Raw genomic sequence first — 288,358 nt, forward strand, 5'->3', positions numbered from 1 at the left:
TTTATATTATGAGCAATATGTTGCCACCAACCACTCTAATTTGTCACGTGATGAGCCAGTAAATTACGCCATTGCTTGGATTAGTTTTTGCCTGCATTACAATTAGTGATAGACTTAGCTGTCAATATTTACAGTTATATCGAATTCCAGTTGCCCAAAGCTTCTTAAAAAACGCTTAGAAACTGAAATCTCTGGCCATACAATAGATTATATTTCTTTTTTGCTTCAAGTTGCTTGGATTAGTTTTGCCTGCATTACAATTAGTGATAGACTTAGCTGTCAATATTTACAGTTATATCGAATTCCAGTTGCCCAAAACTTCTTAAAAAACGCTTAGAAACTGAAATCTCTGGCCATACAATAGATTATATTTCTATTTTGCTTCAATTCGTTACTCTGTCATACTTTAAGGTTAACGACGATGTAACATGGCCACTCTCTTACTCTAACCAAGTTATTTCAAGTTTGTAAATTAATTTTACACATTGGATGGATAAAACCTATGGGTCTTTTTCCAAAACTCACTGGATGTGAACAGAAAGCCAAAGGAATGGCCAGCATGGGGGTCGAACCCGCAACCTTGGCGTTATTAGCACCATGCTCTAACCGATTGAGCTAACCGGCCACTTTTGCCCCATATCTACTCTCTTTTAATGAACTTGCTCTAATTTTGAGCCAGCTACTGACCTCTCAAAGCTTGATCTGTCCACAGTGAAAGGTAAAATACGTTGAAAGTTGACTAATTCTTAGAGAGCCCATCAAAAGCATAGGAACCAATCTTAAATGAGAATTGAAAGCTTTTTTTATATTATGAGCAATATGTTGCCACCAACCACTCTAACTTGTCATGTGATGAGCCAGTAAATTATGCCATTGCTTGGATTAGTTTTTGCCTGCATTACAATTAGTGATAGACTTAGTTGTCAATATTTACAGTTATATCGAATTCCAGTTGCCCAAAACTTCTTCAAAAACGCTTAATAACTGAAATCTCTGGCCATACAATAGATTATATTTCTATTTTGCTTCAAGTTGCTTGGATTAGTTTTGCCTGCATTACAATTAGTGATAGACTTAGCTTTCAATATTTACAGTTATATCGAATTCCAGTTGCCCAAAACTTCTTAAAAAACGCTTAGAAACTGAAATCTCTGGCAATACAATAGATTATATTTCTATTTTGCTTCAATTCATTACTCTGTCATTCTTTAAGGTTAACGACGATGTAACATGGCCACTCTCTTACTCTAACCAAGTTAATTCAAGTTTGTAAATTAATTTTACACATTGGATGGATAAAACCTACGGATCTTTTTCCAAAAGTCACTGGATGTGAACAGAAAGCCAAAGGAATGGCCAGCACGGGGGTTGAACCCGCAACCTTGGCGTTACTAGCACCACGCTCTAACCGATTGAGCTAACCAGCCACTTTTGCCCCATATCTACTCTCTTTTAATGAACTTGCTCTAATTTTGAGCCAGCTACTGACCTCTCAAAGCTTGATCTGTCCACAGTGAAAGGTAGAATACGTTGAAAGTTGACTAATTCTTAGAGAGCCCATCAAAAGCATAGGAACCAATCTTAAATGAGAATTGACAAGCTTTTTTTATATTATGAGCAATATGTTGCCACCAACCACTCTAACTTGTCACGTGATGAGCCAGTAAATTACGCCATTGGTTGGATTAGTTTTTGCCTGCATTACAATTAGTGATAGACTTAGCTGTCAATATTTACAGTTATATCGAATTCCAGTTGCCCAAAACTTCTTAAAAAACGCTTAGAAACTGAAATCTCTGGCCATACAATAGATTATATTTCTATTTTGCTTCAAGTTGCTTGGATTAGTTTTGCCTGCATTACAATTAGTGATAGACTTAGCTGTCAATATTTACAGTTATATCGAATTCCAGTTGCCCAAAACTTCTTAAAAAACGCTTAGAAACTGAAATCTCTGGCCATACAATAGATTATATTTCTATTTTGCTTCAATTCGTTACTCTGTCATACTTTAAGGTTAACGACGATGTAACATGGCCACTCTCTTACTCTAACCAAGTTATTTCAAGTTTGTAAATTAATTTTACACATTGGATGGATAAAACCTATGGGTCTTTTTCCAAAACTCACTGGATGTGAACAGAAAGCCAAAGGAATGGCCAGCATGGGGGTCGAACCCGCAACCTTGGCGTTATTAGCACCATGCTCTAACCGATTGAGCTAACCGGCCACTTTTGCCCCATATCTACTCTCTTTTAATGAACTTGCTCTAATTTTGAGCCAGCTACTGACCTCTCAAAGCTTGATCTGTCCACAGTGAAAGGTAAAATACGTTGAAAGTTGACTAATTCTTAGAGAGCCCATCAAAAGCATAGGAACCAATCTTAAATGAGAATTGAAAGCTTTTTTTATATTATGAGCAATATGTTGCCACCAACCACTCTAACTTGTCATGTGATGAGCCAGTAAATTATGCCATTGCTTGGATTAGTTTTTGCCTGCATTACAATTAGTGATAGACTTAGTTGTCAATATTTACAGTTATATCGAATTCCAGTTGCCCAAAACTTCTTCAAAAACGCTTAATAACTGAAATCTCTGGCCATACAATAGATTATATTTCTATTTTGCTTCAAGTTGCTTGGATTAGTTTTGCCTGCATTACAATTAGTGATAGACTTAGCTTTCAATATTTACAGTTATATCGAATTCCAGTTGCCCAAAACTTCTTAAAAAACGCTTAGAAACTGAAATCTCTGGCAATACAATAGATTATATTTCTATTTTGCTTCAATTCATTACTCTGTCATTCTTTAAGGTTAACGACGATGTAACATGGCCACTCTCTTACTCTAACCAAGTTAATTCAAGTTTGTAAATTAATTTTACACATTGGATGGATAAAACCTACGGATCTTTTTCCAAAAGTCACTGGATGTGAACAGAAAGCCAAAGGAATGGCCAGCACGGGGGTTGAACCCGCAACCTTGGCGTTACTAGCACCACGCTCTAACCGATTGAGCTAACCAGCCACTTTTACCCCATATCTACTCTCTTTTAATGAACTTGCTCTAATTTTGAGCCAGCTACTGACCTCTCAAAGCTTGATCTGTCCACAGTGAAAGGTAGAATACGTTGAAAGTTGACTAATTCTTAGAGAGCCCATCAAAAGCATAGGAACCAATCTTAAATGAGAATTGACAAGCTTTTTTTATATTATGAGCAATATGTTGCCACCAACCACTCTAACTTGTCACGTGATGAGCCAGTAAATTACGCCATTGGTTGGATTAGTTTTTGCCTGCATTACAATTAGTGATAGACTTAGCTGTCAATATTTACAGTTATATCGAATTCCAGTTGCCCAAAACTTCTTAAAAAACGCTTAGAAACTGAAATCTCTGGCCATACAATAGATTATATTTCTATTTTGCTTCAAGTTGCTTGGATTAGTTTTGCCTGCATTACAATTAGTGATAGACTTAGCTGTTAATATTTACAGTTATATCGTATTCCAGTTGCAGAAAACGTCTTAAAAAATGCTTAGAAACTGAAATCTCTGGCCATACAATAGATTATATTTCTATTTTGCTTCAATTCGTTACTCTGTCATACTTTAAGGGTAACGACGATGTAACATGGCCACTCTCTTACTCTAACCAAGTTATTTCAAGTTTGTAAATTAATTTTACACATTGGATGGATAAAACCTACGGATCTTTTTCCAAAAGTCACTGGATGTGTACAGAAAGCCACAGTGAAAGCGGCCACTTTTGCCCCATATCTACTCTCTTTTAATGAACTTGCTCTAATTTTGCGCCTGCTACTGACCTCTCAAAGCTTGATCTGTCCACAGTGAAAGGTAAAATATGTTGGAAGTTGACTAATTCTTAGAGAGCCCATCAAAAGCATAGGAACCAATCTTAAATGAGAATTGACAAGCTTTTTTTATATTATGAGCAATATGTTGCCACCAACCACTCTAACTTGTCACGTGATGAGCCAGTAAATTACGCCATTGCTTGGATTAGTTTTTGCCTGCATTACAATTAGTGATAGACTTAGCTGTCAATATTTACAGTTATATCGAATTCCAGTTGCCCAAAACTTCTTAAAAAACGCTTAGAAACTGAAATCTCTGGCCGTACAATAGATTATATTTCTATTTTGCTTCAATTCGTTACTCTGTCATACTTTAAGGTTAACGACGATGTAACATGGCCACTCTCTTACTCTAACCAAGTTATTTCAAGTTTGTAAATTAATTTTACACATTGGATGGATAAAACCTATGGATCTTTTTCCAAAAGTCACTGGATGTGAACAGAAAGCCAAAGGAATGGCCAGCACGGGGGTCGAACCTGCAATCTTGGCGTTATTAGCACCACGCTCTAACCGATTGAGCTAACCGGCCACTTTTGCCCCATATTTACTCTCTTTTAATGAACCTGCTCTAATTTTGAGCCAGCTACTGACCTCTCAAAGCTTGATCTGTCCACAGTGAAAGGTAAAATACGTTGAAAGTTGACTAATTCTTAGAGAGCCCATCAAAAGCATAAGAACCAATCTTAAATAAGAATTGACAAGCTTTTTTTATATTATGAGCAATATGTTGCCACCAACCACTCTAATTTGTCACGTGATGAGCCAGTAAATTACGCCATTGCTTGGATTAGTTTTTGCCTGCATTACAATTAGTGATAGACTTAGCTGTCAATATTTACAGTTATATCGAATTCCAGTTGCCCAAAGCTTCTTAAAAAACGCTTAGAAACTGAAATCTCTGGCCATACAATAGATTATATTTCTATTTTGCTTCAAGTTGCTTGGATTAGTTTTGCCTGCATTACAATTAGTGATAGACTTAGCTGTCAATATTTACAGTTATATCGAATTCCAGTTGCCCAAAACTTCTTAAAAAACGCTTAGAAACTGAAATCTCTGGCCATACAATAGATTATATTTCTATTTTGCTTCAATTCGTTACTCTGTCATACTTTAAGGTTAACGACGATGTAACATGGCCACTCTCTTACTCTAACCAAGTTATTTCAAGTTTGTAAATTAATTTTACACATTGGATGGATAAAACCTATTAGTCTTTTTCCAAAACTCACTGGATGTGAACAGAAAGCCAAAGGAATGGCCAGCATGGGGGTCGAACCCGCAACCTTGGCGTTATTAGCACCATGCTCTAACCGATTGAGCTAACCGGCCACTTTTGCCCCATATCTACTCTCTTTTAATGAACTTGCTCTAATTTTGAGCCAGCTACTGACCTCTCAAAGCTTGATCTGTCCACAGTGAAAGGTAAAATACGTTGAAAGTTGACTAATTCTTAGAGAGCCCATCAAAAGCATAGGAACCAATCTTAAATGAGAATTGAAAGCTTTTTTTATATTATGAGCAATATGTTGCCACCAACCACTCTAACTTGTCATGTGATGAGCCAGTAAATTATGCCATTGCTTGGATTAGTTTTTGCCTGCATTACAATTAGTGATAGACTTAGTTGTCAATATTTACAGTTATATCGAATTCCAGTTGCCCAAAACTTCTTCAAAAACGCTTAATAACTGAAATCTCTGGCCATACAATAGATTATATTTCTATTTTGCTTCAAGTTGCTTGGATTAGTTTTGCCTGCATTACAATTAGTGATAGACTTAGCTTTCAATATTTACAGTTATATCGAATTCCAGTTGCCCAAAACTTCTTAAAAAACGCTTAGAAACTGAAATCTCTGGCAATACAATAGATTATATTTCTATTTTGCTTCAATTCATTACTCTGTCATTCTTTAAGGTTAACGACGATGTAACATGGCCACTCTCTTACTCTAACCAAGTTAATTCAAGTTTGTAAATTAATTTTACACATTGGATGGATAAAACCTACGAATCTTTTTCCAATAGTCACTGGATGTGAACAGAAAGCCAAAGGAATGGCCAGCACTGGGGTCGAACCCGCAACCTTGGCGTTATTAGCACCACGCTCTAACCGATTGAGCTAACCGACCACTTTTGCCCCATATCTACTCTCTTTTAATGAACTTGCTCTAATTTTGAGCCAGCTACTGACCCCTCAAAGCTTGATCTGTCCACAGTGAGAGGTAAAATACGTTGAAAGTTGACTAATTCTTAGAGAGCCCATCAAAAGCATAGGAACCAACCTTAAATGAGAATTGACAAGCTTTTTTTATATTATGAGCAATATGTTGCCACCAACCACTCTAACTTGTCACGTGATGAGCCAGTAAATTACGCCATTGGTTGGATTAGTTTTTGCCTGCATTACAATTAGTGATAGACTTAGCTGTCAATATTTACAGTTATATCGAATTCCAGTTGCCCAAAACTTCTTAAAAAACGCTTAGAAACTGAAATCTCTGGCCATACAATAGATTATATTTCTATTTTGCTTCAAGTTGCTTGGATTAGTTTTGCCTGCATTACAATTAGTGATAGACTTAGCTGTTAATATTTACAGTTATATCGTATTCCAGTTGCAGAAAACTTCTTAAAAAATGCTTAGAAACTGAAATCTCTGGCCATACAATAGATTATATTTCTATTTTGCTTCAATTCGTTACTCTGTCATACTTTAAGGGTAACGACGATGTAACATGGCCACTCTCTTACTCTAACCAAGTTATTTCAAGTTTGTAAATTAATTTTACACATTGGATGGATAAAACCTACGGATCTTTTTCCAAAAGTCACTGGATGTGTACAGAAAGCCACAGTGAAAGCGGCCACTTTTGCCCCATATCTACTCTCTTTTAATGAACTTGCTCTAATTTTGCGCCTGCTACTGACCTCTCAAAGCTTGATCTGTCCACAGTGAAAGGTAAAATATGTTGGAAGTTGACTAATTCTTAGAGAGCCCATCAAAAGCATAGGAACCAATCTTAAATGAGAATTGACAAGCTTTTTTTATATTATGAGCAATATGTTGCCACCAACCACTCTAACTTGTCACGTGATGAGCCAGTAAATTACGCCATTGCTTGGATTAGTTTTTGCCTGCATTACAATTAGTGATAGACTTAGCTGTCAATATTTACAGTTATATCGAATTCCAGTTGCCCAAAACTTCTTAAAAAACGCTTAGAAACTGAAATCTCTGGCCGTACAATAGATTATATTTCTATTTTGCTTCAATTCGTTACTCTGTCATACTTTAAGGTTAACGACGATGTAACATGGCCACTCTCTTACTCTAACCAAGTTATTTCAAGTTTGTAAATTAATTTTACACATTGGATGGATAAAACCTATGGATCTTTTTCCAAAAGTCACTGGATGTGAACAGAAAGCCAAAGGAATGGCCAGCACGGGGGTCGAACCTGCAATCTTGGCGTTATTAGCACCACGCTCTAACCGATTGAGCTAACCGGCCACTTTTGCCCCATATTTACTCTCTTTTAATGAACCTGCTCTAATTTTGAGCCAGCTACTGACCTCTCAAAGCTTGATCTGTCCACAGTGAAAGGTAAAATACGTTGAAAGTTGACTAATTCTTAGAGAGCCCATCAAAAGCATAAGAACCAATCTTAAATAAGAATTGACAAGCTTTTTTTATATTATGAGCAATATGTTGCCACCAACCACTCTAACTTGTCACGTGATGAGCCAGTAAATAACGCCATTGCTTGGATTAGTTTTTGCCTGCATTACAATTAGTGATAGACTTAGCTGTCAATATTTACAGTTATATCGAATTCCAGTTGCCCAAAACTTCTTAAAAAACGCTTAGACACTGAAATCTCTGGCCATACAATAGATTATATTTCTATTTTGCTTCAAGTCTCTTGGATTAGTTTTGCCTGCATTACAATTAGTGATAGACTTAGCTGTCAATATTTACAGTTATATCGAATTCCAGTTGCCCAAAACTTCTTAAAAAACGCTTAGAAACTGAAATCTCTGGCCATACAATAGATTATATTTCTATTTTGCTTCAATTCGTTACTCTGTCATACTTTAAGGTTAACGACGATGTAACATGGCCACTCTCTTACTCTAACCAAGCTATTTCAAGTTTGTAAATTAATTTTACACATTGGATGGATAAAACCTACGGATCTTTTTCCAAAACTCACTGGATGTAAACAGAAAGCCAAATAAATGGCCAGCACGGGGGTCGAACCCGCAACCTTGGCGTTATTAGCACCGCGCTCTAACCGATTAAGCTAACCGGCCACTTTTGCCCCTTTTCTACTCTCTTTTAATGAACTTGCTCTAATTTTGAGCCAGCTACTGACCTCTTAAAGCTTGATCTGTCCACAGTGAAAGGTAAAATACGTTAAAAGTTGACTAATTCTTAGAGAGCTCATTAAAAGCATAGGAACCAATCTTAAATGAGAATTGACAAGCTTTTTTTATATTATGAGCAATATGTTGCCACCAACCACTCTAACTTGTCACGTGATGAGCCAGTAAATTATGCCATTGCTTGGATTAGTTTTTGCCTGCATTACAATTAGTGATAGACTTAGCTGTCAATATTTACAGTTATATCGAATTCCAGTTGCCCAAAACTTTTTAAAAAACGCTTAGAAACTGAAATCTCTGGCCATACAATAGATTATATTTCTATTTTGCTTCAAGTTGCTTGGATTAGTTTTGCATGCATTACAATTAGTGATAGACTTAGCTGTTAATATTTACAGTTATATCGTATTCCAGTTGCCCAAAACTTTTTAAAAAACGCTTAGAAACTGAAATCTCTGGCCATACAATAGATTATATTTCTATTTTGCTTCAATTCTTTACTCTGTCATACTTTAAGGTTAACGACGATGTAACATGGCCACTCTCTTACTCTAACCAAGTTATTTCAAGTTTGTAAATTAATTTTACACATTGGATGGATAAAACCTACGGATCTTTTTCCAAAAGTCACTGGATGTGAACAGAAAGCCACAGTGAAAGCGGCCACTTTTGTTCCATATCTACTCTCTTTTAATGAACTTGCTCTAATTTTGAGCAAGCTACTGACCTCTCAAAGCTTGATCTGTCCACAGTGAAAGGTAAAATACGTTGAAAGTTGACTAATTCTTAGAGAGCACATCAAAAGCATAGGAACCAATCTTAAATGAGAATTGACAAGCTTTTTTTATATTATGAGCAATATGTTGCCACCAACCACTCTAACTTGTCACGTGATGAGCCAGTAAATTACGCCATTGCTTGGATTAGTTTTTGCCTGCATTACAATTAGTGAGAGACTTAGCTGTCAATATTTACAGTTATATCGAATTCCAGTTGCCCAAAACTTCTTAAAAAACGCTTAGAAACTGAAATCTCTGGCCATACAATAGATTATATTTCTATTTTGCTTCAATTCGTTACTCTGTCATACTTTAAGGTTAACGACGATGTAACATGGCCACTTTCTTACTCTAACCAAGTTATTTCAAGTTTGTAAATTAATTTTACACATTGGATGGATAAAACCTACGGATCATTTTCCAAAAGTCACTGGATGTGAACAGAAAGCCAAAGGAATGGCAAGCATGGGGGTCGAACCCGCAACCTTGGCGTTATTAGCACCACGCTCTAACCGATTGAGCTAACCGGCCACTTTTGCCCCATATCTACTCTCTTTTAATGAACTTGCTCTAATTTTGAGCCAGCTACTGACATCTCAAAGCTTGATCTGTCCACAGTGAAATGTAAAATACGTTGAAAGTTGACTAATTCTTAGAGAGCCCATCAAAAGCATAGGAACCAATCTTAAATGAGAATTGACAAGCTTTTTTTATATTATGAGCAATATGTTGCCACCAACCACTCTAACTTGTCACGTGATGAGCCAGTAAATTACGCCATTGCTTGGATTAGTTTTTGCCTGCATTACAATTAGTGATAGACTTAGCTGTCAATATTTACAGTTATATCGAATTCCAGTTGCCCAAAACTTCTTAAAAAACGCTTAGACACTGAAAATTCTGGCCATACAATAGATTATATTTCTATTTTGCTTCAAGTCGCTTGGATTAGTTTTGCCTGCATTACAATTAGTGATAGACTTAGCTGTCAATATTTACAGTTATATCGAATTCCAGCTGCCCAAAACTTCTTAAAAAACGCTTAGAAACTGAAATCTCTGGCCATACAATATATTATATTTCTATTTTGCTTCAATTCGTTACTCTGTCATACTTTAAGGTTAACGACGATGTAACATGGCCACTCTCTTACTCTAACCAAGCTATTTCAAGTTTGTAAATTAATTTTACACATTGGATGGATAAAACCTACGGATCTTTTTCCAAAAGTCACTGGATGTAAACAGAAAGCCAAATGAATGGCCAGCACGGGGGTCGAACCCGCAACCTTGGCGTTATTAGCACCACGCTCTAACCGATTGAGCTAACCGGCCACTTTTACCCAATATCAACTCTCGTTTAATGAACTTGCTCTAATTTTGAGCCAGCTACTGACCTCTCAAAGCTTGATCTGTCCACAGTGAAAGGTAAAATACGTTGAAAGTTGACTAATTCTTAGAGAGCCCATCAAAAGCATAGGAACCAATCTTAAATGAGAATTGACAAGCTTTTTTTATATTATGAGCAATATGTTGCCACCAACCACTCTAACTTGTCACGTGGTGAGCCAGTAAATTACGCCATTGCTTGGATTAGTTTTTGCCTGCATTACAATTAGTGATAGACTTAGCTGTCAATATTTACAGTTATATCGAATTCCCGTTGCCCAAAACTTCTTAAAAAACGCTTAGAAACTGAAATCTCTGGCCATACAATAGATTATATTTCTATTTTGCTTCAATTCGTTACTCTGTCATACTTTAAGGTTAACGACGATGTAACATGGCCACTCTCTTGCTCTAACCAAGTTATTTCAAGTTTGTAAATTAATTTTACACATTGGATGGATAAAACCTACGAATCTTTTTCCAATAGTCACTGGATGTGAACAGAAAGCCAAAGGAATGGCCAGCACTGGGGTCGAACCCGCAACCTTGGCGTTATTAGCACCACGCTCTAACCGATTGAGCTAACCGACCACTTTTGCCCCATATCTACTCTCTTTTAATGAACTTGCTCTAATTTTGAGCCAGCTACTGACCCCTCAAAGCTTGATCTGTCCACAGTGAGAGGTAAAATACGTTGAAAGTTGACTAATTCTTAGAGAGCCCATCAAAAGCATAGGAACCAATCTTAAATGAGAATTGACAAGCTTTTTTTATATTATGAGCAATATGTTGCCACCAACCACTCTAACTTGTCACGTGATGAGCCAGTAAATTACGCCATTGCTTGGATTAGTTTTTGCCTGCATTACAATTAGTGATAGACTTAGCTGTCAATATTTACAGTTATATCGAATTCCAGTTGCCCAAAACTTCTTAAAAAACGCTTAGAAACTGAAATCTCTGGCCATACAATAGATTATATTTCTATTTTGCTTCAAGTCGCTTGGATTAGTTTTGCCTGCATTACAATTAGTGATAGACTTAGCTGTCAATAGTTACATTTATATCGAATTCCAGTTGCCCAAAACTTTTTAAAAAATGCGTAGAAACTGAAATCTCTGGCCATACAATAGATTATATTTCTATTTTGCTTCAATTCGTTACTCTGTCATACTTTAAGGTTAACGATGATGTAACATGGCCACTCTCTTACTCTAACCAAGTTATTTCAAGTTTGTAAATTAATTTCACACATTGGATGGATAAAACCAACGGATCTTTTTCCAAAAGTCACTGGATGTGAACAGAAAGCCAAGGGAATGGCCAGCACGGGGGTCGAACCCACAACCTTGGCGTTATTAGCACTACGCTCTAACCTATTGAGCTAACCAGCCAATTTTGCCCCATATCTACTCTCTTTTAATGAACTTGCTCTAATTTTGAGCCAGCTACTGACCTCTCAAAGCTTGATCTGTCCACAGTGAAAGGTAAAATACGTTGAAAGTTGACTAATTCTTAGAGTGCCCATTAAAATCATAGGAACCAATCTTAAATGAGAATTGACAAGCTTTTTTTATATTATGAGCAATATGTTGCCACCAACCACTCTAACTTGTCACGTGATGAGCCAGTAAATTACGCCATTGCTTGGATTAGTTTTTGCCTGCATTACAATTAGTGATAGACTTAGCTGTCAATATTTACAGTTATATCTCTGGCCATACAATAAATTATATTTCTATTTTGCTTCAATTCGTTACTCTGTCATACTTCAAGGTTAACGACGATGTAACATGGCCACTCTCTTACTCTAACCAAGTTATTTCAAGTTTGTAAATTAATTTTACACATTGGATGGATAAAACCTACGTATCTTTTTCCAAAAGTCACTGGATGTGAACAGAAAGCCAAAGGAATGGCCAGCACGGGGGTCGAACCCGCAACCTTGGCGTTATTAGCACCACGCTCTAACCGATTGAGCTAACCAGCCACTTTTGCCCAATAGCTACTCTCTTTTAATGAACTTGCTCTAATTTTGAGCCAGCTACTGACCTCTCAAAGCTTGATCTGTCCACAGTGGAAGGTAAAATACGTTGAAAGTTGACTAATTCTTAGAGAGCCCATCAAAAGCATAGGAACCAATCTTAAATGAGAATTGACAAGCTTTTTTTATATTATGAGCAATATGTTGCCACCAACCACTCTAACTTGTCACGTGATGAGCCAGTAAATTACGCCATTGCTCTGATTAGTTTTTGCCTGCATTACAATTAGTGATAGACTTAGCTGTCAATATTTACAGTTATATCGAATTCCAGTTGCCCAAAACTTCTTAAAAAACGCTTAGAAACTGAAATCTCTGGGGGCGTGGCTTGAGCTTGATGGCAGGCGGACGCTTTCTCTAAGAGCTCCGCAGGCTGAGGCGGCAGATTACAAATTACAACTCATCAGGCACCTCCAAACATGCCTGTAAAGAAAGGCACAGACACACCAAGCAGACCACCAGCGCTGAGGAGTGGCAGCACAGCGGTGGATCACTTTTTCAGAAGTGGGAAGCTGTCCCCGGGTCCCAGGCCTGCTCCTGTCATGGCACCCGCGACCACGAGGCAGACGCTGGCAGCAGGAGGAATTAGCAGAGGACACGGTGTGGAAGCGGCGGGGGAGACTCACATCACAGAGGTACAGAGCGGTGTCAGTGCAGCTCTGACAGGATCAAGGTCTCCACGTGTTTTCCAGACACCAGCGGTGCAGGGGAATACAGGAGGAGAGCCCGCTGTGAGACATATACAGGAGGAGGGAGGAGGGGGAATTCCAACCTCACAGCAAAGATCAGGAGGTCAGGCTGATGCAGAGAACAGGAGCGTGGGTGCTGAGGGAATTAACCCTGTAAGCACAGACAGCATGAACTCTCAAGGGATATCAGGTTCCCAGGAAAACTCATCCCCAAAACAATCAGGGGAAGCAAACTGGAGGCCAAATCACACATATAGTTAACCCTGGCTGTCTCTCTGCAGAAACAGATCGCATATTGCAATTACTGTCAGCTCTCCCTACCAAATATGATCTAGACATACTAGTGACCAAAATGGAGGCGGCACATGAAAGGGCCCTGTCTATTGTGAAAGGGGACATTGACGCTCTGGATACACGCACAACAGCAGTGGAAAAAGACGTATTTACATTATTTGAAAGAGTTAACACACTGGAGCAAGATCTCTCCAATTCCAGAACACACCTGCAAAATGTCGCCATTCTATTAGATGACCAAGAGAATAGAGGAAGGCGGAATAATATCCGATTGAAAGGAATTCCAGAAGTGATAACAGCCAATGCCCTGCTCAAGTCTGTAACTCTAATATTCAACAAGGTGATGGGGGCTGCTGAGGATACCACCTATGTGATTGATAGGGTCCACAGAGTGTTCCGCCAAGGCCCGGGGGATACTGCCCAACCAAGAGATGTTCTGTGCAGACTACATTACTACACCGATAAAGAAGCCATACTGAGAAATGCATGGACCTATGGAACTGTCTCATATGAAGGGTCTGAAGTCAAGCTCTTTCCTGACATATCATCCAGAACCCTGTACATGAGACGCCAACTTATGCCAATTTTGCAAAAGATCAAAGATAAAGGAGCATCCTACAGATGGGGACATCCATTTCACCTAATAGTTCGCCACAAAGGGGACCAATTCCTGCTGAAGCGTCCAGAGGAAGTGGAAAGTCTCTTCCAATTTCTTGATACGCCTGCGGTGGAAATTCCTAACTGGCTACTGATGGACAGACCTGCCGGGTTACCCCAAAGAAAAAGAGGAAGTAGACGTCTGCCTGCGAGATATCAGAAAAGTTCCAGGGACTTCGTGCCGATCGGTTATTGTTCCCAGGAGGAGCCAGATTGATGACTCGGGTTTGATTATGGTTTTTTGTCTCATGGTGGGAGGAGTGGGAGATAGGCCATATTTTTAGGCCTGGTGTGGTCATCATAATATTGTATTAAGGTCTTGCGAAATGTCCTGAAGTATTCATGCTTTTTGCTCTCTTTTTTTTTTTTTTCTCTTCCCCCCCCCCCTTCTCTCTCCCCCCCTCCTCTCCATGTGGGATATAAGGACCCTTGAATTGTTAAGTTTTGAGGATAGTCTGGAAATTTTGGTAGTCATCTAAGTTCTGTGCCTCTCACCGCCCTGTCCCAGTATGGGGGGGTGAGATGTGGGTTTGTAGTTTAAAATAGCAATGTCATTTTTGCCTAGAGCCTGTTCAGCTTCTGCCCTTGGTCTTCCACGCACCCCAAGGGTGGTTCTCCCGTTAGGAGGGCACCAGGTCTCCGAAAGTTTCAGTGAGACTGTATAGTTTTAGAGTGTATAATTGTACTGGTCGTTCTTTTAGGCCAGCTGGTACGGTCTATAATTATATTTTGTCTAACTCTTAACGTACTCTTTCTCTAACTCATTATCCTTTTCTCCTTCTTGGTTTCTTTCTTTCTTCTGCGTTTTTTTCTCTCTGTAGGGTCTGAACCCTTCTCTCTCCTTCCTGACTTTTCTGACCCCCTCTTCCCTTCCATCCCCTATCCCACTCTCTCATATCCCGTCCTCTCCTGTAGGGGGTACACCACAGTTCTTGACATAACTATGCACAGATCAGGGGTCTCGGAAGTGAAATATGGGACACTAAATGTAAAAGGACTACATAGCCCGGGTAAGAGGTCTATCCTGGCAAACTCGTTAAAAAAAAAATGGGGTCCAAGTTGCCTTTCTGCAGGAAACGCATTTATGCAAACATAAACCATTCAAACTAACATCACGCTGGTTCCCTGAGGCATACCATAGCTTCTCACCAGACCCGAAGTCCCGAGGAACTAGCATCCTCATCGCTCGCGCAATTCCCTGGGAGTTCATGGACTCTCGCAGTGATGACATGGGCAGACTATTAATGGTGAAGGGCAGGATCGCCAGGCATATTTACACTCTGGTATCCATATACCTTCCCAATATAGGGCAGATTGACACCCTGGCGGGATTTCTGGAGTCAATGGAGGACTTCGTGGAGGGGACACTCATACTAGGGGGGGATCTCAATATTGCTCTAAACCCAGCGCAGGACACTTCGACAGGCACTTCGGCACATCCTACATCAGCTCTCCGCAGGCTGCGGTGCATGTTACATGAACAGCAGCTTGTGGATACATGGAGACTTCTGCACACGTCCGATAAAGACTACTCTTTCTATTCAAATGCACATGGAGTGTACTCCAGACTGGATTACTTTTTTGTGAAACACAAAGACCTTGAAAGGATCTCTAAAGCCCAGATAGACAACATAACCTTCTCTGACCACGCACTCTGCACAGTGTCGGTCTTGTTGCAGTCCCCGATTCCACAGCAGTGGCAGTGGAAGCTGAACACTTCCTTGCTGGAGGACCCGAGAAGCCTGCAGATGGTACAGAATTCTTTGACAGAATACTTTACAATGAATGCGGGTGGGGACACTTCACCAACAACGGTTTGGGAGGCTCACAAGTGCGTCATTAGGAGGGTGCTCATACAGCAAGGGGCAAGGAGAAAGAGGGAAAGGGAATTGGAGGTTAACAGGTTGCTCACACAGCTGAGAGATCTGGAGACACAACATAAGCAGATGCCCTCAGCAGAGTTGGGGGGATCCTTATTTAAAGTTCGGGATGAATTGCGGAAATTACTTAACAACAAGGCAAAGGGGGTCCTTAATAGATGCCGTAGACACTTCTATGAATACGGGAACAAGTGCAGCAGGACTTTAGCGAGAGCACTCAGACAACAACAGGCGACAACCTTTATATCAAAAATATCCCCATCACATCCCCAGGGTTCAATATTACACTCTTCGGTAGAAATAGCGGAGGCGTTCCAAAAATTCTATGAGTCCTTATATAATCTAGAGACAAATGACCCTGCGAAGTCAAAATCATCTTTTGAAAGAAAAATTTCAGAGTACCTCAGAGAAGCAAAAATGCCGAGGTTGGAAGATTCTGACATAGCTATGTTGGAAACTCCAATCTCAAAGCAAGAACTGGTGGACGCAATTACATCATCAAAACCGGGAAAAGCCCCAGGGCCGGATGGCCTTCCCCTGATTTACTATAAAAAATTTACAGAGATGATATCTCCACACCTCCTGTCAGCATTTAATTCCAGGGCCTCGGAGGGCTCAACCCCTAATGCAGATTCGTTGAGAGCACATATTACGGTATTACCAAAAATAGGGAAAGATCCAACACAATGCGCCAGTTATCGCCCGATATCCCTGCTGAATGTGGACACAAAATTATTTGCCAAGATCTTAGCGAACAGGTTGGCTCCTTTTCTTTCTTCAATAATTCATCCAGATCAGGCGGGCTTCATGGCGGGCCGTGAGGCACGGGATAATACTGTTAAGGCCATTAATCTGATACATAAAGCTAAAATGGGGGGTCTACCGTCTATGCTTCTGTCAACAGATGCCGAAAAGGCTTTCGACAGAGTAGACTGGACCTTTATGGAAGCCACGCTCGGTTGTCTTGGGTTGGGACGCGGCATGATGAATTGGATCATGTCTTTATACTCGGTACCCTCGGCAAGAGTCCGGGTAAATGGGATTCTGTCCGACCCATTTAAAATATCTAACGGCACCCGGCAAGGATGCCCATTGTCTCCGCTAATCTTCATCCTGACGCTAGAACCCTTCCTCAGACATGTACGAGCCAATTCTGATATTACAGGGATTGGGGTTGGCCAGGCAACACATAAAGTAGCTGCATATGCGGATGATCTTCTGTTTTTCGTTTCGGCACCAAGGATTTTGCTCCCAAACTTAATGAGGGAGTTTCTGAAATTCTCCAGCCTATCAAACTTTAAGATAAATTTCACAAAATCTGAGGCGCTCAACATAAATCTTACTTTTAAAGAAGTGGAAGAGTTGAAAACATCGTTTAGTTTTCGATGGGCAGCCCAATCCCTAAATTACCTGGGGGTACGTCTGACCAGTGACTTGGGTCTACTTTACTCACAGAACTTCCCATCTCTGTTATCTAGTATCAGGAAAGACTGTGACAGATGGGGGAAATTATTATTCTCCTGGTTTGGCAGATGCCAGATATATAAAATAAATGTCCTACCCAGAATTCTTTACCTGTTACAGGCGCTCCCAATCAAAATACCGTCTGGATTCTTCAAATCTCTGGAATCCATTCAGTCTTCGTTCATTTGGGGAGGTAAATCGGCACGCATAAAAAGAGCTATCTTACACAGGACCAAGGGGGGTGGGGGGATTGGGTTGCCAGATATAAGAAGATATCACTTAGCTGGGCATCTTACTAGAATGATTGACTGGTGCAGGAACGGGTCTCAGAAGGCGTGGATACAGATAGAGCAGTCCTTTTCACCAATACCCCTCAACAAATTACCGTGGGTACTCTCTGAGGTCCCTGCAAGATTGAAATCACATCCAACTATCGGACCAACCGTGACATACTGCAATACTGGGAAGGTGCAATCGGAGTTGATACCCAGACACTCGAGCCTGACACCGATCTTGAGCCATCCTGCTTTTGAACCAGGTAGAACAGACCCGGTATTTCAGGCATGGGTTCGGGGCGGGGTGGACCGGGTGGAAGACTTTGGGATTCGGGACAACTGGCCGCAGGTGGAGGGTTTGGGGGTTAGACAGGATCCCATCCCACTGGGTCTATGGAGATGCTTACAATTGACGCATTTTTTCAGTAGTCTCCCAGCTAGGACCCACTTTCAACGTCCTAAGACACAGTTTGAAAAATTGTGTATGGGTTCAGGCACAATACGACATTCGCTTTCAGTGGTTTATTCACTTTTGTCTTCGTCCCCTGACCAGCAACTTCCCCCGTTTGCTTCACAATGGGAATGTGATTTGGGTATCCAGCTGACACCAATACAGTGGGAACGGATCTTCAGATTGGCACACACATCTTCCATCAGCTCCAGGTTCCAGGAGGCTAGCTATAAACTGTTATCCAGATGGTACAGAGTACCCTCCAGGTTACATGTCATGTTTCCAACAGTAGACCCCACATGTTGGAGATGTGGCACAGCAGAGGGTAACATTTTACATGTGTTTTGGGGGTGTGAGGCGATCCGGCCCTTCTGGAAGGGAGTGTCCGACACCATTCGCCAGGTTACTGGCAATGACGAGGAGCTGGGACCTGCTGCTGCCCTATTGCATCACTGTGGGGTCCCTGAAAAAACCTACAAGAATTCTTTGAGGAAATTCCTTATTATGGCTGCAAGAGTATGCATACCTGAAAGATGGAGGAGCACGACCCCTCCCACGTTGGTCCAATGGATCAATAAGGTCAATGACCTCATGTACATGGAGGATTTAACCTCCTCGCTGCATGATATATATGAGAAATTCTGGTCCACTTGGCGAGAATGGTTGGACTTCCAACATTCAGAGGAATATAGCGTCCTGGTGGGGGGCGATGTGGCTGCCGATGGAACCGCAGTCCGCAACACTTAGCTGAACTCCCCTCCCTACCCCCCCCCCCCCGCTTCCCTCCCTCTCTTCCCCTCCCCCTCCCATCTTTCTTCCTACTTTTCTATTCTTCTCACACTGATTTCCTAATAACTTTTCTTTCTTCTCTAGCCTTTCTATCTTTCTTGTTTCACATGTATTTGTGAGTCACCTTCGTTATCTGTTTTAATGTGAATCTGTATTAAAGCAAAAATGTGGTGGAACCTAGACTTATCAGGAACCCGGGAGGAGATATATGAAGGAACGTGATTCAGCAAGATACAAATATATATTTCCCGTTTGGCATCTTGTTAATGATATATGTATTGTAGTGCAAATTGGCCTGATTGGTCATAAGAACTGTATTATGTTATGTTGAAGGTTTTCACTTAAAAATAAATAATTTTAAAAAAAGAAACTGAAATCTCTGGCCATACAATAGATTATATTTCTATTTTGCTTCAATTCGTTACTCTGTCATACTTTAAGGTTAACGACGATGTAACATGGCCACTCTCTTGCTCTAACCAAGTTATTTCAAGTTTGTAAATTACTTTTACACATTGGATGGATAAAACCTACGAATCTTTTTCCAAAAGTCACTGGATGTGAACCGAAAGCCAAAGGAACGACCAGCACGGGGGTCGAACCTGCAACCTTGGCGTTATTAGCACCACGCTCTAACCGATTGAGCTAACCGACCACTTTTGCCCCATATCTACTCTCTTTTAATGAACTTGCTCTAATTTTAAGCCAGCTACTGACCTCTCAAAGCTTGATCTGTCCACAGTGAAAGGTAAAATACGTTGAAAGTTGACTAATTCTTAGAGAGCCCATCAAAAGCATAGGAACCAATCTTAAATGAGAATTGACAAGCTTTTTTTATATTATGAGCAATATGTTGCCACCAACCACTCTAACTTGTCACGTGATGAGCCAGTAAATTACGCCATTGCTTGGATTAGTTTTTGCCTGCATTACAATTAGTGATAGACTTAGCTGTCAATATTTACAGTTATATCGAATTCCAGTTGCCCAAAACTTCTTAAAAAACGCTTAGAAACTGAAATCTCTGGCCATACAATAGATTATATTTCTATTTTGCTTCAATTCGTTACTCTGTCATACTTTAAGGTTAACGACGATGTAACATGGCCACTCTCTTACTCTAACCAAGTTATTTCAAGTTTGTAAATTAATTTTACACATTGGATGGATAAAACCTACGGATCTTTTTCCAAAAGTTACTGTATGGGAACAGAAAGCCAAAGGAATGGCCAGCACGGGGGTCGAACCCGCAACCTTGGCGTTATTAGCACCACGCTCTAACCGATTGAACTAACTGGCCACTGTTGCCCCTTATCTACTCTCTTTTAATGAACTTGCTCTAATTTTGAGCCAGCTACTGACCTCTCAAAGCTTGATCTGTCCCCAGTGAAAGGTAAAATATGTTGAAAGTTGACTAATTCTTAGAGAGCCCATCAAAAGCATAGGAACCAATCTTAAATGAGAATTGACAAGCTTTTTTTATATTATGAGCAATATGTTGCAACCAACCACTCTAACTTGTCACGTGATGAGCCAGTAAATTACGCCATTGCTTGGATTAGTTTTTGCCTGCATTACAATTAGTGATAGACTTAGCTGTCAATATTTACAGTTATATCGAATTCCAGTTGCCCAAAACTTCTTAAAAAATGCTTTGAAACTGAAATCTCTGGCCATAAAATAGATTATTTTTCTATTTTGCTTCAAGTCGCTTGGATTAGTTTTTGCCTGCATTACAATTAGTGATAGACTTAGCTGTCAATATTTATAGTTATATCGAATTCCAGTTGCCCAAAACTTCTTAAAAAACGCTTAGAAACTGAAATTTCTGGCCATACAATAGATTATATTTCTATTTTGCTTCAATTCGTTACTCTGTCATACTTTAAGGTTAACGACGATGTAACATGGCCACTCTCTTGCTCTAACCAAGTTATTTCAAGTTTGTAAATTACTTTTACACATTGGATGGATAAAACCTACGAATCTTTTTCCAAAAGTCACTGGATGGGAACCGAAAGCCAAAGGAATGGCCAGCACGGGGGTCGAACCCACAACCTTGGCATTATTAGCACCACGCTCTAACTGATTGAGCTAACCGACCACTTTTGCCCCATATCTACTCTCTTTTAATGAACTTGCTCTAATTTTGAGCCAGCTACTGACCTCTCAAAGCTTGATCTGTCCACAGTGAAAGGTAAAATACGTTGAAAGTTGACTAATTCTTAGAGAGCCCATCAAAAGCATAGGAACCAATCTTAAATGAGAATTGACAAGCTTTTTTTATATTATGAGCAATATGTTGCCACCAACCACTCTAACTTGTCACGTGATGAGCCAGTAAATTACGCCATTGCTTGGATTAGTTTTTGCCTGCATTACAATTAGTGATAGACTTAGCTGTCAATATTTACAGTTATATTGAATTCCAGTTGCCCAAAACTTCTTAAAAAACACTTAGAAACTGAAATCTCTGGCCATACAATAGATTATATTTCTATTTTGCTTCAATTCGTTACTCTGTCATACTTTAAGGTTAACGACGATGTAACATGGCCACTCTCTTACTCTAACCAAGTTATTTCAAGTTTGTAAATTAATTTTACACATTGGATGGATAAAACCTACGGATCTTTTTCCAAAAGTTACTGGATGTGAACAGAAAGCCAAAGGAATGGCCAGCACGGGGGTCGAACCCGCAACCTTGGCGTTATTAGCACCACGCTCTAACCGATTGAACTAACCGGCCACTTTTGCCCCTTATCTACTCTCTTTTAATGAACTTGCTCTAATTTTGAGCCAGCTACTGACCTCTCAAAGCTTGATCTGTCCACAGTGAAAGGTAAAATACGTTGAAAGTTGACTAATTCATAGAGAGCCCATCAAAAGCATAGGAACCAATCTTAAATGAGAATTGACAAGCTTTTTTTATATTATGAGCAATATGTTTCAACCAACCACTCTAACTTGTCACGTGATGAGCCAGTAAATTACGCCATTGCTTGGATTAGTTTTTGCCTGCATTTCAATTAGTGATAGACTTAGCTGTCAATATTTACAGTTATATCGAATTCCAGTTGCCCAAAACGTCTTAAAAAATGCTTAGAAACTGAAATCTCTGGCCATAAAATAGATTATTTTTCTATTTTGCTTCAAGTCGCTTGGATTAGTTTTGCCTGCATTACAATTAGTGATAGACTTAGCTGTCAATATTTACAGTTATATCGATATCCAGTTGCCCAAAACTTCTTAAAAAACGCTTAGAAACTGAAATCTCTGGCCATACAATAGATTATATTTCTATTTTGCTTCAATTCGTTACTCTGTCATACTTTAAGGTTAACGACGATGTAACATGGCCACTCTCTTGCTCTAAACAAGTTATTTCAAGTTTGTAAATTAATTTTACACATTGGATGGATAAAACCTACGAATCTTTTTCCAAAAGTCACTGGATGTGAACAGAAAAGCCAAAGGAATGGCCAGCACGGGGGTCGAACCCGCAACCTTGGCGTTATTAGCACCACGCTCTAACCGATTGAGCTAACTGACCACTTTTGCCACATATCTACTCTCTTTTAATGAACTTGCTCTAATTTTGAGCCAGCTACTGACCTCTCAAAGCTTGATCTGTCCACAGTGAAAGGTAAAATACGTTGAAAGTTGACTAATTCTTAGAGAGCCCATCAAAATCATAGGAACCAATCTTAAATGAGAATTAACAAGCTTTTTTATATTATGAGCAATATGTTGCCACCAACCACTCTAACTTGTCACGTGATGAGCCAGTAAATTACGCCATTGCTTGGATTAGTTTTTGCCTGCATTACAATTAGTGATAGACTTAGCTGTCAATATTTACAGTTATATCGAATTCCAGTTGCCCAAAACTTCTTAAAAAATGCTTAGAAACTGAAATCTCTGGCCATACAATAGATTATATTTCTATTTTGCTTCAAGTCGCTTGGATTAGTTTTGCCTGCATTACAATTAGTGATAGACTTAGCTGTCAATAGTTACATTTATATCGAATTCCAGTTGCCCAAAACTTCTTAAAAAATGCTTAGAAACTGAAATCTCTGGCCATACAATAGATTATATTTCTATTTTACTTCAATTCGTTACTCTGTCATACTTTAAGGTTAACGACGATGCAACATGGCCACTCTCTTACTCTAACCAAGTTATTTCAAGTTTGTAAATTAATTTTACACATTGGATGGATAAAACCTACGGATCTTTTTCCAAAAGTCACTGGATGTGAACAGAAAGCCAAAGGAATGGCCAGCACGGGGGTTGAATCCACAACCTTGGCGTTATTAGCACCACGCTCTAACCGATTGAGCTAACCGGCCACTTTTGCCCCATTTCTACTTTCTTTTAATGAACTTGCTCTAATTTTGAGCCAGCTACTGACCTCTCAAAGCTTAATCTGTCCACAGTGAAAGGTAAAATATGTTGAAAGTTGACTAATTCTTAGAGAGCCCATTAAAATCATAGGAACCAATCTTAAATGAGAATTGACAAGCTTTTTTTATATTATGAGCAATATGTTGCCACCAACCACTCTAACTTGTCACGTGATGAGCCAGTAAATTACGCCATTGCTTGGATTAGTTTTTGCCTGCATTACAATTAGTGATAGACTTAGCTGTCAATATTTACAGTTATATCCAATTCCAGTTGCCCAAAACTTCTTAAAAAACGCTTAGACACTGAAAATTCTGGCCATACAATAGATTATATTTCTATTTTGCTTCAAGTCGCTTGGATTAGTTTTGCCTGCATTACAATTAGTGATAGACTTAGCTGTCAATATTTACAGTTATATCGAATTCCAGTTGCCCAAAACTTCTTAAAAAACGCTTAGAAACTGAAATCTCTGGCCATACAATAGATTATATTTCTATTTTGCTTCAATTCGTTACTCTGTCATACTTTAAGGTTAACGACGATGTAACATGGCCACTCTCTTACTCTAACCAAGCTATTTCAAGTTTGTAAATTAATTTTACACATTGGATGGATAAAACCTACGGATCTTTTTCTAAAAGTCACTGGAAGTAAACAGAAAGCCAAATGAAAGGCCAGCACAGGGGTCGAACCCGCAACCTTGGCGTTATTAGCACCACATTCTAACCGATTGAGCTAACCGGCCACGTTTACCCAATATCAACTCTCGTTTAATGAACTTGCTCTAATTTTGAGCCAGCTACTGACCTCTCAAAGCTTGATCTGTCCACAGTGAAAGGTAAAATACGTTGAAAGTTGACTAATTCTTAGAGAGCCCATCAAAAGCATAGGAACCAATCTTAAATGAGAATTGACAAGCTTTTTTTATATTATGAGCAATATGTTGCCACCAACCACTCTAACTTGTCACGTGATGTGCCAGTAAATTACGCCATTGCTTGGATTAGTTTTTGCCTGCATTACAATTAGTGATAGACTTAGCTGTCAATATTTACAGTTACATCAAATTCCAGTTGCCCAAAACTTCTTAGAAAACGCTTAGAAACTGAAATCTCTGGCCATACAATAGATTATATTTCTATTTTGCTTCAATTCGTTACTCTGTCATACTTTAAGGTTAACGACGATGTAACATGGCCACTCTCTTACTCTAACCAAGTTATTTCAAGTTTGTAAATTATTTTACACATTGGATGGATAAAACCTACGGATCTTTTTCCAAAAGTCACTGGATGTGAACAGAAAGCCAAAGGAATGGCCAGCACGGAGGTAGAACTCACAACCTTGGCGTTATTAGCACCACGCTCTAACCAATTGAGCTAACCGGCCACTTTTGCCCAATATCTTCTCTCTTTTAATGAACTTGCTCTAATTTTGAGCCAGCTACTGACCTCTCAAAGCTTGATCTGTCCACAGTGAAAGGTAAAATACGTTGAAAGTTGACTAATTCTTAGAGAGCCCATTAACATCATAGGAACCAATCTTAAATGAGAATTGACAAGCTTTTTTTATATTATGAGCAATATGTTGCCACCAACCACTCTAACTTGTCACGTGATAAGCCAGTAAATTACGCCATTGCTTGGATTAGTTTTTGCCTGCATTACAATTAGTGATAGACTTAGCTGTCAATATTTACAGTTATATCTCTGGCCATAGAATAAATTATATTTCTATTTTGCTTCAATTCGTTACTCTGTCATACTTTAAGGTTAAAGACGATGTAACATGGCCACTCTCTTACTCTAACCAAGTTATTTCAAGTTTGTAAATTAATTTTACACATTGGATGGATAAAACCTATGGATCTTTTTCCAAACGTCACTGGATGTGAACAGAAAGCCAAAGGAATGGCCAGCACGGGGGTCGAACCCGCAACCTTGGCGTTATTAGCACCACGCTCTAACCGATTGAGCTAACCGGCCACTTTTGCCCAATATCTACTCTCTTTTAATGAACTTGCTCTAATTTTGAGCCAGCTACTGACCTCTCAAAGCTTGATCTGTCCACAGTGAAAGGTAAAATACGTTGAAAGTTGACTAATTCTTAGAGAGCCCATCAAAAGCATAGGAACCAATCTTAAATGAGAATTGACAAGCTTTTTTTATATTATGAGCAATATGTTGCCACCAACCACTCTAACTTGTCACGTGGTAAGCCAGTAAATTACGCCATTGCTTGGATTAGTTTTTGCCTGCATTACAATTAGTGATAGACTTAGCTGTCAATATTTACAGTTATATCGAATTCCAGTTGCCCAAAACTTCTTAAAAAACGCTTAGAAACTGAAATCTCTGGCCATACAATAGATTATATTTCTATTTTGCTTCAATTCGTTACTCTGTCATACTTTAAGGTTAACGACGATGTAACATGGCCACTCTCTTGCTCTAACCAAGTTATTTCAAGTTTGTAAATTAATTTTACACATTGGATGGATAAAACCTACGAATCTTTTTCCAATAGTCACTGGATGTGAACAGAAAGCCAAAGGAATGGCCAGCACAGGGGTCGATCCCGCAACCTTGGCGTTATTAGCACCACGCTCTAACTGATTGAGCTAACCGACCACTTTTGCCCCATATCTACTCTATTTTAATGAACTTGCTCTAATTTTGAGCCAGCTACTGACCTCTCAAAGCTTGATCTGTCCACAGTGAAAGGTAAAATACATTGAAAGTTGACTAATTCTTAGAGAGCCCATCAAAAGCATAGAAACCAATCTTAAATGAGAATTGACAAGCTTTTTTTATATTATGAGCAATATGTTGCCACCAACCACTCTAACTTGTCACGTGATGAGCCAGTAAATTACGCCATTGCTTGGATTAGTTTTTGCCTGCATTACAATTAGTGATAGACTTAGCTGTCAATATTTACAGTTATATCTCTGGCCATACAACAAATTATATTTCTATTTTGCTTTAATTCGTTACTCTGTCATACTTCAAGGTTAACGACGATGTAACATGGCCACTCTCTTACTCTAACCAAGTTATTTCAAGTTTATAAATTAATTTTACACATTGGATGGATTAAACCTACGGATCTTTTTCCAAAAGTCACTGGATGTGAACAGAAAGCCAAAGGAATGGCCAGCACGGGAGTCAAACCCGCAACCTTGGCGTTATTAGCACCACGCTCTAACCGATTGAGCTAACCGGCCACTTTTGCCCAATATCTACTCTCTCGTAATGAACTTGCTCTAATTTTGAGCCAGCTACTGACCTCTCAAAGCTTGATCTGTCCACAGTGAAAGGTAAAATACGTTGAAAGTTGACTAATTCTTAGAGAGCTCATCAAAAGCATAGGAACCAATCTTAAATGAGAATTGACAAGCTTTTTTTATATTATGAGCAATATGTTGCCACCAACCACTCTAACTTGTCAGGTGATGAGCCATTAAATTACACCATTGCTTGGATTAGTTTTTGCCTGCATTACAATTAGTGATAGACTTAGCTGTCAATATTTACAGTTATATCGAATTCCAGTTGCCCAAAACTTCTTAAAAAACGCTTAGAAACTGAAATCTCTGGCCATACATTAGATTATATTTCTATTTTGCTTCAATTTGTTACTCTGTCATACTTTAAGGTTAACGACGATGTAACATGGCCACTCTCTTACTCTAACCAAGTTATTTCAAGTTTGTAAATTAATTTTACACATTGGATGGATAAAACCTACGGGTTTTTTTCCAAAAGTTACTGGATGTGAACAGAAAGCCAAAGGAATGGCCAGCACGGGGGTCGAACACGCAACCTTGGCGTTATTAGCACCACGCTCTAACCGATTGAGCTAACCGGCCACTTTTGCCCCATATCTACTCTCTTTTAATGAACTTGCTCTAATTTTGAGCCAGCTACTGACCTATCAAAGCTTGATCTGTCCACAGTGAAAGGTAAAATACGTTGAAAGTTGACTAATTCTTAGAGAGCCCATCAAAAGCATAGGAACCAATCTTAAATGAGAATTGACAAGCTTTTTTTATATTATGAGCAATATGTTGCCACCAACCACTCTAACTTGTCACGTGATGAGCCAGTAAATTACGCCATTGCTTGGATTAGTTTTTGCCTGCATTACAATTAGTGATAGACTTAGCTGTCAATATTTACAGTTATATCGAATTTCAGTTGCCCAAAACTTCTTAAAAAACGCTTAGAAACTGAAATCTCTGGCCATACAATAGATTATATTTCTATTTTGCTTCAAGTCGTTACTCTGTCATACTTTAAGGTTAACGACGATGTAACATGGCCACTCTCTTACTCTAACCAAGTTATTTCAAGTTTGTAAATTAATTTTACACATTGGATGGATAAAACCTACGGATCTTTTTCCAAAAGTCACTGGATGTGAACAGAAAGCCAAAGGATTGGCCAGCACAGGGGTCGAACCTGCAACCTTGGCGTTATTAGCACCACGCTCTAAACGATTGAGCTAACCGGCCACTTTAGCCCCATATCTACTCTCTTTTAATGAACTAGCTCTAATTTTGAGCCAGCTACTGACCTCTCAAAGCTTGATCTGTCCACAGTGAAAGGTAAAATACGTTGAAAATTGACTAATTCTTAGAGAGCCCATCAAAAGCATAGGAACCAATCTTAAATGAGAATTGACAAGCTTTTTTTTATATTATGAGCAATATGTTGCCACCAACACTCTAACTTGTCACGTGATGAGCCAGTAAATTACGCCATTGCTTGGATTAGTTTTTGCCTGCATTACAATTAGTGATAGACTTAGCTGTAAATATTTACAGTTATATCGAATTCCAGTTGCCCAAAACTTCTTAAAAAACGCTTAGAAACTGAAATCTCTGGCCATACAATAGATTATATTTCTATTTTGCTTCAAGTCGCTTGGATTAGTTTTGCCTGCATTACAATTAGTGATAGACTTAGCTGTCAATATTTACAGTTATATCGAATTCCAGTTGCCCAAAACTTCTTAAAAAACGCTTAGAAACTGAAATCTCTGGCCATACAATAGATTATATTTCTATTTTGCTTCAATTCGTTACTCTGTCATACTTTAAGGTTAACGACGATGTAACATGGCCACTCTCTTACTCTAACCAAGTTATTTCAAGTTTGTAAATTAATTTTACACATTGGATGGATAAAACCTACGGATCTTTTTCCAAAAGTCACTGGATGTGAACAGAAAGCCAATGGAATGGCTAGCACGGGGGTCGAACCCGCAACCTTGGCGTTATTAGCACCACGCTCTAACTGATTGAGCTAACCTGCCACTTTTGCCCCATATCTACTCTCTTTTAATGAACTTGCTCTAATTTTGAGCCAGCTACTGACCTCTCAAAGCTTGATCTGTCCACAGTGAAAGGTAAAATACGTTGAAAGTTGACTAATTCTTAGAGAGCCCATCAAAAGCATAGGAACCAATCTTAAATGAGAATTGACAAGCTTTTTTTTATATTATGAGCAATATGTTGCCACCAACCACTCTAACTTGTCACGTGATGAGCCAGTAAATTACGCCATTGCTTGGATTAGTTTTTGCCTGCATTACAATTAGTGACAGACTTAGCTGTAAATATTTACAGTTATATCGAATTCCAGTTGCCCAAAACTTCTTAAAAAACGCTTAGAAACTGAAATCTCTGGCCATACAATAGATTATATTTCTATTTTGCTTCAATTTGTTACTCTGTCATACTTTAAGGTTAACGACGATGTAACATGGCCACTCTCTTACTCTAACCAAGTTATTTCAAGTTTGTAAATTAATTTTACACATTGGATGGATAAAACCTACGGATCTTTTTCAAAAGTCACTGGATGTGAACAGAAAGCCAAAAGAATGGCCAGCGCGGGGGTTGAACCCGCAACCTCGGCGTTATTAGCACCACGCTCTAACCGATTGAGCTAACCGGCCACTTTAGCCCCATATCTACTCTCTTTTAATGAACTTGCTCTAATTTTGAGCCAGCTACTGACCTCTCAAAGCTTGATCTGTCCACAGTGAAAGGTAAAATACGTTGAAAGTTGACTAATTCTTAGAGAGCCCATCAAAAGCATAGGAACCAATCTTAAATGAGAATTGACAAGATTTTTTTATATTATGAGCAATATGTTGCCACCAACCACTCTAACTTGTCACGTGATGAGCCAGTAAATTACGCCATTGCTTGGATTAGTTTTTGCCTGCATTACAATTAGTGATAGACTTAGCTGTCAATATTTACAGTTATATTGAATTCCAGTGGCCCAAAACTTCTTAAAAAACGCTTAGAAACTGAAATCTCTGGCCATACAATAGATTATATTTCTATTTTGCTTCAATTCGTTACTCTGTCATACTTTAAGGTTTACGACAATGTAACATGGCGACTCTCTTACTCTAACCAAGTTATTTCAAGTTTGTAAATTAATTTTACACATTGGATGCATAAAACCTACGGATCTTTTTCCAAAAGTCACTGGATGTGAACAGAAAGCCAAAAGAATGGCCAGCACGAGGGTCGAACCTGCAACCTTGGCGTTACAAGCACCACGCTCTAACCGATTGAGCTAACCGGCCACTTCTGCCCCATATCTACTCTCTTTTAATGAACTAGCTCTAATTTTGAGCCAGCTACTGACCTCTCAAAGCTTGATCTGTCCACAGTGAAAGGTAAAATACGTTGAAAATTGACTAATTCTTAGAGAGCCCATCAAAAGCATAGGAACCAATCTTAAATGAGAATTGACAAGCTTTTTTTTAAATTATGAGCAATATGTTGCCACCAACACTCTAACTTGTCACGTGATGAGCCAGTAAATTACGCCATTGCTTGGATTAGTTTTTGCCTGCATTACAATTAGTGATAGACTTACCTGTCAATATTTACAGTTACATCGAATTCCAGTTGCCCAAAACTTCTTAGAAAACGCTTAGAAACTGAAATCTCTGGCCATACAATAGATTATATTTCTATTTTGCTTCAATTCATTACTCTGTCACACTTTAAGGTTAACGACGATGTAACATGGCCACTCTCTTACTCTAACCAAGTTATTTCAAGTTTGTAAATTAATTTTACACATTGGATGGATAAAACCTACGGATCTTTTTCCAAAAGTTACTGGATGTGAACAGAAAGCCAAAGGAATGGCCAGCACGGGGGTTGAACCCGCAACCTTGGCGTTATTAGCACCACGCTCTAAACGATTGAGCTAACCGGCCACTTTTGCCCCATATCTACTCTCTTTTAATGAACTTGCTCTAATTTTGAGCCAGCTACTGACCTCTCAAAGCTTGATCTGTCCACAGTGAAAGGTAAAATACGTTGAAAGTTGACTAATTCTTAGAGAGCCCATCAAAAGCATAGGAACCAATCTTAAATGAGAATTGACAAGCTTTTTTTATATTATGAGCAGTATGTTGCCACCAACCACTCTAACTTGTCACGTGATGGGCCAGTAAATTACGCCATTGCTTGGATTAGTTTTTGCCTGCATTACAATTAGTGATAGACTTAGCTGTCAATATTTACAGTTTTATGGAATTCCAGTTGCCCAAAACTTCTTAAAAAACGCTTAGAAACTGAAATCTCTGGCCATACAATAGATTATATTTCTATTTTGCTTCAAGTCGTTACTCTGTCATACTTTAAGGTAAACGATGATGTAACATGGCAACTCTCTTACTCTAACCAAGTTATTTCAAGTTTGTAAATTAATTTTACACATCGGATGGATAAAACCTACGGATCTTTTTCCAAAAGTCACTGGATGTGAACAGAAAGCCAAGGGATTGGACAGCACAGGGGTCGAACCTGCAACCTTGGCGTTATTAGCACCACGCTTTAACCGATTGAGCTAACCGGCCACTTTTGCCCCATATCTACTCTTTTTTAATGAACTAGCTCTAATTTTGAAACAGCTACTGACCTCTCAAAGCTTGATCTGTCCACAGTGAAAGGTAAAATACGTTGAAAATTGACTAATTCTTAGAGAGCCCATCAAAAGCATAGGAACCAATCTTAAATGAGAATTGACAAGCTTTTTTTTATATTATGAGCAATATGTTGCCACCAACGCTCTAACTTGTCACGTGATGAGCCAGTAAATTACGCCATTGCTTGGATTAGTTTTTGCCTGCATTACAATTAGTGATAGACTTAGCTGTCAATATTTACAGTTATATCGAATTCCAGTTGCCCAAAACTTCTTAAAAAACGCTTAGAAACTGAAATCTCTGGCCATACAATAGATTATATTTCTATTTTGCTTCAAGTCGCTTGGATTAGTTTTGCCTGCATTACAATTAGTGATAGACTTAGCTGTCAATATATACAGTTATATCGAATTCCAGTTGCCCAAAACTTCTTAAAAAACGCTCAGAAACTGAAATCTCTGGCCATACAATAGATTATATTACTATTTTGCTTCAATTCGTTACTCTGACATACTTTAAGGTTAACGACGATGTAACATGGCCACTCTCTTACTCTAACCAAGTTATTTGAAGTTTGTAAATTAATTTTACACATTGGATGGATAAAACCTACGGATCTTTTTCCAAAAGTCACTGGATGTGAACAGAAAGCCAATGGAATGGCTAGCACGGGGGTCGACCCCGCAACCTTGGCGTCATTAGCACCACGCTCTAACCGATTGAGCTAACCTGCCACTTTTGCCCCATATCTACTCTCTTTTAATGAACTTGCTCTAATTTTGAGCCAGCTACTGACCTCTGAAAGCTTGATCTGTTCACAGTGAAAGGTAAAATGCGGTCAAAGTTGACTAATTCTTAGAGAGCCTATCAAAAGCATAGGAACCAATCTTAAATGAGAATTGACAAGCTTTTTTTTATATTATGAGCAATATGTTGCCACCAACCACTCTAATTTGTCACGTGATGAGCCAGTAAATTACGCCATTGCTTGGATTAGTTTTTGCCTGCATTACAATTAGTGATAGACTTAGCTGTCAATATTTACAGTTATATCGAATTCCAGTTGCCCAAAACTTCTTAAAAAACGCTTAGAAACTGAAATCTCTGGCCATACAATAGATTATATTTCTATTTTGCTTCAATTCGTTACTCTGTCATACTTTAAAGTTTACGACAATGTAACATGGCCACTCTCTTTTTTTCTAACCAAGTTATTTCAAGTTTGTAAATTAATTTTACACATTGGATGCATAAAACCTACGGATCTTTTTCCAAAAGTCGCTGGATGTGAACAGAAAGCCAAAAGAATGGCCAGCACGAGGGTCGAACCCGCAACCTTGGCATTATTAGCACCATGCTCTAACCGATTGAGCTAACCGGCCACTTTTGCCCCATTTCTACTCTCTTTTAATGAACTTGCTCTAATTTTGAGCCAGCTACTGACCTCTCAAAGCTTGATCTGTCCACAGTGAAAGGTAAAATACGTTGAAAGTTGACTAATTCTCAGAGAGCCCATCAAAAGCATAGGAACCAATCTTAAATGAGAATTGACAAGATTTTTTTATATTATGAGCAATATGTTGCCACCAACCACTCTAACTTGTCACGTGATGAGCCAGTAAATTACGCCATTGCTTGGATTAGTTTTTGCCTGCATTACAATTAGTGATAGACTTAGCTGTCAATATTTACAGTTATATCGAATTCCAGTTGCCCAAAACTTCTTAAAAAATGCTTAGAAACTGAAATCTCTGGCCATACAATAGATTATATTTCTATTTTGCTTCAATTCGTTACTCTGTCATACTTTAAGGTTTACGACAATGTAACATGGCCACTCTCTTACTCTAACCAAGTTATTTCAAGTTTGTAAATTAATTTTACACATTGGATGCATAAAACCTACGGATCTTTTTCCAAAAGTCACTGGATGTGAACAGAAAGCCAAAAGAATGGCCAGCACGAGGGTCGAACCTGCAACCTTGGCGTTATTAGCACCACGCTCTAACCGATTGAGCTAACCGTCCACTTTTGCCCCATATCTACTCTCTTTTAATGAACTAGCTCTAATTTTGAGCCAGTTACTGACCTCTCAAAGCTTGATCTGTCCACAGTGAAAGGTAAAATACGTTGAAAATTGACTAATTCTTAGAGAGCCCATCAAAAGCATAGGAACCAATCTTAAATGAGAATTGACAAGCTTTTTTTATATTATGAGCAGTATGTTGCCACCAACCACTCTAACTTGTCACGTGATGGGCCAGTAAATTACGCCATTGCTTGGATTAGTTTTTGCCTGCATTACAATTAGTGATAGACTTAGCTGTCAATATTTACAGTTTTATGGAATTCCAGTTGCCCAAAACTTCTTAAAAAACGCTTAGAAACTGAAATCTCTGGCCATACAATAGATTATATTTCTATCTTGCTTCAAGTCGTTACTCTGTCATACTTTAAGGTTAACGATGATGTAACATGGCCACTCTCTTACTCTAACCAAGTTATTTCAAGTTTGTAAATTATTTTACACATTGGATGGATAAAACCTACGGATCTTTTTCCAAAAGTAACCGGATGTGAACAGAAAGCCAAGGGATTGGCCAGCACAGGGGTCGAACCTGCAACCTTGGCGTTATTAGCACCACGCTCTAACCGATTGAGCAAACCGGCCACTTTTGCCCCATATCTACTCTCTTTTAATGAACTAGCTCTAATTTTGAGCCAGCTACTGACCTCTCAAAGCTTGATCTGTCCACAGTGAAAGATAAAATACGTTGAAAGTTGACTAATTCTTAGAGAGCCCATCAAAAGCATAGGAACCAATCTTAAATGAGAATTGACAAGCTTTTTTTTATATTATGAGCAATATGTTGCCACCAACGCTCTAACTTGTCAAGTGATGAGCCAGTAAATTACGCCATTGCTTGGATTAGTTTTTGCCTGCATTACAATTAGTGATAGACTTAGCTGTCAATATTTACAGTTATATCGAATTCCAGTTGCCCAAAACTTCTTAAAAAACGCTTAGAAACTGAAATCTCTGGCCATACAATAGATTATATTTCTATTTTGCTTCAAGTCGCTTGGATTAGTTTTGCCTGCATTACAATTAGGGATAGACTTAGCTGTCAATATTTACAGTTATATCGAATTCCAGTTGCCCAAAACTTCTTAAAAAACGCTTAGAAACTGAAATCTCTGGCCATACAATAGATTATATTTCTATTTTGCTTCAATTCGTTACTCTGTCATACTTTAAGGTTAACGACGATGTAACATGGCCACTCTCTTACTCTAACCAAGTTATTTCAAGTTTGTAAATTAATTTTACACATTGTATGGATAAAACCTACGGATCTTTTTCCAAAAGTCACTGGATGTGAACAGAAAGCCAATGGAATGGCTAGCACGGGGGTCGACCCCGCAACCTTGGCGTTATTAGCACCACGCTCTAACCGATTGAGCTAACCAGCCACTTTTGCCCCATATCTACTCTCTTTTAATGATCTTGCTCTAATTTTGAGCCAGCTACTGACCTCTCAAAGCTTGATCTGTCCACAGTGAAAGGTAAAATACGTTGAAAGTTGACTAATTCTTAGAGAGCCCATCAAAAGCATAGGAACCAATCTTAAATGAGAACTGACAAGCTTTTTTTATATTATGAGCAATATGTTGCCACCAACCACTCTAACTTGTCACATGATGAGCCAGTAAATTACGCCATTGCTTGGATTAGTTTTTGCCTGCATTACAATTAGTGATAGACTTAGCTGTCAATATTTACAGTTATATCGAATTCCAGTTGCCCAAAACTTCTTAAAAAACGCTTAGAAACTGAAATCTCTGGCCATACAATAGATTATATTTCTACTTTGCTTCAATTCGTTACTCTGTCATACTTTAAGGTTAACGACGATGTAACATGGCCCCTTTCTTACTCTAACCAAGTTATTTCAAGTTTGTAAATTAATTTTACACATTGGATGGATAAAACCTACGGATCTTTTTCCAAAAGTTACTGGATGTGAACAGAAAGCCAAAGGAATGGCCAGCACGGGGGTCGAACCCGCAACCTTGATGTTATTAGCACCACGCTCTAACCGATTGAGCTAACCGGCCACTTTTGCCCCATATCTACTCTCTTTTAATGAACTTGCTCTAATTTTGAGCCAGCTACTGACCTCTCAAAGCTTGATCTGTCCACAGTGAAAGGTAAAATACGTTGAAAGTTGACTAATTCTTAGAGAGCCCATCAAAAGCATAGGAACCAATCTTAAATGAGAATTAACAAGCTTTTTTTTATATTATGAGCAATATGTTGCCACCAACGCTCTAACTTGTCAAGTGATGAGCCAGTAAATTACGCCATTGCTTGGATTAGTTTTTGCCTGCATTACAATTAGTGATAGACTTAGCTGTCAATATTTACAGTTATATCGAATTCCAGTTGCCCAAAACTTCTTAAAAAACGCTTAGAAACTGAAATCTCTGGCCATACAATAGATTATATTTCTATTTTGCTTCAAGTCGCTTGGATTAGTTTTGCCTGCATTACAATTAGTGATAGACTTAGCTGTCAATATTTACAGTTATATCGAATTCCAGTTGCCCAAAACTTCTTAAAAAACGCTTAGAAACTGAAATCTCTGGCCATACAATAGATTATATTTCTATTTTGCTTCAATTCGTTACTCTGTCATACTTTAAGGTTAACGACGATGTAACATGGCCACTCTCTTACTCTAACCAAGTTATTTCAAGTTTGTAAATTAATTTTACACATTGGATGGATAAAACCTACGGATCTTTTTCCAAAAATCACTGGATGTGAACAGAAAGCCAATGGAATGGCTAGCACGGGGGTCGACCCCGCAACCTTGGCGTTATTAGCACCACGCTCTAACCGATTGAGCTAACCGGCCACTTTTGCCCCGTATCTACTCTCTTTTAATGATCTTGCTCTAATTTTGAGCCAGCTACTGACCTCTCAAAGCTTGATCTGTCCACAGTGAAAGGTAAAATACGTTGAAAGTTGACTAATTCTTAGAGAGCCCATCAAAAGCATAGGAACCAATCTTAAATGAGAATTGACAAGCTTTTTTTATATTATGAGCAATATGTTGCCACCAACCACTCTAACTTGTCACATGATGAGCCAGTAAATTACGCCATTGCTTGGATTAGTTTTTGCCTGCATTACAATTAGTGATAGACTTAGCTGTCAATATTTACAATTATATCGAATTCCAGTTGCCCAAAACTTCTTAAAAAACGCTTAGAAACTGAAATCTCTGGCCATACAATAGATTGTATTTCTACTTTGCTTCAATTCGTTACTCTGTCATACTTTAAGGTTAACGACGATGTAACATGGCCACTCTCTTACTCTAACCAAGTTATTTCAAGTTTGTAAATTAATTTTACACATTGGATGGATGAAACCTACGGATCTTTTTCCAAAAGTCACTGGATGTAAACAGAAAGCCAAAGGAATGGCCAGCACAGGGGTCGAACCCGCAACATTGGAGTTATTAGCACCACGCTCTAACCGATTGAGCTAACCAGCCACTTTTGCCCCATATCTACTCTCTTTTAATGATCTTGCTCTAATTTTGAGCCAGCTACTGACCTCTCAAAGCTTGATCTGTCCACAGTGAAAGGTAAAATACGTTGAAAGTTGACTAATTCTTAGAGAGCCCATCAAAAGCATAGGAACCAATCTTAAATGAGAATTGACAAGCTTTTTTTATATTATGAGCAATATGTTGCCACCAACCACTCTAACTTGTCACATGATGAGCCAGTAAATTACGCCATTGCTTGGATTAGTTTTTGCCTGCATTACAATTAGTGATAGACTTAGCTGTCAATATTTACAGTTACATCGAATTCCAGTTGCCCAAAACTTCTTAGAAAACGCTTAGAAACTGAAATCTCTGGCCATACAATAGATTATATTTCTATTTTGCTTCAATTCATTACTCTGTCACACTTTAAGGTTATCGACGATGTAACATGGCCACTCTCTTACTCTAACCAAGTTATTTCAAGTTTGTAAATTAATTTTACACATTGGATGGATAAAACCTACGGATCTTTTTCCAAAAGTTACTGGATGTGAACACAAAGCCAAAGGAATGGCCAGCACGGGGGTTGAACCCGCAACCTTGGCGTTATTAGCACCATGCTCTAACTGATTGAGCTAACCGGCCACTTTTGCCCCATATCTACTCTCTTTTAATGAACTTGCTCTAAATTTGAGCCAGCTACTGACCTCTCAAAGCTTGATCTGTCCACAGTGAAAGGTAAAATACGTTGAAAGTTGACTAATTCTTAGAGAGCCCATCAAAAGCATAGGAACCAATCTTAAATGAGAATTGACAAGCTTTTTTTATATTATGAGCAGTATGTTGCCACCAACCACTCTAACTTGTCACGTGATGGGCCAGTAAATTACGCCATTGCTTGGATTAGTTTTTGCCTGCATTACAATTAGTGATAGACTTAGCTGTCAATATTTACAGTTTTATGGAATTCCAGTTGCCCAAAACTTCTTAAAAAACGCTTAGAAACTGAAATCTCTGGCCATACAATAGATTATATTTCTATTTTGCTTCAAGTCGTTACTCTGTCATACTTTAAGGTTAACGATGATGTAACATGGCCACTCTCTTACTCTAACCAAGTTATTTCAAGTTTGTAAATTATTTTACACATTGGATGGATAAAACCTACGGATCTTTTTCCAAAAGTCACTGGATGTGAACAGAAAGCAAAGGGATTGGCCAGCACAGGGGTCGAACCTGCAACCTTGGCGTTATTAGCACCACGCTCTAACTGATTGAGCTAACCGGCCACTTTTGCCCCATATCTACTCTCTTTTAATGAACTAGCTCTAATTTTGAGCCAGCTACTGACCTCTCAAAGCTTGATCTGTCCACAGTGAAAGGTAAAATACGTTGAAAATTGACTAATTCTTAGAGAGCCCATCAAAAGCATAGGAACCAATCTTAAATGAGAATTGACAAGCTGTTTTTTATATTATGAGCAATATGTTGCCACCAACGCTCTAACTTGTTGTATAGTTGTAGAGTTGTATAAATTTGTTGGCACAGGTCTGTTCTGACCATGGTCTGTGTGATTTCATAAGTGGGATTTTCTAAGTGGGCAATCAGAAATATTCCAGAAATGTCCCAGAAGTGACCAGAAGGTGAGCATTACCTCCTTAACTGTTTCTCACTTGCATTTTGTCCCCTACACTTTTTCATATTCCCATAAGTAAACCTTTAACTCACCATGTTCACCTATGCCCTCACAGTTTTTGTTCCACTCCTCCTCACTCTCCTTCGCTATCCCCCAACGCCAGCACTCGCCAAACAAATATTCATCTCCCCTTCCCTTTTACCTCCCCACCTGTCATCTGCTGACCTGCTCCTAAATCTCAGGTCTCTCTTAATAACACGCAGATCATGCCGTCCACTCTCCTTCTCCCACCTGCTCTCTCTTTCTCTACTTCTCCTCACTGCTGGTGACATATCTCCCAATCCTGGACCTCCCCAGATGGGACACTCCTCTCTACCACCCCCCTATCGCTCCACCCTTACTAGTAACTACCGCAACCTCTCCAATATAAAACCCATCCCCCTCTCACCCACTCCACCGCCCACTCTCTCTGGAGCGCTGTGGAATGCCCGTTCGGTCTGTAACAAACTGCACATCATTCACGACCTCTTTACCTCTAGCAATCTATCCTTTCTGGGCATCACTGAAACATGGCTGACACCATCCAACACTGCCTCCCCTGCTGCGCTGTGCTACGGTGGCCTTCACTTCTCCCATACTCCTCGCCCTGGCAATAGACAAGGTGGAGGAGTGGGCCTCCTTCTTTCTAACAACTGCAGCTTTAATCCAATCCCACCCTTACCCTCCCTTGTCCTGCCTTCCTTTGAAGTGCACTCTGTCCGCATCTATTCTCCTTCCAACCTCCAAGTGGCCATCATATACAGACCCCCAGGCCCTACCACTTCCTTTATCGACCAGTTCTCTGCCTGGCTTCTACACTTTCTCTCTGCTGACATTCCCACTATCATCATGGGTGACTTCAACATCCCCACTGACACCCGCCAGTCAGCAGCCTCCAAACTACTCTCCCTTGCTTCATCTTTTGGTCTATCTCAGTGGTCCACCTCTGCCACCCATAAAGATGGACACACATTAGACCTTATCTTCACCCGTCTCTGCTCTCTATCTAACCTCACTACCTCCCCTCTCCCCTTATCTGACCACCATCTATTGACCTTCTCTGCCCTGTCCTCCTCACCTGCCCCTCCTGTCCAGCACGTATCACACCCTCGCAGAAACCTCGCACACGTCAACATACACACCCTTTCTGACTCTATCCTACCACTGTCCTCCATATCTTCAGTGCATGACACAAACAGTGCCACCACTTTCTACAACGCCACTCTCACATCAGCTATTGATTCAGTTGCTCCTCTTGTGCATGGCAGAGTGAGACAAATCAATAGACAACCCTGGCATAACAGCCTCACTAAAAAACTGCGGCAAGTGTCTAGGGCTGCAGAGCGGCGCTGGAAGAAAACGCACTCCCAGGAAGACTTCACCACATTCAAAAATGCAATTCACACATTTCGCTTGGCCCTTACCTCGGCTAAACAGGAATACTTCAGAAACCTCATATCCTCTTTAACACACAACCCCAAACAGTTATTCAATACTTTTACCTCCCTCCTTCGCCCACCACTGCCCCCTCCAACCTCCCTCATTTCCGCAGAAGAATTTGCCACATATTTCAAAGAAAAGATCGACCAAACCAGACAAGTCTTTTCTGCTCAACCACCACAACCCCTTCATATAACAGACCACTGCTCCTCCCCCATAAACTTCCTCTCCACTATCACCGAAGAAGAGCTTGCACATCTTCTCTCAAAAGCGCACCTCACCACCTGCGCACGTGATCCCATCCCAACCCACCTCCTCCCCAACCTCACCACTATCCTAATTCCAGCCTTAACCCATCTCTTCAACCTATCTTTAACAACTGGTACCTTCCCTTCTGCCTTTAAACATGCAACAGTCACACCTATCCTAAAGAAACCTTCCCTCGACCCAACCTCTGCTGCCAGCTATCGCCCCATATCGCTACTCCCATTCGCCTCAAAACTCCTGGAACAGCACGTCCATGCTGAACTTTCCTCCCACCTCTCCTCTAACTCTCACTTTGACACCCTACAGTCCGGCTTCCGTCCACATCATTCCACTGAAACTGCCCTGACTAAAATCACAAATGACTTACTTACTGCCAAAGCTAACAACCACTTCTCTGTACTCCTACTTCTAGACCTATCCTCAGCTTTTGACACTGTTGACCACTCCCTCCTACTACAGATCCTCTCTTCCCTTGGTGTCAGAGACCTCGCCCTCTCTTGGATCTCTTCATACCTCTCCAACCGCACTTTTAGTGTCTCCCACTCCCACACAACCTCTTCATCCCGTCCTCTCTCTGTTGGTGTCCCTCAAGGCTCTGTCCTGGGACCATTACTTTTTTCTATCTATACATTTGGCCTGGGACAACTCATAAAGTCCCATGGCTTCCAGTACCACCTATATGCCGATGACACTCAGATCTACCTCTCTGGTCCAGATGTCACTTCTCTGCTGTCCAGAATCCCAGAGTGCCTATCGGCTATATCTTCCTTCTTCTCCTTTCGCTTCCTAAAGCTCAATGTGGCCAAAACTGAGCTGATCATCTTTCCTCCATCTCACCTACACTCTCTACCTGATCTATCTATTACAATAAATAACATCACGCTCTCCCCAGCACCCAAAGTTCGGTGCCTCGGAGTGATCTTTGACTCTGCCTTGTCCTTCATACCACACATTCAATCCCTCACCACCTCCTGTCGTCTTCAACTCAAAAATATTTCCAGAATCCGTCCCTTCATCAATTCTCAATCTACAAAAATGCTAGTGCATGCTCTCATAATCTCCCGCCTCGACTACTGCAACATCCTCCTATGTGGTCTCCCTGCTAACACGCTCGCCCCTCTCCAGTCCATCCTTAATGCTGCTGCCCGACTGATCCACCTCTCGCCTCACTACCACCCCGCTTCTCCTCTCTGCATGTCCCTTCACTGGCTCCCAATCTTCCATCGTATCCAATTCAAACTACTAATACTGACTTACAAAGCCATCCACAAATTGTCTCCTCCATATATCTCTGAACTAATCTCTCGCTACACTCCAAAACGTAATCTCTGGTCCTCCCAAGATCTCCTTCTATCCTCCTCTCTCATTCGCTCCTCATGCAACCGTCTCCAAGACTTCTCCCGAACATCCCCAGTCTTCTGGAACTCGCTGCCTCAACACGTCAGACTATCTGCTACACTTGCAAACTTCAAACGGAACCTAAAGACTCATCTGTTCAGAAATGCCTATAACCTTGAATGACCTCACTGCCCCACCACCGTGTGGAGCTGCCGCCCCACCACCGTGCGGAGCTGCCGCCCCACCACCGTGCGGAGCTGCCGCCCCACCACCGTGCGGAGCTGCCGCCCCACCACCGTGCGGAGCTGCCGCCCCACCACCGTGCGGAGCTGCCGCCCCACCTACACCCCACCTACTGTCTCCTCCCCATAATCCTATAGAATGTAAGCCCGCAAGGGCAGGGCCCTCTTCCCTCTGTACTAGTCTGTCTACTGTAACTTGTATATGTATTTTGTATGTAACCCCCTTCTCATGTACAGCACCATGGAATCAATGGTGCTCTATAAATAAATAATAATAATAATAATAATAATAACTTGTCAAGTGATGAGCCAGTAAATTACGCCATTGCTTGGATTAGTTTTTGCCTGCATTACAATTAGTGATAGACTTAGCTGTCAATATTTACAGTTATATCGAATTCCAGTTGCCCAAAACTTCTTAAAAAACGCTTAGAAACTGAAATCTCTGGCCATACAATAGATTATATTTCTATTTTGCTTCAAGTCGCTTGGATTAGTTTTGCCTGCATTACAATTAGTGATAGACTTAGCTGTCAATATTTACAGTTATATCGAATTCCAGTTGCCCAAAACTTCTTAAAAAACGCTTAGAAACTGAAATCTCTGGCCATACAATAGATTATATTTCTATTTTGCTTCAATTCGTTACTCTGTCATACTTTAAGGTTAAAGACGATGTAACATGGCCACTCTCTTACTCTAACCAAGTTATTTCAAGTTTGTAAATTAATTTTACACATTGGATGGATAAAACCTACGGATCTTTTTCCAAAAGTCACTGGATGTGAACAGAAAGCCAATGGAATGGCTAGCACGGGGGTCGACCCCGCAACCTTGGCGTTATTAGCACCACGCTCTAACCGATTGAGCTAACCGGCCACTTTTGCCCCATATCTACTCTCTTTTAATGATCTTGCTCTAATTTTGAGCCAGCTACTGACCTCTCAAAGCTTGATCTGTCCACAGTGAAAGGTAAAATACGTTGAAAGTTGACTAATTCTTAGAGAGCCCATCAAAAGCATAGGAACCAATCTTAAATGAGAATTGACAAGCTTTTTTTATATTATGAGCAATATGTTGCCACCAACCACTCTAACTTGTCACATGATGAGCCAGTAAATTATGCCATTGCTTGGATTAGTTTTTGCCTGCATTACAATTAGTGATAGACTTAGCTGTCAATATTTACAGTTATATCGAATTCCAGTTGCCCAAAACTTCTTAAAAAACGCTTAGAAACTGAAATCTCTGGCCATACAATAGATTATATTTCTACTTTGCTTCAATTCGTTACTCTGTCATACTTTAAGGTTAACGACGATGTAACATGGCCACTCTCTTACTCTAACCAAGTTATTTCAAGTTTGTAAATTAATTTTACACATTGGATGGATGAAACCTACGGATCTTTTTCCAAAAGTCACTGGATGTAAACAGAAAGCCAAAGAAATGGCCAGCACAGGGGTCGAACCCGCAACCTTGGAGTTATTAGCACCACGCTCTAACCGATTGAGCTAACCGGCCACTTTTGCCCCATATCTACTCTCTTTTAATGATCTTGCTCTAATTTTGAGCCAGCTACTGACCTCTCAAAGCTTGATCTGTCCACAGTGAAAGGTAAAATACGTTGAAAGTTGACTAATTCTTAGAGAGCCCATCAAAAGCATAGGAAACAATCTTAAATGAGAATTGACAAGCTTTTTTTATATAATGAGCAATATGTTGCCACCAACCACTCTAACTTGTCACGTGATGAGCCAGTAAATTACGCCATTGCTTGGATTAGTTTTTGCCTGCATTACAATTAGTGATAGACTTAGCTGTCAATATTTACAGTTATATCGAATTTCAGTTGCCCAAAACTTCTTAAAAAACGCTTAGAAACTGAAATCTCTGGCCATACAATAGATTAAATTTCTATTTTGCTTCAATTCGTTACTCTGTCATACTTTAAGGTTAACGACGATGTAACATGGCCACTCTCTTACTCTAACCAAGTTATTTCAAGTTTGTAAATTAATTTTACACATTGGATGGATAAAACCTACAGATCTTTTTCCAAAAGTCACTGAATGTGAACAGAAAGCCAAAGGAATGGCCAGCACGGGGGTTGAACCCGCAACCTTGGCGGTATTAGCACCAGGCTCTAACTGATTGAGCTAACCGGCCACTTTTGCCCCATATCTACTCTCTTTTAATGATCTTGCTCTAATTTTTAGCCAGCTACTGACCTCTCAAAGCTTGATCTGTCCACAGTGAAAGGTAAAATACGTTGAAAGTTGACTAATTCTTAGAGAGCCCATCAAAAGCATAGGAACCAATCTTAAATGAGAATTGACAAGTTTTTTTATATTATGAGCAATATGTTGCCACCAACCACTCTAGCTTGTCAAGTGATGAGCCAGTAAATTACGCCATTGCTTGGATTAGTTTTTGCCTGCATTACAATTAGTGATAGACTTAGCTGTCAATATTTACAGTTATATCGAATTCCAGTTGCCCAAAACTTCTTAAAAAACACTTAGAAACTGAAATCTCTGGCCATAAAATAGATTAATTTTCTATTTTGCTTCAAGTCGCTTGGATTAGTTTTGCCTGCATTACAATTAGTGATAGACTTAGCTGTCAATATTTACAGTTATATCGAATTCCAGTTGCCCAAAACTTCTTAAAAAACGCTTAGAAACTGAAATCTCTGGCCATACAATAGATTATGTTTCTATTTTGCCTCAATTCGTTACTCTGTCATACTTTAACGTTAACGACGATGTAACATGGCCACTCTCTTACTCTAACCAAGTTATTTCAAGTTTGTAAATTAGTTTTACACATTGGATGGATAAAACCTACGGATCTTTTTCCAAAAGTCACTGGATGTGAACAGAAAGCCAAAGGAATGGCCAGCACGGGGGTCGAACCTGCAACCTTGGCGTTATTAGCACCACGCTCTAACCGATTGAGCTAACCGGCCACTTTTACCCCATCTCTACTCTCTTTTAATGAACTTGCTCTAATTTTGAGCCAGCTACTGACCTCTCAAAGCTTGATCTGTCCACAGTGAAAGGTAAAATACGTTGAAAGTTGACAAATTCTTAGAGAGCCCATCAAAAGCATAGGAATTAATCTTAAATGAGAATTGACAAGCTTTTTTTATATTATGAGCAATATGTTGCCACCAACCACTCTAACTTGTCACGTGATGAGCCAGTAAATTACGCCATTGCTTGGATTAGTTTTTGCCTGCATTACAATTAGTGATAGACTTAGCTGTCAATATTTACAGTTATATCGAATTTCAGTTGCCCAAAACTTCTTAAAAAACGCTTAGAAACTGAAATCTCTGGCCATACAATAGATTATATTTCTATTTTGCTTCAATTCGTTACTCTGTCATACTTTAAGGTTAACGACGATGTAACATGGCCACTCTCTTACTCTAACCAAGTTATTTCAAGTTTGTAAATTAATTTTACACATTGGATGGATAAAACCTACGGATCTTTTTCCAAAAGTCACTGGATGTGAACAGAAAGCCAAAGGAATGGCCAGCACGGGGGTCGAACCCGCAACCTTGGCGTTATTAGCACCACGCTCTAACCGATTGAGCTAACCGGCCACTTTTGCACCATATCTACTCTTTTTTCATGAACTTGCTCTAATTTTGAGCCAGCTACTGACCTTTCAAAGCTTGATCTGTCCACAGTGAAAGGTAAAATACGCTGAAAGTTGACTAATTCTTAGAGAGCCCATCAAAAGCATAGGAACCAATCTTAAATGAGAATTGACAAGCTTTTTTTATATTATGAGCAATATGTTGCCACCAACCACTCTAACTTGTCACATGATGAGCCAGTAAATTACGCCATTGCTTGGATTAGTTTTTGCCTGCATTACAATTAGTGATAGACTTAGCTGTCAATATTTACAGTTATATCGAATTCCAGTTGCCCAAAACTTCTTAAAAACCGCTTAGAAACTGAAATCTCTGGCCATACAATAGATTATATTTCTATTTTGCTTCAAGTTGCTTGGATTAGTTTTGCCTGCATTACAATTAGTGATAGACTTAGCTGTCAATATTTACAGTTATATCGAATTCCAGTTGCCCAAAACTTCTTAAAAAACACTTAGAAACTGAAATCTCTGGCCATAAAATAGATTATTTTTCTATTTTGCTTCAAGTCGCTTGGATTAGTTTTGCCTGCATTACAATTAGTGATAGACTTAGCTGTCAATATTTACAGTTATATCGAATTCCAGTTGCCCAAAACTTCTTAAAAAACGCCTAGAAACTGAAATCTCTGGCCATACAATAGATTATATTTCTTTTTTGCTTGAATTCGTTACTCTGTCATACTTTAAGGTTAACGACGATGTAACATGGCCACTCTCTTACTCTAACCAAGTTATTTCAAGTTTGTAAATTAATTTTACACATTGGATGGATAAAACCTACGGATCTTTTTCCAAAAGTCACTGGATGTGAATAGAAAGCCAAAGGAATGGCCAGCACAGGGGTCGAACCCGCAACCTTGGCGTTATTAGCACCACGCTCTAACCGATTGAGCTAAACGGCCACTTTTGCCCCATATCTACTCTCTTTTAATGATCTTGCTCTAATTTTGAGCCAGCTACTGACCTCTCAAAGCTTGATCTGTCCACAGTGAAAGGTAAAATACGTTGAAAGTTGACTAATTCTTAGAGAGCCCATCAAAAGCATAGGAACCAATCTTAAATGAGAATTGACAAGCTTTTTTTATATTATGAGCAATATGTTGCCACCAACCACTCTAACTTATCACGTGATGAGCCAGTAAATTACGCCATTGCTTGGATTAGTTTTTGCCTGCATTACAATTAGTGATAGACTTAGCTGTCAATATTTACAGTTATATCGAATTCCAGTTGCCCAAAACTTCTTAAAAAACGCTTAGAAACTGAAATCTCTGGCCATACAATAGATTATATTTCTATTTTGCTTCAATTAGTTACTCTGTCATACTTTCAGGTTAACGACGATGTAACATGGCCACTCTCTTACTCTAACCAAGTTATTTCAAGTTTGTAAATTCATTTTACACATCGGATGGATAAAACCTACGGATCTTTTTCCAAAAGTCACTGGATGTGAACAGAAAGCCAAAGGAATGGCCAGAATGGGGGACAAACCCGCAACCTTGGCGTTATTAGCAACACGCTCTAACCGATTGAGCTAACCGGCCTCATTTGCCCCATATCTACTCTCTTTTAATGATCTTGCTCTAATTTTGAGCCAGCTACTGACCTCTCAAAGCTTGATCTGTCCACAGTGAAAGGTAAAATACGTTGAAAGTTGACTAATTCTTAGAGAGCCCATCAAAAGCATAGGAACATATCTTAAATGAGAATTGACAAGCTTTTTTTATATTATGAGCAGTATGTTGCCACCAACCACTCTAACTTGTCACGTGATGGGCCAGTAAATGACGCCATTGCTTGGATTAGTTTTTGCCTGCATTACAATTAGTGATAGACTTAGCTGTCAATATTTACAGTTTTATGGAATTCCAGTTGCCCAAAACTTCTTAAAAAACGCTTAGAAACTGAAATCTCTGGCCATACAATAGATTATATTTCTATTTTGCTTCAAGTCGTTACTCTGTCATACTTTAAGGTTAACGATGATGTAACATGGCCACTCTCATACTCTAACCAAGTTATTTCAAGTTTGTAAATTATTTTACACATTGGATGGATAAAACCTACGGATCTTTTTCCAAAAGTCACTGGATGTGAACAGAAAGCAAAGGGATTGGCCAGCACAGGGGTCGAACCTGCAACCTTGGCGTTATTAGCACCATGCTCTGACTGATTGAGCTAACCGGCCACTTTTGCCCCATATTTACTCTCTTTTAATGAACTAGCTCTAATTTTGAGCCAGCTACTGACCTCTCAAAGCTTGATCTGTCCACAGTGAAAGGTAAAATACGTTGAAAATTGACTAATTCTTAGAGAGCCCATCAAAAGCATAGGAACCAATCTTAAATGAGAATTGACAAGCTTTTTTTTATATTATGAGCAATATGTTGCCACCAACGCTCTAACTTGTCAAGTGATGAGCCAGTAAATTACGCCATTGCTTGGATTAGTTTTTGCCTGCATTACAATTAGTGATAGACTTAGCTGTCAATATTTACAGTTATATCGAATTCCAGTTGCCCAAAACTTCTTAAAAAACGCTTAGAAACTGAAATCTCTGGCCATACAATAGATTATATTTCTATTTTGCTTCAAGTCGCTTGGATTAGTTTTGCCTGCATTACAATTAGTGATAGACTTAGCTGTCAATATATACAGTTATATCGAATTCCAGTTGCCCAAAACTTCTTAAAAAACGCTTAGAAACTGAAATCTCTGGCCATACAATAGATTATATTTCTATTTTGCTTCAATTCGTTACTCTGTCATACTTTAAGGTTAACGACGATGTAACATGGCCACTCTCTTACTCTAACCAAGTTATTTCAAGTTTGTAAATTAATTTTACACATTGGATGGATAAAACCTACGGATCTTTTTCCAAAAGTCACTGGATGTGAACAGAAAGCCAATGGAATGGCTAGCACGGGGGTCGACCCCGCAACCTTGGCGTTATTAGCACCACGCTCTAACCGATTGAGCTAACCGGCCACTTTTGCCCCATATCTACTCTCTTTTAATGATCTTGCTCTAATTTTGAGCCAGCTACTGACCTCTCAAAGCTTGATCTGTCCACAGTGAAAGGTAAAATACGTTGAAAGTTGACTAATTCTTAGAGAGCCCATCAAAAGCATAGGAACCAATCTTAAATGAGAATTGACAAGCTTTTTTTATATTATGAGCAATATGTTGCCACCAACCACTCTAACTTGTCACATGATGAGCCAGTAAATTACGCCATTGCTTGGATTAGTTTTTGCCTGCATTACAATTAGTGATAGACTTAGCTGTCAATATTTACAGTTATATCGAATTCCAGTTGCCCAAAACTTCTTAAAAAACGCTTAGAAACTGAAATCTCTGGCCATACAATAGATTATATTTCTACTTTGCTTCAATTCGTTACTCTGTCATACTTTAAGGTTAACGACGATGTAACATGGCCACTCTCTTACTCTAACCAAGTTATTTCAAGTTTGTAAATTAATTTTACACATTGGATGGATAAAACCTACGGATCTTTTTCCAAAAGTCACTGGATGTGAACAGAAAGCCAATGGAATGGCTAGCACGGGGGTCGACCCCGCAACCTTGGCGTTATTAGCACCACGCTCTAACCGATTGAGCTAACCGGCCACTTTTGCCCCATATCTACTCTCTTTTAATGATCTTGCTCTAATTTTGAGCCAGCTACTGACCTCTCAAAGCTTGATCTGTCCACAGTGAAAGGTAAAATACGTTGAAAGTTGACTAATTCTTAGAGAGCCCATCAAAAGCATAGGAACCAATCTTAAATGAGAATTGACAAGCTTTTTTTATATTATGAGCAATATGTTGCCACCAACCACTCTAACTTGTCACATGATGAGCCAGTAAATTACGCCATTGCTTGGATTAGTTTTTGCCTGCATTACAATTAGTGATAGACTTAGCTGTCAATATTTACAGTTATATCGAATTCCAGTTGCCCAAAACTTCTTAAAAAACGCTTAGAAACTGAAATCTCTGGCCATACAATAGATTATATTTCTACTTTGCTTCAATTCGTTACTCTGTCATACTTTAAGGTTAACGACGATGTAACATGGCCACTCTCTTACTCTAACCAAGTTATTTCAAGTTTGTAAATTAATTTTACACATTGGATGGATGAAACCTACGGATCTTTTTCCAAAAGTCACTGGATGTAAACAGAAAGCCAAAGGAATGGCCAGCACAGGGGTCGAACCCGCAACCTTGGAGTTATTAGCACCACGCTCTAACCGATTGAGCTAACCGGCCACTTTTGCCCCATATCTACTCTCTTTTAATGATCTTGCTCTAATTTTGAGCCAGCTACTGACCTCTCAAAGCTTGATCTGTCCACAGTGAAAGGTAAAATACGTTGAAAGTTGACTAATTCTTAGAGAGCCCATCAAAAGCATAGGAACCAATCTTAAATGAGAATTGACAAGCTTTTTTTATATAATGAGCAATATGTTGCCACCAACCACTCTAACTTGTCACGTGATGAGCCAGTAAATTACGCCATTGCTTGGATTAGTTTTTGCCTGCATTACAATTAGTGATAGACTTAGCTGTCAATATTTACAGTTATATCGAATTTCAGTTGCCCAAAACTTCTTAAAAAACGCTTAGAAACTGAAATCTCTGGCCATACAATAGATTAAATTTCTATTTTGCTTCAATTCGTTACTCTGTCATACTTTAAGGTTAACGACGATGTAACATGGCCACTCTCTTACTCTAACCAAGTTATTTCAAGTTTGTAAATTAATTTTACACATTGGATGGATAAAACCTACAGATCTTTTTCCAAAAGTCACTGGATGTGAACAGAAAGCCAAAGGAATGGCCAGCACGAGGGTTGAACCCGCAACCTTGGCGTTATTAGCACCAGGCTCTAACCGATTGGGCTAACCGGCCACTTTTGCCCCATATCTACTCTCTTTTAATGATCTTGCTCTAATTTTTAGCCAGCTTCTGACCTCTCAAAGCTTGATCTGTCCACAGTGAAAGGTAAAATACGTTGAAAGTTGACTAATTCTTAGAGAGCCCATCAAAAGCATAGGAACCAATCTTAAATGAGAATTGACAAGTTTTTTTATATTATGAGCAATATGTTGCCACCAACCACTCTAGCTTGTCAAGTGATAAGCCAGTAAATTACGCCATTGCTTGGATTAGTTTTTGCCTGCATTACAATTAGTGATAGACTTAGCTGTCAATATTTACAGTTATATCGAATTCCAGTTGCCCAAAACTTCTTAAAAAACACTTAGAAACTGAAATCTCTGGCCATAAAATAGATTAATTTTCTATTTTGCTTCAAGTCGCTTGGATTAGTTTTGCCTGCATTACAATTAGTGATAGACTTAGCTGTCAATATTTACAGTTATATCGAATTCCAGTTGCCCAAAACTTCTTAAAAAACGCTTAGAAACTGAAATCTCTGGCCATACAATAGATTATGTTTCTATTTTGCCTCAATTCGTTACTCTGTCATACTTTAACGTTAACGACGATGTAACATGGCCACTCTCTTACTCTAACCAAGTTATTTCAAGTTTGTAAATTAGTTTTACACATTGGATGGATAAAACCTACGGATCTTTTTCCAAAAGTCACTGGATGTGAACAGAAAGCCAAAGGAATGGCCAGCACGGGGGTCGAACCCGCAACCTTGGCGTTATTAGCACCACGCTCTAACTGATTGAGCTAACCGGCCACTTTTACCCAATCTCTACTCTCTTTTAATGAACTTGCTCTAATTTTGAGCCAGCTACTGACCTCTCAAAGCTTGATCTGTCCACAGTGAAAGGTAAAATACGTTGAAAGTTGACTAATTCTTAGAGAGCCCATCAAAAGCATAGGAATTAATCTTAAATGAGAATTGACAAGCTTTTTTTATATTATGAGCAATATGTTGCCACCAACCACTCTAACTTGTCACGTGATAAACCAGTAAATTACGCCATTGCTTGGATTAGTTTTTGCCTGCATTACAATTAGTGATAGACTTAGCTGTCAATATTTACAGTTATATCGAATTTCAGTTGCCCAAAACTTCTTAAAAAACGCTTAGAAACTGAAATCTCTGGCCATACAATAGATTATATTTCTATTTTGCTTCAATTCGTTACTCTGTCATACTTTAAGGTTAACGACGATGTAACATGGCCACTCTCTTACTCTAACCAAGTTATTTCAAGTTTGTAAATTCATTTTACACATTGGATGGATAAAACCTACGGATCTTTTTCCAAAAGTCACTGGATGTGAACAGAAAGCCAAAGGAATGGCCAGCACGGGAGTCGAACCCGCAACCTTGGCGTTATTAGCACCACAGTCTAACCGATTGAGATAACCGGCCACTTTTGCCCCATATCTACTCTCTTTTAATGAACTTGCTCTAATTTTGAGCCAGCTACTGACCTCTCAAAGCTTGATCTGTCCACAGTGAAAGGTAAAATACGTTGAAAGTTGACTAATTCTTAGAGAGCCCATCAAAAGCATAGGAACCAATCTTAAATGAGAATTGACAAGCTTTTTTTATATAATGAGCAATATGTTGCCACCAACCACTCTAGCTTGTCACGTGATGAGCCAGTAAATTACGCCATTGCTTGGATTAGTTTTTGCCTGCATTACAATTAGTGATAGACTTAGCTGTCAATATTTACAGTTATATCGAATTTCAGTTGCCCAAAACTTCTTAAAAAACGCTTAGAAACTGAAATCTCTGGCCATACAATAGATTATATTTTTATTTTGCTTCAATTCGTTACTCTGTCATACTTTAAGGTTAACGACGATGTAACATGGCCACTCTCTTACTCTAACCAAGTTATTTCAAGTTTGTAAATTAATTTTACACATTGGATGGATAAAACCTACAGATCTTTTTCCAAAAGTCACTGGATGTGAACAGAAAGCCAAAGGAATGGCCAGCACGAGGGTTGAACCCGCAACCTTGGCGTTATTAGCACCAGGCTCTAACCGATTGGGCTAACCGGCCACTTTTGCCCCATATCTACTCTCTTTTAATGATCTTGCTCTAATTTTTAGCCAGCTTCTGACCTCTCAAAGCTTGATCTGTCCACAGTGAAAGGTAAAATACGTTGAAAGTTGACTAATTCTTAGAGAGCCCATCAAAAGCATAGGAACCAATCTTAAATGAGAATTGACAAGTTTTTTTATATTATGAGCAATATGTTGCCACCAACCACTCCAGCTTGTCAAGTGATAAGCCAGTAAATTACGCCATTGCTTGGATTAGTTTTTGCCTGCATTACAATTAGTGATAGACTTAGCTGTCAATATTTACAGTTATATCGAATTCCAGTTGCCCAAAACTTCTTAAAAAACACTTAGAAACTGAAATCTCTGGCCATAAAATAGATTAATTTTCTATTTTGCTTCAAGTCGCTTGGATTAGTTTTGCCTGCATTACAATTAGTGATAGACTTAGCTGTCAATATTTACAGTTATATCGAATTCCAGTTGCCCAAAACTTCTTAAAAAACGCTTAGAAACTGAAATCTCTGGCCATACAATAGATTATGTTTCTATTTTGCCTCAATTCGTTACTCTGTCATACTTTAACGTTAACGACGATGTAACATGGCCACTCTCTTACTCTAACCAAGTTATTTCAAGTTTGTAAATTAGTTTTACACATTGGATGGATAAAACCTACGGATCTTTTTCCAAAAGTCACTGGATGTGAACAGAAAGCCAAAGGAATGGCCAGCACGGGGGTCGAACCCGCAACCTTGGCGTTATTAGCACCACGCTCTAACTGATTGAGCTAACCGGCCACTTTTACCCAATCTCTACTCTCTTTTAATGAACTTGCTCTAATTTTGAGCCAGCTACTGACCTCTCAAAGCTTGATCTGTCCACAGTGAAAGGTAAAATACGTTGAAAGTTGACTAATTCTTAGAGAGCCCATCAAAAGCATAGGAATTAATCTTAAATGAGAATTGACAAGCTTTTTTTATATTATGAGCAATATGTTGCCACCAACCACTCTAACTTGTCACGTGATAAACCAGTAAATTACGCCATTGCTTGGATTAGTTTTTGCCTGCATTACAATTAGTGATAGACTTAGCTGTCAATATTTACAGTTATATCGAATTTCAGTTGCCCAAAACTTCTTAAAAAACGCTTAGAAACTGAAATATCTGGCCATACAATAGATTATATTTCTATTTTGCTTCAATTCGTTACTCTGTCATACTTTAAGGTTAACGACGATGTAACATGGCCACTCTCTTACTCTAACCAAGTTAATTCAAGTTTGTAAATTCATTTTACACATTGGATGGATAAAACCTACGGATCTTTTTCCAAAAGTCACTGGATGTGAACAGAAAGCCAAAGGAATGGCCAGCACGGGAGTCGAACCCGCAACCTTGGCGTTATTAGCACCACAGTCTAACCGATTGAGCTAACCGGCCACTTTTGCCCCATATCTACTCTCTTTTAATGAACTTGCTCTAATTTTGAGCCAGCTACTGACCTCTCAAAGCTTGATCTGTCCACAGTGAAAGGTAAAATACGTTGAAAGTTGACTAATTCTTAGAGAGCCCATCAAAAGCATAGGAACCAATCTTAAATGAGAATTGACAAGTTTTTTTTATATTATGAGCAATATGTTGCAACCAACCACTCTAACTTGTCACGTGATGAGCCAGTAAATTACGCCATTGCTTGGATTAGTTTTTGCCTGCATTACAATTAGTGATAGACTTAGCTGTCAATATTTACAGTTATATCGAATTCCAGTTGCCCAAAACGTCTTAAAAAACGCTTAGAAACTGAAATCTCTGGCCATACAATAGATTATATTTTTATTTTGCTTCAATTCGTTACTCTGTCATACTTTAAGGTTAACGACGATGTAACATGGCCACTCTCTTACTCTAACCAAGTTATTTCAAGTTTGTAAATTAATTTTACACATTGGATGGATAAAACCTACGGATCTTTTTCCAAAAGTCACTGGATGTGAACAGAAAGCCAAAGGAATGGCCAGCACGGGGGTTGAACCCGCAACCTTGGCGTTATTAGCACCAGGCTCTAACCGATTGAGCTAACCGGATACTTTTGCCCCATATCTACTCTCTTTTAATGATCTTGCTCTAATTTTGAGCCAGCTACTGACCTCTCAAAGCTTGATCTGTCCACAGTGAAAGGTAAAATACGTTGAAAGTTGACTAATTCTTAGAGAGCCCATCAAAAGCATAGGAACCAATCTTAAATGAGAATTGACAAGTTTTTTTATATTATGAGCAATATGTTGCCACCAACCACTCTAGCTTGTCAAGTGATGAGCCAGTAAATTACGCCATTGCTTGGATTAGTTTTTGCCTGCATTACAATTAGTGATAGACTTAGCTGTCAATATTTACAGTTATATCGAATTCCAGTTGCCCAAAACTTCTTAAAAAACACTTAGAAACTGAAATCTCTGGCCATAAAATAGATTATTTTTCTATTTTGCTTCAAGTCGTTTGGATTAGTTTTGCCTGCATTACAATTAGTGATAGACTTAGTTGTCAATATTTACAGTTATATCGAATTCCAGTTGCCCAAAACTTCTTAAAAAACGCTTAGAAACTGAAATCTCTGGCTATACAATAGATTATATTTCTATTTTGCCTCAATTCGTTACTCTGTCATACTTTAACGTTAACAACGATGTAACATGGCCACTCTCTTACTCTAACCAAGTTATTTCAAGTTTGTAAATTAGTTTTACCCATTGGATGGATAAAACCTACGGATCTTTTTCCAAAAGTCACTGGATGTGAACAGAGAGCCAAAGGAATGGCCAGCACGGGGGTCGAACCTGCAACCTTGGCGTTATTAGCACCACGCTCTAACCGATTGAGCTAACCGGCCACTTTTGCCCCATATCTACTCTTTTTTCATGAACTTGCTCTAATTTTGAGCCAGCTACTGACCTTTCAAAGGTTGATCTGTCCACAGTGAAAGGTAAAATACGCTGAAAGTTGACTAATTCTTAGAGAGCCCATCAAAAGCATAGGAACCAATCTTAAATGAGAATTGACAAGCTTTTTTTATATTATGAGCAATATGTTGCCACCAACCACTCTAACTTGTCACATGATGAGCCAGTAAATTACGCCATTGCTTGGATTAGTTTTTGCCTGCATTACAATTAGTGATAGACTTAGCTGTCAATATTTACAGTTATATCGAATTCCAGTTGCCCAAAACTTCTTAAAAACCGCTTAGAAACTGAAATCTCTGGCCATACAATAGATTATATTTCTATTTTGCTTCAAGTTGCTTGGATTAGTTTTGCCTGCATTACAATTAGTGATAGACTTAGCTGTCAATATTTACAGTTATATCGAATTCCAGTTGCCCAAAACTTCTTAAAAAACACTTAGAAACTGAAATCTCTGGCCATAAAATAGATTATTTTTCTATTTTGCTTCAAGTCGCTTGGATTAGTTTTGCCTGCATTACAATTAGTGATAGACTTAGCTGTCAATATTTACAGTTATATCGAATTCCAGTTGCCCAAAACTTCTTAAAAAACGCCTAGAAACTGAAATCTCTGGCCATACAATAGATTATATTTCTATTTTGCTTGAATTCGTTACTCTGTCATACTTTAAGGTTAACGACGATGTAACATGGCCACTCTCTTACTCTAACCAAGTTATTTCAAGTTTGTAAATTAATTTTACACATTGGATGGATAAAACCTACGGATCTTTTTCCAAAAGTCACTGGATGTGAATAGAAAGCCAAAGGAATGGCCAGCACAGGGGTCCAACCCGCAACCTTGGCGTTATTAGCACCACGCTCTAACCGATTGAGCTAACCGGCCACTTTTGCCCCATATCTACTCTCTTTTAATGATCTTGCTCTAATTTTGAGCCAGCTACTGACCTCTCAAAGCTTGATCTGTCCACAGTGAAAGGTAAAATACGTTGAAAGTTGACTAATTCTTAGAGAGCCCATCAAAAGCATAGGAACCAATCTTAAATGAGAATTGACAAGCTTTTTTTATATTATGAGCAATATGTTGCCACCAACCACTCTAACTTGTCACGTGATGAGCCAGTAAATTACGCCATTGCTTGGATTAGTTTTTGCCTGCATTACAATTAGTGATAGACTTAGCTGTCAATATTTACAGTTATATTGAATTCCAGTTGCCCAAAACTTCTTAAAAAACGCTTAGAAACTGAAATCTCTGGCCATACAATAGATTATATTTCTATTTTGCTTCAATTAGTTACTCTGTCATACTTTCAGGTTAACGACGATGTAACATGGCCACTCTCTTACTCTAACCAAGTTATTTCAAGTTTGTAAATTCATTTTACACATCGGATGGATAAAACCTACGGATCTTTTTCCAAAAGTCACTGGATGTGAACAGAAAGCCAAAGGAATGGCCAGAATGGAGGACAAACCCGCAACCTTAGCGTTATTAGCAACACGCTCTAACCGATTGAGCTAACCGGCCTCATTTGCCCCATATCTACTCTCTTTTAATGATCTTGCTCTAATTTTGAGCCAGCTACTGACCTCTCAAAGCTTGATCTGTCCACAGTGAAAGGTAAAATACGTTGAAAGTTGACTAATTCTTAGAGAGCCCATCAAAAGCATAGGAACCTATCTTAAATGAGAATTGACAAGCTTTTTTTTATATTATGAGCAATATGTTGCCACCAACCACTCTAACTTGTCACGTAATGAGCCAGTAAATTACGCCATTGCTTGGATTAGTTTTTGCCTGCATTACAATTAGTGATAGACTTAGCTGTCAATATTTACAGTTATATCGAATTCCAGTTGCAAAAAAACTTCTTAAAAAACGCTTAGAAACTGAAATCTCTGGCCATACAATAGATTATATTTCTATTTTGCTTCAATTCGTTACTCTGTCATACTTTAACCCCATAGCGACGGCCTAACGTCTCAAGACGTCGGAAAAACAGGGTACTTATTCTGTTCCGACGTCTTGAGACGTCAGGCCGGAAAAACCCTGTAGCGCCCCCCAGTGACGAACAATCTCGGGGGTTTCAGCTACCGGGGGTAGCTGAGACCCCCCAGATTATGAATCGGGATGTTTTTTATGCACCCCGTTAATGCGATCGCCGGTATACACCGTATACCGGCGACAACATAAAAAAAAAAAAAAATGGCTGGTAAAATCTATTTATTTCTCATCTGACGTGATCAAACATGTCAGATGAGAAATAAATGTGAGCCCTTAGTGCCCCCAAAGCCCCCGGTACCGGAGAAATCCATCCAACCCCCCCCCTCCGGAAAATCCAAGATGGCGCCGACGCGCGCTGAAAACTCCCGCCGCCGCCGCCTCTGCATTCATTTCCCTCCGATCTGAAATGATCAAACATTTTAGATCGGAGGGAAATGTCCCCCTCCTGACCTCTCCTCCGGTACACCGGAGCTCTTTGGTCCCTGGAGCCCCCTCCAGTTCTTCAGAGCCCCCCTCCGGAGCGTGCAAGATGGCGCCGACGCGCGCTGAAAACTGCCGCCGCCGGCTCTGCATTCATTTCCCTCCGATCTGAAATGATCAAACATTTCAGATCGGAGGGAAATGTCCTCCCCCTGACCCCTCTTCCGGTCCACCGGAGCCCTCTGGTCACCGGAGCCCCCTCCGGGTCTCCAGAGCCACCCCCCCTCCCCCGCATTCATTCTGCTCTTTCTGCCGCATGTGACACGTCACATGCGGCAGAAAGGTGTCCCCAGGTCCCCCCAGGTCCCACTAGGTCACCCCCCATCACCCCCAGCCCCCAGCCCCCGGTCATACGTTACCTGTCTGGTGATCCGTCCCGCGATCACGCCGCCTCCTTCTTGAATGCTGACGGCGCATGCGCAGACAGCGGCTGTCAGCTGGATTCCTCCCCCGGTCCACAGTGGAGCAGCCTGTGCATCAGCGACGTCAGTCTTGCAGGGACGCTGACGTCGCTGATGCACAGGCTGCTCCACTGTGGACCGGTGGAGAGTGAGTGCAGTAATCAGCAGTCTCTCCATGTGAGGAGTGTGGTCCTCACATGGAGAGACTGCTGTTCCAGAAAATGGGGGGTACGTTCTGTGAGCGTGCCCCTCATATTCTGGAATGAGGTTACTGCAGGTCACTCTGCCCTAAGTTGGACCGGGGCAGTGTGAGTGCAGTATTCTCAGATTACTGCACCCACACTGCTCATGGAGAGCTTGCTCTTCCAGAAAATGGGGGATACGTTCCCTGAACGTGCCCCCCATATTCTAGAAGATCCAGAGTCGGCGTGGGACCTCACGGATTACAGCGGATTACAGCGACCGTAATTTCTTTATTTTCAATAAATTGGGGAAAGAGGAATGTTTCGGGGAGTTTTTTTTTCAAATACATTTTTTTTTTGTCTTTTTTTTTTGTCTATTACTTGACTGGGTTAGTGATGTCGGGTATCTGTTTAGATGCCGTGACATCACTAACCCCAGGGCTTGATGCCAGGTGACATTACAGCTGGTATCAACCCCATATATTACCCCGTCTGCCACCGCACCAGGGCGCGGGATGAGCTGGGGCGAAGCGCCAGGATTGGCGCATCTAATGGATGCGCCACTTCTGGGGCGGCTGCGGCCTGCTATTTTTAGGCTGGGAGGAGTCCAATAACCATGGCTCTTCCCACCCTGAGAATACCAGACCCCAGCTGTCCGCTTCACCTTGGCTGGTGATCTAATTTGGGGGGGACCCCACGTTTTTTTTTTTTTAAAAAAACGCCTGGGGAGCCCTCCAAATTGATCACCAGCCAAGGTGAAGCTGTCAGCTGTGGTTTGCAGGCTACAGCTGTCTGCTTTACCCTAGCTGGCTATCAAAAATGGGGGGGACCCCACGTCGTTTATTTTAATTATTATTTTTTTGGGGGGCTAAATACAAGGCTAGGCACCCTTTAGTGCCACATGAAAGGCACTAAAGGGCGCCAGCTTAGAATATGCAGGGGGTGGGACGTTATATATGTTTGACATGTATCCATTCATCCATTGTAGCATTTTAGGCTGTGCGCCCACAATCGGGATTTTCAGCGTTTTGGGCGCAGGGTGTTTTCCCTGTGTCCATAGCGCTGCATTGTGCAGTAGAAGCACAGTGGAAGGATTTTTAGAAATCCCATGCCCAATGTGCTTGCCCAATGTGCTTCTTTTCTCCGCCACATAAACTGACCTGTGGCGCAGCTTCCCGAGCCTCAGCATGTCAATTTATGCTGCGGAGATGAGTGTTCTCTGCAGGTAGCAAAGAGCTCCACAGCGGCCTGAACCCAAATCGTGGGCATGGGCAGCTGCGTTCTCCCGTGGACAACACTCACATCTCTGCAGGAGGCTGACACTGTGTACTAGACGCCGTGTCGCTGGCTCATGGCCACATAGCCTAAAAGTGAGACATTGGTTGCTACAGCAACATTTTTGTGAAGTACCTGTGGATTCAAAATGCTTATTATACTCCTGAATAAAATCCAGTTTCCAAAATGGGGTCACTTGTGGGGGTTTCTAATGTATAGGTACCCAAGGGGCCCTGCAAATGTGACATGGTGCCCGCAATTTATTTCAACTTTTCCAGAATTCAAATGGTGCTGCTTCCATTCCAAGCCCTCCCATTTATCCAAACAGAGGTTTTTGGCCACATGTGGGGTATCCCTGTGCTCATAAGACATTGGATAACAACCTGTTGGGTCCACGGTTTGTTGTTGTCTCTTGAAAAAGTGAGAAATTTGATGCTGAAGCAACATTTTTGTGAAAAAAATGAAAATTTTCAATATGGCAACCTAAGCTTATCAAATTCTGTGAAGTATTCGTGGATTCATACTGCTCACTATACACCTAGATAAAAGCCTTGAGGTGTCTTGTTTCCAGAATGGAGTCACTTGTGGGGGACCTCCACTGTTTAGGCACCTCAGGGGCTCTCCAAATGCAACCTGGCGTCCGCTATTGACTCCAGCCAATTTTGCAGTCAAATGGCACTCCTTCCCTTCCGAGCCTTGCCATGCGCCCAAACAGTTGATTTCCACCACATATAAGGTATCGCCAAACTCAGGAGAAATTGCACAATAAATGTTATGCTGAATTTTTTCCTTTTACTCTTGTAAAAAAAAAAGCTACCTGGTTGAAATAACAATTTTGTGGTAAAATTTTTTTTTTTTTTTTTTTTTCATGGCTCAACGTTATAAAATTCTGTGAAGCACCTGGGGGTTCAGGGTACTCACCAAACATCTAGATAAATTCCTTGAGGGGCCTAGTTTCCAAAATGGGGTCACTTGTGTGGGGTTTCTGCTGTTTAGGTACCTTAGGGGTCCTCCAAATGTGACATGGTGCCCGCAATCTTTTTCAGCCAAATTTCCTTTCCAAAATTCAAATATTGCTCCTTTCGTTCCAAGCCCTCCCATTTGTCCAAACAAAGGTTTCAGACCACATGTGAGGTATCACCGCGCTCATAAAAAAGTGGTTAACAAACCTTGAGGTCAAATTTTTGGAATTACCTCTTGAAAAAGTGAGAAAATTGATGCTAAAGCAACATTTTTGAGAAAATTATTAAAATTTTCAATATGACAACGTAACGTTAACAAAATCTGTGAAGTATCTGTGGATCTAAAATGCTCACTATACCCCTAGATAGAAGCCTTGAGGGGTCTAGTTTCCAAAATGGTGTCACTTGTGAGGGGTTTCTTCTGTTTAGGTACCTTAGCGGACCTGTAAATGCAACATGGTGCTCGCAATCTATTTCAGCCAAATTTGCTTTCCAAAATTCAAATATTGCTCCTTCTGTTCCGAGCCCTCCCATTTGTCCAAACAGAGGTTTCTGACCACATGTGGGGTATCGGTGCACTCATAAGAAAGTGAAGAACAAGTATTGGGGTCCATTTTGTTGTGTTAGGTCTTCTAAAAGTGAATAAATTTGGGTTAGAGCAACATTTTTAGGTAAAATTTAATTTTTGCTTTTTTTCATTCCACATTGCTTTTGTTCATGTGAAGCACCTGAAGGGTTAATAAACTTCTTGAATGTGGTTTTGAGTACTTTGGGGGGTGCAGTTTTTATAATGGTGTCACTTTTGGGTATTTTCTGTCATCTAGGCCTATTGAAGTCACTTCAAATGTGATGTGGTCCCTAAAAAAATGGTTTTGTAAATTTTGATGTAAAAATGAGAAATCGCTGATAAACTTTGAACCCCTCTAACTTCCTAACAAAAAAAAATTTTGTTTCCAAAATTGTGCTGATGTAAAGTAGACATGTGGGAAATGTTATTTATTAACTATTTTGTGTCACAGAAATCTCTGGTTTAACGGTATAAAAATTCAAAAGTTGAAAATTGCTAAATTTTCAAAATTTTTGCCAATATTCAATTTTTTTCTTCAATAAACGCAAAAAATATTGTCCTAAATTTGGTACTAACATGACGTTTAATATGTGACGAAAAAACAATCTCAGAATCACCGGGATCCGTTGAAGCGTTCCAGAGTTATAACCTCATGAAGTGACACTGGTCAGAATTGCAAAATTTGGTCTGGTCATTAAGGTGAAAATTAGCTCCGTCACTAAGGGGTTAAGGTTAACGACGATGTAACATGGCCACTCTCTTACTCAACCAAGTTATTTCAAGTTTGTAAATTAATTTTACACATTGGATGGATAAAACCTACAGATCTTTTTCCAAAAGGCACTGGATGTGAACAGAAAGCCAAAGGAATGGCCAGCACGGGGGTCGAACCCGCAACTTTGGCGTTATTAGCAACACGCTCTAACCGATTGAGCTAACCGGCCACTTTTGCCCCGTATCTACTCTCTTTTAATGATCTTGCTCTAATTTTGAGCCAGCTACTGACATCTCAAAGCTTGATCTGTCCACAGTGAAAGGTAAAATACGTTGAAAGTTGACTAATTCTTAGAGAGCCCATCAAAAGCATAGGAACCAATCTTAAATGAGAATTGACAAGCTTTTTTTATATTATGAGCAATATGTTGCCACCAACTAATAATAATAATAATAATAATCTTTATTTCTATAGCGCCAACATATTCCGTAGCGCTTTACAATTCAGGAGGATTTTTATTATTATTAACATGGCCACTCTCTTACTCTAACCAAGTTATTTCAAGTTTGTAAATTAATTTTACACATTGGATGGATAAAACCTACGGATCTTTTTCCAAAAGTCACTGGATGGGAACAGAAAGCCAAAGGAATGGCCAGCACGGGGGTCGAACCCGCAACCTTGGCGTTATTAGCACCATGCTCTAACCAATTGAGCTAACCGGCCACTTTTTCCCCATATCTACTCTCTTTTTATGAACTTGCTCTAATTTTGAGCCAGCTACTGACCTCTCAAAGCTTGATCTGTCCACAGTGAAAGGTAAAATACGTTGAAAGTTGACTAATTCTTAGAGAGCCCATCAAAAGCATAGGAACCTATCTTAAATGAGAATTGACAAGCTTTTTTTTATATTATGAGCAATATGTTGCCACCAACCACTCTAACTTGTCACGTGATGAGCCAGTAAATTACGCCATTGCTTGGATTAGTTTTTGCCTGCATTACAATTAGTGATAGACTTAGCTGTCAATATTTACAGTTATATCGAATTCCAGTTGCCAAAAACTTCTTAAAAAACGCTTAGAAACTGAAATCTCTGGCCATACAATAGATTATATTTCTATTTTGCTTCAATTCGTTACTCTGTCATACTTTAAGGTTAACGACGATGTAACATGGCCACTCTCTTACTCTAACCAAGTTATTTCAAGTTTGTAAATTAATTTTACACATTGGATGGATAAAACCTACGGATCTTTTTCCAAAAGTCACTGGATGTGAATAGAAAGCCAAAGGAATGGCCAGCACAGGGGTCGAACCCGCAACCTTGGCGTTATTAGCACCACGCTCTACCCGATTGAGCTAACCGGCCACTTTTGCCCCATATCTACTCTCTTTTAATGATCTTGCTCTAATTTTGAGCCAGCTACTGACCTCTCAAAGCTTGATCTGTCCACAGTGAAAGGTAAAATACGTTGAAAGTTGACTAATTCTTAGAGAGCCCATCAAAAGCATAGGAACCAATCTTAAATGAGAATTGACAAGCTTTTTTTATATTATGAGCAATATGTTGCCACCAAACACTCTAACTTGTCACGTGATGAGCCAGTAAATTACGCCATTGCTTGGATTAGTTTTTGCCTGCATTACAATTAGTGATAGACTTAGCTGTCAATATTTACAGTTATATCGAATTCCAGTTGCCCAAAACTTCTTAAAAAACGCTTAGAAACTGAAATCTCTGGCCATACAATAGATTATATTTCTATTTTGCTTCAATTAGTTACTCTGTCATACTTTCAGGTTAACGACGATGTAACATGGCCACTCTCTTACTCTAACCAGGTTATTTCAAGTTTGTAAATTAATTTTACACATTGGATGGATAAAACCTACGGATCTTTTTCCAAAAGGCACTGGATGTGAACAGAAAGCCAAAGGAATGGCCAGCACGGGGGTCGAACCCGCAACCTTGGCGTTATTAGCAACACGCTCTAACCGATTGAGCTAACTGGCCACTTTTGCCCCATATCTACTCTCTTTTAATGATCTTGCTCTAATTTTGAGCCAGCTACTGACCTCTCAAAGCTTGATCTGTCCACAGTGAAAGGTAAAATACGTTGAAAGTTGACTAATTCTTAGAGAGCCCATCAAAAGCATAGGAACCTATCTTAAATGAGAATTGACAAGCTTTTTTTATATTATGAGCAATATGTTGCCACCAACCACTCTAACTTGTCACGTGATGAGCCAGTAAATTACGCCATTGCTTGGATTAGTTTTTGCCTGCATTACAATTAGTGATAGACTTAGCTGTCAATATTTACAGTTATATCGAATTCCAATTGCCCAAAACTTCTTAAAAAACTCTTAGAAACTGAAATCTCTGGCCATACAATAGATTATATTTCTATTTTGCTTCAATTCGATACTCTGTCATACTTTAAGGTTAACGACGATGTAACATGGCCACTCTCTTACTCTAACCAAGTTATTTCAAGTTTGTAAATTAATTTTACACATTGGATGGCTAAAACCTACGGATCTTTTTCCAAAAGGCACTGGATGTGAACAGAAAGCCAAAGGAATGGCCAGCACAGGGGTCGAACCCGCAACCTTGGCGTTATTAGCAACACGCTCTAACCGATTAAGCTTACCGGCCACTTTCTCCCCATATCTACTCTCTTTTAATGATCTTGCTCCAATTTTGAGCCAGCTACTGACCTCTCAAAGCTTGATCTGTCCACAGTGAAAGGTAAAATACGTTGAAAGTTGACTAATTCTTAGAGAGCCCATCAAAAGCATAGGAACCAATCTTAAATGAGAATTGACAAGCTTTTTTTATATTATGAGCAATATGTTGCCACCAACCACTCTAACTTGTCACGTGATGAGCCAGTAAATTACGCCATTGCTTGGATTAGTTTTTGCCTGCATTACAATTAGTGATAGACTTAGCTGTCAATATTTACAGTTATATCGAATTCCAGTTGCCCAAAACTTCTTAAAAAACGCTTAGAAACTGAAATCTCTGGCCATACAATAGATTATATTTCTATTTTGCTTCAATTAGTTACTCTGTCATACTTTCAGGTTAACGACGATGTAACATGGCCACTCTCTTACTCTAACCAAGTTATTTCAAGTTTGTAAATTCATTTTACACATTGGATGGATAAAACCTACGGATCTTTTTCCAAAAGTCACTGGATGTGAACAGAAAGCCAAAAGAATGGCCAGCACGGGGGTCGAACCCGCAACCTTGGCGTTATTAGCACCACGCTCTAACCGATTGAGCTAACCGGCCACTTTAGCCCCATATCTACTCTCTTTTAATGAACTTGCTCTAATTTTGAGCCAGCTACTGACCTCTCAAAGCTTGATCTGTCCACAGTGAAAGGTAAAATACGTTGAAAGTTGACTAATTCTTAGAGAGCCCATCAAAAGCATAGGAACCAATCTTAAATGAGAATTGACAAGCTTTTTTTATATTATGAGCAATATGTTGCCACCAACCACTCTAACTTGTCACGTGATGAGCCAGTAAATTACGCCATTGCTTGGATTAGTTTTTGCCTGCATTACAATTAGTGACAGACTTAGCTGTAAATATTTACAGTTATATCGAATTCCAGTTGCCCAAAACTTCTTAAAAAACGCTTAGAAACTGAAATCTCTGGCCATACAATAGATTATATTTCTATTTTGCTTCAATTTGTTACTCTGTCATACTTTAAGGTTAACGACGATGTAACATGGCCACTCTCTTACTCTAACCAAGTTATTTCAAGTTTGTAAATTAATTTTACACATTGGATGGATAAAACCTACGGATCTTTTTCCAAAAGTCACTGGATGTGAACAGAAAGCCAAAAGAATGGCCAGCACGGGGGTCGAACTCGCAACCTTGGCGTTATTAGCACCACGCTCTAACCGATTGAGCTAACCGGCCACTTTAGCCCCATATCTACTCTCTTTTAATGAACTTGCTCTAATTTTGAGCCAGCTACTGACCTCTCAAAGCTTGATCTGTCCACAGTGAAAGGTAAAATACGTTGAAAGTTGACTAATTCTTAGAGAGCCCATCAAAAGCATAGGAACCAATCTTAAATGAGAATTGACAAGCTTTTTTTTATATTATGAGCAATATGTTGCCACCAACCACTCTAACTTGTCACGTGATGAGCCAGTAAATTACGCCATTGCTTGGATTAGTTTTTGCCTGCATTACAATTAGTGATAGACTTAGCTGTCAATATTTACAGTTATATCGAATTCCAGTTGCCCAAAACTTCTTAAAAAACGATTAGAAACTGAAATCTCTGGCCATACAATAGATTATATTTCTATTTTGCTTCAATTCGTTACTCTGTCATACTTTAAGGTTAACGACGATGCAACATGGGCACTCTCTTACTCTAACCAAGTTATTTCAAGTTTGTAAATTAATTTTACACATTGGATGGATAAAACCTACGGATCTTTTTCCAAAAGTCACTGGATGTGAACAGAAAGCCAAAGGAACGGCCAGCACAGGGGTTGAACCCGTAACCTTGGCGTTATTAGCACCACGCTCTAACCGATTGAGCAAACCGGCCACTTTTGTCCCATATCTACTCTCTTTTAATGATCTTGCTTTAATTTTGAGCCAGCTACTGACCTCTCAAAGCTTGATCTGTCCACAGTGAAAGGTAAAATACGTTGAAAGTTGACTAATTCTTAGAGAGCCCATCAAAAGCATAGGAACCAATCTTAAATGAGAATTGACAAGCTTTTTTTATATTATGAGCAATATGTTGCCACCAACCACTCTAACTTGTCACGTGATGAGCCAGTAAATTACGCCATTGCTTGGATTAGTTTTTGCCTGCATTACAATTAGTGATAGACTTAGCTGTCAATATTTACAGTTATATCAAATTCCAGTTGCCCAAAACTTCTTAAAAAACGCTTAGAAACTGAAATCTCTGGCCATACAATAGATTATATTTCTATTTTGCTTCAATTCGTTACTCTGTCATACTTTAAGGTTAACGACGATGTAACATGGCCACTCTCTTACTCTAACCAAGTTATTTCAAGTTTGTAAATTAATTTTACACATTGGATGGATAAAACCTACGGATCTTTTTCCAAAAGTCACTGGATGTGAACAGAAAGCGAAGGGAATGGCCAGCACGGGGGTCGAACCCGCAAACTTGGCGTTATTAGCACCACGCTCTAACCGATTGAGCTAACCGGCAACTTTTGCCCCATCTCTACTCTCTTTTAATGAACTTGCTCTAATTTTGAGCCAGCTACTGACCTCTCAAAGCTTGATCTGTCCACAGTGAAAGGTAAAATACGTTGAAAGTTGACTAATTCTTAGAGAGCCCATCAAAAGCATAGGAACCAATCTTAAATGAGAATTGACAAGCTTTTTTTATATTATGAGCAATATGTTGCCACCAACCACTCTAACTTGTCACGTGATGAGCCAGTAAATTACGCCATTGCTTGGATTAGTTTTTGCCTGCATTACAATTAGTGATAGACTTAGCTGTCAATATTTACAGTTATATCGAATTTCAGTTGCCCAAAACTTCTTAAAAAACGCTTAGAAACTGAAATCTCTGGCCATACAATAGATTATATTTCTATTTTGCTTCAATTCGCTACTCTGTCATACTTTAAGGTTAACGACGAAGTAACATGGCCACTCTCTTACTCTAACCAAGTTATTTCAAGTTTGTAAATTAATTTTACACATTGGATGGATAAAACCTACGGATCTTTTTCCAAAAGTCACTGGATGGGAACAGAAAGCCAAAGGAATGGCCAGCACGGGGGTCGAACCCGCAACCTTGGCGTTATTAGCACCACGGTCTAACCGATTGAGCTAACCGGCCACTTTTGCCCCATATCTACTCTCTTTTAATGAACTTGCTCTAATTTTGAGCCAGCTACTCAAAGCTCAAAGCTTGATCTGTCCACAGTGAAAGGTAAAATACGTTGAAAGTTGACTAATTCTTAGAGAGCCCATCAAAAGCATAGGAACCAACCTTAAATGAGAATTGACAAGCTTTTTTTATATTATGAGCAATATGTTGCCACCAACCACTCTAACTTGTCACGTGATGAGCCAGTAAATTACGCCATTGCTTGGATTAGTTTTTGCCTGCATTACAATTAGTGATAGACTTAGCTGTCAATATTTACAGTTATATCAAATTCCAGTTGCCCAAAACTTCTTAAAAAACGCTTAGAAACTGAAATCTCTGGCCATACAATAGATTATATTTCTCTTTTGCTTCAATTCGCTACTCTGTCATACTTTAAGGTTAACGACGATGTAACATGGCCACTCTCTTACTCTAACCAAGTTATTTCAAGTTTGTAAATTAATTTTACACATTGGATGGATAAAACCTACGGATATTTTTCCAAAAGTCACTGGATGTGAACAGAAAGCCAAAGGAATGGCCAGCACAGGGGTTGAACCCGTAACCTTGGCGTTATTAGCACCACGCTCTAACCGATTGAGCTAACCGGCCACTTTTGTCCCATAGCTACTCTCTTTTAATGATCTTGCTTTAATTTTGAGCCAGCTACTGACCTCTCAAAGCTTGATCTGTCCACAGTGAAAGGTAAAATACGTTGAAAGTTGACTAATTCTTAGAGAGCCCATTAAAAGCATAGGAACCAATCTTAAATGAGAATTGACAAGCTTTTTTTATATTATGAGCAATATGTTGCCACCAACCACTCTAACTTGTCACGTGATGAGCCAGTAAATTACGCCATTGCTTGGATTAGTTTTTGCCTGCATTACAATTAGTGATAGACTTAGCTGTCAATATTTACAGTTATATCAAATTCCAGTTGCCCACAACTTCTTAAAAAACGCTTAGAAACTGAAATCTCTGGCCATACAATAGATTATATTTCTATTTTGCTTCAATTCGTTACTCTGTCATACTTTAAGGTTAACGACGATGTAACATGGCCACTCTCTTACTCTAACCAAGTTATTTCAAGTTTGTAAATTAATTTTACACATTGGATGGATAAAACCTACGGATCTTTTTCCAAAAGTCACTGGATGTGAATAGAAAGCCAAAGGAATGGCCAGCACAGGGGTCGAACCCGCAACCTTGGCGTTATTAGCACCACGCTCTACCCGATTGAGCTAACCGGCCACTTTTGCCCCATATCTACTCTCTTTTAATGATCTTGCTCTAATTTTGAGCCAGCTACTGACCTCTCAAAGCTTGATCTGTCCACAGTGAAAGGTAAAATACGTTGAAAGTTGACTAATTCTTAGAGAGCCCATCAAAAGCATAGGAATCAATCTTAAATGAGAATTGACAAGCTTTTTTTATATTATGAGCAATATGTTGCCACCAACCACTCTAACTTGTCACGTGATGAGCCAGTAAATTACGCCATTGCTTGGATTAGTTTTTGCCTGCATTACAATTAGTGATAGACTTAGCTGTCAATATTTACAGTTATATCGAATTCCAGTTGCCCAAAACTTCTTAAAAAACGCTTAGAAACTGAAATCTCTGGCCATACAATAGATTATATTTCTATTTTGCTTCAATTAGTTACTCTGTCATACTTTCAGGTTAACGACGATGTAACATGGCCACTCTCTTACTCTAACCAGGTTATTTCAAGTTTGTAAATTAATTTTACACATTGGATGGATAAAACCTACGGATCTTTTTCCAAAAGTCACTGGATGTGAACAGAAAGCCAAAGGAATGGCCAGCACGGGGGTCGAACCCGCAACCTTGGCGTTATTAGCACCACGCTCTAGCCGATTGAGCTAACCAGCCACTTTTGCCCCATATCTACTCTCTTTTAATGATCTTGCTCTAATTTTGAGCCAGCTACTGACCTCGCAAAGCTTGATCTGTCCACAGTGAAAGGTAAAATACGTTGAAAGTTGACTAATTCTTAGAGAGCCCATCAAAAGCATAGGAACCAATCTTAAATGAGAATTGACAAGCTTTTTTTATATTTTGAGCAATATGTTGCCACCAAGCACTCTAACTTGTCACGTGATGAGCCAGTAAATTACGCCATTGCTTGGATTAGTTTTTGCCTGCATTACAATTAGTGATAGACTTAGCTGTCAATATTTACAGTTATATCGAATTCCAGTTGCCCAAAACTTCTTAAAAAACGCTTAGAAACTGAAATCTCTGGCCATACAATAGATTAAATTTCTATTTTGCTTCAAGTTGCTTGGATTAGTTTTGCCTGCATTACAATTAGTGATAGACTTAGCTGTCAATATTTACAGTTTTATCGAATTCCAGTTGCCCAAAACTTCTTAAAAAACGCTTAGAAACTGAAATCTCTGGCCATAAAATAGATTATATTTCTATTTTGCTTCAAGTCGCTTGGATTAGTTTTGCCTGCATTACAATTAGTGATAGACTTAGTTGTCAATATTTACAGTTATATCGATTTCCAGTTGCCCAAAACTTCTTAAAAAACGCTTTGAAACTGAAATCTCTGGCCATACAATAGATTATATTTCTATTTTGCTTCAATTCGTTACTCTGTCATACTTTAAGGTTAACGACGATGTAACATGGCCACTCTCTTACTCTAACCAAGTTATTTCAAGTTTGTTAATTAATTTTACACATTGGATGGATTAAACCTACGGATCTTTTTCCAAAAGTCACTGGATGTGAACAGAAAGCCAAAGGAATGGCCAGCACGGGGGTCGAATCAGCAACCTTGGCGTTATTAGCACCACGCTCTATCCGATTGAGCTAACCGGCCACTTTTGCCCCATATCTACTCTTTTTTAATGATCTTGCTCTAATTTTGAGCCAGCTACTGACCTCTCAAAGCTTGATCTGTCCACAGTGAAAGGTAAAATACGTTGAAAGTTGACTAATTCTTAGAGAGCCCATCAAAAGCATAGGAACCAATCTTAAATGAGAATTGACAAGCTTTTTTTATATTATGAGCAATATGTTGCCACCAACCACTCTAGTTTGTCACGTGATGAGCCAGTAAATTACGCCATTGCTTGGATTAGTTTTTGCCTGCATTACAATTAGTGATAGACTTAGCTGTCAATATTTACAGTTATATCGAATTCCAGTTGCCCAAAACTTCTTAAAAAACGCTTAGAAACTGAAATCTCTGGCCATACAATAGATTATATTTCTATTTTACTTCAATTCGTTACTCTGTCATACTTTAAGGTTAACGACGATGTAACATGGCCACTCTCTTACTCTAACCAAGTTATTTCAAGTTTGTAAATTAATTTTACACATTGGATGGATAAAACCTACGGATCTTTTTCCAAAAGTCACTGGATGTGAACAGAAAGCCAAAGGAATGATTAGCACGGGGGTCGAACACGCAACCTTGGCGTTATTAGCACCACGCTCTAACCAATTGAGCTAACCGGCCACTTTTGCCCCATATCTACTCTCTTTTAATGAACTTGCTGTAATTTTGAGCCAGCTCCTGACCTCTCAAAGCTTGATCTGTCCACAGTGAAAGGTAAAATACGTTGAAAGTTGACTAATTCTTAGAGAGCCCATCAAAAGCATAGGAACCAATCCTAAATGAGAATTGACAAGCTTTTTTTATATTATGAGCAATATGTTGCCACCAACCACTCTAACTTGTCACGTGATGAGCCAGTAAATTACGCCATTGCTTGGATTAGTTTTTGCCTCCATTACAATTAGTTATAGACTTATCTGTCAATATTTACAGTTATATCGAATTCCAGTTGCCCAAAACTTCTTAAAAAACGCTTAGAAACTGAAATCTCTGGCCATAAAATAGATTATATTTCTATTTTGCTTCAAGTCGCTTGGATTAGTTTTGCCTGCATTACGATTAGTGATAGACTTAGCTGTCAATATTTACAGTTATATCGAATTCCAGTTGCCCAAAACTTCTTAAAAAACGCTTAGAAACTGAAATCTCTGGCCATACAATAGATTATATTTCTATTTTGCTTCAATTCGTTACTCTGTCATACTTTAAGGTTAACGACGATGTAACATGGCCACTCTCTTACTCTAACCAAGTTATTTCAAGTTTGTAAATTAATTTTACACATTGGATGGATAAAACCTACGGATCTTTTTCCAAAAGTCACTGGATGTGAACAGAAAGCCAAAGGAATGGCCAGCACGGGGGTCGAACCCGCAACCTTGGCGTTATTAGCACCACGCTCTAACCGATTGAGCTAACCGGCCACTTTTGCCCCATATCTACTCTTTTTTAATGATCTTGCTCTAATTTTGAGCCAGCTACTGACCTCTCAAAGCTTGATCTGTCCACAGTGAAAGGTAAAATACGTTGAAAGTTGACTAATTCTTAGAGAGCCCATCAAAAGCATAGGAACCAATCTTAAACGAGAATTGACAAGCTTTTTTTATATTATGAGCAATATGTTGCCACCAACCACTCTAACTTGTCACGTGATGAGCCAGTAAATTACGCCATTGCTTGGATTAGTTTTTGCCTGCATTACAATTAGTGATAGACTTAGCTGTCAATATTTACAGTTATATCGAATTCCAGTTGCCCAAAACTTCTTAAAAAACGCTTAGAAACTGAAATCTCTGGCCATACAATAGATTATATTTCTATTTTACTTCAATTCGTTACTCTGTCATACTTTAAGGTTAACGACGATGTAACATGGCCACTCTCTTACTCTAACCAAGTTATTTCAAGTTTGTAAATTAATTTTACACATTGGATGGATAAAACCTACGGATCTTTTTCCAAAAGTCACTGGATGTGAACAGAAAGCCAAAGGAATGATTAGCACGGGGGTCGAACATGCAACCTTGGCGTTATTAGCACCACGCTCTAACCAATTGAGCTAACCGGCCACTTTTGCCCCATATCTACTCTCTTTTAATGAACTTGCTGTAATTTTGAGCCAGCTCCTGACCTCTCAAAGCTTGATCTGTCCACAGTGAAAGGTAAAATACGTTGAGGGTATGTGCGCACGTTGCTTTTTACCTGCTTTTTACCTGCTTTTTTGCTGCTTTTTCTTCTGCGCTGTTTAATGCCAAAATGGATGTGTTCTTCTATTCAAGCAAAGTCTATGGGAATTTGGGTTTCTTGTTCACACTATGTTGTTCAAAATGCTGCCTTTTTGTGGCAGAACTTTGGTCAGAAACTCAGCTTTGCAGTGCAAAACCCAAATGGCAAAAACAATTGACATGTTGCTTCTTTGAAAAGCTGAGTTTTTGACCAAAGTTCTGCCACAAAAAGGCAGCATTTTGAACAACATAGTGTGAACAAGAAACCCAAATTCCCATAGACTTTGCTTGAATAGAAGAACACATCCATTTTGGCATTAAACAGCGCAGAAGAAAAAGCAGCAAAAAAGCAGGTAAAAAGCAGGTAAAAAGCAACGTGCGCACATACCCTGAAAGTTGACTAATTCTTAGAGAGCCCATCAAAAGCATAGGAACCAATCCTAAATGAGAATTGACAAGCTTTTTTTATATTATGAGCAATATGTTGCCACCAACCACTCTAACTTGTCACGTGATGAGCCAGTAAATTACGCCATTGCTTGGATTAGTTTTTGCCTGCATTACAATTAGTTATAGACTTATCTGTCAATATTTACAGTTATATCGAATTCCAGTTGCCCAAAACTTTTTAAAAAACGCTTAGAAACTGAAATCTCTGGCCATACAATAGATTATATTTCTATTTTACTGCAAGTCGCTTGGATTAGTTTTGCCTGCATTACAATTAGTGATAGACTTAGCTGTCAATATTTACAGTTATATCGAATTCCAGTTGCCCAAAACTTCTTAAAAAACGCTTAGAAACTGAAATCTCTGGCCATACAATAGATTATATTTCAATTTTGCTTCAATTCGTTACTCTGTCATACTTTAAGGTTAACGACGATGCAACATGGCCACTCTCTTACTCTAACCAAGGTATTTCAAGTTTGTAAATTAATTTTACACATTGGATGGATAAAACCTACGGATCGTTTTCCAAAACTCACTGGATGTGAACAGAATGCCAAAGAAATGGCCAGCACTGGGGTCGAACCCGCAACCTTGGCGTTATTAGCACCACGCTCTAACCGATTGAGCTAACCGGCCACTTTTACCCCATATCTACTCTCTTTTAATGAACTTGCTCTAATTTTGAGCCAGCTACTGACCTCTCAAAGCTTTATCTGTCCACAGTGAAAGGTAAAATACGTTGAAAGTTGACTAATTCTTTGAGAGCCCATCAAAAGCATAGGAACCAATCTTAAATGAGAATTGACAAGCTTTTTTTATATTGCAATATGTTGCCACCAACCACTCTAACTTGTCACGTGATGAGCCAGTAAATTACGCCATTGCTTGGATTAGTTTTTGCCTGCATTTCAATTAGTGATAGACTTAGCTGTCAATATTTACAGTAATATCGAATTCCAGTTGCCCAAAACTTCTTAGAAAACGCTTAGAAACTGAAATCTCTGGCCATACAATAGATTATATTTCTATTTTGCTTCAAGTTGCTTGGATTAGTTTTGCCTGCATTACAATTAGTGATAGACTTAGCTGTCAATATTTACAGTTATATCGAATTCCAGTTGCCCAAAACTTCTTAAAAAACGCTTAGAAACTGAAATCTCTGGCAATAAAATAGATTATATTTCTATTTTGCTTCAAGTCGCTTGGATTAGTTTTGCCTGCATTACAATTAGTGATAGACTTAGCTGTCAATATTTACAGTTATATCGAATTCCAGTTGCCCAAAACTTCTTAAAAAACGCTTAGAAACTGAAATCTCTGGCCATACAATAGATTATATTTCTATTTTGCTTCAATTCGTTACTCTGTCATACTTTAATTTTAACGACGATGTAACATGGCCACTCTCTTACTCTAACCAAGTTATTTCAAGTTTGTAAATTAATTTTACACATTGGATGGATAAAACCTACGGATCTTTTTCCAAAAGTCACTGGATGTGAACAGAAAGCCAAAGGAATGGCCAGCACGGGGGGTCGAACCCGCAACCTTGGCGTTATTAGCACCACACTCTAACTGATTGAGCTAACCGGCCACTTTTGCCCTATATCTACTCTCTTTTAATGAACTTGCTCTAATTATGAGCCAGCTACTGACCTCTCAAAGCTTGATCTTTCCACAGTGAAAGGTAAAATACGTTGAAAGTTGACTAATTCTTAGAGAGCCCATCAAAAGCATAGGAACCAATCTTAAATGAGAATTGACAAGCTTTTTTTATATTATGAGCAATATGTTGCCACCAACCACTCTAACTTGTCACGTGATGAGCCAGTAAATTAGGCCATTGCTTGGATTAGTTTTTGCCTGCATTACAATTAGTGATAGACTTAGCTGTCAATATTTACAGTTATATCGAATTCCAGTTGCCCAAAACTTCTTAAAAAACGCTTAGAAACTGAAATCTCTGGCCATACAATAGATTATATTTCTATTTTGCTTCAATTCGTTACTCTGTCATACTTTAAGGTTAACGACGATGTAACATGGCCACTCTCTTACTCTAACCAAGTTATTTCAAGTTTGTAAATTAATTTTACGCATTGGATGGATAAAACCTACGGATCTTTTTCCAAAAGTCACTGGATGTGAACAGAAAGCCAAAGGAATGGCCAGCACGGGGGTCGAACCCGCAACCTTGGCGTTATTAGCACCACACTCTAACTGATTGAGCTAACCGGCCACTTTTGCCCTATATCTACTCTCTTTTAATGAACTTGCTCTAATTATGAGCCAGCTACTGACCTCTCAAAGCTTGATCTTTCCACAGTGAAAGGTAAAATACGTTGAAAGTTGACTAATTCTTAGAGAGCCCATCAAAAGCATAGGAACCAATATTAAGGGTATGTGCGCACGTTGCTTTTTACCTGCTTTTTACCTGCTTTTTTGCTGCTTTTTCTTCTGCACTGTTTAATGCCAAAATGGATGTGTTCTTCTATTCAAGCAAAGTCTATGGGAATTTGGGTTTCTTGTTCACACTATGTTGTTCAAAATGCTGCCTTTTTGAGGCAGAACTTTGGTCAAAACTCATCTTTTCAAAGAAGCAACATGTCAATTGTTTTTGCCATTTGGGTTTTGCACAGCAAAGCTGAGTTTTTGACCAAAGTTCTGCCACAAAAAGTCAGCATTTTGAACAACATAGTGTGAACAAGAAACCCAAATTCCCATAGACTTTGCTTGAATAGAAGAACACATCCATTTTGGCATTAAACAGCGCAGAAGAAAAAGCAGCAAAAAAGCAGGTAAAAAGCAACGTGCGCACATACCCTTAATGAGAATTGACAAGCTTTTATTATATTATGAGTAGAGATGAGCGAACCGGTCGCGGTTCGGCTCGAGGTTGGCTCGCCGAACGGGGGTCCCGTTCGAGTTCGGTTCGTCGAACGTTCGACGAACCGAACTAGAACCAATAGGCTATAATGGTAGGCAATCACAAACACATAAAAATGCATTATAAATGTACACAAACAGTTAATAAACATTGCCATAACACTTAACGGTCCCCGCGATCCCTTCTGCACTCTGTCTCCTGCCGCTATTCCATCCGATGATCACTGAATCCTCCCGTGACCGGCACTGCCAGCAGAGATGCAGGACCTGTCGTGACGTCAAAATAGCCATGTGACCAGTCATGTGGCTATTATCTCATTGGCTACAGACTGGTCACATGACTATGACGCGTCATGTAGGACCTGCGAGTGCATCTCTCCGGTACACGGTGCACATATGTGTATCGCCGTGTACCGGCGAGATGCTCTAGCACACGGTCGACTCCCCGTTCCGTTAGGGACCGGCTGACACAGCCGGTCATTAACGGAGATCACCGTTGCCATAGCAACGCAGTTAGCGGTGACGTCACCGCTAACCGCAGCTCCGAGAGCACCGTTGCTATGGTAACGCGTCTGTCAGCGTTACCGCTGTTACCGCTGACAGCCAGCACTGATCACTCACGGAGTGAAGGCTGCACACTGCTTCCCAATTGTAGTGAGGATTGTACTGAGGATGAGGTTCCCCAGCCCCAAGTGATGGGCTGGTGAACCTCATACTCACTACAATCGTCACTACTACTACACTAGTGAGGATTGTAGTGAGGATGAGGTTCCCCAGCTCATCAAGTGATGGGCTGGTGAACCTCATCCTCACTACAATCCTCACTACTACTACACTAGAAAGAAAGAAGACAGAAGAGCAGTATCGTGGAGGGCTGACAGAGGGTAATAAAGATGGAGTCTCTAATGTGTCTGTGTATTTATTTCTATTAAAGTATTTTTTCTCTGTGTGGTGTCTTTTTTTTAACCCTTTATTGGAGATTCTTAATGGCCGGGTCAAACGTGCCTGACATTAAGAATCTCTGGCTTAATACTGGCTAGTAAAACAAAGCCTGTATTAACTCATGATTACCCAACAAGCCACCCGGCTCCAGGGCTGTTGGAAGAGTTGGATACAGCGCCAGATGATGGCGCTTCTATGAGAGCGCCATTTTCTGGGACGGCTGCGGACTGAAATTCGCAGCAGAGGCGCCCAGAAACCTTGGGCTAACCTGTGCTGCGGATTCCAATCCCCAGCTGCCTAGTTGTACCCGGCTGGACACAAAAATGGGGCGAAGCCCACGTCATTTGTTTTTTAATTATTTCATGAAATAAGTGAAATAATTAAAAAAAAATGGGCTTTCCTATATTTTTGGTTCCCAGCCGGGTACAAATAGGCAACTGGGGGTTGGAGGCAGCCCGTGGCTGCCTGCTGTACCTGGCTAGCATACAAAAATATGGCGAAGCCCACGTCATTTTTTTGGTGGGCAAAAAAATTCTGCATACAGTCCTGGATGGAGTATGCTGAGCCTTGTAGTTCTGCAGCTGCTGACTGCTCTTCTCCATACAGACAGACAGCAGCTGCAGAACTACAAGGCTCAGCATACTCCATCCAGGACTGTATGCAGAAGTTTTTTGCCCCCTGAAAAAATTATGTGGGCTTCGCCATATTTTTGTATGCTAGCCAGGTACAGCAGGCAGGTACGGCTGCCCCCAATCCCCAGTTGCCTATTTGTACCCGGCAGGGAACCAAAAATAAAGGGAAGCCCTTTTTTTATTATTTCATGAATTTCATGAAATAATTAGAAAACAAATGACGTAGGCTTCGCCCCATTTTTGTGTCCAGCCAGGTACAACTAGGCAGCTGGGGATTGGAATCCGCAGCACAGGTTGGCCTGAGCTTTCAGGGCCACACTGCTGCGAATTGCAGTCTGCAGCCGCCTCAGAAAATGGCACTTTCATAGAAGCGCCATCTTCTGGCGCTGTATCCAACTCTTCCAGCACCTGCCTGCTGTACCTGGCTAGCAAACAAAAATATGGCGAAGCTCACGTCCTTTTTTTGTAGTTTTTTGGCAAAAAAAATAAAAAATGTTTCCCTGGATTTTCCATTGCCAGTGAAGGTAACACCAAGCAGTGGGGGTTAGCAGCCAGTAGCTGCTTGGATTACCCTTAGCTAGCAATACAAAAAATGCAGCGGGAGCCCATATATATTTTTTGTAATTATTTATTTAAATAACTAAAAATAAAATGGGCTTCCTTGTATTTTGATTGCTGGACATCACAGTGCTGTAAAAATAAATCTTTAAAAAAATGACGTAGCGCTCCGCGGTATTTTTGATTCTCAGCAGATAAAGCAGACAGCTATGGGTTGCCACCCCCATCTGCCTGCCGTTACCTTGGTTGGCAATCAAAATACAGGGAAGCCCATTAATTTTTTCTATTTAAAAAATAGTTAAAAAAAAAAATGACGTTGGGTCCGCCCATTTTTGATAGCCAGCTAGGGTAAAGCAGACGGCTGTAGCCTGAAAACCACAGCTGGCAGCTTTACCGTGGTTGGGGATCCAATGTGGAGGTCCCCTCAGGCTCTTTTTTATAATTATTTTATAAATATTAATAATTACACAATAAAAGTAGGGTCCCCCCCAAATTGGATCACCAGCCAAGGTAAAGCGGACAGCTGTGGTCTGGTATTCTCAGGGTGGGAAGGTCCATAGTTATTGGGCCTTCACAGCCTAAAAATAGCAGGCCGCAGGCACCCCAGACGTGGCGCATCCACTAGATGCGCCAATCCTGGCGCTTCACCCCAGCTCATCCCGTGCCCTGGTGCAGTGGCAAACGGGGTAATAAATCGGGTTGATACTAGCTGTAAAGTCACCTGAGATAAAGCCCAGTAGTTTGTAATGTCATGGCGTCTATTAGATACCCAACATCATAAACTGTCAGTACTAACAAAAAAAAAAAATCGACAAAAGAAATTTATTTGAAAAAACAGTCCCCAAAACATTTCCTCTTTCACCAATTTATTGTAAGAAAAAAAATAAAGGGGTCCCACGATGACTCTGGACCGTCTAGAATATGGGGGGGAGACGCTCAGGGAACGTATCCCCCATTTTCTAGGAGTGCGGACCCTTCATGTGAGGAGTGTGGGTGCAACGAATCCGCACTCACTCTCCCCGGGTCCACAGCAGCAGAGTCCATGTCGTAATGGTTGCTACCAAAGCTGCAATGCCCTGCTCATGAGGTAAGGGCATGCCTAATCAGGAGAACTACTGTAGAGGAAGCTCTGCTCACTGGTATATAGGTGCTCAGAGGTAATAATAGATAAAATTAGTGAGTAATCTCGGCACTCTAAATCTCCCAGACTAAGTCCATACAATAGGTTATATTTCTATTTTGCTTCAAGTTGCTTGGATTAGTTTTGCCTGCATTACAATTAGTGATAGACTTAGCTGTCAATATTTACAGTTATATCGAATTCCAGTTGCCCAAAACTTCTTAAAAAACACTTAGAAACTGAAATCTCTGGCCATACAATAGATTATATTTCTATTTTGCTTCAATTCGTTACTCTGTCATACTTTAAGGTTAACGACGATGTAACATGGCCACTCTCTTACTCTAACCAAGTTATTTCAGGTTTGTAAATTAATTTTACACATTGGATAGATAAAACCTACGGATCTTTTTCCAAAAGTCACTGGATATGAACAGAAAGCCAAAGGAATGGCCAGCACGGGGGTCGAACCCGCAACCTTGGCGTTATTAGCACCACGCTCTAACCGATTGAGCTAACCGGCCACTGTTGCACCATATCTACTCTCTTTTAATGAACTTGCTCTAATTTTGAGCCAGCTACTGACCTCTCAAAGCTTGATCTGTCCACAGTGAAAGGTAAAATACGTTGAAAGTTGACTAATTCTTAGAGAGCCCATCAAAAGCATAGGAACCAATCTTAAATGAGAATTGACAAGCTTTTTTTATATTATGAGCAATATGTTGCCACCAACCACTCTAACTTGTCACGTGATGAGCCAGTAAATTACGCCATTGCTTGGATTAGTTTTTGCCTGCATTACAATTAGTGATAGACTTAGCTGTCAATATTTACAGTTATATTGAATTCCAGTTGCCCAAAACTTCTTAAAAAACGCTTAGAAACTGAAATCTCTGGCCATACAATAGGTTATATTTCTATTTTGCTTCAAGTTGCTTGGATTAGCTTTGCCTGCATTACAATTAGTGATAGACTTAGCTGTCAATATTTACAGTTATATCGAATTCCAGTTGCCCAAAACTTCTTAAAAAACGCTTAGAAACTGAAATATCTGGCCATACAATAGGTTATATTTCTATTTTGCTTCAAGTTGCTTGGATTAGTTTTGCCTGCATTACAATTAGTGATAGACTTAGCTGTCAATATTTACAGTTATATTGAATTCCAGTTGCCCAAAACTTCTTAAAAAACACTTAGAAACTGAAATCTCTGGCCATACAATAGATTATATTTCTATTTTGCTTCAATTCGTTACTCTGTCAAACTTTAAGGTTAACGACGATGTAACATGGCCACTCTCTTACTCTAACCAAGTTATTTTAAGTTTGTAAATTAATTTTACACATTGGATGGATAAAACCTACAGATCTTTTTCCAAAAGTCACTGGATGTGAACAGAAGCCAAAGGAATGGCCAGCACTGGAGTCGAACCCGCAACCTTGGCTTTATTAGCACCACGCTCTAACCGATTGAGCTAACCGGACACTTATGCCCCATATCTACTCTCTTTTAATGAACTTGCTCTAATTTTGAGCCAGCTACTGACCTCTCAAAGCTTGATCTGTCCACAGTGAAAGGTAAAATACGTTGAAAGTTGACTAATTCTTAGAGAGCCCATCAAAAGCATAGGAACCAATCTTAAATAAGAATTGACAAGCTTTTTTTATATTATGAGCAATATGTTGCCACCAACCACTCTAACTTGTCACGTGATGAGCCAGTAAATTACGCCATTGCTTGGATTAGTTTTTGCCTGCATTACAATTAGTGATAGACTTAGCTGTCAATATTTACAGTTATATCGAATTCCAGTTGCCCAAAACTTCTTAAAAAACGCTTAGAAACTGAAATCTCTGGCCATACAATAGATTATATTTCTATTTTGCTTCAAGTTGCTTGGATTAGTTTTGCCTGCATTACAATTAGTGATAGACTTAGCTGTCAATATTTACAGTTATATCGAATTCCAGTTGCCCAAAACTTCTTAAAAAACGCTTAGAAACTGAAATCTCTGGCCATACAATAGATTATATTTCTATTTTGCTTCAATTCGTTACTCTGTCATACTTTAAGGTTAACGACGATGTAACATGGCCACTCTCTTACTCTAACCAAGTTATTTCAAGTTTGTAAATCAATTTTACACATTGGATGGATAAAACCTACGGATCTTTTTCCAAAAGTCACTGGATGTGAACAGAAAGCCAAAGGAATGGCTAGCACAGGGGTCGAACCCGCAACCTTGGCGTTATTAGCACCACGCTCTAACCCATTAAGCTAACCGGCCACTTTTGCCCCATATCTACTCTCTTTTAATGAACTTGCTCTAATTTTGAGCCAGCTACTGACCTCTCAAAGCTTGATCTGTCCACAGTGAAAGGTAAAATACGTTGAAAGTTGACTAATTCTTAGAGAGCCCATCAAAAGCATAGGAACAAATCTTAAATAAGAATTGACAAGCTTTTTTTATATTATGAGCAATATGTTGCCACCAACCACTCTAACTTGTCACGTGATGAGCCAGTAAATTACGCCATTGCTTGGATTAGTTTTTGCCTGCATTACAATTAGTGATAGACTTAGCTGTCAATATTTACAGTTATATTGAATTCCAGTTGCCCAAAACTTCTTAAAAAACGCTTAGAAACTGAAATCTCTGGCCATACAATAGGTTATATTTCTATTTTGCTTCAAGTTGCTTGGATTAGCTTTGCCTGCATTACAATTAGTGATAGACTTAGCTGTCAATATTTACAGTTATATCGAATTCCAGTTGCCCAAAACTTCTTAAAAAACGCTTAGAAACTGAAATATCTGGCCATACAATAGGTTATATTTCTATTTTGCTTCAAGTTGCTTGGATTAGTTTTGCCTGCATTACAATTAGTGATAGACTTAGCTGTCAATATTTACAGTTATATTGAATTCCAGTTGCCCAAAACTTCTTAAAAAACACTTAGAAACTGAAATCTCTGGCCATACAATAGATTATATTTCTATTTTGCTTCAATTCGTTACTCTGTCAAACTTTAAGGTTAACGACGATGTAACATGGCCACTCTCTTACTCTAACCAAGTTATTTTAAGTTTGTAAATTAATTTTACACATTGGATGGATAAAACCTACAGATCTTTTTCCAAAAGTCACTGGATGTGAACAGAAGCCAAAGGAATGGCCAGCACTGGAGTCGAACCCGCAACCTTGGCTTTATTAGCACCACGCTCTAACCGATTGAGCTAACCGGACACTTATGCCCCATATCTACTCTCTTTTAATGAACTTGCTCTAATTTTGAGCCAGCTACTGACCTCTCAAAGCTTGATCTGTCCACAGTGAAAGGTAAAATACGTTGAAAGTTGACTAATTCTTAGAGAGCCCATCAAAAGCATAGGAACCAATCTTAAATAAGAATTGACAAGCTTTTTTTATATTATGAGCAATATGTTGCCACCAACCACTCTAACTTGTCACATGATGAGCCAGTAAATTACGCCATTGCTTGGATTAGTTTTTGCCTGCATTACAATTAGTGATAGACTTAGCTGTCAATATTTACAGTTATATCGAATTCCAGTTGCCCAAAACTTCTTAAAAAACGCTTAGAAACTGAAATCTCTGGCCATACAATAGATTATATTTCTATTTTGCTTCAAGTTGCTTGGATTAGTTTTGCCTGCATTACAATTAGTGATAGACTTAGCTGTCAATATTTACAGTTATATCGAATTCCAGTTGCCCAAAACTTCTTAAAACACGCTTAGAAACTGAAATCTCTGGCCATACAATAGATTATATTTCTATTTTGCTTCAATTCGTTACTCTGTCATACTTTAAGGTTAACGACGATGTAACATGGCCACTCTCTTACTCTAACCAAGTTATTTCAAGTTTGTAAATCAATTTTACACATTGGATGGATAAAACCTACGGATCTTTTTCCAAAAGTCACTGGATGTGAACAGAAAGCCAAAGGAATGGCTAGCACGGGGGTCGAACCCGCAACCTTGGCGTTATTAGCACCACGCTCTAACCCATTAAGCTAACCGGCCACTTTTGCCCCATATCTACTCTCTTTTAATGAACTTGCTCTAATTTTGAGCCAGCTACTGACCTCTCAAAGCTTGATCTGTCCACAGTGAAAGGTAAAATACGTTGAAAGTTGACTAATTCTTAGAGAGCCCATCAAAAGCATAGGAACAAATCTTAAATAAGAATTGACAAGCTTTTTTTATATTATGAGCAATATGTTGCCACCAACCACTCTAACTTGTCACGTGATGAGCCAGTAAATTACGCCATTGCTTGGATTAGTTTTTGCCTGCATTACAATTAGTGATAGACTTAGCTGTCAATATTTACAGTTATATCGAATTCCAGTTGCCCAAAACTTCTTAAAAAACGCTTAGAAACTGAAATCTCTGGCCATACAATAGATTATATTTCTATTTTGCTTCAAGTTGCTTGGATTAGTTTTTCCTGCATTACAATTAGTGATAGACTTAGCTGTCAATATTAACAGTTATATCGAATTCCAGTTGCCCAAAACTTCTTAAAAAACGCTTAGAAACTGAAATCTCTGGCCATACAATAGATTATATTTCTATTTTGCTTCAATTCGTTACTCTGTCATACTTTAAGGTTAACGACGATGTAACATGGCCACTCTCTTACGCTAACCAAGTTATTTCAAGTTTGTAAATTAATTTTACACATTGTATGGATAAAACCTACGGATCTTTTTCCAAAAGTCACTGGATGTGAACAGAAAGCCAAAGGAATGGCTAGCACGGGGGTCGAACCCGCAACCTTGGCGTTATTAGCACCACGCTCTAACCGATTAAGCTAACCGGCGACTTTTGCCCCATATCTACTCTCTTTTAATGAACTTGCTCTAATTTTGAGCCAGCTACTGACCTCTCAAAGCTTGACCTGTCCACAGTGAAAGGTAAAATACGTTGAAAGTTGACTAATTCTTAGAGAGCCCATCAAAAGCATAGGAACCAATCTTAAATGAGAATAGACAAGCTTTTTTTATATTATGAGCAATATGTTGCCACCAACCACTCTAACTTGACACGTTATGAGCCAGTAAATTACGCCATTGCTTGGATTAGTTTTTGCCTGCATTACAATTAGTGATAGACTTAGCTGTCAATATTTACAGTTATATCGAATTCCAGTTGCCCAAAACTTCTTAAAAAACGCTTAGAAACTGAAATCTCTGGCCATACAATAGATTATATTTCTATTTTGCTTCAATTCGTTACTCTGTCATACTTTAAGGTTAACGACGATGTAACATGGCCACTCTCTTACTCTAACCAAGTTATTTCAGGTTTGTAAATTAATTTTACACATTGGATGGATAAAACCTACGGATCTTTTTCCAAAAGTCACTGGATGTGAACAGAAAGCCAAAGGAATGGCCAGCACGGGGGTCGAACACGCAACCTTGGCGTTATTAGCACCACGCTCTAACTGATTGAGCTAACCGGCTACTTTTGCCCCATATCTACTCTCTTTTAATGAACTTGCTCTAATTTTGAGCCAGCTACTGACCTCTCAAAGCTTGATCTGTCCACAGTGAAAGGTAAAATACGTTGAAAGTTGACTAATTCTTAGGGAGCCCATCAAAAGCATAGGAACCAATCTTAAATGAGAATTGACAAGCTTTTTTTATATTATGAGCAATATGTTGCCACCAACCACTCTGACTTGTCACGTGATGAGCCAGTAAATGACGCCATTGCTTGGATTAGTTTTTGCCTGCATTACAATTAGTGATAGACTTAGCTGTCAATATTTACAGTTATATCGAATTCCAGTTGCCCAAAACTTCTTAAAAAACGCTTAGAAACTGAAATCTCTGGCCATACAATAGATTATATTTCAATTTTGCTTCAATTCGTTACTCTGTCATACTTTAAGGTTAACGACGATGTAACATGGCCACTCTCTTACTCTAACCAAGTTATTTCAAGTTTGTAAATTAATTTTACACATTGGATGGATAAAACCTACGGATCTTTTTCCAAAAGTCACTGGATGTATACAGAAAGCCAAAGGAATGGCCAGCACGGGGGTCGAACCCGCAACCTTGGCGTTATTAGCACCACGCTCTAACCGATTGAGCTAACCGGCCACTTTTGCCCCATATCTACTCTCTTTTAATGAACTTGCTCTAATTTTGAGCCAGCTACTGACCTCTCAAAGCTTGATCTGTCCACAGTGAAAGGTAAAATACGTTGAAAGTTGACTTATTCTTAGAGAGCCCATCAAAAGCATAGGAACCAATCTTAAATGAGAATTGACAAGCTTTTTTGATATTATGAGCAATATGTTGCCACCAACCACACTAACTTGTCACGTGATGAGCCAGTAAATTACGCCATTGCTTGGATTAGTTTTTGCCTGCATTACAATTAGTGATAGACTTAGCTGTCAATATTTACAGTTATATCGAATTCCAGTTGCCCAAAACTTCTTAAAAAACGCTTAGAAACTGAAATCTCTGGCCATACAATAGGTTACATTTCTATTTTGCTTCAAGTTGCTTGGATTAGTTTTGCCTGCATTACAATTAGTGATAGACTTAGCTGTCAATATTTACAGTTATATCGAATTCCAGTTGCCCAAAACTTCTTAAAAAACACTTAGAAACTGAAATCTCTGGCCATACAATAGATTATATTTCTATTTTGCTTCAATTCGTTACTCTGTCATACTTTAAGGTTAACAACGATGTAACATGGCCACTCTCTTACTCTAACCAAGTTATTTCAGGTTTGTAAATTAATTTAACACATTGGATAGATAAAACCTACGGATCTTTTTCCAAAAGTCACTGGATGTGGACAGAAAGCCAAAGGAATGGCCAGCATGGGGGTCGAACCCGCAACCTTGGCGTTATTAGCACCACACTCTAACTGATGGAGCTAACCGGCCACTTTTACCCCATATCTACTCTCTTTTAATGAACTTGCTCTAATTTTGAGCCAGCTACTGACCTCTCAAAGCATCATCTGTCCACAGTGAAAGGTAAAATACGTTGAAAGTTGACTAATTCTTAGAGAGCCCATCAAAAGCATAGGAACCAATCTTAAATGAGAATTGACAAGCTTTTTTTATATTATGAGCAATATGTTGCCACCAACCACTCTAACTTGTCACGTGATGATCCAGTAAATTACGCCATTGCTTGGATTAGTTTTTGACTGCATTACAATTAGTGATAGACTTAACTGTCAATACTTACAGTTATATCGAATTCCAGTTGCCCAAAACTTCTTAAAAAACGCTTAGAAACTGAATGCTCTGGCCATACAATAGATTATATTTCTATTTTGCTTCAATTCGTTACTCTGTCATACTTTAAGGTTAACGACGATGTAACATAGCCACTCTCTTACTCTAACCAAGTTATTTCAAGTTTGTAATATAATTTTACACATTGGATGCATAAAACCTACGGATCTTTTTACAAAAGTCACTGGATGTGAACAGAAAGCTAAAGGAATGGCCAGCACGGGGGTCGAACCCGCAACCTTGGCATTATTAGCACCACGCTCTAACCGATTGAGCTAACCGGCCACTTTTGCCCCATATCTACTCTCTTTTAATGAACTTGCTCTAATTTTGAGCCAGCTACTGACCTCTCAAAGCTTGATCTGTCCACCGTGAAAGGTAAAATACGTTGAAAGTTGACTAATTCTTAGAGAGCCCATCAAAAGCATAGGAACCAATCTTAAATGAGAATTGACAAGCTTTTTTTATATTATGAGCAATATGTTGCCACCAACCACACTAACTTGTCACGTGATGAGCCAGTAAATTACGCCATTGCTTGGATTAGTTTTTGCCTGCATTACAATTAGTGATAGACTTAGCTGTCAATATTTACAGTTATATCGAATTCCAGTTGCCCAAAACTTCTTAAAAAACGCTTAGAAACTGAAATCTCTGGCCATACAATAGGTTATATTTCTATTTTGCTTCAAGTTGCTTGGATTAGTTTTGCCTGCATTACAATTAGTGATAGACTTAGCTGTCAATATTTACAGTTATATCGAATTCCAGTTGCCCAAAACTTCTTAAAAAACACTTAGAAACTGAAATCTCTGGCCATACAATAGATTATATTTCTATTTTGCTTCAATTCGTTACTCTGTCATACTTTAAGGTTAACAACGATGTAACATGGCCACTCTCTTACTCTAACCAAGTTATTTCAGGTTTGTAAATTAATTTTACACATTGGATAGATAAAACCTACGGATCTTTTTCCAAAAGTCACTGGATGTGAACAGAAAGCCAAAGGAATGGCCAGCATGGGGGTCGAACCCGCAACCTTGGCGTTATTAGCACCTCGCTCTAACTGATGGAGCTAACCGGCCACTTTTACCCCATATCTACTCTCTTTTAATGAACTTGCTCTAATTTTGAGCCAGCTACTGACCTCTCAAAGCTTTATCTGTCAACAGTGAAAGGTAAAATACGTTGAAAGTTGACTAATTCTTAGAGAGCCCATCAAAAGCATAGGAACCAATCTTAAATGAGAATTGACAAGCTTTTATTATATTATGAGCAATATGTTGCCACCAACCACTCTAACTTGTCACGTGATGAGCCAGTAAATTACGCCATTGCTTGGATTAGTTTTTGCCTGCATTACAATTAGTGATAGACTTAGCTGTCAATATTTACAGTTATATTGAATTCCAGTTGCCCAAAACTTCTTAAAAAACGCTTAGAAACTGAAATCTCTGGCCATACAATAGGTTATATTTCTATTTTGCTTCAAGTTGCTTGGATTAGCTTTGCCTGCATTACAATTAGTGATAGACTTAGCTGTCAATATTTACAGTTATATCGAATTCCAGTTGCCCAAAACTTCTTAAAAAACGCTTAGAAACTGAAATATCTGGCCATACAATAGGTTATATTTCTATTTTGCTTCAAGTTGCTTGGATTAGTTTTGCCTGCATTACAATTAGTGATAGACTTAGCTGTCAATATTTACAGTTATATTGAATTCCAGTTGCCCAAAACTTCTTAAAAAACACTTAGAAACTGAAATCTCTGGCCATACAATAGATTATATTTCTATTTTGCTTCAATTCGTTACTCTGTCAAACTTTAAGGTTAACGACGATGTAACATGGCCACTCTCTTACTCTAACCAAGTTATTTTAAGTTTGTAAATTAATTTTACACATTGGATGGATAAAACCTACAGATCTTTTTCCAAAAGTCACTGGATGTGAACAGAAGCCAAAGGAATGGCCAGCACTGGAGTCGAACCCGCAACCTTGGCTTTATTAGCACCACGCTCTAACCGATTGAGCTAACCGGACACTTATGCCCCATATCTAATCTCTTTTAATAAACTTGCTCTAATTTTGAGCCAGCTACTGACCTCTCAAAGCTTGATCTGTCCACAGTGAAAGGTAAAATACGTTGAAAGTTGACTAATTCTTAGAGAGCCCATCAAAAGCATAGGAACCAATCTTAAATAAGAATTGACAAGCTTTTTTTATATTATGAGCAATATGTTGCCACCAACCACTCTAACTTGTCACGTGATGAGCCAGTAAATTACGCCATTGCTTGGATTAGTTTTTGCCTGCATTACAATTAGTGATAGACTTAGCTGTCAATATTTACAGTTATATCGAATTCCAGTTGCCCAAAACTTCTTAAAAAACGCTTAGAAACTGAAATCTCTGGCCATACAATAGATTATATTTCTATTTTGCTTCAAGTTGCTTGGATTAGTTTTGCCTGCATTACAATTAGTGATAGACTTAGCTGTCAATATTTACAGTTATATCGAATTCCAGTTGCCCAAAACTTCTTAAAAAACGCTTAGAAACTGAAATCTCTGGCCATACAATAGATTATATTTCTATTTTGCTTCAATTCGTTACTCTGTCATACTTTAAGGTTAACGACGATGTAACATGGCCACTCTCTTACTCTAACCAAGTTATTTCAAGTTTGTAAATCAATTTTACACATTGGATGGATAAAACCTACGGATCTTTTTCCAAAAGTCACTGGATGTGAACAGAAAGCCAAAGGAATGGCTAGCACGGGGGTCGAACCCGCAACCTTGGCGTTATTAGCACCACGCTCTAACCCATTAAGCTAACCGGCCACTTTTGCCCCATATCTACTCTCTTTTAATGAACTTGCTCTAATTTTGAGCCAGCTACTGACCTCTCAAAGCTTGATCTGTCCACAGTGAAAGGTAAAATACGTTGAAAGTTGACTAATTCTTAGAGAGCCCATCAAAAGCATAGGAACAAATCTTAAATAAGAATTGACAAGCTTTTTTTATATTATGAGCAATATGTTGCCACCAACCACTCTAACTTGTCACGTGATGAGCCAGTAAATTACGCCATTGCTTGGATTAGTTTTTGCCTGCATTACAATTAGTGATAGACTTAGCTGTCAATATTTACAGTTATATCGAATTCCAGTTGCCCAAAACTTCTTAAAAAACGCTTAGAAACTGAAATCTCTGGCCATACAATAGATTATATTTCTATTTTGCTTCAAGTTGCTTGGATTAGTTTTGCCTGCATTACAATTAGTGATAGACTTAGCTGTCAATATTTACAGTTATATCGAATTCCAGTTGCCCAAAACTTCTTAAAAAACACTTAGAAACTGAAATCTCTGGCCATACAATAGATTATATTTCTATTTTGCTTCAATTCGTTACTCTGTCATACTTTAAGGTTAACGACGATGTAACATGGCCACTCTCTTACTCTAACCAAGTTATTTCAGGTTTGTAAATTAATTTTACACATTGGATGGATAAAACCTACGGATCTTTTTCCAAAAGTCACTGGATGTGAACAGAAAGCCAAAGGAATGGCCAGCACGGGGGTCGAACACGCAACCTTGGCGTTATTAGCACCACGCTCTAACTGATTGAGCTAACCGGCTACTTTTGCCCCATATCTACTCTCTTTTAATGAACTTGCTCTAATTTTGAGCCAGCTACTGACCTCTCAAAGCTTGATCTGTCCACAGTGAAAGGTAAAATACGTTGAAAGTTGACTAATTCTTAGAGAGCCCATCAAAAGCATAGGAACCAATCTTAAATGAGAATTGACAAGCTTTTTTTATATTATGAGCAATATGTTGCCACCAACCACTCTGACTTGTCACGTGATGAGCCAGTAAATGACGCCATTGCTTGGATTAGTTTTTGCCTGCATTACAATTAGTGATAGACTTAGCTGTCAATATTTACAGTTATATCGAATTCCAGTTGCCCAAAACTTCTTAAAAAACGCTTAGAAACTGAAATCTCTGGCCATACAATAGATTATATTTCAATTTTGCTTCAATTCTTTACTCTGTCATACTTTAAGGTTAACGACGATGTAACATGGCCACTCTCTTACTCTAACCAAGTTATTTCAAGTTTGTAAATTAATTTTACACATTGGATGGATAAAACCTACGGATCTTTTTCCAAAAGTCACTGGATGTATACAGAAAGCCAAAGGAATGGCCAGCACGGGGGTCGAACCCGCAACCTTGGCGTTATTGGCACCACGCTCTAACCGATTGAGCTAACCGGCCACTTTTGCCCCATATCTACTCTCTTTTAATGAACTTGCTCTAATTTTGAGCCAGCTACTGACCTCTCAAAGCTTGATCTGTCCACAGTGAAAGGTAAAATACGTTGAAAGTTGACTTATTCTTAGAGAGCCCATCAAAAGCATAGGAACCAATCTTAAATGAGAATTGACAAGCTTTTTTGATATTATGAGCAATATGTTGCCACCAACCACACTAACTTGTCACGTGATGAGCCAGTAAATTACGCCATTGCTTGGATTAGTTTTTGCCTGCATTACAATTAGTGATAGACTTAGCTGTCAATATTTACAGTTATATCGAATTCCAGTTGCCCAAAACTTCTTAAAAAACGCTTAGAAACTGAAATCTCTGGCCATACAATAGGTTATATTTCTATTTTGCTTCAAGTTGCTTGGATTAGTTTTGCCTGCATTACAATTAGTGATAGACTTAGCTGTCAATATTTACAGTTATATCGAATTCCAGTTGCCCAAAACTTCTTAAAAAACACTTAGAAACTGAAATCTCTGGCCATACAATAGATTATATTTCTATTTTGCTTCAATTCGTTACTCTGTCATACTTTAAGGTTAACAACGATGTAACATGGCCACTCTCTTACTCTAACCAAGTTATTTCAGGTTTGTAAATTAATTTTACACATTGGATAGATAAAACCTACGGATCTTTTTCCAAAAGTCACTGGATGTGGACAGAAAGCCAAAGGAATGGCCAGCATGGGGGTCGAACCCGCAACCTTGGCGTTATTAGCACCACACTCTAACTGATGGAGCTAACCGGCCACTTTTACCCCATATCTACTCTCTTTTAATGAACTTGCTCTAATTTTGAGCCAGCTACTGACCTCTCAAAGCATCATCTGTCCACAGTGAAAGGTAAAATACGTTGAAAGTTGACTAATTCTTAGAGAGCCCATCAAAAGCATAGGAACCAATCTTAAATGAGAATTGACAAGCTTTTTTTATATTATGAGCAATATGTTGCCACCAACCACTCTAACTTGTCACGTGATGATCCAGTAAATTACGCCATTGCTTGGATTAGTTTTTGACTGCATTACAATTAGTGATAGACTTAACTGTCAATACTTACAGTTATATCGAATTCCAGTTGCCCAAAACTTCTTAAAAAACGCTTAGAAACTGAATGCTCTGGCCATACAATAGATTATATTTCTATTTTGCTTCAATTCGTTACTCTGTCATACTTTAAGGTTAACGACGATGTAACATAGCCACTCTCTTACTCTAACCAAGTTATTTCAAGTTTGTAATATAATTTTACACATTGGATGCATAAAACCTACGGATCTTTTTACAAAAGTCACTGGATGTGAACAGAAAGCTAAAGGAATGGCCAGCACGGGGGTCGAACCCGCAACCTTGGCATTATTAGCACCACGCTCTAACCGATTGAGCTAACCGGCCACTTTTGCCCCATATCTACTCTCTTTTAATGAACTTGCTCTAATTTTGAGCCAGCTACTGACCTCTCAAAGCTTGATCTGTCCACCGTGAAAGGTAAAATACGTTGAAAGTTGACTAATTCTTAGAGAGCCCATCAAAAGCATAGGAACCAATCTTAAATGAGAATTGACAAGCTTTTTTTATATTATGAGCAATATGTTGCCACCAACCACACTAACTTGTCACGTGATGAGCCAGTAAATTACGCCATTGCTTGGATTAGTTTTTGCCTGCATTACAATTAGTGATAGACTTAGCTGTCAATATTTACAGTTATATCGAATTCCAGTTGCCCAAAACTTCTTAAAAAACGCTTAGAAACTGAAATCTCTGGCCATACAATAGGTTATATTTCTATTTTGCTTCAAGTTGCTTGGATTAGTTTTGCCTGCATTACAATTAGTGATAGACTTAGCTGTCAATATTTACAGTTATATCGAATTCCAGTTGCCCAAAACTTCTTAAAAAACACTTAGAAACTGAAATCTCTGGCCATACAATAGATTATATTTCTATTTTGCTTCAATTCGTTACTCTGTCATACTTTAAGGTTAACAACGATGTAACATGGCCACTCTCTTACTCTAACCAAGTTATTTCAGGTTTGTAAATTAATTTTACACATTGGATAGATAAAACCTACGGATCTTTTTCCAAAAGTCACTGGATGTGAACAGAAAGCCAAAGGAATGGCCAGCATGGGGGTCGAACCCGCAACCTTGGCGTTATTAGCACCACGCTCTAACTGATGGAGCTAACCGGCCACTTTTACCCCATATCTACTCTCTTTTAATGAACTTGCTCTAATTTTGAGCCAGCTACTGACCTCTCAAAGCTTTATCTGTCAACAGTGAAAGGTAAAATACGTTGAAAGTTGACTAATTCTTAGAGAGCCCATCAAAAGCATAGGAACCAATCTTAAATGAGAATTGACAAGCTTTTATTATATTATGAGCAATATGTTGCCACCAACCACTCTAACTTGTCACGTGATGAGCCAGTAAATTACGCCATTGCTTGGATTAGTTTTTGACTGCATTACAATTAGTGATAGACTTAACTGTCAATACTTACAGTTATATCGAATTCCAGTTGCCCAAAACTTCTTAAAAAACGCTTAGAAACTGAATGCTCTGGCCATACAATAGATTATATTTCTATTTTGCTTCAATTCGTTACTCTGTCATACTTTAGTTTCATAGTTTCATAGTTTTTAAGGTTGAAGGGAGACTCTAAGTCCATCTAGTTCAACCCGTAGCCTAACATGTTGATCCAGAGGAAGGCAAAAAAACCCCAATGTGTCAAATAAGCTCCAATGGGGAAAAAAAATTCCTTCCTGACTCCACATACGGCAATCAGACTAGTTCCCTGGATCAACACCCTGTCATAAAATCCAATATACATAACTGGTAATATTATATTTTTCAATTAATGCGATCAGGCTCTGCTTAAATTTTACTTGTGAATCCCTCAATACAACATCATACGGCAGAGAGCTCCATAGTCTCACTGCTCGTACAGTAAAGAGTCCTCATCTGTGATTATGATTAAACATTCTTTCCTCAAGACGTAGCGGATGCCCCCGTGTTCCAGTCGCAGGCCTAGGTGTAAAGAGATCTTTGGAAAGGTCTCTGTACTGTCCCCTCATATATTTATACATTGTGATTAGATCCCCCTAAGCCTTTGTTTTTCCTAACTAACTAACCCCAAGTTTAATAACCTGTCTTGGTATTGCAGCCCACCCATTCCTCTAATAATCTTGGTCGCTCTTCTATCTACCTGTAAGATTATGCTATTTATAACCTTCTATACTTTTGCTAACAAGAAATGCATCCATTCCTCTCTTAAATTCATTCAGTGAGTTGGCCATCACCACTTCCTCAGGAAGAGAGTTCCAGAGCCTCACTGCTCTTACCGTGAAGAACCCTCTTCTATGCTGATGTAGGAATTTTCTTTCCTCCAATCGAAAAGAATGCCCCCTTGTTCTTGTCATAGTCCTTGGTACAAACAGATCATGGGAGAGATCTCTATATGGCCCTCTGATATATTTGTACATATTTATTAGGTCTCCCCTAAGTCTTCTCTTTTCTAGAGTAAATAGACCTAATTTTGATAACCTTTCCGTGTATTGTAATGCACCCATTCCATTTATTATTTTAGTAGCCCGCCTCTGAACCCTTTCAAGTTCAGTAATGTCTTTCTTCAGCACCGGCGCCCAAAATTGCACACAATACTCCAAGTGTGGTCTGACTAGTGATTTGTACAGAGGGAGAATGATGTTTTCATCTCGTGCCCCCAGACCTCTTCTAATGCATCCCATCACCCTATTTGCTTTGGTGGCTGCTGCCTGACACTGGGCACTCCAATTTAGATTCTTATTCACTAAGATGCCTAAGTCTTTTTCCATGTCTGATTTCCCCAGCAGTTTCCCATTTTGTAAGTAATCGTAGCATTTGTTTCTCCTTCCCATGTGCATAACCTTACACTTATCTGTGTTAAACCTCATTTGCCATTTTTCAGCCCAATTCTCCAATTTACTCAAGTCCATCTGTAGTTGCAAACTGTCCTCCTTTGTGTTAACTACCTTACATAGTTTTGTATCATCTGCAAATACTGATATTTTACTCTGTAAACCATCCACCAGATCATTAATAAATATATTAAATAGTAGGGGGCCCAATACAGACCCCTGTGGCACCCCACTAGTAACCCTGGCCCAATCTGAGTATGCACCATTAATAACCACTCTTTGTTTTCTACCACTAAGCCAGCTACCTACCCATCTACACACATTTTCCCCGAGCCCAAGCTTTCTCATTTTACTTAGCAGTCTTTTATGTGGGACAGTGTCAAATGCTTTACCGAAGTCAAGATAAATGACATCCAAGGATTCTCCTCGGTCCATGTGAGAGCTTACATCCTCATAGAAGCTGATCAGGTTAGTTTGACAGGAGCGATCCTTCATAAATCCATGTTGATATGGAGTTAAACAGTTATTAACATTGAGACATTCCATAATAGTATCCCTTAAAAACCCTTCAAACATTTTACCCACAACAGATGTTAAGCTTACCGGCCTATAGTTTCCAGGTTCCCTTTTGCACCCTTTTTTGAATATTGGTACCACATTTGCTAGCCGCCAATCCAGTGGAAGAGACCCAGTTTCTATAGAGTCTTTAAATAAAAGGAATAGAGGCCTGTCTATCACATTACTTAACTCCCTTAATACCCGAGGGTGAATGCCATCAGGGCCTGGTGATTTGTCAATTTTAATGTTACTAAGTCGGTTCTGCACTTCTTCCTGGGTTAGGCAGGTCATACTTAATGGGGCATTTACATGATCACTCTGCATTTCCCCTGGCATATGCTTTTCCTGTGTGAACACAGTTGAGAAAAAAGTATTTAAAACATTTGCTTTTCCCACATCGCTTTCTATGATTTTACCCTCATTATTCTTTAAAGGGCCAACACCATCAATTTTAATCTTTTTTCTGTTTATATAATTAAAGAATAGTTTGGGATTTGTTTTGCTTTCCTTAGCAATGAGTCTCTCAGTTTCTACTTTTGCTAAATATATTTGTTTTTTACACATTTTATTTTTTTCTCTATATATTTTTAATGCTTCCTCGCTGCCTTCTTGTTTTAGCTTTTTAAATGCCTTTTTCTTATTATTCATTGCCCCTTTTACATCCTTATTAAGCCACATTGGTTTTCTCCTGTTCCTAGCCCTTTTATTTCTGTATGGTATGGCTAGCTCGCAGTGGGTGTTTAATACTGATTTAAAAATTTCCCACTTATTTTCTGTGCTCCCATTTTTGAGGACATTGTCCCAATCAATTTGGCGAAGGTCTTCTCTAAGTTGATCAAACTTTGCTTTCCTGAAATTCAGCGTTTTTGTTACCCCCCTCCAAGGCACCTTACTAAAGGACAAGTGGAATTGTATTATATTGTGGTCACTATTCCCTAGGTGCCCATCCACTCGTACGTCTGTTATTCTATCTGGCCTGTTGCTTAAAATTAAGTCCAGAAGGGCTGCCCCTCTAGTTGGGCCCGGCACAAGTTGGGACAGATAATTATCCTTAGTTACTGACAGAAACCGGTTTCCTTTCTGAGATACACAGGTTTCAGTTTCCCAGTCTATATCGGGGTAATTGAAGTCCCCCATAATAATCACCTCATTGTGATTTGCTGCTTTGTCTATTTGTTTCAATAATACATTTTCAGTGGTTTCTGTTATATTTGGTGGCTTATAACAAACCCCTATGAGGATTTTATTAGTTTTCCCTCCTTGTATCTCCACCCATAGAGACTCCACCTCTTCATTTCCCTCTTGAATATCTTCTCTTAGTCTGGGCTTTAAACTGGACTTTATATATAGACAGACTCCACCCCCTTTCCTTTTTTTACGATCCCTCCTAAACAATTCATATCCTTAAGGTTAACGACGATGTAACATAGCCACTCTCTTACTCTAACCAAGTTATTTCAAGTTTGTAATATAATTTTACACATTGGATGCATAAAACCTACGGATCTTTTTCCAAAAGTCACTGGATGTGAACAGAAAGCTAAAGGAATGGCCAGCACGGGGGTCGAACCCGCAACCTTGGCGTTATTAGCACCACGCTCTAACCGATTGAGCTAACAGGCCACTTTTGCCCCATATCTGCTCTCTTTTAATGAACTTGCTCTAATTTTGAGCCAGCTACTGACCTCTCAAAGCTTGATCTGTCCACCGTGAAAGGTAAAATACGTTGAAAGTTGACTAATTCTTAGAGAGCCCATCAAAAGCATAGGAACCAATCTTAAATGAGAATTGACAAGCTTTTTTTATATTATGAGCAATATGTTGCCACCAACCACTCTGACTTGTCACGTGATGAGCCAGTAAATGACGCCATTGCTTGGATTAGTTTTTGCCTGCATTACAATTAGTGATAGACTTAGCTGTCAATATTTACAGTTATATCGAATTCCAGTTGCCCAAAACTTCTTAAAAAACGCTTAGAAACTGAAATCTCTGGCCATACAATAGATTATATTTCTATTTTGCTTCAAGTTGCTTGGATTAGTTTTGCCTGCATTACAAATAGTGATAGACTTAGCTGTCAATATTTACAGTTATATCGAATTCCAGTTGCCCAAAACTTCTTAAAAAACGCTTAGAAACTGAAATCTCAAGCCATACAATAGATTATATTTCTATTTTGCTTCAATTCGTTACTCTGTCATACTTTAAGGTTAACGACGATGTAACATGGCCACTCTCTTACTCAAACCAAGTTATTTCAAGTTTGTAAATTAATTTTACACATTGGATGGATAAAACCTACGGATCTTTTTCCAAAAGTCACTGGATGTGAACAGAAAGCCAAAGGAATAGCCAGCACGGGAGTCGAACCCGCAACCTTGGCGTTATTAGCACCACACTCTAACCAATAGAGCTAACTGGCCACTTTTGCCCCATATCTACTCTCTTTTAATGATCTTGCTTTAATTTTGAGCCAGCTACTGACCTCTCAAAGCTTGATCTGTCCACAGTGAAAGGTAAAATACGTTGAAAGTTGACTAATTCTTAGAGAGCCCATCAAAAGCATAGGAACCAATCTTAAATGAGAGTTGACAAGCTTTTTTTATATTATGAGCAATATGTTGCCACCAACCACTCTGACTTGTCACGTGATGAGCCAGTAAATGACGCCATTGCTTGGATTAGTTTTTGCCTGCATTACAAATAGTGATAGACTTCGCTGTCAATATTTAAAGTTATATCGAATTCCAGTTGCCCAAAACTTCTTAAAAAACGCTTAGAAACTGAAATCTCTGGCCATACAATAGATTATATTTCAATTTTGCTTCAATTCGTTACTCTGTCATACTTTAAGATTAACGACGATGTAACATGGCCACTCTCTTACTCTAACCAAGTTATTTCAAGTTTGTAAATTAATTTTACACATTGGATGGATAAAACCTACGGATCTTTTTCCAAAAGTCACTGGATGTGAACAGAAAGCCAAAGGAATGGCCAGCACCGGGGATCGAACCCGCGACCTTGGCGTTATAAGCACTACGCTCTAACCGATTGAGCTAACCGGCCACTTTTGCCCCATATCTACTCTCTTTTAATGAACTTGCTCTAATTTTGAGCCAGCTACTGACCTCTCAAAGCTTGATCTGTCCACAGTGAAAGGTAAAATACGTTGAAAGTTGACTAATTCTTAGAGAGCCCATCAAAAGCATATGAACCAATCTTAAATGAGAATTGACAACCTTTTTTCATATTATGAGCAATATGTTGCCACCAACCACACTAACTTGTCACGTGATGAGCCAGTAAATTACGCCATTGCTTGGATTAGTTTTTGCCTGCATTACAATTAGTGATAGACTTAGCTGTCAATATTTACAGTTATATCGAATTCCAGTTGCCCAAAACTTCTTAAAAAACGCTTAGAAACTGAAATCTCTGGCCATACAATAGGTTATATTTCTATTTTGCTTCAAGTTGCTTGGATTAGTTTTGCCTGCATTACAATTAGTGATAGACTTAGCTGTCAATATTTACAGTTATATCGAATTCCAGTTGCCCAAAACTTCTTTAAAAACACTTAGAAACTGAAATCTCTGGCCATACAATAGATTATATTTCTATTTTGCTTCAATTCGTTACTCTGTCATACTTTAAGGTTAACGACGATGTAACATGGCCACTCTCTTACTCTAACCAAGTTATTTCAGGTTTGTAAATTAATTTTACACATTGGATAGATAAAACCTACGGATCTTTTTCCAAAAGTCACTGGATGTGAACAGAAAGCCAAAGGAATGGCCAGCATGGGGGTCGAACCCGCAACCTTGGCGTTATTAGCACCACGCTCTAACTGATTGAGCTAACCGGCCACTTTTACCCCATATCTACTCTCTTTTAAAGAACTTGCTCTAATTTTGAGCCAGCTACTGACCTCTCAAAGCTTTATCTGTCCACAGTGAAAAGTAAAATACGTTGAAAGTTGACTAATTCTTAGAGAGCCCATCAAAAGCATAGGAACCAATCTTAAATGAGAATTGACAAGCTTTTTTTATATTATGAGCAATATGTTGCCACCAACCACTCTAACTTGTCACGTGATGAGCCAGTAAATTACGCCATTGCTTGGATTAGTTTTTGACTGCATTACAATTAGTGATAGACTTAACTGTCAATACTTACAGTTATATCGAATTCCAGTTGCCCAAAACTTCTTAAAAAACGCTTAGAAACTGAATGCTCTGGCCATACAGTAGATTATATTTCTATTTTGCTTCAATTCGTTACTCTGTCATACTTTAAGGTTAACGACGATGTAACATAGCCACTCTCTTACTCTAACCAAGTTATTTCAAGTTTGTAATATAATTTTACACATTGGATGCATAAAACCTACGGATCTTTTTCCAAAAGTCACTGGATGTGAACAGAAAGCCAAAGGAATGGCCAGCACGGGGGTCGAACCCGCAACCTTGGCGTTATTAGCACCACGCTCTAACCGATTGAGCTAACCGGCCACTTTTGCCCCATATCTACTCTCTTTTAATGAACTTGCTCTAATTTTGAGCCAGCTACTGACCTCTCAAAGCTTGATCTGTCCACCGTGAAAGGTAAAATACGTTGAAAGTTGACTAATTCTTAGAGAGCCCATCAAAAGCATAGGAACCAATCTTAAATGAGAATTGACAAGCTTTTTTTATATTATGAGCAATATGTTGCCACCAACCACTCTAACTTGTCACGTGATGAGCCAGTAAATTACGCCATTGCTTGGATTAGTTTTTGCCTGCATTACAATTAGTGATAGACTTAGCTGTCAATATTTACAGTTATATCGAATTCCAGTTGCCCAAAACTTCTTAAAAAACGCTTAGAAACTGAAATCTCTGGCCATACAATAGATTATATTTCTATTTTGCTTCAATTCGTTACTCTGTCATACTTTAAGGTTAACGACGATGTAACATGGCCACTCTCTTACTCTAACCAAGTTATTTCAAGTTTGTAAATTAATTTTACACATTGGATGGATAAAACCTATGGATCTTTTTCCAAAAGTCACTGGATGTGAACAGAAAGCCAAAGGAATGGCCAGCACGGGGGTCAAACCCGCAACCTTGGCATTATTAGCACCACGCTCTAACCGATTGAGCTAACCGGCCACTTTTGCTCTATATCTACTCTCTTTTAATGAACTTGCTCTAATTTTGAGCCAGCTACTGACCTCTCAAAGCTTGATCTGTCCACAGTGAAAGGTAAAATACGTTGAAAGTTGACTAATTCTTAGAGAGCCCATCAAAAGCATAGGAACCAATCTTAAATGAGAATTGACAAGCTTTTTTTATATTATGAGCAATATGTTGCCACCAACCACTCTGACTTGTCACGTGATGAGCCAGTAAAAGACGCCATTGCTTGGATTAGTTTTTGCCTGCATTACAATTAGTGATAGACTTAGCTGTCAATATTTACAGTTATATCGAATTCCAGTTGCCCAAAACTTCTTAAAAAACGCTTAGAAACTGAAATCTCTGGCCATACAATAGATTATATTTCTATTTTGCTTCAAGTTGCTTGGATTAGTTTTGCCTGCATTACAAATGATGATAGACTTAGCTGTCAATATTTACAGTTATATCGAATTCCAGTTGCCCAAAACTTCTTAAAAAACGCTTAGAAACTGAAATCTCAGGCCACAAAATTGATTATATTTCTATTTTGCTTCAAGTCACTTGAATTAGTTTTGCCTGCATTACAATTAGTGATAGACTTAGCTGTCAATATTTACAGTTATATCGAATTCCATTTGCCCAAAACTTCTTAAAAAACGCTTAGAAACTGAAATCTCAAGCCATACAATAGATTATATTTCTATTTTGCTTCAATTCGTTACTCTGTCATACTTTAAGGTTAACGACGATGTAACATGGCCACTCTCTTACTCAAACCAAGTTATTTCAAGTTTGTAAATTAATTTTACACATTGGATGGATAAAACCTACAGATCTTTTTCCAAAGGTCACTGGATGTGAACAGAAAGCCAAAGGAATAGCCAGCATGGGGGTCGAACCAGCAACCTTGGCGTTATTAGCACCACGCTCTAACCAATAGAGCTAACTGGCCACTTTTGCCCCATATCTACTCTCTTTTAATGATCTTGCTTTAATTTTGAGCCAGCTACTGACCTCTCAAAGCTTGATCTGTCCACAGTGAAAGGTAAAATACGTTGAAAGTTGACTAATTCTTAGAGAGCCCATCAAAAGCACAGGAACCAATCTTAAATGAGAATTGACAAGCTTTTTTTATATTATGAGCAATATGTTGCCACCAACCACTCTGACTTGTCACGTGATGAGCCAGTAAATGACGCCATTGCTTGGATTAGTTTTTGCCTGCATTACAAATAGTGATAGACTTAGCTGTCAATATTTACAGTTATATCGAATTCCAGTTGCCCAAAACTTCTTAAAAAACGCTTAGAAACTGAATGCTCTGGCCATACAGTAGATTATATTTCTATTTTGCTTCAATTCGTTACTCTGTCATACTTTAAGGTTAACGACGATGTAACATAGCCACTCTCTTACTCTAACCAAGTTATTTCAAGTTTGTAATATAATTTTACACATTGGATGCATAAAACCTACGGATCTTTTTCCAAAAGTCACTGGATGTGAACAGAAAGCCAAAGGAATGGCCAGCACGGGGGTCGAACCCGCAACCTTGGCGTTATTAGCACCACGCTCTAACCGATTGAGCTAACCGGCCACTTTTGCCCCATATCTACTCTCTTTTAATGAACTTGCTCTAATTTTGAGCAAGCTACTGACCTCTCAAAGCTTGATCTGTCCACCGTGAAAGGTAAAATACGTTGAAAGTTGACTAATTCTTAGAGAGCCCATCAAAAGCATAGGAACCAATCTTAAATGAGAATTGACAAGCTTTTTTTATATTATGAGCAATATGTTGCCACCAACCACTCTGACTTGTCACGTGATGAGCCAGTAAATGACGCCATTGCTTGGATTAGTTTTTGCCTGCATTACAAATAATGATAGACTTAGCTGTCAATATTTACAGTTATATCGAATTCCAGTTGCCCAAAACTTTTCAAAAAACACTTAGAAACTGAAATCTCTGGCCATACAATAGATTATATTTCTATTTTGCTTCAATTCGTTACTCTGTCATACTTTAAGGTTAACGACGATGTAACATGGCCACTCTCTTACTCTAACCAAGTTATTTCAAGTTTGTAAATTAATTTTACACATTTAATGGATAAAACCTACGGATCTTTTTCCAAAAGTCACTGGATGTGAACAGAAAGCAAAGGAATGGCCAGCACGGGGGTCGAACCCGCAACGTTGGCGTTATTAGCACCACGCTCTAACCGATTGAGCTAACCGGCCACTTTTGCCCCATATCTACTCTCTTTTAATGATCTTGCTCTAATTTTGAGCCAGCTACTGACCTCTCAAAGCTTGATCTGTCCACAGTGAAAGGTAAAATACGTTGAAAGTTGACTAATTCTTAGAGAGCCCATCAAAAGCATAGGAACCAATCTTAAATGAGAATTGACAAGCTTTTTTTATATTATGAGCAATATGTTGCCATCAACCACACTAACTTGTCACGTGATGAGCCAGTAAATTACGCCATTGCTTGGATTAGTTTTTGCCTGCATTACAATTAGTGATAGACTTAGCTGTCAATATTTACAGTTATATCGAATTCCAGTTGCCCAAAACATCTTAAAAAATGCTTAGAAACTGAAATCTCTGGCCATACAATAGATTATATTTCAATTTTTCTTCAATTCGTTACTCTGTCATACTTTAAGGTTAACGACGATGTAACATGGCCACTCTCTTACTCTAACCAAGTTATTTCAAGTTTGTAAATTAATTTTACACATTGGATGGATAAAACCTACGGATCTTTTTCCAAAAGTCACTGGATGTGAACAGAAAGCCAAAGGAATGGCCAGCACGGGGGTCGAACCCGCAACCTTGGTGTTATTAGCACCACGCTCTAACCGATTGAGCTAACCGGCCACTTTTGCCCCATATCTACTCTCTTTTAATGAACTTGCTCTAATTTTGAGCCAGCTACTGACCTCTCAAAGCTTGATCTGTCCACAGTGAAAGGTAAAATACGTTGAAAGTTGACTAATTCTTAGAGAGCCCATGAAAAGCATAGGAACCAATCTTAAATGAGAATTGACAAGCTTTTTTTATATTATGAGCAATATGTTGCCACCAACCACTTTAACTTGTCACGTGATGAGCCAGTAAATTACGCCATTGCTTGGATTAGTTTTTGCCTGCATTACAATTAGTGATAGACTTAGCTGTCAATATTTACAGTTATATCGAATTCCAGTTGGCCAAAACTTCTTAAAAAATGCTTAGAAACTGAAATCTCTGGCCATACAATAGGTTATATTTCTATTTTGCTTCAAGTTGCTTGGATTAGTTTTGCCTGCATTACAATTAGTGATAGACTTAGCTGTCAATATTTACAGTTATATCGAATTCCAGTTGCCCAAAACTTCTTAAAAAACGCTTAGAAACTGAAATCTCTGGCCATACAATAGATTATATTTCAATTTTTCTTCAATTCGTTACTCTGTCATACTTTAAGGTTAACGACGATGTAACATGGCCACTCTCTTACTCTAACCAAGTTATTTCAAGTTTGTAAATTAATTTTACACATTGGATGGATAAAACCTACGGATCTTTTTCCAAAAGTCACTGGATGTGAACAGAAAGCCAAAGGAATGGCCAGCACGGGGGTCGAACCCGCAACCTTGGCGTTATTAGCACCACGCTCTAATCGATTAATCTAACCGGCCAATTTTGCCCCATATCTACTCTCTTTTAATGAACTTGCTCTAATTTTGAGCCAGCTACTGACCTCTCAAAGATTGACCTGTCCACATTGAAAGGTAAAATACGTTGAAAGTTGACTAATTCTTAGAGAGCCCATCAAAAGCATAGGAACCAATCTTAAATGAGAATTGACAACCTTTTTTCATATTATGAGCAATATGTTGCCACCAACCACACTAACTTGTCACGTGATGAGCCAGTAAATTACGCCATTGCTTGGATTAGTTTTTGCCTGCATTACAATTAGTGATAGACTTAGCTGTCAATATTTACAGTTATATCGAATTCCAGTTGCCCAAAACTTCTTAAAAAACGCTTAGAAACTGAAATCTCTGGCCATACAATAGGTTATATTTCTATTTTGCTTCAAGTTGCTTGGATTAGTTTTGCCTGCATTACAATTAGTGATAGACTTAGCTGTCAATATTTACAGTTATATCGAATTCCAGTTGCCCAAAACTTCTTTAAAAACACTTAGAAACTGAAATCTCTGGCCATACAATAGATTATATTTCTATTTTGCTTCAATTCGTTACTCTGTCATACTTTAAGGTTAACGACGATGTAACATGGCCACTCTCTTACTCTAACCAAGTTATTTCAGGTTTGTAAATTAATTTTACACATTGGATAGATAAAACCTACGGATCTTTTTCCAAAAGTCACTGGATGTGAACAGAAAGCCGAAGGAATGGCCAGCATGGGGGTCGAACCCGCAACCTTGGCGTTATTAGCACCACGCTCTAACTGATTGAGCTAACCGGCCACTTTTACCCCATATCTACTCTCTTTTAAAGAACTTGCTCTAATTTTGAGCCAGCTACTGACCTCTCAAAGCTTTATCTGTCCACAGTGAAAAGTAAAATACGTTGAAAGTTGACTAATTCTTAGAGAGCCCATCAAAAGCATAGGAACCAATCTTAAATGAGAATTGACAAGCTTTTTTTATATTATGAGCAATATGTTGCCACCAACCACTCTAACTTGTCACGTGATGAGCCAGTAAATTACGCCATTGCTTGGATTAGTTTTTGACTGCATTACAATTAGTGATAGACTTAACTGTCAATACTTACAGTTATATCGAATTCCAGTTGCCCAAAACTTCTTAAAAAACGCTTAGAAACTGAATGCTCTGGCCATACAGTAGATTATATTTCTATTTTGCTTCAATTCGTTACTCTGTCATACTTTAAGGTTAACGACGATGTAACATAGCCACTCTCTTACTCTAACCAAGTTATTTCAAGTTTGTAATATAATTTTACACATTGGATGCATAAAACCTACGGATCTTTTTCCAAAAGTCACTGGATATGAACAGAAAGCCAAAGGAATGGCCAGCACGGGGGTCGAACCCGCAACCTTGGCGTTATTAGCACCACGCTCTAACCGATTGAGCTAACCGGCCACTTTTGCCCCATATCTACTCTCTTTTAATGAACTTGCTCTAATTTTGAGCCAGCTACTGACCTCTCAAAGCTTGATCTGTCCACCGTGAAAGGTAAAATACGTTGAAAGTTGACTAATTCTTAGAGAGCCCATCAAAAGCATGGGAACCAATCTTAAATGAGAATTGACAAGCTTTTTTTATATTATGAGCAATATGTTGCCACCAACCACTCTAACTTGTCACGTGATGAGCCAGTAAATTACGCCATTGCTTGGATTAGTTTTTGCCTGCATTACAATTAGTGATAGACTTAGCTGTCAATATTTACAGTTATATCGAATTCCAGTTGCCCAAAACTTCTTAAAAAACGCTTAGAAACTGAAATCTCTGGCCATACAATAGATTATATTTCTATTTTGCTTCAATTCGTTACTCTGTCATACTTTAAGGTTAACGACGATGTAACATGGCCACTCTCTTACTCTAACCAAGTTATTTCAAGTTTGTAAATTAATTTTACACATTGGATGGATAAAACCTATGGATCTTTTTCCAAAAGTCACTGGATGTGAACAGAAAGCCAAAGGAATGGCCAGCACGGGGGTCAAACCCGCAACCTTGGCATTATTAGCACCACGCTCTAACCGATTGAGCTAACCGGCCACTTTTGCTCTATATCTACTCTCTTTTAATGAACTTGCTCTAATTTTGAGCCAGCTACTGACCTCTCAAAGCTTGATCTGTCCACAGTGAAAGGTAAAATACGTTGAAAGTTGACTAATTCTTAGAGAGCCCATCAAAAGCATAGGAACCAATCTTAAATGAGAATTGACAAGCTTTTTTTATATTATGAGCAATATGTTGCCACCAACCACTCTGACTTGTCACGTGATGAGCCAGTAAATGACGCCATTGCTTGGATTAGTTTTTGCCTGCATTACAATTAGTGATAGACTTAGCTGTCAATATTTACAGTTATATCGAATTCCAGTTGCCCAAAACTTCTTAAAAAACGCTTAGAAACTGAAATCTCTGGCCATACAATAGATTATATTTCTATTTTGCTTCAAGTTGCTTGGATTAGTTTTGCCTGCATTACAAATAGTGATAGACTTAGCTGTCAATATTTACAGTTATATCGAATTCCAGTTGCCCAAAACTTCTTAAAAAACGCATAGAAACTGAAATCTCAGGCCACAAAATTGATTATATTTCTATTTTGCTTCAAGTCACTTGAATTAGTTTTGCCTGCATTACAATTAGTGATAGACTTAGCTGTCAATATTTACAGTTATATCGAATTCCATTTGCCCAAAACTTCTTAAAAAACGCTTAGAAACTGAAATCTCAAGCCATACAATAGATTATATTTCTATTTTGCTTCAATTCGTTACTCTGTCATACTTTAAGGTTAACGACGATGTAACATGGCCACTCTCTTACTCAAACCAAGTTATTTCAAGTTTGTAAATTAATTTTACACATTGGATGGATAAAACCTACAGATCTTTTTCCAAAAGTCACTGGATGTGAACAGAAAGCCAAAGGAATAGCCAGCATGGGGGTCGAACCAGCAACCTTGGCGTTATTAGCACCACGCTCTAACCAATAGAGCTAACTGGCCACTTTTGCCCCATATCTACTCTCTTTTAATGATCTTGCTTTAATTTTGAGCCAGCTACTGACCTCTCAAAGCTTGATCTGTCCACAGTGAAAGGTAAAATACGTTGAAAGTTGACTAATTCTTAGAGAGCCCATCAAAAGCACAGGAACCAATCTTAAATGAGAATTGACAAGCTTTTTTTATATTATGAGCAATATGTTGCCACCAACCACTCTGACTTGTCACGTGATGAGCCAGTAAATGACGCCATTGCTTGGATTAGTTTTTGCCTGCATTACAAATAGTGATAGACTTAGCTGTCAATATTTACAGTTATATCGAATTCCAGTTGCCCAAAACTTCTTAAAAAACGCTTAGAAACTGAATGCTCTGGCCATACAGTAGATTATATTTCTATTTTGCTTCAATTCGTTACTCTGTCATACTTTAAGGTTAACGACGATGTAACATAGCCACTCTCTTACTCTAACCAAGTTATTTCAAGTTTGTAATATAATTTTACACATTGGATGCATAAAACCTACGGATCTTTTTCCAAAAGTCACTGGATGTGAACAGAAAGCCAAAGGAATGGCCAGCACGGGGGTCGAACCCGCAACCTTGGCGTTATTAGCACCACGCTCTAACCGATTGAGCTAACCGGCCACTTTTGCCCCATATCTACTCTCTTTTAATGAACTTGCTCTAATTTTGAGCAAGCTACTGACCTCTCAAAGCTTGATCTGTCCACCGTGAAAGGTAAAATACGTTGAAAGTTGACTAATTCTTAGAGAGCCCATCAAAAGCATAGGAACCAATCTTAAATGAGAATTGACAAGCTTTTTTTATATTATGAGCAATATGTTGCCACCAACCACTCTGACTTGTCACGTGATGAGCCAGTAAATGACGCCATTGCTTGGATTAGTTTTTGCCTGCATTACAAATAATGATAGACTTAGCTGTCAATATTTACAGTTATATCGAATTCCAGTTGCCCAAAACTTTTCAAAAAACACTTAGAAACTGAAATCTCTGGCCATACAATAGATTATATTTCTATTTTGCTTCAATTCGTTACTCTGTCATACTTTAAGGTTAACGACGATGTAACATGGCCACTCTCTTACTCTAACCAAGTTATTTCAAGTTTGTAAATTAATTTTACACATTTAATGGATAAAACCTACGGATCTTTTTCCAAAAGTCACTGGATGTGAACAGAAAGCAAAGGAATGGCCAGCACGGGGGTCGAACCCGCAACGTTGGCGTTATTAGCACCACGCTCTAACCGATTGAGCTAACCGGCCACTTTTGCCCCATATCTACTCTCTTTTAATGATCTTGCTCTAATTTTGAGCCAGCTACTGACCTCTCAAAGCTTGATCTGTCCACAGTGAAAGGTAAAATACGTTGAAAGTTGACTAATTCTTAGAGAGCCCATCAAAAGCATAGGAACCAATCTTAAATGAGAATTGACAAGCTTTTTTTATATTATGAGCAATATGTTGCCATCAACCACACTAACTTGTCACGTGATGAGCCAGTAAATTACGCCATTGCTTGGATTAGTTTTTGCCTGCATTACAATTAGTGATAGACTTAGCTGTCAATATTTACAGTTATATCGAATTCCAGTTGCCCAAAACATCTTAAAAAATGCTTAGAAACTGAAATCTCTGGCCATACAATAGATTATATTTCAATTTTTCTTCAATTCGTTACTCTGTCATACTTTAAGGTTAACGACGATGTAACATGGCCACTCTCTTACTCTAACCAAGTTATTTCAAGTTTGTAAATTAATTTTACACATTGGATGGATAAAACCTACGGATCTTTTTCCAAAAGTCACTGGATGTGAACAGAAAGCCAAAGGAATGGCCAGCACGGGGGTCGAACCCGCAACCTTGGTGTTATTAGCACCACGCTCTAACCGATTGAGCTAACCGGCCACTTTTGCCCCATATCTACTCTCTTTTAATGAACTTGCTCTAATTTTGAGCCAGCTACTGACCTCTCAAAGCTTGATCTGTCCACAGTGAAAGGTAAAATACGTTGAAAGTTGACTAATTCTTAGAGAGCCCATGAAAAGCATAGGAACCAATCTTAAATGAGAATTGACAAGCTTTTTTTATATTATGAGCAATATGTTGCCACCAACCACTTTAACTTGTCACGTGATGAGCCAGTAAATTACGCCATTGCTTGGATTAGTTTTTGCCTGCATTACAATTAGTGATAGACTTAGCTGTCAATATTTACAGTTATATCGAATTCCAGTTGCCCAAAACTTCTTAAAAAATGCTTAGAAACTGAAATCTCTGGCCATACAATAGGTTATATTTCTATTTTGCTTCAAGTTGCTTGGATTAGTTTTGCCTGCATTACAATTAGTGATAGACTTAGCTGTCAATATTTACAGTTATATCGAATTCCAGTTGCCCAAAACTTCTTAAAAAACGCTTAGAAACTGAAATCTCTGGCCATACAATAGATTATATTTCTATTTTGCTTCAATTCGTTACTCTGTCATACTTTAAGGTTAACGACGATGTAACATGGCCACTCTCTTACTCTAACCAAGTTATTTCAAGTTTGTAAATTAATTTTACACATTGGATGGATAAAACCTACGGATCTTTTTCCAAAAGTCACTGGATGTGAACAGAAAGCCAAAGGAATGGCCAGCACGGGGGTCGAACCCGCAACCTTGGCGTTATTAGCACCACGCTCTAATCGATTAATCTAACCGGCCACTTTTGCCCCATATCTACTCTCTTTTAATGAACTTGCTCTAATTTTGAGCTAGCTACTGACCTCTCAAAGATTGACCTGTCCACATTGAAAGGTAAAATACGTTGAAAGTTGACTAATTCTTAGAGAGCCCATCAAAAGCATAGGAACCAATCTTAAATGAGAATTGACAAGCTTTTTTTATATTATGAGCAATATGTTGCCACCAACCACACTAACTTGACACGTGATGAGCCAGTAAATTACGCCATTGCTTGGATTAGTTTTTGCCTGCATTAAAATTAGTGATAGACTTAGCTGTCAATATTTACAGTTATATCGAATTCCAGTTGCCCAAAACTTCTTAAAAAACGCTTAGAAACTGAAATCTCTGGCCATACAAAAGGTTATATTTCTATTTTGCTTCAAGTTGCTTGGATTAGTTTTGCCTGCATTACAATTAGTGATAGACTTAGCTGTCAATATTTACAGTTATATCGAATTCCAGTTGCCCAAAACTTCTTAAAAAACACTTAGAAACTGAAATCTCTGGCCATACAATAGATTATATTTCTATTTTGCTTCAATTCGTTACTCTGTCATACTTTAAGGTTAACGACGATGTAACATGGCCACTCTCTTACTCTAACCAAGTTATTTCAGGCTTGTAAATTAATTTTACACATCGGATAGATAAAACCTACGGATCTTTTTCCAAAATTCACTGGATGTGAACAGAAAGCCAAAGGAATGGCCAGCATGGGGGTCGAACCCGCAACCTTGGCGTTATTAGCACCACGCTCTAACTGATTGAGCTAACCGGCCACTTTTATTCAATATCTACTCTCTTTTAAAGAACTTGCTCTAATTATGAGCCAGCTACTGACCTCTCAAAGCTTTATCTGTCCACAGTGAAAGGTAAAATACGTTGAAAGTTGACTAATTCTTAGAGAGCCCATCAAAAGCATAGGAACCAATCTTAAATGAGAATTGACAAGCTTTTTTTATATTATGAGCAATATGTTGCCACCAACCACTCTAACTTGTCACGTGATGAGCCAGTAAATTACGCCATTGCTTGGATTAGTTTTTTACTGCATTACAATTAGTGATAGACTTAACTGTCAATACTTACAGTTATATTGAATTCCAGTTGCCCAAAACTTCTTAAAAAACGCTTAGAAACTGAATGCTCTGGCCATACAATAGATTATATTTCTATTTTGCTTCAATTCGTTACTCTGTCATACTTTAAGGTTAACGACGATGTAACATAGCCACTCTCTTACTCTAACCAAGTTATTTCAAGTTTGTAAATTAATTTTACACATTGGATGGATAAAACCTACGGATCTTTTACCAAAAGTCACTGGATGTGAACAGAAAGCCAAAGGAACGGCCAGCACGGGGGTCGAACCCGCAACCTTGGCGTTATTAGCACCACACTCTAACTGATTGAGCTAACCGGCCACTTTTCCCCCATATCTACTCTCTTTTAATGAACTTGCTCTATTTTTGAGCCAGCTACTGACCTCTCAAAGCTTGATCTGTCCACAGTGAAAGGTAAAATACGTTGAAAGTTGACTAATTGTTAGAGAGCCCATCAAAAGCATAGGAACCAATCTTAAATGAGAATTGACAAGCTTTTTTTATATTATGAGCAATATGTTGCCACCAACCACTCTAACTTGTCACGTGATGAGCCAGTAAATTACGCCATTGCTTGGATTAGTTTTTGCCTGCATTACAATTAGTGATAGACTTAGCTGTCAATATTTACAGTTATATCGAATTCCAGTTGCCCAAAACTTCTTAAAAAACGCTTAGAAACTGAAATCTCTGGCCATACAATAGATTAAATTTCTATTTTGCTTCAAGTTGCTTGGATTAGTTTTGCCTGCATTACAATTAGTGATAGACTTAGCTGTCAATATTTACAGTTATATCGAATTCCAGTTGCCCAAAACTTTTCAAAAAACGCTTAGAAACTGAAATCTCTGGCCATACAATAGATTATATTTCTATTTTGCTTCAATTCGTTACTCTGTCATACTTTAAGGTTAACGACGATATAACATGGCCACTCTCTTACTCTAACCAAGTTATTTCAAGTTTGTAAATTAATTTTACACATTGGATGGATAAAACCTACGGATCTTTTTCCAAAAGTCACTGGATGTGAACAGAAAGCCAAAGGAATGGCCAGCACGGGGGTCGAACCCGCAGCCTTGGCGTTATTAGCACCACGCTCTAACCGATTGAGCTAACCGGCCACTTTTGCCCCATATCTACTCTCTCTTAATGAACTTGGTCTAATTTTGAGCCAGCTACTGACCTTTCAAAGCTTGATCTGTCCACAGTGAAAGGTAAAATACGTTGAAAGTTGACTAATTCTTAGAGAGCCCATCAAAAGCATAGGAACCAATCTTAAATGAAAATTGACAAGCTTTTTTATATTATGAGCAATATGTTGCCACCAACCACTCTGACTTGTCACGTGATGAGCCAGTAAATGACGCCATTGCTTGGATTAGTTTTTGCCTGCATTACAATTAGTGATAGACTTAGCTGTCAATATTTACAGTTATATTGAATTCCAGTTGCCCAAAACTTCTTAAAAAACGCTTAGAAACTGAAATCTCTGGCCATACAATAGATTATATTTCTATTTTGCTTCAAGTTGCTTGGATTAGTTTTGCCTGCATTACAAATAGTGATAGACTTAGCTGTCAATATTTACAGTTATATCGAATTCCAGTTGCCCAAAACTTCTTAAAAAACGCTTAGAAACTGAAATCTCAGGCCATAAAATAGATTATATTTCTATTTTGCTTCAAGTCACTTGGACTAGTTTTGCCTGCATTACAATTAGTGATAGACTTAGCTGTCAATATTTACAGTTATATCGAATTCCATTTGCCCAAAACTTCTTAAAAAATGCTTAGAAACTGAAATCTCTGGCTATACAATAGATTATATTTCTATTTTGCTTCAATTCGTTACTCTGTCATACTTTAAGGTTAACGACGATGTAACATGGCCACTCTCTTACTCAAACCAAGTTATTTCAAGTTTGTAAATTAATTTTACACATTGGATGGATAAAACCTACGGATCTTTTTCCAAAAGTCACTGCATATGAACAGAAAGGCAAAGGAATAGCCAGCACGAAGTTCGAACCCGCAACCTTGGCGTTATTAGCACCACGCTCTAACCGATAGAGGTAACTGGCCACTTTTGCCCCATATCTACTCTCTTTTAATGATCTTGCTCTAATTTTGAGCCAGCTACTGACCTCTCAAAGCTTGATCTGTCCACAGTGAAAGGTAAAATACGTTGAAAGTTGACTAATTCTTAGAGAGCCCATCAAAAGCATAGGAACCAATCTTAAATGAGAATTGACAAGCTTTTTTTATATTATGAGCAATATGTTGCCACCAACCACTCTAACTTGTCACGTGATGAGCCAGTAAATTACGCCATTGCTTGGATTAGTTTTTGCCTGCATTACAATTAGTGATAGACTTAGCTGTCAATATTTACAGTTATATCGAATTCCAGTTGCCCAAAACATCTTAAAAAATGCTTAGAAACTGAAATCTCTGGCCATACAATAGATTATATTTCAATTTTTCTTCAATTCGTTACTCTGTCATACTTTAAGGTTAACGACGATGTAACATGGCCACTCTCTTACTCTAACCAAGTTATTTCAAGTTTGTAAATTAATTTTACACATTGGATGGATAAAACCTACGGATCTTTTTCCAAAAGTCACTGGATGTGAACAGAAAGCCAAAGGAATGGCCAGCACGGGGGTCGAACCCGCAACCTTGGTGTTATTAGCACCACGCTCTAACCGATTGAGCTAACCGGCCACTTTTGCCCCATATCTACTCCCTTTTAATGAACTTGCTCTAATTTTGAGCCAGCTACTGACCTCTCAAAGCTTGATCTGTCCACAGTGAAAGGTAAAATACGTTGAAAGTTGACTAATTCTTGGAGAGCCCATGAAAAGCATAGGAACCAATCTTAAATGAGAATTGACAAGCTTTTTTTATATTATGAGCAATATGTTGCCACCAACCACTTTAACTTGTCACGTGATGAGCCAGTAAATTACGCCATTGCTTGGATTAGTTTTTGCCTGCATTACAATTAGTGATAGACTTAGCTGTCAATATTTACAGTTATATCGAATTCCAGTTGCCCAAAACTTCTTAAAAAATGCTTAGAAACTGAAATCTCTGGCCATACAATAGGTTATATTTCTATTTTGCTTCAAGTTGCTTGGATTAGTTTTGCCTGCATTACAATTAGTGATAGACTTAGCTGTCAATATTTACAGTTATATCGAATTCCAGTTGCCCAAAACTTCTTAAAAAACGCTTAGAAACTGAAATCTCTGGCCATACAATAGATTATATTTCTATTTTGCTTCAATTCGTTACTCTGTCATATTTTAAGGTTAACGACGATGTAACATGGCCACTCTCTTACTCTAACCAAGTTATTTCAAGTTTGTAAATTAATTTTACACATTGGATGGATAAAACCTACGGATCTTTTTCCAAAAGTCACTGGATGTGAACAGAAAGCCAAAGGAATGGCCAGCACGGGGGTCGAACCCGCAACCTTGGCGTTATTAGCACCATGCTCTAATCGATTAATCTAACCGGCCACTGTTGCCCCATATCTACTCTCTTTTAATGAACTTGCTCTAATTTTGAGCCAGCTACTGACCTCTCAAAGATTGACCTGTCCACATTGAAAGGTAAAATACGTTGAAAGTTGACTAATTCTTAGAGAGCCCATCAAAAGCATAGGAACCAATCTTAAATGAGAATTGACAAGCTTTTTTTATATTATGAGCAATATGTTGCCACCAACCACACTAACTTGACACGTGATGAGCCAGTAAATTACGCCATTGCTTGGATTAGTTTTTGCCTGCATTAAAATTAGTGATAGACTTAGCTGTCAATATTTACAGTTATATCGAATTCCAGTTGCCCAAAACTTCTTAAAAAACGCTTAGAAACTGAAATCTCTGGCCATACAAAAGGTTATATTTCTATTTTGCTTCAAGTTGCTTGGATTAGTTTTGCCTGCATTACAATTAGTGATAGACTTAGCTGTCAATATTTACAGTTATATCGAATTCCAGTTGCCCAAAACTTCTTAAAAAACACTTAGAAACTGAAATCTCTGGCCATACAATAGATTATATTTCTATTTTGCTTCAATTCGTTACTCTGTCATACTTTAAGGTTAACGACGATGTAACATGGCCACTCTCTTACTCTAACCAAGTTATTTCAGGCTTGTAAATTAATTTTACACATTGGATAGATAAAACCTACGGATCTTTTTCCAAAAGTCACTGGATGTGAACAGAAAGCCAAAGGAATGGCCAGCATGGGGGTCGAACCCGCAACCTTGGCGTTATTAGCACCACGCTCTAACTGATTGAGCTAACCGGCCACTTTTATTCAATATCTACTCTCTTTTAAAGAACTTGCTCTAATTATGAGCCAGCTACTGACCTCTCAAAGCTTTATCTGTCCACAGTGAAAGGTAAAATACGTTGAAAGTTGACTAATTCTTAGAGAGCCCATCAAAAGCATAGGAACCAATCTTAAATGAGAATTGACAAGCTTTTTTTATATTATGAGCAATATGTTGCCACCAACCACTCTAACTTGTCACGTGATGAGCCAGTAAATTACGCCATTGCTTGGATTAGTTTTTTACTGCATTACAATTAGTGATAGACTTAACTGTCAATACTTACAGTTATATTGAATTCCAGTTGCCCAAAACTTCTTAAAAAACGCTTAGAAACTGAATGCTCTGGCCATACAATAGATTATATTTCTATTTTGCTTCAATTCGTTACTCTGTCATACTTTAAGGTTAACGACGATGTAACATAGCCACTCTCTTACTCTAACCAAGTTATTTCAAGTTTGTAAATTAATTTTACACATTGGATGGATAAAACCTACGGATCTTTTACCAAAAGTCACTGGATGTGAACAGAAAGCCAAAGGAACGGCCAGCACGGGGGTCGAACCCGCAACCTTGGCGTTATTAGCACCACACTCTAACCGATTGAGCTAACCGGCCACTTTTCCCCCATATCTACTCTCTTTTAATGAACTTGCTCTATTTTTGAGCCAGCTACTGACCTCTCAAAGCTTGATCTGTCCACAGTGAAAGGTAAAATACGTTGAAAGTTGACTAATTGTTAGAGAGCCCATCAAAAGCATAGGAACCAATCTTAAATGAGAATTGACAAGCTTTTTTTATATTATGAGCAATATGTTGCCACCAACCACTCTAACTTGTCACGTGATGAGCCAGTAAATTACGCCATTGCTTGGATTAGTTTTTGCCTGCATTACAATTAGTGATAGACTTAGCTGTCAATATTTACAGTTATATCGAATTCCAGTTGCCCAAAACTTCTTAAAAAACGCTTAGAAACTGAAATCTCTGGCCATACAATAGATTAAATTTCTATTTTGCTTCAAGTTGCTTGGATTAGTTTTGCCTGCATTACAATTAGTGATAGACTTAGCTGTCAATATTTACAGTTATATCGAATTCCAGTTGCCCAAAACTTTTCAAAAAACGCTTAGAAACTGAAATCTCTGGCCATACAATAGATTATATTTCTATTTTGCTTCAATTCGTTACTCTGTCATACTTTAAGGTTAACGACGATATAACATGGCCACTCTCTTACTCTAACCAAGTTATTTCAAGTTTGTAAATTAATTTTACACATTGGATGGATAAAACCTACGGATCTTTTTCCAAAAGTCACTGCATGTGAACAGAAAGCCAAAGGAATGGCCAGCACGGGGGTCGAACCCGCAACCTTGGCGTTATTAGCACCACGCTTTAACCGATTGAGCTAACCGGCCACTTTTGCCCCATATCTACTCTCTCTTAATGAACTTGGTCTAATTTTGAGCCAGCTACTGACCTTTCAAAGCTTGATCTGTCCACAGTGAAAGGTAAAATACGTTGAAAGTTGACTAATTCTTAGAGAGCCCATCAAAAGCATAGGAACCAATCTTAAATGAAAATTGACAAGCTTTTTTATATTATGAGCAATATGTTGCCACCAACCACTGTGACTTGTCACGTGATGAGCCAGTAAATGACGCCATTGCTTGGATTAGTTTTTGCCTGCATTACAATTAGTGATAGACTTAGCTGTCAATATTTACAGTTATATTGAATTCCAGTTGCCCAAAACTTCTTAAAAAACGCTTAGAAACTGAAATCTCTGGCCATACAATAGATTATATTTCTATTTTGCTTCAAGTTGCTTGGATTAGTTTTGCCTGCATTACAAATAGTGATAGACTTAGCTGTCAATATTTACAGTTATATCGAATTCCAGTTGCCCAAAACCTCTTAAAAAACGCTTAGAAACTGAAATCTCAGGCCATAAAATAGATTATATTTCTATTTTGCTTCAAGTCACTTGGACTAGTTTTGCCTGCATTACAATTAGTGATAGACTTAGCTGTCAATATTTACAGTTATATCGAATTCCATTTGCCCAAAACTTCTTAAAAAATGCTTAGAAACTGAAATCTCTGGCTATACAATAGATTATATTTCTATTTTGCTTCACTTCGTTACTCTGTCATACTTTAAGGTTAACGACGATGTAACATGGCCACTCTCTTACTCAAACCAAGTTATTTCAAGTTTGTAAATTAATTTTACACATTGGATGGATAAAACCTACGGATCTTTTTCCAAAAGTCACTGCATATGAACAGAAAGGCAAAGGAATAGCCAGCACGAAGTTCGAACCCGCAACCTTGGCGTTATTAGCACCACGCTCTAACCGATAGAGGTAACTGGCCACTTTTGCCCCATATCTACTCTCTTTTAATGATCTTGCTCTAATTTTGAGCCAGCTACTGACCTCTCAAAGCTTGATCTGTCCACAGTGAAAGGTAAAATACGTTGAAAGTTGACTAATTCTTAGAGAGCCCATCAAAAGCATAGGAACCAATCTTAAATGAGAATTGACAAGCTTTTTTTATATTATGAGCAATATGTTGCCACCAACCACTCTAACTTGTCACGTGATGAGCCAGTAAATTACGCCATTGCTTGGATTAGTTTTTGCCTGCATTACAATTAGTGATAGACTTAGCTGTCAATATTTACAGTTATATCGAATTCCAGTTGCCCAAAACTTCTTAAAAAACACTTAGAAACTGAAATCTCTGGCCATACAATACATTATATTTCTATTTTGCTTCAAGTTGCTTGGATTAGTTTTGCCTGCATTACAATTAGTGATAGACTTAGCTGTCAATATTTACAGTTATATCGAATTCCAGTTGCCCAAAACTTCTTAAAAAACACTTAGAAACTGAAATCTCTGGCCATAAAATAGGTTATATTTCTATTTTGCTTCAAGTCGCTTGGATTAGTTTTGCCTGCATTACAATTAGTGATAGACTTAGCTGTCAATATTTACAGTTATATCGAATTCCAGTTGCCCAAAACTTCTTAAAAAACGCTTAGAAACTGAAATCTCTGGCCATACAATAGATTATATTTCTATTTTGCTGCAATTCGTTACTCTGTCATACTTTAAGGTTAACGACGATGTAACATGGCCACTCTCTTACTCTAACCAAGTTATTTCAAGTTTGTAAATTAATTTTACACATTGGATGGATAAAACCTACGGATCTTTTTCCAAAAGTCACTGGATGTGAACAGAAAGCAAAGGAGTGGCCAGCACGGGGGTCGAACCCACAACCTTGGCGTTATTAGCACCACGCTCTAACCGATTGAGCTAACCGGCCACTTTTACCCCATATCTACTCTTTTTTAATGAACTTGCTCTAATTTTGAGCCAGCTACTGACCTCTCAAAGCTTGATCTGTCCACAGTGAAAGGTAAAATACGTTGAAAGTTGACTAATTCTTAGAGAGCCAATCAAAAGCATAGGAACCAATCTTAAATGAGAATTGACAAGCTTTTTTTATATTATGAGCAATATGTTGCCACCAACCACTCTAACTTGTCACGTGATGAGCCAGTAAATTACGCCATTGCTTGGATTAGTTTTTGCCTGCATTACAATTAGTGATAGACTTAGCTGTCAATATTTACAGTTATATCGAATTCCAGTTGCCCAAAACTTCTTAAAAAACACTTAGAAACTGAAATCTCTGGCCATACAATACATTATATTTCTATTTTGCTTCAAGTTGCTTGGATTAGTTTTGCCTGCATTACAATTAGTGATAGACTTAGCTGTCAATATTTACAGTTATATCGAATTCCAGTTGCCCAAAACTTCTTAAAAAACACTTAGAAACTGAAATCTCTGGCCATAAAATAGGTTATATTTCTATTTTGCTTCAAGTCGCTTGGATTAGTTTTGCCTGCATTACAATTAGTGATAGACTTAGCTGTCAATATTTACAGTTATATCGAATTCCAGTTGCCCAAAACTTCTTAAAAAACGCTTAGAAACTGAAATCTCTGGCCATACAATAGATTATATTTCTATTTTGCTTCAATTCGTTACTCTGTCATACTTTAAGGTTAACGACGATGTAACATGGCCACTCTCTTACTCTAACCAAGTTATTTCAAGTTTGTAAATTAATTTTACACATTGGATGGATAAAACCTACGGATCTTTTTCCAAAAGTCACTGGATGTGAACAGAAAGCAAAGGAGTGGCCAGCACGGGGGTCGAACCCACAACCTTGGCGTTATTAGCACCACGCTCTAACCGATTGAGCTAACCGGCCACTTTTACCCCATATCTACTCTTTTTTAATGAACTTGCTCTAATTTTGAGCCAGCTACTGACCTCTCAAAGCTTGATCTGTCCACAGTGAAAGGTAAAATACGTTGAAAGTTGACTATATCTTAGAGAGCCCATCAAAAGCATAGGAACCAATCTTAAATGAGAATTGACAAGCTTTTTTTATATTATGAGCAATATGTTGCCACCAACCATTCTGACTTGTCACGTGATGAGCCAGTAAATGACGCCATTGCTTGGATTAGTTTTTGCCTGCATTACAATTAGTGATAGACTTAGCTGTCAATATTTACAGTTATATCGAATTCCAGTTGCCCAAAACTTCTTAAAAAACGCTTAGAAACTGAAATCTCTGGCCATACAATAGATTATATTTCTATTTTGCTTCAATTCGTTACTCTGTCATACTTTAAGGTTAACGACGATGTAACATGGCCACTCTCTTACTCTAACCAAGTTATTTCAAGTTTGTAAATTAATTTTACACATTGGATGGATAAAACCTTCAGATCTTTTTCCAAAAGTCACTGGATGTGAACAGAAAGCCAAAGGAATGGCCAGCACGGGGGTCGAACCCGCAACCTTGGCGTTATTAGCACCACGCTCTAACCAATTGAGCTAACCGGCCACTTTTGCCCCATATCTACTCTCTTTTAATGAACTTGCTCTAATTTTGAGCCAGCTACTGACCTCTCAAAGCTTGATCTGTCCACAGTGAAAGGTAAAATACGTTGAAAGTTGACTAATTCTTAGAGAGCCCATCAAAAGCATAGGAACCAATCTTAAATGAGAATTGACAAGCTTTTTTTATATTATGAGCAATATGTTGCCACCAACCACTCTAACTTGTCACGTGATGAGACAGTAAATTACGCCATTGCTTGGATTAGTTTTTGCCTGCATTACAATTAGTGATAGACTTAGCTGTCAATATTTACAGTTATATCGAATTCCAATTGCCCAAAACTTCTTAAAAAATGCTTAGAAACTGAAATCTCTGGCCATACAAGAGATTATATTTCTATTTTGCTTCAATTCGTTACTCTGTCATACTTTAAGGTTAACGACGATGTAACATAACCACTCTCTTACTCTAACCAAGTTATTTCAAGTTTGTAAATTAATTTTACACATTGGATGGATAAAACCTACGGATCTTTTTCCAAAAGTCACTGGATGTGAACAGAAAGCCAAAGGAACGGCCAGCACGGGGGTCGAACCCGCAACCTTGGCGTTATTAGCACCACACTCTAACCGATTGAGCTAACCGGCCACTTTTCCCCCATATCTACTCTCTTTTAATGAACTTGCTCTATTTTTGAGCCAGCTACTGACCTCTCAAAGCTTGATCTGTCCACAGTGAAAGGTAAAATACGTTGAAAGTTGACTAATTGTTAGAGAGCCCATCAAAAGCATAGGAACCAATCTTAAATGAGAATTGACAAGCTTTTTTTATATTATGAGCAATATGTTGCCACCAACCACTCTAACTTGTCACGTGATGAGCCAGTAAATTACGCCATTGCTTGGATTAGTTTTTGCCTGCATTACAATTAGTGATAGACTTAGCTGTCAATATTTACAGTTATATCGAATTCCAGTTGCCCAAAACTTCTTAAAAAACGCTTAGAAACTGAAATCTCTGGCCATACAATAGATTAAATTTCTATTTTGCTTCAAGTTGCTTGGATTAGTTTTGCCTGCATTACAATTAGTGATAGACTTAGCTGTCAATATTTACAGTTATATCGAATTCCAGTTGCCCAAAACTTTTCAAAAAACGCTTAGAAACTGAAATCTCTGGCCATACAATAGATTATATTTCTATTTTGCTTCAATTCGTTACTCTGTCATACTTTAAGGTTAACGACGATGTAACATGGCCACTCTCTTACTCTAACCAAGTTATTTCAAGTTTGTAAATTAATTTTACACATTGGATGGATAAAACCTACGGATCTTTTTCCAAAAGTCACTGGATGTGAACAGAAAGCCAAAGGAATGGCCAGCACGGGGGTCGAACCCGCAACCTTGGCGTTATTAGCACCACGCTCTAACCGATTGAGCTAACCGGCCACTTTTGCCCCATATCTACTCTCTTTTAATGAACTTGGTCTAATTTTGAGCCAGCTACTGACCTTTCAAAGCTTGATCTGTCCACAGTGAAAGGTAAAATACGTTGAAAGTTGACTAATTCTTAGAGAGCCCATCAAAAGCATAGGAACCAATCTTAAATGAAAATTGACAAGCTTTTTTATATTATGAGCAATATGTTGCCACCAACCACTCTGACTTGTCACGTGATGAGCCAGTAAATGACGCCATTGCTTGGATTAGTTTTTGCCTGCATTACAATTAGTGATAGACTTAGCTGTCAATATTTACAGTTATATTGAATTCCAGTTGCCCAAAACTTCTTAAAAAACGCTTAGAAACTGAAATCTCTGGCCATACAATAGATTATATTTCTATTTTGCTTCAAGTTGCTTGGATTAGTTTTGCCTGCATTACAAATAGTGATAGACTTAGCTGTCAATATTTACAGTTATATCGAATTCCAGTTGCCCAAAACTTCTTAAAAAACGCTTAGAAACTGAAATCTCAGGCCATAAAATAGATTATATTTCTATTTTGCTTCAAGTCACTTGGACTAGTTTTGCCTGCATTACAATTAGTGATAGACTTAGCTGTCAATATTTACAGTTATATCGAATTCCATTTGCCCAAAACTTCTTAAAAAATGCTTAGAAACTGAAATCTCTGGCCATACAATAGATTATATTTCTATTTTGCTTCAATTCGTTACTCTGTCATACTTTAAGGTTAACGACGATGTAACATGGCCACTCTCTTACTCAAACCAAGTTATTTCAAGTTTGTAAATTAATTTTACACATTGGATGGATAAAACCTACGGATCTTTTTCCAAAAGTCACTGCATGTGAACAGAAAGGCAAAGGAATAGCCAGCACGGGGGTCAAACCCGCAACCTTGGCGTTATTAGCACCACGCTCTAACCGATAGAGGTAACTGGCCACTTTTGCCCCATATCTACTCTCTTTTAATGATCTTGCTCTAATTTTGAGCCAGCTACTGACCTCTCAAAGCTTGATCTGTCCACAGTGAAAGGTAAAATACGTTGAAAGTTGACTAATTCTTAGAGAGCCCATCAAAAGCATAGGAACCAATCTTAAATGAGAATTGACAAGCTTTTTTTATATTATGAGCAATATGTTGCCACCAACCACTCTAACTTGTCACGTGATGAGCCAGTAAATTACGCCATTGCTTGGATTAGTTTTTGCCTGCATTACAATTAGTGATAGACTTAGCTGTCAATATTTACAGTTATATCGAATTCCAGTTGCCCAAAACTTCTTAAAAAACACTTAGAAACTGAAATCTCTGGCCATACAATACATTATATTTCTATTTTGCTTCAAGTTGCTTGGATTAGTTTTGCCTGCATTACAATTAGTGATAGACTTTGCTGTCAATATTTACAGTTATATCGAATTCCAGTTGCCCAAAACTTCTTAAAAAACACTTAGAAACTGAAATCTCTGGCCATAAAATAGGTTATATTTCTATTTTGCTTCAAGTCGCTTGGATTAGTTTTGCCTGCATTACAATTAGTGATAGACTTAGCTGTCAATATTTACAGTTATATCGAATTCCAGTTGCCCAAAACTTCTTAAAAAACGCTTAGAAACTGAAATCTCTGGCCATACAATAGATTATATTTCTATTTTGCTTCAATTCGTTACTCTGTCATACTTTAAGGTTAACGACGATGTAACATGGCCACTCTCTTACTCTAACCAAGTTATTTCAAGTTTGTAAATTAATTTTACACATTGGATGGATAAAACCTACGGATCTTTTTCCAAAAGTCACTGGATGTGAACAGAAAGCAAAGGAGTGGCCAGCACGGGGGTCGAACCCACAACCTTGGCGTTATTAGCACCACGCTCTAACCGATTGAGCTAAACGGCCACTTTTACTCCATATCTACTCTTTTTTAATGAACTTGCTCTAATTTTGAGCCAGCTACTGACCTCTCAAAGCTTGATCTGTCCACAGTGAAAGGTAAAATACGTTGAAAGTTGACTAATTCTTAGAGAGCCAATCAAAAGCATAGGAACCATTCTTAAATGAGAATTGACAAGCTTTTTTTATATTATGAGCAATATGTTGCCACCAACCACTCTAACTTGTCACGTGATGAGCCAGTAAATTACGCCATTGCTTGGATTAGTTTTTGCCTGCATTACAATTAGTGATAGACTTAGCTGTCAATATTTACAGTTATATCGAATTCCAGTTGCCCAAAACTTCTTAAAAAACACTTAGAAACTGAAATCTCTGGCCATACAATACATTATATTTCTATTTTGCTTCAAGTTGCTTGGATTAGTTTTGCCTGCATTACAATTAGTGATAGACTTAGCTGTCAATATTTACAGTTATATCGAATTCCAGTTGCCCAAAACTTCTTAAAAAACACTTAGAAACTGAAATCTCTGGCCATAAAATAGGTTATATTTCTATTTTGCTTCAAGTCGCTTGGATTAGTTTTGCCTGCATTACAATTAGTGATAGACTTAGCTGTCAATATTTACAGTTATATCGAATTCCAGTTGCCCAAAACTTCTTAAAAAACGCTTAGAAACTGAAATCTCTGGCCATACAATAGATTATATTTCTATTTTGCTTCAATTCGTTACTCTGTCATACTTTAAGGTTAACGACGATGTAACATGGCCACTCTCTTACTCAAACCAAGTTATTTCAAGTTTGTAAATTAATTTTACACATTGGATGGATAAAACCTACGGATCTTTTTCCAAAAGTCACTGCATGTGAACAGAAAGGCAAAGGAATAGCCAGCACGAAGTTCGAACCCGCAACCTTGGCGTTATTAGCACCACGCTCTAACCGATAGAGGTAACTGGCCACTTTTGCCCCATATCTACTCTCTTTTAATGATCTTGCTCTAATTTTGAGCCAGCTACTGACCTCTCAAAGCTTGATCTGTCCACAGTGAAAGGTAAAATACGTTGAAAGTTGACTAATTCTTAGAGAGCCCATCAAAAGCATAGGAACCAATCTTAAATGAGAATTGACAAGCTTTTTTTATATTATGAGCAATATGTTGCCACCAACCACTCTAACTTGTCACGTGATGAGCCAGTAAATTACGCCATTGCTTGGATTAGTTTTTGCCTGCATTACAATTAGTGATAGACTTAGCTGTCAATATTTACAAATATATCGAATTCCAGTTGCCCAAAACTTCTTAAAAAACACTTAGAAACTGAAATCTCTGGCCATACAATACATTATATTTCTATTTTGCTTCAAGTTGCTTGGATTAGTTTTGCCTGCATTACAATTAGTGATAGACTTAGCTGTCAATATTTACAGTTATATCGAATTCCAGTTGCCCAAAACTTCTTAAAAAACACTTAGAAACTGAAATCTCTGGCCATAAAATAGGTTATATTTCTATTTTGCTTCAAGTCGCTTGGATTAGTTTTGCCTGCATTACAATTAGTGATAGACTTAGCTGTCAATATTTACAGTTATATCGAATTCCAGTTGCCCAAAACTTCTTAAAAAACGCTTAGAAACTGAAATCTCTGGCCATACAATAGATTATATTTCTATTTTGCTGCAATTCGTTACTCTGTCATACTTTAAGGTTAACGACGATGTAACATGGCCACTCTCTTACTCTAACCAAGTTATTTCAAGTTTGTAAATTAATTTTACACATTGGATGGATAAAACCTACGGATCTTTTTCCAAAAGTCACTGGATGTGAACAGAAAGCAAAGGAGTGGCCAGCACGGGGGTCGAACCCACAACCTTGGCGTTATTAGCACCACGCTCTAACCGATTGAGCTAACCGGCCACTTTTACCCCATATCTACTCTTTTTTAATGAACTTGCTCTAATTTTGAGCCAGCTACTGACCTCTCAAAGCTTGATCTGTCCACAGTGAAAGGTAAAATACGTTGAAAGTTGACTAATTCTTAGAGAGCCAATCAAAAGCATAGGAACCAATCTTAAATGAGAATTGACAAGCTTTTTTTATATTATGAGCAATATGTTGCCACCAACCACTCTAACTTGTCACGTGATGAGCCAGTAAATTACGCCATTGCTTGGATTAGTTTTTGCCTGCATTACAATTAGTGATAGACTTAGCTGTCAATATTTACAGTTATATCGAATTCCAGTTGCCCAAAACTTCTTAAAAAACACTTAGAAACTGAAATCTCTGGCCATACAATACATTATATTTCTATTTTGCTTCAAGTTGCTTGGATTAGTTTTGCCTGCATTACAATTAGTGATAGACTTAGCTGTCAATATTTACAGTTATATCGAATTCCAGTTGCCCAAAACTTCTTAAAAAACACTTAGAAACTGAAATCTCTGGCCATAAAATAGGTTATATTTCTATTTTGCTTCAAGTCGCTTGGATTAGTTTTGCCTGCATTACAATTAGTGATAGACTTAGCTGTCAATATTTACAGTTATATCGAATTCCAGTTGCCCAAAACTTCTTAAAAAACGCTTAGAAACTGAAATCTCTGGCCATACAATAGATTATATTTCTATTTTGCTTCAATTCGTTACTCTGTCATACTTTAAGGTTAACGACGATGTAACATGGCCACTCTCTTACTCTAACCAAGTTATTTCAAGTTTGTAAATTAATTTTACACATTGGATGGATAAAACCTACGGATCTTTTTCCAAAAGTCACTGGATGTGAACAGAAAGCAAAGGAGTGGCCAGCACGGGGGTCGAACCCACAACCTTGGCGTTATTAGCACCACGCTCTAACCGATTGAGCTAACCGGCCACTTTTACCCCATATCTACTCTTTTTTAATGAACTTGCTCTAATTTTGAGCCAGCTACTGACCTCTCAAAGCTTGATCTGTCCACAGTGAAAGGTAAAATACGTTGAAAGTTGACTATATCTTAGAGAGCCCATCAAAAGCATAGGAACCAATCTTAAATGAGAATTGACAAGCTTTTTTTATATTATGAGCAATATGTTGCCACCAACCACTCTGACTTGTCACGTGATGAGCCAGTAAATGACGCCATTGCTTGGATTAGTTTTTGCCTGCATTACAATTAGTGATAGACTTAGCTGTCAATATTTACAGTTATATCGAATTCCAGTTGCCCAAAACTTCTTAAAAAACGCTTAGAAACTGAAATCTCTGGCCATACAATAGATTATATTTCTATTTTGCTTCAATTCGTTACTCTGTCATACTTTAAGGTTAACGACGATGTAACATGGCCACTCTCTTACTCTAACCAAGTTATTTCAAGTTTGTAAATTAATTTTACACATTGGATGGATAAAACCTTCGGATCTTTTTCCAAAAGTCACTGGATGTGAACAGAAAGCCAAAGGAATGGCCAGCACGGGGGTCGAACCCGCAACCTTGGCGTTTTTAGCACCACGCTCTAACCGATTGAGCTAACCGGCCACTTTTGCCCCATATCTACTCTCTTTTAATGAACTTGCTCTAATTTTGAGCCAGCTACTGACCTCTCAAAGCTTGATCTGTCCACAGTGAAAGGTAAAATACGTTGAAAGTTGACTAATTCTTAGAGAGCCCATCAAAAGCATAGGAACCAATCTTAAATGAGAATTGACAAGCTTTTTTTATATTATGAGCAATATGTTGCCACCACCACTCTAACTTGTCACGTGATGAGCCAGTAAATTACGCCATTGCTTGGATTAGTTTTTGCCTGCATTACAATTAGTGATAGACTTAGCTGTCAATATTTACAGTTATATCGAATTCCAATTGCCCAAAACTTCTTAAAAAATGCTTAGAAACTGAAATCTCTGGCCATACAAGAGATTATATTTCTATTTTGCTTCAATTCGTTACTCTGTCATACTTTAAGGTTAACGACGATGTAACATAACCACTCTCTTACTCTAACCAAGTTATTTCAAGTTTGTAAATTAATTTTACACATTGGATGGATAAAACCTACGGATCTTTTTCCAAAAGTCACTGGATGTGAACAGAAAGCCAAAGAAACGGCCAGCACGGGGGTCGAACCCGCAACCTTGGCGTTATTAGCACCACACTCTAACCGATTGAGCTAACCGGCCACTTTTCCCCCATATCTACTCTCTTTTAATGAACTTGCTCTATTTTTGAGCCAGCTACTGACCTCTCAAAGCTTGATCTGTCCACAGTGAAAGGTAAAATACGTTGAAAGTTGACTAATTGTTAGAGAGCCCATCAAAAGCATAGGAACCAATCTTAAATGAGAATTGACAAGCTTTATTTATATTATGAGCAATATGTTGCCACCAACCACTCTAACTTGTCACGTGATGAGCCAGTAAATTACGCCATTGCTTGGATTAGTTTTTGCCTGCATTACAATTAGTGATAGACTTAGCTGTCAATATTTACAGTTATATCGAATTCCAGTTGCCCAAAACTTCTTAAAAAACGCTTAGAAACTGAAATCTCTGGCCATACAATAGATTAAATTTCTATTTTGCTTCAAGTTGCTTGGATTAGTTTTGCCTGCATTACAATTAGTGATAGACTTAGCTGTCAATATTTACAGTTATATCGAATTCCAGTTGCCCAAAACTTTTCAAAAAACGCTTAGAAACTGAAATCTCTGGCCATACAATAGATTATATTTCTATTTTGCTTCAATTCGTTACTCTGTCATACTTTAAGGTTAACGACGATGTAACATGGCCACTCTCTTACTCTAACCAAGTTATTTCAAGTTTGTAAATTAATTTTACACATTGGATGGATAAAACCTACGGATCTTTTTCCAAAAGTCACTGGATGTGAACAGAAAGCAAAGGAGTGGCCAGCACGGGGGTCGAACCCACAACCTTGGCGTTATTAGCACCACGCTCTAACCGATTGAGCTAACCGGCCACTTTTACCCCATATCTACTCTTTTTTAATGAACTTGCTCTAATTTTGAGCCAGCTACTGACCTCTCAAAGCTTGATCTGTCCACAGTGAAAGGTAAAATACGTTGAAAGTTGACTATATCTTAGAGAGCCCATCAAAAGCATAGGAACCAATCTTAAATGAGAATTGACAAGCTTTTTTTATATTATGAGCAATATGTTGCCACCAACCACTCTGACTTGTCACGTGATGAGCCAGTAAATGACGCCATTGCTTGGATTAGTTTTTGCCTGCATTACAATTAGTGATAGACTTAGCTGTCAATATTTACAGTTATATCGAATTCCAGTTGCCCAAAACTTCTTAAAAAACGCTTAGAAACTGAAATCTCTGGCCATACAATAGATTATATTTCTATTTTGCTTCAATTCGTTACTCTGTCATACTTTAAGGTTAACGACGATGTAACATGGCCACTCTCTTACTCTAACCAAGTTATTTCAAGTTTGTAAATTAATTTTACACATTGGATGGATAAAACCTTCGGATCTTTTTCCAAAAGTCACTGGATGTGAACAGAAAGCCAAAGGAATGGCCAGCACGGGGGTCGAACCCGCAACCTTGGCGTTTTTAGCACCACGCTCTAACCGATTGAGCTAACCGGCCACTTTTGCCCCATATCTACTCTCTTTTAATGAACTTGCTCTAATTTTGAGCCAGCTACTGACCTCTCAAAGCTTGATCTGTCCACAGTGAAAGGTAAAATACGTTGAAAGTTGACTAATTCTTAGAGAGCCCATCAAAAGCATAGGAACCAATCTTAAATGAGAATTGACAAGCTTTTTTTATATTATGAGCAATATGTTGCCACCACCACTCTAACTTGTCACGTGATGAGCCAGTAAATTACGCCATTGCTTGGATTAGTTTTTGCCTGCATTACAATTAGTGATAGACTTAGCTGTCAATATTTACAGTTATATCGAATTCCAATTGCCCAAAACTTCTTAAAAAATGCTTAGAAACTGAAATCTCTGGCCATACAAGAGATTATATTTCTATTTTGCTTCAATTCGTTACTCTGTCATACTTTAAGGTTAACGACGATGTAACATAACCACTCTCTTACTCTAACCAAGTTATTTCAAGTTTGTAAATTAATTTTACACATTGGATGGATAAAACCTACGGATCTTTTTCCAAAAGTCACTGGATGTGAACAGAAAGCCAAAGGAACGGCCAGCACGGGGGTCGAACCCGCAACCTTGGCGTTATTAGCACCACACTCTAACCGATTGAGCTAACCGGCCACTTTTCCCCCATATCTACTCTCTTTTAATGAACTTGCTCTATTTTTGAGCCAGCTACTGACCTCTCAAAGCTTGATCTGTCCACAGTGAAAGGTAAAATACGTTGAAAGTTGACTAATTGTTAGAGAGCCCATCAAAAGCATAGGAACCAATCTTAAATGAGAATTGACAAGCTTTATTTATATTATGAGCAATATGTTGCCACCAACCACTCTAACTTGTCACGTGATGAGCCAGTAAATTACGCCATTGCTTGGATTAGTTTTTGCCTGCATTACAATTAGTGATAGACTTAGCTGTCAATATTTACAGTTATATCGAATTCCAGTTGCCCAAAACTTCTTAAAAAACGCTTAGAAACTGAAATCTCTGGCCATACAATAGATTAAATTTCTATTTTGCTTCAAGTTGCTTGGATTAGTTTTGCCTGCATTACAATTAGTGATAGACTTAGCTGTCAATATTTACAGTTATATCGAATTCCAGTTGCCCAAAACTTTTCAAAAAACGCTTAGAAACTGAAATCTCTGGCCATACAATAGATTATATTTCTATTTTGCTTCAATTCGTTACTCTGTCATACTTTAAGGTTAACGACGATGTAACATGGCCACTCTCTTACTCTAACCAAGTTATTTCAAGTTTGTAAATTAATTTTACACATTGGATGGATAAAACCTACGGATCTTTTTCCAAAAGTCACTGGATGTGAACAGAAAGCCAAAGGAATGGCCAGCACGGGGGTCGAACCCACAACCTTGGCGTTATTAGCACCACGCTCTAACCGATTGAGCTAACCGGCCACTTTTGCCCCATATCTACTCTCTTTTAATGAACTTGGTCTAATTTTGAGCCAGCTACTGACCTTTCAAAGCTTGATCTGTCCACAGTGAAAGGTAAAATACGTTGAAAGTTGACTAATTCTTAGAGAGCCCATCAAAAGCATAGGAACCAATCTTAAATGAAAATTGACAAGCTTTTTTATATTATGAGCAATATGTTGCCACCAACCACTCTGACTTGTCACGTGATGAGCCAGTAAATGACGCCATTGCTTGGATTAGTTTTTGCCTGCATTACAATTAGTGATAGACTTAGCTGTCAATATTTACAGTTATATTGAATTCCAGTTGCCCAAAACTTCTTAAAAAACGCTTAGAAACTGAAATCTCTGGCCATACAATAGATTATATTTCTATTTTACTTCAAGTTGCTTGGATTAGTTTTGCCTGCATTACAAATAGTGATAGACTTAGCTGTCAATATTTACAGTTATATCGAATTCCAGTTGCCCAAAACTTCTTAAAAAACGCTTAGAAACTGAAATCTCAGGCCATAAAATAGATTATATTTCTATTTTGCTTCAAGTCACTTGGACTAGTTTTGCCTGCATTACAATTAGTGATAGACTTAGCTGTCAATATTTACAGTTATATCGAATTCCATTTGCCCAAAACTTCTTAAAAAATGCTTAGAAACTGAAATCTCTGGCCATACAATAGATTATATTTCTATTTTGCTTCAATTCGTTACTCTGTCATACTTTAAGGTTAACGACGATGTAACATGGCCACTCTCTTACTCAAACCAAGTTATTTCAAGTTTGTAAATTAATTTTACAAATTGGATGGATAAAACCTACGGATCTTTTTCCAAAAGTCACTGCATGTGAACAGAAAGGCAAAGGAATAGCCAGCACGGGGGTCAAACCCGCAACCTTGGCGTTATTAGCACCACGCTCTAACCGATAGAGGTAACTGGCCACTTTTGCCCCATATCTACTCTCTTTTAATGATCTTGCTCTAATTTTGAGCCAGCTACTGACCTCTCAAAGCTTGATCTGTCCACAGTGAAAGGTAAAATACGTTGAAAGTTGACTAATTCTTAGAGAGCCCATCAAAAGCATAGGAACCAATCTTAAATGAGAATTGACAAGCTTTTTTTATATTATGAGCAATATGTTGCCACCAACCACTCTAACTTGTCACGTGATGAGCCAGTAAATTACGCCATTGCTTGGATTAGTTTTTGCCTGCATTACAATTAGTGATAGACTTAGCTGTCAATATTTACAGTTATATCGAATTCCAGTTGCCCAAAACTTCTTAAAAAACACTTAGAAACTGAAATCTCTGGCCATACAATACATTATATTTCTATTTTGCTTCAAGTTGCTTGGATTAGTTTTGCCTGCATTACAATTAGTGATAGACTTAGCTGTCAATATTTACAGTTATATCGAATTCCAGTTGCCCAAAACTTCTTAAAAAACACTTAGAAACTGAAATCTCTGGCCATAAAATAGGTTATATTTCTATTTTGCTTCAAGTCGCTTGGATTAGTTTTGCCTGCATTACAATTAGTGATAGACTTAGCTGTCAATATTTACAGTTATATCGAATTCCAGTTGCCCAAAACTTCTTAAAAAACGCTTAGAAACTGAAATCTCTGGCCATACAATAGATTATATTTCTATTTTGCTTCAATTCGTTACTCTGTCATACTTTAAGGTTAACGACGATGTAACATGGCCACTCTCTTACTCTAACCAAGTTATTTCAAGTTTGTAAATTAATTTTACACATTGGATGGATAAAACCTACGGATCTTTTTCCAAAAGTCACTGTATGTGAACAGAAAGCAAAGGAGTGGCCAGCACGGGGGTCGAACCCACAACCTTGGCGTTATTAGCACCACGCTCTAACCGATTGAGCTAACCGGCCACTTTTACTCCATATCTACTCTTTTTTAATGAACTTGCTCTAATTTTGAGCCAGCTACTGACCTCTCAAAGCTTGATCTGTCCACAGTGAAAGGTAAAATACGTTGAAAGTTGACTAATTCTTAGAGAGCCAATCAAAAGCATAGGAACCATTCTTAAATGAGAATTGACAAGCTTTTTTTATATTATGAGCAATATGTTGCCACCAACCACTCTAACTTGTCACGTGATGAGCCAGTAAATTACGCCATTGCTTTGATTAGTTTTTGCCTGCATTACAATTAGTGATAGACTTAGCTGTCAATATTTACAGTTATATCGAATTCCAGTTGCCCAAAACTTCTTAAAAAACACTTAGAAACTGAAATCTCTGGCCATACAATACATTATATTTCTATTTTGCTTCAAGTTGCTTGGATTAGTTTTGCCTGCATTACAATTAGTGATAGACTTAGCTGTCAATATTTACAGTTATATCGAATTCCAGTTGCCCAAAACTTCTTAAAAAACACTTAGAAACTGAAATCTCTGGCCATAAAATAGGTTATATTTCTATTTTGCTTCAAGTCGCTTGGATTAGTTTTGCCTGCATTACAATTAGTGATAGACTTAGCTGTCAATATTTACAGTTATATCGAATTCCAGTTGCCCAAAACTTCTTAAAAAACGCTTAGAAACTGAAATCTCTGGCCATACAATAGATTATATTTCTATTTTGCTTCAATTCATTACTCTGTCATACTTTAAGGTTAACGACGATGTAACATGGCCACTCTCTTACTCTAACCAAGTTACTTCAAGTTTGTAAATTAATTTTACACATTGGATGGATAAAACCTTCGGATCTTTTTCCAAAAGTCACTGGATGTGAACAGAAAGCCAAAGGAATGGCCAGCACGGGGGTCGAACCCGCAACCTTGGCGTTATTAGCACCACGCTCTAACCGATTGAGCTAACCGGCCACTTTTGCCCCATATCTACTCTCTTTTAATGAACTTGCTCTAATTTTGAGCCAGCTACTGACCTCTCAAAGCTTGATTTGTCCACAGTGAAAGGTAAAATATGTTGAAAGTTGACTAATTCTTAGAGAGCCCATCAAAAGCATAGGAACCAATCTTAAATGAGAATTGACAAGCTTTTTTTATATTATGAGCAATATGTTACCACCAACCACTCTAACTTGTCACGTGATGAGCCAGTAAATTACGCCATTGCTTGGATTAGTTTTTGCCTGCATTACAATTAGTGATAGACTTAGCTGTCAATATTTACAGTTATATCGAATTCCAGTTGCCCAAAACTTCTTAAAAAATGCTTAGAAACTGAAATCTCTGGCCATACAACAGATTCTATTTCTATTTTGCTTCAATTCGTTACTCTGTCATACTTTAAGGTTAACGACGATGTAACATGGCCACTCTCTTACTCTAACCAAGTTATTTCAAGTTTGTAAATTAATTTTACACATTGGATGGATAAAACCTTCGGATCTTTTTCCAAAAGTCACTGGATGTGAACAGAAAGCCAAAGGAATGGCCAGCACGGGGGTCGAACCCGCAACCTTGGCGTTATTAGCACCACGCTCTAACCGATTGAGCTAACCGGCCACTTTTGCCCCATATCTACTCTCTTTTAATGAACTTGCTCTAATTTTGAGCCAGCTACTGACCTCTCAAAGCTTGATCTGTCCACAGTGAAAGGTAAAATATGTTGAAAGTTGACTAATTCTTAGAAAGCCAATCAAAAGCATAGGAACCAATCTTAAATGAGAATTGACAAGCTTTTTTTATATTATGAGCAATATGTTGCCACCAACCACTCTAACTTGTCACGTGATGAGGCAGTAAATTACGCCATTGCTTGGATTAGTTTTTGCCTGCATTACAATTAGTGATAGACTTAGCTGTCAATATTTACAGTTATATCGAATTCCAGTTGCCCAAAAGTTCTTAAAAAATGCTTAGAAACTGAAATCTCTGGCCATACAATAGATTATATTTCTATTTTGCTTCAATTCGTTACTCTGTCATACTTTAAGGTTAACAACGATGTAACATGGCCACTCTCTTACTCTAACCAAGTTATTTCAAGTTTGTAAATTAATTTTACACATTGAATGGATAAAACCTACGGATCTTTTTCCAAAAGTCACTGGATGTGAAAAGAAAGCCAAAGAAATGGCCAGCACGGGTGTTGAACCCGCAACCTTGGCGTTATTAGCACCACGCTCTAACCGATTGAGCTAACCGGCCACTTTTGCCCCATATCTACTCTCTTTTAATGAACTTGCTCTAATTTTGAGCTAGCTACTGACCTCTCAAAGCTTGATCTGTCCACAGTGAAAGGTAAAATACGTTGAAAGTTGACTAATTCTTAGAGAGCCCATCAAAAGCATAGGAACCAATCTTAAATGAAAATTGACAAGCTTTTTTATATTATGAGCAATATGTTGCCACCAACCACTCTGCCTTGTCACGTGATGAGCCAGTAAATGACGCCATTGCTTGGATTAGTTTTTGCCTGCATTACAATTAGTGATAGACTTAGCTGTCAATATTTACAGTTATATTGAATTCCAGTTGCCCAAAACTTCTTAAAAAACGCTTAGAAACTGAAATCTCTGGCCATACAATAGATTATATTTCTATTTTGCTTCAAGTTGCTTGGATTAGTTTTGCCTGCATTACAAATAGTGATAGACTTAGCTGTCAATATTTACAGTTATATCGAATTCCAGTTGCCCAAAACTTCTTAAAAAACGCTTAGAAACTGAAATCTCAGGCCATAAAATAGATTATATTTCTATTTTGCTTCAAGTCACTTGGACTAGTTTTGCCTGCATTACAATTAGTGATAGACTTAGCTGTCAATATTTACAGTTATATCGAATTCCATTTGCCCAAAACTTCTTAAAAAATGCTTAGAAACTGAAATCTCTGGCCATACAATAGATTATATTTCTATTTTGCTTCAATTCGTTACTCTGTCATACTTTAAGGTTAACGACGATGTAACATGGCCACTCTCTTACTCTAACCAAGTTATTTCAAGTTTGTAAATTAATTTTACACATTGGATGGATAAAACCTACGGATCTTTTTCCAAAAGTCACTGCATGTGAACAGAAAGGCAAAGGAATAGCCAGCACGGGGTTCAAACCCGCAACCTTGGCGTTATTAGCACCACGCTCTAACCGATTGAGCTAACTGGCCACTTTTGCCCCATATCTACTCTCTTTTAATGATCTTGCTCTAATTTTGAGCCAGCTACTGACCTCTCAAAGCTTGATCTGTCCACAGTGAAAGGTAAAATACGTTGAAAGTTGACTAATTCTTAGAGAGCCAATCAAAAGCATAGGAACCATTCTTAAATGAGAATTGACAAGCTTTTTTTATATTATGAGCAATATGTTGCCACCAACCACTCTAACTTGTCACGTGATGAGCCAGTAAATTACGCCATTGCTTGGATTAGTTTTTGCCTGCATTACAATTAGTGATAGACTTAGCTGTCAATATTTACAGTTATATCGAATTCCAGTTGCCCAAAACTTCTTAAAAAACACTTAGAAACTGAAATCTCTGGCCATACAATACATTATATTTCTATTTTGCTTCAAGTTGCTTGGATTAGTTTTGCCTGCATTACAATTAGTGATAGACTTAGCTGTCAATATTTACAGTTATATCGAATTCCAGTTGCCCAAAACTTCTTAAAAAACACTTAGAAACTGAAATCTCTGGCCATAAAATAGGTTATATTTCTATTTTGCTTCAAGTCGCTTGGATTAGTTTTGCCTGCATTACAATTAGTGATAGACTTAGCTGTCAATATTTACAGTTATATCGAATTCCAGTTGCCCAAAACTTCTTAAAAAACGCTTAGAAACTGAAATCTCTGGCCATACAATAGATTATATTTCTATTTTGCTTCAATTCATTACTCTGTCATACTTTAAGGTTAACGACGATGTAACATGGCCACTCTCTTACTCTAACCAAGTTACTTCAAGTTTGTAAATTAATTTTACACATTGGATGGATAAAACCTTCGGATCTTTTTCCAAAAGTCACTGGATGTGAACAGAAAGCCAAAGGAATGGCCAGCACGGGGGTCGAACCCGCAACCTTGGCGTTATTAGCACCACGCTCTAACCGATTGAGCTAACCGGCCACTTTTGCCCCATATCTACTCTCTTTTAATGAACTTGCTCTAATTTTGAGCCAGCTACTGACCTCTCAAAGCTTGATCTGTCCACAGTGAAAGGTAAAATATGTTGAAAGTTGACTAATTCTTAGAAAGCCAATCAAAAGCATAGGAACCAATCTTAAATGAGAATTGACAAGCTTTTTTTATATTATGAGCAATATGTTGCCACCAACCACTCTAACTTGTCACGTGATGAGGCAGTAAATTACGCCATTGCTTGGATTAGTTTTTGCCTGCATTACAATTAGTGATAGACTTAGCTGTCAATATTTACAGTTATATCGAATTCCAGTTGCCCAAAATTTCTTAAAAAATGCTTAGAAACTGAAATCTCTGGCCATACAATAGATTATATTTCTATTTTGCTTCAATTCGTTACTCTGTCATACTTTAAGGTTAACAACGATGTAACATGGCCACTCTCTTACTCTAACCAAGTTATTTCAAGTTTGTAAATTAATTTTACACATTGAATGGATAAAACCTACGGATCTTTTTCCAAAAGTCACTGGATGTGAAAAGAAAGCCAAAGAAATGGCCAGCACGGGTGTTGAACCCGCAACCTTGGCGTTATTAGCACCACGCTCTAACCGATTGAGCTAACCGGCCACTTTTGCCCCATATCTACTCTCTTTTAATGAACTTGCTCTAATTTTGAGCTAGCTACTGACCTCTCAAAGCTTGATCTGTCCACAGTGAAAGGTAAAATACGTTGAAAGTTGACTAATTCTTAGAGAGCCCATCAAAAGCATAGGAACCAATCTTAAATGAGAATTGACAAGCTTTTTTTATATTATGAGCAAAATGTTGCCACCAACCACTCTAACATGTCACGTCATGAGCCAGTAAATTACGCCATTGCTTGGATTAGTTTTTGCCTGCAATACAATAAGTGATAGACTTAGCTGTCAATATTTACAGTTATATCGAATTCCAGTTGCCCAAAACTTCTTAAAAAACGATTAGAAACTGAAATCTCTGGCCATACAATATATTATATTTCTATTTTGCTTCAAGTTGCTTGGATTAGTTTTGCCTGCATTACAATTAGTGATAGACTTAGCTGTAAATATTTACAGTTATATCGAATTCAAGTTGCCCAAAACTTCTTAAAAAACACTTAGAAACTGAAATCTCTGGCCATACAATACATTATATTTCTATTTTGCTTCAAGTTGCTTGGATTAGTTTTGCCTGCATTACAATTAGTGACAGACTTAGCTGTAAATATTTACAGTTATATCGAATTCCAGTTGCCCAAAACTTCTTAAAAAACGCTTAGAAACTGAAATCTCTGGCCATACAATAGATTATATTTCTATTTTGCTTCAATTCGTTACTCTGTCATACTTTAAGGTTAACGACGATGTAACATGGCCACTCTATTACCCTAACCAAGTTATTTCAAGTTTGTAAATTAATTTTACACATTGGATGGATAAAACCTACGGATCTTTTTCCAAAAGTCACTGGATGTGAACAGAAAGCCAAAGGAATGGCCAGCACGGGGGTCGAACCCGCAACCTTGGCGTTATTAGCACCACGCTCTAACCGATTGAGCTAACCGGCCACTTTTGCCCCATATCTACTCTCTTTTAATGAACTTGCTCTAATTTTGAGCCAGCTACTGACCTCTCAAAGCTTGATCTGTCCACAGTGAAAGGTAAAATACGTTGAAAGTTGACTAATTCTTAGAGAGCCAATCAAAAGCATAGGAACCAATCTTAAATGAGAATTGACAAGCTTTTTTTATATTATGAGCAATATGTTGCCACCAACCACTCTAACTTGTCACGTGATGAGGCAGTAAATTACGCCATTGCTTGGATTAGTTTTTGCCTGCATTACAATTAGTGATAGACTTAGCTGTCAATATTTACAGTTATATCGAATTCCAGTTGCCCAAAACTTCTTAAAAAACGATTAAAAACTGAAATCTCTGGCCATACAATATATTATATTTCTATTTTGCTTCAAGTTGCTTGGATTAGTTTTGCCTGCATTACAATTAGTGATAGACTTAGCTGTAAATATTTACAGTTATATCGAATTCCAGTTGCCCAAAACTTCTTAAAAAACGCTAAGAAACTGAAATCTCTGGCCATACAATAGATTATATTTCTATTTTGCTTCAATTCGTTACTCTGTCATACTTTAAGGTTAACGACGATGTAACATGGCCACTCTATTACTCTAACCAAGTTATTTCAAGTTTGTAAATTAATTTTACACATTGGATGGATAAAACCTACGGATCTTTTTCCAAAAGTCACTGGATGTGAACAGAAAGCCAAAGGAATGGCCAGCACGGGGGTCGAACCCGCAACCTTGGCATTATTAGCACCACGCTCTAACCGATTGAGCTAACTGGCCACTTTTGCCCCATATCTACTCTCTTTTAATGAACTTGCTCTAATTTTTAGCCAGCTACTGACCTCTCAAAGCTTGATCTGTCCATAGTGAAAGGTAAAATACGTTGAAAGTTGACTAATTCTTAGAGAGCCCATCAAAAGCATAGGAACCAATCTTAAATGAGAATTGACAAGCTGTTTTTATATTATGAGCAATATGTTGCCACCAACCACTCTAACTTGTCACGTGAGGAGCCAGTAAATTACGCCATTGCTTGGATTAGTTTTTGCCTGCATTACAATTAGTGATAGACTAAGCTGTCAATATTTACAGTTATATCTCTGGCCATACAATAAATTATATTTCTATTTTGCTTCAATTCGTTACTCTGTCATACTTTAAGGTTAACGACGATGTAACATGGCCACTCTATTACTCTAACCAAGTTATTTCAAGTTTGTAAATTAATTTTACACATTGAATGGATAAAACCTACGGATCTTTTTCCAAAAGTCACTGGATGTGAAAAGAAAGCCAAAGAAATGGCCAGCACGGGTGTCGAACCCGCAACCTTGGCGTTATTAGCACCACGCTCTAACCGTTGAGCTAACCGGCCACTTTTGCCCCATATCTACTCTCTTTTAATGAACTTGCTCTAATTTTGAGCCAGCTACTGACCTCTCAAAGCTTGATCTGTCCACAGTGAAAGGTAAAATACGTTGAAAGTTGACTAATCCTTAGAGAGCCCATCAAAAGCATAGGAACCAATCTTAAATGAGAATTGACAAGCTTTTTTTATATTATGAGCAATATGTTGCCACCAACCACTCTAACTTGTCACGTGATGAGCCAGTAAATTACGCCATTGCTTGGATTAGTTTTTGCCTGCAATACAATAAGTGATAGACTTAGCTGTCAATATTTACAGTTATATCGAATTCCAGTTGCCCAAAACTTCTTAAAAAACGATTAGAAACTGAAATCTCTGGCCATACAATATATTATATTTCTATTTTGCTTCAAGTTGCTTGGATTAGTTTTGCCTGCATTACAATTAGTGACAGACTTAGCTGTAAATATTTACAGTTATATCGAATTCCAGTTGCCCAAAACTTCTTAAAAAACGCTTAGAAACTGAAATCTCTGGCCATACAATAGATTATATTTCTATTTTGCTTCAATTCGTTACTCTGTCATACTTTAAGGTTAACGACGATGTAACATGGCCACTCTATTACTCTAACCAAGTTATTTCAAGTTTGTAAATTAATTTTACACATTGGATGGCTAAAACCTACGGATCTTTTTTCAAAAGTCACTGGATGTGAACAGAAAGCCAAAGGAATGGCCAGCACGGGGGTTGAACCCGCAACCTTGGCGTTATTAGCACCACGCTCTAACCGATTGAGCTAACCGGCCACTTTTGCCCCATATCTACTCTCTTTTAATGAACTTGCTCTAATTTTGAGCCAGCTACTGACCTCTCAAAGCTTGATCTGTCCACAGTGAAAGGTAAAATACGTTGAAAGTTGACTAATTCTTAGAGAGCCCATCAAAAGCATAGGAACCAATCTTAAATGAGAATTGACAAGCTTTTTTTATATTATGAGCAATATGTTGCCACCAACCACTCTAACTTGTCACGTGATGAGCCAGTAAATTACGCCATTGCTTGGATTATTTTTTGCCTGCATTACAATTAGTGATAGACTTAGCTGTCAATATTTACAGTTATATCGAATTCCAGTTGCCCAAAACTTCTTAAAAAACGATTAGAAACTGAAAACTCTGGCCATACAATATATTATATTTCTATTTTGCTTCAAGTTGCTTGGATTAGTTTTGCCTGCATTACAATTAGTGATAGACTTAGCTGTAAATATTTACAGTTATATCGAATTCCAGTTGCCCAAAACTTCTTAAAAAATGGTAAGAAACTGAAATCTCTGGCCATACAATAGATTATATTTCTATTTTGCTTCAATTCGTTACTCTGTCATACTTTAAGGTTAACGACGATGTAACATGGCCACTCTATTACTCTAACCAAGTTATTTCAAGTTTGTAAATTAATTTTACACATTGGATGGATAAAACCTACGGATCTTTTTCCAAAAGTCACTGGATGTGAACAGAAAGCCAAAGGAATGGCCAGCACGGGGGTCGAACCCGCAACCTTGGCGTTATTAGCACCACGCTCTAACCGATTGAGCTAACCGGCCACTTTTGCCCCATATCTACTCTCTTTTAATGAACTTGCTCTACTTTTGAGCCAGTTACTGACCTCTCAAAGCTTGATCTGTCCACAGTGAAAGGTAAAATACGTTGAAAGTTGACTAATTCTTAGAGAGCCCATCAAAAGCATAGGAACCAATCTTAAATGAGAATTGACAAGCTTTTTTTATATTATGAGCAATATGTTGCCACCAACCACTCTAACTTGTCACGTGATGAGCCAGTAAATTACGCCATTGCTTGGATTAGTTTTTGCCTGCATTACAATTAGTGATAGACTTAGCTGTCAATATTTACAGTTATATCGAATTCCAGTTGCCCAAAACTTCTTAAAAAACGCTTAGAAACTGAAATCTCTGGCCATACAATAGATTATATTTCTATTTTGCTTCAAGTCGCTTGGATTAGTTTTGCCTGCATTACAAATAGTGATAGACTTAGCTGTCAATATTTACATTTATATCGAATTCCAGTTGCCCAAAACTTCTTAAAAAACGCTTAGAAACTGAAATCTCTGGCCATACAATAGATTATATTTCTATTTTGCTTCAATTCGTTACTCTGTCATGCTTTAAGGTTAACGACGATGTAACATGGCCACTCTCTTACTCTAACCAAGTTATTTCAAGTTTGTAAATTAATTTTACACATTGGATGGATAAAACCTACGGATCTTTTTCCAAAAGTCACTGGATGTGAACAGAAAGCCAAAGGAATGGCCAGCACAGGGGTCGAACCCGCAACCTTGGCGTTATTAGCACCACGCTCTAACTGATTGAGCTAACCGGCCACTTTTGCCCCATATCTACTTTTTTTATTGAACTTGCTCTAATTTTGAGCCAGCTACTGACCTCTCAAAGCTTGATCTGTCCACAGTGAAAGGTAAAATACGTTGAAAGTTGACTAATTCTTAGAGAGCCCATTAAAATCATAGGAACCAATCTTAAATGAGAATTGACATGCTTTTTTTATATTATGAGCAATATGTTGCCACCAACCACTCTAACTTGTCACGTGAGGAGCCAGTAAATTACGCCATTGCTTGGATTAGTTTTTGCCTGCATTACAATTAGTGATAGACTAAGCTGTCAATATTTACAGTTATATCTCTGGCCATACAATAAATTATATTTCTATTTTGCTTCAATTCGTTACTCTGTCATACTTTAAGGTTAACGACGATGTAACATGGCCACTCTATTACTCTAACCAAGTTATTTCAAGTTTGTAAATTAATTTTACACATTGGATGGCTAAAACCTACGGATCTTTTTCCAAAAGTCACTGGATGTGAACAGAAAGCCAAAGGAATGGCCAGCACGGGGGTCGAACCCGCAACCTTGGCGTGATTAGCACCACGCTCTAACCGATTGAGCTAACCGGCCACTTTTGCCCCATGTCTACTCTCTTTTAATGAACTTGCTCTAATTTTAAACCAGCTACTGACCTCTCAAAGCTTGATCTGTCCACAGTGAAAGGTAAAATACGTTGAAAGTTGACTAATTCTTAGAGAGCCCATCAAAAGCATAGGAACCAATCTTATATGAGAATTGACAAGCTTTTTTTATATTATGAGTAGAGTTGAGCGCGGTTCGCGGTTCGTGGTTCTCCAGTTCTAGGCTCGAGTGATTTTGGGGCTGTTCTAGATCGAACTAGAACTCGAGCTTTTTTGCAAAAGCTCGATAGTTCTAGATACGTTCGAGAACGGTTCTAGCAGCAAAAAGCAGGGTTTTTTACAGCTACAGTGTGCAGGAGCTATTGCTGGCAGCCTGCCAGAAGCTGGTAACCAAGATAAACATCGGGTATCCAAGCAAAGCGCATTGATTAGTAACCCGATGTTTATCCAAGTTAAGTGCAGGAAGCAGACACTTCCCCGCTCAGCTCGCTTCACCCCCTCCTGCCCGCAGCATGTACACATACACACATACACACACACACACACACACACACGGTCCCTCTCGGCTTACCTGCGGTTATGAAGTCCCGCCATCCCAACCTCAGCGCTGTCACTGTCCTCCATAGCCGGCGCTTGTCACATCATCTTCTCTCGCTTCCGACCCGAGACTGACTAGCGGTGACGTCACGGGCCTCTCACGATACTTGGTGTGAAGACGCCGGTCATTGAACTCAGTGACAGGGGCTGTCAGTGTGCTGGAGATCAGCGCAGGTAATGTACCTCGCTGACAGCAGCACTTGTCATGCCCTGCAGTGACCTGGGCTGACCCATTGATGTTAGCTCAGGTCACTGCACTGCTCTCCCAGCCAATGGGGAACATCCTGCTCTTCATTGACTGGGACAGTGTGGATCGTCATGGCAACCCCTTGGATTACACCAGACCTGGATTTGTTTTTCATTCTAATAAATTGGTTAAAGAGGGAATGTTTTGGGGAGTGTTTTTTCAAATAAAAATGTGTTTGTCGTCTATTTTTTTTATTACTGACTGGGTTGGTGATGTCGGGTATCTGATAGACGCCTGACCTCACCAACCCCAGGGCTTGATGCCAGGTGACATTACACATCTGGTATTAACCCCATATATTACCCCGTTTGCCACCGCACCAGGGTGCGGGATGAGCTGGGGCGAAGCACCAGGATTGGCGCATCTAATGGATGCGCCACTTCTGGGGCGGCTGTGGCCTGCTATTTTTAGGCTGGGGAGAGTCCAATAACCATGGACCTCCCTAGTCTGAGAATATCAGGCCCCAGCTGTCTGCTTTACCTTGGCTGGTGATCCAATTTTGGGGGCCCCTACGTGTTTTTTTTTTTAATTATTTATTTAATTTAAAATAAGTGTGGGGTGCCCTCAGTTTTGGATTACCAGCCAAGGTGAGGTTGCCAGCTGTGGTCTGCAGGCTGCAGCCGTCTGCTTTACCCTAGGTGGCTACAAAACTAGGGGGAACCCTACGTCATTTTTTTTTCATTTTTTTGGCTAAATACAAAGCTAAGCACCCCTTAGTGCCACATGAAAGGCACCAAAGGGTGCTCCACTTTTTCTCTACTTTTTCTCCACTTTTTCTCCACTTTTTCTCCACTTTTTCTCCATCTTTTCTCCATTTTTTCTCCACTTTTTCTCCACTTTTTCTCCATTTTTTTCCTCCACTTTTTATCCACTTTTTCTCCATTTTTTTCTCCATTTTTTCTCCACTTTTTCTCCATTTTTACTCCACTTTTTCTCCATATTTTTCTCCACTTTTTCTCCACTTTTTCTCCATTTTTTCTCCACTTTTTCTCCACTTTTTATCCACCTTTTCTCCACTTTTTATCCACTTTTTCTCCATTTTTTCTCCACTTTTTCTTCACTTTTTCTCCACTTTTTATCCACTTTTTCTCCACTTTTTCTCCATTTTTTTTCTCTACTTTTTCTCCACTTTTTCTCTACTTTTTCTCTACTTTTTCTCCACTTTTTCTCCACTTTTTCTCCACTTTTTCTACATTTTTTTCTCCACTTTTTCTCCACTTTTTCTCCACTTTTTCTCCATTTTTTTCTCCACTTTTTCTCCACTTTTTCTCCACTTTTTCTACATTTTTTTTCCCCATTTTTTGTCCACTTTTTCTCCATTTTTACTCCACATTTTCTCCACTTTTTTTCCATTTTTTTCTCTACTTTTTCTCCACTTTTTCTCCACTTTTTCTCCATTTTTTTCTCCACTTTTTCTCCACTTTTTCTACATTTTTTTCTCCACTTTTTCTACATTTTTTTCTCCACTTTTTCTCCACTTTTTCTACATTTTTTTTCTCCACTTTTTCTCCACTTTTTCTCCACTTTTTCTCCATTTTTTTCTCCACTTTTTCTCGACTTTTTCTCCACTTTTTCTCCACTTTTTCTCCACTTTTTCTACATTTTTTTTTCCATTTTTTCTCCACTTTTTCTCCATTTTTTTCTCCATTTTTTTCTCCACTTTTTATCCACTTTTTCTCCACTTTTTCTCCATTTTTTTCTCCACTTTTTCTCCACTTTTTCTCCATTTTTACTCCACTTTTTCTCCACTTTTTCTCCATTTTTTTCTCTACTTTTTCTCCAGTTTTTCTCCACTTTTTCTCCACTTTTTCTCCACTTTTTATCCATTTTTTTCTCCACTTTTTCTCCACTATTTCTCTATTTTTTTCTCTACTTTTTCTCCACTTTTTCTCCATTTTTTCTCCACTTTTTCTCCACTTTTTCTCCACTTTTTCTCCATTTTTTTCTCCTTTTTTTCTACCTTTTTTTCTCCACTTTTTCTACATTTTTTTCTCCACTTTTTCTCCACTTTTTCTCCATTTTTTTCTCCACTTTTTATCCACTTTTTCTCCGTTCTTTTTCTATGGTCAGTCTACCCATTAGTTCTGCCATGCATACTGTAGCTCTACACCTACTGCACATGTTACTTTATGATTGACATCTCTTTCGTACCAGACCTGTCTAAGCCTACTCTATTTGTCATTACTATATTGTCCTTGTACTGTATTATGACATTTGTATCATGTGTTTCATTTCTTGCTGTGTTGCAATTTTTTTGCTGCATCCCAATTGTACCTCTACATTGTTCGAGTTTATGTTATTGTTCTCTCACTCTTATGTGATACTGATTATTGTCATTTTTCATGATTACAAGCAGATAAGTCCAATCTGACGAAGGCTCAGGCCGAAACGTCATTTGTAACTTGTTTTGGACAAAAACATATATGGTTATGAAAATTTTTTTTTCTTAATACGGACCAATAAAGAGTGATTTTGCATTACTATCCGTTGTGACTTACTGACTTAGTCTGGGAGATTTAGAGTGCCGAGGTTACTCACTAATTTTATCTATTATTACCTCTGAGCACCTATATACCAGTGAGCAGAGCTTCCTCTACAGTAGTTCTCCTGATTAGGCATGCCCTTACCTCATGAGCAGGGCATTGCAGCTTTGGTAGCAACCATTACGACATGGACTCTGCTGCTGTGGACCCGGGGAGAGTGAGTGCAGATTCATTGCACCCACACTCCTCACATGAAGGGTCCGCACTCCTAGAAAATGGGGGATACGTTCCCTGAGTGTCTCCCCCCCCCGATATTCTAGACGGTCCAGAGTCGTCGTGGGACCCCTTTATTTTTTTTCTTACAATAAATTGGTGAAAGAGGAAATGTTTTGGGGACTGTTTTTTCAAATAAATTTCTTTTGTCGATTTTTTTTTTGTTAGTACTGACAGTTTATGATGTTGGGTATCTAATAGACGCCATGACATCACAAACTGCTGGGCTTGATCGCAGGTGACTTTACAGCTACTATCAACCCGATTTATTACCCCGTTTGCCACTGCACCAGGGCACGGGATGAGCTGGGGTGAAGCGCAAGGATTGGCGCATTTTGTGGATGCGCCACGTCTGGGGTGCCTGCGGCCTGCTATTTTTAGGCTGGGAAGGCCCAATAACTATGGACCTTCCCACCCTGAGAATACCAGACCACAGCTGTCCGCTTTACCTTGGCTGGTGATCCAATTTGGGGGGGACCCTACTTTTATTGTGTAATTATTAATATTTATAAAATAATTATAAAAAAGAGCCTGAGGGGACCTCCACATTGGATCCCCAACCAAGGTAAAGCTGCCAGCTGTGGTTTTCAGGCTACAGCCATCTGCTTTACCCTAGCTGGCTATCAAAAATGGGGGGACCCAACGTCATTTTTTTTTAAACTATTTTTTAAATAGAAAAAATTAATGGGCTTCCCTGTATTTTGATTGCCAACCAAGGTAACGGCAGGCAGATGGGGGTGGCAACCCATAGCTGTCTGCTTTATCTGCTGAGAATCAAAAATACCGCGGAGCGCTACGTCATTTTTTTAAAGATTTATTTTTACAGCACTGTGATGTCCAGCAATCAAAATACAGGGAAGCCCATTTTATTTTTAGTTATTTAAATAAATAATTAAAAAAAATATATATGGGCTCCCGCTGCATTTTTTGTATTGCTAGCTAAGGGTAATCCAAGCAGCTACTGGCTGCTAACCCCCACTGCTTGGTGTTACCTTCACTGGCAATGGAAAATCCAGGGAAGCATTTTTTATTTTTTTTGCCAAAAAACTACAAAAAAAGGACGTGAGCTTCGCCATATTTTTGTATGCTAGCCAGGTACAGCAGGCAGGTGCTGGAAGAGTTGGATACAGCGCCAGAAGATGGCGCTTCTATGAAAGTGCCATTTTCTGAGGCGGCTGCAGACTGCAATTCGCAGCAGTGGGGCCCAGAAAGCTCAGGCCAACCTGTGCTGCGGATTGCAATCCCCAGCTGCCTAGTTGTACCTGGCTGGACACAAAAATGGGGCGAAGCCTACGTCATTTGTTTTCTAATTATTTCATGAAATTCATGAAATAATAAACAAAAGGGCTTCCCTTTATTTTTGGTTCCCAGCCGGGTACAAATAGGCAACTGGGGGTTGGGGGCAGCCGTACCTGCCTGCTGTACCTGGCTAGCATACAAAAATATGGCGAAGCCCACTTAATTTTTTCAGGGGGCAAAAAACTTCTGCATACAGTCCTGGATGGAGTATGCTGAGCCTTGTAGTTCTGCAGCTGCTGTCTGTCTGTATGGAGAAGAGCAGACAGCAGCTACAGAACTACAAGGCTCAGCATACTCCATCCAGGACTGTATGCAGAAGTTTTTTGCCCATCAAAAAAATGACGTGGGCTTCGCCATATTTTTGTATGCTAGCCAGGTACAGGAGGCAGCCACGGGCTGCCTCCAACCCCCAGTTGCCTATTTGTACCCGGCTGGGAACCAAAAATATAGGGAAGCCCATTTTTTTTAATTATTTCACTTATTTCATGAAATAATTAAAAAACAAATGACGTGGGCTTCGCCCCATTTTTGTGTCCAGCCGGGTACAACTAGGCAGCTGGGGATTAGAATCCGCAGCACAGGTTAGCCCGAGGTTTCTGGGCGCCTCTGCTGCGGATTTCAGTCCGCAGCCGTCCCAGAAAATGGCGCTCTCATAGAAGCGCCATCATCTGGCGCTGTATCCAACTCTTCCAACAGCCCTGGAGCCGGGTGGCTTGTTGGGTAATCATGAGTTAATACTGGCTTTGTTTTACTAGCCAGTATTAAGCCAGAGATTCTTAATGTCAGGCACGTTTGACCCGGCCATTAAGAATCTCCAATAAAGGGTTAAAAAAAAGACACCACACAGAGAAAAAATACTTTAATAGAAATAAATACACAGACACATTAGAGACTCCATCTTTATTACCCCTTGTCAGCCCTCCACGATCCTGCTCTTCGTCTTCTTTCTTTCTAGTGTAGTAGTAGTGAGGATGAGGTTCACCAGCCCATCACTTGGGGCTGGGGAACCTCATCCTCAGTACAATCCTCACTACAATCGGGAAGCAGCGTGCAGCAGTGCTGGCTGTCAGCGGTAACAGCGGTAACGCTGACAGACGCGTTACCATAGCAACGGTGCTCTCGGAGCTGCGGTTAGCGGTGACGTCACCGCTAACTGCGTTGCTATGGCAACGGTGATCTCCGTTAATGACCGGCTGTGTCAGCCGGTCCCTAACGGAACGGGGAGTCGACCGTGTGCTAGAGCATGTCGCCGGTACACGGCGATACACATATGTGCACCGTGTACCGGAGAGATGCACCCGCAGGTCCTACATGACGCGTCATAGTCATGTGACCAGTCTGTAGCCAATGAGATAATAGCCACGTGACTGGTCACATGGCTATTCTGACGTCACGACAGGTCCTGCATCTCTGCTGGCAGTGCCGGTCACAGGAGGATTCAGCGATCATTGGATGGAATAGCGGCAGGAGACAGAGTGCAGAAGGGATCGCGAGGACCGGTAAGTGTTATGGCAATGTTTATTAACTGTTTGTGTACATTTATCATGCATTTTTATGTGTTTGTGATTGCCTCCCATTATAGCCTATTGGCTCGAGTTTGGTTCGTCGAACGTTCGACGAACCGAACTCGAACGGGACCCCCGTTCGGCGAGCCGACCTCGAGCCGAACCGCGACTGGTTCGCTCATCTCTAATTATGAGCAATATGTTGCCACCAACCACTCTAACTTGTCACGTGATGAGTAGAGTTGAGCGCGAGTCGTGGTTCGTGGTTCTCCAGTTCGGGGCTCGAGTGATTTTGGGGGCTGTTCGAGATCGAACTAGAACTCGAGCTTTTTGCAAAAGCTCGATAGTTCTAGATACGTTCGAGAACGGTTCTAGCAGCAAAAAGCAGGGCTTTTTACAGCTAGAGTGTGCAGGAGCCATCGCTGGCAGCCTGCCAGAAGCTGGTAACCAAGATAAACATCGGGTATCCAAGCAAAACGCTTTGGTTAGTAACCCGATGTTTATCTTAGTTACGTGCAGGAAGCCCACACTTTCCCGCTCAGCTCGCTCCGCCCCCTCCTGCCCGCGGCATGTACACATACATACACACACACACACACACACACACACACACACACACACACACAGACGGTCCCGCTCGGCTTACCTGCGGTCGGCCCGGGGGCAGCAGTCCTTGGCACTGGAAACTGTGGCTGCCGGCCCTTTAAGGCCACTGTGTTCTCCTGCATTGATCATCATCTGTGGGCGGAGCTACCGCCCGGCGTCCTGCTCGGTCGCACAGATGAAGGAGTCACAGTGCCAGCCAGCGACCCCCAGCAAATCGCTTCCCTCCGGCGCTGTGTGGGCCCCATCTGCACCGTGACCTGATCAGTATGTGGGACATCACTCCCTCCCCGCCCCTCCCTGTGGGCCCCGCAGAGCCGTGTGTGTGACCCCCGGAGCAGCGTGTGTGGGCCCCGCAGAGCAAGGTGTGTGTTTGTATGTATGCATGCAGCAGAGCAGTATGCGTGTCTATATGTATGTATGTATGCAGCAGAGCAGTATGCGTGTCTGTATGTATGTATGCAGCAGAGCAGTATGCATGTCTATATGTATGTATGTATATATGCAGCAGAGCAGTATGCGTGTCTGTATGTATGTATGTATATATGCAGCAGAGCAGTATGCGTGTCTGTATGTATGTATGTATATATGCAGCAGAGCAGTATGCATGTCTATATGTATGTATGTATGCAGCAGAGCAGTATGCGTGTCTGTATGTATGTATGTATATATGCAGCAGAGCAGTATGCGTGTCTGTATGTATGTATATATGCAGCAGAGCAGTATGCGTGTCTGTATGTATGTATATATGCAGCAGAGCAGTATGCATGTCTGTATGTATGTATATATGCAGCAGAGTAGTATGCGTGTCTGTATGTATGTATATATGCAGCAGAGCAGTATGCGTGTCTGTATGTATGTATATATGCAGCAGAGCAGTATGCGTGTCTGTATGTATGTATATATGCAGCAGAGCAGTATGCGTGTCTATGTATGTATGTATATATGTAGCAAAGTAGTATGCATGTCTGTATGTATGCATGTATGTATGCAGCAGAGCAGTATGTGTGTCTGTATGTATGTATATATATATGCAGCAGAGCAATATGCGTGTCTGTATGTATGTATGCATGTATTTATGCAGCAGAGCAGTATACGTGTCTGTATGTATGTATATATGTAGCAGAGTAGTATGCGTGTCTGTCTGTATATATATATGCTGCAGAGCAATATGCGTGTCTGTCTGTATGTATGCATGTATGTATGCAGCAGAGCAGTATACGTGTCTGTATGTATGTATGTATATATGCAGCAGAGCAGTATGCGTGTCTGTATGTATGTATATATGCAGCAGAGCAGTATGCGTGTCTGTATGTATGTATGTATATATGCAGCAGAGCAGTATGCGTGTATGTATGTATATATGCAGCAGAGCAGTGTGCGTGTCTGTATGTATGTATGTATGTATGCAGCAGAGCAATATGCATGTCTGTCTGTATGTATGCATGTATGTATGCAGCAGAGCAGTATGCGTGTCTGTATGTATGCATGTATGTATGCAGCAGAGCAGTATATGTGTCTGTATGTATGTATGTATATATGCAGCAGAGCAGTATGCATGTCTGTATGTATGTATATATGCAGCAGAGCAGTATGCGTGTCTGTATGTATGCATGTATGTATGCAGCAGAGCAGTATATGTGTCTGTATGTATGTATGTATATATGCAGCAGAGCAGTATGCATGTCTGTATGCATGTATATATGCAGCAGAGCAGTATGCATGTCTGTATGCATGTATATATGCAGCAGAGCAGTATGCATGTCTTTATGCATGTATATATGCAGCAGAGCAGTATGCGTGTCTGTATGTATGCATGTATGTATGCAGCAGAGCAGTATATGTGTCTGTATGTATGTATGTATATATGCAGCAGAGCAGTATGCGTGTCTGTATGTATGCATGTATATATGCAGCAGAGCAGTATGCGTGTCTGTATGTATGCATGTATGTATGCAGCAGAGCAGTATGCGTGTCTGTATGTATGCATGTATGTATGCAGCAGAGCAGTATGCGTGTCTGTATGTATGCATGTATGTATGCAGCAGAGCAGTATGCGTGTCTGTATGTATGCATGTATGTATGCAGCAGAGCAGTATGCGTGTCTGTCTGTATGTATGCATGTATGTATGCAGGAGAGCAGTATGCGTGTCTGTATGTATGCATGTATATATGCAGCAGAGCAGTATATGTGTCTGTATGTATGTATGTATATATGCAGCAGAGCAGTATGCATGTCTGTATGTATGTATATATGCAGCAGAGCAGTATGCGTGTCTGTATGTATGCATGTATGTATGCAGCAGAGCAGTATATGTGTCTGTATGTATGTATGTATATATGCAGCAGAGCAGTATGCATGTCTGTATGCATGTATATATGCAGCAGAGCAGTATGCATGTCTGTATGCATGTATATTTGCAGCAGAGCAGTATGCATGTCTGTATGCATGTATATATGCAGCAGAGCAGTATGTGTGTCTGTATGTATGCATGTATGTATGCAGCAGAGCAGTATATGTGTCTGTATGTATGTATGTATATATGCAGCAGAGCAGTATGCGTGTCTGTATGTATGTATGTATATATGCAGCAGAGCAGTATGCGTGTCTGTATGTATGCATGTATATATGCAGCAGAGCAGTATGCGTGTCTGTATGTATGCATGTATGTATGCAGCAGAGCAGTATGCGTGTCTGTATGTATGCATGTATGTATGCAGCAGAGCAGTATGCGTGTCTGTATGTATGCATGTATGTATGCAGCAGAGCAGTATGCGTGTCTGTATGTATGCATGTATGTATGCAGCAGAGCAGTATGCGTGTCTGTATGTATGCATGCAGAGCAGTATGCGTGTCTGTCTGTCTGTATGTATGTATGTATGTATGTATGCAGAAGAGCAGTATGCGTGTCTGTCTGTATGTATGTATGCATGTATGTATGCAGCAGAGCAGTATGCGTGTCTGTATGTATGTATGCAGCAGAGCAGTGTGTGTGTGTGTGTCTGTATGTATGTATGCAGCAGAGCAGTGTGTGTGTGTCTGTATGTATGTATGCAGCAGAGCAGTGTGTGTGTGTGTCTGTATGTATGCAGCAGAGCAGTATGTGTGTGTCTGTCTATATGTATGTATGTAGCAGAGCAGTGTGTGTGTGTCTGTCTATATGTATGTATGCATGCAGAGCAGTATGTGTGTGTCTGTATGTATGTATGCAGCATAGCAGTGTGTGTCTCTGTATGTATGCATGTATGATGTGTATATGTATGTCAGTGTATATGACTGTATAGATCTGTCTGTTTATATGTATTTTTGTGAGTTTGTCTATAAATATGTATATTTACGTGTATGTATCTGTGTATGTGTGTGTGTCTGCGTGTGTATGGGACCCACTGAGACTCTTCCGCGCGGGGCCCACAAAAACCTGGAGCCGGCCCTGCCTGTGGTGATGAAGTCCCGCCATCCCGACCTCAGCGCTGTCACTGTCCTCCATGGTCGCCGCTTGTCACATCACCTTCTCTCGCTTCCGACCCGAGACTGACTAGCGGTGACGTCACGGGCCTCTCGCGATTCTTGGCTGTGAAGGCGGCGGTCATTGAACTTAGTGACAGGGGCTGTCAGCAGTGCTTGAGATCAGCGCAGGTAATGTACCTTGCTGACAGCAGCACTTGTCATGCCCTGCAGTGACCTGGGCTGACCCATTGATGTTAGCTCAGGTCACTGCATTGCTCTCCCAGCCAATGGGGAACATCCTGCTCTTCATTGACTGGGACAGTGTGGATCGTCATGGCAACCCCTTGGATTACACCAGACCTGGATTTGTTTTTCATTCTAATAAATTGGTTAAAGAGGGAATGTTTTGGGGAGTGTTTTTTCAAATAAAAATGTGTTTGTCGTCTATTTTTTTTATTACTGACTGGGTTGGTGATGTCGGGTATCTGATAGACGCCTGACCTCACCAACCCCAGGGCTTGATGCCAGGTGACATTACACACCTGGTATTAACCCCATATATTACCCCGTTTGCCACCGCACCAGGGCGCGGGATGAGCTGGGGCGAAGCACCTGGATTGGCGCATCTAATGGATGCGCCACTTCTGGGGCGGCTGCGGCCTGCTATTTTTAGGCTGGGGAGAGTCCAATAACCATGGACCTCCCTAGTCTGAGAATATCAGGCCCCAGCTGTCTGCTTTACCTTGGCTGGTGATCCAATTTTGGGGGACCCCTACGTGTTTTTTTTTTAAATTATTTATTTAATTTAAAATAACAGCGTGGGGTGCCCTCAGTTTTGGATTACCAGCCAAGGTGAGGTTGCCAGCTGTGGTCTGCAGGCTGCAGCCGTCTGCTTTACCCTAGCTGGCTACAAAACTAGGGGGAACCCTACGTCATTTTTTTTTTCATTTTTTTGGCTAAATACAAAGCTAAGCACCCCTTAGTGCCACATGAAAGGCACCAAAGGGTGCTCCACTTTTTCTCCACTTTTTCTCCATTTTTTTCTCCACTTTTTCTCCACTTTTTCTACATTTTTTTTCTCCATTTTTTCTCCATTTTTTCTCCACTTTTTCTTCACTTTTTCTCCACTTTTTATCCATTTTTTCTCCACTTTTTCTCCACTTTTTCTCCACTTTTTATCCATTTTTTTCTCCATTTTTTCTCCACTTTTTCTCCATTTTTACTCCACTTTTTCTCCACTTTTTCTCCATTTTTTTTCTCTACTTTTTCTCCACTTTTTCTCCATTTTTTCTCCACTTTTTCTCCACTTTTTCTCCATTTTTTTCTCCACATTTTCTCCACTTTTTCTCCACTTTTTCTCCACTTTTTCTCCATTTTTTTCTCCACTTTTTCTCCACTTTTTCTCCACTTTTTCTCCACTTTTTCTCCATTTTTTTCTCCACTTTTTCTCCACTTATTCCCCACTTTTTCTCCACTTTTTATCCATTTTTTCTCCACTTTTTCTCCACTTTTTCTCCACTTTTTATCCATTTTTTCTCCATTTTTTCTCCACTTTTTCTCCATTTTTACTCCACTTTTTCTCCACTTTTTCTCCATTTTTTTCTCTACTTATTCACCACTTATTCTCCACTTATTCTCCACTTTTTCTCCACGTTTTCTCCACTTTTTCTCCACTTTTTCTCCATTTTTTTCTCCATTTTATTCTCCACTTTTTCTCCACTTTTTCTCCATTTTTTCTCCACTTTTTTCTCCACTTTTTCTCCACGTTTTCTCCACTTTTTCTCCACTTTTTCTCCATTTTTTCTCCACTTTTTTCTCCACTTTTTCTCCACTTTTTCTCCATTTTTTCTCCACTTTTTTCTCCACTTTTTCTCCACTTTTTCTCCACTTTTTCTCCACTTTTTCTCCTTTTTTTATTCCACTTTTTCTCCACTTTTTCTCCACTTATTCTCCACTTTTTCTCCACTTTTTCTCCATTTTTTTCTCCACTTTTTCTCCACTTTTTCTCCACGTTTTCTCCACTTTTTCTCCACTTTTTCTCCATTTTTTCTCCACTTTTTTCTCCACTTTTTCTCCACTTTTTCTCCATTTTTTCTCCACTTTTTTCTCCACTTTTTATCCATTTTTTCTCCACTTTTTCTCCACTTTTTCTCCACTTTTTCTCCATTTTTTCTCCATTTTTTCTCCACTTTTTCTCCATTTTTACTCCACTTTTTCTCCACTTTTTCTCCATTTTTTTCTCTACTTTTTCTCCACTTTTTCTCCACTTTTTCTCCATTTTTTCTCCACTTTTTCTCCACTTTTTCTCCATTTTTTTCTCCACTTTTTCTACATTTTTTTCTCCATTTTTTCTCCACTTTTTCTCCATTTTTACTCCACTTTTTCTCCATTTTTTTCTCCACTTTTCTCCATTTTTTTCTCTTCTTTTTCTCTACTTTTTCTCCACTTTTTCTCCACTTTTTCTCCATTTTTTCTCCACTTTTTCTCCACTTTTTCTCCACTTTTTCTCCATTTTTTCTCCACTTTTTCTCCACTTTTTCCCCATTTTTTTCTCCACTTTTTCTCCATTTTTACTTTACTTTTTCTCCACTTTTTCTCCATTTTTTTCTCCACTTTTTCTCCACTTTTTCTCCACTTTTTCTCCACTTTTTCTCCATTTTTTTCTCCACTTTTTCTCCACTTTTTCTCCACTTTTTCTCCATTTTTTTCTCCACTTTTTCTCCACTTTTTCTCCACTTTTTCTCTACTTATTCTCCACTTATTCTCCACTTTTTCTCCACGTTTTCTCCACTTTTTCTCCACTTTTTCTCCATTTTTTCTCCATTTTTTTTCTCCACTTTTTCTCCACTTTTTCTCCATTTTTTCTCCACTTTTTTCTCCACTTTTTCTCCACGTTTTCTCCACTTTTTCTCCACTTTTTCTCCATTTTTTCTCCACTTTTTTCTCCACTTTTTCTCCACTTTTTCTCCATTTTTTCTCCATTTTTTCTCCACTTTTTCTCCACTTTTTCTCCACTTTTTCTCCACTTTTTCTCCTTTTTTTTCTCCACTTTTTCTCCACTTATTCTCCACTTTTTCTCCACTTTTTCTCCACTTTTTCTCCACTTTTTCTCCATTTTTTCTCCACTTTTTCTCCACTTTTTCTCCACGTTTTCTCCACTTTTTCTCCACTTTTTCTCTATTTTTTCTCCACTTTTTTCTCCACTTTTTCTCCACTTTTTCTCCACTTTTTCTCCTTTTTTTTCTCCACTTTTTCTCCACTTTTTCTCCACTTATTCTCCACTTTTTCTTCACTTTTTCTCCATTTTTTTCTGCACTTTTTCTCCACTTTTTCTCCATTTTTTTCTCCACTTTTTCTCCACTTTTTCTCCACTTATTCCCCACTTTTTCTCCACTTTTTATCCATTTTTTCTCCACTTTTTATCCACTTTTTCTCCACTTTTTCTCCACTTTTTATCCATTTTTTTCTCCATTTTTTCTCCATTTTTACTCCACTTTTTCTCCATTTTTTTCTCTACTTTTTCTCCACTTTTTCTCCTTTTTTTTCTCCACTTTTTCTCTACTTTTTCTCCACTTTTTCTCCACTTATTCTCCACTTTTTCTCCACTTATTCTCCACTTTTTCTCCATTTTTTTCTCCACTTATTCTCCACTTTTTCTCCACTTTTTCTCCACTTATTCTCCACTTTTTCTCCATTTTTTTCTCCACTTTTTCTCCACTTATTCTCCACTTTTTCTCCACTTTTTCTCCACTTATTCTCCACTTTTTCTCCACTTATTCTCCACTTTTTCTCCACTTTTTCTCCATTTTTTTCTCCACTTTTTCTCCACTTTTTCTCCATTTTTTTCTCCACTTTTTCTCCACTTTTTCTCCGTTCTTTTTCTATGGTCGGTCTACCCATTAGCTCTGCCATGCATACTGTAGCTCTACACCTACTGCACATGTTACTTTATGATTGACATCTCTTTCATACCAGAGCTGTCTAAGTCTACTCTGACCCCATATTTGTCATTACTATATTGTCCTTGTACTGTATTATGACATTTGTATCATGTGTTTCATTTCTTGCTGTGTTGCAATTTTTTTGCTGCATCCCAATTGTACCTCTACATTGTTCGAGTTTATGTTATTTTTCTCTCACTCTTATGTGATACTGATTATTGTCATTTTTCATGATTACATGCAGATAAGTCCAATCTGACGAAGGCTCAGGCTGAAACGTCATTTGTAACTTGTTTTGGACAAAAACATATATGCTTATGAAAAAATTTTTTTTCTTAATACGGACCAATAAAGAGTGATTTTGCATTACTATCCGTTGTGACTTACTGACTTAGTCTGGGAGATTTAGAGTGCCGAGGTTACTCTTTAATTGTATCTATTATTACCTCTGAGCACCTATATACCAGTGAGCAGAGCTTCCTCTACAGTAGTTCTCCTGATTAGGCATGCCCTTACCTCATGAGCAGGGCATTGCAGCTTTGGTAGCAACCATTACGACATGGACTCTGCTGCTGTGGACCCGGGGAGAGTGAGTGCAGATTCATTGCACCCACACTCCTCACATGAAGGGTCCGCACTCCTAGAAAATGGGGGATACGTTCCCTGAGTGTCTCCCCCCCATATTCTAGACGGTCCAGAGTCGTCGTGGGACCCCTTTATTTTTTTTCTTACAATAAATTGGTGAAAGAGGAAATGTTTTGGGGACTGTTTTTTCAAATAAATTTCTTTTGTCGATTTTTTTTTTTTTGTTAGTACTGACAGTTTATGATGTTGGGTATCTAATAGATGCCATGACATCACAAACTGCTGGGCTTGATCTCAGGTGACTTTACAGCTAGTATCAACCCGATTTATTACCCCGTTTGCCACTGCACCAGGGCACGGGATGAGCTGGGGTGAAGCGCCAGGATTGGCGCATCTAGTGGATGCGCCACGTCTGGGGTGCCTGCGGCCTGCTATTTTTAGGCTGTGAAGGCCCAATAACTATGGACCTTCCCACCCTGAGAATACCAGACCACAGCTGTCCACTTTACCTTGGCTGGTGATCCAATTTGGGGGGGACCCTACTTTTATTGTGTAATTATTAATATTTATAAAATAATTATAAAAAAGAGCCTGAGGGGACCTCCACATTGGATCCCCAACCACGGTAAAGCTGCCAGCTGTGGTTTTCAGGCTACAGCCGTCTGCTTTACCGTAGCTGGCTATCAAAAATGGGGGGACCCAACGTCATTTTTTTTTAACCATTTTCTAAATAGAAAAAATTAATGGGCTTCCCTGTATTTTGATTGCCAACCAAGGTAACGGCAGGCAGATGGGGGTGGCAACCCATAGCTGTCTGCTTTATCTGCGCTGAGAATCAAAAATACCGCGGAGCGCTACGTCATTTTTTTAAAAATTTATTTTTACAGCACTGTGATGTCTAGCAATCAAAATACAGGGAAGCCCATTTTATTTTTAGTTATTTAAATAAATAATTAAAAAAAATATATATGGGCTCCCGCTGCATTTTTTGTATTGCTAGCTAAGGGTAATCCAAGCAGCTACTGGCGGCTAACCCCCACTGCTTGGTGTTACCTTCACTGGCAATGGAAAATCCAGGGAAGCATTTTTTATTTTTTTTGCCAAAAAACTAAAAAAAAAGGACGTGAGCTTCGCCATATTTTTGTATGCTAGCCAGGTACAGCAGGCAGCCACAGGCTGCCTCCAACCCCCAGTTGCCTATTTGTACCCGGCTGGGAACCAAAAATATAGGGAAGCCCATTTTTTTTTAATTATTTCACTTATTTCATGAAATAATTAAAAAACAAATGACGTGGGCTTCGCCCCATTTTTGTTTCTCCCGGGTACAAATAGGCAGCTGGGGATTGGAATCCGCAGCACAGGTTAGCCCGAGGTTTCTGGGCCCCTCTACTGCGGATTTCAGTCCGCAGCCACCCCAGAAAATGGCGCTCTCATAGAAGCGCCATCATCTGGCGCTGTATCCAACTCTTCCAACAGCCCTGGAGCCGGGTGGCTTGTTGGGTAATCATGAGTTAATACTGGCTTTGTTTTACTAGCCAGTATTAAGCCAGAGATTCTTAATGTCAGGCACGTTTGACCCGGCCATTAAGAATCTCCAATAAAGGGTTAAAAAAAACACCACACAGAGAAAAAATACTTTAATAGAAATAAATACACAGACACATTAGAGACTCCATCTTTATTACCCCCTGTCAGCCCTCCACGATCCTGCTCTTCTGTCTTCTTTCTTTCTAGTGTAGTAGTAGTGATGATTGTAGTGAGGATGAGATTCACCAGCTCATCACTTGGGGCTGGGGGAACCTCCATCCTCACTACAATGCTCACTACAATCCTCACTAGTGTAGTAGTAGTGACGATTGTAGTGAGGATGAGATTCACCAGCTCATCACTTGGGGCTGGGGAACCTCCATCCTCACTACAATGCTCACTACAATCCTCACTAGTGTAGTAGTAGTGACACTTGTAGTGAGGATAAGGTTCACCAGCTCATCACTTGGGGCTGGGGAACCTCCATCCTCACTACAATGCTCACTACAATCGTGCAGCCCTTCACTCCGTGAGTGATCAGTGCTGGCTGTCAGCGGTAACAGCGGTAACGCTGACAGACGCATTACCATAGCAACGGTGCTCTCGGAGCCGCGGTTAGCGGTGACATCACCGCTAACTGCGTTGCTATGGCAACGGTGATCTCCGTTAATGACCGGCTGTGACAGCCGGTCCCTAACGGAACGGGGAGTCGACCGTGTGCTAGAGCATGTCGCCGGTACACGGCGATACACATATGTGCACCGTGTACCGGAGAGATGCACTCGCAGGTCCTACATGACGCGTCATAGTCATGTGACCAGTCTGTAGCCAATGAGATAATAGCCACGTGACTGGTCACATGGCTATTCTGACGTCACGACAGGTCCTGCATCTCTGCTGGCAGTGCCGGTCACGGGAGGATTCAGCGATCATCGGATGGAATAGCGGCAGGAGACAGAGTGCAGAAGGGATCGCGAGGACCGGTAAGTGTTATGGCAATGTTTATTAACTGTTTGTGTACATTTATCATGCATTTTTATGTGTTTGTGATTGCCTCCCATTCTAGCCTATACGTTCGAGTTCGGTTCGTCGAACGTTCGACGAACCGAACTCGAACGGGACCCCCGTTCGGCGAGCCGACCTCGAGCCGAACCGGGACCGGTTCGCTCATCTCTAGTGATGAGCCAGTAAATTACGCCATTGCTTGGATTAGTTTTTGCCTGCATTACAATTAGTGATAGACTTAGCTGTCAATATTTACAGTTATATCGAATTCCAGTTGCCCAAAACTTCTTAAAAAACGCTTAGAAACTGAAATCTCTGGCCATACAATAGATTATATTTCTATTTTGCTTCAAGTCGCTTGGATTAGTTTTGCCTGCATTACAATTAGTGATAGACTTAGCTGTCAATATTTACAGTTATATCGAATTCCAGTTGCCCAAAACTTCTTAAAAAACGCTAAGAAACTGAAATCTCTGGCCATACAATAGATTATATTTCTATTTTGCTTCAATTCGTTACTCTGTCATACTTTAAGGTTAACGACGATGTAACATGGCCACTCTCTTACTCTAACCAAGTTATTTCAAGTTTGTAAATTAATTTTACACATTGGATGGATAAAACCTACGGATCTTTTTCCAAAAGTCACTGGATGTGAACAGAAAGCCAAAGGAAAGGCCAGCACGGGGGTCGAACCCGCAACCTTGGCGTTATTAGCACCACGCTCTAACCGATTGAGCTAACCGGCCACTTTTGCCCTATATCTACTCTCTTTTAATGAACTTGCTCTAATTTTGAGCCAGCTACTGACCTCTCAAAGCTTGATCTGTCCACAGTGAAAGGTAAAATACGTTGAAAGTTGACTAATTCTTAGAGAGCCCATTAAAATCATAGGAACCAATCTTAAATGAGAATTGACAAGCTTTTTTTATATTATGAGCAATATGTTGCCACCAACCACTCTAACTTGTCACGTGATGAGCCAGTAAATTACGCCATTGCTTGGATTAGTTTTTGCCTGCATTACAATTAGTGATAGACTTAGCTGTCAATATTTACAGTTATATCTCTGGCCATACAATAAATTATATTTCTATTTTGCTTCAATTCGTTACTCTGTCATACTTTAAGGTTAACGACGATGTAACATGGCCACTCTCTTACTCTAACCAAGTTATTTCAAGTTTGTAAATTAATTTTACACATTGGATGGATAAAACCTACGGATCTTTTTGCAAAAGTCACTGGATGTGAACAGAAAGCCAAAGGAATGGCCAGCACGGGGGTCGAACCCGCAACCTTGGCGTTATTAGCACCACGTGCTAACCGATTGAGCTAACCGGCCACTTTTGCCCCATATCTACTCTCTTTTAATGAACTTGCTCTAATTTTGAGCCAGCTACTGACCTCTCAAAGCTTGATCTGTCCACAGTGAAAGGTAAAACACGTTGAAAGTTGACTAATTCTTAGAGAGCCCATTAAAATCATAGGAACCAATCTTAAATGAGAATTGACAAGCTTTTTTTATATTATGAGCGATATGTTGCCACCAACCACTCTAACTTGTCACGTGATGAGCCAGTAAATTACGCCATTGCTTGGATTAGTTTTTGCCTGCATTACAATTAGTGATAGACTTAGCTGTCAATATTTACAGTTATATCTCTGGCCATACAATAAATTATATTTCTATTTTGCTTCAATTCGTTACTCTGTCATACTTTAAGGTTAACGACGATGTAACATGGCCACTCTCTTACTCTAACCAAGTTATTTCAAGTTTGTAAATTAATTTTACACAGTGGATGGATAAAACCTACGGATCTTTTTCCAAAAGTCACTGGATGTGAACAGAAAGCCAAAGGAATGGCCAGCACGGGGGTCGAACCCGCAACCTTGGCGTTATTAGCACCACGCTCTAACCGATTGAGCTAACCGGCCACTTTTGCCCCATATCTACTCTCTTTAATGAACTTGCTCTAATTTTGAGCCCGCTAATGTCCTCTCAAAGCTTGATCTGTCCACAGTGAAAGGTAAAATACGTTGAAAGTTGACTAATCCTTAGAGAGCCCATCAAAAGCATAGGAACCAATCTTAAATGAGAATTGACAAGCTTTTTTTATATTATGAGCAATATGTTGCCACCAACCACTCTAACTTGTCACGTGATGAGCCAGTAAATTACACCATTGCTTGGATTAGTTTTTGCCTGCATTACAATTAGTGATAGACATAGCTGTCAATATTTACAGTTATATCGAATTCCAGTTGCCCAAAACTTCTTAAAAAATGCTTAGAAACTGAAATCTCTGGCCATACAATAGATTATATTTCTATTTTGCTTCAAGTCGCTTGCATTAGTTTTGCCTGCATTACAATTAGTGATAGACTTAGCTGTCAATATTTACATTTATATCGAATTCCAGTTGCCCAACACTTCTTAAAAAACGCTTAGAAACTGAAATCTCTGGCCATACAATAGATTATATTTCTATTTTGCTTCAATTCGTTACTCTGTCATACTTTAAGGTTAACGACGATGTAACATGGCCACTCTCTTACTCTAACCAAGTTATTTCAAGTTTGTAAATTAATTTTACACATTGGATGGATAAAACCTACGGATCTTTTTCCAAAAGTCACTGGATGTGAACAGAAAGCCAAAGGAATGGCCAGCATGGGGGTCGAACCCGCAACCTTGGCGTTATTAGCACCACGCTCTAACTGATTGAGCTAACTGGCACTTTTGTCCCATATCTACTCTCTTTTAATGAACTTGCTCTAATTTTGAGCCAGCTACTGACCTCTCAAAGCTTGATCTGTCCACAGTGAAAGGTAAAATACGTTGAAAGTTGACTAATTCTTAGAGAGCCCATTAAAATCATAGGAACCAATCTTAAATGAGAATTGACAAGCTTTTTTTATATTATGAGCAATATGTTGCCACCAACCACTCTAACTTGACACGTGATGAGCCAGTAAATTACGCCATTGCTTGGATTAGTTTTTGCCTGCATTACAATTAGTGATAGACTTAGCTGTCAATATTTACAGTTATATCGAATTCCAGTTGCCCAAAACTTCTTAAAAAACGCTTAGAAACTGAAATCTCTGGCCATACAATAAATTATATTTCTATTTTGCTTCAATTCATTACTCTGTCATACTTTAAGGTTAACGACGATGTAACATGGCCACCTCCTTACTCTAACCAAGTTATTTCAAGTTTGTAAATTAATTTTACATATTGGATGGATAAAACCTACGGATCTTTTTCCAAAAGTCACTGGATGTGAACAGAAAGCCAAAGGAATGGCCAGCACAGGGGTCGAACCCGCAACCTTGGTGTTATTAGCACCACGCTCTAACCGATTGAGCTAAGCGGCCACTTTTGCCCCATATCTACTCTCTTTTAATGAACTTGCTCTAATTTTGAGCCAGCTACTGACCTCTCAAAGCTTGATCTGTCCACAGTGAAAGGTAAAATACGTTGAAAGTTGACTAATTCTTAGAGAGCCCATCAAAAGCATAGGAACCAATCTTAAATGAGAATTGACAAGCTTTTTTTATATTATGAGCAATATGTTGCCACCAACCACTCTAACTTGTCACGTGATGAGCCAGTAAATTACGCCATTGCTTGGATTAGTTTTTGCCTGCATTACAATTAGTGATAGACTTAGCTGTCAATATTTACAGTTATATCGAATTCCAGTTGCCCAAAACTTCTTAAAAAACGATTAGAAGCTGAAATCTCTGGCCATACAATATATTATATTTCTATTTTGCTTCAGTTCGTTACTCTGTCATACTTTAAGGTTAACGACGATGTAACATGGCCACTCTCTTACTCTAACCAAGTTATTTCAAGTTTGTAAATTAATTTTACACATTGGATGGATAAAACCTACGGATCTTTTTCCAAAAGTCACTGGATGTGAACAGAAAGCCAAAGGAATGGCCAGCACAGGGGTCGAACCCGCAACCTTGGCGTTATTAGCACCACGCTCTAACCGATTGAGCTAACCGGCCACTTTTACCCCATATCTACTTTTTTTTATTGAACTTGCTCTAATTTTGAGCCAGCTACTGACCTCTCAAAGCTTGATCTGTCCACAGTGAAAGGTAAAATACGTTGAAAGTTGACTAATTCTTAGAGAGCCCATTAAAATCATAGGAACCAATCTTAAATGAGAATTGACATGCTTTTTTTATATTATGAGCAATATGTTGCCACCAACCACTCTAACTTGTCACGTGAGGAGCCAGTAAATTACGCCATTGCTTGGATTAGTTTTTGCCTGCATTACAATTAGTGATAGACTAAGCTGTCAATATTTACAGTTATATCTCTGGCCATACAATAAATTATATTTCTATTTTGCTTCAATTCGTTACTCTGTCATACTTTAAGGTTAACGACGATGTAACATGGCCACTCTATTACTCTAACCAAGTTATTTCAAGTTTGTAAATTAATTTTACACATTGGATGGCTAAAACCTACGGATCTTTTTCCAAAAGTCACTGGATGTGAACAGAAAGCCAAAGGAATGGCCAGCACGGGGGTCGAACCCGCAACCTTGGCGTGATTAGCACCACGCTCTAACCGATTGAGCTAACCGGCCACTTTTGCCCCATGTCTACTCTCTTTTAATGAACTTGCTCTAATTTTAAACCAGCTACTGACCTCTCAAAGCTTGATCTGTCCACAGTGAAAGGTAAAATACGTTGAAAGTTGACTAATTCTTAGAGAGCCCATCAAAAGCATAGGAACCAATCTTATATGAGAATTGACAAGCTTTTTTTATATTATGAGTAGAGTTGAGCGCGGTTCGCGGTTCGTGGTTCTCCAGTTCTAGGCTCGAGTGATTTTGGGGCTGTTCTAGATCGAACTAGAACTCGAGCTTTTTTGCAAAAGCTCGATAGTTCTAGATACGTTCGAGAACGGTTCTAGCAGCAAAAAGCAGGGCTTTTTACAGCTACAGTGTGCAGGAGCTATTGCTGGCAGCCTGCCAGAAGCTGGTAACCAAGATAAACATCGGGTATCCAAGCAAAGCGCATTGATTAGTAACCCGATGTTTATCCTAGTTAAGTGCAGGAAGCAGACACTTCCCCGCTCAGCTCGCTCCACCCCCTCCTGCCCGCAGCATGTACACATACACACATACACACACACACACACACACACACACACGGTCCCTCTCGGCTTACCTGCGGTTATGAAGTCCCGCCATCCCAACCTCAGCGCTGTCACTGTCCTCCATAGCCGGCGCTTGTCACATCATCTTCTCTCGCTTCCTACTCGAGACTGACTAGCGGTGACGTCACGGGCCTCTCACGATACTTGGTGTGAAGACGCCGGTCATTGAACTCAGTGACAGGGGCTGTCAGTGTGCTGGAGATCAGCGCAGGTAATGTACCTCGCTGACAGCAGCACTTGTCATGCCCTGCAGTGACCTGGGCTGACCCATTGATGTTAGCTCAGGTCACTGCACTGCTCTCCCAGCCAATGGGGAACATCCTGCTCTTCATTGACTGGGACAGTGTGGATCGTCATGGCAACCCCTTGGATTACACCAGACCTGGATTTGTTTTTCATTCTAATAAATTGGTTAAAGAGGGAATGTTTTGGGGAGTGTTTTTTCAAATAAAAATGTGTTTGTCGTCTATTTTTTTTATTACTGACTGGGTTGGTGATGTCGGGTATCTGATAGACGCCTGACCTCACCAACCCCAGGGCTTGATGCCAGGTGACATTACACATCTGGTATTAACCCCATATATTACCCCGTTTGCCACCGCACCAGGGTGCGGGATGAGCTGGGGCGAAGCACCAGGATTGGCGCATCTAATGGATGCGCCACTTCTGGGGCGGCTGTGGCCTGCTATTTTTAGGCTGGGGAGAGTCCAATAACCATGGACCTCCCTAGTCTGAGAATATCAGGCCCCAGCTGTCTGCTTTACCTTGGCTGGTGATCCAATTTTGGGGGCCCCTACGTGTTTTTTTTTTAAAATTATTTATTTAATTTAAAATAAGTGTGGGGTGCCCTCAGTTTTGGATTACCAGCCAAGGTGAGGTTGCCAGCTGTGGTCTGCAGGCTGCAGCCGTCTGCTTTACCCTAGGTGGCTACAAAACTAGGGGGAACCCTACGTCATTTTTTTTTCATTTTTTTGGCTAAATACAAAGCTAAGCACCCCTTAGTGCCACATGAAAGGCACCAAAGGGTGCTCCACTTTTTCTCTACTTTTTCTCCACTTTTTCTCCACTTTTTCTCCACTTTTTCTCCATCTTTTCTCCATTTTTTCTCCACTTTTTCTCCACTTTTTCTCCATTTTTTTCTCCACTTTTTATCCACTTTTTCTCCATTTTTTTCTCCATTTTTTCTCCACTTTTTCTCCATTTTTACTCCACTTTTTCTCCATATTTTTCTCCACTTTTTCTCCACTTTTTCTCCATTTTTTCTCCACTTTTTCTCCACTTTTTCTCCACTTTTTATCCACTTTTTCTCCATTTTTTCTCCACTTTTTCTTTACTTTTTCTCCACTTTTTATCCACTTTTTATCCACTTTTTCTTCACTTTTTCTCCACTTTTTCTCCATTTTTTTTCTCTACTTTTTCTCCACTTTTTCTCTACTTTTTCTCTACTTTTTCTCCACTTTTTCTCCACTTTTTCTCCACTTTTTCTCCATTTTTTCTCCACTTTTTCTCCACTTTTTCTCCACTTTTTCTCCATTTTTTTCTCCACTTTTTCTCCACTTTTTCTCCACTTTTTCTACATTTTTTTTCTCCATTTTTTGTCCACTTTTTCTCCATTTTTACTCCACTTTTTCTCCACTTTTTTCCATTTTTTTCTCTACTTTTTCTCCACTTTTTCTCCACTTTTTCTCCATTTTTTTCTCCACTTTTTCTCCACTTTTTCTACATTTTTTTCTCCACTTTTTCTACATTGTTTTCTCCACTTTTTCTCCACTTTTTCTACATTTTTTTCTCCACTTTTTCTCCACTTTTTCTCCACTTTTTCTCCACTTTTTCTCCACTTTTTCTCCACTTTTTCTACATTTTTTTTCTCCATTTTTTGTCCACTTTTTCTCCATTTTTACTCCACTTTTTCTCCACTTTTTTCCATTTTTTTCTCTACTTTTTCTCCACTTTTTCTCCACTTTTTCTCCATTTTTTTCTCCACTTTTTCTCCACTTTTTCTACATTTTTTTCTCCACTTTTTCTACATTGTTTTCTCCACTTTTTCTCCACTTTTTCTACATTTTTTTCTCCACTTTTTCTCCACTTTTTCTCCATTTTTTTCTCCACTTTTTCTCGACTTTTTCTCCACTTTTTCTCCACTTTTTCTACATTTTTTTCTCCATTTTTTCTCCACTTTTTCTCCATTTTTTTCTCCATTTTTTTCTCTACTTTTTCTCCAGTTTTTCTCCACTTTTTCTCCACTTTTTCTCCACTTTTTATCCATTTTTTTCTCCACTTTTTCTCCACTATTTCTCTATTTTTTTCTCTACTTTTTCTCCACTTTTTCTCCATTTTTTCTCCACTTTTTCTCCACTTTTTCTCCACTTTTTCTCCATTTTTTTCTCCACTTTTTCTACATTTTTTTCTCCACTTTTTCTACATTTTTTTCTCCACTTTTTCTCCACTTTTTCTCCATTTTTTTCTCCACTTTTTCCACTTTTTCTCCACTTTTTCTCCACTTTTTCTCCATTTTTTTCTCCACTTTTTATCCACTTTTTCTACATTTTTTTCTCCACTTTTTCTCCACTTTTTCTCCACTTTTTCTCCACTTTTTTCTCCTCTTTTTTCTCCACTTTTTTCTCCACATTTTCTCCACTTTTTCTCCACTTTTTCTCCATTTTTTTCTCCACTTTTTATCCACTTTTTCTCCGTTCTTTTTCTATGGTCAGTCTACCCATTAGTTCTGCCATGCATACTGTAGCTCTACACCTACTGCACATGTTACTTTATGATTGACATCTCTTTCGTACCAGACCTGTCTAAGCCTACTCTATTTGTCATTACTATATTGTCCATGTACTGTATTATGACATTTGTATCATGTGTTTCATTTCTTGCTGTGTTGCAATTTTTTTGCTGCATCCCAATTGTACCTCTACATTGTTCGAGTTTATGTTATTGTTCTCTCACTCTTATGTGATACTGATTATTGTCATTTTTCATGATTACAAGCAGATAAGTCCAATCTGACGAAGGCTCAGGCCGAAACGTCATTTGTAACTTGTTTTGGACAAAAACATATATGGTTATGAAAATTTTTTTTTTCTTAATACGGACCAATAAAGAGTGATTTTGCATTACTATCCGTTGTGACTTACTGACTTAGTCTGGGAGATTTAGAGTGCCGAGGTTACTCACTAATTTTATCTATTATTACCTCTGAGCACCTATATACCAGTGAGCAGAGCTTCCTCTACAGTAGTTCTCCTGATTAGGCATGCCCTTACCTCATGAGCAGGGCATTGCAGCTTTGGTAGCAACCATTACGACATGGACTCTGCTGCTGTGGACCCGGGGAGAGTGAGTGCAGATTCATTGCACCCACACTCCTCACATGAAGGGTCCGCACTCCTAGAAAATGGGGGATACGTTCCCTGAGTGTCTCCCCCCCCGATATTCTAGACGGTCCAGAGTCGTCGTGGGACCCCTTTATTTTTTTTCTTACAATAAATTGGTGAAAGAGGAAATGTTTTGGGGACTGTTTTTTCAAATAAATTTCTTTTGTCGATTTTTTTTTGTTAGTACTGACAGTTTATGATGTTGGGTATCTAATAGACGCCATGACATCACAAACTGCTGGGCTTGATCTCAGGTGACTTTACAGCTACTATCAACCCGATTTATTACCCCCATTTGCCACTGCACCAGGGCACGGGATGAGCTGGGGTGAAGCGCAAGGATTGGCGCATCTAGTGGATGCGCCACGTCTGGGGTGCCTGCGGCCTGCTATTTTTAGGCTGGGAAGGCCCAATAACTATGGACCTTCCCACCCTGAGAATACCAGACCACAGCTGTCCGCTTTACCTTGGCTGGTGATCCAATTTGGGGGGGACCCTACTTTTATTGTGTAATTATTAATATTTATAAAATAATTATAAAAAAGAGCCTGAGAGGACCTCCACATTGGATCCCCAACCAAGGTAAAGCTGCCAGCCGTGGTTTTCAGGCTACAGCCGTCTGCTTTACCCTAGCTGGCTATCAAAAATGGGGGGACCCAACGTCATTTTTTTTTTTAACTATTTTTTAAATAGAAAAAATTAATGGGCTTCCCTGTATTTTGATTGCCAACCAAGGTAACGGCAGGCAGATGGGGGTGGCAACCCATAGCTGTCTGCTTTATCTGCTGAGAATCAAAAATACCGCGGAGCGCTACGTCATTTTTTTAAAGATTTATTTTTACAGCACTGTGATGTCCAGCAATCAAAATACAGGGAAGCCCATTTTATTTTTAGTTATTTAAATAAATAATTAAAAAAAATATATATGGGCTCCCGCTGCATTTTTTGTATTGCTAGCTAAGGGTAATCCAAGCAGCTACTGGCTGCTAACCCCCACTGCTTGGTGTTACCTTCACTGGCAATGGAAAATCCAGGGAAGCATTTTTTATTTTTTTTGCCAAAAAACTACAAAAAAAGGACGTGAGCTTCGCCATATTTTTGTATGCTAGCCAGGTACAGCAGGCAGGTGCTGGAAGAGTTGGATACAGCGCCAGAAGATGGCGCTTCTATGAAAGTGCCATTTTCTGAGGCGGCTGCAGACTGCAATTCGCAGCAGTGGGGCCCAGAAAGCTCAGGCCAACCTGTGCTGCGGATTGCAATCCCCAGCTGCCTAGTTGTACCTGGCTGGACACAAAAATGGGGCGAAGCCTACGTCATTTGTTTTCTAATTATTTCATGAAATTCATGAAATAATAAACAAAAGGGCTTCCCTTTATTTTTGGTTCCCAGCCGGGTACAAATAGGCAACTGGGGGTTGGGGGCAGCCGTACCTGCCTGCTGTACCTGGCTAGCATACAAAAATATGGTGAAGCCCACTTAATTTTTTCAGGGGGCAAAAAACTTCTGCATACAGTCCTGGATGGAGTATGCTGAGCCTTGTAGTTCTGCAGCTGCTGTCTGTCTGTATGGAGAAGAGCAGACAGCAGCTACAGAACTACAAGGCTCAGCATACTCCATCCAGGACTGTATGCAGAAGTTTTTTGCCCATCAAAAAAATGACGTGGGCTTCGCCATATTTTTGTATGCTAGCCAGGTACAGGAGGCAGCCACGGGCTGCCTCCAACTCCCAGTTGCCTATTTGTACCCGGCTGGGAACCAAAAATATAGGGAAGCCCATTTTTTTTAATTATTTCACTTATTTCATGAAATAATTAAAAAACAAATGACGTGGGCTTCGCCCCATTTTTGTGTCCAGCCGGGTACAACTAGGCAGCTGGGGATTGGAATCCGCAGCACAGGTTAGCCCGAGGTTTCTGGGCGCCTCTGCTGCGGATTTCAGTCCGCAGCCGTCCCAGAAAATGGCGCTCTCATAGAAGCGCCATCATCTGGCGCTGTATCCAACTCTTCCAACAGCCCTGGAGCCGGGTGGCTTGTTGGGTAATCATGAGTTAATACTGGCTTTGTTTTACTAGCCAGTATTAAGCCAGAGATTCTTAATGTCAGGCACGTTTGACCCGGCCATTAAGAATCTCCAATAAAGGGTTAAAAAAAAGACACCACACAGAGAAAAAATACTTTAATAGAAATAAATACACAGACACATTAGAGACTCCATCTTTATTACCCCTTGTCAGCCCTCCACGATCCTGCTCTTCTGTCTTCTTTTTTTCTAGTGTAGTAGTAGTGAGGATGAGGTTCACCAGCCCATCACTTGGGGCTGGGGAACCTCATCCTCAGTACAATCCTCACTACAATCGGGAAGCAGCGTGCAGCAGTGCTGGCTGTCAGCGGTAACAGCGGTAACGCTGACAGACACGTTACCATAGCAACGGTGCTCTCGGAGCTGCGGTTAGCGGTGACGTCACCGCTAACTGCGTTGCTATGGCAACGGTGATCTCCGTTAATGACCGGTTGTGTCAGCCGGTCCCTAACGGAACGGGGAGTCGACCGTGTGCTAGAGCATGTCGCCGGTACACGGCGATACACATATGTGCACCGTGTACCGGAGAGATGCACCCGCAGGTCCTACATGACGCGTCATAGTCATGTGACCAGTCTGTAGCCAATGAGATAATAGCCACGTGACTGGTCACATGGCTATTCTGACGTCACGACAGGTCCTGCATCTCTGCTGGCAGTGCCGGTCACAGGAGGATTCAGCGATCATCGGATGGAATAGCGGCAGGAGACAGAGTGCAGAAGGGATCGCGAGGACCGGTAAGTGTTATGGCAATGTTTATTAACTGTTTGTGTACATTTATCATGCATTTTTATGTGTTTGTGATTGCCTCCCATTATAGCCTATTGGCTCGAGTTCGGTTCGTCGAACGTTCGACGAACCGAACTCGAACGGGACCCCCGTTCGGCGAGCCGACCTCGAGCCGAACCGCGACCGGTTCGCTCATCTCTAATTATGAGCAATATGTTGCCACCAACCACTCTAACTTGTCACGTGATGAGTAGAGTTGAGCGCGAGTCGTGGTTCGTGGTTCTCCAGTTCGGGGCTCGAGTGATTTTGGGGGCTGTTCGAGATCGAACTAGAACTCGAGCTTTTTGCAAAAGCTCGATAGTTCTAGATACGTTCGAGAACGGTTCTAGCAGCAAAAAGCAGGGCTTTTTACAGCTAGAGTGTGCAGGAGCCATCGCTGGCAGCCTGCCAGAAGCTGGTAACCAAGATAAACATCGGGTATCCAAGCAAAACGCTTTGGTTAGTAACCCGATGTTTATCTTAGTTACGTGCAGGAAGCCCACACTTTCCCGCTCAGCTCGCTCCGCCCCCTCCTGCCCGCGGCATGTACACATACATACATACACACACACACACACACACACACACACACACACAGACGGTCCCGCTCGGCTTACCTGCGGTCGGCCCGGGGGCAGCAGTCCTTGGCACTGGAAACTGTGGCTGCCGGCCCTTTAAGGCCACTGTGTTCTCCTGCATTGATCATCATCTGTGGGCGGAGCTACCGCCCGGCGTCCTGCTCGGTCGCACAGATGAAGGAGTCACAGTGCCAGCCAGCGACCCCCAGCAAATCGCTTCCCTCCGGCGCTGTGTGGGCCCCATCTGCACCGTGACCTGATCAGTATGTGGGACATCACTCCCTCCCCGCCCCTCCCTGTGGGCCCCGCAGAGCCGTGTGGGTGACCCCCGGAGCCGCGTGTGTGGGCCCCGCAGAGCAAGGTGTGTGTTTGTATGTATGCATGCAGCAGAGCAGTATGCGTGTCTATATGTATGTATGTATGCAGCAGAGCAGTATGCGTGTCTGTATGTATGTATGCAGCAGAGCAGTATGCGTGTCTATATGTATGTATGTATATATGCAGCAGAGCAGTATGCGTGTCTGTATGTATGTATGTATATATGCAGCAGAGCAGTATGCGTGTCTGTATGTATGTATGTATATATGCAGCAGAGCAGTATGCATGTCTATATGTATGTATGTATGCAGCAGAGCAGTATGCGTGTCTGTATGTATGTATGTATATATGCAGCAGAGCAGTATGCGTGTCTGTATGTATGTATATATGCAGCAGAGCAGTATGCGTGTCTGTATGTATGTATATATGCAGCAGAGCAATATGCGTGTCTGTATGTATGTATATATGCAGCAGAGTAGTATGCGTGTCTGTATGTATGTATATATGCAGCAGAGCAGTATGCGTGTCTGTATGTATGTATATATGCAGCAGAGCAGTATGCGTGTCTGTATGTATGTATATATGCAGCAGAGCAGTATGCGTGTCTATGTATGTATGTATATATGTAGCAAAGTAGTATGCATGTCTGTATGTATGCATGTATGTATGCAGCAGAGCAGTATGTGTGTCTGTATGTATGTATATATATATGCAGCAGAGCAATATGCGTGTCTGTATGTATGTATGCATGTATTTATGCAGCAGAGCAGTATACGTGTCTGTATGTATGTATATATGTAGCAGAGTAGTATGCGTGTCTGTCTGTATATATATATATGCAGCAGAGCAATATGCGTGTCTGTCTGTATGTATGCATGTATGTATGCAGCAGAGCAGTATACGTGTCTGTATGTATGTATGTATATATGCAGCAGAGCAGTATGCGTGTCTGTATGTATGTATATATGCAGCAGAGCAGTATGCGTGTCTGTATGTATGTATGTATATATGCAGCAGAGCAGTATGCGTGTATGTATGTATATATGCAGCAGAGCAGTGTGCGTGTCTGTATGTATGTATGTATGTATGCAGCAGAGCAATATGCATGTCTGTCTGTATGTATGCATGTATGTATGCAGCAGAGCAGTATGCGTGTCTGTATGTATGCATGTATGTATGCAGCAGAGCAGTATATGTGTCTGTATGTATGTATGTATATATGCAGCAGAGCAGTATGCATGTCTGTATGTATGTATATATGCAGCAGAGCAGTATGCGTGTCTGTATGTATGCATGTATGTATGCAGCAGAGCAGTATATGTGTCTGTATGTATGTATGTATATATGCAGCAGAGCAGTATGCATGTCTGTATGCATGTATATATGTCCAATCCCTCACCACCTCCTGCCGTTTTCAACTCAAAAATATCTCCAGAATCCGCCCTTTTCTCAATCCCCAATCTACAAAAATTCTAGTGCACGCCCTCATAATCTCCCGCATCGACTACTGCAACATCCTCCTCTGTGGTCTCCCTGCTAACACACTCGCCCCTCTCCAGTCCATCCTTAACTCTGCTGCCCGACTGATCCACCTCTCTCCTCAATACCACCCCGCTTCTCCTCTCTGCAAGTCCCTCCACTGGCTCCCAATCTTCCACCGTATCCAATTCAAATTACTAACACTGACCTACAAAGCTATCCATAATCTGTCTCCTCCATATATCTCTGAACTAATCTCTCGCTACACTCCAAAACGTAACCTCCGGTCCTCCCAAGATCTCCTTCTATCCTCCTCTCTCATTCGCTCCTCATGCAACCGACTCCAAGACTTCTCCCGAGCATCCCCAGTCTCCTGGAACTCACTGCCTCAACACGTCAGACTATCTACTACACTCGCAAGCTTCAAACGGAACCTAAAGACTCATCTGTTCAGAAATGCCTATAACCTTCAATGACCTCACTGCTTCACCACCGTGCGGAGCTGCCGCCCCACCACCGTGCGGAGCTGCCGCCCCACCACCGTGCGGAGCTGCCGCCCCACCACCGTGCGGAGCTGCCGCCCCACCACCGTGCGGAGCTGCCGCCCCACCACCGTGCGGAGCTGCCGCCCCACCACCGTGCGGAGCTGCCGCCCCACCACCGTGCGGAGCTGCCGCCCCACCTACACCCCACCTACTGTCTCCTCCCCAAAATCCTTTAGGATGTAAGCCCGCAAGGGCAGGGCCCTCTTCCCCCTGTGCTAGTCTGTCTATTGTAACGTGTACATGTATTCTGTATGTAACCCCCTCATGTACAGCACCATGGAATCAATGGTGCTCTATAAATAAACAATAATAATAATAATAATAATATATATGCAGCAGAGCAGTATGCATGTCTGTATGCATGTATATATGCAGCAGAGCAGTATGCGTGTCTGTATGTATGCATGTATTTATGCAGCAGAGCAGTATATGTATCTGTATGTATGTATGTATATATGCAGCAGAGCAGTATGCGTGTCTGTATGTATGCATGTATATATGCAGCAGAGCAGTATGCGTGTCTGTATGTATGCATGTATGTATGCAGCAGAGCAGTATGCGTGTCTGTATGTATGCATGTATGTATGCAGCAGAGCAGTATGCGTGTCTGTATGTATGCATGTATGTATGCAGCAGAGCAGTATGCGTGTCTGTATGTATGCATGTATGTATGCAGCAGAGCAGTATGCGTGTCTGTCTGTATGTATGCATGTATGTATGCAGCAGAGCAGTATGCGTGTCTGTATGTATGCATGTATATATGCAGCAGAGCAGTATATGTGTCTGTATGTATGTATGTATATATGCAGCAGAGCAGTATGCATGTCTGTATGTATGTATATATGCAGCAGAGCAGTATGCGTGTCTGTATGTATGCATGTATGTATGCAGCAGAGCAGTATATGTGTCTGTATGTATGTATGTATATATGCAGCAGAGCAGTATGCATGTCTGTATGCATGTATATATGCAGCAGAGCAGTATGCATGTCTGTATGCATGTATATATGCAGCAGAGCAGTATGCATGTCTGTATGCATGTATATATGCAGCAGAGCAGTATGTGTGTCTGTATGTATGCATGTATGTATGCAGCAGAGCAGTATATGTGTCTGTATGTATGTATGTATATATGCAGCAGAGCAGTATGCGTGTCTGTATGTATGTATGTATATATGCAGCAGAGCAGTATGCGTGTCTGTATGTATGCATGTATATATGCAGCAGAGCAGTATGCGTGTCTGTATGTATGCATGTATGTATGCAGCAGAGCAGTATGCGTGTCTGTATGTATGCATGTATGTATGCAGCAGAGCAGTATGCGTGTCTGTATGTATGCATGTATGTATGCCGCAGAGCAGTATGCGTGTCTGTATGTATGCATGTATGTATGCAGCAGAGCAGTATGCGTGTCTGTATGTATGCATGCAGAGCAGTATGCGTGTCTGTCTGTCTGTATGTATGTATGTATGTATGTATGCAGAAGAGCAGTATGCGTGTCTGTCTGTATGTATGTATGCATGTATGTATGCAGCAGAGCAGTATGCGTGTCTGTATGTATGTATGCAGCAGAGCAGTGTGTGTGTGTGTCTGTATGTATGTATGCAGCAGAGCAGTGTGTGTGTGTCTGTATGTATGTATGCAGCAGAGCAGTGTGTGTGTGTGTCTGTATGTATGCAGCAGAGCAGTATGTGTGTGTCTGTCTATATGTATGTATGTAGCAGAGCAGTGTGTGTGTGTCTGTCTATATGTATGTATGCATGCAGAGCAGTATGTGTGTGTCTGTATGTATGTATGCAGCATAGCAGTGTGTGTCTCTGTATGTATGCATGTATGATGTGTATATGTATGTCAGTGTATATGACTGTATAGATCTGTCTGTTTATATGTATTTTTGTGAGTTTGTCTATAAATATGTATATGTACGTGTATGTATCTGTGTATGTGTGTGTGTCTGCGTGTGTATGGGACCCACTGAGACTCTTCCGCGCGGGGCCCACAAAAACCTGGAGCCGGCCCTGCCTGCGGTGATGAAGTCCCGCCATCCCGACCTCAGCGCTGTCACTGTCCTTCATGGTCGCCGCTTGTCACATCACCTTCTCTCGCTTCCGACCCGAGACTGACTAGCGGTGACGTCACGGGCCTCTCGCGATTCTTGGCTGTGAAGGCGGCGGTCATTGAACTTAGTGACAGGGGCTGTCAGCAGTGCTGGAGATCAGCGCAGGTAATGTACCTCGCTGACAGCAGCACATGTCATGCCCTGCAGTGACCTGGGCTGACCCATTGATGTTAGCTCAGGTCACTGCATTGCTCTCCCAGCCAATGGGGAACATCCTGCTCTTTATTGACTGGGACAGTGTGGATCGTCATGGAAACCCCTTGGATTACAGCAGACCTGGATTTGTTTTTCATTCTAATAAATTGGTTAAAGAGGGAATGTTTTGGGGAGTGTTTTTTCAAATAAAAATGTGTTTGTCGTCTATTTTTTTTATTACTGACTGGGTTGGTGATGTCGGGTATCTGATAGACGCCTGACCTCACCAACCCCAGGGCTTGATGCCAGGTGACATTACACACCTGGTATTAACCCCATATATTACCCCGTTTGCCACCGCACCAGGGCGCGGGATGAGCTGGGGCGAAGCACCAGGATTGGCGCATCTAATGGATGCGCCACTTCTGGGGCGGCTGCGGCCTGCTATTTTTAGGCTGGGGAGAGTCCAATAACCATGGACCTCCCTAGTCTGAGAATATCAGGCCCCAGCTGTCTGCTTTACCTTGGCTGGTGATCCAATTTTGGGGGACCCCTACGTGTTTTTTTTTTTAATTATTTATTTAATTTAAAATAACAGCGTGGGGTGCCCTCAGTTTTGGATTACCAGCCAAGGTGAGGTTGCCAGCTGTGGTCTGCAGGCTGCAGCCGTCTGCTTTACCCTAGCTGGCTACAAAACTAGGGGGAACCCTACGTCATTTTTTTTTTCATTTTTTTGGCTAAATACAAAGCTAAGCACCCCTTAGTGCCACATGAAAGGCACCAAAAGGTGCTCCACTTTTTCTCCACTTTTTCTCCATTTTTTTCTCCACTTTTTCTCCACTTTTTCTACATTTTTTTTCTCCATTTTTTCTCCATTTTTTCTCCACTTTTTCTTCACTTTTTCTCCACTTTTTATCCATTTTTTCTCCACTTTTTCTCCACTTTTTCTCCACTTTTTATCCATTTTTTTCTCCATTTTTTCTCCACTTTTTCTCCATTTTTACTCCACTTTTTCTCCACTTTTTCTCCATTTTTTTCTTTACTTTTTCTCCACTTTTTCTCCATTTTTTCTCCACTTTTTCTCCACTTTTTCTCCATTTTTTTCTCCACATTTTCTCCACTTTTTCTCCACTTTTTCTCCACTTTTTCTCCATTTTTTTCTCCACTTTTTCTCCACTTTTTCTCCACTTTTTCTCCACTTTTTCTCCATTTTTTTCTCCACTTTTTCTCCACTTATTCCCCACTTTTTCTCCACTTTTTATCCATTTTTTCTCCACTTTTTCTCCACTTTTTCTCCACTTTTTATCCATTTTTTCTCCATTTTTTCTCCACTTTTTCTCCATTTTTACTCCACTTTTTCTCCACTTTTTCTCCATTTTTTTCTCTACTTATTCACCACTTATTCTCCACTTATTCTCCACTTTTTCTCCACGTTTTCTCCACTTTTTCTCCACTTTTTCTCCATTTTTTCTCCATTTTTTTCTCCACTTTTTCTCCACTTTTTCTGCATTTTTTCTCCACTTTTTTCTCCACTTTTTCTCCACTTTTTCTCCACTTTTTCTCCATTTTTTCTCCACTTTTTTCTCCACTTTTTCTCCACTTTTTCTCCATTTTTTCTCCACTTTTTTCTCCACTTTTTCTCCACTTTTTCTCCACTTTTTCTCCACTTTTTCTCCTTTTTTTTCTCCACTTTTTCTCCACTTTTTCTCCACTTATTCTCCACTTTTTCTCCACTTTTTCTCCACTTTTTCTCCATTTTTTTCTCCACTTTTTCTCCACTTTTTCTCCACGTTTTCTCCACTTTTTCTCCACTTTTTCTCCATTTTTTCTCCACTTTTTTCTCCACTTTTTCTCCACTTTTTCTCCATTTTTTCTCCACTTTTTTCTCCACTTTTTATCCATTTTTTTCTCCACTTTTTCTCCACTTTTTCTCCACTTTTTATCCATTTTTTCTCCATTTTTTCTCCACTTTTTCTCCATTTTTACTCCACTTTTTCTCCACTTTTTCTCCATTTTTTTCTCTACTTTTTCTCCACTTTTTCTCCACTTTTTCTCCATTTTTTCTCCACTTTTTCTCCACTTTTTCTCCATTTTTTTCTCCACTTTTTCTACATTTTTTTCTCCATTTTTTCTCCACTTTTTCTCCATTTTTACTCCACTTTTTCTCCATTTTTTTCTCCACTTTTCTCCATTTTTTTCTCTTCTTTTTCTCTACTTTTTCTCCACTTTTTCTCCACTTTTTCTCCATTTTTTCTCCACTTTTTCTCCACTTTTTCTCCACTTTTTCTCCACTTTTTCTACATTTTTTCTCCACTTTTTCTCCACTTTTTCCCCATTTTTTTCTCCACTTTTTCTCCATTTTTACTCCACTTTTTCTCCACTTTTTCTCCATTTTTTTCTCCACTTTTTCTCCACTTTTTCTCCACTTTTTTTCCACTTTTTCTCCATTTTTTTCTCCACTTTTTCTCCACTTTTTCTCCACTTTTTCTCCATTTTTTTCTCCACTTTTTCTCCACTTTTTCTCCACTTTTTCTCCACTTATTCTCCACTTATTCTCCACTTATTCTCCACTTTTTCTCCACGTTTTCTCCACTTTTTCTCCACTTTTTCTCCATTTTTTCTCCATTTTTTTCTCCACTTTTTCTCCACTTTTTCTCCATTTTTTCTCCACTTTTTTCTCCACTTTTTCTCCACGTTTTCTCCACTTTTTCTCCACTTTTTCTCCATTTTTTCTCCACTTTTTTCTCCACTTTTTCTCCACTTTTTCTCCACTTTTTCCACTTTTTCTCCACTTTTTCTACACTTTTTCTCCACTTTTTCTCCACTTTTTCTCCACTTTTTCTCCTTTTTTTCTCCACTTTTTCTCCACTTTTTCTCCACTTATTCTCCACTTTTTCTCCATTTTTTCTCCACTTTTTCTCCATTTTTTCTCCACTTTTTCTCCACTTTTTCTCCACGTTTTCTCCACTTTTTCTCCACTTTTTCTCCATTTTTTCTCCACTTTTTTCTCCACTTTTTCTCCACTTTTTCTCCATTTTTTCTCCACTTTTTTCTCCATTTTTTCTCCACTTTTTTCTCCACTTTTTCTCCACTTTTTCTCCATTTTTTCTCCACTTTTTTCTCCACTTTTTCTCCACTTTTTCTCCACTTTTTCTCCACTTTTTCTCCTTTTTTTTCTCCACTTTTTCTCCACTTTTTCTCCACTTATTCTCCACTTTTTCTTCACTTTTTCTCCATTTTTTTCTGCACTTTTTCTCCACTTTTTCTCCATTTTTTTCTCCACTTTTTCTCCACTTTTTCGCCACTTATTCCCCACTTTTTCTCCACTTTTTATCCATTTTTTCTCCACTTTTTCTCCACTTTTTCTCCACTTTTTCTCCACTTTTTATCCATTTTTTTCTCCATTTTTTCTCCATTTTTACTCCACTTTTTCTCCACTTTTTTTCCATTTTTTTCTCTACTTTTTCTCCACTTTTTCTCCTTTTTTTCTCCACTTTTTCTCTACTTTTTCTCCACTTTTTCTCCACTTATTCTCCACTTTTTCTCCACTTATTCTCCACTTTTTCTCCATTTTTTTCTCCACTTTTTCTCCACTTTTTCTCCACTTATTCTCCACTTTTTCTCCACTTATTTTCCACTTTTTCTCCATTTTTTTCTCCACTTTTTCTCCACTTTTTCTCCATTTTTTTCTCCACTTTTTATACACTTTTTCTCCGTTCTTTTTCTATGGTCGGTCTACCCATTAGCTCTGCCATGCATACTGTAGCTCTACACCTACTGCACATGTTACTTTATGATTGACATCTCTTTCATACCAGAGCTGTCTAAGTCTACTCTGACCCCATATTTGTCATTACTATATTGTCCTTGTACTGTATTATGACATTTGTATCATGTGTTTCATTTCTTGCTGTGTTGCAATTTTTTTGCTGCATCCCAATTGTACCTCTACATTGTTCGAGTTTATGTTATTTTTCTCTCACTCTTATGTGATACTGATTATTGTCATTTTTCATGATTACATGCAGATAAGTCCAATCTGACGAAGGCTCAGGCTGAAACGTCATTTGTAACTTGTTTTGGACAAAAACATATATGCTTATGAAAAAATTTTTTTTCTTAATACGGACCAATAAAGAGTGATTTTGCATTACTATCCGTTGTGACTTACTGACTTAGTCTGGGAGATTTAGAGTGCCGAGGTTACTCACTAATTGTATCTATTATTACCTCTGAGCACCTATATACCAGTGAGCAGAGCTTCCTCTACAGTAGTTCTCCTGATTAGGCATGCCCTTACCTCATGAGCAGGGCATTGCAGCTTTGGTAGCAACCATTACGACATGGACTCTGCTGCTGTGGACCCGGGGAGAGTGAGTGCAGATTCATTGCACCCACACTCCTCACATGAAGGGTCCGCACTCCTAGAAAATGGGGGATACGTTCCCTGAGTGTCTCCCCCCCATATTCTAGACGGTCCAGAGTCGTCGTGGGACCCCTTTATTTTTTTTCTTACAATAAATTGGTGAAAGAGGAAATGTTTTGGGGACTGTTTTTTCAAATAAATTTCTTTTGTCGATTTTTTTTTTTTGTTAGTACTGACAGTTTATGATGTTGGGTATCTAATAGATGCCATGACATCACAAACTGCTGGGCTTGATCTCAGGTGACTTTACAGCTAGTATCAACCCGATTTATTACCCCGTTTGCCACTGCACCAGGGCACGGGATGAGCTGGGGTGAAGCGCCAGGATTGGCGCATCTAGTGGATGCGCCACGTCTGGGGTGCCTGCGGCTTGCTATTTTTAGGCTGTGAAGGCCCAATAACTATGGACCTTCCCACCCTGAGAATACCAGACCACAGCTGTCCACTTTACCTTGGCTGGTGATCCAATTTGGGGGGGACCCTACTTTTATTGTGTAATTATTAATATTTATAAAATAATTATAAAAAAGAGCCTGAGGGGACCTCCACATTGGATCCCCAACCACGGTAAAGCTGCCAGCTGTGGTTTTCAGGCTACAGCCGTCTGCTTTACCCTAGCTGGCTATCAAAAATGGGGGGACCCAACGTCATTTTTTTTTAACCATTTTCTAAATAGAAAAAATTAATGGGCTTCCCTGTATTTTGATTGCCAACCAAGGTAACGGCAGGCAGATGGGGGTGGCAACCCATAGCTGTCTGCTTTATCTGCGCTGAGAATCAAAAATACCGCGGAGCGCTACGTCATTTTTTTAAAGATTTATTTTTACAGCACTGTGATGTCTAGCAATCAAAATACAGGGAAGCCCATTTTATTTTTAGTTATTTAAATAAATAATTAAAAAAAATATATATGGGCTCCCGCTGCATTTTTTGTATTGCTAGCTAAGGGTAATCCAAGCAGCTACTGGTGGCTAACCCCCACTGCTTGGTGTTACCTTCACTGGCAATGGAAAATCCAGGGAAGCATTTTTTATTTTTTTTGCCAAAAAACTAAAAAAAAAAGGACGTGAGCTTCGCCATATTTTTGTATGCTAGCCAGGTACAGCAGGCAGCCACAGGCTGCCTCCAACCCCCAGTTGCCTATTTGTACCCGGCTGGGAACCAAAAATATAGGGAAGCCCATTTTTTTTTAATTATTTCACTTATTTCATGAAATAATTAAAAAACAAATGACGTGGGCTTCGCCCCATTTTTGTTTCTCCCGGGTACAAATAGGCAGCTGGGGATTGGAATCCGCAGCACAGGTTAGCCCGAGGTTTCTGGGCCCCTCTACTGCGGATTTCAGTCCGCAGCCGCCCCAGAAAATGGCGCTCTCATAGAAGCGCCATCATCTGGCGCTGTATCCAACTCTTCCAACAGCCCTGGAGCCGGGTGGCTTGTTGGGTAATCATGAGTTAATACTGGCTTTGTTTTACTAGCCAGTATTAAGCCAGAGATTCTTAATGTCAGGCACGTTTGACCCGGCCATTAAGAATCTCCAATAAAGGGTTAAAAAAAACACCACACAGAGAAAAAATACTTTAATAGAAATAAATACACAGACACATTAGAGACTCCATCTTTATTACCCCCTGTCAGCCCTCCACGATCCTGCTCTTCTGTCTTCTTTCTTTCTAGTGTAGTAGTAGTGACGATTGTAGTGAGGATGAGATTCACCAGCTCATCACTTGGGGCTGGGGAACCTCCATCCTCACTACAATCCTCACTAGTGTAGTAGTAGTGACGATTGTACTGAGGATGAGATTCACCAGCTCATCACTTGGGGCTGGGGAACCTCCATCCTCACTACAATGCTCACTACAATCCTCACTAGTGTAGTAGTAGTGACACTTGTAGTGAGGATAAGGTTCACCAGCTCATCACTTGGGGCTGGGGAACCTCCATCCTCACTACAATGCTCACTACAATCGTGCAGCCTTCACTCCGTGAGTGATCAGTGTTGGCTGTCAGCGGTAACAGCGGTAACGCTGACAGACGCATTACCATAGCAACGGTGCTCTCGGAGCCGCGGTTAGCGGTGACATCACCGCTAACTGCGCTGCTATGGCAACGGTGATCTCCGTTAATGACCGGCTGTGACAGCCGGTCCCTAACGGAACGGGGAGTCGACCGTGTGCTAGAGCATGTCGCCGGTACACGGCGATACACATATGTGCACCGTGTACCGGAGAGATGCACTCGCAGGTCCTACATGACGCGTCATAGTCATGTGACCAGTCTGTAGCCAATGAGATAATAGCCACGTGACTGGTCACATGGCTATTCTGACGTCACGACAGGTCCTGCATCTCTGCTGGCAGTGCCGGTCACGGGAGGATTCAGCGATCATCGGATGGAATAGCGGCAGGAGACAGAGTGCAGAAGGGATCGCGAGGACCGGTAAGTGTTATGGCAATGTTTATTAACTGTTTGTGTACATTTATCATGCATTTTTATGTGTTTTTGATTGCCTCCCATTCTAGCCTATACGTTCGAGTTCGGTTCGTCGAACGTTCGACGAACCGAACTCGAACGGGACCCCCGTTCGGCGAGCCGACCTCGAGCCGAAACGGGACCGGTTCGCTCATCTCTAGTGATGAGCCAGTAAATTACGCCATTGCTTGGATTAGTTTTTGCCTGCATTACAATTAGTGATAGACTTAGCTGTCAATATTTACAGTTATATCGAATTCCAGTTGCCCAAAACTTCTTAAAAAACGCTTAGAAACTGAAATCTCTGGCCATACAATAGATTATATTTCTATTTTGCTTCAAGTCGCTTGGATTAGTTTTGCCTGCATTACAATTAGTGATAGACTTAGCTGTCAATATTTACAGTTATATCGAATTCCAGTTGCCCAAAACTTCTTAAAAAACGCTAAGAAACTGAAATCTCTGGCCATACAATAGATTATATTTCTATTTTGCTTCAATTCGTTACTCTGTCATACTTTAAGGTTAACGACGATGTAACATGGCCACTCTCTTACTCTAACCAAGTTATTTCAAGTTTGTAAATTAATTTTACACATTGGATGGATAAAACCTACGGATCTTTTTCCAAAAGTCACTGGATGTGAACAGAAAGCCAAAGGAAAGGCCAGCACGGGGGTCGAACCTGCAACCTTGGCGTTATTAGCACCATGCTCTAACCGATTGAGCTAACCGGCCACTTTTGCCCTATATCTACTCTCTTTTAATGAACTTGCTCTAATTTTGAGCCAGCTACTGACCTCTCAAAGCTTGATCTGTCCACAGTGAAAGGTAAAATACGTTGAAAGTTGACTAATTCTTAGAGAGCCCATTAAAATCATAGGAACCAATCTTAAATGAGAATTGACAAGCTTTTTTTATATTATGAGCAATATGTTGCCACCAACCACTCTAACTTGTCACGTGATGAGCCAGTAAATTACGCCATTGCTTGGATTAGTTTTTGCCTGCATTACAATTAGTGATAGACTTAGCTGTCAATATTTACAGTTATATCTCTGGCCATACAATAAATTATATTTCTATTTTGCTTCAATTCGTTACTCTGTCATACTTTAAGGTTAACGACGATGTAACATGGCCACTCTCTTACTCTAACCAAGTTATTTCAAGTTTGTAAATTAATTTTACACATTGGATGGATAAAACCTACGGATCATTTTCCAAAAGTCACTGGATGTGAACAGAAAGCCAAAGGAATGGCCAGCACGGGGGTCGAACCCGCAACCTTGGCGTTATTAGCACCACGTGCTAACCGATTGAGCTAACCGGCCACTTTTGCCCCATATCTACTCTCTTTTAATGAACTTGCTCTAATTTTGAGCCAGCTACTGACCTCTCAAAGCTTGATCTGTCCACAGTGAAAGGTAAAACACGTTGAAAGTTGACTAATTCTTAGAGAGCCCATTAAAATCATAGGAACCAATCTTAAATGAGAATTGACAAGCTTTTTTTATATTATGAGCAATATGTTGCCACCAACCACTCTAACTTGTCACGTGATGAGCCAGTAAATTACGCCATTGCTTGGATTAGTTTTTGCCTGCATTACAATTAGTGATAGACTTAGCTGTCAATATTTACAGTTATATCTCTGGCCATACAATAAATTATATTTCTATTTTGCTTCAATTCGTTACTCTGTCATACTTTAAGGTTAACGACGATGTAACATGGCCACTCTCTTACTCTAACCAAGTTATTTCAAGTTTGTAAATTAATTTTACACATTGGATGGATAAAACCTACGGATCATTTTCCAAAAGTCACTGGATGTGAACAGAAAGCCAAAGGAATGGCCAGCACGGGGGTCGAACCCGCAACCTTGGCGTTATTAGCACCACGTGCTAACCGATTGAGCTAACCGGCCACTTTTGCCCCATATCTACTCTCTTTTAATGAACTTGCTCTAATTTTGAGCCAGCTACTGACCTCTCAAAGCTTGATCTGTCCACAGTGAAAGGTAAAACACGTTGAAAGTTGACTAATTCTTAGAGAGCCCATTAAAATCATAGGAACCAATCTTAAATGAGAATTGACAAGCTTTTTTTATATTATGAGCAATATGTTGCCACCAACCACTCTAACTTGTCACGTGATGAGCCAGTAAATTACGCCATTGCTTGGATTAGTTTTTGCCTGCATTACAATTAGTGATAGACTTAGCTGTCAATATTTACAGTTATATCTCTGGCCATACAATAAATTATATTTCTATTTTGCTTCAATTCGTTACTCTGTCATACTTTAAGGTTAACGACGATGTAACATGGCCACTCTCTTACTCTAACCAAGTTATTTCAAGTTTGTAAATTAATTTTACACAGTGGATGGATAAAACCTACGGATCTTTTTCCAAAAGTCACTGGATGTGAACAGAAAGCCAAAGGAATGGCCAGCACGGGGGTCGAGCCCGCAACCTTGGCGTTATTAGCACCACGCTCTAACCGATTGAGCTAACCGGCCACTTTTGCCCCATATCTACTCTCTTTTAATGAACTTGCTCTAATTTTGAGCCCGCTAATGTCCTCTCAAAGCTTGATCTGTCCACAGTGAAAGGTAAAATACGTTGAAAGTTGACTAATCCTTAGAGAGCCCATCAAAAGCATAGGAACCAATCTTAAATGAGAATTGACAAGCTTTTTTTATATTATGAGCAATATGTTGCCACCAACCACTCTAACTTGTCACGTGATGAGCCAGTAAATTACACCATTGCTTGGATTAGTTTTTGCCTGCATTACAATTAGTGATAGACTTAGCTGTCAATATTTACAGTTATATCGAATTCCAGTTGCCCAAAACTTCTTAAAAAACGCTTAGAAACTGAAATCTCTGGCCATACAATAGATTATATTTCTATTTTGCTTCAAGTCGCTTGGATTAGTTTTGCCTGCATTACAATTAGTGATAGACTTAGCTGTCAATATTTACATTTATATCGGATTCCAGTTGCCCAAAACTTCTTAAAAAACGCTTAGAAACTGAAATCTCTGGCCATACAATAGATTATATTTCTATTTTGCTTCAATTCGTTACTCTGTCATACTTTAAGGTTAACGACGATGTAACATGGCCACTCTCTTACTCTAACCAAGTTATTTCAAGTTTGTAAATTAATTTTACACATTGGATGGATAAAACCTACGGATCTTTTTCCAAAAGTCACTGGATGTGAACAGAAAGCCAAAGGAATGGCCAGCATGGGGGTCGAACCTGCAACCTTGGCGTTATTAGCACCACGCTCTAACTGATTGAGCTAACCGGCACTTTTATCCCATATCTACTCTCTTTTAATGAACTTGCTCTAATTTTGAGCCAGCTACTGACCTCTCAAAGCTTGATCTGTCCACAGTGAAAGGTAAAATACGTTGAAAGTTGACTAATTCTTAGAGAGCCCATTAAAATCATAGGAACCAATCTTAAATGAGAATTGACAAGCTTTTTTTATATTATGAGCAATATGTTGCCACCAACCACTCTAACTTGACACGTGATGAGCCAGTAAATTACGCCATTGCTTGGATTAGTTTTTGCCTGCATTACAATTAGTGATAGACTTAGCTGTCAATATTTACAGTTATATCTCTGGCCATACAATAAATTATATTTCTATTTTGCTTCAATTCGTTACTCTGTCATACTTTAAGGTTAACGACGATGTAACATGGCCACTCTCTTACTCTAACCAAGTTATTTCAAGTTTGTAAATTAATTTTACACATTGGATGGATAAAACCTACGGATCTTTTTCCAAAAGTCACTGGATGTGAACAGAAAGCCAAAGGAATGGCCAGCATGGGGGTCAAACCTGCAACCTTGGCGTTATTAGCACCACGCTCTAACTGATTGAGCTAACCGGCACTTTTGTCCCATATCTACTCTCTTTTAATGAACTTGCTCTAATTTTGAGCCAGCTACTGACCTCCCAAAGCTTGATCTGTCCACAGTGAAAGGTAAAATACGTTGAAAGTTGACTAATTCTTAGAGAGCCCATTAAAATCATAGGAACCAATCTTAAATGAGAATTGACAAGCTTTTTTTATATTATGAGCAATATGTTGCCACCAACCACTCTAACTTGACACGTGATGAGCCAGTAAATTACGCCATTGCTTGGATTAGTTTTTGCCTGCATTACAATTAGTGATAGACTTAGCTGTCAATATTTACAGTTATATCGAATTCCAGTTGCCCAAAACTTCTTAAAAAACGCTTAGAAACTGAAATCTCTGGCCATACAATAAATTATATTTCTATTTTGCTTCAATTCATTACTCTGTCATACTTTAAGGTTAACGACGATGTAACATGGCCACCTCCTTACTCTAACCAAGTTATTTCAAGTTTGTAAATTAATTTTACATATTGGATGGATAAAACCTACGGATCTTTTTCCAAAAGTCACTGGATGTAAACAGAAAGCCAAAGGAATGGCCAGCACAGGGGTCGAACCCGCAACCTTGGTGTTACTAGCACCACGCTCTAACCGATTGAGCTAAGCGGCCACTTTTGCCCCATATCTACTCTCTTTTAATGAACTTGCTCTAATTTTGAGCCAGCTACTGACCTCTCAAAGCTTGATCTGTCCACAGTGAAAGGTAAAATACGTTGAAAGCTGACTAATTCTTAGAGAGCCCATCAAAAGCATAGGAACCAATCTTAAATGAGAATTGACAAGCTTTTTTTATATTATGAGCAATATGTTGCCACCAACCACTCTAACTTGTCACGTGATGAGCCAGTAAATGACGCCATTGCTTGGATTAGTTTTTGCCTGCATTACAATTAGTGATAGACTTAGCTGTCAATATTTACAGTTATATCGAATTCCAGTTGCCCAAAACTTCTTAAAAAACGCTTAGAAACTGAAATCTCTGGCCATACAATAGATTATATTTCTATTTTGCTTCAAGTCGCTTGGATTAGTTTTGCCTGCATTACAATTAGTGATAGACTTAGCTGTCAATATTTACAGTTATGTCGAATTCCAGTTGCCCAAAACGTCTTAAAAACGCTTAGAAACTGAAATCTCTGGCCATACAATAGATTATATTTCTATTTTGCTTCAATTTGTTACTCTGTCATACTTTAAGGTTAACGACGATGTAACATGGCCACTCTCTTACTCTAACCAAGTTATTTCAAGTTTGTAAATTAATTTTACACATTGGATGGATAAAACCTACGGATCTTTTTCCAAAAGTCACTGGATGTAAACAGAATGCCAAAGGAATTGCCCAGCACAGGGGTCGAACCCGCAACCTTGGCGTTATTAGCACCACGCTCTAACCGATTGAGCTAACCGGCCACTTTTGTCCCATATCTACTCTCTTTTAATGAACTTGCTCTAATTTTGAGCCAGCTACTGCCCTCTCAAAGCTTGATCTGTCCACAGTGAAAGGTAAAATACGTTGAAAGTTGACTAATTCTTAGAGAGCCCATTAAAATCATAGGAACCAATCTTAAATGAGAATTGACAAGCTTTTTTTATATTATGAGCAATATGTTGCCACCAACCACTCTAACTTTTCACGTGAAGAGCCAGCAAATTACGCCATTGCTTGGATTAGTTTTTGCCTGCATTACAATTAGTGATAGACTTAGCTGTCAATATTTACAGTTATATCTCTGGCCATACAATAAATTATATTTCTATTTTGCTTCAATTCGTTACTCTGTCATACTTTAAAGTTAACGACGATGTAACATCGCCACTCTCTTACTCTAACCAAGTTATTTTAAGTTTGTAAATTAATTTTACACATTGGATGGATAAAACCTACGGATCTTTTTCCAAAAGTCACTGGATGTAAACATAAAGCCAAAGGAAAGGCCAGCACGGGGGTCGAACCCGCAACCCTGGCGTTATTAGCACCACGCTCTAAGCGATTGAGCTAATCGGCCACTTTTGCCCCATATCTACTCTCTTTTAATGAACTTGCTCTAATTTTGAGCCAGCTACTGACCTCTCAAAGCTTGATCTGTCCACAGTGAAAGGTAAAATACGTTGAAAGTTGACTAATTCTTAGAGAGACCATCAAAAGCATAGGAACCAATCTTAAATTAGAATTGACAAGCTTTTTTTATATTATGAGCAATATGTTGCCACCAACCACTCTAACTTGTCACGTGATGGGCCAGTAAATTACGCCATTGCTTGGATTAGTTTTTGCCTGCATTACAATTAGTGGTAGACTTAGCTGTCAATATTTACAGTTATATCGAATTCCAGTTGCCCAAAACTTCTTAAAAAACGCTTAGAAACTGAAATCTCTGGCCATACAATAGATTATATTTCTATTTTGCTTCAATTCGTTACTCTGTCATACTTTAAGGTTAACGACGATGTAACATGGCCACTCTCTTGCTCTAACCAAGTTATTTCAAGTTTGTAAATTAATTTTACACATTGGATGGATAAAACCTACGGATCTTTTTCCAAAAGTCACTGGATATGAACAAAAAGCCAAAGGAATGGCCAGCACGGGGGTTGAACCCGCAACCTTGGCGTTATTAGCTCCACGCTCTAACCAATTGAGCTAACCGGCCACTTTTGCCCCATATCTACTCTCTTTTAATGAACTTGCTCTAATTTTGAGCCAGCTACTGACCTCTCAAAGCTTGATCTGTCCACAGTGAAAGGTAAAATACGTTGAAAGATGACTAATTCTTAAAGAGCCCATCAAAAGCATAGGAACCAATCTTAAATGAGAATTGACAAGCTTTTTTTATATTATGAGCAATATGTTGCCACCAACCACTCTAACTTGTCACGTGATGAGCCAGTAAATTACGCCATTGCTTGGATTAGTTTTTGCCTGCATTACAATTAGTGATAGACTGGGCTGTCAATATTTACAGTTATATCGAATTCCAGTTGCCCAAAACTTCTTAAAAAACGCTTAGAAACTGAAATCTCTGGCCATACAATAGATTATATTTCTATTTTGCTTCAATTCGTTACTCTATCATACTTTAAGGTTAACGACGATGTAACATGGCCACTCTCTTACTCTAACCAAGTTATTTCAAGTTTGTAAATTAATTTTACACATTGGATAGATAAAACCTACGGATCTTTTTCCAAAAGTCACTGGATGTGAACAGAAAGCCAAACGAATGGCCAGCACGGGGGTCGAACCCGCAAGCTTGGCGTTATTAGCACCACGCTTTAACCGATTGAGCTAACCGGCCACTTTTGCCCCATATCTACTCTCTTTTAATGAACTTGCTCTAATTTTGAGCCAGCTACTGACCTCTCAAAGCTTGATCTGTCCACAGTGAAAGGTAAAACACGTTGAAAGTTGACTAATTCTTAGAGAGCCCATTAAAATCATAGGAACCAATCTTAAATGAGAATTGACAAGCTTTTTTTATATTATGAGCAATATGTTGCCACCAACCACTCTAACTTGTCACGTGATGAGCCAGTAAATTACGCCATTGCTTGGATTAGTTTTTGCCTGCATTACAATTAGTGATAGACTTAGCTGTCAATATTTACAGTTATATCTCTGGCCATACAATAAATTATATTTCTATTTTGCTTCAATTCGTTACTCTGTCATACTTTAAGGTTAACGACGATGTAACATGGCCACTCTCTTACTCTAACCAAGTTATTTCAAGTTTGTAAATTAATTTTACACAGTGGATGGATAAAACCTACGGATCTTTTTCCAAAAGTCACTGGATGTGAACAGAAAGCCAAAGGAATGGCCAGCACGGGGGTCGAGCCCGCAACCTTGGCGTTATTAGCACCACGCTCTAACCGATTGAGCTAACCGGCCACGTTTGCCCCATATCTACTCTCTTTTAATGAACTTGCTCTAATTTTGAGCCCGCTAATGTCCTCTCAAAGCTTGATCTGTCCACAGTGAAAGGTAAAATACGTTGAAAGTTGACTAATCCTTAGAGAGCCCATCAAAAGCATAGGAACCAATCTTAAATGAGAATTGACAAGCTTTTTTTATATTATGAGCAATATGTTGCCACCAACCACTCTAACTTGTCACGTGATGAGCCAGTAAATTACACCGTTGCTTGGATTAGTTTTTGCCTGCATTACAATTAGTGATAGACTTAGCTGTCAATATTTACAGTTATATCGAATTCCAGTTGCCCAAATCTTCTTAAAAAACGCTTAGAAACTGAAATCTCTGGCCATACAATAGATTATATTTCTATTTTGCTTCAAGTCGCTTGGATTAGTTTTGCCTGCATTACAATTAGTGATAGACTTAGCTGTCAATATTTACATTTATATCGAATTCCAGTTGCCCAAAACTTCTTAAAAAACGCTTAGAAACTGAAATCTCTGGCCATACAATAGATTATATTTCTATTTTGCTTCAATTCGTTACTCTGTCATACTTTAAGGTTAACGACGATGTAACATGGCCACTCTCTTACTCTAACCAAGTTATTTCAAGTTTGTAAATTAATTTTACACATTGGATGGATAAAACCTACGGATCTTTTTCCAAAAGTCACTGGATGTGAACAGAAAGCCAAAGGAATGGCCAGCATGGGGGTCGAACCTGCAACCTTGGCGTTATTAGCACCACGCTCTAACTGATTGAGCTAACCGGCACTTTTGTCCCATATCTACTCTCTTTTAATGAACTTGCTCTAATTTTGAGCCAGCTACTGACCTCTCAAAGCTTGATCTGTCCACAGTGAAAGGTAAAATACGTTGAAAGTTGACTAATTCTTAGAGAGCCCATTAAAATCATAGGAACCAATCTTAAATGAGAATTGACAAGCTTTTTTTATATTATGAGCAATATGTTGCCACCAACCACTCTAACTTGACACGTGATGAGCCAGTAAATTACGCCATTGCTTGGATTAGTTTTTGCCTGCATTACAATTAGTGATAGTCTTAGCTGTCAATATTTACAGTTATATCGAATTCCAGTTGCCCAAAACTTCTTAAAAAACGCTTAGAAACTGAAATCTCTGGCCATACAATAAATTATATTTCTATTTTGCTTCAATTCATTACTCTGTCATACTTTAAGGTTAACGACGATGTAACATGGCCACCTCCTTACTCTAACCAAGTTATTTCAAGTTTGTAAATTAATTTTACATATTGGATGGATAAAACCTACGGATCTTTTTCCAAAAGTCACTGGATGTAAACAGAAAGCCAAAGGAATGGCCAGCACAGGGGTCGAACCCGCAACCTTGGTGTTACTAGCACCACGCTCTAACCGATTGAGCTAAGCGGCCACTTTTGCCCCATATCTACTCTCTTTTAATGAACTTGCTCTAATTTTGAGCCAGCTACTGACCTCTCAAAGCTTGATCTGTCCACAGTGAAAGGTAAAATACGTTGAAAGCTGACTAATTCTTAGAGAGCCCATCAAAAGCATAGGAACCAATCTTAAATGAGAATTGACAAGCTTTTTTTATATTATGAGCAATATGTTGCCACCAACCACTCTAACTTGTCACGTGTTGAGCCAGTAAATGACGCCATTGCTTGGATTAGTTTTTGCCTGCATTACAATTAGTGATAGACTTAGCTGTCAATATTTACAGTTATATCGAATTCCAGTTGCCCAAAACTTCTTAAAAAACGCTTAGAAACTGAAATCTCTGGCCATACAATAGATTATATTTCTATTTTGCTTCAAGTCGCTTGGATTAGTTTTGCCTGCATTACAATTAGTGATAGACTTAGCTGTCAATATTTACAGTTATGTCGAATTCCAGTTGCCCAAAACGTCTTAAAAACGCTTAGAAACTGAAATCTCTGGCCATACAATAGATTATATTTCTATTTTGCTTCAATTTGTTACTCTGTCATACTTTAAGGTTAACGACGATGTAACATGGCCACTCTCTTACTCTAACCAAGTTATTTCAAGTTTGTAAATTAATTTTACACATTGGATGGATAAAACCTACGGATCTTTTTCCAAAAGTCACTGGATGTAAACAGAATGCCAAAGGAATTGCCCAGCACAGGGGTCGAACCCGCAACCTTGGCGTTATTAGCACCACGCTCTAACCGATTGAGCTAACCGGCCACTTTTGTCCCATATCTACTCTCTTTTAATGAACTTGCTCTAATTTTGAGCCAGCTACTGCCCTCTCAAAGCTTGATCTGTCCACAGTGAAAGGTAAAATACGTTGAAAGTTGACTAATTCTTAGAGAGCCCATTAAAATCATAGGAACCAATCTTAAATGAGAATTGACAAGCTTTTTTTATATTATGAGCAATATGTTGCCACCAACCACTCTAACTTTTCACGTGAAGAGCCAGCAAATTACGCCATTGCTTGGATTAGTTTTTGCCTGCATTACAATTAGTGATAGACTTAGCTGTCAATATTTACAGTTATATCTCTGGCCATACAATAAATTATATTTCTATTTTGCTTCAATTCGTTACTCTGTCATACTTTAAAGTTAAAGACGATGTAACATCGCCACTCTCTTACTCTAACCAAGTTATTTCAAGTTTGTAAATTAATTTTACACATTGGATGGATAAAACCTACGGATCTTTTTCCAAAAGTCACTGGATGTAAACATAAAGCCAAAGGAAAGGCCAGCACGGGGGTCGAACCCGCAACCCTGGCGTTATTAGCACCACGCTCTAAGCGATTGAGCTAATCGGCCACTTTTGCCCCATATCTACTCTCTTTTAATGAACTTGCTCTAATTTTGAGCCAGCTACTGACCTCTCAAAGCTTGATCTGTCCACAGTGAAAGGTAAAATACGTTGAAAGTTGACTAATTCTTAGAGAGACCATCAAAAGCATAGGAACCAATCTTAAATGAGAATTGACAAGCTTTTTTTATATTATGAGCAATATGTTGCCACCAACCACTCTAACTTGTCACGTGATGGGCCAGTAAATTACGCCATTGCTTGGATTAGTTTTTGCCTGCATTACAATTAGTGGTAGACTTAGCTGTCAATATTTACAGTTATATCGAATTCCAGTTGCCCAAAACTTCTTAAAAAACGCTTAGAAACTGAAATCTCTGGCCATACAATAGATTATATTTCTATTTTGCTTCAATTCGTTACTCTGTCATACTTTAAGGTTAACGACGATGTAACATGGCCACTCTCTTGCTCTAACCAAGTTATTTCAAGTTTGTAAATTAATTTTACACATTGGATGGATAAAACCTACGGATCTTTTTCCAAAAGTCACTGGATATGAACAAAAAGCCAAAGGAATGGCCAGCACGGGGGTTGAACCCGCAACCTTGGCGTTATTAGCTCCACGCTCTAACCAATTGAGCTAACCGGCCACTTTTGCCCCATATCTACTCTCTTTTAATGAACTTGCTCTAATTTTGAGCCAGCTACTGACCTCTCAAAGCTTGATCTGTCCACAGTGAAAGGTAAAATACGTTGAAAGATGACTAATTCTTAAAGAGCCCATCAAAAGCATAGGAACCAATCTTAAATGAGAATTGACAAGCTTTTTTTATATTATGAGCAATATGTTGCCACCAACCACTCTAACTTGTCACGTGATGAGCCAGTAAATTACGCCATTGCTTGGATTAGTTTTTGCCTGCATTACAATTAGTGATAGACTGGGCTGTCAATATTTACAGTTATATCGAATTCCAGTTGCCCAAAACTTCTTAAAAAACGCTTAGAAACTGAAATCTCTGGCCATACAATAGATTATATTTCTATTTTGCTTCAATTCGTTACTCTGTCATACTTTAAGGTTAACGACGATGTAACATGGCCACTCTCTTACTCTAACCAAGTTATTTCAAGTTTGTAAATTAATTTTACACATTGGATAGATAAAACCTACGGATCTTTTTCCAAAAGTCACTGGATGTGAACAGAAAGCCAAACGAATGGCCAGCACGGGGGTCGAACCCGCAAGCTTGGCGTTATTAGCACCACGCTTTAACCGATTGAGCTAACCGGCCACTTTTGCCCCACATCTACTCTCTTTTAATGAACTTGCTCTAATTTTGAGCCAGCTACTGACCTCTCAAAGCTTGATCTGTCCACAGTGAAAGGTAAAATACGTTGAAAGTTGACTAATTCTTAGAGAGCCCATCAAAAGCATAGGAACCAATCTTAAATGAGAATTGACAAGCTTTTTTTATATTATGAGCAATATGTTGCCACCAACCACTCTAACTTGTCACGTGATGAGCCAGTAAATTACGCCATTGCTTGGATTAGTTTTTGCCTGCATTACAATAAGTGATAGACTTAGCTGTCAATATTTACAGTTATATCGAATTCCAGTTGCCCAACACTTCTTAAAAAACGCTTAGAAACTGAAATCTCTGGCCATACAATAGATTATATTTCTATTTTGCTTCAATTCGTTACTCTGTCATACTTTAAGGTTAACGACGATGTAACATGGCCACTCTCTTACTCTAACCAAGTTATTTCAAGTTTGTAAATTAATTTTACACATTGGATGGATAAAACCTACGGATCTTTTTTTTTTCTTTTTTTTTTGCCAGCTACTGACCTCTCAAAGCTTGATCTGTCCACAGTGAAAGGTAAAATACGTTGAAAGTTGACTAATTCTTAGAGAGCCCATCAAAAGCATAGGAACCAATCTTAAATGAGAATTGACAAGCTTTTTTTATATTATGAGCAATATGTTGCCACGAACCACTCCAACTTGTCACGTGATGAGCCAGTAAATTACGCCATTGCTTGGATTAGTTTTTGCCTGCATTACAATTAGTGATAGACTTAGCTGTCAATATTTACAGTTATATCGAATTCCAGTTGCCAAAAACTTCTTAAACAACACTTAGAAACTGAAATCTCTGGCCATAAAATAGATTATTTTTCTATTTTGCTTCAATTCGCTTGGATTAGTTTTGCCTGCATTACAATTAGTGATAGACTTAGCTGTCAATATTTACAGTTATATCGAATTCCAGTTGCCCAAAACTTCTTAAAAAAACGCTTAGAAACTGAATTCTCTGGCCATACAATAGATTATATTTCTATTTTGCTTCAATTCGTTACTCTGTCATACTTTAAGGTTAACGACGATGTAACATGGCCACTCTCTTACTCTAACCAAGTTATTATAAGTTTGTAAATTAATTTTACACATTGGATGAATAAAACCTACGGATCTTTTTCCAAAAGTCACTGGATGTGAACAGAAAGCCAAAGGAATGGCCAGCACGGGGGTCGAACCCGCAACCATGGCTTTATTAGCACCACGCTCTAACCAATTGAGCTAACCGGCCACTTTTGCCCCAGATCTACACTCTTTTAATGAACTTGCTTTAATTTTGAGCCAGCTACTGACCTCTCAAAGCTTGATCTGTCCACAGAGAAAGGTAAAATACGTTGAAAGTTGACTAATTCTTAGAAAGCCCATCAAAAGCATAGGAACCAATCTTAAATGAGAATTGACAAGCTTTTTTTATATTATGAGCAATATGTTGCCACCAACCACTCTAACTTGTCACGTGATGAGCCAGTAAATTACGCCATTGCTTGGATTAGTTTTTGCCTGCATTACAATTAGTGATAGACTTAGCTGTCAATATTTACAGTTATATCGAATTCCAGTTGCCCAAAACTTCTTAAAAAACGCTAAGAAACTGAAATCTCTGGCCATACAATAGATTATATTTCTATTTTGCTTCAATTCGTTACTCTGTCATACTTTAAGGTTAACGACGATGTAACATGGCCACTCTCTTACTCTAACCAAGTTATTTCAAGTTTGTAAATTAATTTTACACATTGGATGGATAAAACCTACGGATCTTTTTCCAAAAGTCACTGGATGTGAACAGAAAGCAAAGGGAATGGCAAGCACGGGGGTTGAACCAGCAACCTTGGCGTTATTAGCACCACGCTCTAACCGATTGAGCTAACCGGCCACTTTTGCCCCATATCTACTCTCTTTTATTGAACTTGCTCTAATTTTGAGCCAGCTACTGACCTATCAAAGCTTGATCTGTCCACAGTGAAAGGTAAAATACGTTGAAAGTTGACTAATTCTTAGAGAGCCCATCAATAGCATAGGAACCAATATTAAATGAGAATTGACAAGCTTTTTTTTATATTATGAGCAATATGTTGCCACTAACCACTCTAACTTGTCACGTGATGAGCCAGAAAATCCAAAGGAATGGCCAGCACGGGGGTCGAACTTGGAACCTTGGCGTTATTAGCACCACGCTCTAACCGATTAAGCTAACCGGCCACTTTTGCCCCATTTCTACTCTCGTTTAATGAACTTGCTCTAATTTTGAGCCAGCTACTGACCTCTCAAAGCTTGATCTGTCCACAGTGAAAGGTAAAATACGTTGAAAGTTGACTAATTCTTAGAGAGCCCATCAAAAGCATAGGAACCAATCTTAAATGAGAATTGACAAGCTTTTTTTATATTATGAGCAATATGTTGCCACCAACCGCTCTAACTTGTCACGTGATGAGCCAGTAAATTACGCCATTGCTTGGATTAGTTTTTGCCTGCATTACAATTAGTGATAGACTTAGCTGTCAATATTTACAGTTATATCGAATTCCAGTTGCCCAAAACTTCTTAAAAAACGCTTAGAAACTGAAATCTCTGGCCATACAATAGATTATATTTCTATTTTGCTTCAAGTTGCTTGGATTAGTTTTGCCTGCATTACAATTAGTGATAGACTTAGCTGTCAATATTTACAGTTATATCGAATTCCAGTTGCCCAAAACTTCTTAAAAAACGCTTAGAAACTGAAATCTCTGGCCATACAATAGATTATATTTCTATTTTGCTTCAATTCGTTACTCTGTTATACTTTAAGGTTAACGACGATGTAACATGGCCACTCTCTTAATCTTACCAAGTTATTTCAAATTTGTAAATTAATTTTACACTATGGATGGATAATATTTACGGATCTTTTTCCAAAAGTCACTGGATGTGAACAGAAAGCCAAAGGAATGGCCAGCACGGGGGTCGAACCCGCAACCTTGGCGTTATTAGCACCACGCTCTAACCGATTAAGCTAACCGGCCACTTTTTCCCCATATCTACTCTCTTTTAATGAACTTGCTCTAATTTTGAGCCAGCTACTGACCTCTCAAAGCTTGACCTGTCCACAGTGAAAGGTAAAATACGTTGAAAGTTGACTAATTCTTAGAGAGCCCATCAAAAGCATAGGAACCAATCTTAAATGAGAATTGACAAGCTTTTTTTATATTATGAGCAATATGTTGCCACCAACCACTCTAACTTGTCACGTGATGAGCCAGTAAATTACGCCATTGCTTGGATTAGTTTTTGCCTGCATTACAATTAGTGATAGACTTAGCTGTCAATATTTACAGTTATGTCGAATTCCAGTTGCCCAAAACTTCTTAAAAAACGCTTAGAAACTGAAATCTCTTGCCATACAATAGATTATATTTCTATTTTGCTTCAAGTTGCTTGGATTAGTTTTGCCAGCATTACAATTAGTGATAGACTTAGCTGTCAATATTAACAGTTATATCGAATTCCAGTTGCCCAAAACTTCTTAAAAAACACTTAGAAACTTAAATCTCTGGCCATACAATAGATTATATTTCTATTTTGCTTCAATTCGTTACTCTGTCATACTTTTAGGTTAACGACGATGTAACATGGCCACTCTCTTACTCTAACCAAGTTATTTCAAGTTTGTAAATTAATTTTACACATTGGATGGATAAAACCTACGGATCTTTTTCCAAAAGTCACTGGATGTGAACAGAAAGCCAAAGCAATGGCCAGCACGGGGGTCGAACCCGCAACCTTGGCGTTATTTTCACCACGCTCTAACCGATTGAGCTAGCCGGCCACTGTTGCCCCATATCTACTCTCTTTTAATGAACTTGCTCTAATTTTGAGCCAGCTACTAACCTCTCAAAGCTTGATCTGTCCACAGTGAAAGGTAAAATACGTTGAAAGTTGACTAATTCTTAGAGAGCCCATCAAAAGCATAGGAACTAGTGATGAGCGAGCATGCTTGTCACTACTCGGTACTCGCACGAGTATCGCTGTACTCGGGCTGCTCGGCGGGGACCGAGTAATCTCGCGATACTCGTGCTGTACTCGTGGTCTTCATTTCTGCATGTTGGCGCTCTTTTGAGAGCCAGCCCTCATGCAGGGATTGGCTGGCAGACCACTGCAATGCCACAGCCCTGTTAGTTGTGGAATTGCAGTGATTGGCCGGCCTGCACAGCGGGACCGAGCCTTTATATCGGCCGGCGCGCTGTGCTCTGCTCACAGCTATCCAGACAGTGAGTGCAGGGAGAGTGTCGCTGATTCAGGGAAAGCTTTGCGGCCCTTTATAGCTTTTTCAGTTGCAGGGCTGCAAACAGTGTGACCAAAAGTCCTTCTCAGGACTATTCTAGTTGTATACAGGCAGGCAGGGTATAGCCAGGTCGGAGTACAGTAGCAGAGTCCTTCTCAGGACTACTGTTGCTATATACAGGCAGGGTATAGCCAGGTCTGAATACAGGCTAGTGACCAAAAGAGTCCTTGTCAGGACTATTGTACCAGTATACAGGCAGGCAGGCAGGCAGGGTAGTGGTGACCGTATACCAGCCTTCATCATATCTGGGGCTGGTGTACACAGTGTAAAACAGTCCAGATAGTGTCTGACTTGTCTGTAATTGTCGCTCCCCAAAAAAACCTGTTAGGTTATTATTGCGTCCGTGCTTGGTTTTTAAAACCGCACGTGTGTGCCTGTTGGTGGCAGCGTACAGGTGCACTTGTGTGCAATTTCCACACACTTTGATATAACGCACAAGTAGTGAATATACACGTCAGCAGTGCACAGCATTGCAAAATGCGCAAGGGCATTGGCAAGGAACAAGGAAGTGGACGTGATGGTTGTGCAGGCAGAGGCCGAGGTCGTGGGCAAGCTCTAATTTCGCCACAACAAAGGGCCACATCTAGTCGCTCGCACGTCCTGTCCCAAATTCTTGGGGACCGCAGCAGTACACCGCTCTTGAACCAAGACCAGTGTCAACAGGTTGTTAGTTGGATAGCAGATAATGCTTCCAGTCAGATTGGCACCACCACAAACACTCTGTCTTCCACACGGTCAAGTGTCAGTAGCCGTGATACTGCACCGCACATTTCTGAACCTGATCCTCCTTCCTACCACCAGGCTGAGTACACGTCCTCCTCGGACATTAATGATCCCACACTTGGACACTCGGAAGAGCTGTTCACGTTTCCATTCACACATTCTGGCCTCTCGCCAGCTCATATTGAAGTGGGTCATGAGGAGATCGTCTGTACAGATGGCCAAATATTTGAGCAGCCACGTTCTCACGAAGTTGGCAACGTGTCTCAACAAGTGGTGGACGATGATGAGACACAATTGTCAGCAAGTCAGGAGGAGGAGCAGGGTGCGGAAGAGGAAGACGACGTGGTGGATGATCCAGTAACTGACCCAACCTGGCAGGAGGATATGCAGAGCGAGGACAGCAGTGCACAGGGGGAGGGAGGCGTAGCATCACAACAGGCAGTAAGAAGCAGGGTGGTGGCCCCAGGCAGAAGTCAGGCAACCGTTCCCCGGAACAACACGACGACACAAGGTGCCTGTACAAATGTTAGGTCTTCCCGAGTCTGGCAGTTTTTTAAGTTGGATCCAGATGATTCAAAAAAGGCCATTTGCAACACCTGCCGTGCCAGCATCAGCAGGGGTACCAAAACTAGCAGCCTGACCACCACCAGCATGATCAGGCACATGTCAGCCAAGCACCCGACTTTGTGGGAAGTACAACAGAGTCGAGGAGCAGTGCTTGCTGATGTCACTGCTACGTCTTCGCTGGTTGTGCATGCGAGCCAATCCTCTGTCTATGCTGCCTGCGAACAAGCCTCCTCCACTCCTGCACCTGCAGTTGCCTACGCAGAAAGAACACCATCATCAAGCACGTCCTTGTCCCAGCGCAGCGTTCAGTTATCCATTCAGCAAACCTTTGAACGCAGGCGCAAATACACTGCCAACACCCCACATGCCACAGTTCTAAATGCTAACATTTCGCGACTGCTTGCGCTGGAAATGTTGCCTTTTAGGCTGGTGGAGACTGAAGCATTCCGTGACCTGATGGCGGCAGCTGTCCCACGTTACTCGGTCCCCAGCCGCCACTATTTCTCCCGGTGTGCCGTCCCCGCGTTGCATAACCACGTGTCACAAAACATCACACGTGCCCTGAACAACGCTGTTTCACCCAAGGTCCACCTAACCACAGACACGTGGACAAGTGCTTGTGGGCAAGGCCGCTACATCTCGTTGACGGCACACTGGGTTAATATTGTGGAAGCTGGGACCCAGTCTGAGCGAGGGACGGAACACGTCCTTCCCACACCAAGGTTTGCAGGCCCTACCTCAGTCAGTGTTTCACCCACACTCTACAGCTCCGGAATGTCATGCTCTTCAGCCTCCTCCTCCTCCTGCGCATCCTCATCCACTGTGCCCTCCACACCAGTCACAAGCTGGAAGCACTGCAGCACTGCCTCGGCGAAGCGGCAACAGGCTGTGCTGAAGCTAATCTGCATAGGTGACAAACCCCACAATGCAGAAGAGCTGTGGACAGCTCTGAAACAGCAGGCAGATCACTGGCTCACACCTCTGAACCTAAAGCCAGGAAAGGTCGTGTGTGACAATGGCCGGAACCTGGTGGCGGCTTTGAGGCGAGGCCAGCTGACACATGTTCCATGCGTGGCCCATGTGCTCAACCTCGTGGTTCAGCGGTTTATAAAGTCATACCCAGAGCTGTCTGATCTACTGGTAAAAGTTCGCCGCCTGTCTGCACATTTTCGAAAGTCACCTACTGCTTCAGCCGGCCTTGCCGGCTTTCAGCGCCGTTTGCATCTTCCGGCTCACAGACTGGTGTGTGATGTCCCCACGCGTTGGAATTCAACTCTGCACATGTTGGTCAGGATATGTGAGCAGAAGAGGGCAGTTGTTGAGTACCTGCATCACCTAAGCCGTCGGGAAATGGGTCAAACTCCACACATAACACCTGAGGAGTGGAGATGGATGTCAGACCTATGTACCATCCTCCAAAACTTTGAGGACTCCACCAAGATGGTGAGTGGTGATGACGCCATTATTAGCGTCACCATACCGCTACTCTGCCTTCTAAAACGGTCTCTGCTGAAAAACAAACATGATGCATTGCAGGCGGAGCGCGATGAGTTGCAGCAAGAAACAGTAGTGGGTGTGGGTGATAACACACAGCCCAGCCTCGTCTCATCACAACGTGCAGTGGAGGACTATGACGAGGAGGAGGATGAAGACATGGAGCAACTCTCCGGCCAAATTGAGGATATGACATGCACACCAGTCATATCCTCGGTTCAGCGTGGCTGGCCAGAGGACAGGGTAGATGAGGAGGAGGAGGAGGAGGAGGACAGCATGTTCAGTCATCTTGTTGGTCAGGCTACTGAAGTCCTGGCTGTTAAGAGTCTGGCGCACATGGCTGACTTTATGGTAAGCTGCCTGTCTCGTGACCCTCGCGTTAAGAACATCTTGGCCGACAATCATTACTGGTTGGTAACACTGTTAGACCCACGCTACAAGGAGAACTTTTTGTCTCTTATTCCCGTGGAGGAGAGGTCAACCAAAATGCAGCAGTTTCGGAAGGCCATACTCACGGAAGTAGGCAAAGCATTCCCCTCACAAAACGCTAGCGGCATATGTCATGAATCAGTGGACAACCGAGGCGTACAGCCGAGAGAGGCACAAGTCCAATCCGCCAGAGGTAGGGGAACAGTCTTTAAGATGTGGGACAGTTTTCTCAGCCCCTCACGTACCACAGCCCCTGAGGTGCGGGGTAGTGCCACAAGAAATCCTAAGTTTGCCCAGATGCTGAAGGAGTACCTTGCAGATCGAACAACAGTACTCCGACATTCCTCTGTGCCTTATAATTATTGGGTATCCAAGCTGGACACGTGGCATGAATTGGCTCTCTACGCCTTGGAAGTCCTGGCCTGCCCTGCTGCTAGCGTTTTGTCAGAGCGTGTTTTTAGTGCCGCAGGTGGAATCATTACAGATAAACGCACCCGCCTGTCAACTGAAAATGCTGACAGGCTGACTCTGATCAAGATGAACAAGGGTTGGATTGGGCCAGACTTCACCACACCACCAGCAAATGAGAGCGGAATTTAAAGTTTGCCATGTACCTCCACTCACCCATGGGTACACACTTCTGGACTTTGGATAATCGCTGGACTCCTCCTCCTTCTCCTCATGTGCCACCATGATGATGACCGTTACAAATTGCAATACTTAGGCCTTTGTTTCAGGTATACCCCCAGTGGTAAATTTTTTCGCCCATTCTTTGCAGAATGGACATTACAACAACAGGAGACCCGCTCCTTTGCAATGGGAACAATGTTTTGAGGCCCTCATGCACGTCTCTACCCAGGGACAACGTGGAGCCTCCCAATTTTTGGCTGCCCTGCCTAAGGGCTATACTATAATACACCCACTTCCTTAAAATGGACACTTAATGTTTTGAGGCCTTCATGCACGTCTCTACCCAGGGACACGTGGAGCCTCCCAATTTTTGGCTGCCCTGCCTAAGGGCTATACTATAATACACCCACTTCCTTAAAATGGACACTTAATGTTTTGAGGCCCTCATGCACGTCTCTACCCAGGGACAACGTGGAGCCTCCCAATTTTTGGCTGCCCTGCCTAAGGGCTATACTATAATACACCCACTTCCTTAAAATGGACACTTAATGTTTTGAGGCCCTCATGCACGTCTCTACCCAGGGACAACATGGAGCCTCCCAATTTTTGGCTGCCCTGGCAAAGGGCTATACTGAAATAGACCCACTTCCTTACAATGGGCACTTCAGGTTTAAAGGCCCTCATGCACGTCTCTACCCAGGGACAACGTGGAGCCTCCCAATTTTTGGCTGCCCTGCCTAAGGGCTATACAATAATACACCCACTTCCTTAAAATGGACACTTAATGTTTTGAGGCCCTCATGCACGTCTCTACCCAGGGACAACGTGGAGCCTCCCAATTTTTGGCTGCCCTGCCTAAGGGCTATACTATAATACACCCACTTCCTTAAAATGGACACTTAATGTTTTGAGGCCCTCATGCACGTCTCTACCCAGGGACAATGTGGAGCCTCCCAATTTTTGGCTGCCCTGGCAAAGGGCTATACTGAAATAGACCCACTTCCTTACAATGGGCACTTCAGGTTTAAAGGCCCTCATGCACGTCTCTACCCAGGGACAACGTGGAGCCTCCCAATTTTTGGCTGCCCTGCCTAAGGGCTATACTACAATAGACCCACTTCCTTCCAATGGGCACTTCAGGTTTACAGGCCCTCATGCACGTCTGTATGCAGGGGCATTGGTGAACCTCACAATTTTGGACTGCCCTGGCAAAGGAAAATACTACAAAGACTCACTTCCTCAAAATGGGCACATTAGACTCAAGAGGCCTTCATGTACGTCTCTTCTCAGGGACATCGGAGTGCCACACAATGTTTTCACGTAAAATCTTTCATGTATTAATCTCAAAAAGTAACATACACCAGCTCTATCTCACTATTGGGTATGTGCCCTTAACATTTCCGCCATGAAAAATCATTTTGGGGTCATTTTGGAAGGTTTTCTGGTGAGTTCGTAAAAATGGCGTAAAACGCGGACAAAATTGTTCACAGCTGTGACTTTTCAGTGATAAATGCTTCAAGGGGTCTTCCCCATGCTGTTGCCATGTCATTTGAGCACTCTTCTAAGACTTTTGTGACATTTTTAGGGTTTCTCCATGCTGCCGGGGGGTCATTTCACAAAAATACTCGGGTCTCCCATAGGATAACATTGGGCTCGTTGCTCGGCCCGAGTACACGAGTATCTTGGGATGCTCGGCCCGAGCTTCGAGCACCCGAGCTTTTTAGTACTCGCTCATCACTAATAGGAACCAATCTTAAATGAGAATTGACAAGCTTTTTTTATATTATGAGCAATATGTTGCCACCAACCACTCTAACTTGTCACGTGATGAGCCAGTAAATTACGCCATTGCTTGGATTAGTTTTTGCCTGCATTACAATTAGTGATAGACTTAGCTGTCAATATTTACAGTTATATCGAATTCCAATTGCCCAAAACTTCTTAAAAAACGCTAAGAAACTGAAATCTCTGGCCATACAATAGATTATATTTCTATTTTGCTTCAATTCGTTACTCTGTCATACTTTAAGGTTAACGACGATGTAACATGGCCACTCTCTTACTCTAACCAAGTTATTTCAAGTTTGTAAATTAATTTTACACATTGGATGGATAAAACCTACGGATCTTTTTCCAAAAGTCACTGGATGTGAACAGAAAGCCAAAGGAATGGCCAGCACGGGGGTCAAACCCGCAACCTTGGCGTTATTAGCACCACGCTCTAACCGATTAAGCTAACCGGCCACTTTTGCCCCATATCTACTCTCTTTTAATGAACTTGCTCTAATTTTGAGCCAGCTACTGACCTCTCAAAGCTTGACCTGTCCACAGTGAAAGGTAAAATACGTTGAAAGTTGACTAATTCTTAGAGAGCCCATCAAAAGCATAGGAACCAATCTTAAATGAGAATTGACAAGCTTTTTTTATATTATGAGCAATATGTTGCCACCAACCACTCTAACTTGTCACGTGATGAGCCAGTAAATTACACCATTGCTTGGATAAGTTTTTGCCTGCATTACAATTAGTGATAGACTTAGCTGTCAATATTTACAGTTATATCGAATTCCAGTTGCCCAAAACTTCTTAAAAAACGCTTAGAAACTGAAATCTCTGGCCATACAATAGATTATATTTCTATTTTGCTTCAAGTTGCTTGGATTAGTTTTGCCTGCATTACAATTAGTGATAGACTTAGCTGTCAATATTAACAGTTATATCGAATTCCAGTTGCCCAAAACTTCTTAAAAAACACTTAGAAACTGAAATCTCTGGCCATACAATAGATTATATTTCTATTTTGCTTCAATTCGTTACTCTGTCGTACTTTAAGGTTAACGACGATGTAACATGGCCACTTTCTTACTCTAACCAAGTTATTTCAAGTTTGTAAATTAATTTTACACATTGGATGGATAAAACCTACGGATCTTTTTCCAAAAGTCACTGGATGTGAACAGAAAGCCAAAGGAATGGCCAGCACATGGGTCGAACCCGCAACCTTGGTGTTATTAGCACCATGCTCTAACCGATTGAGCTAGCCGGCCACTTTTGCCCCATAGCTACTCTCTTTTAATGAACTTGCTCTAATTTTGAGCCAGCTACTGACCTCTCAAAGCTTGATCTGTCCACAGTGAAAGGTAAAATACGTTGAAAGTTGACTAATTCTTAGAGAGCCCATCAAAAGCATAGGAACAAATCTTAAATGAGAATTGACAAGCCTTTTTTATATTATGAGCAATATGTTGCCACCAACCACTCTAACTTGTCACGTGATGAGCCAGTAAATTACGCCATTGCTTGGATCAGTTTTTGCCTGCATTACAATTAGTGATAGACTTAGCTGTCAATATTTACAGTTATATCGAATTCCAGTTGCCAAAAACTTCTTAAAAAACGCTAAGAAACTGAAATATCTGGCCATACAATAGATTATATTTCTATTTTGCTTCAATTCGTTACTCTGTCATACTTTAAGGTTAACGATGATATAACATGGCAACTCTCTTACTCTAACCAAGTTAGTTCAAGTTTGTAAATTAATTTTACACATTGGATGGATAAAACTTACGGATCTTTTTCCAAAAGTCACTGGATGTGAACAAAAAGCCAAAGGAATGGCCAGCACGGGGGTCGAACCCGCAACCTTGGCGTTATTAGCACCACGCTCTAACCGATTAAGCTAACCGGCCACTTTTGCCCCATATCTACTCTCTTTTAATGAACTTGCTCTAATTTTGAGCCAGCTACTGACCTCTCAAAGCTTGACCTGTCCACAGTGAAAGGTAAAATACGTTGAAAGTTGACTAATTCTTAGAGAGCCCATCAAAAGCATAGGAACCAATCTTAAATGAGAATTGACAAGCTTTTTTTATATTATGAGCAATATGTTGCCACCAACCACTCTAACTTGTCACGTGATGAGCCAGTAAATTACGCCATTGCTTGGATTAGTTTTTGCCTGCATTACAATTAGTGATAGACTTAGCTGTCAATATTTACAGTTATATCGAATTCCAGTTGCCCAAAACTTCTTAAAAAACGCTAAGAAACTGAAATCTCTGGCCATACAATAGATTATATTTCTATTTTGCTTCAATTCGTTACTCTGTCATACTTTAAGGTTAACGACGATGTAACATGGCCACTCTCTTACTCTAACCAAGTTATTTCAAGTTTGTAAATTAATTTTACACATTGGATGGATAAAACCTACGGATCTTTTTCCAAAAGTCACTGGATGTGAACAGAAAGCCAAAGGAATGGCCAGCACGGGGGTCGAACCCGCAACCTTGGCGTTATTAGCACCATGCTCTAACCGATTAAGCTAACCGGCCACTTTTGCCCCATATCTACTCTCTTTTAATGAACTTGCTCTAATTTTGAGCCAGCTACTGACCTCTCAAAGCTTGACCTGTCCACAGTGAAAGGTAAAATACGTTGAAAGTTGACTAATTCTTAGAGAGCCCATCAAAAGCATAGGAACCAATCTTAAATGAGAATTGACAAGCTTTTTTTTATATTATGAGCAATATGTTGCCACCAACCACTCTAACTTGTCAAGTGATGAACCAGTAAATTACGCCATTGCTTGGATACGTTTTTGCCTGCATTACAATTAGTGATAGACTTAGCTGTCAATATTTACAGTTATATCGAATTCCAGTTGCCCAAAACTTCTTAAAAAACGCTTAGAAACTGAAATCTCTGGCCATACAATAGATTATATTTCTATTTTGCTTCAAGTTGCTTGGATTAGTTTTGCCTGCATTACAATTAGTGATAGACTTAGCTGTCAATATTAACAGTTATATCGAATTCCAGTTGCCCAAAACTTCTTAAAAAACACTTAGAAACTGAAATCTCTGGCCATACAATAGATTATATTTCTATTTTGCTTCAATTCGTTACTCTGTCGTACTTTAAGGTTAACGACGATGTAACATGGCCACTCTCTTACTCTAACCAAATTATTTCAAGTTTGTAAATTAATTTTACACATTGGATGGATAAAACCTACGGATCTTTTTCCAAAAGTCACTGGATGTGAACAGAAAGCCAAAGGAATGGCCAGCACGGGGGTCGAACCCGCAACCTTGGCGTTATTAGCACCACGCTCTAACCGATTGAGCTAACCGGCCACTTTTGCCCCAAATCTACTCTCTTTTAATGAACTTGATCTAATTTTGAGCCAGCTACTGACCTCTCAAAGCTTGACCTGTCCACAGTGAAAGGTAAAATACGTTGAAAGTTGACTAATTCTTAGAGAGCCCATCAAAAGCATAGGAACCAATCTTAAATGAGAATTGACAAGCTTTTTTTTATATTATGAGCAATATGTTGCCACCAACCACTCTAACTTGTCACGTGATGAGCCAGTAAATTACGCCATTGCTTGGATTAGTTTTTGCCTGCATTACAATTAGTGATAGACTTAGCTGTCAATATTTACAGTTATATCGAATTCCAGTTGCCCAAAACTTCTTAAAAAACACTTAGAAACTGAAATCTCTGGCCATACAATAGATTATATTTCTATTTTGCTTCAATTCGTTACTCTGTGATACTTTAAGGTTAACGACGATGTAACATGGCCACTCTCTTACTCTAACCAAGTTATTTCAAGTTTGTAAATTAATTTTACACATTGGATGGATAAAACCTACGGATCTTTTTCCAAAAGTCACTGGATGTGAACAGAAAGCCAAAGGAATGGCCAGCACGGGGGTCGAACCCGCAACCTTGGCGTTATCAGCACCACGCCCTAACCGATTAAGCTAACCGGCCACTTTTGCCCCATATCTACTCTCTTTTAATGAACTTGCTCTAATTTTGAGCCAGCTACTGACCTCTCAAAGCTTGACCTGTCCACAGTGAAAGGTAAAATACGTTGAAAGTTGACTAATTCTTAGAGAGCCCATCAAAAGCATAGGAACCAATCTTAAATGAGAATTGACAAGCTTTTTTTATATTATGAGCAATATGTTGCTACCAACCACTCTAACTTGTCACGTGATGAGCCAGTAAATTACGCCATTGCTTGGATTAGTTTTTGCCTGCATTACAATTAGTGATAGACTTAGCTGTCAATATTTACAGTTATATCGAATTCCAGTTGCCCAAAACTTCTTAAAAAACGCTTAGAAACTGAAATCTCTGGCCATACAATAGATTATATTTCTATTTTGCTTCAAGTTGCTTGGATTAGTTTTGCCTGCATTACAATTAGTGAAAGACTTAGCTGTCAATATTTACAGTTATATCGAATTCCAGTTGCACAAAACTTCTTAAAAAACGCTTAGAAACTGAAATCTCTGGCCATAAAATAGATTATATTTCTATTTTGCTTAAAGTCGCTTGGATTAGTTTTGCCTGCGTTACAATTAGTGATAGACTTAGCTGTCAATATTTACAGTTATATCGAATTCCAGTTGCCCGAAACTTCTTAAAAAACGCTTAGAAACTGAAATCTCTGGCCATACAATAGATTATATTTCTATTTTGCTTCAATTCGTTACTCTGTCATACTTTAAGGTTAACGACGATGTAACATGGCCACTCTCTTACTCTAACCAAGTTATTTCAAGTTTGTAAATTAATTTTACACATTGGATGGATAAAACCTACGGATCTTTTTCCAAAAGTCACTGGATGTGAACAGAAAGCCAAAGGAATGGCCAGCACAGGGGTCGAACCTGCAACCTTGGCGTTATTAGCACCACGCTCTAACCGATTGAGCTAACCTGCCACTTTGGCCCCATATCTACTCTCTTTAAATGAACTTGCTCTAATTTTGAGCCAGCTACTGACCCCTCAAAGCTTGATCTGTCCACAGTGAAAGGTAAAATACGTTGAAAGTTGACTAATTCTTAGAGAGCCCATCAAAAGCATAGGAACCAATCTTAAATGAGAATTGACAAGCTTTTTTTATATTATGAGTAGAGTTGAGCGCGGTTCGTGGTTCGTGGTTCTCCAGTTCTAGGCTCGAGTGATTTTGGGGCATGTTCTAGATCGAACTAGAACTCGAGCATTTTGCAAAAGCTCGATAGTTCTAGAAACGTTCGAGAACGGTTCTAGCAGCCAAAAAACAGCTAAATCATAGCTTGGTTTCTGCTGTAATAGTGTAAGTCACTCTGTGAATCAAACTATTATCACATTTCAGTGTATAGTGTGCGTGAACAGCGCCTTGAGATCACTGCTGTTTCTATAATGGCGATCGCCATTTTTTTTTTTTTTTCTTGTCTTCCTTCCCTAAGCGCGCGCGTCTTGTGGGGCGGGCCAGCATGTCAGCCAATCACAGACACACACACAGCTAAGTGGACTTTGAGCCAGAGAAGCAACGGCATGTGTGATAGGATCTGCATGTCACATGTCCCTGCATTATAAAACCGGACATTTTCTTCACGGACGCCATTATCTGCCTTCTGCGTCTTTGGTGTCAGACATCACTGTCGCAGCTCCGTCATCCTGAGTCCTATAGCCGATACAGCTGTATGCGCTGCATACACAGCGTTAGACAGCATAGGGAGAGCACTTTATAGCAGTACTTTTAAGGGCTCAAACCGGCAGGGTCAGAGTTAAGGTGACAGGTCCTGAAAACAGCGCCAGCGTCTGTGCAGCCAAGGTCAGGGATTTCCTCCCTGCATTTCACCATTAGGAGGGAATAGAAAGGCAGGCTTCCATTCCTCTACCCAGAGCACCACAATCCTGCCACTGTACCCTCTTGTCCTCTGCACACTCCAACTCATAACTAAGCCATTATACTAGCAAACACTCAGTGTACCTAGTGGCATCCTATCTGTGGCTATTGGACTTTGCTTTAGTCCCACTAGTGCCAAGACATTTGCAGAGCGCATCTGCCTGCATTGCACACTCCAACTAATTATAACGAAGCCATTATACTAGCAAACACTCAGTGTACCTAGTGGCATCCTATACGTGGCTATTGGACTTTGCTATAGTCCCACTAGTGCCAAGACATTTGCAGAGCGCATCTGCCTGCATTGCACACTCCAACTAATTATAACAAAGCCATTATACTAGCAAACACTCAGTGTACCTAGTGGCATCCTATACGTGGCTATTGGACTTTGCTATAGTCCCACTAGTGCCAAGACATTTGCAGAGCGCATCTGCCTGCGTTGCACACTCCAACTAATTATAACTAAGCCATTATACTAGCAAACACTCAGTGTACCTAGTGGCATCCTATACGTGGCTATTGGACTTTGCTATAGTCCCACTAGTGCCAAGACATTTGCAGAGCGCATCTGCCTGCATTGCACACTCCAACTAATTATAACTAAGCCATTATACTAGCAAACACTCAGTGTACCTAGTGGCATCCTATACGTGGCTATTGGACTTTGCTATAGTCCCACTAGTGCCAAGACATTTGCAGAGCGCATCTGCCTGCGTTGCACACTCCAACTAATTATAACGAAGCCATTATACTAGCAAACACTCAGTGTACCTAGTGGCATCCTATACGTGGCTATTGGACTTTGCTATAGTCCCACTAGTGCCAAGACATTTGCAGAGCGCATCTGCCTGCATTGCACACTCCAACTAATTATAACGAAGCCATTATACTAGCAAACACTCAGTGTACCTAGTGGCATCCTATACGTGGCTATTGGACTTTGCTATAGTCCCACTAGTGCCAAGACATTTGCAGAGCGCATCTGCCTGCGTTGCACACTCCAACTAATTATAACTAAGCCATTATACTAGCAAACACTCAGTGTACCTAGTGGCATCCTATACGTGGCTATTGGACTTTGCTATAGTCCCACTAGTGCCAAGACATTTGCAGAGCGCATCTGCCTGCGTTGCACACTCCAACTAATTATAACTAAGCCATTATACTAGCAAACACTCAGTGTACCTAGTGGCATCCTATACGTGGCTATTGGACTTTGCTATAGTCCCACTAGTGCCAAGACATTTGCAGAGCGCATCTGCCTGCGTTGCACACTCCAACTAATTATTACTAAGCCATTATACTAGCAAACACTCAGTGTACCTAGTGGCATCCTATACGTGGCTATTGGACTTTGCTATAGTCCCACTAGTGCCAAGACATTTGCAGAGCGCATCTGCCTGCGTTGCACACTCCAACTAATTATAACTAAACCATTATACTAGCAAACACTCAGTGTACCTAGTGGCATCCTATACGTGGCTATTGGACTTTGCTATAGTCCCACTAGTGCCAAGACATTTGCAGCACGTCTGCCTGCGTTGCACACTCCAACTAATTATAACTAAGCCATTATACTAGCAAACACTCAGTGTACCTAGTGGCATCCTATACGTGGCTATTGGACTTTGCTATAGTCCCACTAGTGCCAAGACATTTGCAGAGCGCATCTGCCTGCGTTGCACACTCCAACTAATTATAACTAAGCCATTATACTAGCAAACAGTCAGTGTACCTAGTGGCATCCTATACGTGGCTATTGGACTTTGCTATAGTCCCACTAGTGCCAAGACATTTGCAGCACGTCTGCCTGCGTTGCACACTCCAACTAATTATAACTAAGCCATTATACTAGCAAACACTCAGTGTACCTAGTGGCATCCTATACGTGGCTATTGGACTTTGCTATAGTCCCACTAGTGCCAAGACATTTGCAGAGCGCATCTGCCTGCGTTGCACACTCCAAGTAATTATAACTAAGCCATTATACTAGCAAACACTCAGTGTACCTAGTGGCATCCTATACGTGGCTATTGGACTTTGCTATAGTCCCACTAGTGCCAAGACATTTGCAGAGCGCATCTAATAATAATAATAATAATCTTTATTTCTATAGCGCCAACATATTCCGTAGCGCTTTACAATTCAGGAGGATCATATACAAACAAGTAACAGTTATAGAAATACAATATTTAGAGGGGAAAAAAAAAATACAACCCTGCTCGTGAGAGCTTACAATCTACAATGAGATGGGGGGAGAGGCAAGGTTCAAGTGCTTATTTACAATGACAATCCAACCATCTCACGGAAATGGGGCTGGATAATGGTTTCCTGGACCAGTGGGCCCGAGCCTTGAGATGCCTTTGGGTGCCATGGAGTTTGATGTGGAGCTATGTTGTGAGAGGTTGTAGAGGAACTATGTGAATCGAATCTGATTAGGGAGTGTGATAGGCCGCCCTAAAAAGATGCGTCTTTAGGGTGCGTCTGAAGCTGAGTAAGTTGTGATTTGTCCTAACTTCTTGGGGTAGAGCGTTCCAGAGGGTTGGTGCAGCTCGGAAGAAGTCTTGGATCCGGGAGTGGGAGGTTCGAATTAGTGTGGATGTTAGTCGAAAGTCGCTTGCAGAGCGTAGAGAACGGGTGGACTGATAGACAGAGAGGAGGGTGGAGATGTAGGGGGGTGCTGCACTGTGGAGAGCTTTGTGGGTGAGAACAAGCAGTTTGAATTGGATCCTATGATATATGGGCAGCCAGTGCAATGACTGGCACAGAGCAGAGGCATCCGAGTAGCGGTTAGCCAGATAGGTGACCCGGGCTGCTGCATTAAGGATTGACTGTAGAGGAGAGAGTCTAGTTAGGGGGAGACCAATTAATAGAGAGTTACAGTAGTCCAAGCGAGAGTGGATCAGGGCCACGGTGAGGGTTTTTGTCGTTTCCATTGTGAGAAAGGGGCGGATTCTAGAGATGTTCTTGAGGTGCAAGCGGCAGGTGCGGGCAAGAGATTGTATGTGGGAGGTGAAGGAAAGATCAGTGTCAAGTATAACCCCCAGGCAGCGGGCTTGTGGCCTAGGACTTATCGTTGTGCCACACACAGAGAGGGAGATGTCAGGTTGAGGAAAGTTGGAAGATGGAGGGAAAAGAAGAAGTTCAGTTTTGGAAAGGTTAAGTTTCAGATAGAGAGCAGACATGACATTGCAAACTGCAGTCAGGCAGTCACTGGTGTTCTGTAGTACAGCGGGGGTGAGCTCAGGGGAGGAGGTGTATAGCTGTGTGTCATCAGCATAAAGATGGTACTGAAAGCCAAATCTGCTGATGGTCTGACCAATTGGGGCAGTGTAGAGGGAGAAAAGAAGAGGGCCAAGGACTGAGCCTTGAGGGACCCCAACAGTGAGAGGAAGAGGAGAAGATGTGGAGCCAGCAAATGATACACTGAATGAGCGGCCAGAAAGATAGGAAGAGAACCAGGAAAGAACAGTGTCCTTTAGGCCGATAGAGTGGAGCATAGAGAGAAGGAGATGGTGGTCAACAGTGTCAAAGGCAGCAGAAAGGTCAAGAAGAATAAGCAGAGAGTGGTCACCGTTACGTTTTGCTGTCAATAGGTCATTGGTCACTTTGACAAGGGCAGTTTCTGTTGAGTGTAAAGGGCGGAAGCCAGACTGTAAAGGATCTAGAAGAGAGTGAGAGGAGAGGTAGCGGGTGAGGCGAGAGTAGACCAGGCGCTCCAAGAGTTTAGAGATGAAGGAGAGATTGGAGACTGGTCTGTAGTTGCTTGTGCAGGACGGATCAAGAGAAGGTTTTTTTAATAATGGAGTAATGATAGAGTGTTTGAGGGAGGAGGGGAAGATACCCGAAGAGAGAGAGAGATTGAAGATTTTAGTTAGGTGAGTGGCGACAACCGGAGAGAGGGACTGGAGTAGAGGTGTGGGGAAGGGATCAGTAGGGCAAGTTGCACACTCCAACTAATTATAACTAAGCCATTATACTAGCAAACACTCAGTGTACCTAGTGGCATCCTATACGTGGCTATTGGACTTTGCTATAGTCCCACTAGTGCCAAGACATTTGCAGAGCGCATCTGCCTGCGTTGCACACTCCAACTAATTATAACTAAGTTGCATTGTCAGGGATATTTATTCTTTATTATTCTGCTGTTAATAAAGCTAGACCACCACTGCAATCTTCACCACCTCTCAATTTTTACTACCACATTTTCAGTCCACAATCTTGTCGCAATCAACATGAGTGGCAAAATGACAGATGCTGGTGGAAAGGGGAAGAGGCGTGGTGGAAAAGGCAAAAAAGGTTTTGTCCGTGGGGAAGGTGGCAAAGCTCCATTATCATCTGCTGAAGATAGACCATCTACCAGCAAAAGTAAGATGTCTTCTACTTACCGTGGACAATCCGATGTGCTCCCTTTTTTACGGACACGAACAACAGGAAGAAAGGTAGATGATGGGCAAAAAAGGAAAATGCTTCAATGGATCTCAAGTGGTCCAACAAGTGCCCTCTCAGCCACTTCAAGTACCGCATCCAAAAAACACCAGTCCTCTGAGTTGTCATCCCAATCACACTTGATTTCTCCTAGCTCTGAAGTCTCCATCAGCCCTGCACAGTATGGTGGAACTGAGATGGCTGAGTCTGCAGAGCTGTTCAGTCACACTATAGCCTGGGAATCAGAGGTCTGCTCCCAAGCTACAGTGAGTACAGAACAGGAAATGGTCTGCAGTGATGCCCAGAACCTTTGTGACTCTGATTCAGGCCGTGAGGACCAAGTTTCTGAGCATAATGTTGACCCTTTGTCACAAACTGTAACACCTGTGGTTATAGACAATGAGGAACATACTGATGAAGATGAGACGCAGATACCCGATTGGGATGACAACTTAAATATTCGGTCAGGGCAAGAAGAGGCTCGGTCTGAGGGGGAGGGGAGTGCAAACACAACAATTGATGATGACGTTCTAGATCCCACCTACTGTCAACCCCCAGTCAGGCACTCGAGGAGGTCAACAGAGGCGGTGGAGGAGGATGCAACCGACGACGAAGTTACCTTGCGCCTTCCTGGACAGAGTCGGAGCACTGGTAGCACGTCTACAACTGCATCCTCAGCCACCACTCTGCCTATGAGCATTATTCGGGGTGGATCAACAGGTCGCATGGCCTCTAAGCCTTGCCTAGCCTGGTCCTTTTTTGACATCGAAAAAGATCGCCCAAATCATGTGATATGTAACATTTGTCATGATTCTCTTAGTAGAGGTCAAAACCTCAGCAGTTTGACAACTTCTTCCATGAATCGTCACATGAATAAATATCATAAGTCCCGGTGGGAAGCTCACCGTGCTGCAATTCGGCCTAGCGGAGCGAACCATCCACCGCCTGCCCCTTCCAGTGCATCCGCGCACTCTTCATCTTCTAGGACTGTGGGGACAGCTGTCACACCTGTTTTTCCACGCAAAACTTCCACCACTGTAACCGCAACAGGCAGTTTGCTTGTAAGGTCGTCAGTTGGTTTGGAAGGGGAAACAAGTGAGTGTGTACAGCTCTCTCAGACATCGATAGCACCAACAATGGATCAAGGCAACATCATGTCTCCGCCTGCACTTTCCTCACAAACCTGCATTTTTCCAGGGACACCCTACTCAACACCGTCTACACACAGCAGCCAGATCTCTGTCCCTCAGATGTGGTCAAATAAAAGGCCACTTCCTCCGACCCATGACAAAGCTAAGAGGTTGACTCTATCCCTCTGTAAGCTGTTGGCTACCGAAATGCTGCCTTTTTAGCCAGGTACAGCAGGCAGGTACGGCTGCCCCCAACCCCCACTTGCCTATTTGTACCCGGCTGGGAACCAAAAATAAAGGGAAGCCCTTTTGTTTATTATTTCATGAATTTCATGAAATAATTAGAAAACAAATGACGTAGGCTTCGCCCCATTTTTGTGTCCAGCCAGGTACAACTAGGCAGCTGGGGATTGGAATCCGCAGCACAGGTTGGCCTGAGCTTTCTGGGCCCCACTGCTGCGAATTGCAGTCTGCAGCCGCCTCAGAAAATGGCACTTTCATAGAAGTGCCATCTTCTGGCGCTGTATCCAACTCTTCCAGCACCTGCCTGCTGTACCTGGCTAGCATACAAAAATATGGCGAAGCTCACGTCCTTTTTTTGTAGTTTTTTGGCAAAAAAAATAAAAAATGCTTCCCTGGATTTTCCATTGCCAGTGAAGGTAACACCAAGCAGTGGGGGTTAGCAGCCAGTAGCTGCTTGGATTACCCTTAGCTAGCAATACAAAAAATGCAGCAGGAGCCCATATATATTTTTTTTAATTATTTATTTAAATAACTAAAAATAAAATGGGCTTCCCTGTATTTTGATTGCTGGACATCACAGTGCTGTAAAAATAAATCTTTAAAAAAATGACGTAGCGCTCCGCGGTATTTTTGATTCTCAGCAGATAAAGCAGACAGCTATGGGTTGCCACCCCCATCTGCCTGCCGTTACCTTGGTTGGCAATCAAAATACAGGGAAGCCCATTAATTTTTTCTATTTAAAAAATAGTTAAAAAAAAAAATGACGTTGGGTCCCCCCATTTTTGATAGCCAGCTAGGGTAAAGCAGACGGCTGTAGCCTGAAAACCACAGCTGGCAGCTTTACCGTGGTTGGGGATCCAATGTGGAGGTCCCCTCAGGCTCTTTTTTATAATTATTTTATAAATATTAATAATTACAAAATATGGCGAAGCCCACATAATTTTTTCAGGGGGCAAAAAACTTCTGCATACAGTCCTGGATGGAGTATGCTGAGCCTTGTAGTTCTGCAGCTGCTGTCTGTCTGTATGGAGAAGAGCAGACAGCAGCTGCAGAACTACAAGGCTCAGCATACTCCATCCAGGACTGTATGCAGACGTTTTTTGCCCACAAAAAAAATGACGTGGGCTTCGCCATATTTTTGTATGCTAGCCAGGTACAGCAGGCAGCCACGGGCTGCCTCCAACCCCCAGTTGCCTATTTGTACCCGGCTGGGAACCAAAAATATAGGGAAGCCCATTTTTTTTAATTATTTCACTTATTTCATGAAATAATTAAAAAACAAATGACGTGGGCTTCGCCCCATTTTTGTGTCCAGCTGGGTACAACTAGGCAGCTGGGGATTGGAATCCGCAGCACAGGTTAGCCCGAGGTTTCTGGGCACCTCTGCTGCGGATTTCAGTCCGCAGCCGTCCCAGAAAATGGCGCTCTCATAGAAGCGCCATCATCTGGCGCTGTATCCAACTCTTCCAACAGCCCTGGAGCCGGGTGGCTTGTTGGGTAATCATGAGTTAATACTGGCTTTTTTTTACTAGCCAGTATTAAGCCAGAGATTCTTAATGTCAGGCACGTTTGACCCGGCCATTAAGAATCTCCAATAAAGGGTTAAAAAAAAGACACCACACAGAGAAAAAATACTTTAATAGAAATAAATACACAGACACATTAGAGACTCCATCTTTATTACCCCCTGTCAGCCCTCCACGATCCTGCTCTTCTGTCTTCTTTCTTTCTAGTGTAGTAGTAGTGAGGATTGTAGTGAGGATGAGGTTCACCAGCCCATCACTTGGGGCTGGGGAACCTCATCCTCAGTACAATCCTCACTACAATCGGGAAGCAGCGTGCAGCAGTGCTGGTTTTCAGCGGTAACAGCGGTAACGCTGACAGACGCGTTACCATATCAACGGTGCTCTCGGAGCTGCGGTTGGCGGTGACGTCACCGCTAACTGCGTTGCTATGACAACGGTGATCTCCGTTAATGACCGGCTGTGTCAGCCGCTCCCTAACGGAACGGGGAGTCGACCGTGTGCTAGAGCATGTCGCCGGTACACGGCGATACACATATGTGCACCGTGTACCGGAGAGATGCACTCGCAGGTCCTACATGACGCGTCATAGTCATGTGACCAGTCTGTAGCCAATGAGATAATAGCCACGTGACTGGTCACATGGCTACTCTGACGTCACGACAGGTCCTGCATCTCTGCTGGCAGTGCCGGTCACAGGAGGATTCAGCGATCATCGGATGGAATAGCGGCAGGAGACAGAGTGCAGAAGGGATCGCGAGGACCGGTAACTGTTATGGCAATGTTTATTAACTGTTTGTGTACATTTATCATGCATTTTTATGTGTTTGTGATTGCCTCCCATTATAGCCTATTGGCTCGAGTTCGGTTCGTCGAACGTTCGACGAACCGAACTCGAACGGGACCCCCATTCGGCGAGCCGACCTCGAGCCGAACCGCGACCGGTTCGCTCATCTCTAATTATGAGCAATATGTTGCCACCAACCACTCTAACTTGTCACGTGATGAGCCAGTAAATTACGCCATTGCTTGGATTAGTTTTTGCCTGTATTACAATTAGTGATAGACTTAGCTGTCAATATTTACAGTTATATCGAATTCCAGTTGCCCAAAACTTCTTAAAAAACACTTAGAAACTGAAATATCTGGCCATACAATAGATTATATTTCTATTTTGCTTAAAGTCGCTTGGATTAGTTTTGCCTGCATTACAATTAATTATAGACTTAGCTGTCAATATTTACAGTTATGTCGAATTCCAGTTGCCCAAAACTTCTTAAAAAACGCTTAGAAACTGAAATCTCTGGCCATACAATAGATTATATTTCTATTTTGCTTCAATTCGTTACTCTGTCATACTTTAAGGTTAACGACGATGTAACATGGCCACTCTCTTACTCTAACCAAGTTATTTCAAGTTTGTAAATTAATTTTACACATTGGATGGATAAAACCTACAAATCTTTTTCCAAAAGTCACTGGATGTGAACAGAAAGCCAAAGGAATGGCCAGCACGGGGGTCGAACCCGCAACCTTGGCGTTATTAGCACCACGCTCTAACCGATTGAGCTAACTGGCCACTTTTGCCCCATATCTACTCTCTTTTAATGAACTTGCTCTAATTTTGAGCCAGCTACTGACCTCTCAAAGCTTGATCTGTCCACAGTGAAAGGTAAAATACGTTGAAAGTTGACTAATTCTTAGAGAGCCTATTAAAATCATAGGAACCAATCTTAAATGAGAATTGACAAGCTTTTTTTATATTATGAGCAATATGTTGCCACCAACCACTCTAACTTGTCACGTGATGAGCCAGTAAATTACGCCATTGCTTGGATTCGTTTTTGCCTGCATTACAATTAGTGATAGACTTAGCTGTCAATATTTACAGTTATATCTCTGGCCATACAATAAATTATATTTCTATTTTGCTTCAATTCGTTGCTCTGTCATACTTTAAGGTTAACGACGATGTAACATGGCCACTCTCTTACTCTAACCAAGTTATTTCAAGTTTGTAAATTAATTTTACACATTGGATGGATAAAACCTACGGATCTTTTTCCAAAAGTCACTGGATGTGAACAGAAAGCCAAAGGAATGGCCAGCACGGGGGTCGAACCCGCAACCTTGGCGTTATTAGCATCACGCTCTAACCGATTGAGCTAACCGGCCACTTTTGCCCCATATCTACTCTCTTTTAATGAACTTGCTCTAATTTTGAGCCAGCTACTGACCTCTCAAAGCTTGATCTGTCCACAGTGAAAGGTAAAATACGTTGAAAGTTGACTAATTCTTAGAGAGCCCATCAAAAGCATAGGAACCAATCTTAAATGAGAATTGACAAGCTTTTTTTATATTATGAGCAATATGTTGCCACCAACCACTCTAACTTGTCACGTGATGAGCCAGTAAATTACGCCATTGCTTGGATTAGTTTTTGCCTGCATTACAATTAGTGATAGACTTAGCTGTCAATATTTACAGTTATATCTCTGGCCATACAATAAATTATATTTCTATTTTGCTTCAATTCGTTACTCTGTCATACTTTAAGGTTAACGACGATGTAACATGGCCACTCTCTTACTCTAACCAAGTTATTTCAAGTTTGTAAATTAATTTTACACATTGGATGGATAAAACCTACGGATCTTTTTCCAAAAGTCACTGGATGTGAACAGAAAGCCAAAGGAATGGCCAGCAAGGGGGTCGAACCCGCAACCTTGGCGTTATTAGCACCACGCTCTAACCGATTGAGCTAACTGGCCACTTTTGACCCATATCTACTCTCTTTTAATGAACTTTCTCTAATTTTGAGCCTTCTACTGTCCTCTCAAAGCTTGATCTGTCCACAGTGAAAGGTAAAATAAGTTGAAAGTTGACTAATTCTTAGAGAGCCCATCAAAAGCATAGGAACCAATCTTAAATGATAATTGACAAGCTTTTTTTATATTATGAGCAATATGTTGCCACCAACCACTCTAACTTGTCACGTGATGAGCCAGTAAATTACGCCATTGCTTGGATTAGTTTTTGCCTGCATTACAATTAGTGATAGACTTAGCTGTCAATATTTACAGTTATATCGAATTCCAGTTGCCCAAAACTTCTTAAAAAACGCTTAGAAACTGAAATCTCTGGCCATACAATAGATTATATTTCTATTTTGCTTCAAGTCGCTTGGATTAGTTTTGCCTGCATTACAATTAGTGATAGACTTAGCTGTCAATATTTACATTTATATCGAATTCCAGTTGCCCAAAACTTCTTAAAAAACGCTTAGAAACTGAAATCTCTGGCCATACAATAGATTATATTTCTATTTTGCTTCAATTCGTTACTCTGTCATACTTTAAGGTTAACAACGATGTAACATGGCCACTCTCTTACTCTAACCAAGTTATTTCAAATTTGTAAATTAATTTTACACATTGGATGGATAAAACCTACGGATCTTTTTCCAAAAGTCACCGGATGTGAACAGAAAGCCAAAGGAATGGCCAGCACGGGGGTCAAACCCACAACCTTGGCGTTATTAGCACCACGCTCTAACCGATTGAGCTAACCGGCACTTTTGTCCCATATCTACTCTCTTTTAATGAACTTGCTCTAATTTTGAGCCAGCTACTGACCTCTCAAAGCTTGATCTGTCCACAGTGAAAGGTAAAATACGTTGAAAGTTGACTAATTCTTAGAGAGCCCATCAAAAGCATAGGAACCAATCCTAAATGAGAATTGACAAGCTTTTTTTATATTATGAGCAATATGTTGCCACCAACCACTCTAACTTGTCACGTGATGAGTCAGTAAATTACGCCATTGTTTTGATTAGTTTTTGCCTGCATTACAATTAGTGATAGACTTAGCTGTCAATATTTACAGTTATATCGAATTCCAGTTGCCCAAAACTTCTTAAAAAACGCTTAGAAACTGAAATCTCTGGCCATACAATAGATTATATTTCTATTTTGCTTCAAGTCGCTTGGATTAGTTTTGCCTGCATTACAATTAGTGATAGACTTAGCTGTCAATATTTACAGTTATATCGAATTTCAGTTGCCCAAAACGTCTTAAAAAACGCTTAGAAACTGAAATCTCTGGCCATACAATAGATTATATTTCTATTTTGCTTCAATTCGTTACTCTGTTATACTTTAAAGTTAACGACGATGTAACATGGCCACTCTCTTACTCTAACCAAGTTGTTTCAAGTTTGTAAATTAATTTTACACATTGGATGGATAAAATCTACGGATCTTATTCCAAAAGTCACTGGATGTAAACAGAATGCCAAAGGAATGGCCAGCACTGGGGTCGAACCTGCAACCTTGGCGTCATTAGCACCACGGTCTAATCGATTGAGCTAACCGGCCACTTTTGTCCCATATCTACTCTCTTTTAATGAACTTGCTCTAATTTTGAGCCAGCTACTGACCTCTCAAAGCTTGATCTGTCCACAGTGAAAGGTAAAATACGTTGAAAGTTGACTAATTCTTAGAGAGCCCATCAAAAGCATAGGAACCAATCTTAAATGAGAATTGACAAGCTTTTTTTATATTATGAGCAATATGTTGCCACCAACCACTCTAACTTGTCACGTGATGAGCCAGTAAATTACGCCATTGCTTGGATTAGTTTTTGCCTGCATTACAATTAGTGATAGACTTAGCTGTCAATATTTACAGTTATATCTCTGGCCATACAATAAATAATATTTATATTTTGCTTCAATTCGTTACTCTGTCATACTTTAAGGTTAACGACGATGTAACATCGCCACTCTCTTACTCTAACCAAGTTATTTCAAGTTTGTAAATTAATTTTACACATTGGATGGATAAAACCTACGGACCTTTTTCCAAAAGTCACTGGATGTGAACAGAAAGCCAAAGGAATGGCCAGCATGGGGGTCGAACCCGCAACCTTGGCGTTATTAGCACCACGCTCTAACCGATTGAGCTAACTGGCCACTTTTGCCCCATATCTACTCTCTTTTAATGAACTTGCTCTAATTTTGAGCCAGCTACTGACCTCTCAAAGCTTGATCTGTCCACAGTGAAAGGTAAAATACGTTGAAAGTTGACTAATTCTTAGAGAGCCTATTAAAATCATAGGAACCAATCTTAAATGAGAATTGACAAGCTTTTGTTATATTATGAGCAATATGTTGCCACCAACCACTCTAACTTGTCACGTGATGAGCCAGTAAATTACGCCATTGCTTGGATTCGTTTTTGCCTGCATTACAATTAGTGATAGACTTAGCTGTCAATATTTACAGTTATATCTCTGGCCATACAATAAATTATATTTCTATTTTGCTTCAATTCGTTGCTCTGTCATACTTTAAGGTTAACGACGATGTAACATGGCCACTCTCTTACTCTAACCAAGTTATTTCAAGTTTGTAAATTAATTTTACACATTGGATGGATAAAACCTACGGATCTTTTTCCAAAAGTCACTGGATGTGAACAGAAAGCCAAAGGAATGGCCAGCACGGGGGTCGAACCCGCAACCTTGGCGTTATTAGCATCACGCTCTAACCGATTGAGCTAACCAGCCACTTTTGCCCCATATCTACTCTCTTTTAATGAACTTGCTCTAATTTTGAGCCAGCTACTGACCTCTCAAAGCTTCATCTGTCCACAGTGAAAGGTAAAATACGTTGAAAGTTGACTAATTCTTAGAGAGCCCATCAAAAGCATAGGAACCAATCTTAAATGAGAATTGACAAGCTTTTTTTATATTATGAGCAATATGTTGCCACCAACCACTCTAACTTGTCACGTGATGAGCCAGTAAATTACGCCATTGCTTGGATTAGTTTTTGCCTGCATTACAATTAGTGATAGACTTAGCTGTCAATATTTACAGTTATATCTCTGGCCATACAATAAATTATATTTCTATTTTGCTTCAATTCGTTACTCTGTCATACTTTAAGGTTAACGACGATGTAACATGGCCACTCTCTTACTCTAACCAAGTTATTTCAAGTTTGTAAATTAATTTTACACATTGGATGGATAAAACCTACGGATCTTTTTCCAAAAGTCACTGGATGTGAACAGAAAGCCAAAGGAATGGCCAGCACGGGGGTCGAACCCGCAACCTTGGCGTTATTAGCACCACGCTCTAACCGATTGAGCTAACTGGCCACTTTTGCCCCATATCTACTCTCTTTTAATGAACTTTCTCTAATTTTGAGCCTTCTACTGTCCTCTCAAAGCTTGATCTGTCCACAGTGAAAGGTAAAATAAGTTGAAAGTTGACTAATTCTTAGAGAGCCCATAAAAAGCATAGGAACCAATCTTAAATGATAATTGACAAGCTTTTTTTATATTATGAGCAATATGTTGCCACCAACCACTCTAACTTGTCACGTGATGAGCCAGTAAATTACGCCATTGCTTGGATTAGTTTTTGCCTGCATTACAATTAGTGATAGACTTAGCTGTCAATATTTACAGTTATATCGAATTCCAGTTGCCCAAAACTTCTTAAAAAACGCTTAGAAACTGAAATCTCTGGCCATACAATAGATTATATTTCTATTTTGCTTCAAGTCGCTTGGATTAGTTTTGCCTGCATTACAATTAGTGATAGACTTAGCTGTCAATATTTACATTTATATCGAATTCCAGTTGCCCAAAACTTCTTAAAAAACGCTTAGAAACTGAAATCTCTGGCCATACAATAGATTATATTTCTATTTTGCTTCAATTCGTTACTCTGTCATACTTTAAGGTTAACAACGATGTAACATGGCCACTCTCTTACTCTAACCAAGTTATTTCAAATTTGTAAATTAATTTTACACATTGGATGGATAAAACCTACGGATCTTTTTCCAAAAGTCACCGGATGTGAACAGAAAGCCAAAGGAATGGCCAGCACGGGGGTCAAACCCACAACCTTGGCGTTATTAGCACCACGCTCTAACCGATTGAGCTAACCGGCACTTTTGTCCCATATCTACTCTCTTTTAATGAACTTGCTCTAATTTTGAGCCAGCTACTGACCTCTCAAAGCTTGATCTGTCCACAGTGAAAGGTAAAATACGTTGAAAGTTGACTAATTCTTAGAGAGCCCATCAAAAGCATAGGAACCAATCCTAAATGAGAATTGACAAGCTTTTTTTATATTATGAGCAATATGTTGCCACCAACCACTCTAACTTGTCACGTGATGAGTCAGTAAATTACGCCATTGTTTGGATTAGTTTTTGCCTGCATTACAATTAGTGATAGACTTAGCTGTCAATATTTACAGTTATATCGAATTCCAGTTGCCCAAAACTTCTTAAAAAACGCTTAGAAACTGAAATCTCTGGCCATACAATAGATTATATTTCTATTTTGCTTCAAGTCGCTTGGATTAGTTTTGCCTGCATTACAATTAGTGATAGACTTAGCTGTCAATATTTACAGTTATATCGAATTTCAGTTGCCCAAAACGTCTTAAAAAACGCTTAGAAACTGAAATCTCTGGCCATACAATAGATTATATTTCTATTTTGCTTCAATTCGTTACTCTGTTATACTTTAAAGTTAACGACGATGTAACATGGCCACTCTCTTACTCTAACCAAGTTGTTTCAAGTTTGTAAATTAATTTTACACATTGGATGGATAAAACCTACGGATCTTTTTCCAAAAGTCACTGGATGTAAACAGAATGCCAAAGGAATGGCCAGCACTGGGGTCGAACCTGCAACCTTGGCGTCATTAGCACCACGGTCTAATCGATTGAGCTAACCGGCCACTTTTGTCCCATATCTACTCTCTTTTAATGAACTTGCTCTAATTTTGAGCCAGCTACTGACCTCTCAAAGCTTGATCTGTCCACAGTGAAAGGTAAAATACGTTGAAAGTTGACTAATTCTTAGAGAGCCCATCAAAAGCATAGGAACCAATCTTAAATGAGAATTGACAAGCTTTTTTTATATTATGAGCAATATGTTGCCACCAACCACTCTAACTTGTCACGTGATGAGCCAGTAAATTACGCCATTGCTTGGATTAGTTTTTGCCTGCATTACAATTAGTGATAGACTTAGCTGTCAATATTTACAGTTATATCTCTGGCCATACAATAAATAATATTTATATTTTGCTTCAATTCGTTACTCTGTCATACTTTAAGGTTAACGACGATGTAACATCGCCACTCTCTTACTCTAACCAAGTTATTTCAAGTTTGTAAATTAATTTTACACATTGGATGGATAAAACCTACGGACCTTTTTCCAAAAGTCACTGGATGTGAACAGAAAGCCAAAGGAATGGCCAGCATGGGGGTCGAACCCGCAACCTTGGCGTTATTAGCACCACGCTCTAACCGATTGAGCTAACCGGCCACTTTTGCCCCTTATCTACTCTCTTTTAATGAACTTGCTCTAATTTTGAGCCAGCTACTGACCTCTCAAAGCTTGATCTGTCCACAGTGAAAGGTACAATACATTGAAAGTTGACTGATTCTTAGAGAGCCCACCAAAAGCATAGGAACCAATCTTAAATGAGAATTGACAAGCTTTTTTTATATTATGAGCAATATGTTGCCACCAACCACTCTAACTTGTCACGTGATGAGCCAGTAAATTACGCCATTGCTTGGATTAGTTTTTGCCTGCATTACAATTAGTGATAGACTTAGCTGTCAATATTTACAGTTATATCGAATTCCAGTTGCCCAAAACTTCTTAAAAAACGCTTAGAAACTGAAATCTCTGGCCATACAATAGATTATATTTCTATTTTGCTTCAAGTCGCTTGGATTAGTTTTGCCTGCATTACAATTAGTGATAGACTTAGCTGTCAATATTTACAGTTATATCGAATTCCAGTTGCCCAAAACGTCTTAAAAAACGCTTAGAAACTGAAATCTCTGGCCATACAATAGATTATATTTCTATTTTGCTTCAATTCGTTACTCTGTCATACTTTAAGGTTAACGACGATGTAACATGGCCACTCTCTTACTCTAACCAAGTTGTTTCAAGTTTGTAACTTCATTTTACACATTGGATGGATAAAACCTACGGATCTTTTTCCAAAAGTCACTGGATGTAAACAGAATGCCAAAGGAATGGCCAGCACGGGGGTCGACCCCGCAACCTTGGCGTTATTAGTACCACGCTCTAACCGATTGAGCTAACCGGCCACTTTTGTCCCCTATCTACTCTCTTTTAATGAACTTGCTCTAATTTTGAGCCAGCTACTGACCTCTCAAAGCTTGATCTGTCCACAGTGAAAGGTAAAATACGTTGAAAGTTGACTAATTCTTAGAGAGCCCATTAAAATCATAGGAACCAATCTTAAATGAGAATTGACAAGCTTTTTTTATATTATGAGCAATATGTTGCCACCAACCACTCTAACTTGTCACGTGATGAGCCAGTAAATTACGCCATTGCTTGGATTAGTTTTTGCCTGCATTACAATTAGTGATAGACTTAGCTGTCAATATTTACAGTTATATCTCTGGCCATACAATAAATTATATTTCTATTTTGCTTCAATTCGTTACTCTGTCATACTTTAAGGTTAACGACGATGTAACATGGCCACTCTCTTACTCTAACCAAGTTATTTCAAGTTTGTAAATTAATTTTACACATTGGATGGATAAAACCTACGGATCTTTTTCCAAAAGTCACTGGATGTGAACAGAAAGCCAAAGGAATGGCCAGCACGGGGGTCGAACCCGCAACCTTGGCGTTATTAGCATCACGCTCTAACCGATTGAGCTAACCGGCCACTTTTGCCCCACATCTACTCTCTTTTAATGAACTTGCTCTAATTTTGAGCCAGCTACTGACCTCTCAAAGCTTCATCTGTCCACAGTGAAAGGTAAAATACGTTGAAAGTTGACTAATTCTTAGAGAGCCCATCAAAAGCATAGGAACCAATCTTAAATGAGAATTGACAAGCTTTTTTTATATTATGAGCAATATGTTGCCACCAACCACTCTAACTTGTCACGTGATGAGCCAGTAAATTACGCCATTGCTTGGATTAGTTTTTGCCTGCATTACAATTAGTGATAGACTTAGCTGTCAATATTTACAGTTATATCTCTGGCCATACAATAAATTATATTTCTATTTTGCTTCAATTCGTTACTCTGTCATACTTTAAGGTTAACGACGATGTAACATGGCCACTCTCTTACTCTAACCAAGTTATTTCAAGTTTGTAAATTAATTTTACACATTGGATGGATAAAACCTACGGATCTTTTTCCAAAAGTCACTGGATGTGAACAGAAAGCCAAAGGAATGGCCAGCACGGGGGTCGAACCCGCAACCTTGGCGTTATTAGCACCACGCTCTAACCGATTGAGCTAACTGGCCACTTTTGCCCCATATCTACTCTCTTTTAATGAACTTTCTCTAATTTTGAGCCTTCTACTGTCCTCTCAAAGCTTGATCTGTCCACAGTGAAAGGTAAAATAAGTTGAAAGTTGACTAATTCTTAGAGAGCCCATAAAAAGCATAGGAACCAATCTTAAATGATAATTGACAAGCTTTTTTTATATTATGAGCAATATGTTGCCACCAACCACTCTAACTTGTCACGTGATGAGCCAGTAAATTACGCCATTGCTTGGATTAGTTTTTGCCTGCATTACAATTAGTGATAGACTTAGCTGTCAATATTTACAGTTATATCGAATTCCAGTTGCCCAAAACTTCTTAAAAAACGCTTAGAAACTGAAATCTCTGGCCATACAATAGATTATATTTCTATTTTGCTTCAAGTCGCTTGGATTAGTTTTGCCTGCATTACAATTAGTGATAGACTTAGCTGTCAATATTTACATTTATATCGAATTCCAGTTGCCCAAAACTTCTTAAAAAACGCTTAGAAACTGAAATCTCTGGCCATACAATAGATTATATTTCTATTTTGCTTCAATTCGTTACTCTGTCATACTTTAAGGTTAACAACGATGTAACATGGCCACTCTCTTACTCTAACCAAGTTATTTCAAATTTGTAAATTAATTTTACACATTGGATGGATAAAACCTACGGATCTTTTTCCAAAAGTCACCGGATGTGAACAGAAAGCCAAAGGAATGGCCAGCACGGGGGTCAAACCCACAACCTTGGCGTTATTAGCACCACGCTCTAACCGATTGAGCTAACCGGCACTTTTGTCCCATATCTACTCTCTTTTAATGAACTTGCTCTAATTTTGAGCCAGCTACTGACCTCTCAAAGCTTGATCTGTCCACAGTGAAAGGTAAAATACGTTGAAAGTTGACTAATTCTTAGAGAGCCCATCAAAAGCATAGGAACCAATCCTAAATGAGAATTGACAAGCTTTTTTTATATTATGAGCAATATGTTGCCACCAACCACTCTAACTTGTCACGTGATGAGTCAGTAAATTACGCCATTGTTTGGATTAGTTTTTGCCTGCATTACAATTAGTGATAGACTTAGCTGTCAATATTTACAGTTATATCGAATTTCAGTTGCCCAAAACGTCTTAAAAAACGCTTAGAAACTGAAATCTCTGGCCATACAATAGATTATATTTCTATTTTGCTTCAATTCGTTACTCTGTTATACTTTAAAGTTAACGACGATGTAACATGGCCACTCTCTTACTCTAACCAAGTTGTTTCAAGTTTGTAAATTAATTTTACACATTGGATGGATAAAACCTACGGATCTTTTTCCAAAAGTCACTGGATGTAAACAGAATGCCAAAGGAATGGCCAGCACTGGGGTCGAACCTGCAACCTTGGCGTCATTAGCACCACGGTCTAATCGATTGAGCTAACCGGCCACTTTTGCCCATTATCTACTCTCTTTTAATGAACTTGCTCTAATTTTGAGCCAGCTACTGACCTCTCAAAGCTTGATCTGTCCACAGTGAAAGGTAAAATACGTTGAAAGTTGACTAATTCTTAGAGAGCCCATCAAAAGCATAGGAACCAATCCTAAATGAGAATTGACAAGCTTTTTTTATATTATGAGCAATATGTTGCCACCAACCACATTAACTTGTCACGTGATGAGCCAGTAAATTACGCCATTGCTTGGATTAGTTTTTGCCTGCATTACAATTAGTGGTAGACTTAGCTGTCAATATTTACAGTTATATCGAATTCCAGTTGCCCAAAACTTCTTAAAAAACGCTTAGAAACTGAAATCTCTGGCCATACAATAGATTAAATTTCTATTTTGCTTCAAGTCGCTTGGATTAGTTTTGCCTGCATTACAATTAGTGATAGACTTAGCTGTCAATATTTACAGTTATATCGAATTCCAGTTGCCCAAAACGTCTTAAAAAACGCTTAGAAACTGAAATCTCTGGCCATACAATAGATTATATTTCTATTTTGCTTCAATTCGTTACTCTGTCATACTTTAAGGTTAACGACGATGTAACATGGCCACTCTCTTACTCTAACCAAGTTGTTTCAAGTTTGTAAATTCATTTTACACATTGGATGGATAAAACCTACGGATCTTTTTCCAAAAGTCACTGGATGTAAACAGAATGCCAAAGGAATGGCCAGCACGGGGGTCGAACCCGCAACCTTGGCGTTATTAGCACCACGCTCTAACCGATTGAGCTAACCGGCCACTTTTGTCCCATATCTACTCTCTTTTAATGAACTTGCTCTAATTTTGAGCCAGCTACTGACCTCTCAAAGCTTGATCTGTCCACAGTGAAAGGTAAAATACGTTGAAAGTTGACTAATTCTTAGAGAGCCCATTAAAATCATAGGAACCAATCTTAAATGAGAATTGACAAGCTTTTTTTATATTATGAGCAATATGTTGCCACCAACCACTCTAACTTGTCACGTGATGAGCCAGTAAATTACGCCATTGCTTGGATTAGTTTTTGCCTGCATTACAATTAGTGATAGACTTAGCTGTCAATATTTACAGTTATATCTCTGGCCATACAATAAATTATATTTCTATTTTGCTTCAATTCGTTACTCTGTCATACTTTAAGGTTAACGACGATGTAACATCGCCACTCTCTTACTCTAACCAAGTTATTTCAAGTTTGTAAATTAATTTTACACATTGGATGGATAAAACCTACGGACCTTTTTCCAAAAGTCACTGGATGTGAACAGAAAGCCAAAGGAATGGCCAGCATGGGGGTCGAACCCGCAACCTTGGCGTTATTAGCACCACGCTCTAACCGATTGAGCTAACCGGCCACTTTTGCCCCTTATCTACTCTCTTTTAATGAACTTGCTCTAATTTTGAGCCAGCTACTGACCTCTCAAAGCTTGATCTGTCCACAGTGAAAGGTACAATACATTGAAAGTTGACTGATTCTTAGAGAGCCCACCAAAAGCATAGGAACCAATCTTAAATGAGAATTGACAAGCTTTTTTTATATTATGAGCAATATGTTGCCACCAACCACTCTAACTTGTCACGTGATGAGCCAGTAAATTACGCCATTGCTTGGATTAGTTTTTGCCTGCATTACAATTAGTGATAGACTTAGCTGTCAATATTTACAGTTATATCGAATTCCAGTTGCCCAAAACTTCTTAAAAAACGCTTAGAAACTGAAATCTCTGGCCATACAATAGATTATATTTCTATTTTGCTTCAAGTCGCTTGGATTAGTTTTGCCTGCATTACAATTAGTGATAGACTTAGCTGTCAATATTTACAGTTATATCGAATTCCAGTTGCCCAAAACGTCTTAAAAAACGCTTAGAAACTGAAATCTCTGGCCATACAATAGATTATATTTCTATTTTGCTTCAATTCGTTACTCTGTCATACTTTAAGGTTAACGACGATGTAACATGGCCACTCTCTTACTCTAACCAAGTTGTTTCAAGTTTGTAACTTCATTTTACACATTGGATGGATAAAACCTACGGATCTTTTTCCAAAAGTCACTGGATGTAAACAGAATGCCAAAGGAATGGCCAGCACGGGGGTCGACCCCGCAACCTTTGCGTTATTAGTACCACGCTCTAACCGATTGAGCTAACCGGCCACTTTTGTCCCCTATCTACTCTCTTTTAATGAACTTGCTCTAATTTTGAGCCAGCTACTGACCTCTCAAAGCTTGATCTGTCCACAGTGAAAGGTAAAATACGTTGAAAGTTGACTAATTCTTAGAGAGCCCATTAAAATCATAGGAACCAATCTTAAATGAGAATTGACAAGCTTTTTTTATATTATGAGCAATATGTTGCCACCAACCACTCTAACTTGTCACGTGATGAGCCAGTAAATTACGCCATTGCTTGGATTAGTTTTTGCCTGCATTACAATTAGTGATAGACTTAGCTGTCAATATTTACAGTTATATCTCTGGCCATACAATAAATTATATTTCTATTTTGCTTCAATTCGTTACTCTGTCATACTTTAAGGTTAACGACGATGTAACATCGCCACTCTCTTACTCTAACCAAGTTATTTCAAGTTTGTAAATTAATTTTACACATTGGATGGATAAAACCTACGGATCTTTTTCCAAAAGTCACTGGATGTGAACAGAAAGCCAAAAGAATGGCCAGCACGGGAGTCGAACCCGCAACCTTGGCGTTATTAGCACCACGCTCTAACCGATTGAGCTAACCGGCCACTTTTGCCCCACATCTACTCTCTTTTAATGAACTTGCTCTAATTTTGAGCCCGCTACTGACCTCTCAAAGCTTGATCTGTCCACAGTGAAAAGTAAAATACGTTGAAAGTTGACTAATTCTTAGAGAGCCCATCAAAAGCATAGGAACCAATCTTAAATGAGAATTGACAAGCTTTTTTATATTATGAGCAATATGTTGCCACCAACCACTCTAACTTGTCACGTGATGAGCCAGTAAATTACGCCATTGCTTGGATTAGTTTTTGCCTGCATTACAATTAGTGATAGACTTAGCTGTCAATATTTACAGTTATATCGAATTCCAGTTGCCCAAAATTTCTTAAAAAATGCTTAGAAACTGAAATCTCTGGCCATACAATAGATTATATTTCTATTTTGCTTCAAGTCGCTTGGATTAGTTTTGCCTGCATTACAATTAGTGATAGACTTAGCTGTCAATATTTAAAGTTATATCGAATTCCAGTTGCCCAAAACGTCTTAAAAAACGCTTAGAAACTGAAATCTCTGGCCATACAATAGATTATATTTCTATTTTGCTTCAATTCGTTACTCTGTCATACTTTAAGGTTAACGACGATGTAACATGGCCACTCTCTTACTCTAACCAAGTTATTTCAAGTTTGTAAATTAATTTTACACATTGGATGGATAAAACCTACGGAACTTTTTCCAAAAGTCACTGGATGTAAACAGAAAGCCAAGGGAATGGCCAGCACATGGGTCGAACCCGCAACCTTGCCGTTATTAGCACCACGCTCTAACCAATTAAGCTAACCGGCCACTTTTGTCCCATATCTACTCTCTTTTAATGAACTTGCTCTAATTTTGAGCCAGCTACTGACCTCTCAAAGCTTGATCTGTCCACAGTGAAAGGTAAAATACGTTGAAAGTTGACTAATTCTTAGAGAGCCCATCAAAAGCATAGGAACCAATCTTAAATGAGAATTGACAAGCTTTTTTTATATTATGAGCAATATGTTGCCACCAACCACTCTAACTTGTCACGTGATGAGCCAGTAAATTACGCCATTGCTTGGATTAGTTTTTGCCTGCATTACAATTAGTGATAGACTTAGCTGTCAATATTTACAGTTATATCTCTGGCCATACAATAAATTATATTTCTATTTTGCTTCAATTCGTTACTCTGTCATACTTTAAGGTTAACGACGATGTAACATGGCCACTCTCTTACTCTAACCAAGTTATTTCAAGTTTGTAAATTAATTTTACACATTGGATGGATAAAACCTACGGATCTTTTTCCAAAAGTCACTGGATGTGAACAGAAAGCCAAAGGAATGTCCAGCACGGGGGTCGAACCCGCAACCTTGGCGTTATTAGCACCACGCTCTAACTGATTGAGCTAACTGGCCACTTTTGCCCCATATCTACTCTCTTTTAATGAACTTGCTCTAATTTTGAGCCAGCTACTGTCCTCTCAAAGCTTGATCTCTCCACAGTGAAAGGTAAAATACGTTGAAAGTTGACTAATTCTTAGAGAGCCCATCAAAAGCATAGGAACCAATCTTAAATGAGAATTGACAAGCTTTTTTTATATTATGAGCAATATGTTGCCACCAACCACTCTAACTTGTCACGTGATGAGCCAGTAAATTACGCCATTGCTTGGATTAGTTTTTGCCTGCATTACAATTAGTGATAGACTTAGCTGTCAATATTTACAGTTATGTCGAATTCCAGTTGCCCAAAACTTCTTAAAAAACGCTTAGAAACTGAAATCTCTGGCCATACAATAGATTATATTTCTATTTTGCTTCAAGTCGCTTGGATTAGTTTTGCCTGCATTACAATTAGTGATAGACTTAGCTGTCAATATTTACATTTATATCGAATTCCAGTTGCCCAAAACTTCTTAAAAAACGCTTAGAAACTGAAATCTCTGGCCATACAATAGATTATATTTCTATTTTGCTTCAATTCGTTACTCTGTCATACTTTAAGGTTAACGACGATGTAACATGGCCACTCTCTTACTCTAACCAAGTTATTTCAAATTTGTAAATTAATTTTACACATTGGATGGATAAAACCTACGGATCTTTTTCCAAAAGTCACCGGATGTGAACAGAAAGCCAAAGGAATGGCCAGCATGGGGGTCGAACCCGCAACCTTGGCGTTATTAGCACCACGCTCTAACCGATTGAGCTAACCGGTACTTTTGTCCCATATCTACTCTCTTTTAATGAACTTGCTCTAATTTTGAGCCAGCTACTGACCTCTCAAAGCTTGATCTGTCCACAGTGAAAGGTAAAATACGTTGAAAGTTGACTAATTCTTAGAGAGCCCATCAAAAGCATAGGAACCAATCTTAAATGAGAATTGACAAGCTTTTTTTATATTATGAGCAATATGTTGCCACCAACCATTCTAACTTGTCACGTGATGGGCCAGTAAATTACGCCATTGCTTGGATTAGTTTTTGCCTGCATTACAATTAGTGATAGACTTAGCTGTCAATATTTAAAGTTATATCGAATTCCAGTTGCCCAAAACGTCTTAAAAAACGCTTAGAAACTGAAATCTCTGGCCATACAATAGATTATATTTCTATTTTGCTTCAATTCGTTACTCTGTCATACTTTAAGGTTAACGACGATGTAACATGGCCACTCTCTTACTCTAACCAAGTTATTTCAAGTTTGTAAATTAATTTTACACATTGTAAGGATAAAACCTATGGATCTTTTTCCAAAAGTCACTGGATGTGAACAGAAAGCCAAAGGAATGGCCAGCACGGGGGTCGAACCCGCAACCTTGGCGTTATTAGTACCACGCTCTAACCAATTGAGCTAACCGGCCACTTTTGCCCATTATCTACTCTCTTTTAATGAACTTGCTCTAATTTTGAGCCAGCTACTGACCTCTCAAAGCTTGATCTGTCCACAGTGAAAGGTAAAATACGTTGAAAGTTGACTAATTCTTAGAGAGCCCATCAAAAGCATAGGAACCAATCCTAAATGAGAATTGACAAGCTTTTTTTATATTATGAGCAATATGTTGCCACCAACCACATTAACTTGTCACGTGATGAGCCAGTAAATTACGCCATTGCTTGGATTAGTTTTTGCCTGCATTACAATTAGTGGTAGACTTAGCTGTCAATATTTACAGTTATATCGAATTCCAGTTGCCCAAAACTTCTTAAAAAACGCTTAGAAACTGAAATCTCTGGCCATACAATAGATTAAATTTCTATTTTGCTTCAAGTCGCTTGGATTAGTTTTGCCTGCATTACAATTAGTGATAGACTTAGCTGTCAATATTTACAGTTATATCGAATTCCAGTTGCCCAAAACGTCTTAAAAAACGCTTAGAAACTGAAATCTCTGGCCATACAATAGATTATATTTCTATTTTGCTTCAATTCGTTACTCTGTTATACTTTAAGGTTAACGACGATGTAACATGGCCACTCTCTTACTCTAACCAAGTTGTTTCAAGTTTGTAAATTCATTTTACACATTGGATGGATAAAACCTACGGATCTTTTTCCAAAAGTCACTGGATGTAAACAGAATGCCAAAGGAATGGCCAGCACGGGGGTCGAACCCGCAACCTTGGCGTTATTAGCACCACGCTCTAACCGATTGAGCTAACCGGCCACTTTTGTCCCATATCTACTCTCTTTTAATGAACTTGCTCTAATTTTGAGCCAGCTACTGACCTCTCAAAGCTTGATCTGTCCACAGTGAAAGGTAAAATACGTTGAAAGTTGACTAATTCTTAGAGAGCCCATTAAAATCATAGGAACCAATCTTAAATGAGAATTGACAAGCTTTTTTTATATTATGAGCAATATGTTGCCACCAACCACTCTAACTTGTCACGTGATGAGCCAGTAAATTACGCCATTGCTTGGATTAGTTTTTGCCTGCATTACAATTAGTGATAGACTTAGCTGTCAATATTTACAGTTATATCTCTGGCCATACAATAAATTATATTTCTATTTTGCTTCAATTCGTTACTCTGTCATACTTTAAGGTTAACGACGATGTAACATCGCCACTCTCTTACTCTAACCAAGTTATTTCAAGTTTGTAAATTAATTTTACACATTGGATGGATAAAACCTACGGATCTTTTTCCAAAAGTCACTGGATGTGAACAGAAAGCCAAAGGAATGGCCAGCACGGTGGTCGAACCCGCAACCTTGGCGTTATTAGCACCACCCTCTAACCGATTGAGCTAACCGGCCACTTTTGCCCCATATCTACTCTCTTTTAATGAACTTGCTCTAATTTTGAGCCAGCTACTGACCTCTCAAAGCTTGATCTGTCCACAGTGAAAGGTACAATACGTTGAAAGTTGACTAATTCTTAGAGAGCCCATCAAAAGCATAGGAACCAATCTTAAATGAGAATTGACAAGCTTTTTTTATATTATGAGCAATATGTTGCCACCAACCACTCTAAATTGTCACGTGATGAGCCAGTAAATTACGCCATTGCTTGGATTAGTTTTTGCCTGCATTACAATTAGTGATAGACTTAGCTGTCAATATTTACAGTTATATCGAATTCCAGTTGCGCAAAACTTCTTAAAAAACGCTTAGAAACTGAAATCTCTGGCCATACAATAGATTATATTTCTATATTGCTTCAAGTCGCTTGGATTAGTTTTGCCTGCATTACAATTAGTGATAGACTTAGCTGTCAATATTTAAAGTTATATCGAATTCCAGTTGCCCAAAACGTCTTGAAAAACGCTTAGAAACTGAAATCTCTGGCCATACAATAGATTATATTTCTATTTTGCTTCAATTCGTTACTCTGTCATACTTTAAGGTTAACGACGATGTAACATGGCCACTCTCTTACTCTAACCAAGTTATTTCAAGTTTGTAAATTAATTTTACACATTGGATGGATAAAACCTACGGATCTTTTTCCAAAAGTCACTGTATGTAAACAGAATGCCAAAGGAATGGCCAGCACGGGGGTCGAATCCGCAACCTTGGCGTTATTAGCACCACGCTCTAACCGATTGAGCTAACCGGCCACTTTTGTCCCATATCTACTCTCTTTTAATGAACTTGCTCTAATTTTGAGCCAGCTACTGACCTCTCAAAGCTTGATCTGTCCACAGTGAAAGGTAAAATACGTTGAAAGTTGACTAATTCTTAGAGAGCCCATTAAAATCATAGGAACCAATCTTAAATGAGAATTGACAAGCTTTGTTTATATTATGAGCAATATGTTGCCACCAACCACTCTAACTTGTCACGTGATGAGCCAGTAAATTATGCCATTGCTTGGATTAGTTTTTGCCTGCATTACAATTAGTGATAGACTTAGCTGTCAATATTTACAGTTATATCTCTGGCCATACAATAAATTATATTTCTATTTTGCTTCAATTCATTACTCTGTCATACTTTAAGGTTAACGACGATGTAACATCGCCACTCTCTTACTCTAACCAAGTTATTTCAAGTTTGTAAATTAATTTTACACATTGGATGGATAAAACCTACGGATCTTTTTCCAAAAGTCACTGGATGTGAACAGAAAGGCAAGGGAATGGCCAGCACGGGGGTCGAATCCGCAACCTTGGCGTTATTAGCACCACGCTCTAACCGATTGAGCTAACCAGCCACTTTTGCCCCATATCTACTCTCTTTTAATGAACTTGCTCTAATTTTGAGCCAGCTACTGACCTCTCAAAGCTTGATCTGTCCACAGTGAAAGGTACAATACGTTGAAAGTTGACTAATTCTTAGAGAGCCCATCAAAAGCATAGGAACCAATCTTAAATGAGAATTGACAAGCTTTTTTTATATTATGAGCAATATGTTTCCACCAACCACTCAAACTTGTCACGTGATGAGCCAGTAAATTACGCCATTGCTTGGATTAGTTTTTGCCTGCATTACAAATAGTGATAGACTTAGCTGTCAATATTTACAGTTATATCGAATTCCAGTTGCCCAAAACTTCTTAAAAAACGCTTAGAAACTGAAATCTCTGGCCATACAATAGATTATATTTCTATTTTGCTTCAACTCGCTTGGATTAGTTTTGCCTGTATTACAATTAGTGATAGACTTAGCTGTCAATATTTACAGTTATATCGAATTCCAGTTGCCCAAAACATCTTAAAAAACGCTTAGAAACTGAAATCTCTGGCCATACAATAGATTATATTTCTATTTTGCTTCAATTCGTTACTCTGTCATACTTTAAGGTTAACGACGATGTAACATGGCCACTCTCTTACTCTAACCAAGTTGTTTCAAGTTTGTAAATTAATTTTACACATTGGATGGATAAAACCTACGGATCTTTTTCCAAAAGTCACTGGATGTAAACAGAATGCCAAAGGAATGGCCAGCACTGGGGTCGAACCCGCAACCTTGGCGTTATTAGCACCACGCTCTAACCGATTGAGCTAACCGGCCACTTTTGTCCAATATCTACTCTCTTTTAATGAACTTGCTCTAATTTTGAGCCAGCTACTGACCTCTCAAAGCTTGATCTGTCCACAGTGAAAGGTAAAATACGTTGAAAGTTGACTAATTCTTAGAGAGCCCATCAAATGCATAGGAACCAATCTTAAATGAGAATTGACAAGCTTTTTTTATATTATGAGCAATATGTTGCCACCAACCACTCTAACTTGAAACGTGATGAGCCAGTAAATTACGCCATTGCTTGGATTAGTTTTTGCCTGCATTACAATTAGTGATAGACTTAGTTTTCAATATTTACAGTTATATCTCTGGCCATACAATAAATTATATTTCTAATTTGCTTCAATTCGTTACTCTGTCATACTTTAAGGTTAACGACGATGTAACATCGCCACTCTCTTACTCTAACCAAGTTATTTCAAGTTTGTAAATTAATTTTACACATTGGATGGATAAAACCTACGGATCTTTTTCCAAAAGTCACTGGATGTGAACAGAAAGCCAAAGGAATGGCCAGCTCGGGGGTCGAACCCGCAACCTTGGCGTTATTAGCACCACGCTCTAACCGATTGAGCTAACCGGCCACTATTGCCCCATATCTACTCTCTTTTAATGAACTTGCTCTAATTTTGAGCCAGCTACTGACCTCTTAAAGCTTGATCTGTCCACAGTGAAAGGTACAATACATTGAAAGTTGACTAATTCTTAGAGAGCCCATCAAAAGCATAGGAACCAATCTTAAATGAGAATTGACAAGCTTTTTTTATATTATGAGCAATATATTGCCACCAACCACTCTAACTTGTCACGTGATGAGCCAGTAAATTACGCCATTGCTTGGATTAGTTTTTGCCTGCATTACAATTAGTGATAGACTTAGCTGTCAATATTTACAGTTATATCGAATTCCAGTTGCCCAAAACTTCTTAAAAAACGCTTAGAAACTGAAATCTCTGGCCATACAATAGATTATATTTCTATTTTGCTTCAAGTCGCTTGGATTAGTTTTGCCTGCATTACAATTAGTGATAGACTTAGCTGTCAATATTTAAAGTTATATCGAATTCCAGTTGCCCAAAACGTCTTAAAAAACGCTTAGAAACTGAAATCTCTGGCCATACAATAGATTATATTTCTATTTTGCTTCAATTCGTTACTCTGTCATACTTTAAGGTTAACGACGATGTAACATGGCCACTCTCTTACTCTAACCAAGTTGTTTCAAGTTTGTAAATTAATTTTACACATTGGATGGATAAAACCTACGGATCTTTTTCCAAAAGTCACTGGATGTAAACAGAATGCCAAAGGAATGGCCAGCACTGGGGTCGAACCCGCAACCTTGGCGTTATTAGCACCACGCTCTAACCGATTGAGCTACCCGGCCACTTTTGTCCCATATCTACTCTCTTTTAATGAACTTGCTCTAATTTTGAGCCAGCTACTGACCTCTCAAAGCTTGATCTGTCCACAGTGAAAGGTACAATACGTTGAAAGTTGACTAATTCTTAGAGAGCCCATCAAATGCATAGGAACCAATCTTAAATGAGAATTGACAAGCTTTTTTTATATTATGAGCAATATGTTGCCACCAACCACTCTAACTTGTCACGTGATGAGCCAGTAAATTACGCCATTGCTTGGATTAGTTTTTGCCTGCATTACAATTAGTGATAGACTTAGTTTTCAATATTTACAGTTATATCTCTGGCCATACAATAAATTATATTTATAATTTGCTTCAATTCGTTACTCTGTCATACTTTAAGGTTAACGACGATGTAACATCGCCACTCTCTTACTCTAACCAAGTTATTTCAAGTTTGTAAATTAATTTTACACATTGGATGGATAAAACCTACGGATCTTTTTCCAAAAGTCACTGGATGTGAACAGAAAGCCAAAGGAATGGCCAGCACGGGGGTCGAACCCGCAACTTTGGCGTTATTAGCACCACGCTCTAACCGATTGAGCTAACCGGCCACTTTTGCCCCATATCTACTCTCTTTTAATGAACTTGCTCTAATTTTGAGCCAGCTACTGACCTCTCAAAGCTTGATCTGTCCACAGTGAAAGGTACAATACGTTGAAAGTTGACTAATTCTTAGAGAGCCCATCAAAAGCATAGGAACCAATCTTAAATGAGAATTGACAAGCTTTTTTTATAATATGAGCAATATATTGCCACCAACCACTCTAACTTGTCACGTGATGAGCCAGTAAATTACGCCATTGCTTGGATTAGTTTTTGCCTGCATTACAATTAGTGATAGACTTAGCTGTCAATATTTACAGTTATATCGAATTCCAGTTGCCCAAAACTTCTTAAAAAACGCTTAGAAACTGAAATCTCTGGCCATACAATAGATTATATTTCTATTTTGCTTCAAGTCGCTTGGATTAGTTTTGCCTGCATTACAATTAGTGATAGACTTAGCTGTCAATATTTAAAGTTATGTCGAATTCCAGTTGCCCAAAACGTCTTAAAAAACGCTTAGAAACTGAAATCTCTGGCCATACAATAGATTTTCTTTCTATTTTGCTTCAATTCGTTACTCTGTCATACTTTAAGGTTAACGACGATGTAACATGGCCACTCTCTTACTCTAACCAAGTTATTTCAAGTTTGTAAATTAATTTTACACATTGGATGGATAAAACCTACGGATCTTTTTCCAAAAGTCACTGGATGTAAACAGAAAGCCAAAGGAATGGCCAGCACATGGGTCGAACCCGCAACCTTGCCGTTATTAGCACCACGCTCTAACCGATTGAGCTAACCGGCCACTATTGCCCCATATCTACTCTCTTTTAATGAACTTGCTCTAATTTTGAGCCAGCTACTGACCTCTCAAAGCTTGATCTGTCCACAGTGAAAGGTACAATACATTGAAAGTTGACTAATTCTTAGAGAGCCCATCAAAAGCATAGGAACCAATCTTAAATGAGAATTGACAAGCTTTTTTTATATTATGAGCAATATATTGCCACCAACCACTCTAACTTGTCACGTGATGAGCCAGTAAATTACGCCATTGCTTGGATTAGTTTTTGCCTGCATTACAATTAGTGATAGACTTAGCTGTCAATATTTACAGTTATATCGAATTCCAGTTGCCCAAAACGTCTTAAAAAACGCTTAGAAACTGAAATCTCTGGCCATACAATAGATTATATTTCTATTTTGCTTCAAGTCGCTTGGATTAGTTTTGCCTGCATTACAATTAGTGATAGACTTAGCTGTCAATATTTAAAGTTATATCGAATTCCAGTTGCCCAAAACGTCTTAAAAAACGCTTAGAAACTGAAATCTCTGGCCATACAATAGATTATATTTCTATTTTGCTTCAATTCGTTACTCTGTCATACTTTAAGGTTAACGACGATGTAACATGGCCACTCTCTTACTCTAACCAAGTTGTTTCAAGTTTGTAAATTAATTTTACACATTGGATGGATAAAACCTACGGATCTTTTTCCAAAAGTCACTGGATGTAAACAGAATGCCAAAGGAATAGCCAGCACTGGGGTCGAACCCGCAACCTTGGCGTTATTAGCACCACGCTCTAACCGATTGAGCTACCCGGCCACTTTTGTCCCATATCTACTCTCTTTTAATGAACTTGCTCTAATTTTGAGCCAGCTACTGACCTCTCAAAGCTTGATCTGTCCACAGTGAAAGGTAAAATACGTTGAAAGTTGACTAATTCTTAGAGAGCCCATCAAATGCATAGGAACCAATCTTAAATGAGAATTGACAAGCTTTTTTTATATTATGAGCAATATGTTGCCACCAACCACTCTAACTTGTCACGTGATGAGCCAGTAAATTACGCCATTGCTTGGATTAGTTTTTGCCTGCATTACAATTAGTGATAGACTTAGTTTTCAATATTTACAGTTATATCTCTGGCCATACAATAAATTATATTTATAATTTGCTTCAATTCGTTACTCTGTCATACTTTAAGGTTAACGACGATGTAACATCGCCACTCTCTTACTCTAACCAAGTTATTTCAAGTTTGTAAATTAATTTTACACATTGGATGGATAAAACCTACGGATCTTTTTCCAAAAGTCACTGGATGTGAACAGAAAGCCAAAGGAATGGCCAGCACGGGGGTCGAACCCGCAACTTTGGCGTTATTAGCACCACGCTCTAACCGATTGAGCTAACCGGCCACTTTTTCCCCATATCTACTCTCTTTTAATGGACTTGCTCTAATTTTGAGCCAGCTACTGACCTCTCAAAGCTTGATCTGTCCACAGTGAAAGGTACAATACGTTGAAAGTTGACTAATTCTTAGAGAGCCCATCAAAAGCATAGGAACCAATCTTAAATGAGAATTGACAAGCTTTTTTTATATTATGAGCAATATATTGCCACCAACCACTCTAACTTGTCACGTGATGAGCCAGTAAATTACGCCATTGCTTGGATTAGTTTTTGCCTGCATTACAATTAGTGATAGACTTAGCTGTCAATATTTACAGTTATATCGAATTCCAGTTGCCCAAAACCTCTTAAAAAACGCTTAGAAACTGAAATCTCTGGCCATACAATAGATTATATTTCTATTTTGCTTCAAGTCGCTTGGATTAGTTTTGCCTGCATTACAATTAGTGATAGACTTAGCTGTCAATATTTAAAGTTATATCGAATTCCAGTTGCCCAAAACGTCTTAAAAAACGCTTAGAAACTGAAATCTCTGGCCATACAATAGATTTTCTTTCTATTTTGCTTCAATTCGTTACTCTGTCATACTTTAAGGTTAACGACGATGTAACATGGCCACTCTCTTACTCTAACCAAGTTATTTCAAGTTTGTAAATTAATTTTACACATTGGATGGATAAAACCTACGGATCTTTTTCCAAAAGTCACTGGATGTAAACAGAAAGCCAAAGGAATGGCCAGCACATGGGTCGAACCCGCAACCTTGCCGTTATTAGCACCACGCTCTAACCAATTGAGCTAACCGGCCGCTTTTGACCCATATCTACTCTCTTTTAATGAACTTGCTCTAATTTTGAGCCAGCTACTGACCTCTCAAAGCTTGATCTGTCCATAGTGAAAGGTAAAATACGTTGAAAGTTGACTAATTCTTAGAGAGCCCATTAAAATCATAGGAACCAATCTTAAATGAGAATTGACAAGCTTTTTTTATATTATGAGCAATATGTTGCCACCAACCACTCTAACTTGTCACGTGATGAGCCAGTAAATTACGCCATTGCTTGGATTAGTTTTTGCCTGCATTACAATTAGTGATAGACTTAGCTGTCAATATTTACAGTTATATCGAATTCCAGTTGCCCAAAACTTCTTAAAAAACGCTTAGAAACTGAAATCTCTGGCCATACAATAGATTATATTTCTATTTTGCTTCAAGTCGCTTGGATTAGTTTTGCCTGCATTACAAATAGTGATAGACTTAGCTGTCAATATTTACAGTTATATCGAATTCCAGTTGCCCAAAACTTCTTAAAAAACGCTTAGAAACTGAAATCTCTGGCCATACAATAGATTATATTTCTATTTTGCTTCAATTCGTTACTCTGTCATACTTTAAGGTTAACGACGATGTAACATGGCCACTCTCTTGCTCTAACCAAGTTATTTCAAGTTTGTAAATTAGTTTTACACATTGGATGGATAAAACCTACGGATCTTTTTCCAAAAGTCACTGGATGTAAACAGAATGCCAAAGGAATGGCCAGCACGGGGGTCGAACCCGCAACCTTGGCGTTATTAGCACCACGCTCTAACCGATTGAGCTAAATGGCCATTTTTGTCCCATATCTACTCTCTTTTAATGAACTTGCTCTAATTTTGAGCCAGCTACTGACCTCTCAAAGCTTGATCTGTCCACAGTGAAAGGTAAAATACGTTGAAAGTTGACTAATTCTTAGAGAGCCCATTAAAATCATAGGAACCAATCTTAAATGAGAATTGACAAGCTTTTTTTATATTATGAGCAATATGTTGCCACCAACCACTCTAACTTGTCACGTGATGAGCCAGTAAATTACGCCATTGCTTGGATTAGTTTTTGCCTGCATTACAATTAGTGATAGACTTAGCTGTCAATATTTACAGTTATATCTCTGGCCATACAATAAATTATATTTCTATTTTGCTTCAATTCGTTACTCTGTCATACTTTAAGGTTAACGACGATGTAACATCGCCACTCTCTTACTCTAACCAAGGTTTTTCAAGTTTGTAAATTAATTTTACATATTGGATGGATAAAACCTACGGATCTTTTTCCAAAAGTCACTGGATGTGAACAGAAAGCCAAAGGAATGGCCAGCACGGGGGTCGAACCCGCAACCTTGGCATTATTAGCACCATGCTCTAACTGATTGAGCTAACCGGCCACTTTTGCCCCATATCTACTCTCTTTTAATGAACTTGCTCTAATTTTGAGCCAGCTACTGACCTCTCAAAGCTTGATCTGTCCACAGTGAAAGGTACAATACGTTGAAAGTTGACTAATTCTTAGAGAGCCCATCAAAAGCATAGGAACCAATCTTAAATGAGAATTGACAAGCTTTTTTTATATTATGAGCAATATGTTGCCTCCAACCACTCTAACTTGTCACGTGATGAGCCAGTAAATTACGCCATTGCTTGGATTAGTTTTTGCCTGCATTACAATTAGTGATAGACTTAGCTGTCAATATTTACAGTTATATCGAATTCCAGTTGCCCAAAACTTCTTAAAAAACGCTTAGAAACTGAAATCTCTGGCCATACAATAGATTATATTTCTATTTTGCTTCAAGTCGCTTGGATTAGTTTTGCCTGCATTACAATTAGTGATAGACTTAGCTGTCAATATTTACAGTTATATCGAATTCCAGTTGCCCAAAACGTCTTAAAAAACGCTTAGAAACTGAAATCTCTGGCCATACAATAGATTATATTTCTATTTTGCTTCAATTCGTTTCTCTGTCATACTTTAAGGTTAACGACGATGTAACATGGCCACTCTCTTACTCTAACCAAGTTATTTCAAGTTTGTAAATTAATTTTACACATTGGATGGATAAAACCTACGGATCTTTTTCCAAAAGTCACTGGATGTGAACAGAAAGCCAAAGGAATGGCCAGCACGGGGGTCGAACCCGCAACCTTGGTGTTATTAGTAGAGTTGAGCGCGGTCCGTGGTTCGTGGTTCTCCAGTTCTAGGCTCGAGTGATTTTGGGGCCTGTTCTAGATCGAACTAGAACTCGAGCTTTTTGCAAAAGCTAGATAGTTCTAGAAACGTTCGAGAACGGTTCTAGCAGCAAAAAAACAGCTAATTCCTAGCTGGCTTTCCGCTGTAATAGTGTAAGTCACTCTGTGACTCACACTATTATGACATTTCAGTGTATTGTGTGCGTAAACAGCGCCTTCAGATCACTCCTGTTTGTATAATGGTGATCGCCATTTTTTTTTTTTTTCCTTGTCTTCCTTCCCTAAGCGCGCGCGTCTTGTGGGGCGGGCCAGCATGTCAGCCAATTCCAGACACACACACAGCTAAGTGGACTTTTAGCCAGAGAAGCAACGGCATGTGTGATAGGATGTCCATGTCACATGTCCCTGCATTATAAAACCGGACATTTTCCTCCAGGACGCCATTATCTCTTCTGCGTCCTTGGTGTCAGACATCACTGGCGCAGCTCCGTCCTGAGTCCTATCGCTGATACAGCTGTATGCGCTCTATACACAGCGCTGGACAGCATAGGGATAGCACTTTCCATCAGTCCTTTTAAGGGCTCGTACCGGCAGGGTCAGAGCCATAGGTGACAGGTCCTGAAAACAGCGACAGCGTCTGTGTAGCAAAGGTCAGGGATTTCCTCCCTGCATTTCCCTATTAGGAGGGAATAGAAAGGCAGGCTTCCATTCCTCTACCCAGAGCCCCACAATCCTGGCACTGTACCCTCCTGTCCTCTGCACACTCCAACTCATTATAACTAAGCCATTATACTAGCAAACACTCAGTGTACCTAGTGGCATCCTAAACGTGGCTATTGGACTTTTGTCTAGTTACACTAGTGCAAAGACATTTGCAGCACCTCTACCTGCATTGCACACTCCAACTCATTATAACTAAGCCATTATACTAGCAAACACTCAGTGTACCTAGTGGCATCCTAAACATGGCTATTGGACTTTTGTCTAGTCACACTAGTGCAAAGACATTTGCAGCACCTCTACCTGCATTGCACACTCCAACTCATTATAACTAAGCCATTATACTAGCAAACACTCAGTGTACCTAGTGGCATCCTAAACGTGGCTATTGGACTTTTGTCTAGTCACACTAGTGCAAAGACATTTGCAGCACCTCTACCTGCATTGCACACTCCAACTCATTATAACTAAGCCATTATACTAGCAAACACTCAGTGTACCTAGTGGCATCCTAAACGTGGCTATTGGACTTTTGTCTAGTCACACTAGTGCAAAGACATTGGCAGCACCTCTACCTGCATTGCACACTCCAACTCATTATAACTAAGCCATTATACTAGCAAACACTCAGTGTACCTAGTGGCATCCTAAACGTGGCTATTGGACTTTTGTCTAGTCACACTAGTGCAAAGACATTGGCAGCACCTCTACCTGCATTGCACACTCCAACTCATTATAACTAAGCCATTATACTAGCAAACACTCAGTGTACCTAGTGGCATCCTAAACGTGGCTATTGGACTTTTGTCTAGTCACACTAGTGCAAAGACATTTGCAGCACCTCTACCTGCATTGCACACTCCAACTAATTATAACTAAGCCATTATACTAGCAAACACTCAGTGTACCTAGTGGCATCCTAAACGTGGCTATTGGACTTTTGTCTAGTCACACTAGTGCAAAGACATTGGCAGCACCTCTCCCTGCATTGCACACTCCAACTCATTATAACTAAGCCATTATACTAGCAAACACTCAGTGTACCTAGTGGCATCCTAAACGTGGCTATTGGACTTTTGTCTAGTCACACTAGTGCAAAGACATTTGCAGCACCTCTGCCTGCATTGCACACTCCAACTCATTATAACTAAGGCATTATACTAGCAAACACTCAGTGTACCTAGTGGCATCCTAAACGTGGCTATTGGACTTTTGTCTAGTCACACTAGTGCAAAGACATTTGCTGCACCTCTGCCTGCATTGCACACTCCAACTCATTATAACTAAGCCATTATACTAGCAAACACTCAGTGTACCTAGTGGCATCCTAAACGTAGCTATTGGACTTTTGTCTAGTCACACTAGTGCAAAGACATTTGCAGCACCTCTGCCTGCATTGCACACTCCAACTCATTATAACTAAGCCATTATACTAGTAAACACTCAGTGTACCTAGTGGCATCCTAAACGTGGCTATTGGACTTTTGTCTAGTCACACTAGTGCAAAGATATTTGCAGCACCTCTACCTGCATTGCACACTCCAACTCATTATAACTAAGCCATTATACTAGCAAACACTCAGTGTACCTAGTGGCATCCTAAACGTGGCTATTGGACTTTTGTCTAGTCACACTAGTGCAAAGACATTTGCAGCACCTCTACCTGAATTGCACACTCCAACTCATTATAACTAAGCCATTATACTAGCAAACACTGCTGCCAGTTTAAGGGCCGTAGTTGCATTGTTAGGGATAATTATTCTTTATTATTCTGCTGTTAATAAAGCTAGACCACCGCTGCAATCTACACCACCTCTCAATTTTTACTACCACATTTTAAGTGTACAATCTTGTCGCAATCAACATGAGTGGCAAAATGACAGATGCTGGTGGAAAGGGGAAGAGGCGTGGTGGAAAAGGAAAAAAAGGTTTTGTCCGTGGGGAAGGTTGCAAAGCTCCATTATCATCTGTTGAAGATAGACCATCTACCAGCAAAAGTAAGATGTCTACTACTTACCGTGGACAATCCGATGCGCTCCCTTTTTTACGGAAACGAACAACAGGAACAAAGGTAGATGATGGCCAAAAAAGAAAAATGCTTGAATGGATCTCAAGTGGTCCAACAAGTGCCCTCTCAGCCACTTTAAGTACCGCATCCAAAAAACACCAGTCCTCTGAGTTGTCATCCCAATCAAACTTGCTTTCTCCCAGCTCTGAAGTCTCCATCAGCCCTGCACAGTATGGTGGAACTGAGATGGCTGAGTCTGCAGAGCTGTTCAGTCACACTATAGCCTGGGAATCAGAGGTCTGCTCCCAAGCTACAGTGAGTACAGAACAGGAAATGGTCTGCAGTGATGCCCAGAACCTTTGTGACTCTGATTCAGGCCGTGAGGACCAAGTTTCTGAGCATAATGTTGACCCTTTGTCACAAACTGTAACACCTGTGGTTATAGACAATGAGGAACATACTGATGAAGATGAGACGCAGATACCCGATTGGGATGACAAATTAAATATTCGGTCAGGGCAAGAAGAGGCTCGGTCTGAGGGGGAGGGGAGTGCAAACACAACAATTGATGATGAAGTTCTAGATCCCACCTACTGTCAACCCCCAGTCAGGCACTCGAGGAGGTCAACAGAGGCGGTGGAGGAGGATGCAACCGACGACGAAGTTACCTTGCGCCTTCCTGGACAGAGTCAGAGCACTGGTAGCACGTCTACAACTGCATCCTCAGCCACCACTCTGCCTATGAGCATTATTCGGGGTGGATCAACAGGTCGCATGGCCTCTAAGCCTTGCCTAGCCTGGTCCTTTTTTGACATAGAAAAAGATCGCCCAAATTATGTGATCTGTAAACTTTGTCATGGTTCTCTTAGTAGAGGTCAAAACCTCAGCAGTTTGACAACTTCTTCCATGAATCGTCACATGAATAAATATCATAGGTCCCGGTGGGAAGCTCACTGTGCTGCAATGCGGCCTAGCGGAGCGAACCATCCACGGCCTGCCCCTTCCAGTGCATCCACGCACTTTTCATCTTCTAGGACTGTGGGGACAGCTGTCACACCTGTTTTTCCACGCACAACTTCCATCACTGTAACCGCAACAGGCAGTTTGCTTGGTAGGTCGTCAGTTGGTTTGGAAGGGGAAACAAGTGAGTGTGTACAGCTCTCTCAGACATCGATAGCACTAACGTTGGATGAAGGCAACATCATGTCTCCGCCTGCACTTTCCTCACAAACCTGCATTTTTCCAGGGACACCCTACTCAACACCGTCTACACACAGCAGCCAGATCTCTGTCCCTCAGATGTGGTCAAATAAAAGGCCACTTCCTGCGACCCATGACAAAGCTAAGAGGTTGACTCTATCCCTCTGTAAGCTGTTGGCTACCGAAATGCTGCCTTTCCGCCTAGTGGACACACAGGATTTTAGAGACCTTATGTCTGTCGCTGTGCCCCAGTACCAGATGCCTAGTCGTCACTACTTCTCTAAGAAAGGTGTGCCCGCGCTACACCAGCATGTCGCACACAACATCACCGCTTCCTTGAGAAACTCTGTGTGTGAACGGGTGCATTTCACCATCGATACTTGGACCAGTAAGCATGGACAGGGACGTTACATGTCACTGACTGGGCACTGGGTAACTATGGTGATAGATGGTGAAAGGTCTGCTGCACAAGTCTTGCCGTCCCCATGACTTGTGTGTCAATCCTCTGTCTGTCCAAGTTCCGCCACTGCTTCTGCCTCCTCCACCTCATCTGGGTCCTCCACCTCCGCCCCAAGCCTGCCTGGTCAGGCCACCAGCGTTCTCACTGCACAGAAGGAATCACGCACCCCTCATTACTATGCTGGCAGCAGAGCGCAACGGCATCAGGCGGTCTTTAGCTTGACATGTCTTGGGAATAAGAGTCACACAGCTGAGGAGTTGTGGTCAGCTCTGCGGTCCGAGTTTAATAAATGGTTGTCTCCACTCAATCTGCAGCCTGGTAAGGCCGTGTGCGACAATGCTGCAAACCTGGGTGCGGCCCTTCGCCTGGGCAAGGTGACACACGTACCTTGTATGGCTCACGTGTTGAACCTTGTCGTCCAGCAATTTTTAACACACTATCCCGGCCTAGATGGCCTTCTGAACAGGGCACGAAAACTGTCTGCTCACTTCCGCCGTTCAAGCGCCGCAGCTGAGCGACTTGCATCGCTCCAGAAGTCTTTCGGCCTGCCGGTTCATCGCCTGAAATGCGATGTGGCGACACGCTGGAATTCAACTCTCCACATGTTACAGCGACTGTGGCAGCACCGCCGAGCCCTGGTGCAATACGTCATGACGTATAGCCTGGGCCAACGAGATGCAGAGGTGGGGCAGATCACCCTGATGGAGTGGTCTCAGATCAAGGACCTATGCACCCTTCTGCACAGTTTCGACATGGCGACGAATATGTTTAGCGCTGACAATGTCATTATCAGCATGACGATTCCAGTCATTTACATGCTGGAGCACACGCTAAACACTATTCGGAGTCAGGGTGTGGGACAACAGGAAGGGGAGGAACTACAGGAGGACTCATATGCGCAAGGGACAACAACATCACCAAGGTCTAGACGTTCATCATCACCAACACAGCAGGCATGGGACCATGGGGGACAGGGATCAACAAGGGCGCATAGTAGCAGGCGAAATGTTGAGGAAGGTGCAGGAGAACATGAAGAAATGGAGGACGAACTGTCCATGGACATGGAAGACTCAGCGGATGAGGGAGACCTTGGTCAAATTTCAGTTGAAAAGGTTGGGGGGAGATGTCAGAGGAAGAAAGAATGGGTAGCACCTCTATGCCACAAACACAGCGTGGACTTGGTCCGCATGGCTGCGCAAGACACATGAGTGCCTTTTTGTTGCACTACCTCCAACATGACAGTCGTATTGTCAAAATTAGAAGTGATGATGACTACTGGATTGCCACACTATTAGATCCACGGTACAAGTCCAAATTTTGTGACATAATTCCAGCCATAGAAAGGGACGCACGTATGCAGGAGTATCAGCAGAAGCTGTTACTCGATCTTAGCTCGGCTTTTCCACCAAACAACCGTGCAGGTGCAGGGAGTGAATCTCTCAGTTGTAACTTGCCAAACATTAGACGGTCTCGTCATCTTCAACAGTCTACACGTACCAGTAAGACCGTATCTGGTGCTGGTAACAGCAATTTTATGGAATCTTTTCATAATTTTTTTAGACCCTCTTTTGCAAGGCCACCAGAGACAACAAGTCTGACACATAGTCAACGGCTGGAGAGGATGATACAGGAGTATCTCCAAATGAACATCGATGCCATGACTTTGGAAATGGAGCCTTGCTCCTTTTGAGCTTCAAATCTAGAAAAATGGCCAGAGCTCTCCAGTTACGCCTTGGAGATTTTGTCGTGTCCAGCTGCCAGCATTGTCTCTGAACGTGTCTTCAGTGCTGCTGGGTGTGTGCTGACAGATAAGCGCACGCGTCTGTCCAGTGACAATGTGGACAGACTGACGTTCATCAAAATGAACAAGTCATGGATCCAGAAGGAATTTACTACCCCTGTGTCATCCTGGGGAGAGTAAATGCTTGTGGATTTGGAATGTGCTTGATGCAAATCAAAACATCCTGTTTGCAACTAGGGCACAAGTGCTGCCACTGATGGGGTGTCTGTGTGGCACAATTTTTGGAACAAAAGGGAGACTCCGCTTGGAGTCACCCTTGCTTGCTGTGTTTTTAAAAGAAGCCAAGATGAACAGAGCTGGGATCAGGAAAGACTTTGCTACCTACCCTGGTGTCATCCTGGGGACGGTTAATTAGGCCGTATTTTTGAATGTGCTTGATGCAAATCTAGCTGTGAAGTGCACAACTAGGGCACAAGTGCTGCCACTGAATGGGTGTGTGTGGGGCACAATTTTTGGAAAAAAAGGGAGACTCCGCTTGGAGTAACCCTTGCTTGCTGTGTTTTTAAAAGAAGCCAAGATGAACAGAGCTGGGATCAGGAAAGACTTTGCTACCTACCCTGGTGTTATCCTGGGGACGGTTAATTAGGCCGTATCTTTGAATATGCTTGATGAAAATCTAGCTGTGAAGTGCACAACTAGGGCACAAGTGCTGCCACTGAATGGGTGGGTGTGGGTGGGGCACAATTTTTGGAAAAAAAGGGAGACTCCGCTTGGAGTAACCCTTGCTTGCTGTGTTTTTAAAAGAAGCCAAGATGAACAGAGCTGGGATCAGGAAAGACTTTGCTACCTACCCTGGTGTCATCCTGGGGACGGTTAATTAGGCCGTATTTTTGAATGTGCTTGATGCAAATCTAGCTGTGAAGTGCACAACTAGGGCACAAGTGCTGCCACTGAATGGGTGGGTGTGTGTGGGGCACAATTTTTGGAAAAAAAGGGAGACTCCGCTTGGAGTAACCCTTGCTTGCTGTGTTTTTAAAAGAAGCCAAGATGAACAGAGCTGGGATCAGGAAAGACTTTGCTACCTACCCTGGTGTCATCCTGGGGACGGTTAATTAGGCCGTATTTTTGAATGTGCTTGATGCAAATCTAGCTGTGAAGTGCACAACTAGGGCACAAGTGCTGCCACTGAATGGGTGGGTGTGTGTGGGGCACAATTTTTGGAAAAAAAGGGAGACTCCGCTTGGAGTAACCCTTGCTTGCTGTGTTTTTAAAAGAAGCCAAGATGAACAGAGCTGGGATCAGGAAAGACTTTGCTACCTACCCTGGTGTCATCCTGGAAACGGTTAATTAGGCCGTATTTTTGAATGTGCTTGATGCAAATCTAGCTGTGAAGTGCACAACTAGGGCACAAGTGCTGCCACTGAATGGGTGGGTGTGTGTGGGGCACAATTTTTGAAAAAAAAGGGAGTCTCCGCTTGGAGTAACCCTTGCTTGCTGTGTTTTTAAAAGAAGCCAAGATGAACAGAGCTGGGATCAGGAAAGACTTTGCTACCTACCCTGGTGTCATCCTGGGGACGGTTAATTAGGCCGTATTTTTGAATGTGCTTGATGCAAATCTAGCTGTGACGTGCACAACTAGGGCACAAGTGCTGCCACTGAATGGGTGGGTGTGTGTGGGGCACAATTTTTGGAAAAAAAGGGAGTCTCCGCTTGGAGTAACCCTTGCTTGCTGTGTTTTTAAAAGAAGCCAAGATGAACAGAGCTGGGATCAGGAAAGACTTTGCTACCTACCCTGGTGTCATCCTGGGGACGGTTAATTAGGCCGTATTTTTGAATGTGCTTGATACAAATCTAGCTGTGAATTGTACAACTGGGGCACAAGTGCTGCCACTGAATAGGTGGGTGTGTGTGGGGCACAATTTTTGGAAAAAAAGGGAGACTCCGCTTGGAGTAACCCTTGCTTGCTGTGTTTTTAAAAGAAGCCAAGATGAACAGAGCTGGGATCAGGAAAGACTTTGCTACCTACCCTGGTGTCATCCTGGGGACGGTTAATTAGGCCTTATTTTTGAATGTGCTTGATGCAAATCTAGCTGTGAAGTGCACAACTAGGGCACAAGTGCTGCCACTGAATGGGTGGGTGTGTGTGGGGCACAATTTTTGGAAAAAAAGGGAGACTTCGCTTGGAGTAACCCTTGCTTGCTGTGTTTTTAAAAGAAGCCAAGATGAACAGAGCTGGGATCAGGAAAGACTTTGCTACCTACCCTGGTGTCATCCTGGGGACGGTTAATTAGGCCGTATTTTTGAATGTGCTTGATGCAAATCTAGCTGTGAATTGTACAACTGGGGCACAAGTGCTGCCACTGAATGGGTGGGTGTGTGTGGGGCACAATTTTTGGAAAAAAAGGGAGACTCCGCTTGGAGTAACCCTTGCTTGCTGTGTTTTTAAAAGAAGCCAAGATGAACAGAGCTGGGATCAGGAAAGACTTTGCTACCTACCCTGGTGTCATCCTGGGGACGGTTAATTAGGCCGTATTTTTGAATGTGCTTGATGCAAATCTAGCTGTGAAGTGCACAACTAGGGCACAAGTGCTGCCACTGAATGGGTGGGTGTGTGTGGGGCACAATTTTTGGAAAAAAAGGGAGACTCCGCTTGGAGTAACCCTTGCTTGCTGTGTTTTTAAAAGAAGCCAAGATGAACAGAGCTGGGATCAGGAAAGACTTTGCTACCTACCCTGGTGTCATCCTGGGGACGGTTAATTAGGCCGTATTTTTGAATGTGCTTGATGCAAATCTAGCTGTGAAGTGCACAACTAGGGCACAAGTGCTGCCACTGAATGGGTGGGTGTGTGTGGGGCACAATTTTTGGAAAAAAAGGGAGACTCCGCTTGGAGTAACCCTTGCTTGCTGTGTTTTTAAAAGAAGCCAAGATGAACAGAGCTGGGATCAGGAAAGACTTTGCTACCTACCCTGGTGTCATCCTGGAAACGGTTAATTAGGCCGTATTTTTGAATGTGCTTGATGCAAATCTAGCTGTGAAGTGCACAACTAGGGCACAAGTGCTGCCACTGAATGGGTGGGTGTGTGTGGGGCACAATTTTTGAAAAAAAAGGGAGTCTCCGCTTGGAGTAACCCTTGCTTGCTGTGTTTTTAAAAGAAGCCAAGATGAACAGAGCTGGGATCAGGAAAGACTTTGCTACCTACCCTGGTGTCATCCTGGGGACGGTTAAGAATAGCGTATTTTTGAATGTGCTTGATGCAAATCTAGCTGTGACGTGCACAACTAGGGCACAAGTGCTGCCACTGAATGGGTGGGTGTGTGTGGGGCACAATTTTTGGAAAAAAAGGGAGACTCCGCTTGGAGTAACCCTTGCTTGCTGTGTTTTTAAAAGAAGCCAAGATGAACAGAGCTGGGATCAGGAAAGACTTTGCTACCTACGCTGGTGTCATCCTGGGGACGGTTAATTAGGCCGTATTTTTGAATGTGCTTGATGCAAATCTAGCTGTGAAGTGCACAACTAGGGCACAAGTGCTGCCACTGAATGGGTGGGTGTGTGTGGGGCACAATTTTTGGAAAAAAAGGGAGTCTCCACTTGGAGTAACCCTTGCTTGCTGTGTTTTTAAAAGAAGCCAAGATGAACAGAGCTGGGATCAGGAAAGACTTTGCTACCTACCCTGGTGTCATCCTGGGGACGGTTAATTAGGCCGTATTTTTGAATGTGCTTGATACAAATCTAGCTGTGAATTGTACAACTGGGGCACAAGTGCTGCCACTGAATGGGTGGGTGTGTGTGGGGCACAATTTTTGGAAAAAAAGGGAGACTCCGCTTGGAGTAACCCTTGCTTGCTGTGTTTTTAAAAGAAGCCAAGATGAACAGAGCTGGGATCAGGAAAGACTTTGCTACCTACCCTGGTGTCATCCTGGAAACGGTTAATTAGGCCGTATTTTTGAATGTGCTTGATGCAAATCTAGCTGTGAAGTGCACAACTAGGGCACAAGTGCTGCCACTGAATGGGTGGGTGTGTGTGGGGCACAATTTTTGAAAAAAAAGGGAGTCTCCGCTTGGAGTAACCCTTGCTTGCTGTGTTTTTAAAAGAAGCCAAGATGAACAGAGCTGGGATCAGGAAAGACTTTGCTACCTACCCTGGTGTCATCCTGGGGACGGTTAAGAATAGCGTATTTTTGAATGTGCTTGATGCAAATCTAGCTGTGACGTGCACAACTAGGGCACAAGTGCTGCCACTGAATGGGTGGGTGTGTGTGGGGCACAATTTTTGGAAAAAAAGGGAGACTCCGCTTGGAGTAACCCTTGCTTGCTGTGTTTTTAAAAGAAGCCAAGATGAACAGAGCTGGGATCAGGAAAGACTTTGCTACCTACGCTGGTGTCATCCTGGGGACGGTTAATTAGGCCGTATTTTTGAATGTGCTTGATGCAAATCTAGCTGTGAAGTGCACAACTAGGGCACAAGTGCTGCCACTGAATGGGTGGGTGTGTGTGGGGCACAATTTTTGGAAAAAAAGGGAGTCTCCGCTTGGAGTAACCCTTGCTTGCTGTGTTTTTAAAAGAAGCCAAGATAAACAGAGCTGGGATCAGGAAAGACTTTGCTACCTACCCTGGTGTCATCCTGGGGACGGTTAATTAGGCCGTATTTTTGAATGTGCTTGATACAAATCTAGCTGTGAATTGTACAACTGGGGCACAAGTGCTGCCACTGAATGGGTGGGTGTGTGTGGGGCACAATTTTTGGAAAAAAAGGGAGACTCCGCTTGGAGTAACCCTTGCTTGCTGTGTTTTTAAAAGAAGCCAAGATGAACAGAGCTGGGATCAGGAAAGACTTTGCTACCTACCCTGGTGTCATCCTGGGGACGGTTAATTAGGCCGTATTTTTGAATGTGCTTGATGCAAATCTAGCTGTGAAGTGCACAACTAGGGCACAAGTGCTGCCACTGAATGGGTGGGTGTGTGTGGGGCACAATTTTTGGAAAAAAAGGGAGACTCCGCTTGGAGTAACCCTTGCTTGCTGTGTTTTTAAAAGAAGCCAAGATGAACAGAGCTGGGATCAGGAAAGACTTTGCTACCTACCCTGGTGTCATCCTGGGGACGGTTAATTAGGCCGTATTTTTGAATGTGCTTGATGCAAATCTAGCTGTGAAGTGCACAACTAGGGCACAAGTGCTGCCACTGAATGGGTGGGTGTGTGTGGGGCACAATGTTTGGAAAAAAAGGGAGACTCCGCTTGGAGTAACCCTTGCTTGCTGTGTTTTTAAAAGAAGCCAAGATGAACAGAGCTGGGATCAGGAAAGACTTTGCTACCTACCCTGGTGTCATCCTGGAAACGGTTAATTAGGCCGTATTTTTGAATGTGCTTGATGCAAATCTAGCTGTGAAGTGCACTACTAGGGCACAAGTGCTGCCACTGAATGGGTGGGTGTGTGTGGGGCACAATTTTTGAAAAAAAAGGGAGTCTCCGCTTGGAGTAACCCTTGCTTGCTGTGTTTTTAAAAGAAGCCAAGATGAACAGAGCTGGGATCAGGAAAGACTTTGCTACCTACCCTGGTGTCATCCTGGGGACGGTTAAGAATAGCGTATTTTTGAATGTGCTTGATGCAAATCTAGCTGTGACGTGCACAACTAGGGCACAAGTGCTGCCACTGAATGGGTGGGTGTGTGTGGGGCACAATTTTTGGAAAAAAAGGGAGACTCCGCTTGGAGTAACCCTTGCTTGCTGTGTTTTTAAAAGAAGCCAAGATGAACAGAGCTGGGATCAGGAAAGACTTTGCTACCTACCCTGGTGTCATCCTGGGGACGGTTAATTAGGCCTTATTTTTGAATGTGCTTGATGCAAATCTAGCTGTGAAGTGCACAACTAGGGCACAAGTGCTGCCACTGAATGGGTGGGTGTGTGTGGGGCACAATTTTTGGAAAAAAAGGGAGACTTCGCTTGGAGTAACCCTTGCTTGCTGTGTTTTTAAAAGAAGCCAAGATGAACAGAGCTGGGATCAGGAAAGACTTTGCTACCTACCCTGGTGTCATCCTGGGGACGGTTAATTAGGCCGTATTTTTGAATGTGCTTGATGCAAATCTAGCTGTGAAGTGCACAACTAGGGCACAAGTGCTGCCACTGAATGGGTGGGTGTGTGTGGGGCACAATTTTTGGAAAAAAAGGGAGACTCCGCTTGGAGTAACCCTTGCTTGATGTGTTTTTAAAAGAAGCCAAGATGAACAGAGCTGGGATCAGGAAAGACTTTGCTACCTACCCTGGTGTCATCCTGGGGACGGTTAATTAGGCCGTATTTTTGAATGTGCTTGATGCAAATCTAGCTGTGAATTGTACAACTGGGGCACAAGTGCTGCCACTGAATGGGTGGGTGTGTGTGGGGCACAATTTTTGGAAAAAAAGGGAGACTCCGCTTGGAGTAACCCTTGCTTGCTGTGTTTTTAAAAGAAGCTAAGATGAACAGAGCTGGGATCAGGAAAGACTTTGCTACCTACCCTGGTGTCATCCTGGGGACGGTTAATTAGGCCGTATTTTTGAATGTGCTTGATGCAAATCTAGCTGTGAAGTGCACAACTAGGGCACAAGTGCTGCCACTGAATGGGTGGGTGTGTGTGGGGCACAATTTTTGGAAAAAAAGGGAGACTCCGCTTGGAGTAACCCTTGCTTGCTGTGTTTTTAAAAGAAGCCAAGATGAACAGAGCTGGGATCAGGAAAGACTTTGCTACCTACCCTGGTGTCATCATGGAAACGGTTAGTTAGGCCGTATTTTTGAATGTGCTTGATGCAAATCTAGCTGTGAAGTGCACAACTAGGGCACAAGTGCTGCCACTGAATGGGTGGGTGTGTGTGGGGCACAATTTTTGAAAAAAAAGGGAGTCTCCGCTTGGAGTAACCCTTGCTTGCTGTGTTTTTAAAAGAAGCCAAGATGAACAGAGCTGGGATCAGGAAAGACTTTGCTACCTACCCTGGTTTAATCCTGGGGACGGTTAATTAGGCCGTATTTTTGAATGTGCTTGATGCAAAACTGTCACGCTCCCCGGGTCCCCTGTGCTGCCCTCCGGCTCACCTGTCACGCTCCCCGGGTCCCCCGTCTCGCTTCCCGGTTCCTTGGTCCGGTCACCGCCGCTCCCCGCTCTCCAGCGCCCCTTGCCAGCGCGTCCCCAGCGTCCTGGTCCCCGCACCCGGCGTCCGTCGGCTTCACAGCCCCATCCTGGCCCTGCTGCTTCCTCCTCGCAGCTTCCTGCTCTGGCTTCTGGCACTCGGGCCACGCGCATGCGCATTAGGGCGCGCGCGCGGTCATTGACCCTTTCTTAAAGGGCCAGCGTCCATTAACAGGAAATGATGCAAAACAGGTACAGGGTATAAAGGGGGTTTATGTCCAAGGGGGCGGGGCCTGATCTTCGTGTTTCTTAAGGTAGGAGTCAGGTCTCCTGGTGTATATGTGTATATACTCACCTATCTCTCTTGTAGAGCCGTGCCTGCCTCGCCATCCGGTCCAGACCGAATCCCGAACCCTGAACGCAGTCCATCTGCCATCCTGACAGTCCATACCATCTCGGATCCCTGCGGTGACCTGTCATCTCGCTCCAAAGGTTCCGGACCCCGCCTGACATCTTCTCGGCTTCCGAACCTGAGCTGCGTCACCCGGACTACCACCAGTGACTCCGTAGTCCCAGGGACTTCTCCGTTATACTCCTGTGCACGGACTGTTCTGCTGCCTATAGTGCTCCAGCTACCGGACCCCTTACCACCATCTAGGAGTTCGGCCCAGTGGATCCACCTCCTGGGTCTGCCCGTCCACCTGGCCCTGACAGTAAGATCAGGCCATGGATCCCGCTGCAGCACTAGCAGCCGTACAGGAGGAACTCCAACGCCAGCGTGAGACTCAGACCCGCATGCTGCAATTTCTGTCTTCTGTGGACGCCCGCCTGAACACGCTACAAGCGGCAGTCACGTCTTCAGCATCCCGGGCCTCCACTAGTCAAGCCACGACTCCAGCTCCTGTGGCGACTTCTTCAGATACTTCCAGACTTCGTTTGGCCTCACCACCCCGGTACGCCGGAGACCCCAAGACCTGCAGAGGATTCTTAAACCAATGCTCCCTCCATTTCACGCAGCTGCCGCATTTGTTTGCCTCTGATCAAGCCAAGGTCGCCTTCATCATGTCCCATCTAGAGGGTGAGGCACTGGCGTGGATGAACCCCTTGTGGGAGAAGGGGGATCCTGTGACCACGAACATCCAGGACTTCCTGCAGGCATTCCGTGGCACCTTTGATGAGCCTGGACGCGCCTCCGCGTCTGCTTCGTCTCTTCTCCGGCTGCGTCAGGGGACTCTGTCGGTGGGCCAATACGCAATCCGGTTTCGCACCTTGGCTTCGGAACTCGGGTGGAACAACGAGGCTCTAACCGCCGCCTTCTGGGAAGGACTCTCGGGGCGAATTAAAGATGAGCTGGCGGGTCGTGACGTACCGACCACCCTGGATGCCCTGATTACCCTAGCGACTCGAGTGGACATCCGCTTTCAGGAGCGATCCAAGGAAGTGTCCCGTGAGAGACGACCGGTACGGCATTCCTCTCCTCCGCAGAAGCCCGCCGTACTTCAGTCTTCGACTGCTGGGGTCCCCGTCCACGAGCCCATGCAGATCGACAGAGTGCGGCAGTCTGAACAACGTAGAGCTGAGCGGCTCGCCAAGGGCCTCTGCTTTTACTGCGGAGAGGACACACACCTGCTACGCTCCTGTCCTGAGAGGCCAGGAAACTCCAAAGCCTAGGGTTGGTAGGAGAGGCCACCCTAGGTGCTGGGACTCTCTCAGACCCGGTTACATGGACTGTGCAAGTGACAACGGGAGAGACGCGGTTCACGGCTGAGGCATACCTCGATTCCGGGGCAGCAGGCAATTTCATCCAGCAGGCCACGGTGGACAAGTATCAGGTGCCTGTTACTCCACTTGACAAGCCCCTCGTGATTTCCTCTGTGGATGGGAGACCCCTCTCTGACACCATCTCCTGGATCACCAAGCCGGTGGAACTGCGTATCGGTGCCCTGCACACCGAGAACATCGCTCTCTACGTCCTCCCACACATGTCCCATCAAATCCTGCTGGGACTTCCCTGGTTGCGGACACACGAACCATCAGTCAGCTGGGGCACTGGCGAAATCACCCGATGGGGCTCTTCGTGCCATGAGAAGTGCCTGAAGACCATACAACCCATCCGACGACCTCCGGTTCCAGAGAACCTACCGGGGCTGCCCTCGGCCTATTGGTCCTTTGCAGACGTCTTTGATAAAAAGGAATCCGAGGTACTTCCGCCACATCGTCCCTACGATTGTGCCATCGACCTGCTCCCTGGAACTACACCACCTCGAGGACGGATATATCCATTGTCTCCAGCCGAAACAAGGGCCATGTCTACTTACATCACAGAGAGCCTGGCAAGGGGATTCATCCGGAGATCCTCCTCTCCTGCTGGAGCAGGTTTCTTCTTTGTCAAGAAGAAAGAGGGCGACTTACGCCCATGCATAGACTACCGGGGTTTGAATCAAATCACCGTAAAAAACAAGTACCCTCTGCCGCTCATCCCTGAATTGTTTGACCGGCTTAGAGGAGCTCGTGTGTTCACCAAGCTGGATCTTCGGGGTGCTTACAATCTGGTCCGCATCCGCTCTGGGGACGAATGGAAGACCGCGTTCAACACTCGCGATGGGCACTATGAATACTGCGTGATGCCCTTCTGCCTGTGTAACGCCCCAGCCGTCTTTCAAGAACTGGTGAACGACGTCTTCCAGGACCTTCTTTACCTCTGTGTGGTAGTATATCTGGATGACATCCTTGTCTTCTCTCCGGACCTCCAGACCCACAGAGAGAATGTGCAGCTGGTTCTACAAAGACTGAGAGAGAATCGTCTGTACGCGAAGTATGAGAAGTGTGTCTTTGAGCAGTCTTCTCTCCCCTTCCTGGGGTACATCATCTCTGATACCGGACTGCAGATGGATCCAAAGAAGGTCTCCTCCATTCTCAACTGGCCTCCTCCTTCTGGACTGAAGGCAATCCAACGCTTCCTGGGATTCGCCAACTACTACCGCCAGTTCATCCCTCACTTCTCGGCTCTGACTGCTCCTCTCTCCGCTTTGACCAAGAAGGAGGCTAATCCAAAGGACTGGTCACCTGCGGCCGACGCCGCGTTTGGCTCGCTGAAGCGGGCATTTGCTTCCTCTCCTGTACTTCACCGTCCGGAGTTAAACCGCCAGTTCACCTTGGAGGTGGATGCCTCATCCTCAGGAGCCGGAGCAGTGCTCATGCAGAAATCCTCCTCCGGGAAGATGGTGACTTGCGGATTCTTCTCCAAGAGCTTCTCAGCGCCTGAACGCAACTACACCATCGGTGACCGAGAGCTCTTGGCAGTCAAACTGGCTCTGGAGGAATGGCGCTACCTTCTGGAAGGAGCAGTGTACCCCGTTATCATTTACACGGACCACAAGAACCTGGAATACCTGCGGTCTGCTCAGCGACTGAACCCACGGCAAGCCAGGTGGTCCTTATTCTTTGCCAGGTTTGATTTCCAGCTCCATTTCCGACCCGCGGACAAGAATGTACGCGCTGATGCCTTGTCCAGGTCTTTCATGCCCATGGAGCAGGAGGAGGAGACTACCCAACCCATCATCTGTCCTAGCAAAATCATTCCGGTGGCCCCTGTCACCCTGGCCCAGATACCGCCCGGGAAGACCTATGTCTCTGAGACAGACAGGCAAAAAGTGTTACACTGGGGTCATGCCTCGAAAACAGCCGGTCATGCTGGTCAGAAGAGAACATGGGGTGCGATTGTACGCCATTACTGGTGGCCATCCCTTCGCACGGACGTCGCTGCTTTTGTCTCTGCCTGCTCCTCTTGTGCCAGGAACAAGACGCCCAAACACCTGCCATATGGCCGTCTTCTGCCTCTGCCGATACCTTCAGTTCCGTGGCAACACATAGCGATGGACTTTATTACAGACTTGCCATTGTCCTCCGGACACACAGTCATATGGGTCGTGGTGGATCGATTCTCTAAAATGGCTCATTTCGTCCCTATGGCTGGATTGCCCTCTGCTCAGGAACTCGCGGACGCCTACATACATCACATCTTCCGCTTGCATGGCTTTCCATCTCACATCATATCCGATAGAGGAACTCAGTTCACCTCCCGCTTCTGGAGGGCTCTCTGCAACCATCTGGGAGTAACTCTGGACTTTTCATCTGCATACCATCCTCAGTCTAATGGCCAAGTGGAGAGGGTCAATCAAATATTGACCTCTTTCTTACGTCACTATGTCAACGCCCATCACGACGACTGGTCCACGCTTCTTCCTTGGGCTGAATTCTCCCATAACCACCACGTCAGTGAGTCCTCCTCCAGCTCTCCCTTCCATGTCGTTTACGGACTTCAGCCCTCCGTCCCATTGCCTGTATCCCCTTCTTCGGATGTCCCTGCTGCTGATACTGTAGCCCGTGACTTTGCAACCATTTGGGACTCTGTCAAGGCGTCCCTTGGGCGTGCTTCCCTGCGGATGAAAAGACACGCAGACAAGAGACGTCTGGATCCATCGTGTTTCTCTCCTGGAGATCTAGTCTGGCTTGCATCCAAGTACGTCCGATTGAAGATACCATCCTACAAGCTGGGTCCTCGCTACATCGGGCCGTTTAAAGTCCTCAACAAGATCAATGAGGTCTCCTACAAGCTACAGCTCCCGGCCACGATGAGGATACCCAACTCATTCCACGTCTCCCTGCTCAAGCCGGTTGTCCTGGGTCCCTTCTCCGCTGCTGCCAGTTCGGCTCCTCCTCCTATAGCCGATGACGACATCTATGCGGTAAGGGATATCGTGGCCATGAAGACCGTACGGGGTCGACAGTTCTTCCTGGTGGACTGGGCGGGGTATGGTCCTGAGGATAGGTCCTGGGAGCCCCGGGAGAATGTGGGTACTCCGCTGATCCGTGCCTTCCTGTCCCGGTTGCGGGGAGGGGGGCGTGGGGGGGGGTACTGTCACGCTCCCCGGGTCCCCTGTGCTGCCCTCCGGCTCACCTGTCACGCTCCCCGGGTCCCCCGTCTCGCTTCCCAGTTCCTTGGTCCGGCCACCGCCGCTCCCCGCTCTCCAGCGCCCCTTGCCAGCGCATCCCCAGCATCCTGGTCCCCGCACCCGGCGTCCGTCGGCTTCACAGCCCCATCCTGGCCCTGCTGCTTCCTCTTCGCAGCTTCCTGCTCTGGCTTCTGGCACTCGGGCCACGCGCATGCGCATTAGGGCGCGCGCGCGGTCATTGACCCTTTCTTAAAGGGCCAGCGTCCATTAACAGGAAATGATGCAAAACAGGTACAGGGTATAAAGGGGGTTTATGTCCAAGGGGGCGGGGCCTGATCTTCGTGTTTCTTAAGCTAGGAGTCAGGTCTCCTGGTGTATATGTGTATATACTCACCTATCTCTCTTGTAGAGCCGTGCCTGCCTCGCCATCCGGTCCAGACCGAATCCCGAACCCTGAACGCAGTCCATCTGCCATCCTGACAGTCCGTACCATCTCGGATCCCTGCGGTGACCTGTCATCTCGCTCCAAAGGTTCCGGACCCTGCCTGACATCTTCTCGGCTTCCGAACCTGAGCTGCGTCACCTGGACTACCACCAGTGACTCCGTAGTCCCAGGGACTTCTCCGTTATACTCCTGTGCACGGACTGTTCTGCTGCCTATAGTGCTCCAGCTACCGGACCCCTTACCACCATCTAGGAGTTCGGCCCAGTGGATCCACCTCCTGGGTCTGCCCGTCCACCTGGCCCTGATAAAATCTAGCTGTGAATTGTACAACTGGGGCACAAGTGCTGCCACTGAATGGGTGGGTGTGTGTGGGCCACAATTTTTGGAAAAAAAGGGAGACTCCGCTTGGAGTAACCCTTGCTTGCTGTCTTTTTAAAAGAAGCCAAGATGAACAGAGCTGGGATCAGGAAAGACTTTGCTACCTACCCTGGTGTCATCCTGGGGACGGTTAATTAGGCCGTATTTTTGAATGTGCTTGATGCAAATCTAGCTGTGAAGTGCACAACTAGGGCACAAGTGCTGCCACTGAATGGGTGGGTGTGTGTGGGGCACAATTTTTGGAAAAAAAGGGAGACTTCGCTTGGAGTAACCCTTGCTTGCTGTGTTTTTAAAAGAAGCCAAGATGAACAGAGCTGGGATCAGGAAAGACTTTGCTACCTACCCTGGTGTCATCCTGGGGACAGTTAATTAGGCCGTATTTTTCAATGTGCTTGATGCAAATCTAGCTGTGAAGTGCACAACTAGGGCACAAGTGCTGCCACTGAATGGGTGGGTGTGTGTGGGGCACAATTTTTGGAAAAAAAGGGAGACTCCGCTTGGAGTAACCCTTGCTTGCTGTGTTTTTAAAAGAAGCCAAGATGAACAGAGCTGGGATAAGGAAAGACTTTGCTACCTACCCTGGTGTCATCCTGGGGACGGTTAATTAGGCAGTATTTTTGAATGTGCTTGATGCAAATCTAGCTGTGAATTGTACAACTATGGCACAAGTGCTGCCACTGAATGGGTGGGTGTGTGTGGGGCACAATTTTTGGAAAAAAAGGCAGACTCCGCTTGGAGTAACCCTTGCTTGCTGTGTTTTTAAAAGAAGCCAAGATGAACAGAGCTGGGATCAGGAAAGACTTTGCTACCTACCCTGGTGTCATCCTGGGGACGGTTAATTAGGCCGTATTTTTGAATGTGCTTGATGCAAATCTAGCTGTGAAGTGCACAACTAGGGCACAAGTGCTGCCACTGAATGGGTGGGTGTGTGTGGGGCACAATTTTTGGAAAAAAAGGGAGACTTCGCTTGGAGTAACCCTTGCTTGCTGTGTTTTTAAAAGAAGCCAAGATGAACAGAGCTGGGATCAGGAAAGACTTTGCTACCTACCCTGGTGTCATCCTGGGGACGGTTAATTAGGCCGTATTTTTGAATGTGCTTGATGCAAATCTAGCTGTGAAGTGCACAACTAGGGCACAAGTGCTGCCACTGAATGGGTGGGTGTGTGTGGGGCACAATTTTTGGAAAAAAAGGGAGACTCCGCTTGGAGTAACCCTTGCTTGCTGTGTTTTTAAAAGAAGCCAAGATGAACAGAGCTGGGATCAGGAAAGACTTTGCTACCTACCCTGGTGTCATCCTGGGGACGGTTAATTAGGCCGTATTTTTGAATGTGCTTGATGCAAATCTAGCTGTGAATTGTACAACTGGGGCACAAGTGCTGCCACTGAATGGGTGGGTGTGTGTGGGGCACAATTTTTGGAAAAAAAGGGAGACTCCGCTTGGAGTAACCCTTGCTTGCTGTGTTTTTAAAAGAAGCCAAGATGAACAGAGCTGGGATCAGGAAAGACTTTGCTACCTACCCTGGTGTCATCCTGGGGACGGTTAATTAGGCCGTATTTTTGAATGTGCTTGATGCAAATCTAGCTGTGAAGTGCACAACTAGGGCACAAGTGCTGCCACTGAATGGGTGGGTGTGTGTGGGGCACAATTTTTGGAAAAAAAAGGGAGACTCCGCTTGGAGTAACCCTTGCTTGCTGTGTTTTTAAAAGAAGCCAAGATGAACAGAGCTGGGATCAGGAAAGACTTTGCTACCTACCCTGGTGTCATCCTGGGGACGGTTAATTAGGCCGTATTTTTGAATGTGCTTGATGCAAATATAGCTGTGAATTGTACAACTGGGGCACAAGTGCTGCCACTGAATGGGTGGGTGTGTGTGGGGCACAATTTTTGGAAAAAAAGGGAGACTCCGCTTGGAGTAACCCTTGCTTGCTGTGTTTTTAAAAGAAGCCAAGATGAACAGAGCTTGGATCAGGAAAGACTTTGCTACCTACCCTGGTGTCATCCTGGGGACGGTTAATTAGGCAGTATTTTTGAATGCGCTTGATGCAAATCTAGCTGTGAAGTGCACAACTAGGGCACAAGTGCTGCCACTGAATGGGTGGGTGTGTGTGGGGCACAATTTTTGGAAAAAAAGGGAGACTCCGCTTGGAGTAACCCTTGCTTGCTGTGTTTTTAAAAGAAGCCAAGATGAACAGAGCTGGGATCAGGAAAGACTTTGCTACCTACCCTGGTGTCATCCTGGCGACGGTTAATTAGGCCGTATTTTTGAATGTGCTTGATGCAAATCTAGCTGTGAATTGTACAACTGGGGCACAAGTGCTGCCACTGAATGGGTGGGTGTGTGTGGGGCACAATTTTTGGAAAAAAAGGGAGACTCCGCTTGGAGTAACCCTTGCTTGCTGTGTTTTTAAAAGAAGCCAAGATGAACAGAGCTGGGATCAGGAAAGACTTTGCTACCTACCCTGGTGTCATCCTGGGGACGGTTAATTAGGCCGTATTTTTGAATGTGCTTGATGCAAATCTAGCTGTGAATTGTACAACTGGGGCACAAGTGCTGCCACTGAATGGGTGGGTGTGTGTGCGGCACAATTTTTGGAAAAAAAGGGAGACTCCGCTTGGAGTAACCCTTGCTTGCTGTGTTTTTAAAAGAAGCCAAGATGAACAGAGCTGGGATCAGGAAAGACTTTGCTACCTACCCTGGTGTCATCCTGGGGACGGTTAATTAGGCCGTATTTTTGAATGTGCTTGATGCAAATCTAGCTGTGAATTGCACAACTAGGGCACAAGTGCTGCCACTGAATGGGTGGGTGTGTGTGGGGCACAATTTTTGGAAAAAAAGGGAGACTCCGCTTGGAGTAACCCTTGCTTGCTGTGTTTTTAAAAGAAGCCAAGATGAACAGAGCTGGGATAAGGAAAGACTTTGCTACCTACCCTGGTGTCATCCTGGGGACGGTTAATTAGGCCGTATTTTTGAATGTGCTTGATGCAAATCTAGCTGTGAATTGTACAACTGGGGCACAAGTGCTGCCACTGAATGGGTGGGTGTGTGTGGGACACAATTTTTGGAAAAAAAGGGAGACTCAGCTTGGAGTAACCCTTGCTTGCTGTGTTTTTAAAAGAAGCCAAGATGAACAGAGCTGGGATCAGGAAAGACTTTGCTACCTACCCTGGTGTCATCCTGGGGACGGTTAATTAGGCCGTATTTTTGAATGTGCTTGATGCAAATCTAGCCGTGAATTGTACAACTGGGGCTCAAGTGCTGCCACTGAATGGGTGGGTGTGTGTGGGGCACAATTTTTGGAAAAAAAGGGAGACTCCGCTTGGAGTAACCCTTGCTTGATGTGTTTTTAAAAGAAGCCAAGATGAACAGAGCTGGGATCAGGAAAGACTTTGCTACCTACCCTGGTGTCATCCTGGGGACGGTTAATTAGGCCGTATTTTTGAATGTGCTTGATGCAAATCTAGCTGTGAATTGTACAACTGGGGCACAAGTGCTGCCACTGAATGGGTGGGTGTGTGTGGGGCACAATTTTTGGAAAAAAAGGGAGACTCCGCTTGGAGTAACCCTTGCTTGCTGTGTTTTTAAAAGAAGCCAAGATGAACAGAGCTTGGATCAGGAAAGACTTTGCTACCTACCCTGGTGTCATCCTGGGGACGGTTAATTAGGCAGTATTTTTGAATGCGCTTGATGCAAATCTAGCTGTGAAGTGCACAACTAGGGCACAAGTGCTGCCACTGAATGGGTGGGTGTGTGTGGGGCACAATTTTTGGAAAAAAAGGGAGACTCCGCTTGGAGTAACCCTTGCTTGCTGTGTTTTTAAAAGAAGCCAAGATGAACAGAGCTGGGATCAGGAAAGACTTTGCTACCTACCCTGGTGTCATCCTGGGGACGGTTAATTAGGCCGTATTTTTGAATGTGCTTGATGCAAATCTAGCTGTGAAGTGCACAACTAGGGCACAAGTGCTGCCACTGAATGGGTGGGTGTGTGTGGGGCACAATTTTTGGAAAAAAAGGGAGACTCCGCTTGGAGTAACCCTTGCTTGCTGTGTTTTTAAAAGAAGCCAAGATGAACAGAGCTGGGATCAGGAAAGACTTTGCTACCTACCCTGGTGTCATCCTGGGGACGGTTAATTAGGCCGTATTTTTGAATGTGCTTGATGCAAATCTAGCTGTGAATTGTACAACTGGGGCACAAGTGCTGCCACTGAATGGGTGGGTGTGTGTGGGGCACAATTTTTGGAAAAAAAGGGAGACTCCGCTTGGAGTAACCCTTGCTTGCTGTGTTTTTAAAAGAAGCCAAGATGAACAGAGCTGGGATCAGGAAAGACTTTGCTACCTACCCTGGTGTCATCCTAAGGACGGTTAATTAGGCCGTATTTTTGAATGTGCTTGATGCAAATCTAGCTGTGAATTGCACAACTAGGGCACAAGTGCTGCCACTGAATGGGTGGGTGTGTGTGGGGCACAATTTTTGGAAAAAAAGGGAGACTCCGCTTGGAGTAACCCTTGCTTGCTGTGTTTTTAAAAGAAGCCAAGATGAACAGAGCTGGGATAAGGAAAGACTTTGCTACCTACCCTGGTGTCATCCTGGGGACGGTTAATTAGGCCGTATTTTTGAATGTGCTTGATGCAAATCTAGCTGTGAATTGTACAACTGGGGCACAAGTGCTGCCACTGAATGGGTGGGTGTGTGTGGGACACAATTTTTGGAAAAAAAGGGAGACTCAGCTTGGAGTAACCCTTGCTTGCTGTGTTTTTAAAAGAAGCCAAGATGAACAGAGCTGGGATCAGGAAAGACTTTGCTACCTACCCTGGTGTCATCCTGGGGACGGTTAATTAGGCCGTATTTTTGAATGTGCTTGATGCAAATCTAGCTGTGAATTGTACAACTGGGGCACAAGTGCTGCCACTGAATGGGTGGGTGTGTGTGGGGCACAATTTTTGGAAAAAAAGGGAGACTCCGCTTGGAGTAACCCTTGCTTGATGTGTTTTTAAAAGAAGCCAAGATGAACAGAGCTGGGATCAGGAAAGACTTTGCTACCTACCCTGGTGTCATCCTGGGGACGGTTAATTAGGCCGTATTTTTGAATGTGCTTGATGCAAATCTAGCTGTGAATTGTACAACTGGGGCACAAGTGCTGCCACTGAATGGGTGGGTGTGTGTGGGGCACAATTTTTGGAAAAAAAGGGAGACTCCGCTTGGAGTAACCCTTGCTTGCTGTGTTTTTAAAAGAAGCCAAGATGAACAGAGCTGGAATCAGGAAAGACTTTGCTACCTACCCTGGTGTCATCCTGGGGACGGTTAATAAGCCCGTATTTTTGAATGTGCTTGATGCAAATCTAGCTGTGAATTGTACAACTGGGGCACAAGTGCTGCCACTGAATGGGTGGGTGTGTGTGGGGCACAATTTTTGGAAAAAAAGGGAGACTCCGCTTGGAGTAACCCTTGCTTGCTGTGTTTTTAAAAGAAGCCAAGATGAACAGAGCTGGGATCAGGAAAGACTTTGCTACCTACCCTGGTGTCATCCTGGGGACGGTTAATTAGGCCGTATTTTTGAATGTGCTTGATGCAAATCTAGCTGTGAAGTGCACAACTAGGGCACAAGTGCTGCCACTGAATGGGTGGGTGTGTGTGGGGCACAATTTTTGGAAAAAAAGGGAGACTCTGCTTGGAGTAACCCTTGCTTGCTGTGTTTTTAAAAGAAGCCAAGATGAACAGAGCTGGGATCAGGAAAGACTTTGCTACCTACCCTGGTGTCATCCTGGGGACGGTTAAGAATAGCGTATTTTTGAATGTGCTTGATGCAAATCTAGCTGTGAAGTGCACAACTAGGGCACAAGTGCTGCCACTGAATGGGTGGGTGTGTGTGGGGCACAATTTTTGGAAAAAAAGGGAGACTCCGCTTGGAGTAACCCTTGCTTGCTGTGTTTTTAAAAGAAGCCAAGATGAACAGAGCTGGGATCAGGAAAGACTTTGCTACCTACCCTGGTGTCATCCTGGGGACGGTTAATTAGGCCGTATTTTTGAATGTGCTTGATGCAAATCTAGCTGTGAATTGTACAACTGGGGCACAAGTGCTGCCACTGAATGGGTGGGTGTGTGTGGGGCACAATTTTTGGAAAAAAAGGGAGACTCCGCTTGGAGTAACCCTTGCTTGCTGTGTTTTTAAAAGAAGCCAAGATGAACAGAGCTGGGATCAGGAAAGACTTTGCTACCTACCCTGGTGTCATCCTGGAAACGGTTAATTAGGCCGTATTTTTGAATGTGCTTGATGCAAATCTAGCTGTGAAGTGCACAACTAGGGCACAAGTGCTGCCACTGAATGGGTGGGTGTGTGTGGGGCACAATTTTTGAAAAAAAAGGGAGTCTCCGCTTGGAGTAACCCTTGCTTGCTGTGTTTTTAAAAGAAGCCAAGATGAACAGAGCTGGGATCAGGAAAGACTTTGCTACCTACCCTGGTGTCATCCTGGGGACGGTTAAGAATAGCGTATTTTTGAATGTGCTTGATGCAAATCTAGCTGTGACGTGCACAACTAGGGCACAAGTGCTGCCACTGAATGGGTGGGTGTGTGTGGGGCACAATTTTTGGAAAAAAAGGGAGACTCCGCTTGGAGTAACCCTTGCTTGCTGTGTTTTTAAAAGAAGCCAAGATGAACAGAGCTGGGATCAGGAAAGACTTTGCTACCTACGCTGGTGTCATCCTGGGGACGGTTAATTAGGCCGTATTTTTGAATGTGCTTGATGCAAATCTAGTTGTGAATTGTACAACTGGGGCACAAGTGCTGCCACTGACTGGGTGGGTGTGTGTGGGGCACAATTTTTGGAAAAAAAGAGAGACTCCGCTTGGAGTCACCTTGCGGTGTTTTACATAATTTTAGAAGGGCGTGCCATATCTATATCTGTGTCTCCTCTTTTTCCTTGTCCGGTACTTTTGTTTTCGCATGAGTATATGTCCTTGTCACTTTCCCATGTGTTTGTGTTGTGAGTTGTTTGTCACCTTTTGGACACCCTTGAGGGTGTTTTCTAGGTGTTTTTCTGTGTTTGTGATTGCCTGCCATTGTTTCCTATGCAGTTCGAGTTCGGTTCGTCGAACGTTTGACGAGCCGAACTCGAACGGGACCTCCGTTCGGCGAGCCGACCCGGGACCGGTTCGCTCATGTCTTGTTATTAGCACCACGCTCTAACCGATTGAGCTAACCGACCACTTTTGCCCCATATCTACTCTCCTTTAATGAACTTGCTCTAATTTTGAGCCAGCTACTGACCTCTCAAAGCTTGATCTGTCCACAGTGAAAGGTAAAATACGTTGAAAGTTGACTAATTCTTAGAGAGCCCATCAAAAGCATAGGAACCAATCTTAAATGAGAATTGACAAGCTTTTTTTATATTATGAGCAATATGTTGCCACCAACCACTCTAACTTGTCACGTGATGAGCCAGTAACTTACGCCATTGCTTGGATTAGTTTTTGCCTGCATTACAATTAGTGATAGACTTAGCTGTCAATATTTACAGTTATATCGAATTCCAGTTGCCTAAAACTTCTTATAAAAAAGGTTAGAAACTGAAATCTCTGACCATACAATAGATTATATTTCTATTTTGCTTCAATTCGTTACTCTGTCATACTTTAAGGTTAACGACGATGTAACATGGCCACTCTCTTACTCTAACCAAGTTATTTCAAGTTTGTAAACTAATTTTACACATTGGATGAATAAAACCTACGGATCTTTTTCCAAAAGTCACTGGATGTGAACAGAAAGCCAAAGGAATGGCCAGCACGGGGGTCGAACCCACAACCTTGGCGTTATTAGCACCACACTCTAACCGATTGAGCTAACCAGCCACTTTTGCCCCATATCTACTCTCTTTTAATGAACTTGCTCTAATTTTGAGCCAGCTACTGACCTCTCAAAGATTGATCTGTCCACAGTGAAAGGTAAAATATGTTGAAAGTTGACTAATTCTTAGAGAGCCCATCAAAAGCATAGGAACCAATCTTAAATGAGAATTGACAAGCTTTTTTTATATTATGAGCAATATGTTGCCACCAACCACTCTAACTTGTCACGTGATGAGCCAGTAAATTACGCCATTGCTTGGATTAGTTTTTGCCTGCATTAGAATTAGTGATAGACTTAGCTGTCAATATTTACAGTTATATCGAATTCCAGTTGCCCAAAACTTCTTAAAAAACGCTTAGAAACTGAAATCTCTGGCCATACAATAGATTATATTTCTATTTTGCTTCAAGTTGCTTGGATTCGTTTTGCCTGCATTACAATTAGTAATAGACTTAGCTGTCAATATTTACAGTTATATCGAATTCCAGTTGCCCAAAACTTCTTAAAAAACGCTTAGAAACTGAAATCTCTGGCCATAAAATAGATTATTTTTCTATTTTGCTTCAAGTCGCTTGGATTAGTTTTGCCTGCATTACAATTAGTGATAGACTTAGCTGTCAATATTTACAGTTATATCGAATTCCAGTTGCCCAAAACTTCTTAAAAAACGCTTAGAAACTGAAATCTCTGGCCATACAATAGATTATATTTCTATTTTGCTTCAATTCGTTACTCTGTCACACTTTAAGGTTAACGACGATGTAAAATGGCCACTCTCTTACTCTAACCAAGTTATTTCAAGTTTGTAAATTAATTTTACACATTGGATGGATAAAACCTACGGATCTTTTTCCAAAAGTCACTGGATGTGAACAGAAAGCCAAAGGAATGGCCAGAATGGGGGTCGAACCCGCAACCTTGGCGTTATTAGCACCTCGCTCTAACCGACTGAGCTAACCGGCCACTTTTGCTCCATATCTACTCTCTTTTAATGAACTTGCTCTAATTTTGAGCCAGCTACTGACCTCTCAAAGCTTGATCTGTCCACAGTGAAAGGTAAAATACGTTGAAAGTTGACTAATTCTTAGAGAGCCCATCAAAAGCATAGGAACCAATCTTAAATGAGAATTGACAAGCTTTTTTTATATTATGAGCAATATGTTGCCACCAACCACTCTAACTTGTCACGTGATGAGCCAGTAAATTACGCCATTGCTTGGATTAGTTTTTGCCTGCATTACAATTAGTGATAGACTTAGCTGTCAATATTTACAGTTATATCGAATTCCAGTTGCCCAAAACTTCTTAAAAAATGCTTAGAAACTGAAATCTCTGAGCATACAATAGATTATATTTCTATTTTGCTTCAATTCGTTACTCTGTCATACTTTAAGGTTAACGACGATGTAACATGGCCACTCTCTTACTCTAACCAAGTTATTTCAAGTTTGTAAATTAATTTTACACATTGGATGGATAAAACCTACGGATCTTTTTCCAAAAGTCACTGGATGTGAACAGAAAGCCAAAGGAATGGCCAGCACGGGGGTCGACCCAACAACCTTGGCGTTATTAGCAACACGCTCTAACCGATTGAGCTAACTGGCCACTTTTGCCCAATATCTACTCTCTTTTAATGAACTTGCTCTAATTTTGAGCCAGCTACTGAACTCTCAAAGCTTGATCTGTCCACAGTGAAAGGTAAAATACGTTGAAAGTTGACTAATTCTTAGAGAGCCCATCAAAAGCATAGGAACCAATCTTAAATGAGAATTGACAAGCTTTTTTTATATTATGAGCAATATGTTGCCACCAACCACTCTAACTTGTAACGTGATGAGCCAGTAAATTACGCCATTGCTTGGATTAGTTTTTGCCTGCATTACAATTAGTGATAGACTTGGCTGTCAATATTTACAGTTATATCGAATTCCAGTTGCCCAAAACTTCTTAAAAAACGCTTAGAAACTGAAATCTCTGGCCATACAATAGATTATATTTCTATTTTGCTTCAAGTTGTTTGGATTAGTTTTGCCTGCATTACAATTAATGATAGACTTAGCTGTCAATATTTACAGTTATATCGAATTCCTGTTGCCCAAAACTTCTTAAAAAACGCTTAGAAACTGAAATCTCTGGCCATACAATAGATTATATTTCCATTTTGCTTCAATTCGTTACTCTGTCATACTTTAAGGTTAACGACGATGTAACATGGCCACTCTCTTACTCTAACCAAGTTATTTCAAGTTTGTAAATTAATTTTACACATTGGATGGATAAAACCTACGGATCTTTTTCCAAAAGTCACTGGATGTGAACAAAAAGCCAAAGAAATGGCCAGCACGGTGGTCAAACCCGCAACCTTGGCGTTATTAGCACCACGCTCTAACCAATTGAGCTAACCGGCCACTTTTGTCCCTTATCTACTCTCTTTTAATGAACTTGCTCTAATTTTGAGCCAGCTACTGACCTCTCAAAGCTTGATCTGTCCACAGTGAAAGGTAAAATACGTTGAAAGTTGACTAATTCTTAGAGAGCCCATCAAAAGCATAGGAACCAATCTTAAATGAGAATTGACAAGCTTTTTTTATATTATGAGCAATATGTTGCCACCAACCATTCTAACTTGTCACGTGATGAGCCAGTAAATTACGCCATTGCTTGGATTAGTTTTTGCCTGCATTACAATTAGTGATAGACTTAGCTGTCAATATTTACAGTTATATCGAATTCCAGTTGCCCAAAACTTCTTAAAAAACACTTAGAAACTGAAATCTCTGGCCATACAATAGATTATATTTCTATTTTGCTTCAATTCATTACTCTGTCATACTTTAAGGTTAATGACGATGTAACATGGCCACTCTCTTACTCTAACCAAGTTATTTCAAGTTTGTAAATTAATTTTACACATTGGATGGATAAAACCTACGGATCTTTTTTTTTTCTTTTTTTTTTGCCAGCTACTTACCTCTCAAAGCTTGATCTGTCCACAGTGAAAGGTAAAATACGTTGAAAGTTGACTAATTCTTAGAGAGCCCATCAAAAGCATAGGAACCAATCTTAAACGAGAATTGACAAGCTTTTTTTATATTATGAGCAATATGTTGCCACCAACCACTCTAACTTGTCACGTGATGAGCCAGTAAATTACGCCATTGCTTGGATTAGTTTTTGCCTCCATTACAATTAGTGATAGACTTAGCTGTCAATATTTACAGTTATATCGAATTCCAGTTGCCCAAAACTTCTTAAAAAACGCTTAGAAACTGAAATCTCTGGCCATACAATAGATTATATTTCTAATTTGCTTCAAGTTGCTTGGATTAGTTTTCCCTGCATTACAATTAATGATAGACTTAGCTGTCAATATTTCCAGTTATATCGAATTCCAGTTGCCCAAAACTTCTTAAAAAACGCTTAGAAACTGAAATCTCTGGCCATACAATAGATTATATTTGTATTTTGCTTCAAGTTGCTTGGATTAGTTTTGCCTGCATTACAATTAATGATAGACTTAGCTGTCAATATTTACAGTTATATCGAATTCCAGTTGCCCAAAACTTCTAAAAAAATGCTTAGAAACTGAAATCTCTGGCCATACAATAGATTATATTTCCATTTTTCTTCAATTCGTTACTCTGTCATACTTTAAGGTTAACGACGATGTAACATGGCCACTCTCTTACTCTAACCAAGTTATTTCAAGTTTGTAAATTAATTTTACACATTGGATGGATAAAACCTACGGATCTTTTTCCAAAAGTCACTGGATGTGAACAGAAAGCCAAAGGAATGGCCAGCACGGGGGTTGAACCCGCAAGCTTGGTGTTATTAGCACCACGCTTTAACCGATTGAGCTAACCGGCCACTTTTGCCCCACATCTACTCTCTTTTAATGAACTTGCTTTAATTTTGAGCCAGCTACTGACCTCTCAAAGCTTGATCTGTCCACAGTGAAAGGTAAAATACGTTGAAAGTTGACTAACTCTTAGAGAGCCCATCAAAAGCATAGGAACCAACCTTAAATGAGAATTGACAAGCTTTTTTTATATTCTGAGCAATATGTTGCCACCAACCACTCTAACTTGTCACGTGATGAGCCAGTAAATTACGCCATTGCTTGGATTAGTTTTTGCCTGCATTACAATAAGTGATAGACTTATCTGTCAATATTTACAGTTATATCGAATTCCAGTTGCCCAAAACTTCTTAAAAAACGCTTAGAAACTGAAATCTCTGGCCATACAATAGTTTATATTTCTATTTTGCTTCAATTCGTTACTCTGTCATACTTTAAGGTTAACGACGATGTAACATGGCCACTCTCTTACTCTAACCAAGTTATTTCAAGTTTGTAAATTAGTTTACACATTGGATGGATAAAACCTACGGATCTTTTTCCAAAAGTCACTGGATGTGAACAGAAAGCCAAAGGAATGGCCAGCACGGGGGTCGGACCCGCAACCTTGGCGTTATTAGCACCACGCTCTAACCGATTGAGCTAACCGGCCACTTTTGCCCCATATCTACTCTCTTTTAATGAACTTGCTCTAATTTTGAGCCAGCTACTGACCTCTCAAAGCTTGATCTGTCCACAGTGAAAGGTAAAATACGTTGAAAGTTGACTAATTCTTAGAGAGCCCATCAAAAGCATAAGAACCAATCTTAAATGAAGTTATTTCAAGTTTGTAAATTAATTTTACACATTGGATGGATAAAATCTATGGATCTTTTTCCAAAAGTCACTGGATGTGAACAGAAAGCCAAAGGAATGGCCAGCACGGAGGTTGAACCCGCAACTTTGGCTTTATTAGCACCACGCTCTAACCGATTGAGCTAACCTGCCACTTTTGCCCCATATCTACTCTCTTTTAATGAACTTGCTCTAATTTTTAGCCAGCTACTGACCTCTCAAAGCTTGATCTGTCCACAGTGAAAGGTAAAATACGTTGAAAGTTGACTAATTCTTAGAGAGCCCATCAAAAGCATAGGAACCAATCTTAAATGAGAATTGACAAGTTTTTTTATATTATGAGCAATATGTTGCCACCAACCACTCTAACTTGTCACGTGATGAGCCAGTAAATTACGCCATTGCTTGGATTAGTTTTGCCTGCATTACAATTAGTGATAGACTTAGCTGTCAATATTTACAGTTATATCGAATTCCAGTTGCCCAAAACTTCTTAAAAAACGCTTAGAAACTGAAATCTCTGGCCATACAATAGATTATATTTCTATTTTGCTTCAATTCGTTACTCTGTCATACTTTAAGGTTAACGACGATGTAACATGGCCACTCTCTTACTCTAACCAAGTTATTTCAAGTTTGTAAATTAATTTTACACATTGGATGGATAAAACCTACGGATCTTTTTCCAAAAGTCACTGGGTGTGAACAGAAAGCCGAAGGAATGGCCAGCACGGGGGTCGAACCCTCAACCTTGGCGTTATTAGCACCACGCTCTAACCGATTAAGCTAACTGGCCACTTTTGCCCCATATCTACTCTCTTTTAATGATCTTGCTCTAATTTTGAGCCAGCTACTGACCTCTCAAAGCTTGATCTGTCCACAGTGAAAGGTAAAATACGTTGAAAGTTGACTAATTCTTAGAGAGCCCATCAAAAGCATAGGAACCAATCTTAAATGAGAATTGACAAGCTTTTTTTATATTATGAGCAATATGTTGCCACCAACCACTCTAACTTGTCACGTGATGAGCCAGTAAATTACGCCATTGCTTGGATTAGTTTTTGCCTGCATTACAATTAGTGATAGACTTAGCTGTCAATATTTACAGTTATATCGAATTCCAGTTGCCCAAAACTTCTTAAAAAACGCTTAGAAACTGAAATCTCTGGCCATACAATAGATTATATTTCTATTTTGCTTCAAGTTGCTTGGATTAGTTTTCCCTGCATTACAATTAATGATAGACTTAGCTGTCAATATTTCCAGTTATATCGAATTCCAGTTGCCCAAAACTTCTTAAAAAACGCTTAGAAACTGAAATCTCTGGCCATACAATAGATTATATTTGTATTTTGCTTCAAGTTGCTTGGATTAGTTTTGCCTGCATTACAATTAATGATAGACTTAGCTGTCAATATTTACAGTTATATCGAATTCCAGTTGCCCAAAACTTCTTAAAAAACGCTTAGAAACTGAAATCTCTGGCCATACAATAGATTATATTTCCATTTTGCTTCAATTCGTTACTCTGTCATACTTTAAGGTTAACGACGATGTAACATGGCCACTCTCTTACTCTAACCAAGTTATTTCAAGTTTGTAAATTAATTTTACACATTGGATGGATAAAACCTACGGATCTTTTTCCAAAAGTCACTGGATGTGAACAGAAAGCCAAAGGAATGGCCAGCACGGGGGTCGAACCCGCAACCTTGGCGTTATTAGCACCACGCTCTAACCGATTGAGCTAACCGCCCACATTTGCACCATATCTACTCTCTTTTAATGAACTTGCTCTAATTTTGAGCCAGCTACTGACCTCTCAAAGCTTGATCTGTCCACAGTGAAAGGTAAAATACGTTGAAAGTTGACTAATTTTTAGAGAGCCCATCAAAAGCATAGGAACCAATCTTAAATGAGAATTGACAAGCTTTTTTTATATTATGAGCAATATGTTGCCACCAACCACTCTAACTTGTCACGTGATGAGCCAGTAAATTACGCCATTGCTTGGATTAGTTTTTGCCTGCATTACAATTAGTGATAGACTTATCTGTCAATATTTACAGTTATATCGAATTCCAGTTGCCCAAAACTTCTTAAAAAACGCTTAGAAACTGAAATCTCTGGCCATACAATAGATTATATTTCTATTTTGCTTCAATTCGTTACTCTGTCATACTTTAAGGTTAACGACGATGTAACATGGCCACTCTCTTACTCGAACCAAGTTATTTCAAGTTTGTAAATTAATTTTACACATTGGATGAATAAAACCTACGGATCTTTTTCCAAAAGTCACTGGATGTGAACAGAAAGCCAAAGGAATGGCCAGCACGGGGGTCGAACCCGCAACCTTGGCTTTATTAGCACCACGCTCTAACCGATTGAGCTAACCGGCCACTTTTACCCCATATCTACTCTCTTTTAATGAACTTGCTCTAATTTTGAGCCAGCTACTGACCTCTCAAAGCTTGATCTGTCCACAGTGAAAGGTAAAATACGTTGAAAGTTGACTAATTCTTAGAGAGCCCATCAAAAGCATAGGAACAAATCTTAAATGAGAATTGACAAGCTTTTTTTATATTATGAGCAATATGTTGCCACCAACCACTCTAACTTGTCACGTGATGAGCCAGTAAATTACGCCATTGCTTGGATTAGTTTTTGCCTGCATTACAATTAGTGATAGACTTAGCTGTCAATATTTACAGTTATATCGAATTCCAGTTGCCCAAAACTTCTTAAAAAACGCTTAGAAACTGAAATCCTTGGCCATACAATAGATTATATTTCTATTTTGCTTCAATTCGTTACTCTGTCATACTTTAAGGTTAACGACGATGTAACATGGCCACTCTCTTACTCTAACCAAGTTATTTCAAGTTTGTAAATTAATTTTACACATTGGATGGATAAAACCTACGGCTCTTTTTCCAAAAGTCACTCGATGTGAACCGATTGAGCTAACCGGCCACTTTTGCCACATATCTACTCTCTTTTAATGAACTTGCTCTAATTTTGAGCCAGCTACTGACCTCTCAAAGCTTGATCTGTCCACAGTGAAAGGTAAAATACGTTGAAAGTTGACTAATTCTTAGAGAGCCCATCAAAACCATAGGAACCAATCTTAAATGAGAATTGACAAGCTTTTTTTATATTATGAGCAATATGTTGCCATCAACCACTCTAACTTGTCACGTGATGAGCCAGTAAATTACTTCATTGCTTGGATTAGTTTTTGCCTGCATTACAATTAGTGATAGACTTAGCTGTCAATATTTACAGTTATATCGAATTCCAGTTGCCCAAAACTTCTTAAAAAACGCTTAGAAACTGAAATCTCTGGCCAAACAATAGATTATATTTCTATTTTGATTCAATTCGTTACTCTGTCATACTTTAAGGGTAACGACGATGTAACATGGCCACTCTCTTACTCTAACCAAGTTATTTCAAGTTTGTAAATTAATTTTACACATTGGATGGATAAAACCTACGGATCTTTTTCCAAAAGTCACTGGATGTGAACAGAAAGCCAAAGGAATGGCCAGCACGGGGGCCGAACGTGCAACCTTGGCGTTATTAGCACCACGCTCTAACCGATTGAGCTAACCAGCCACTTTTGCCCCATATCTACTCTCTTTTAATGATCTTGCTCTAATTTTGAGCCATCTACTGACCTCTCAAAGCTTGATCTGTCCACGGTGAAAGGTAAAATACAATGAAAGTTGACTATTTCTTAGAGAGCCCATCAAAAGCATAGGAACCAATCTTAAATGAGAATTGACAAGCTTTTTTTATATTATGAGCAATATGTTGCCACCAACCACTCTAACTTGTCACGTGATGAGCCAGTAAATTACGCCATTGCTTGGATTAGTTTTTGCCTGCATTACAATTAGTGATAGACTTAGCTGTCAATATTTACAGTTATATCGAAATCCAGTTGCCCAAAACTTCTTAAAAAACGCTTAGAAACTGAAATCTCTGGCCATACAATAGATTATATTTCTATTTTGCGTCAAGTTGCTTGGATTAGTTTTGCCTGCATTACAATTAGTGATAGACTTAGCTGTCAATATTTACAGTTATATCGAATTCCAGTTGCCCAAAACTTCTTAAAAAACACTTAGAAACTGAAATCTCTGGCCATAAAATAGATTATTTTTCTATTTTGCTTCAAGTCGCTTGGATTAGTTTTGCCTGCATTAAAATTAGTGATAGACTTAGCTGTCAATATTTACAGTTATATCGAATTCCAGTTGCCCAAAACTTCTTAAAAAACGCTTAGAAACTGAAATCTTTGGCCATACAATAGATTATATTTAAAATTTGCTTCAATTCGTTACTCTGTCATACTTTAAGGTTAACGACGATGTAACATGGCCACTCTCTTACTCAAACCAAGTTATTTCAAGTTTGTAAATTAATTTTACACATTGGATGGATAAAACCTACGGATCTTTTTCCAATAGTCACTGGATGTGAACAGAAAGCCAAAGGAATGGCCAGCACGGGGGTCGAACCCGCAACCTTGGCGTTATTAGCACCACGCTCTAACCGATTGAGCTAACCGCCCACATTTGCACCATATCTACTCTCTTTTAATGAACTTGCTCTAATTTTGAGCCAGCTACTGACCTCTCAAAGCTTGATCTGTCCACAGTGAAAGGTAAAATACGTTGAAAGTTGACTAATTTTTAGAGAGCCCATCAAAAGCATAGGAACCAATCTTAAATGAGAATTGACAAGATTTTTTTATATTATGAGCAATATGTTGCCACCAACCACTCTAACTTGTCACGTGATGAGCCAGTAAATTACGCCATTGCTTGGATTAGTTTTTGCCTGCATTACAATTAGTGATAGACTTATCTGTCAATATTTACAGTTATATCGAATTCCAGTTGCCCAAAACTTCTTAAAAAACGCTTAGAAACTGAAATCTCTGGCCATACAATAGATTATATTTCTATTTTGCTTCAATTCGTTACATGGTCATACTTTAAGGTTAACGACGATGTAACATGGCCACTCTCTTACTCGAACCAAGTTATTTCAAGCTTGTAAATTAATTTTACACATTGTATGGATAAAACCTACGGATCTTTTTCCAAAAGTCACTGGATGTGAACAGAAAGCCAAAGGAATGGCCAGCACGGGGGTCGAACCCGCAACCTTGGCGTTATTAGCACCACGCTCTAACCGATTAAGCTAACTGGCCACTTTTGCCCCACATCTACTCTCTTTTAATGATCTTGCTCTAATTTTGAGCCAGCTACTGACCTCTCAAAGCTTGATCTGTCCACAGTGAAAGGTAAAATACGTTGAAAGTTGACTAATTCTTAGAGAGCCCATCAAAAGCATAGGAACCAATCTTAAATGAGAATTGACAAGCTTTTTTTATATTATGAGCAATATGTTGCCACCAACCACTCTAACTTGTCACGTGATGAGCCAGTAAATTACGCCATTGCTTGGATTAGTTTTTGCCTGCATTACAATTAGTGATAGACTTAGCTGTCAATATTTACAGTTATATCGAATTCCAGTTGCCCAAAACTTCTTAAAAAACGCTTAGAAACTGAAATCTCTGGCCATACAATAGATTATATTTCTATTTTGCTTCAAGTTGCTTGGATTAGTTTTGCCTGCATTACAATTAGTGATAGACTTAGCTGTCAATATTTACAGTTATATCGAATTCCAGTTGCCCAAAACTTCTTAAAAAACACTTAGAAACTGAAATCTCTGGCCATAAAATAGATTATTTTTCTATTTTGCTTCAAGTCGCTTGGATTAGTTTTGCCTGCATTAAAATTAGTGATAGACTTAGCTGTCAATATTTACAGTTATATCGAATTCCAGTTTCCCAAAACTTCTTAAAAAACGCTTAGAAACTGAAATCTCTGGCCATACAATAGATTATATTTAAAATTTGCTTCAATTCGTTACTCTGTCATACTTTAAGGTTAACGACGATGTAACATGGCCACTCTCTTACTCAAACCAAGTTATTTCAAGTTTGTAAATTAATTTTACACATTGGATGGATAAAACCTACGGATCTTTTTCCAAAAGTCACTGGATGTGAACAGAAAGCCAAAGGAATGGCCAGCACGGGGGTCGAACCCGCAACCTTGGCGTTATTAGCACCACGCTCTAACCGATTGAGTTAACCGCCCACATTTGCACCATATCTACTCTCTTTTAATGAACTTGCTCTAATTTTGAGCCAGCTACTGACCTCTCAAAGCTTGATCTGTCCACAGTGAAAGGTAAAATACGTTGAAAGTTGACTAATTTTTAGAGAGCCCATCAAAAGCATAGGAACCAATCTTAAATGAGAATTGACAAGCTTTTTTTATATTATGAGCAATATGTTGCCACCAACCACTCTAACTTGTCACGTGATGAGCCAGTAAATTACGCCATTGCTTGGATTAGTTTTTGCCTGCATTACAATTAGTGATAGACTTATCTGTCAATATTTACAGTTATATCGAATTCCAGTTGCCCAAAACTTCTTAAAAAACGCTTAGAAACTGAAATCTCTGGCCATACAATAGATTATATTTCTATTTTGCTTCAATTCGTTACATGGTCATACTTTAAGGTTAACGACGATGTAACATGGCCACTCTCTTACTCGAACCAAGCTATTTCAAGCTTGTAAATTAATTTTACACATTGTATGGATAAAACCTACGGATCTTTTTCCAAAAGTCACTGGATGTGAACAGAAAGCCAAAGGAATGGCCAGCACGGGGGTCGAACCCGCAACCTTGGCGTTATTAGCACCACGCTCTAACCGATTAAGCTAACTGGCCACTTTTGCCCCATATCTACTCTCTTTTAATGATCTTGCTCTAATTTTGAGCCAGCTACTGACCTCTCAAAGCTTGATCTGTCCACAGTGAAAGGTAAAATACGTTGAAAGTTGACTAATTCTTAGAGAGCCCATCAAAAGCATAGGAACCAATCTTAAATGAGAATTGACAAGCTTTTTTTATATTATGAGCAATATGTTGCCACCAACCACTCTAACTTGTCACGTGATGAGCCAGTAAATTACGCCATTGCTTGGATTAGTTTTTGCCTGCATTACAATTAGTGATAGACTTAGCTGTCAATATTTACAGTTATATCGAATTCCAGTTGCCCAAAACTTCTTAAAAAACGCTTAGAAACTGAAATCTCTGGCCATACAATAGATTATATTTCTATTTTGCTTCAAGTTGCTTGGATTAGTTTTCCCTGCATTACAATTAATGATAGACTTAGCTGTCAATATTTCCAGTTATATCGAATTCCAGTTGCCCAAAACTTCTTAAAAAACGCTTAGAAACTGAAATCTCTGGCCATACAATAGATTATATTTGTATTTTGCTTCAAGTTGCTTGGATTAGTTTTGCCTGCATTACAATTAATGATAGACTTAGCTGTCAATATTTACAGTTATATCGAATTCCAGTTGCCCAAAACTTCTTAAAAAACGCTTAGAAACTGAAATCTCTGGCCATACAATAGATTATATTTCCATTTTGCTTCAATTCGTTACTCTGTCATACTTTAAGGTTAACGACGATGTAAGATGGCCACTCTCTTACTCTAACCAAGTTATTTCAAGTTTGTAAATTAATTTTACACATTGGATGGATAAAACCTACGGATCTTTTTCCAAAAGTCACTGGATGTGAACAAAAAGCCAAAGAAATGGCCAGCACGGGGGCCGAACCCGCAACCTTGGCGTTATTAGCACCACGCTGTAACCGATTGAGCTAACCAGCCACTTTTGCCCCATATCTACTCTCTTTTAATGATCTTGCTCTAATTTTGAGCCATCTACTGACCTCTCAAAGCTTGATCTGTCCACGGTGAAAGGTAAAATACGTTGAAAGTTGACTAATTCTTAGAGAGCCCATCAAAAGCATAGGAACCAATCTTAAATGAGAATTGACAAGCTTTTTTTATATTATGAGCAATATGTTGCCACCAACCACTCTAACTTGTCACGTGATGAGCCAGTAAATTACGCCATTGCTTGGATTAGTTTTTGCCTGCATTACAATTAGTGATAGACTTAGCTGTCAATATTTACAGTTATATCGAAATCCAGTTGCCCAAAACTTCTTAAAAAACGCTTAGAAACTGAAATCTCTGGCCATACAATAGATTATATTTCTATTTTGCGTCAAGTTGCTTGGATTAGTTTTGCCTGCATTACAATTAGTGATAGACTTAGCTGTCAATATTTACAGTTATATCGAATTCCAGTTGCCCAAAACTTCTTAAAAAACACTTAGAAACTGAAATCTCTGGCCATAAAATAGATTATTTTTCTATTTTGCTTCAAGTCGCTTGGATTAGTTTTGCCTGCATTACAATTAGTGATAGACTTAGCTGTCAATATTTACAGTCATATCGAATTCCAGTTGCCCAAAACTTCTTAAAAAACGCTTAGAAACTGAAATCTCTGGCCATACAATAGATTATATTTAAATTTTGCTTCAATTCGTTACTCTGTCATACTTTAAGGTTAACGACGATGTAACATGGCCACTCTCTTACTCAAACCAAGTTATTTCAAGTTTGTAAATTAATTTTACACATTGGATGGATAAAACCTACGGATCTTTTTCCAAAAGTCACTGGATGTGAACAGAAAGCCAAAGGAATGGCCAGCACGGGGGTCGAACCCGCAACCTTGGCGTTATTAGCACCACGCTCTAACCGATTGAGCTAACCGCCCAC

At 40.2% G+C, this 288,358-nt stretch overlaps 80 non-coding genes across 80 annotated transcripts; all 80 read right to left on the reverse strand.

Annotated features, from left to right (window-relative positions):
• Positions 1-10,315: 10,315 nt before the first annotated feature.
• TRNAI-AAU (transfer RNA isoleucine (anticodon AAU)) lies at positions 10,316-10,389 on the reverse strand. The gene has a single exon. It is a non-coding gene; the product is annotated as a tRNA-Ile (tRNA).
• A 1,970-nt stretch (positions 10,390-12,359) lies between these two features.
• Positions 12,360-12,433, reverse strand: TRNAI-AAU (transfer RNA isoleucine (anticodon AAU)). Its single transcript has one exon. It is a non-coding gene; the product is annotated as a tRNA-Ile (tRNA).
• A 7,779-nt stretch (positions 12,434-20,212) lies between these two features.
• On the reverse strand, positions 20,213-20,286 carry TRNAI-AAU (transfer RNA isoleucine (anticodon AAU)). Its single transcript has one exon. It is a non-coding gene; the product is annotated as a tRNA-Ile (tRNA).
• Positions 20,287-21,661: 1,375 nt separating this feature from the next.
• On the reverse strand, positions 21,662-21,735 carry TRNAI-AAU (transfer RNA isoleucine (anticodon AAU)). Its single transcript has one exon. It is a non-coding gene; the product is annotated as a tRNA-Ile (tRNA).
• A 730-nt stretch (positions 21,736-22,465) lies between these two features.
• Positions 22,466-22,539, reverse strand: TRNAI-AAU (transfer RNA isoleucine (anticodon AAU)). Its single transcript has one exon. It is a non-coding gene; the product is annotated as a tRNA-Ile (tRNA).
• A 2,771-nt stretch (positions 22,540-25,310) lies between these two features.
• Positions 25,311-25,384, reverse strand: TRNAI-AAU (transfer RNA isoleucine (anticodon AAU)). The gene has a single exon. It is a non-coding gene; the product is annotated as a tRNA-Ile (tRNA).
• Positions 25,385-26,551: 1,167 nt separating this feature from the next.
• On the reverse strand, positions 26,552-26,625 carry TRNAI-AAU (transfer RNA isoleucine (anticodon AAU)). Its single transcript has one exon. It is a non-coding gene; the product is annotated as a tRNA-Ile (tRNA).
• Positions 26,626-29,289: 2,664 nt separating this feature from the next.
• On the reverse strand, positions 29,290-29,363 carry TRNAI-AAU (transfer RNA isoleucine (anticodon AAU)). Its single transcript has one exon. It is a non-coding gene; the product is annotated as a tRNA-Ile (tRNA).
• Positions 29,364-45,438: 16,075 nt separating this feature from the next.
• TRNAI-AAU (transfer RNA isoleucine (anticodon AAU)) lies at positions 45,439-45,512 on the reverse strand. Its single transcript has one exon. It is a non-coding gene; the product is annotated as a tRNA-Ile (tRNA).
• A 17,292-nt stretch (positions 45,513-62,804) lies between these two features.
• Positions 62,805-62,878, reverse strand: TRNAI-AAU (transfer RNA isoleucine (anticodon AAU)). Its single transcript has one exon. It is a non-coding gene; the product is annotated as a tRNA-Ile (tRNA).
• A 2,507-nt stretch (positions 62,879-65,385) lies between these two features.
• On the reverse strand, positions 65,386-65,459 carry TRNAI-AAU (transfer RNA isoleucine (anticodon AAU)). Its single transcript has one exon. It is a non-coding gene; the product is annotated as a tRNA-Ile (tRNA).
• A 3,152-nt stretch (positions 65,460-68,611) lies between these two features.
• Positions 68,612-68,685, reverse strand: TRNAI-AAU (transfer RNA isoleucine (anticodon AAU)). Its single transcript has one exon. It is a non-coding gene; the product is annotated as a tRNA-Ile (tRNA).
• Positions 68,686-69,901: 1,216 nt separating this feature from the next.
• TRNAI-AAU (transfer RNA isoleucine (anticodon AAU)) lies at positions 69,902-69,975 on the reverse strand. Its single transcript has one exon. It is a non-coding gene; the product is annotated as a tRNA-Ile (tRNA).
• A 2,335-nt stretch (positions 69,976-72,310) lies between these two features.
• On the reverse strand, positions 72,311-72,384 carry TRNAI-AAU (transfer RNA isoleucine (anticodon AAU)). Its single transcript has one exon. It is a non-coding gene; the product is annotated as a tRNA-Ile (tRNA).
• A 7,842-nt stretch (positions 72,385-80,226) lies between these two features.
• TRNAI-AAU (transfer RNA isoleucine (anticodon AAU)) lies at positions 80,227-80,300 on the reverse strand. Its single transcript has one exon. It is a non-coding gene; the product is annotated as a tRNA-Ile (tRNA).
• Positions 80,301-85,845: 5,545 nt separating this feature from the next.
• TRNAI-AAU (transfer RNA isoleucine (anticodon AAU)) lies at positions 85,846-85,919 on the reverse strand. The gene has a single exon. It is a non-coding gene; the product is annotated as a tRNA-Ile (tRNA).
• Positions 85,920-87,293: 1,374 nt separating this feature from the next.
• Positions 87,294-87,367, reverse strand: TRNAI-AAU (transfer RNA isoleucine (anticodon AAU)). The gene has a single exon. It is a non-coding gene; the product is annotated as a tRNA-Ile (tRNA).
• Positions 87,368-91,307: 3,940 nt separating this feature from the next.
• Positions 91,308-91,381, reverse strand: TRNAI-AAU (transfer RNA isoleucine (anticodon AAU)). The gene has a single exon. It is a non-coding gene; the product is annotated as a tRNA-Ile (tRNA).
• Positions 91,382-92,755: 1,374 nt separating this feature from the next.
• On the reverse strand, positions 92,756-92,829 carry TRNAI-AAU (transfer RNA isoleucine (anticodon AAU)). The gene has a single exon. It is a non-coding gene; the product is annotated as a tRNA-Ile (tRNA).
• A 4,616-nt stretch (positions 92,830-97,445) lies between these two features.
• Positions 97,446-97,519, reverse strand: TRNAI-AAU (transfer RNA isoleucine (anticodon AAU)). The gene has a single exon. It is a non-coding gene; the product is annotated as a tRNA-Ile (tRNA).
• A 1,374-nt stretch (positions 97,520-98,893) lies between these two features.
• On the reverse strand, positions 98,894-98,968 carry TRNAI-UAU (transfer RNA isoleucine (anticodon UAU)). Its single transcript has one exon. It is a non-coding gene; the product is annotated as a tRNA-Ile (tRNA).
• A 1,374-nt stretch (positions 98,969-100,342) lies between these two features.
• On the reverse strand, positions 100,343-100,416 carry TRNAI-AAU (transfer RNA isoleucine (anticodon AAU)). Its single transcript has one exon. It is a non-coding gene; the product is annotated as a tRNA-Ile (tRNA).
• Positions 100,417-102,593: 2,177 nt separating this feature from the next.
• Positions 102,594-102,667, reverse strand: TRNAI-AAU (transfer RNA isoleucine (anticodon AAU)). Its single transcript has one exon. It is a non-coding gene; the product is annotated as a tRNA-Ile (tRNA).
• Positions 102,668-103,237: 570 nt separating this feature from the next.
• On the reverse strand, positions 103,238-103,311 carry TRNAI-AAU (transfer RNA isoleucine (anticodon AAU)). The gene has a single exon. It is a non-coding gene; the product is annotated as a tRNA-Ile (tRNA).
• Positions 103,312-103,882: 571 nt separating this feature from the next.
• TRNAI-AAU (transfer RNA isoleucine (anticodon AAU)) lies at positions 103,883-103,956 on the reverse strand. The gene has a single exon. It is a non-coding gene; the product is annotated as a tRNA-Ile (tRNA).
• A 2,177-nt stretch (positions 103,957-106,133) lies between these two features.
• TRNAI-AAU (transfer RNA isoleucine (anticodon AAU)) lies at positions 106,134-106,207 on the reverse strand. The gene has a single exon. It is a non-coding gene; the product is annotated as a tRNA-Ile (tRNA).
• Positions 106,208-108,384: 2,177 nt separating this feature from the next.
• Positions 108,385-108,458, reverse strand: TRNAI-AAU (transfer RNA isoleucine (anticodon AAU)). Its single transcript has one exon. It is a non-coding gene; the product is annotated as a tRNA-Ile (tRNA).
• A 570-nt stretch (positions 108,459-109,028) lies between these two features.
• On the reverse strand, positions 109,029-109,102 carry TRNAI-AAU (transfer RNA isoleucine (anticodon AAU)). The gene has a single exon. It is a non-coding gene; the product is annotated as a tRNA-Ile (tRNA).
• Positions 109,103-109,673: 571 nt separating this feature from the next.
• On the reverse strand, positions 109,674-109,747 carry TRNAI-AAU (transfer RNA isoleucine (anticodon AAU)). Its single transcript has one exon. It is a non-coding gene; the product is annotated as a tRNA-Ile (tRNA).
• Positions 109,748-112,727: 2,980 nt separating this feature from the next.
• Positions 112,728-112,801, reverse strand: TRNAI-AAU (transfer RNA isoleucine (anticodon AAU)). Its single transcript has one exon. It is a non-coding gene; the product is annotated as a tRNA-Ile (tRNA).
• A 1,531-nt stretch (positions 112,802-114,332) lies between these two features.
• TRNAI-AAU (transfer RNA isoleucine (anticodon AAU)) lies at positions 114,333-114,406 on the reverse strand. Its single transcript has one exon. It is a non-coding gene; the product is annotated as a tRNA-Ile (tRNA).
• Positions 114,407-116,583: 2,177 nt separating this feature from the next.
• TRNAI-AAU (transfer RNA isoleucine (anticodon AAU)) lies at positions 116,584-116,657 on the reverse strand. The gene has a single exon. It is a non-coding gene; the product is annotated as a tRNA-Ile (tRNA).
• A 729-nt stretch (positions 116,658-117,386) lies between these two features.
• On the reverse strand, positions 117,387-117,460 carry TRNAI-AAU (transfer RNA isoleucine (anticodon AAU)). The gene has a single exon. It is a non-coding gene; the product is annotated as a tRNA-Ile (tRNA).
• Positions 117,461-119,306: 1,846 nt separating this feature from the next.
• Positions 119,307-119,380, reverse strand: TRNAI-AAU (transfer RNA isoleucine (anticodon AAU)). The gene has a single exon. It is a non-coding gene; the product is annotated as a tRNA-Ile (tRNA).
• An 886-nt stretch (positions 119,381-120,266) lies between these two features.
• TRNAI-AAU (transfer RNA isoleucine (anticodon AAU)) lies at positions 120,267-120,340 on the reverse strand. Its single transcript has one exon. It is a non-coding gene; the product is annotated as a tRNA-Ile (tRNA).
• Positions 120,341-120,911: 571 nt separating this feature from the next.
• On the reverse strand, positions 120,912-120,985 carry TRNAI-AAU (transfer RNA isoleucine (anticodon AAU)). The gene has a single exon. It is a non-coding gene; the product is annotated as a tRNA-Ile (tRNA).
• Positions 120,986-121,556: 571 nt separating this feature from the next.
• Positions 121,557-121,630, reverse strand: TRNAI-AAU (transfer RNA isoleucine (anticodon AAU)). The gene has a single exon. It is a non-coding gene; the product is annotated as a tRNA-Ile (tRNA).
• A 729-nt stretch (positions 121,631-122,359) lies between these two features.
• On the reverse strand, positions 122,360-122,433 carry TRNAI-AAU (transfer RNA isoleucine (anticodon AAU)). Its single transcript has one exon. It is a non-coding gene; the product is annotated as a tRNA-Ile (tRNA).
• Positions 122,434-126,200: 3,767 nt separating this feature from the next.
• On the reverse strand, positions 126,201-126,274 carry TRNAI-AAU (transfer RNA isoleucine (anticodon AAU)). Its single transcript has one exon. It is a non-coding gene; the product is annotated as a tRNA-Ile (tRNA).
• Positions 126,275-127,160: 886 nt separating this feature from the next.
• On the reverse strand, positions 127,161-127,234 carry TRNAI-AAU (transfer RNA isoleucine (anticodon AAU)). The gene has a single exon. It is a non-coding gene; the product is annotated as a tRNA-Ile (tRNA).
• Positions 127,235-127,805: 571 nt separating this feature from the next.
• On the reverse strand, positions 127,806-127,879 carry TRNAF-AAA (transfer RNA phenylalanine (anticodon AAA)). The gene has a single exon. It is a non-coding gene; the product is annotated as a tRNA-Phe (tRNA).
• Positions 127,880-128,449: 570 nt separating this feature from the next.
• TRNAI-AAU (transfer RNA isoleucine (anticodon AAU)) lies at positions 128,450-128,523 on the reverse strand. The gene has a single exon. It is a non-coding gene; the product is annotated as a tRNA-Ile (tRNA).
• Positions 128,524-129,251: 728 nt separating this feature from the next.
• TRNAI-AAU (transfer RNA isoleucine (anticodon AAU)) lies at positions 129,252-129,325 on the reverse strand. The gene has a single exon. It is a non-coding gene; the product is annotated as a tRNA-Ile (tRNA).
• A 571-nt stretch (positions 129,326-129,896) lies between these two features.
• Positions 129,897-129,970, reverse strand: TRNAF-AAA (transfer RNA phenylalanine (anticodon AAA)). The gene has a single exon. It is a non-coding gene; the product is annotated as a tRNA-Phe (tRNA).
• A 570-nt stretch (positions 129,971-130,540) lies between these two features.
• TRNAI-AAU (transfer RNA isoleucine (anticodon AAU)) lies at positions 130,541-130,614 on the reverse strand. Its single transcript has one exon. It is a non-coding gene; the product is annotated as a tRNA-Ile (tRNA).
• A 729-nt stretch (positions 130,615-131,343) lies between these two features.
• TRNAI-AAU (transfer RNA isoleucine (anticodon AAU)) lies at positions 131,344-131,417 on the reverse strand. Its single transcript has one exon. It is a non-coding gene; the product is annotated as a tRNA-Ile (tRNA).
• Positions 131,418-133,263: 1,846 nt separating this feature from the next.
• Positions 133,264-133,337, reverse strand: TRNAI-AAU (transfer RNA isoleucine (anticodon AAU)). The gene has a single exon. It is a non-coding gene; the product is annotated as a tRNA-Ile (tRNA).
• An 887-nt stretch (positions 133,338-134,224) lies between these two features.
• On the reverse strand, positions 134,225-134,298 carry TRNAI-AAU (transfer RNA isoleucine (anticodon AAU)). The gene has a single exon. It is a non-coding gene; the product is annotated as a tRNA-Ile (tRNA).
• A 571-nt stretch (positions 134,299-134,869) lies between these two features.
• On the reverse strand, positions 134,870-134,943 carry TRNAI-AAU (transfer RNA isoleucine (anticodon AAU)). The gene has a single exon. It is a non-coding gene; the product is annotated as a tRNA-Ile (tRNA).
• A 571-nt stretch (positions 134,944-135,514) lies between these two features.
• TRNAI-AAU (transfer RNA isoleucine (anticodon AAU)) lies at positions 135,515-135,588 on the reverse strand. Its single transcript has one exon. It is a non-coding gene; the product is annotated as a tRNA-Ile (tRNA).
• Positions 135,589-136,474: 886 nt separating this feature from the next.
• On the reverse strand, positions 136,475-136,548 carry TRNAI-AAU (transfer RNA isoleucine (anticodon AAU)). The gene has a single exon. It is a non-coding gene; the product is annotated as a tRNA-Ile (tRNA).
• An 887-nt stretch (positions 136,549-137,435) lies between these two features.
• On the reverse strand, positions 137,436-137,509 carry TRNAI-AAU (transfer RNA isoleucine (anticodon AAU)). The gene has a single exon. It is a non-coding gene; the product is annotated as a tRNA-Ile (tRNA).
• Positions 137,510-138,080: 571 nt separating this feature from the next.
• TRNAI-AAU (transfer RNA isoleucine (anticodon AAU)) lies at positions 138,081-138,154 on the reverse strand. The gene has a single exon. It is a non-coding gene; the product is annotated as a tRNA-Ile (tRNA).
• Positions 138,155-139,041: 887 nt separating this feature from the next.
• On the reverse strand, positions 139,042-139,115 carry TRNAI-AAU (transfer RNA isoleucine (anticodon AAU)). Its single transcript has one exon. It is a non-coding gene; the product is annotated as a tRNA-Ile (tRNA).
• Positions 139,116-139,844: 729 nt separating this feature from the next.
• On the reverse strand, positions 139,845-139,918 carry TRNAI-AAU (transfer RNA isoleucine (anticodon AAU)). The gene has a single exon. It is a non-coding gene; the product is annotated as a tRNA-Ile (tRNA).
• Positions 139,919-140,440: 522 nt separating this feature from the next.
• Positions 140,441-140,513, reverse strand: TRNAI-AAU (transfer RNA isoleucine (anticodon AAU)). Its single transcript has one exon. It is a non-coding gene; the product is annotated as a tRNA-Ile (tRNA).
• A 729-nt stretch (positions 140,514-141,242) lies between these two features.
• TRNAI-AAU (transfer RNA isoleucine (anticodon AAU)) lies at positions 141,243-141,316 on the reverse strand. The gene has a single exon. It is a non-coding gene; the product is annotated as a tRNA-Ile (tRNA).
• Positions 141,317-142,045: 729 nt separating this feature from the next.
• Positions 142,046-142,119, reverse strand: TRNAI-AAU (transfer RNA isoleucine (anticodon AAU)). Its single transcript has one exon. It is a non-coding gene; the product is annotated as a tRNA-Ile (tRNA).
• A 1,324-nt stretch (positions 142,120-143,443) lies between these two features.
• On the reverse strand, positions 143,444-143,517 carry TRNAI-AAU (transfer RNA isoleucine (anticodon AAU)). The gene has a single exon. It is a non-coding gene; the product is annotated as a tRNA-Ile (tRNA).
• Positions 143,518-161,716: 18,199 nt separating this feature from the next.
• Positions 161,717-161,790, reverse strand: TRNAI-AAU (transfer RNA isoleucine (anticodon AAU)). Its single transcript has one exon. It is a non-coding gene; the product is annotated as a tRNA-Ile (tRNA).
• A 1,118-nt stretch (positions 161,791-162,908) lies between these two features.
• Positions 162,909-162,982, reverse strand: TRNAI-AAU (transfer RNA isoleucine (anticodon AAU)). The gene has a single exon. It is a non-coding gene; the product is annotated as a tRNA-Ile (tRNA).
• A 2,017-nt stretch (positions 162,983-164,999) lies between these two features.
• On the reverse strand, positions 165,000-165,073 carry TRNAI-AAU (transfer RNA isoleucine (anticodon AAU)). The gene has a single exon. It is a non-coding gene; the product is annotated as a tRNA-Ile (tRNA).
• Positions 165,074-165,595: 522 nt separating this feature from the next.
• TRNAI-AAU (transfer RNA isoleucine (anticodon AAU)) lies at positions 165,596-165,669 on the reverse strand. The gene has a single exon. It is a non-coding gene; the product is annotated as a tRNA-Ile (tRNA).
• A 33,868-nt stretch (positions 165,670-199,537) lies between these two features.
• TRNAI-AAU (transfer RNA isoleucine (anticodon AAU)) lies at positions 199,538-199,611 on the reverse strand. The gene has a single exon. It is a non-coding gene; the product is annotated as a tRNA-Ile (tRNA).
• Positions 199,612-208,391: 8,780 nt separating this feature from the next.
• TRNAI-AAU (transfer RNA isoleucine (anticodon AAU)) lies at positions 208,392-208,465 on the reverse strand. Its single transcript has one exon. It is a non-coding gene; the product is annotated as a tRNA-Ile (tRNA).
• Positions 208,466-209,036: 571 nt separating this feature from the next.
• On the reverse strand, positions 209,037-209,110 carry TRNAI-AAU (transfer RNA isoleucine (anticodon AAU)). Its single transcript has one exon. It is a non-coding gene; the product is annotated as a tRNA-Ile (tRNA).
• Positions 209,111-209,840: 730 nt separating this feature from the next.
• TRNAI-AAU (transfer RNA isoleucine (anticodon AAU)) lies at positions 209,841-209,914 on the reverse strand. The gene has a single exon. It is a non-coding gene; the product is annotated as a tRNA-Ile (tRNA).
• Positions 209,915-210,486: 572 nt separating this feature from the next.
• TRNAI-GAU (transfer RNA isoleucine (anticodon GAU)) lies at positions 210,487-210,560 on the reverse strand. The gene has a single exon. It is a non-coding gene; the product is annotated as a tRNA-Ile (tRNA).
• A 10,744-nt stretch (positions 210,561-221,304) lies between these two features.
• TRNAI-AAU (transfer RNA isoleucine (anticodon AAU)) lies at positions 221,305-221,378 on the reverse strand. Its single transcript has one exon. It is a non-coding gene; the product is annotated as a tRNA-Ile (tRNA).
• A 4,511-nt stretch (positions 221,379-225,889) lies between these two features.
• On the reverse strand, positions 225,890-225,963 carry TRNAI-AAU (transfer RNA isoleucine (anticodon AAU)). The gene has a single exon. It is a non-coding gene; the product is annotated as a tRNA-Ile (tRNA).
• Positions 225,964-230,085: 4,122 nt separating this feature from the next.
• On the reverse strand, positions 230,086-230,159 carry TRNAI-AAU (transfer RNA isoleucine (anticodon AAU)). Its single transcript has one exon. It is a non-coding gene; the product is annotated as a tRNA-Ile (tRNA).
• A 2,176-nt stretch (positions 230,160-232,335) lies between these two features.
• TRNAI-AAU (transfer RNA isoleucine (anticodon AAU)) lies at positions 232,336-232,409 on the reverse strand. The gene has a single exon. It is a non-coding gene; the product is annotated as a tRNA-Ile (tRNA).
• Positions 232,410-234,330: 1,921 nt separating this feature from the next.
• Positions 234,331-234,404, reverse strand: TRNAI-AAU (transfer RNA isoleucine (anticodon AAU)). Its single transcript has one exon. It is a non-coding gene; the product is annotated as a tRNA-Ile (tRNA).
• A 2,771-nt stretch (positions 234,405-237,175) lies between these two features.
• On the reverse strand, positions 237,176-237,249 carry TRNAI-AAU (transfer RNA isoleucine (anticodon AAU)). Its single transcript has one exon. It is a non-coding gene; the product is annotated as a tRNA-Ile (tRNA).
• A 729-nt stretch (positions 237,250-237,978) lies between these two features.
• Positions 237,979-238,052, reverse strand: TRNAI-AAU (transfer RNA isoleucine (anticodon AAU)). Its single transcript has one exon. It is a non-coding gene; the product is annotated as a tRNA-Ile (tRNA).
• Positions 238,053-241,372: 3,320 nt separating this feature from the next.
• Positions 241,373-241,446, reverse strand: TRNAI-AAU (transfer RNA isoleucine (anticodon AAU)). The gene has a single exon. It is a non-coding gene; the product is annotated as a tRNA-Ile (tRNA).
• A 1,325-nt stretch (positions 241,447-242,771) lies between these two features.
• Positions 242,772-242,845, reverse strand: TRNAI-AAU (transfer RNA isoleucine (anticodon AAU)). The gene has a single exon. It is a non-coding gene; the product is annotated as a tRNA-Ile (tRNA).
• Positions 242,846-244,973: 2,128 nt separating this feature from the next.
• TRNAI-AAU (transfer RNA isoleucine (anticodon AAU)) lies at positions 244,974-245,047 on the reverse strand. The gene has a single exon. It is a non-coding gene; the product is annotated as a tRNA-Ile (tRNA).
• A 39,707-nt stretch (positions 245,048-284,754) lies between these two features.
• TRNAI-AAU (transfer RNA isoleucine (anticodon AAU)) lies at positions 284,755-284,828 on the reverse strand. Its single transcript has one exon. It is a non-coding gene; the product is annotated as a tRNA-Ile (tRNA).
• Positions 284,829-286,360: 1,532 nt separating this feature from the next.
• Positions 286,361-286,434, reverse strand: TRNAI-AAU (transfer RNA isoleucine (anticodon AAU)). Its single transcript has one exon. It is a non-coding gene; the product is annotated as a tRNA-Ile (tRNA).
• Positions 286,435-288,358: the final 1,924 nt, after the last annotated feature.

Source organism: Anomaloglossus baeobatrachus, chromosome 4, assembly GCF_048569485.1.
Source record: "Anomaloglossus baeobatrachus isolate aAnoBae1 chromosome 4, aAnoBae1.hap1, whole genome shotgun sequence".
Lineage (NCBI taxonomy): Eukaryota > Metazoa > Chordata > Amphibia > Anura > Aromobatidae > Anomaloglossus > Anomaloglossus baeobatrachus.